Here is a 263,881-nt window from a genome sequence, read left to right on the forward strand (position 1 = left end):
AGCTTCATCACCAGAAAGCAAACATTGTAACAAGTCCCTCTAAGGCAGGCAACTGAAGCGGTAGGGATCCTCCTCAGCTGCCCGGGCAGTGCCCATTGCTCTCCTCAGCCTCACTCTTCTCTTGGGGGTAAACTCTTGTGGTTCTAATCTAAGTGTCCTGGAAGTTTCATACCTGAGCTATAAGAGAACTTCCTGAATTAGGAAAAGCAAGTCCTTCAACTGTGAGGTACACTTTCTGTGATGGGGGTGGGGTGGTGGTAGGGGTGGTGGTGGTGGTAGTGGCGGCGGCTGGTTTTTAGTTAGCAAACACTAAATAAAAGGGGGGCACTGTTGATTTGCTTTCATATCAGAAAATTCTTCTGGACCTTTCTGCTGGCCATGCCCAGGTCCGGGACCAGCTCCTTAGCCATATCACAGGTGTCCATTCCTGACTGGGCTCTTGCCTTTGGGGGGGGGGGTACAGTCACAGCAGGGGTGAAGAAGGTAATCTCTTAGGTGACTTGAAGTTGAAGTGGGAGGAAACAGGGCCTTTCATGTGGTGGAACTGGGCCTTCTTTGAGGAGCTGTTTGTTTCCCGGAAGCCAAACTCTGGGCAGAGGCAGAAGCCCCACCACTGCTTCCTCCCACCTTGGAAAATCACACAGCGCACCTCTTTGCCTAGCGGAGGAATGGCTGCTCAGGCTACCCGACTGGAGCTGTCTGTCCTATCCCTTCAGGATGAAAAGCAACAGCGTGCTGGAGCCCACAGCGAGCCCCTGCCCACAGGGAGCACTCACCCTGTCCTCTTTCTCCTCCCTGTCCTGGAAAAAGCACACGCAATGGTAAACAAGTCATTAGATTCAAGATCCTGCCCAATTTAGACGCTTTGTCTCCGTTTTCTCCAGAGTAAACCCATGGTCACACCCACCCCAAACCCAGCTAAGACCAGAAGGAATGCAGGGCCCTGTGGCCAGGCTAACCGCAGCTGACCCGGAGATGCCCAGGGCTGGACATTCTCCTGGGCTGGGTGAGCGGAGCTGAGAGGCCGGAGTTTACCATCCTGGCCCAGATGGTGGGTTCAACCCCCACCCTACAGCTTTTAGTCTTGGAATTGCTACCCCAAACTCTCAAGAGTGAAAACTCCACAACCTTTGAAGTCTGGCAAGAAAGCCCAAGATTTGCTTCTCCCTTATTCCTGGGCTTCTGCACAGGCGGGCTTCTAGAAAACAGAGGTTGGAGAAAATGAAAATCAATGCCAAATCCTAACCAGACAGAAGAGTAACTGCGGCTCCCTACGGCCGCCCACCCCCAGCTCTGGCACGATGGACTGGGGAAGTAGTGGGCCCCTCTCCCGCTGTTGAAGATCTGTTTATTTTGCACTCCATAAAGGGAAACCAGGCCCTTTCTGTCATTTTGGCTTGGAGGGGGGCGGGGCAAGAAAAGGTCCTGAATTTAAAGTCAAAACCAGATCAACTTCTCAAAGTCTCCTGGAGCTTTTGCTATGACTCCCGAACAGCCTGCATTTTCTATCCTATCAAGTGTGAGCCTCTTTCTAACAGGCTGACTCTCAAGCCCTCCGCACACCATCAGCCCCAGTGACCTCTTCCTACCTCCCAACCATGCAAATGCTCCCCAGATGGCACTCGGAGCAGCCTGGCGGTCCTTTCCTGCCCCAGTCTACCCCCAGCCAACCTTGCCTTTGCTCTCATCCACAGCTTATTACCCAACCGTGCTCTCCTGTGTGGACAGTGGGTTCTTCTAAGCAATAAACCAGAGAATGTCCTTTGTCCTGGAAATGTGCCACTTGCCCTCCATGTTATCCTTATCAGCAGACCACAGTGCAGCGAGGGGAGGTCCCAGTGTGCTCAGGACGTACGGGATATCAGCGCAAAATGTTTTCTTCACTTTTGCCTCCTGCCTTGAATTCAAAGCATGACCTTTGCGGGTGGAATTCAATCAGGTCATCTCTTAGATTCCCTAGTGGGAATCCGAGGGAAGTGGCACCCGCCAAGCCTATTGTTCCCACAGCAAGGATACCGGTAGAGATGCTATTTTCTCCCTAGATCATACAGCAGAACGAGGTGGGACGGTGATAGGGGAGGTAAAAAGACCCCCGTGATTGTGTAAGATGCTGTTGATAAAACATAGTCAGGGGCCTGTCACACTTACAACCACCCCCCACCCCTCCCCGCCATAGCAGCTTTTCAGCAAACGGCACAACTCAGCTCTGGCCCTTCACGGTGGATTTCACTACTTTTAGTGCAAATCATTTTCTACTTGGACAGGTATGAATATGGTTTTTTCCTCCCAACTTTAAACACCAGGAGAGCGATACTATTAGGAAAGTGGAGAAGGGATGTGGAAACAGCAGAAGGCCGGAGAGATTGCAAAATTAAACTCCTGTGAGTGTTAACACTCATATATTCCAAGGCTGGGAAATTAATGGTAGACATTTCATCACGGAGCAAGTCCAAGCTCTTATTCTGAGAAGCTCAAACGGTTTCATACATGCCGTGAGCAAAGACGTTGGGATCCGACAGACCCTACTAGCTGCAAACTGTTGCGTCAGTTTCTTCAGTTTTTTATACCTCAGCTCCTGTCATCAGGAAAGCGGGCATCCTAAAGCAAGCCATGCAGCCTTGACGAGAACACGGTGCTAAGAGGCTTCTCAGCACCATCCTAACGAACACCAGCACAGTACAGACCAACACCAGCATCATCCAAAACATCGGCACCATCCAAACACCACCATCATCACCAGCAGCATGGCTGAGTCTTCCTACCAATGTTGTTTTAGGTAATACTGAGGTAAAGGGCACAGAAATTCCAGAAAGAAAAAGCCAGCGTCAGTCCTGTGCCTGTGTTTCTTTAGAGTCTTAGATCAGAGAGTTTCCTCTGAAATTCTAACAGACACAGAGATAGCATGCTTCATGCTTGTTAAGAAGGGTTTTTTTTTTTTTTTTTTTTTTTTGATCTTGCAAAATACTTTTACTGCCATCTTCATTACGACACCACTTTGAGGTAAAAATATCATTGGTAGAATCTCCATGATCTGCAGTTGAGAAAACCTAAGGCAGGGGAGATCCAGGCCCCGTCAGAGAGTGTTTCATATCAAAGTCTGCGAGTGAAGTTCGAGACCTCTGGCTGTCCAGGAAAGGCCTGGCTTTACCAGTGGGAAGTTACAGCAAGCTGAAACAAGGCTGGCGCCTTCCAAGACAGAAAGAAGTCAGCTTTCAGGAGGCATCTTACCCGTGGGGTCTCTGGATGCACTACATGTTAGAGGGGTATGATTGATAGCCTAAACACCCTCTTCATGTACTCAGTGAATGCTAGTCTGATAACACATGCAAGGATAATTGTCTTTTCATATTATTCTTCATTACACTCTACTTGCCTTTATCAAATAAGAAAGTGGCAGAGAGGATGACTTTGCAGCCACACAGATCGTGCCTTCAAGGACCATGGTTAGAATGACTAAGCTTCTGACACCTAATTTAGCAAGGCCCTGGAGTGACTTACCATGGAGTGAAGCAGACATATCAGCTATCCACTCACTAGCAGAGACTTATCACAAGTCTGTTCTCTTTCATACATTCTCTCACTTATCACTCAGGGTTCAGCCTGAATGTTACTTCCTTAGGGAAGCCTTTGACCTCTGAGACTAGGTTAGGTCCCCATGGCAGACTCTCAAAAGGCACTCCCCAGTTCCCGTTTCACACAGAACTCTTTGGACTGAATACCTGCTTGCTCAGCTACAGCTTCACTTCTGCCAAAGCAGGAGCCGCAGCTATCTTTCTTACTCCTGCACCTTGGTCCCTGGCCTCTGGAACTGATCAGTCCATCCATGAACATATGCCATGTGCTGACTGTACAAAGAAAAACTGGAGAAGTCCGAGCCCTCAGAGCTCAGGGCAAGCCTTGCAAAACAGCATTCGGATCCTGAAAGCCAGGCAGCCCCTTCACCCCATGCAGCATGCGATCTGAAGGAACCGAGGGAAAGTATTTTGAGGTGGGAGAAGTTGTGAAGGTTCACAGCTACAGAACTACAGTACATTCTACAGTTAACCAGGATGAGACGGTTGGGCACTGGACACTCATGGTGGCCTGTGGGTAGGTGTATATTTTATTCTTCCTGCAGGCTTGTTTTCGTATGAATCAGAACCACAATAGTCTGCCACCCTAAAAACTGTTAGGTAGAGTTTAGACCTCAGGTGAACTTGACCTCATTTTCTTGGAAGAGGCTATCCATCTCAGTTTCAAATAACCCAACTCACAAGTCCGTGTTAGAGATTCAGTGGTAGATACAGAATTGAATTCCACAATGATATGCAGCAGAAAAACCACCGTATGTCTCATCATGAGAGAATTTACTAATGAAGGCAGATGTTCCCAGGAGAAGGATTTAGTACTTATTCCAATGATTCCATAGCTGTAGTAGGTACAGTATGTCATATACACTGATATCCACAGGACAGGGCATGAAGCAATAGTTAAGTTGCTTTATGTTTTGAGATACTAAGAATATACACCTTTTGAACTGAGGTACAACAAACCAATATAAGTAGAGAAAGCATACTCCAGAGGGAGATTGGCTTTCCTGGACCATCCAGCTAGTTACTTGCCCAATTAAGTTGCTTTGTTCACATTCATAGCTAAGGAGAAACCATCTCACAAAGAGTTACAGAGATCTGGAAACTAAAGAAACAAACCATCTGTTAAGAGTATGGAGCCCTACGCAATAGGAAATCATATTTTCATGGTGGCATAAAGCAGAAAGCATTAGAGCTGAAAACAACCTTCAGAAGAATTTGGGTCTGTGCCAGTATTTTCCAAAGAGGAAACCAAAGTCACTGTGTTGGATAAGGACTACTCTTTGGTCAACTTTATTTTCCCAACAAGAGGGTATGTATCAAAGGCCCATATTGTTCTTCAACAAATCTAGTAAGCATTCAATCATGATATGTAAATATCCATTTGTTCAATTTTTATTGCCTCCACTAGTAGAGAAGGGGAAAAATAAGTATTATATTCTTAGTGGTCAGCACAGATTTGGTTGTTGAAGGGGGACATTGCTATGCTAATCCAAAGCTCCGACCCCAGACCAGCATGGTAACCTAGCAACACTGAGCACAGTTACTTTACTTTGGAATTCTCCACAGAGTAATGGAGGTAGTTGGGTGTGGTGGTTCATGACTGTAACAGGAGATGTTGATAAAAGAACAAGGACTTCAAGGTCCACATCATTACATAGTGTGGCTGAGGCCTGTCTGAGCAACAGGAGACTTTGTCTCAGAAAGAAAACCAAGGTGACAATGAAAGGATGAATGGAAGCCCTGGTCTCCATGCATACAACAAACCCACTGCTGACTTGTGAAAAGAATGCATGTGAGTTCATCCTTCCGCCTCAGTCGAGACTTTAAGGTGATGGCTTTGACCATAATTTTATTGGTATTATTTAAAATTAAATTTAATTGGATTAAAAGGTGCTTCCTTTCATTTCAATTTCATCACTGAACACGCCGAGGCAAGAAATAGCCAACACTTTAAGGCTATATCTTGGGCTCTATGGCAAAAACTACTTCTGTCTCAAAAATAATCCTTCTTTGTACTGGTGACATCTCACATCTCAACATCTTGGCTGTGGCCATCATATTGAACAATGACAACAGGACATTTTCTTTTTTTTGCACAAGGTTCATTTGGACATAGTTATGATAAAGACAATTGTCTTAATCTTCCCTAGCCTTGACCTCTGACACAGAGGCAAGAAGGTTTAGAAGAACTAATAAAGTTTCTCAACTCTCTTCTTTCTTTTAAAAAAAAATGTATGGTTCATGCCTTTAATCCAAGAGCTCAGGAAGTAGGTGGATATCTGAGTTTGAGGTCAGCCTGATCTATATAGCAAGTTCAGACCAGCCAGGGCTACAGAGAGAGACTTCATCTCAATTCACCTCCCTCTCATAAGGGGTAAAGGCATCAGCCACGGCTCTAGGAAAATTTCTTAACCATGAATAACTTAAAGAGATGTGTTTGACCTTTCTGTAGCCCAAAAAGTAGTATTGTGCCCTGTTTCAAGTCAACTACTATATGTGCCACCAGTCCCATGAACTTGTGTTTTGAATGCGCATTTCCCCAGCTGATGGTGATATTTGTAGACAACAGGGAAACTTTAGGAGGTAGACAATGGGTCTAGGAAGTAGGTCCCCAGGGACAGGTCTTCAAAAGCTAACGTCCTATTTCTGCCTATGGAACGTTTTCGGTTTCTTAGTCCATTGTGAAGTAAGGAGGAATCACCACACATTTCTAATGACAGGAACTCTCTGAAGCTACAAATACAAAGAATTCTTTGCCCTTACAAGTCTGTTCTCTCAAGAACTGGGCCACTACCACACAGAACTAACAAACATACGCTCTTTACCTAAATAAAACCCAGGAATATAGGGTTATCTGAAAACACCAGAAAGCATTATGTATTAGTTATTTGAATATTTCTAATTGTCTGTACACAACGTGGGCTACGGTAAAGATCTAGGGTGTTGTGATTGTCCGGAAACTGTCCACAAGCAAGACTTAAAAAAAAAAAAACCTGTTGATAGCAACAAATAGGTGAACTCTGAAAGGCTGCCTTTGCTTCCATTTTGTGATGTGGTTTTTACAAGTTGTGAGGGGGGACAGTGTTGGGGGGGTATTCACTAATGTCTTTACCTTTGCTCTCAGGCTTCGGGAGAAAATGCAGAATGCTCGTTCAGTGAAGCATATAGATTTGGAGAATAGCTTCGTTTTGTTTTCTTAGAGAAAGATACAGCAGACCTATATCATTCTATAGTTGTAGTCTCTAACAATTACAGGGCATGTTGTCTGAACAACTCAATCTCCAGCTCCAGGAATTTTTTTTGAAGTCTCATTTCAGGTGGTTAGGAATAAAACCAAAGTATGTAGTTCAACCTACCTAGAAAAAGAACTGAAGGAGTTTTTCATCTCAGTCCTAAATACACACACAGCCCTTGAAATGGAAACAGCGAGCTCCATTTTCTGTGTCTTCATTCCATTAATCCAGTTCAAAAGAATAGAGGCAAAAGTCCTTCTTCACACCAGTTCTATCACATTGGCATATTTGGTTGCTTAGTGCAACCCCAGGGCTGAGGCACAACCACCTTCTTCTTCTTCTTCTTCTTCTTCTTCTTCTTCTTCTTCTTCTTCTTCTTCTTCTTCTTCTTCTTCTTCTTCTTCTTCTTCTTCTTCTTCTTCTTTTTTGATTTTTGAGAAAGGGTTTCTCTATGTAGCCCTGGCTGTCCTGGAACTCACTCTGAGTTCTGGCTGGTCTTGAAGTCAGAAATCTACCTGCCTCTGCCTCCCAAGTGCTGGGATAAAAGGCGTGTGCCACCACTGCCTGGCGAGACATAATCTCCTTAATGTTCCAGAAGGCAGTGAGAGTAAAAAAAGCTCTCCCTGGGCTCATTAGGTGAGGGCCACCGTTTTTCTGACATTAACCATCCCCAACACCCATCTTCAAGGCAGACTGCTCCTTCTGCTCGATAGGTACTTCCTTCATTCTCTGTGCTTAGTGATAGAACCAGAGTTGAAGACAGACAATGACAACCTTGCATGGGAACAAGAGAATCAACTCTGCTGCAGACACTCATCTCTCCAGAAGAGAAAGAAAGGTAAAGCCCGGAGCAGATGGGCCGTCATGTTAGGTTCCCTGTGAATTGGCCAACATCTTGCCTAAGACATGATAAAAGACCAAAAGGAATTAGGGTTGTGGAGACTCTGAAGAAACAGCCGAAGAGATGCCCCTGGTGAATGAGATAAGGCACCTAGAAAGTATCTGGCCAGACACACGGGAATTTCAAAGCTATTCACACGGGAATGCTGTGGAAAGGTCATGGGTTTTATAGCAAGGATACACTTTATAAAGGCGACATAAACCTGAACACAATGGGTCTAAGTGGTGCAGGTTGGACGGAATATTTCTCTGATGGTCTTTACTCTTGTTTGTTTGACATGAATCTCTTTATCAACAGCACAAGCCTGGAATTCCTGAGTCCACAGTCACATCCTGCCATCTCTTTATGCTTTTTACGTAAAATCCCATTGATTGAGTTGGGAGTTTTACAACTAAAACAATAGCCGGATACAAGGGAAGGAAGAGAGGAGTATGGGACATTTGATCTGTGGGGTGCATTGCTAGAAATGAAGCCTGGGTGGGCAAAGAGATACAAATAAATGGGCTAATTGACTGATGTAACTAACTTCAACCATTTTTGGAAATCTTAGTGCCTGGGGGAAAAAGCACCATTTGTTATCTGTTACATTTAAGCACTGGCCAGGAGGCGAAAAAATAGTAATAATTTGCATGGCCCATTACACTTATAATGTGCTTTTTGTTTGTTTTGTTCTATCGGTCTATCTGTCTATCTACCTATCTATTTATCTATCTATCTTTCTTCCTTTCTTTTTTTTTGAGACAAGACCTTGCTATGCAGCTCATCCTGGTCTGGAACATAGTTCTCCTGCCTCAGTTTCCCCAGTGCTGGGATTACTGGTGCATACTGCAATGCCCAGTATACAGTTACCAAATACCTTTTTTGTAAGGAAACATATATTTTTTGTGTTTCTGGTACTTAATAAGGCAAATGGAAACATTATGATAGCAATTATTATCATAATCACTTTTATTTTGCAGTTAGGAGAGAAAAGTTAGTATCTGGCCTATGATCACACAGTTGAAAATGAGTGGTATCGAATTAGGTATTCAAGTTTAAAACTTACAAATCTCTCTCTGTATATGTGTGTGTGTGTGTGTGTGTGTGTGTGTGAGAGAGAGAGAGAGAGAGAGAGAGAGAGAGAGAGAGAGAGAGAGAGAGTGTTCAGGACCCTGTTTTACACAGGGCGTCCTCTTATTTGCTCCTCTGTATGACAGGCTACCAGGCCCACAAGCTTGGGGCCATTCATGTCTCAGTCTTCCCTATCACTGGGAATGTGGAGGTGACCGAGATACTCCCCCATGCAGCTTTATGTGGAATCTGAGGCTCTGAGTTCAGACCCTCGCACTTGGATGGCAAACACTTTGTCTCCCTGCCTCCACCTTCAAACTTTCACAAAGTCATTTTGCCACCACCATGGTATCTGGCAAAACACTACCAACTTCACAGAGAATTTTCATCACCTTTCTTAGGCAAGAAGTACTCCACATTGCATTGTGTGCACATAAAATTACATTTTCACACTTTAACCGACAGAATAATAATAGTGACTTCCTCACAGTAAAGAGACCTGGGCAGGTTCTCTCTCTGAAGAGTTCAACTGGGATTCTGAATCTGAAATGCTGCCTGAATTATCCCCTAAATCTGCCATCCAGTGGTTATTCTGACTATAGTTATTAATAAATGCTTTTGTTCAAGAAGCCCAAACATCTCCGTAGTCCAGGCTGTTAGCAAATCTATGGGGTAAGAAGTACATATTGCTAAGTCTCAATTCTTTTGTGTGGATAGAAAAGCTGAGGTTAAGAAAGACGGAATAGGATGTCCAATGCCACCCAGCTGGCCTAAGCAAGAGCAGGCACAGAACTTGGATGACCCAACCTGGGGGTCACTTCCGTTCTTTAGAGCGGTAACGCAAAGACTATGGAAAGGTCTACGAGAGCCCTTTGTACAGAGCTAGGATAGAGGTATATCTAGACAGGCTTGCCATCAAAGTGTCCAATGACCAACAAGGAGGCAGAGAATGGGGCTTATGGTGATAACAGTCCCCTAACTCCCTCTGATCAGAAGAAATTAAAAAACGCTGTTCATTTCTCAAAACATCCAGGCTACCTATTCCCTCTCAGATGAGGACTTCTACCCAAATAAATAATTGTGGGCTCCAGATGAATGGAGCAGGAGACACTCATGTGTCTTACAATACCTCTGTCTCTCTTCCAGAAAATATGAGCCCTGAGCCCCCACTAGATCTTATTGTTGGGAATCCACCTCTGCCCTTATTTTTTCCAGTTCATCTCTGAGATGTTTTCTCTCTCCCCACTCCATAAATGCTCTTGTATTGTGCACAGAAGAAGAAAAAACTCCACTGTTTTCAATTATTTTGTAACAATTAAGCATGCAAATGTGGGAGCAACATTTAATAAACTTCTATGGACATTTAGGAGGAAAGAAAGAATGAACCAACAAAAATCAGAATCATCAAAGGACTCTTACAAAACCAGTATTTTGAGCCTTTAATTGAAAATGAATCAGAAACAGGCGTGTGAAATTTCCCATGAAATACACACAGAGTTTTCAAAAATTTTAGAGGGTGCTCTGGGCAGAGAAGACTCTGGGTCAAACCCAGTCCACACTGAAAGGAAGAAAAAAAATTAATTGCAGTGAAGTCAAGCAGGGCCTCACTGCCCATGATGGCTGATCCATAAGACGTTTTGGGGACAAGAGCAGGGAATGCAAGGAGGGATGCCCTGGTGATTCCCTGACTACCACGATCTACACAGATCTGTGAATCTCCAGAAGGAACAGCTTAGCAACCAAGAGCAGCAAACCCAAACCACAGGGTCCATTCCCCAGAGCACTCTGGGAAAATGGTCTGCATGCCCGTTTCCTGCAACAAAGGAGCCAGCTGGCTCATTCTCTTCTGGAAAATGAAGGAAGTGCAGGTGTCCCAGAGGCCTTGCACCCTGTAGAACTGTCTTGTGTTCTACTAATGATCCTAGTTGAGTGACACTTTATTATGGGATCTGTGGGTTCTATTATGGAGGAAGACATGGTCATGTCTGAGCAGTTACTTCTTTACAGAGTGTCAGGGCAAAAGGGAATTTTGTAAGAAATTTCTGGGGTCTTTTTTCCAGAATACCTGATAGTAACACGCCTGGGTGCAAAGCTGGTGGTAGACTACGGTGTCAGAAAGCTAATGATACACATTGATGATTCTGTCACTTCCACTTGGTGTCACCAACGTTGGTTACCCGAGAAAACCAGATGCACACCCTCATCCACGCTTCTCATTCCAGATAGTATATATTTGAATTATTTTGTTCTTTGAAGAACACCTCTTTTGACTATTTCATTCTAGAGCTGTTGACCTTAGAGAACTGGACTAAAAGAACACGCTATCTATCACTTAACCGCAATGAATTGCTCTTTTAGCGATGACCATGCCAAAGAGTAGATTCCAATGTTATTATTTTTCTATTCCAAATCAGTGATGATTACAAACAAAAAGCCTCAGTAATATTATTGCTTAGCTCCTCAAGTGGCACGTACAGAACATGCCTCTTCGGTTCCTTAGGTGGACGATGACAATGGTCAGGAAAGAGGATGAAGGCTCAAAGTCCTTGTGAGTTGAGTAAGCCTTGGTGCCTTTGACCTGAGAAACACATTTACTATGGGAATGTCTTTTGGGGCACATGGATCCTTCATCAGTGCTGGTGGTATCCTTGCCCACTTCTCTCCTCCTAATTCACTGGATCATGAAACCTAATCTGTTTTTTTTTTTCCTGTCCAATGCCCTCTTACTCTGTAAAAATGTGGAAGAATGACATATTAAGTTGACTCTGTGTGACAATTGCTTTAAGAGGCATCCTAAACAGTCATACAAACAGTTGCCTTCATTCTCCATTTCTGAATGAAACTAAACTACAGGCAGGATATGTGCAAGTGGGTCCTCAGGATCTCACAGGGGTCTCCTTGCACGCTAAGAGAATACGGTGGGAAGAAAACGCAAGGGTGAGCACCTAGCCTTATGTAGAGAGAATGAAAACCTTCAAATAATGAACTCTTCAGTGCTAAGTTATGTTTGCTCCCAACGATCCTGAGAGCTATGGTTTTCTTTGTTCTACCAAAGGGAAAAGGAAACATATCAGGAAGCTGGGCCAGTCCACAGGAAGTCTCACTTGGGCTGATAAAAGGAACTGATGTGCAGTGGCTTGGGATGCAGTTATAAGTCAATCTGCCTTGAAATTACAAGAAATGCTGTTCAGGAGAAACTGTAGCCTGAAGTCAGCCTTGCTCGGGTCTTTCCTTTACCTGTGGCAGAACATGCCCTTCTTTGTGGTTCTCATAACTGTCCGAATCCTTTCTCTTATTTAAAGTTTATGTGTAGTTCTGTAAGCAGATGAGTGTAAGAGGAGGGACAGAGGAGCAGGAGTTAAAGGAAGAGGGGACAAAGGCAACAATGAGGGAGGCAGAAGAGAAAGCATTGTCCAGTCACAGTATCCTCTTGTTCTCTATTGAGTTGTGGAACATATTTTGAATGACCTCTGTAGATCGTGATAGTGAAACAGAGCCTGTCAATTTCCCAGTCTACCTCTTGCCCACCTCTCAGTCCACTTGCTAACAAAGCCGGGCTGTCTTTTTCCTGGATACACAGGGAAGGCTTAGGTCTTCGTGCGTAATTAGTGGTGGAGTATGAACAATTTAATGAATGCGACCAGCACATGCTGTGCTCAGGAGTCATGGCAACTAGAAACAGCAAAATCTATGTATTTCTCACAAGCTGGGTTAGAGCTGAGCCTTGTGATGCAGGCAGGAGGACTGCAAAATCTATGACTGCCTAGGCTAGACATCAAGTTGAGGTTCAACCTGGACAACTTCACAAGAGCCTGGCTAAAAACATACAGTAAATTAAAAACAAAACAAAACAAAAACAAAAATAAAAACCTCACCAACCTTCTTTTGACTATTGCTACGTAGGAAAGCACTTGTTTAGAACTTATGCACAGCCCAGGGTTCAACTTCCAATACCAGTAGGCTAAAAAAGTGAGGAAGAGTTATGCTTTGACTCTCAAACTACATGGAGACATGTGTATCAATTTGGTGATTTTTAATCGTGATGAGGCTCCATTAACTTTGGAGGTGATAGGATTGGGTCTGGATAATTGCCTCCCCTTTCTTGAAGAAATTACTTAATTGCTTCAAAATGGAACCAAGACATCTATCTTAGGATCGATATAAGGACCAAGGTAAATATATCTTAAGAGCCAGACATCAGTGCCGAAAACAAGATTAATAACTAGGTTTTAAAGTTTTTTCTGAAAACAAGATTAATAACTAGGTTTTAAAGTTTTTTCTTATGACTCTGATCATCCAAGTTTTAATACCCCTTAGATGAATGGTGAATAATGCAGCCAGTCTTAGGTAAGGACTAGATGAAAAGAAGTCTTAGTTGGACCACTGGGTCCACACACATGGCTCATGATACTATTTCACACCGAATTGGGGCCTTCTGGGGCAGACCATGTTTGCCCATAGCACTGCACCACTTCCTGTTTTAAGAAGCAGAAAGAAATAAAAAGCCTTCCAGAAAACTCATTAAGAGGCTCAACATTCTTTTTAGACATCAAATAAGTCCTCAAAATATTGTTTTCTTAAGAGTTAAGTGTAAATGAATAAAAACCAGACAAATTCAATTTCCCTTCAATTAAATAGGATTTTTTTAAAAGTCCAGGGTAAAGGCTCTTGGAGCCAACTGTGTTTTGGTTTTTAAATGCGACTTGACTTTTAGAAAAGAGCCTAAGACCCTGGTGTACAGTTGGACCCTATTCTTAGATGGTGTCAACACACAGGGATCAACACCACTGCACCATGAGTTGCCAGTGGAGACAATTGGGCTTCCAAAAGCTCAGAATGCACACCCTCAGAGCTCAGCCGATGGCTGGTCTTAAGAGTCACCCAATCACACAAGATCTTAGAGCAGCCACACCAGATAGAAAGAATGTCAAAGAGTTCAGTCACCCACGCTCCAAAATCAGACCCAGGAGTACACAGCCTGGTCAGAATGAATTTAGGATTAGAAGAGAATGTTGCTACTGTAACTCAGTTTGCACATGAAATGATTAAAGAGCGAAATGTCATGTGAGCAACAGGAGTCAGGTGACTTGCCTAGGATCCAACGGTTGAGATAGAGTCTGAGTTAGACTGGTGTGTGACTCCTTGGCCACACAATTTATCAAAATGAGATCTCAAGTCTCTCGGATCCATGCAGTTTGATTAGAATGGCTTCAATAAATCTCTAACAGACCATTTTTATTTTTGCTTCTTTTTAAATTTTGAAAGTAGTAGGTAGTAATGTTTAAAGAATAAGATATTCCCTGAATTTATAATATGAAAGGTAGATGTCTGCTTTTCCTATTCAGAGGCACCTAGTTTTAACCACGTAATGCATGTACTTCTAGAAATTATTTGGACATAAATAATCATACACATACATTTGCTTAAATCTCTTCTGTAAATGGACTAGGCAGTTTGGAATTTTTTTATGTGATAATATTCCACTGAGAACTTCCTACATTAGTGTCTATAGAAATTATTTTATTCCACGTAACATTAGCATGGCAACCTCTTACATATATATTTTCCCCAACTGTTTATCTAGTGTTTTACTGATGATTAAATTAAACAATTTTTCATCTTTGCCATTATAAAGATGCTACAATAAGCATCTTGCTCATGTCCTTAGTATCTGAATAAATACAGATGAGGACAAGGCAGGCAATCACCCTTTCTAACATGGCACATTAATGAATCTTTTCACTTTTGTTGTCCTCTTAGGTCATAATGGTAGAATTCTACTCTTTTCATTTGAATCTCTTTATGTGCGCATAGGCTTGAGATTCTTAAGTTGATTGTCCATTTGTATTTCTCCTTCTGGTATCTTTGTCCATTTCCCATCGAGTAGTCCTTTTCTTATTGATCTGTAAATAGTCCTTGTACCTGACAGAAGGAGAAAGTCTCCAAGCTTTCTTGATTATCTTTTCAGTCGGCTTGTTTCTTTTTTGTGGTGCTGGCAGGCAAACCCAGCACCTTGGCCATGCTGCTCTGTCACTGAGCTCCAGGGCAGTGCCATCTTATTTACTTCATGTGTTTTGTTTGTCTCCATGTTAATATACACATTGAAGACCTGGAGGAAGAGAGAAGGTGGAGGAGTTTCCTGGGCTCTGGGCTTCTGAAACTGTGACATAAAGGGCCACTGTCACCTAAGATGAAGGGGGCATGGAGCTCTTGGGGCACTATGCCTAATGTGTCCATAACGTTGGCTTATGCATAAATAGTGCCCCCAAACAGATTTTGCCTTCTTTGGAATCATGGATTATCAGAGCTCAAAATAAGGAAGCTGAGAAACTTCTACTCTTTAGAAATCTGAAAGAGAGAGAGAGGGGGGGGGGGAAGAAAGAGAGAGAAAAAGAAAGAAAGAAAGAAAGAAAGAAAGAAAGAAAGAAAGAAAAAAAGAAAGGAAGGAAGGAAGGAAGGAAGGAAGAAGGAAAGAAAGAAAGAAAGAAAGAAAGAAAGAAAGAAAGAAAGAAAGAAAGAAAGAAAGAAGGAAAGAGAGTGGAGACATCTTTTTCTCATTCAAGGATGTGGACCATCTCTGGTACACTGTGCCTACTGTGCCTATTCAATATGAGTGAATGAATAAATGATTATGAATTAAAGAATAAATGTCTAAATACAGAATGACTTCATAGACATATAAATTCCAGGATATTGAGAGGAGGATTCCAACAGAGTCAGTATAAAGATGACTTAAAAGCTGAATTATCTACAATATCAAAGATTTTTTTCATCCTTTAGCTGCATAAATAGTAGTGTACAATTAGTTGCTTTCAGACTAGATGCCTTTCCACATAAAATCAATGAACGCACGCCTACTCAGAATGAACAAATTCGCTTCTGGTCTGTTAGATTCCAGTAGATATGTGAAAGCCACACATGTCTAGAAACACCGGGTTAAAGCTCTCTTGCCACCTGTAATTCGGGCTTCTTGCATGTGTGCACTGAAATGTGACATAAGTCTTTCATGACCTTGGATGCTAAGCTCTGGCTGAATAACTGGGCCTGCTTTTGGGAAAATCATTCCACGGGACTAGAGTCTGTGTCTTCCTGGAGAGTTTGAAACCTTTTGGACTCTGAGATTCTGAACATAAAATAAATGGCAGGGTGTTGTTTTCTAGAGATAGGAAATGCCTTATAGACTTCAGGTGTGAGAAATTTTGAAGCTGCCGTAAAGTTGGTCTGAACTACTGAAAGTGAGCTATACCTTCTGTCTCTGATCCAACAGGAACGAGGCACAAAAGAATGTGTGTCTTGGTTTGATCAGATGAAATGTGAGTGCTAGTAATGGAGACACCTGGCCCAACCTACACATGAGAGAATGTCACACTTCTCTGAATTTCCATAGAAATTGGGTTTGAGTTTCAGGGAAACAACCTTCCCTTCTGCATGGTTTCTTACCACCTGCTGACTCATTCTTAAAAAGAGCTGAAGTTGTCACCGAGGAGAGACCCTCCCAATCACAGACACACCTCACGGTGAGCTTGCTCAGAACACTGGGCAAAGAGTCACATGTGAAGGAGCAAACGGAACAATCAACATTCTAAAACATTTCTCATCGTTCTGGGGATCAGATCCAGCCTTGTGCAGACGAGGCGCATGCTTGACCACTAAACTGAATTGACAGCCCTTGGCTCTTGGAAACCGGGTTTTGGCATGTGGCGCAGCCTGACTTTGAAATCACTAAGTGTCCCAGACTGTCCTTGGGCTTGGGATTCTCCTGTCTCTATATTTTAAGTGCTGGGAATGCAGGCATGCGCCTCGCTCTTGTGTAACCACATTTTTATAACAGCAGAAGAGATGGAATTTTCCCTCCCTTGCTTAGTGCCTACTTAGTAAGCACTGTCGGGTGGACCTTTCTGTTTTCCCAAACTCATCTCTACTGTCTTGTCCTTACGGCTCACCAGAAGTTTCTAGTAAAGTTTCTAATAAGCCACTGTCATTCCTATTGACTAGGCAGCAAGAAGACAGTGGTAGGACAGTCACTAAGGGATTTGTACGGCTATGTAGACTACCATAAATTTAAACATTGATTATTTCTGATTATATATTTTATAAGACTCAATCTTTTATCACAATATTTAAGGAATTCTATAATCTACTTCTATCTAATCTTTCCGTTCCTTCTCCAATGCATTTCCTTTCCAAATCCTTTGACCTTAGTACCACATATAAGTCTATCCATACCTCAAGGCTCAACTTCCAGGTTCACTTATGTCAGAAAGTAGCATGAAAGGTGTGTGCAGAAGCATCAGGCATCCTGCAATCAGAAAGACTAAGCTTGAAAAACCCAACTCTGCCACCTATTAGCTGTAATCTTGGGCAAGCAATCTCACCAATGTGAACTTCCACTTCTTTTGTGTGAATCGGAGCTATGGCAGTATAAACTTCCATAGGTCTGCAGCAAGGATGAATGCCAAGGGAACAAGGACTAAGAAACTACCCATGTACCTTTTCATTAGCTACTCCTTGGTGCCATTCAGATTTTTCTTTCCTTGCACAGGGCTGTCATGGCACTTGGTAAACCCCATTAGAATAAACAGCTCATCTTCTAGTTGAGAATATAAGCCAGGTCACCAGGTCTGGCTCTCAAGAGCAGCCAGACAGTTGTATTAATATGGCTGGTCAACATACAGTCTCCACTTCATACAGAAGACTGTTATTCTAGCCTGCCTCATTTTAAAGATGCTAGGCCCAGGGGTAGCAGCATGGTGAGGGGATGGTGATTCTTTTTGTTACCTCTGGAGAAACAATCTGAGTGTATCACTTTGTAACGTGGCAGAAATAAAAACAACAGAAAATGAAACAGGGTGTAGCCTTCTGCAGAGAAAAACACCTGCAGAACCTTGAGACAACCAAAAAAAGAAAAAGTATTATAGGCCAGCATGGAGCATCTTCCTGTGGTCCCAGCTCCCAGGAGGTGAAACAGGAGGCTCAGAAGTTTGTGATCGTCCTTAAGCACATTGTGAGTTTAAGACAAGCCAATGAAACTCAGACTGTTTTTCTCAAACAAGCAAAAGGATGCTGGGGAGATGGCTCAGTGGGTAAAGGGCTTGCCACACAAGATTGGGGGCCTGAGTTTGAATGCCCAGAGTCACATGAAAACAGACAGAAGTAACACAGGCCACTACCCCCAGGGTTTCTGCTGTGAGATAAGAGGTCTAAACAGGAGATTCTTCAGAAGATCCTGGGCCAGCTAGACCCTGGCACACAGCAGCTGACAGCAAAGAGGCACTATCGAAAACAAGGTGGAAGATGAATGCCAATTCCTCAGGTCATCCTGTTAGCTTCATGTGCTGGTCATGCTTACACACACTCACACACACTCACACTCACACACACACACACTCACACACACACACACACACACACACACACACTCACACACACACACACACAGAGACATAGACAGACAGAGAGACAGAGCGAGACAGACACACACACACACACACACACACAGAGAGACAGAGACAGACAGAGAGACAGAGGGAGACAGACACACACACACACACACACACACACACACACACACATACTGAACAAAAGATAGACAGGTTTTTAAATCCAGTCTTCAAAATTTCATGTTATTCACAACAAAAAATATTCTATGCCAACATTATACAGCCAATCATCTAGATGAAATAGAGCAGAGGATTTCCCATTCTAAGCCAATAAATGTAGATGGCTTAATCTGAAAGCCTATATATCAAGCTTTAGGTTGAATGAGACTTTAGTTTGGGGATATTTTGTGAGGTTTAGGAAGAATAAAGGGAAGTTTATTAACGGCAAAAACACATTGCCAAGATTTTTGTCTTTATTTATTTACTTATTTATGTATTCTTTTTGCTGGGAATTAGACTAATGCTACATTTCTAGAGGGAAAAGGGTTTTATTTCAGCCAAACAATTTTTAAAACCAATGCCAACTTAGTGCTCAACCTCAAACTAAAGAAGACATTGAAATTTTAAATCTTATTTAACGGGGCTGTTACCAAAGACCTTCTTGCTTCACTGTTCAGAAAATAGATCCACTAGGTTTCTCCTAATACATCCGAGAGTGTTTTATTTAAAGAGGCAAAACCTCATTTTTTTTACACCTGCCCACCATCAATAAAAGGGCCCACTGATTATTTAAGTAATAGAATATTTTGGATAGAATTTTTTGGTAATGGCAACTTTGTTTATGATGCATAGAATCAAAGCAGATTTATTCTGGAAAAGAGTTGTGTTTTCCAAACCTGTCTGAAAATTTTGACTGTCCCTCCTCCCCAGCCCACCGTGTGTGTGTGTGTGTGTGTGTGTGTGTGTGTGTGTGTGTGTGTGTACAGATGTAATTCAAGATAGTGGGAATATGTTTGTCACTAAATTTCAGAAGGTGCCAGATATTTCATGGTTTCTTTTTTAAAGGTCTCTTTCTGCAGTATTCTATAATTTTACATGATGTGACAAGTGACATCTTCATGTTAGAGTAGTAAGAGCACTATTCTATCTCCTAGGTCCCCTGAATTCTCATGTTTTTTCGTCTGTGATCATGAACTTTGTATTCAGCATGCCGGACCTTGATTTTCCCATAGGTGAGAGCTAATAAATAGTTTCTACAGCTTTAAAAACTGCACACCCATGAATGTGAATAGTATGAAGAGAAAGCTTTTAAGTGGCAACAGTTCATTTGGAAGTCACTTCAGAGATCAATCGCGTGGTCATAGGGACAGACAAAGTAACCATCTAGTTTGCCTGGTGTCCTTGTGAATTTAGGTGACTTCCCCTCCTTCCCAATTTCTCTGCCCAGAGAGAGTAGCAGCCTCCCCTCTATCTGGCATATTGCTCCTCTCTGGTTCACAGGGGAGCTTCTCTCTCTCCTCTACCATCCTTTAGTGCTTGTTTAGAAGTGCTCTCTCTACTCAAGCCCCTTTGCACCTTATTAGCAGTGCCCTCCCTACCTGGTCCAGTGTCATGGGTGAGCACTAATCACGTTCGTCTCTATGCACATCCATCACTAGATGACTTTCAACTGCTGATTATCCCACATACACAAAACAGAGCCTTAGAACATGAGAGGTACACCACAAATACATACCAAAGTCATGAAATTCGCAGAATGTTAAACTCAGACCTATGTCCTGTTAACTGTGAGCAACAGATCTTCATCAGTACGAAGGCAAGAATGCACTAAGTTCAACGAGTGAGCATCCACCTAAAGCAGCAGATCTTATCTCACCCTCTCTTCGGCTTATCTAAAGAAGCTGCTTTAGACCTACTTTACAGATGAGAAAACTGAGACCCAGGAGTTAAGAGCCTTGCCTTAACACACACACACACACACACACACACACACACACACACACACACACACACACACACACACAAGTAGTACAAATGAAAATGAAGCTAGGTTTTCTCCCAGGCCTTCCTCTCTTTCCGTATTCCCCAGGTTCATGCACACAGGTTCTAAAACTCTTCTCTGGTTGATTTCCAATCTTTGATGGTGCACTTTACCTTCGTAGTTCTACAGATGGCATCAATCTGATCAAAGAAAACCTGCCTAGAACTCAGATGCAGTTTGAAACCAGGTCATTTCTTCAAGCAGCAAGCAGTATCACGTGCCTTCTAACACTGATAATATCGCTGTGGCGAGCAGGGGTGGGGTAGGGTGTTGTTTAATATGTCAGGTTAACTTGTCTATAGCTAAAGAAGAGCAAACAAACTGAGGCTTTCCATATGAGTTCTCCCATCAGACATTCTTGGAAAAGCAGGGGCCCTAACTTGGAAAGGCAGCATGACTGGACATTTACAACTCCCAAAGATAGATGCTAAACAAAACAGGAGGCTACTGTAAAGAAAGCCAGAGTTCCCTGGCACCCTGAACCATGTACACCCTGGGCATCAAGACCCACAGGTATTTTCAGATTGAGATTGAGGAAGATGCAGGCAGGTGCATAAGATCACATCCCAGAATCACTCAGTGCTGATTGTCCCAGGCTGTTCAAACTGGCGAGCTAAGTGCTCTAGGTCTGTATCTACAGATTTACATTTGATTGATAGTATCCTCTGACCTTTGTCCATGTAGGGCAGGATAGTGGTTTAGTACACAAGCAACTGGGACACCAGTGTAAAGTAGTCCCATGGGATTTTTATGAAGATTATGAAGGTCAAAGATGTCCTATAGCTGTAAATTCATATAATAAGATCACAAGTTGGTTGACATTCCTTCCAATTCAGTGCCTTTCAGTATCTACACCAAGCATGGCATTAAACCATCATGTAAGTGGGGTCTAGGACCCCCCAAATCAGAAGGTCACATATAAACAAGAACCTATGGCTTCTACATAGCTAAAAGGCTAAAGGATACACGAAAGACTCAATCTTCCAGAACCTTTGGTATCCAGAAGATGGCTTGAAAAGCGATTGATCTATAGGTAGCCTTGGAGTTAAGTCTCCCAGGTGAGAAACAAGGTATTCCTTGGGAGGTCTGGGGGGGGGGCTCATGAGCTCCTGTTAGTTATTGACCCTAAAAGAGCCCTGACCCCCATCTTTGGTATGGAGTGGCAGCCTCCTGGTCTAAGGTTGCCCTTGAGGCCTGTCATGCCCATCCCATTGTGCACAGTGTGGGGTTAACACATCCTGGGTACACAGACCACAGCTTCCTCCAGAGCTCAGGGCCTGTGCTTAGAGGTCTGAACACTGCGCAGATATTGCTTCACTTCTTCTCAGAGTGTCCACATTAAGCCTCTGGAGCCACATTACCACCCTTTAGGACCTAGGGGAGTTTGGGGGGGGGGGTTGTGAGTAGATAGTGTTCTGAATGGGGGTGTGAAGATTTTCGAAGGACCATCTGGTTACTGAACCTGAGGGATGTAGGCACTTGCAGGAACATACCAACAGGAAGCAGAGAAGCAGGGCCCAGGGACCTGCACTGTCAGGTCTCCAGAGCACACCCCTTAGGAACACTCTCAAGTCAGGTTTGAAAAACCTGTGGCTAGGTGGTTGTGTTAAAACCCCATTACAATCGGCTATCTCATCTGTCTTTGAGTTCCTTCAGTTGGTGCCTTTTACCTAAGTCAGCATGTTTCAGAGAAGGAGGGAGGGAGAGAGAAGGAGGGAGGGAGGGAGGGAGGGAGGGAGGGAGAGAGAGAGAGAGAGAGAGAGAGAGAGAGAGAGAGAGAGAGAGAGAAGAGACTCTTAGAAAATAAAAACACTCTGACCCCACCCAGAAGATAAAAATCTGTTAAATTCTCTAAAGCCAACAACACCTTCACCTCCTCTTCATCAAGCCATGAGAGGGAAGTGGATTCCTCTGGGTTCTGGAGAATGGCGGCTCTGCCAGTCCCCACCTCACCAGCCTGATAGTTTTTCCAGAGCAATTCCTGCTTGATATGCAGCCTTGAAGCTAACGTCTGCTCTCATTCATTCTCCTAAGTCCTCTTAGGCTAGTCACGTTAGGGGGTGTCCCTCGTCTCTGCTCCTGGCCCTACTTCCCCCTTTCGGAGGGAGCACTCGGCCTTTCTGAAGCGTGACAGGGAACCCAGACTCACAGGTCTGCTGGTCTGCACTTTGCAACCTAGACCCAAGCTGGGCCGGCGCGGGTGGCGGGTGGGGGTGGGGGTGCAATCGGCAAGCCCCAGGCCATAGACTCTGAACCAGCCACCGCAGGGGGACAGCTGTTGAAGGAGTTTAATTCTTACTGAGAGGACAGCTCCTGGATCCCTTGCTCTAAAGCAGGCGCACGCACAGTGTGCGGGATCTGAGGCACTGAGGAGCCGGAGAGCAAGGAGATTCCTAACCCGAGGAACTGCGAGGCGGGCCCGTTAGCTCCAGGCAGCCGGCGTCCGCAACTGCCGGGCAGCAGCAGTGAGAAGGGGGGAAGAGAAACCGGTCTGGCTGACAAGTAAACAGGGTCTTCCATCTGGACCCGCCGGCTCAGCCGGATCCTCAGACACCCTCCCTTGCACCCCTTGCCCTCCCGCAACTACTCCTCCAACTCGCTCGGAGGGTCGGGGGACCCCAGCCAGAGGCGAACGCTGCTCCTGCCCGCGCAGATCTCGGCCTCTGGCGTGAGGAAGCTGGCCGCCAGACTAGTGCCTGGCGCCGGGGCCAGGTCGTCTGGGTGCCGGGTGGGAACCGACCCGGCGATCTCCCGCCCGAGACTCTGCTCCGCGCCCCGGGTCCCCAGGTTTCAGCTGCCGGGTCTCGCAGCCCCTTCGGGCGGCACAGTGGGAGCCTGCGGGATTCCACAGTGGCGCAAGGAGTGAGGGGTAGATCGCCCTGGGCGGGAAGGCTGGCCGGCCTCCTCGGAATGGGGGACTCGCCACCCGGAGGAGACCGCGCGAAGCCGGGGCGCGGAAGGAAGGGAGAGCGGCCACGTCTTCCGGGACCCCGGCGCCCAGCCCTCCCGCCGCCCCGGTCGGCCCTCTCCCCGCGCCCACTGCCCAGCCGCTTACCTTAATAGTCCCGTCCATTTGGCCAAGTCTGCAGCCGAGCCCCCCAATATTCCACACATTGACCCGGTTACAGCCTGACCTCGTAGCCCCTTCAGATTAGCCCGGCGCGGCCTCTTTGGCGCCCTGGGCCCTCTCTGAGTGCCCCCTGCGAGCGCCCTGCCCTCGCTCCCCTGTGCACGTTTGTTGTTGTAGCGGATCGAAAAAGAGACAGTTAACCGGATGAAACTTTTTTTCAGCTAATTTTGGGAAGTGACTTCACTTTGCGATCGGGGAGGAAGTCCTATCTCTCTCTCTCTCTCTCTCTCTCTCTCTCTCTCTCTCTCTCTCTCTCTCTCTCTCATCTCGCCCTCTCCACTCTCTGCTCTCTCTTGTCTTCCCTCCCCCACACCCCCTCGTCCTCTCCTCGCCCTGCTTTTCGCATCACTCGCTATATAAATATACGCGGGATGCCCAGTTACATTCATGCACTGCGCACACAGGATACTTGCTCCTGGGAGATAAGAGCTGGCCAGGAACAATGACGGGGTCCACGCCCAGTATCCGCTCCCTGATTCCTGAAGTCTGCAACTCCCCCATCACCTTCCCCCCAAATCCAAAGCCAAACGCCTCTGGCCTCTTTCCTTTCCCTTGGGCCTTTGGCCGAAGGTGGCCCTCCTGACTCATTCACTTTCCGTTTCTTCCCACAGATACATTCATTAATGCTTTTTCCAGCCGGAGTCAAACTTTTTTGGGGATGGGAGGAAGACGGCGGAAGAGTTTGTTAGAACAGGGGATAACCTGGCGATGCTGACCGCCAGGGGAGATTCGGATGCAGATCAAGGCAAACCTACTATTTTTAAAAAGGAAGGAAGGAAGGAAGGAAGGAAGGAAGGAAGGAAGGAAGGAAGGAAGAAAGAAAGAAAGAAAGAAAGAAAGAAAGAAAGAAAGAAAGAAAGAAAGAAAGAAAGAGAGGAGCCGAAGAGAGTTTTTGCATCTAAGCGCTGGTCTCCGGATAGGCTCAAAGCGAATTCTGGGTCCCGCGGACCTGACCTGTCAAGGGCTCAATACCTCAAGCTTTGTTAGCAGAGAGATGCCCATGCTTTGGCGCGCCTCGACTCCGGGCTCCACAGCCCGCTAAGGAGGTAGACCAGCCACAACCTAGGCTTTTTGAGTTAAATTCTCTCACCTATCAGGACCCGACGGCCCAAGTTCTTCAATACCATCGCAGCCCCCAAGGAACTGACACCAGGGCGAGCTTGCCCTCCACACTACGCAGCAGGACCCAGGAGCGCGGCGAGCCGCGGCTCAGCAGAGACCCCACCTTGGATGAGAACGGGCAGTCTAAGGGTCCAAGCTAGGGACTGTCATTCCCAACCAGCGGCGTGGCCCGCTTTACCGGCTCGGTTCTTTCTGCTATCCCCCGCGCCTCCCCTGCTGGACCCAGGAGCTCTCTTGTTAAGGCTTCTCTGGGGTATCGGCGCTGGCGGCCTGACTCCCATCTCCCAGACTTTGAAAACAGGTTACCTTTTTCCACGCTCTTCAGACCACGCTGTGGACTTTCTCACTATTATTTAAGAGTCCTCCCGGGAAAAGAGGGGAAAAATTCCAGAGCAGATCCGAATAAATTGGAAAGGAAAAAAAAATCAAGAGGGTGTCCACGGCGGCAAGAAGGTGACTTATTAATTCTTTATTTCTTCAGGAGCAATTGCGCTCGCTCGCTCGCCTCCCTCCCTCCCCCCTTCCCCCTCTCCAAATTAGTCTCATCAATTCAGCTCCAATTTGGGGTTCGAATACAGACACGGGTCTGAACGTGACCAGACCTGGAGTGGCGGTGCAGCCTGCCAGCAATTGAGACTCGGTTTACTGTGGGGGGTGGGGTGGGGGCCGGGCCCACTCCCCCTCCTCCTGTCTGCTTCTCAATCCAGGGGTCTGCTCCGGGGCTCCCCTGGGACCGCCACATCTGGTTACCGCTAGCGGGGTCAGTCCCCCCCCTTTGCCTGGGGCCACCAGTTCTGGAGTTCAATTAAAAGAAATCAGGCTTAACCCTTTCCTGCCTGCGGCCGGGCTGCCCGCCCTCTTGCTCTTCCCTTCAGCGTTTCCACATGCTTTCCAGAGAGGAAAGAGGTTAAAGGGAAAGAAGAATGAATTACATCCTTTCAAACCCCAAATTGTTTCCTTTTCAGCCCAGACATTCAAACGACAACGTAGCTTTCAGGAGGGTGCACCCAGGCTATACTGAGCCTCTTTCTGTCCGAAAGGAGTGTTTACGTCTCCCCGCAGAGGGTCTCCTTCCAGGCACTGGACAGTTACAAAGGCCACAAAATAGCCAATCCACATTTAATCACCACGCCCCCCGCCCCGCCCCGCCCTGCCCCAAGGGCCAAGTGGCAGACAATCACCAGGTTTTCCTTTCGGCTTCTGCTGATCTGGCAAACGACAGTCACGTCCATTGCTGAATAACACTCACTGGAATAATTCACTTGGAATATCCCCGAACTTCATTGAGCCCAATTCCTTCTCAACAAGAATTCTTGTTCAACAAGAATCCGGATAAAAATGAAGACTTGAACCCCCACCTCAGCTAGGGAGTATTTTTTTGTTTGTCTCTGCCTGCAAACCGGACACTGAAGCAATTTCACAATTTTGGGGCGTAGGGGCGCTGGCATAGGCTCCCCCGGGCATGACAGGCTTAGGCATCATTGCAATCTATTGACATTTTACCACCGACCCCTCCATCGGAACCTCCTCTCATTCACAGGGTTCTCCACACAGAAGAAGGCACTGTCCCCCAGTTTTGAACAGATCTGGGATAGAATGTCGGGTTCCTCCCATCCCTTGCTGTTGCTCTGGTGGGCGAGTTTGCCCGCTTATGTAACTCTGGGGATGGTGCTCCACTGGATCCTCCTGACTCTCTTTTAAATCCCGAAGGGGGGAAAAGCCCTAACCAAACACAACAGTAAACAAGTCTGCCCTGTTTAATGTGGTTACCACCAGACATCTGGAAAGATGGTTTGATCCTGGCAGCTCACATTGTTTTCATGAGCAGCCAAAGAGAATATTTTGAATGTTTGCATTGAGACAAATTGATAGAGAGCCTGCGGTGAGGCCTGCTGCAAATGAAAACTGTCTTGTGCTGGAGAGGGCAGGTCCCTCCCCTTCTCTCGCTTCTCACTCCCCTTCCCTTTCCTACCCCCCCCCCCTTTTGGCTCTCACTGGCTCTTCCCTTCCCTGTGTACCCGTCCAGCTCAGGAATGGCAGCCCCTGCCCACACAGTGGTGCACACCCTCTTTCCTGGCGCTCTAAGGACTGTGGGCTTCACTCTTTCCCAGACTGGGCAGGGCTGGGGGCTGGAGGTTGGGAGATGGTACCAGTACCTTTGCTGCTGTTCCACCAGCCCATTCTTGATTTTCAAATCAGGGGAAGCTCATAGCTCAAGAAGCCAGGCTAAATATATTTTTTTTAAAGGTACAATCTGGAAAAGAAAATTCCAACAACAAAGCATCCTGACACACGTTTCTAAGTTGTATACACTTAGGTGACTAGTTAAGAAACATTTGAATTTAGCGTTTTCATTAAAGCACTGAGGAGACGACTTGCTTTATATACACTTGACAATTTCAAAGATGCGGAAGTTCTGCTTCCCCAGGGAGGGAAACGGCCGACAAAACGTGTCTTGGCTCGCTCAATGTCAGCCCTTTTGACCGGGTCAAGACTTTCCAGACGCAAGCTTCCCGGGCTCCTTTGGTCCTAGACTGGGACGGGAGTGGGAGGACAGGACAATCGGAGCCCAATCCCTGGGGTGCCTTCGGACCAGATGACATCTGGGTCATTTGAAGTTCCTAAAGATGCCAGGTCTGGCAAAGAGTCTGTGGCAGAGCTTTCCCCCTTGCGTTCTCTTCTCCCACCGATTCAGAGGGTATCTAACTGGCAAAGCAGGAGGGGAAGAGGTGGAGGAGGGGGTGGGGGAAGGGGAAGGGGTTGGCAGGCGAACGCCAAAACTCCAGACTGCACAACTGCAGCTTCAAGTGTCTGGCCTCTCGCTCGAGGCCATAATTAATTTGAGATTTATTTTTATTGGAGAACTCGAGTCTCGTCTGACCTTAGCCAAACAAGGCAGCTTGAGCCGCCCCTGGATGCGCTTGAATGCTGGGGAATATTTCTGCAGGAAGGCTCTGCAGGAGCGCCTGCTTTGAATTTGTTTCTCAGACTTCATCCACTCACAGATTGAAGGAAGATTTAGAGCCTCTGTACGCCCTGCCCGCTCCCCACGCTAGTTCTTGCCTTAGCACCGACCCTGTTCAAAACTCTACGTGGGAGGCCGCAGCGCCTGCAGAGCCGCGCAGGGGGCCAGGCCAGGAGGGTCTCAGAGACCCGAGCCCCAGACAATTGGAAGGCGAACCCCCAGACCACTAGGCGTCGTCGAGAAAACCCCAAGGGAGTCGGAGACTGACCAGAGAGCACAGGATGACAGGAGGTGGAGACCAGCCCGGTGTCGCGACCCTCATCCAGTGGCGGCGCCATAATGGGGACTATGGAGGTCGCGGGTGGGTTCAGCTTCTGGAATCTCAGCCAACCCGACCTCCCAGTAGCCCCATACAATATTCTCTCCAAATACGGACCAGTATCCTTGAAGCGCAGCTTCAGGACCTACATGCCAGAAACTTATGGGCAGTATCACTGTGCAGGTTCAGGACCTAGCAGCCTCCCTTTGAGTGAGTCAAGGGAGAAGGAGGATGTCACCCCCAAAAGCAGCATGGGCAAAATCCTCAGGCTGATAGAGTGGAGGACAGAAAGAAGAGAACCCTATCAGGTTTGTGCAGGTGTATGTGTGTGTATCAGATTTCAAGGAAACGCCCCATTTGATGGAATAGGAATGTAAGTACTGTGCTATTATTGGACCGCATTATTGCACTGGGTCTCTGGTCTTCTCCATCCACCTCCTAACTCAGATTCCGCGTGTGTGAAAGTTTAGGCTGGACCACTGGATTCCTCTGGACTCTTAACCTCTCTGAATTAGTGTCCCTCTCTGCGCAATGGCCACAGACTGGGATGCATCTAAAAGGGCTATGATGGACATGAATGTTAGAACTTCTTTGGCAGTCAGTATACTCTCCTTAGTGTCTGTGTCTTGAACTTGCTCTCTTACAAACACGCACAATGATCAGAACAGGGCCTGGCAAAGGGAGGCAGCTGTCAATAGCTAGGCATCTAGGACTGCATATCAGCATCTTTAACTGTCACCGAGGTTCCTCTGTCTTTTTCTCTAATTCCTTCAATCCCCACCCTGAAAAGGGCTCTCCTGCAGGACCAGGTCTGAGCCCTCAGTCTGTAGTAAGCTGCATCCAGAGACTGGGTGGAGAGGTCTCCTTGTTCCTTAGGGCAGGGCTCTCAGCTCCTGATTCCCGGGGCCAGGTCACCTGGGCTCCCCTTGTTTATCAACAACTCTGAGCTGGTGCAGACAGAGAACAGCAAGGGCTTGGCAGTTTGTGCCCCTCTGGCAAATGGTCGGTGATGGAAGCCTGCAGAATAGACCGAAGATTGTCCTGCCACGCAGAACTTTGACCAACATCAATGAGCTCCTTTGTGCAACAATACAAACTTTGTGGCTGCTGAAAAATCCATTTTCCCCCTTGAAAAGAGCTCCTGTGGCAAGCGGCTCCTGCGGCAGCCCACAGCTCTCCCAGGGCCTCTTTGCCCACCCCAGGCTGGTTTGCTACTCTGTCCTGGACCAGCTTGTTTTCTCCATGACCCTTAACCCTGGGTCAGACCCTGGGTTTCCCCCTTGCCCTTTGGAGAGTTATTATCCCTGAGATTCTGGGACCTGGTGTCTGAGCTGGAAAGAGGCTGCAGCCCAGGATGAAGGCCATTTAGAACATTGCATGTAAGGCTGGAAGAGCCCCTGGGCTTGGCTTCTTTGCAGGGAGAGGTGAAGGGTAGGAGCTATACCTCTGTAAAACTGGAACCCAGAGCCCTGCCTGGCCCAGTCTGATCTCATCGTTTACTGTGGTAGCACCTCTTGGGAGCCATCCATCCATCTCTGCAAGGGCTAATTATTGACACGGTTTTACTCCAGTTCCTCCCCCACCCCTCCCATCCTTGTTTAGTGACTACTCCTCCCAGAGCAATCCTCCTGGACTCCTCCTGAAGAGAACACCATTGCTTCAGACAGCAAGCAGAAGGAGGGAGATGCTTTCCACTGCCAACAAGTTCCTGAGGTGTTAAACAAGTGCTCCCTTCTTAGACCTAAGAAACCTATACCGAAGATGTTTTGGCAGATGGGCCCATGCCCTGCCATCCCTTTTTCTGGAAGCAGGAGGATGCTGGGCCAGGGTGTGTGGGCAGGGCACTTGGGGTGGGTCTTAGGAAGGAGCCCAGTTCTAAAGGAAACACCTTTGCCCTCCACCCGGTTCTTGGCTGTGCAGAGTGAGGCCCAGTTTCTACTCTGGGCAAGGCCATTCAGTGTACATTCCCCACCCCACCCGCCAGGGATTTTTCACTGAACGTGTAACCCAGATGTCCCAGTCTGGGTTTGTTTACATTCTTGGGAACGGTTGTGGAAAGGGGAAAACAACCCCTTAGATGAGCTGTCAAATACAGCAATCTGAGCTTTTGAGGGATGGGCCCTCTAGGTGAGTTTGAAGGCTGAGCAGGTCCATCCAGTAAAAGAAACCATTGGGTCCACTGTACTTGCACATAGTCACACACATGTCCATGTGCACACACCAGTCACATTGAGCATGCAATACACACCCTGTCTCCCCAAAGTGCTGCCCTGATGACAGAAAAGCCAAGACTTCACTCTTTCTTTTCTTTTTTTTTCTTTTTCCTGGATAAAGAAAGACCAGATCAAAGGTCTTCAGGAGAGGTGGGAGTTATGCAGAGATCACTGCCTGTTTAAAGATGCTGTCTACTCTTACCTTGATGTAAGAGGACATGTCAGGGACTGTCTGAAACATCTTGTGCTAAAGAGGAAGCGCCTCAAGGCTCCAGAAGCAACCTAAGTAGGAAAAATATAAGTATCTCAAAAGTGTAGTAAAGGTGAGACAAGCTCCATATAGAGAAGGCAATGGGGGCTGGGCTGGTCCCTTGAGAAGCCTCTAGGGACTCTCTGCCTCTGCCTATAGAATTTCAGGCCAGGAGACCCTGAGGCCTGAACCAGCTTTCTCTTTGTACAAACCAGACATTGCAGGCTTCACAAGGGCTCAAGAGGTTTCACTCCTGGGGTTTTGAAGAGTGCACCCTGGTTAGAGGACAGAAAGGATTGGTAGTCCTTGGGAAGTGGAGAGCTATCCTTTTCAAGCTGACAGTCACCAGAGAACAGATCATAAGAGAGTAACCATAGGCCCTGGGGCAGAGATCTTCTTGGCTCTCCCACCTCCCTACCACTAAGTCAGGCTGGTGGCAGACACTCTTTCCTTCCAGGGTATGGTTACCTCAGGGAGAAAGACTAGGTTCTGACGTTTGTGGAGGCCCCTTTCCGATGATCTAACATCTCCCTCTTTTGAAAGAAAACACATCTGCAGCACAGCCCAGGATGGTGGGCGCCGGGCACTTGTTTTCAGGGGCAGAGAAGGTGGTTTATTAGGTCAGAGTCCATGGGCTGGAGAAGCAACGCCACTCACCACCACCTACGGTGTCAGGTGCCTCTGCCTGTGCAGGTCTGTCCTCTGCTTTAAGACTGGGGGGCTGCCTCCATCTCCCTCCTTTCCTCCCTTCTCCGAAACCACCTTTAACAAGGCAATCCCACAGCTTCTCCAGCAGCCAATGTGTTTCTGATAAAGTACTTTTCTCCCTACTAACAAATTCCAGCTTTTTTGACTCCTGAAGCCACAACACAGGCACTCACTACTTCAGGGACTAGGTACTTGTTCTCTGGCACATGCGTTTCCCTTGCTGATTCAGACCTCTTTCTTCACTCTCCCCATTTTCTCTGAACACCAGTGCAGGGAGGGTAAAAGAAATGAACAGGAGGAAGAGATCCCCAACCAGGGCACCAGGGCAGTCAAGGGAGGGAGGGAGGGAGGGAGGGAGGGAGGGAGGGAGGGAGGGAGGGAGGGAGGGAGGGACTCTCAGAAGGGCAGGAGCCAGTAGATGCCAGAGGACACTCACCTTAAAAGACACCCTTACCAACAAAGCCGAGAGAGCTCTAGGATGTCCTGGCTGTGGATGCAACAGTATTCTATGACCCAGCTCTGTGGAACTTTGACAATGAAGAATTAAACCTGATGGTTCTTCTTTGCTCAAAGCTCAGATGCAGCCTCTGCTCAGGCACACCGGAACCTCTGCTGCAGCCGCCAGAATTTTCACAGCAGCCTTCCTAGCTTGCCGTGGTGGTCCGTGGTCCAGTCAGCTCTGTGCATCCCCCCTACCTCTTCCTCCTTTGGCTTTCCCCTCTGGTAATTTGATTTCCGGTTTCTTATCAATATTTCAACTGCTGTCTGACAGAATTGTTCTAAAAAGACAGCCACCCATCTGTCCCCAGCTGCCTTTCCAGAAACCTCCTGTTGTTACCAGGAAATCTCTAGGAATACTTAGAAACCACACAGCATCACACACAGACACACAGACTAAAGAGCCCAGGCTGAACACTTCTGGGAAAGTTTGAATGTATTGCTATGTAAATAATGGCTCTCCAGACTTGGCCTTCTAGTAGCACACACACTCATGCCCATTCAGGCTCCTGTTTTCCCACTTTCCCCTTATCTGATCCTCTCAGGAATACATTCTCCGGCTACCTTCTCTTTCAGAGCTGGGCAAAATACAGCCACCAGGGAGATATCTCTATGTTGAGTCTTTTCTCAGGAGCTCAGGCATTGAAAAGCACTCACTAACAAGTTGTTTTGGCCTCAACTTCTGTTTTCTTGGGATTTAAAATGTTACTCGTTTCTTCTCTTTCCCCTTGTAGAAGGGCCTTGGACAGGGCTCAGGTTTCAGAGACCTTGGTCTGATCAGATGCCTTCCCCTGCCCCCAACAGGCTATTCCCCAAGGATGCCTGGCAATGTGGTCCAGTTGCCTTTTGTATAATGGGCTGGGCAGATTTCACATTTTTACACTCCCCTTCAAGAGTCTCCAGGGGAAACTGCTCACCTGGCCTGCCTGGATCTCTCTCTTAGGGACCACAGTAGTGAGTCTTAGATTTTTAGTTAGGTATCTGGGCAAAGGCAGGGGCAACAGAAAGTGGAGATGGAGGCATAGTAATTTGTAAAAATAGCAGCAGGCGCACACTTTTGTGCTGTTCCTTCCCTTCCTTCTGGAGTGCCCAGATTCCTGGGTGCTTTGGTTCTGGAATCTTTACAAAGCTAGTTTAGCATCATTCCCCTGAACTCCCTGCTTTCCCTACAGACTCTGGACATTTCTAACCAAAAGGCATGGGACAGAATTCCATATCAGGAGAAAGCATACTTTATCTGCCCAGATCTGCCCGCGTGGGGGGCTCTGCTCAAGACTGGAGGGCGTTATTCATTATTTCCTTCTCAACAATATCCCGATTTTCTCTCCCGTCCCTCCCCCAAAGCGCCACATATTGAAACATTTTGCTCCTTAATAAGAGCAGACCCAAGAGCTAGAAGGTGAAAGGCCAGGCTGGGACTGGTGACTGGAGCAGCCCGGGATCTTTGCCCACAACCACGTTGCCCCTCCCTACACATTCCTGACTGTAGCTTAGGAAAACAAGACCTCAGAGGAAGGGAGGGGGCTAACAGTCCGGAGCCAGGGTCCCTGGAATTCTGCTCTTAGGATTCTTGGGGAGATGTCGTCTTTCCCAAAGGGACAGCATACTATTTCAAACAATGGTCAATAGAAATTACTGTCTACATGTACATCCCGTGTTCTTAAAGATAAGCTTTCTTTAGGAAAGTAGAGAGGTCTGAAGGGCTTCAGGTATTCTAGAGGAAATGAGAGCCAAACAAATTGTTTAGTGCCTTACCATCCCTGGTCGGTCCCCCCCCCCCAACCCCAGCCCTCCGTCTTCCGTCTTCCTATTTATTTATCTATTTCTATATTTTTCAGGATTGATAGTAGGGGTTGGACCAATGGCTGGGCAAGTGCTCTATATCAAAGCCTTCTTTTCACTTTTAATTTTGAGACAGGTTCTCATTAAGTTGTCCAGGCCAGTCTTGAACTTGAGCTCCTCCAATGCAAGCCTCCCAAGATCACAGGTTTGTTACCAGCTCCTGCCTTTTTAAAAGGGAGACTAGTAAGAGGCCACCGACTTACTGTTCAGCAGTCCTCAACCTTCCTCATGCTGTGACCCTTTAATACAGTTCCCTATGATGTTCTGACTCCAACTGTAAAATAATTTCAATTTACTTTATAGCTGCAATTTTGCTACAGTTATGAATTGTAATGTAAATATCTTCTATGTAGGATATTTGATATGCAACCTCTGTGAAAGGGTTGTTTACCCCCACCCGAGGGATCTCAACTCACAGGTTGAGAACCGCAGCTCTAAGCTCTTCCTTCTTTGTGTTTTTTGTATAGTCCTGAGACTGTAGTCATTTGCAGAAATATCTCTTGGATGTTTTTTTCTCCTTATTCTCTTATGTGCATCCTGAAGGCAGGCCCAGAGCTAATTTTATTCGAAGATGAGTAGCTAGTAGCCACACAAATGCAAACAGGTATAGAAAAGGCAACAATTACCCTTAACTAATTATCTTTCTCTTAACCAATAACTAAAGAGAAGAATGGGAAATGACCCAGATCATCACATTTGTCCCAACAGCAAAGCTTTACCTGAGTGGTTCTGTTTCATAGTCTGCTTTGCAGCAAGAGTGCCTGGTAGCAATGGTCACTTGCTTCATTTGTGCACAGGTGGCTTAACCATGGCCCTGCGATGGACCCATATCTAAGCTGATGGAGGTGCTGCCTGTTCGAGGCTCTGGAACAAAGCCTTGATGTTTGTGACTTAGTTCCTTCTGTACCTGTGATTGCCTCGAGTGGCTATTCATTCTCACGGTAGCAAGAAGAAAATCTGTGGTCTAAGAAAACATATGAGCAGGTAATGAACAGAGAGTTTTATAGAGCTCCCTTTAGATAGGCTTTTGGACATGAGTGTGCACATGTGCCTGAAGCCTGGTGTACATTTGATTGTGTGTGTGTGTGTGTGTGTGTGTGTGTGTGTGTGTGTGTGTTTATCTGTACACAAATACGTACACAAATTTGTAGTAGCTGCCAGAAGCCGGAACAAGTGGGAAGGGTGGACAGGAAGGACTCATTAAAGCCAGCTGGTACTTTCAGTGTCGTATAAAGAAGGTCATAGAGTTGTCACTGGCCACTCATCTTCTATCAAGACTGGGCTTGTAGACTTTCTACCCAGAGTCTAGAAAGCAATGCTGACACAGAGGTCAGGAGAGGAAGGGGAGTAGAAGACTGTCAGCAGGGGAAAGGAGAGGAAATCCGGGTGGTACGCTGTGGTCCATCCAACAGTCTGTGATTCTGAGCAAGGCAATTAGGACTCGGATTCCTTACCTGGCAAGTGATGCTGATGTGTTTACACAATCGTGCAATGTGGGCCAATCTGAATACACTATGTTCTCTGTGAGAGTGTTGAACCTGGAGAAGGCTATGTACGGATGATCGGCAAAATCAACATTCTGAGGTCTTAAGACATTTACAATCCAGTCTTGATTCTGCTCCTAATCCTGGTGTTCTTGATGAAGTTGTGTCATTTCAGAATTTACATAGTGATCCCTGTAGATATTTAAAGGACTCCAGAGTGTGAAGGTCTTTAGTAGACAGGGCCTTTAAAGGGGTCAGATAGTAAAAACTAAAGTCATGCAGGTGGGCTTTAATCCAATATGATCAGTCTTTTCTAAGAAGAGGAACCTAAGCCGGGCGCTGGTGGCGCACTCCTTTAATCCCAGCACTCGGGAGGCAGAGGCAGGCAGATTTCTGAGTTCGAGGCCAGCCTGGTCTACAAAGTGAGTTCCAAGACAGCCAGGGCTACACAGAGAAACCCTGTCTTGAAAAAACCAAAACCAAAACCAAAACCAAAAAAAAAAAAAAAACAAAAAAAAAAAACAAACCAAAAAAGGAGAGGAACCTAGAACCCGGGGAAGACAGAACCTAGAGAAAAGACTTTGGGATGATGCAGAAAGATGATGCCATTTTCTAGCCAAGGAAAGAGACCTAACAGATCCTTGATCTTGGGTTTCTACTGCCTAGAAGGGTGACCAAATATATGTATCTGTTGCTTAACCAACCCACTCCAGTTTTGTTGTATGGTGGATCTAGCAAAGATTGTTGCATTTTCCATGGTTTGGTTCCTCCAAGCAAGTCAAAGGGACATGACAAGGTGGACCATTTGTTTATCTTTTCTGAAATCTACTGACACATCAATACTGGTTTACTGTCTATTGACATGGTTGTTGTTTATTTGATAGCTACCTAGGTTCCATGTTTGCGGTTCTTTTCTACCCAAAATAAAATCCAAAGCCACATTGGTTTCTACCTCTTTCACAGGTTCTTTTTTTCTAACCTTTCTCTTTCAATGTTGGGGAAAGAGGGAAGTCACTTCTTTTCTTTGAACACAGAACTTCAGATTTCAAAAGGAAAACAACAAAGAGGTACCCTCCATGTCTCACATTTTTTTGAAACCTCCTTGACAGACTGCAAGTGTAGACTAAGTTTCTAGATATTTCAAAGCATGAGAAGGATGGGAAATCTGGGGGGGGGGGGGAGAGAGAGAGAGAGAGAGAGAGATCTCTAGGAAGTAGAGGCAATGACCAAACCAAAGTCCAATAAAAGAATGGTTGATCAGGGGTCTTTTTGCATCCTGGGACACACATGTGACCTGGTTGGACCTTTGATCCTTATCATACACAGCCTGTCTCACCCCCCTCTTTGCCTGGCATGCTGATATATATTCTTAGTGGACAAAAGGGTTTAGAGAAGAGTAGTAATAGGCACACAATTAGGGAGCTGATGGGGCAAAGGGTCTCTATGTGACCAGGAGCAATCAAGCCGGCCTTCAAGGCTAGCAGCCTCCCTTTCAGCCTATAGATAAAACTTGCAGGGTTTGCCAAGACGGACAAGGAGGAGTTAGAGTTACTGGGCACAGTGTATTGGGGCAAGAAGGCAAAGATTTCATCTGCTGTACGTTCGGTCCACCTATTCCACCAGCAAGTTTTTCTTCTGAAGTTCATGTCTGTATAGATATCAATTATTAATAATTAATTTTGTTAGGTAATCCATAGTACCTGTTCTAGGGTAAACCTTCACAGCTCTGTATCTAATCTGTAGCATTTCTCAGGTTGGTGGGATGTAATCTGTATACATGCCTACCTCTGTATAAAATTGTGGACCAAATTTTTTTCAATCATTCCAGTATAGTTCCAGAAAAACTTGCTTTTTCTGACTGAATGGAGCAGTCAGTTCATTCAGTTTTGTAGGTGTGTTTGGAGGGAGGGGCAGTCAGTGGAAAGTTCCTGAGCAGTATCGCTATGCCATCACGGAGAAGGTAAAGGATTACAAAGTCTATGTTATCTTTGCTCCATCAATCTGGCCTTACTCAAGCCTGAAGAGGAAGAAAGAGAAGAGAATTAAAAGAAAGCACTAGGTTCAGGACCTTTCGTAGGGAAGGTTCACCATGCCTAAGAGGTCATCGGCAACTTTAAAGGATTCAAACTTAAGGATACAGAGTGAAGGAAATGATCCACCCATTGCAGCTCTGATGTAGATGGCTGCATTCATTGAAATTCAAAAGGTTTGGGGCTCGTGCCACAGAGCCACAGAGCCACAGAGCCACAGAATATACCCACCGTAGCCAGTCACAACAGACAGCAGAGCTGTCCAAACGTAGAGGCTGTGTTATTTGTCTCTGCCCTTCCTTCTTGAGCTCAAGGAGGATGGGGTGGAGAAAAAGAAACACAAAACCCGTGTAGAAGCAACCCAATGCCAGTTATATTTAACATGGAAGTCTCTGGGGTTGGTAGGAATGGGAAGTCCATTGGATGACAGTAAGATATGTACAATATGCCTGATACAAATATGTGAAGAGATTCTGTAGAGATCCACTAGGTAAGTTTGATCCATCATCTTCCATAAAGAAAAGGTGGTTTCCTGATCAAACATTGGTCATCACTATCACTTCGGTGGAACTCAGCTATAAGACACAGGGGTGCCGATGGGTGGGTGGGGGCTGGGGGGGGGAGTACTGGGTCCCAGACAGAGCACTGTCTCTCAGTACTCCTTCTTTGTATGTCACAGCTGAACACAAAACAATGTGCCCCACTTAACACAATAAACACTGGGACTCACAGCCTTGAGAGAGAGCCCCTCTGAGGGAAGCTGGCTCCCCTAGATAAGAGATCAAGCGTGGAGGACATGCTTTCATTTTCTTGGTGTATATTTTTAAATCACATTTTGTGAACTCTGTGTCTCTTAGATTTGGGGGTGAGGTCATATGTTTTTTATCCAAATCCTGCTTCTTTTAAAATGATCAGTCTTGGGTGTGACACGCTTGCTGCAGAATGGTGTGTTGGGGACTTGGGAAAGAAAAAGGGGATAAGAGGGGTTAGATTTTACCTTTTCCATCTAGCAAGCTACTTCTCAGGGAGATGGCATTTAACAGTTGGGTATACCTTACCAAAACTGTCTAGAAGGAAAGGTGGACTGTGGAATGGCTCTTGAAATGATCTGTTCGTCCATTATGTAAGCCCCATCCCCATCTTTCATCCTTTCTCTCCAAACTCCTGCCTAGGAATGAGTGCTCTCCTGTCAGAGCATGCGTGATTTTTAAATAGAGCCAGATCAACATGGCCTCTATTAGCTGAGCTGGCCACCTCCTCTGGCTGTCTTTTTCCTGAGAGGTCCACATACTGTCCATTTTAACTAATGTTTTATCTAAATGACCCCAACGATGAACCCTCAGAACCACGGAGGAGTGAAAACTTCACAGGCCAGACAAGGACCCAAGGGTGGTTCTAGCTGCAGGCTTGGGGAGCCTGACACCCCACTCTGGTTTTACATGCTTCTGCCCCTCGCTGATTCCAATGTGCAGTCAGGGAACAGGGCCAGGTGCCCTCAACTTGCTAAGGAATTGATCCTCACGGCAAAAACCTGGCACCTGACTGGAGGGATTTCCTCCAGTGGACGGGCAAGGGTCGGTGACGGTCACAGTTTTCAGTTGGGCACTCTTTTCCATTTGGAACCAAACTTAAATTTGGCTTGTGTTTCTAAAGAGAAATGAGGCCTGGCGGTGGGGCCCAGAAGCCAGCCAGATGATAAGCACTTGCAATCTTGAGTGCTTATCTCTGCCTGTATCTGGCGTTCTTGCATTTATAAAGTAAATCGGGAAATCTTACCACAGCAGGCTTTCCTGTGGAGGCTGGCATTTCCTGCCCTCCCCAGTGGGGACAGGAATGGAGGGAACACAGGGCTGAAGCTCTGGCCTTCTCTTTTCAGCTCCCTTATAATTGCTTAACTGCTGCAGGAAGAGTGGAAGCCGCCGAGGCCCACAATGCACTGGGCCGGACCTAGGGAGGCAGACATACAGTGGATACACAGCATTCGTACACACAAAGTAAGAAGAAACATCCTAACTACTTGTTTTAACGCACATACACATGCACACACCCCACAAGTAGATTTAGCATATATGTGAATATATATATATATATATATATATATATATATACATGTGTTGCTTGGGGAAACTCGTTAATATTCATCAATGAAACTGACCTGCTGTTGAAAAACTGCCATTAAATTGCTTAAAGTTAAATTTACATTTTAATACACTGGGGAAACATTTTAAAATCCATGATTAAACTTTTATTTTTCTTCCTGAGACAGAGGTGTCATTATATAGCTCTGGCTGTCCTGGAACTCAGAGATCTACCTGTCTGTGCCTCCCAAGTGCTGGGATTAAAGATGTGTGCCACTATGCCTGGCAAGGTTAAATATTTATTATTTACTAATACATGTTGCTTTTGTATATGGAAAAGCCCCTTCTTACCTCTCTCATTGATATTAGGATAAGTTTAATTCCAATATCACAGAATTTGCTATTGGAAGAGGCCACTGTAACAAAAGCACAGACTTCACTTCTGTGAGAGCAGGTGAGTGTGACCAAGTGACTTTATTCTGCTGTCGCAACTCCTCATAAGATAGTGTGCCACTGGATGTATCTGACAGAAACTTGTGTCCAATCTCCAGATGATCAGAATGCCAAACATAAACTGTTTCTTTGTTCTTGAGAAAAATTTAAACACGTATTTCATTACTAGACAAGGTGGACACTGATTTACCAAGGGAAACACATACCTGGGCATCAGTAGGGAGTTTACGGGTGCTTGTACTGTAGTCGAACCCAGGGAGAGCTCACTCAGCCTGATTAATTTCTCTCTTCTGTTTCTTGGTTGCATTGCTATTGAGTCCCATGCCACAGCTAGTCTGTGCAGTTGTTTTCTGTGATGGGTGGTAGTGGAGGCTTCACTAACAATGTCGAGTCCCTGTTTTTCCCTGTGTTTCATGCTTCTAACTCCCAGCATTAGTAAATGAATAAATAAAATGTTTAGTGTCGCCCTATGCGTCTCTTCCTTGCACCCCAGGAAGAAGAGTTACAAAGACATGACAGAGGGTTTACACACCAAGCCCCCCTTGTTTTGTTTCACTCATCCTTGGCTCAGTGCTCAGTCCCAGCTTTGGTCCCAGGCTGCCACTAGACTGCATACTCTCAGAACTGGTTTCCCTTCTTCACTCCAAGGTTCAATTTAGACATCACCTTGCACTCAGTGGCTAGATGGTTTTGGTCACCAAGGTCTGTGAATCCTTCAGTATTTTCTTCATTTTTATTACTTTGATATTTTGGAGCACAGTTGGGGAGCATGCTGCGAGATAACACCCAGTAGGTGTTTGACTTTGACGTGTATTTTTAAGTGTATTTCTAATTTCTAAATTGCCAGTTTGAAGCACACCACTGAAGTGAGGCATCTTTTGTGACATCAAGTCGGAAGCACAAGGACTGCCTGACCTAATCCTATCTGTAATATTTGGCTTTGTGTGACTATAACAGCACGTGGGATAGTCACCTGATAAAGGAGAAGAGTTTACGTAGCTCACGGTTCTCAAAAATTCAGTCTATGGTCAAGTAGTCCTTGATTTGGGCCACCAGTAAGGGTGCTTAGCAGCAGCAGTGGGAAATAGTCACAGGCTGATCTGCTCACATCACGGACCAGGAAACAGAGAGGCAAGACTGAGCAAGTAACAACTCCCTTCAAGAGTATCTTCTAACGACCAGAGGACCTCAGATAACTTGCTACCTCCTAAAGGATCACAACATCTCCTAGCTGTAACACCCCAGAGGCCATAGCTTTAACACATTCACTTCTGGGGAACGGTATCTGTGTCTAAACCATAGCAGCAACGATAACCGTGATTTCTGGTCTAAGTCCTCCTGGTCAAAATTCTCTATTATAATTCCTTTTATTTTCCTTTCTTTCTTTTTTTTTTTTTTTTTTGGACAGGAGTTTGAAAGAAGATACTCAGCAATTGGTGAATACTTTTGTGGGGAGACAAATGCCTGTTTCTCCTTACTTTTTCTTTGGCTCATTGAGTTTAGCATTTGTCGGTGGGTTTCACATTGAGAAGTAATTACTGTGTGTTTTAAGGGTGACTTCACTTCTTTGCTCTACAATTGTTCATTGGAACGCTTGTGTACGGGAGAGTTGTTCTGCGCCAGGCATGATGGCCCACACTCTAATCCCAGGACTTGGTAGGTAAAAGCAGGAGATAACCATTCCAGACCAGCTTGGAACCCTCTCCCAAAACCAAAACCACAACAAAGCAAACCATGTTCTTCCTTTCTCCTTTGTGTGTGTGCTCACCTATTTGTCCCTATTTGCATGGATTTGCATGACACAGAACATCATCATCACCATCACCATCATCACCATCATCGTCATCATCATTTTTGAATTCTTGCTCATTGCAATCGACATTTATGCTGTTCTTCATCTTGTCACTAAAGCTTGAACTGAGCTGCTGGCATCAGTATTTAGTGTGACACAAATAGTTCCATGCTGAGAGTATGAACTATGATCCTATGTTTTCTCTGGATTATCAAGAGATTAAAGTGCCAGGTGTCCAAAGCAAGACCTAGCAATCCTACAATGGTGCATATGTGTAAATATTAATTTGTGTCTATATTTTAACTACCTTCATCTTTCTCTGTCTTTTCTTTTTAGGCCAGGGAGTCTTGTAGCCCAAACTGGCCTCAAATTCACTCTACCAACTGATCTATGTCCCCCGGCTCTAAATTCTTCTTGGAAAATGAAGGTCTCTTAAAATGTGACTATATATTAATGTTCACACTGGACCTGACCCACAGAGCTATTGAAGAAGATTATTATTATGAAAGGGTGATTGTTGTTAATCTAACATCACAAGAAGTGCTGGGAGGCAGGGTGCTTCATGGCTGAGGTCTAGCTTTGGCCAAAAGTACTATGTTTGTGGCTCATCTGTGCTATGCAGTCCTGCAGGACTCAGTCTTAGCTGCTTATCTGACATTCCCAAGCCTCCATTCTCCTGTCAGAAAAGTGAGAATTGGTAACAGCCACTGTATCTAAGGACTACAGTGGAGATCAAATTCTATTATATATAGTAGCATGCTGGGTGGAATTCTACTTTTATATTATCCACATTGATAAACATTTACTTTAAATGCCTCCCTGGTACAATTTGCTTAATGAAATGAGGCTGTTGCTAACTGTAAAGCACTGAGTATTAGCCACGCTTGCCAAAGTATGCATCGCCAGACCAAAAAAGAAAATTCATAAAAAAAATTCTGGATTATTTACATCAAAATCACCCCCCACACACACACACACACAAGGGCTGGGTTCATAAATTTTCACTTACCAGAAAAACCGAATGTGTGACTGATTGATTGCTGACTCACTGTCACCGAGTTAGGCGAACCGATAAGGCAGTCATGCCCTGGGGCTGCATATTAATGCACGAAAGCTTTGGGTTCATGGACACAAAGAGTCATGAGAGGGGCACGAATTGTGTTTGTCCTTCAGAATTCATTTTGTCCAATGGATAAACCATGCTCTGTGCTCTTAAAAATGGATGATGTTAGTATAGTGTTTGCATCTCAATGACTTTTTGAACGATTACAGGGAAAAAAAAAACCTGTCTCTTTTATGGGCTCCAAATGTTCATCTTTTGGCTACAAATGATCTCTGGCTTGTTTGGAACTGGAAAAAGGTGTCATCACCTGTAGGACTGTCTCCTGAGGGAATCCCTTCATGAGAGGAAAATGTGAGGAGAAAGGAAAGCTGTTTGAATTCAGAGCTTTCTAAGTGTTCAGGAGGCAACCTCACCCTGGATCAGGCAAGGGTAGAGTGTCTCTTGACCACAGGGCGCCTGCTTTTCAGGGAGCACAGGTCACTTAGCAACCCTTAAAGGTTTAGGATAGCATAGACTGGCAGGGAGAATGCAGGCTCAGAGGCAGTTTAGAAAACACTGGGCCATTTGACTGGAGCACATTCGCTCAGGTACAAATCCAGCTGGAGACCTTGGGACCTGGGAGAGCTCAAAGCACCCTGCACTCTTTCCATGGTGGGTGAGTTTGAGTCTGTCTTCTCCAATTCCATTTCCTGCCTTTAACTGCCACAGCTTGATCGTTGAGACTTAGCCACCCGTAACTGCTGAGGGAAGTAGAGGGAAAATTGAATGGCAGTCATCTCCTGTCCTTGCACAGGGCAGAGGGGGAGATGACCGAGTCCTGACCAGTACCCATCTGTCACCACTACTACCCTCTGTCTAAAGACCCTTCAGTTAAGACTTGGGAATGCTGTGAGCCTTGCAGCAAGCTCTTTTGGCACTTCAGGTCTTTTGCTTTGAGCTTGGGAATGGGAAGGACAAAGTGATGCACAAACAGAGGATGCTGTGTAAGGCCTAGGGGAGGGACCCAATGGCTCAGTACATAGAAATGGGAGCAGAAGGGATAGGAGTCAGTGTCTTTGCCCTAAGGGCACTGCTGGCTAATGGGCTGTCCTATCTGGTCATTCACATCTACCTCTCAATTATGAAGTCATCTTTCCATCTCTCCATCCTCAGTTGTAACAGTCTTCTAAATGGAAATATGATATTCTGCCAAAAGTGAGAAGAAATAGTTGTAGATGGTCAAGTCCCAGTTCCATGTGCAGTAAGTCATGTCTTAAAACTTGATTTGAAAGAAAAAAAATTCCCCAGTGGCTAAAAATACCCCGTTGACACAGACCTGTCTGCACCCCTGATCTTTCATTTTATGTACAACAATTTGTGTTTTTCCGTTTTCGTTGGCTAGAGTTCTGTGTTTTGAAGGTAAGGTGTGGGGAGTCCTTCCGAGGGTCAGTGGGAGACAGGGAATCGGATATAGTTTTTCTCTTTGGAGGGAACTTTCATCCAGATTTAGAAAAAAAAATTGTTTAGGCTCTGCTTGCTACTGTAGCCTCTTGTCCTCTGCCAAATGGCAACACAACAAAGACGGCCTCCTTTTCAAGTTTCTGGTTAATAAAACAACACAAGGCAAGACAAATAAACAGAAACAGAAGGCTCGGGTTCGCATAACTTAGAGCGCACATGTGTAGAGCTAGGCCCGGCCTCTTGCTTAGATGGCCGTTGGTCATCTTCCCTAAGTCTGGACCTGGAGAATCCAAGATCTGCACGCCCTTCCCACAGAGGCGAGGAGAGCCTGGGAGAGCTGCACTGACCTGTACGCTCTTTGTGGTTTGCTGTTGCTCTTCGCTCTGTGAACTGTGCTTGTGAAAAGCTTAGCTGGTGTCTTGAGTCTCTCTAGGCCGCAGCTACAGACATACAGACGTGACGATTGAGGGAGAGTGCCCTTGAATAGATGGGTGCTGGCCTGCCATTGGGAAGAATATATATGGGAGAGATGTAGCACGTGACTTATTTTCATGACAAGATCAACCTTGTTGGACCTTGGTCCTTTCTGTGTAGTGATATTGCATCCTCGGAATCACCTGTGAGTCAGGTGAGAGCTTGGAGATTCCTGACAAGGCGAGGGATGTGGAGCAGGAGGAGGAGGAGGAGGAGGAGGAGGAGGAGGAGGAGGAGGAGGAGGAGGAGGAGCAACATGGTGCGGGGTCCCCGAAGGTTCATGGAGTTCTTGGAGTTGCTGCGTCCCACACTGTTCTGTGGAGCCTAGGAGGGGAGGTGACTATGATCAGGAGACAGAACGGGTTGCTTCTATCTCTTATATTCCTCGATGGGAAAAGAGCTTATCTTTGGGCTCCCTCCTTCGTTTACCAGGAGGCATGGGGAAAGTGGACTACAGGCAAACTCCCTGTTTCCAGCAGGGATTTCTCAGCTCTTCAGCTCTGCTCTCAGGAGACATCTTCAGGCCATTATGAGGTAGTAGCCAAGGATCAGCTGCTGCTAAACCCTGGAAACAGAGTAAATCCAACCCTGGAGGAAGGGCTAGCGATTTACGATGTTTCAGAAGAGAAGTTGTCATAAAAACAGGGCCAGCCAACTTCCTCGAAATGTGTTAGACGACAAGCCGAGCGTGTAGAGGTGCTTTCTGTTACATGGAGCCAATGAGATGACAGAAGACTTGCTGAGGCGTGGCTGGGGTTGGCTTGGACAGTGCCGGTTTTACCAGGATTCATCTGTGTGGCATTTCATCTTACCGTTCTCGTGCCTTTTGCTTCCCTTTGCCCTGAAGTGTGGCTTCTGCTATTTTCGATCAATTTCTCCAGGACTGCTCATTGGGGGGGGGGGGGTATATAATATGGTTCCTGCAATTCTCCCAGAATCCTCAGTGGACCTCAATTCCTTAGTAAGTGTTCTGTCAGACCACCCACAACTCAGCAAGTCAAAGGCTTGCTAACATCCTCAGCTGGAACAATATGCCTCATGTCTGAAACACTTACAGGGTTGGAAGGCTGTCCGTCCACTGACAGAGTTCCCCTTCCATCCTTCTCTACAGCCTGGTGTGCACCTCCTTCCTGTGTTATCCTCTTTCCAGGCATAAGTACGATCTGGCAACCTACACAGAGCAAGTGCACTCTTCCTACAAACACTTGGCTCAGGAGTGATTGTAATAATTGCTGGATCGCAGTTTTTACAAACAAGACAAGCTGTCAGCATCTTTCTAACTTCACTGTGTGTGTGTGTGAAATTGTACCGTTGTACATACGTTTGTGTGTCTGTGCCCATGGAGGCCAGTGGTTAGTCAGTGCAAGGTGTCTTTCTCAATTGCTCTCTGACTTTTTTTAAAGATAGGGTTTCTCACTGAACCTGGGGTTCACCAGTTCAGCTAGACTGACTGGCCAGTGAACTCTGGGGATCTGTCTGTCCCATCAGGCAGCACCAGGATCACAGTGGCATTCCATTATGCCTGGCTTTTTAATGAGTGCTGGCTGGGGCTATGAACTCAGTCCCTCATGCTTGCACAGCAGATACTTCAGTGCCTGAGCCATCTCTCCAGCTCCCTATCCTTGCTTTATAGTTTAAAATCTCTCTCTCTCTCTCTCTCTCTGTCTCTTTCTCTCTCTCTGTCTCTCTCTGTGTGTCTCTCTCTCTGTCTCTCTCTCTCTTTCTCTCTCTCCCTCCCCCTCTCTTTCCCCCTCTTTCTCCTGTCTCTTTTCTCTCTCCCCCCCATGTGTGTGCTTCTATGCATGAGTGTGTGTGTGTGCTTTTATGCATGAGTGTGTGTGTGTGTGTGTGCGTGTGCTTTTATGCATGAGTGTGTGTGTGTGTGTGTGTGTGTGTGTGTGTGTGTACAATTGATATCAGATTCTGGGGGTGGTACAGCTTCTGTGTGAGAAGCAAGCTCTCTAACCTGTCTAGACCAAGATCTTCTGCCCCGCTATGTCTTTATCATCACACCAGGAGGCAATGCGCTGTTAGCATCTGATAATGCAGTCCAAGATTGCTGCTCTCCTCTCATGCCCTCTCATGCAAAGGATATCCCATAACAGCTAAGAACTGAGCATTCCCAAACATCACTGGTGCTGAGGCTGAGAAACCATAGTTTAGATGTGCCAAAGACTATCATTGAACTTTGTTTTGTAGCCCACTACTACTTGATCAGGGATAGTGTAGACTGTCTTGACCTAGGGAGCTTTGGAATGTCCTGGAGTATTCATAAGATGAGGCCCAAATTGGGACTCAGCCAAATCCTGAAGGCTGGCCAGGTGTTTTTCTATTGGCGAAGGAACAGGCTTACAAGATGGAGAACTCTCTCCCGAACGAGCTGAGGTGGGTTGATACACACACCTTAACTAGATTGGGTGCTCTCCAGCCCAGTGTGGTGAGCTGCAGGTAAAAGGTGGCTGAAAAGACTCCTCCCTCTCCCCCTTACCTTCTCAGCTGGACCCCTATTGCTGAGGCCCCAGCAGCTCTCTGGTCTTGCCCGGGACACCTTCATTCCTGTGGCTATTCTCTTGACTAACAGGGCAAGGCCTGTTTTCATACTTTGTCCTTCTGCGTCTTCTCACCTTCCCCCTCACACACACACACACACTGTGCCCTCCAGTGTTTATGCTTCCTCTTCTGATGCCCAGGAGCTCGGGCTGAAGCTTCTATCACACAATGTCTTAAAGCTTCTTTCCTATTAGACCTTTCGGGGGTAGAAGTCACATTCTTCAATGCCACATGACGCCTCTGAGTGTCGAGAGACAAGACATACAACAAAGAAGGACAAAGCCACAGGGGTGACTGTGTCAAGATCGTATTTCACTACAACACAGATTTCAGAGATTTCCTCCCCCCCCTGCTCTGAGTTAGGAAGGAGGTAGGGTGGTAGAGAATAGTTTTATAGGTTTAGCCAGATGTCAGAGACATCTGGCAACTGGATGCTCATTTTTAAAGAAGTTTTGGTTATTATGCTCATAGGATGGAGACTGGGAGTTGAAAGTTGGCTTTTCTAGTGACTCTGAGACCTCATAGCTTTGAGGATAAGGATTAATAGCAACAGCTAGGAGAAGGGTTTGGCCCTGGCAGAAGGCAGCTTTTCCTGCTCTGTACCTCATCATTTGAAGGTGAAGCACTCTCCCCTTCTGGTACAATGAGTTACTAGAAATTTTAACTATAAATTACGAAGTGCTCATTCAATGACAGGCAGCGTACTAGCCACTTTGGCCATGTTTTCTCCCTTTGCCTCTGTCCCCTTGTGTTAGAATCATTACTGCAGCAAGAGAGGCTTTTTAATGCTTCTAAAAAGAGAGCTGTTCCTTCCTTCCCTCCAGTATCTGAGTGGATATCCTGCTTTAGACTTAAACATATTGTTCCCGTCTTTAGGCGTTTTCCTGTTATCAACTCCAGTGTAATGCCTTTTTTTGCTGTTTGCTTGTTTTCCCTTGTAGTGCTGATGTGTATTGTGTTATACATTAGCTCAGTTTTCTTAGAGAAGTTGCCAAGTTCATGGTGTCAGTTATGCTTGTGAAAGCCTTCACATAGTATTAACGGATCCACTCCAAACTCACTGCCTGGGACCTGCATTGCATATGCTTCAGGCTCCAGATGTGTGACTCAGTTGATACATTTGAAGAAAGTGTTGTATTTCCTTGGGGATATGGCTCTTGGATGCAAATCTCTCTCCCACCAAAGACAGCCTGGTGAAAAAGGAGAATGTCTTCATGCTCAGATTCATGAAGAAAAAGAAAAAGAAAAGGAAAAGAAAAAGAAAAGGAAAGGAAAGGCTGAGCCAAGTGTGGTACTGAGCATTTACAATCTTAGCACTTAGGAGGCTGAGTGAGGGTAAGCCCAAGTCTGGGGCCAGCCTGGTCTACATAAATCATTCCATGCTGGACATGTGGCTCTGCTGGCTAACCGAACAGGGGTCAATGGAATCTCACCCCTTCAGCATGCTGCGACCAGCATGCAAAGCTCACTTATTATTAACAGTTTCCTGGAAGTTTGAGGCGATTTTCTCACTGACCTATAGGTAGCTCTTAGTTGGGGAATCTTTCTAGAGTCTTCTAGAGGTTGTTTGCAGTCACAGGGTGAGGCACAAAGAGAAGATAAATGTTAAGAGGGAAAATGTTGGGACTTTTTGAAGGAACACAGCAGTGAAGTTGAGTAAAAGTTGGTAAGAAACAACTCTAAATTTTAAGAGGTGAGGAAAGATTGTGACTTGTATGTGAAGCAAGAAGAGTCTGCGAGATGGAGACCCACAACTCAAGTCTCTGACCTTCTAGATCATTCCAGCTTTTGCAGTGGAGAGCCCCTCAATTCTTAGCATAGAACTGGGCAAAGGGTCCAGAGTTGATGACAGGGTTGAGCAAGCCAGTGCCCGAACGCTCTTCTCCCATCGGTTGCGAGAGGCTCTGGTCCATTGTTTGAATATTGTTTGGGATTTAGCACAGTTTAGAAGATTTGCCAGAATTTGGACTGCTTTGCAGTGGGTGGGCTCTCTGTGCTCAGGTTAGTCAGCAGGCTGTAACATCTTGTTTTGGTAAAGCAGCAGACAGAAGTTGGTTTGTCAGGACGGCCTTAGCCTCAGAGTGGAGAGGGTAAGCAAGAGCAGAAGAGAAGACTGTGTGTTTCGGAGGTTTCCCTTGACAGTCATATGTGCACAACCCTTCAACTTAAAAAGAACATTCATGGGGGGGGGGGTGTGTCCAACAACGTCTAACAAAAAGAGGTTGCTTACTTTTTAAAAGATGTTCTAAGGCAACTCTGGAGATGGGAGAGTTCTCTGTATGTCCTATCTTCCTGTGCTGCCCACTGAAGCCTGTGCTGAGTGAACAGACTAACTGAGAACTGGAGATAAACTAGAACCTCTCTCTTTGTTGCATCCTCTTTAGGGGAAAGCTTGTTTTGTCTTGTTTTTGTTTTGTTTTTTTGTTCATTTGTTTGTTTTGTTTTATCTCAAACATTAAAAGGAGTGGTTGTGTGTGTGTGTGTGTGTGTGTGTGTGTGTGTGTGTGTGAATGGATTTTTACAACAAAGAAAGCAGAATGATAACTATGTATAATATCAACTATCCCTCACTGTTTGGATGATCACCACCCCACGGGATCCACCAAATACTTTTAACTCTATAAAGTTTCCATTATTTCATTTAGTCAGAAAATTCTGCCAGCTAATATTTTACTAAGGCTGAAGAATTTTTAACCAGCCCTTTCCATATCTGCCAAGTTTGGAGAGATGGCATTGCTTATGTATCAGGTGTCCATAAAGTTTAGCTCCAGAAATTCAGATTATGTTTCCCATATTTATTAAAAAAAGGTTTCCTTTGTATACTGGATAGCTTGTTGTAGGCTCAGGAGTATATATCCTATTATTGGGGGCGGGGAGGGGGCGATTAATTCATATGCTCTGTCTAGGGGGTTTCAGCATCTTTATGTTCTTGAAGATCACTTAAGATGAAAGGCATTAAACTAAGGTAGACTTTAGGTATCTGGGCTTCTGTTTACAGACCCTCTCCATAATACTTATTTCTGGTGCTGGGCATCAAAGAAAAAAAAACTAAAAAGTCGGCCCTGTCCTTTTAAAAAATATGTCAAAGGCCCCCAACTCTTTAACAACACAGGAAATGTCAAATATTATATGGATATAAATAACTCAGTAAAACAGGGTTACAAGAACATCTGGCTTTGCACAGTTCCACGTACTTGGCTGGCGCAGAGATATTTCGGTAATCCTATCCAGCCATTGGGCTGGGAGAGACGGTGGGGCACAGAAGGGAATTGGAGTGTGGAGTGAAAACTGGGCTTGTAAAAAGGTCTGAGCTGTTATCTGTCTAACCCACCCTAATCTGTTCAGTCATTTGCTCTGGGGGCTCTTAAGAGAGGAACGCTGACCCCCCTCTGGAAGCCAGTCTCTTAGACAGATGCCCTCGGGATCTCAAGGTTAGGGATGAAGGGCAGAAGGTTAACGGCCCTCAAGGAGTGAGCTGCCCCAGTGATAACTGCAGAGATCATTTTTTAAAAGGGACATCTCAATTTTCTAAGAACGTCCAGGTCTATTTGGGCTCTGATGTTCTGGAGGCCATCTGCAGGGAAACGGTGGCCTGCCTCTCCTTTGTTCTGGCCAGCATGTCTCTTGTGTGACGGGCTCAATTCTTTGCTTCTCTACCTCATTTCACTGACCCACATTCTCCACTGGAGATTTTCCTCTTACTTTAAGGTCTGGTTTCCTTGGGTTTTCGGCAAACTACCACTGGGGACAGGCAAGCTGTGTGCAATTCAGACTGCTTGGTGTTCACTTCACTCCCATGCACTTAAAAAGAAAGTAACCCCTCAAACACACACACACACACACACACACACACACACACACACACACACACACACGAATGCATGCTCATGCACACACATACACTCATGCATGCACTCACACACATGCATGCATGCACACACTCATGCACGCACACATGCACACGCGCATCCACACAGGAAGTTGACATTTATGGTTTTCCTCTACATCTAAATTATGAAATCCAGCCTCATTGGGAATAACTAAGAGCAACGTCATCATGTCAAAGAGAACAGAGAGAAAGAGAAACACAGCTGTGCTGCATCTTAGGTGCTCCGGCCCCATCAAGTCCCATTTTCACTAATTCCTCTGTGGATATGAGAGACTATTGTGGGCCAAGCACCTTTGTGGGTGAGTCTCCAAACCTCACCTGTCCTTCAAGCAGATTAGCAGCTAGTGGAGATTCACTGTTACCAAGACTGTGCAAGGCAACACTGTGTCGCAGTAGAGTGCAATCTCTATTTTAAAATAAGGCAAACCATTTAAAACTGATAAAAACAATCCATTTGACTGTCTCTTGCCAACCTTTGGCATATCCATTTGTATTTGTATCTTTCCATTTTTTCGACAGTGCTTTTTTTAAAAAGTATTATGTTTTAATCTTTTTGATAATTGGCCCTTCATGGTTGATTGTATTTTTAAAATATATTTGTAGTTAAAATAGCATTACATCACTTTCTCCCTTCCCTTTCCTACCTCTCCTTTCTTCATGTCTGCCACTCTTAATTTGGTAGCCTCTTTCCTTTAATTATTATTGCTACATACATATGTTACACTATATATGCATATATATATATATATATATATGTATGCACACACATATGTGTAGGTATGTGTATATGTATATGACAACATATGTATGTGTGTATATGTGTGCACAAATGTACGGACACAACCTTCTGAGTGTGCTTTTGTCGTCTGTGTGTATGTGGTTTTATAAGGGACCACTCTGCATTGAATGGGCGATAAAAGGACTCACCTCTAGGTGTGGCTAATTCTCCCTCTCTCTACAGTCATTAGTCACATTTAATTTCTTGTCTAGGGTGGGACAGGACCTATGGAATTTCCCCTTCCATGTTAACATGACAATTACCATTGTTCCAGACTTGTTTGTTCAGCCATTTCTAAGAGAGACCGTTTGGCAGCACACATCCTGGTATCCTGCCTTTTATAATCTCCCCTCCACCATCCTCTATGATGTTCCCTGAGTCACAGATGCAGAAGCTGTAATGGAGGTTTATCTGTTAGGGCTGGACTCTTTCTGGTCTATGTGTCCTGGTGTAAGTTTCTGTGGTGCTCTCCATTTGATGCAAACAGTGGCTTCTTTGATGAGAGGCAGGAGCTGCACTTGCCTGTAGGTATAAGGAGAAAATTGAGAGCATTGTAAGGAATTGTGTTGGTCTAAGGAAGTAGAGGTAGTAGATTCTTTTCCAAGGTTCATGATCTAAGTAGCCCCGGCTAGATTTCTATTGCTGTGCATAAATTACCTCGTCTTGAGTGGGCTTTAAGACCAACTAGAAAGATGTGGGTTACCAACAGTATGTGAGAACCGCCCTTTGCACCTTTATGGATAGTTTTTCTCCCTCCCTCCCTCCCTCCCTCCCTCCCTCCCTCCCTCCCTCCCTCCCTCTCTTCCTTCCTTCCTCCCTTCCTTTCTTTCATTTGTTCTTTCTGTCTTTCTTTCTTCCTTTCTTATGTCCTTCTCTCCTTCTCTTTCTTCCTTTCTTCCCTCCCTCCCTTCTTCCCTTTCTCTTTCTCTCCTTATTTCTCTCTCTCTCTCTTTCTTGACAAGGTCTCCCTGTATATCTTTGGCTAGCCTGCAACTTCCTATGTAGATTAGTCTGGCCACAAATTCACACAGCAACCTTCTTATGCTTCCCGAGTACTGAAGTACTGAGACTAAAGGTATGGTCATCATTCTCAGTTGCAACAGTATTCTTGTAACTGTGACCAAAAAAAAAAAAAAAAAAAAAAAAAAAAACATCTTAGGGAAGGAAGGGTTTATTTTGGCCTACTGTTTCCTAGCCGTGGGATGTGTGGTCGTGAGAGCAAGAGGTCACAGTATACACAGCTAGGAAGCAGAGGTGATCTGATGCATGGTTGCTCTCCCCTTCTTATTCAGAGACACTAGCCCCTGGGACAACAACACCCACCTTTCTGCCAAATCTTCTCACCTCAATGTAATCTAGAAACATTTCGGAGACTTGTCTCTTAGTGATAAGTTTTCCTGCCAAGTTCACAGTACGGATCTTCACAAACGGCATTTCTGGATGTTATCTCATCCTTGGGTAAAACCAGTGAGATGGGGAGGTGCAAAGCTCAACCGATGAATGGCTTCATGCTTCAGCACCAGGAAGTGCCAGCACTCCAGGATAGGAAGTGGAGGCACTCTAGTATAGGAAGTAGCAGTTCTCAAGCACCAGGAAGTGAAGGCACTCCAGCAGAGGAAGTAGCAGCACCCTAGCATCAGGAAATAGACACACTCCAGCAGAGGAAGTGGCGGCACTCTAGTGTCAGGAAGTGGCAATGAGACTGATTCCTTTCAAAGCAGGTTAGAAGACTGAGTTGAACTGAAAGAAATCTCTTCATTTAGAGTGATGATTTAGTTCTTCATGGTTCCTGGAGCCCCCAGAGTGCTCCCTTTAAGGCCTGTATTTTGTGCCCTTCCTCAAATGACCATATTCTTTCTGTTCCTCAGTTAACTGGTTGATCCAACTGCTGTAGATTAAACGCTGGCAAAAATGTTTCCAGACTGATTGATTGATTAGTTTTCTGTACTGGAACCCAGGGCCCCTCGAATGTTAAGAACAGTTCTATCAACAATCCTCACGCTCAACCTCAACCATTTTGTATCTCGAGCACTCTGTAGATGCTAGAGTCTGGTCTAGGACAGTCCTTCATTTCAAATCAGGTAAAGAAAGACCTGCAAACACCACAAGGGCCCAGTACATAAGCGTTATGGGCTCTATGTTAGAGGTGAGAGGAAAACAAAGATTTGAGTAGAATGTGATGCATTCAAAGCTATTAACTGCTCAGGGCAAGCTTGGCAAGGAATACTCCTAAGTCTAGTCACATTCTGCATGCAGCTCTTTCCTCGATGGCTCCCTGTGGTCTTATGTTAATTGGATGCTGTTCTTGTTCCTTCTGTAGATTTGACTTCCAAGTGGTCTTGGCATCATAGTCTTACTGTAGGCTGTAGAGGCTGTGTGGCAAGTTCCCTGGGAAGTTTCTTAGGCTTATGTGATGGCAGGAGCCCAGATGCCCCTCCCTTTGCCACATCTAGCCAATCCACAGACCAACTCCCAACTGAGGTCACCTCCCAATCCGCTTGTTTTTCTGTGATTACACTCCACCCCTTCCCATCTCGAGCTGTTCCAGGGATTTGATGGAACAAATTCCACCCAGGCACCTCAGTGACACCTCAGGCACACTTCAGGAAATGGAAGCCGACAGAAGCTCCTGCCTTTCTGCTGTTGCAAAAGTGGCTTAGTGGGGCAAGACGCCAGCTTAGAGCCCTTGGCTGGAGCTAAGAGGCCTGCAACCCCTTCCCCAGAGATGGGAGTGCCTGGGGGCCAAATGCCTTGGCAGCCTTGACATTAAACACTCAGGTGAGCCATTTTCCATCTGGCTTAGAAACCCTCATTATATTGTCAAACAAGGCTGCAACATGCAGAAGAAACAAAGATGGATTCTTGCTGAGTTGGGGATGAGAGGCAGGAATTGTTTTACACTGATGTAAACATCTCTGATGCTGAGATCCCAGGCACTGTTTTCCCTGACACAGAAGCAGGGCAGGGAGGGTACAACATGGGGGCTTCCTGGTACTTCCTAGGCCCATCCTGCCTGTGGCAGGGAGGAGCAAGGCCACACTAGTAATGACGCCCTTCTATCCTGTTCAGAGTTCTTCCCAACCCATTGTTCAGGACCTTCTTCCTATTGTTGGAGCCCCCAGCTGCTGCTTTCTCACAATCCTCCTCTGCAGACCCCAGGGAAATTGGTTCTGTTGCTGCTGTTGTTCTTAAGAATATTTTTCTTTAAAAATTTATTTTTTTGTGGTGGCGGAGGGAGGCTGGAGAGATGGCTCAATTCCCAGCAACCACATGGTCACTCTCAACCATCTGTAACAGGATCGGATGTCCTCTTCTGGTGCGTTTGAAGACAGCAATAGTGTACTTATACATAAAATAAACACATTAATATTAAACATGAACTCAGGTCCTCATGTATACAGCAAAAGGGTCCAACTGAGTCATATTCTCATCTATCTCTAGCCCATTTATTACCTCTTATATTTTTAAGTATTTTTTTTAAGATAGGGTTTTACTATGTATTGCAAGTAGGCCTTGAACTTGTGATCCTCCTACTACCGACTCCCAAATTGCTGGGGTTACACATTCTTGTCAGCAAGCCTAGGTTAAAATAACCTTAAAATAACTTTTCTAAACAGAGTTCAATTTAACATTAGTTATTTAATCCTAAGGATGCTCAAAAGCTGTATCCATGCCAGTGTTACTGGGGAGTCTGCTGGGATGGTATAGGATGGTTGTAAACTACATGAAAGCCCTCCAGAAGACTGTACCAGAGTCTTTCTGGCAAAGAGTATTGCATTTTGGACAGTTTAGAGCTAATGTTTGGAAAGTGTATCTTTTTAAGAAGTCAATATTGGGAATTGAACTAAGGGCCTCATACATAGGAGCCAAGTACACAGTCACTGAGCTACAATCCCAGACCGAAGGCAATGGCTTCCTTCCTTCCTCCTCTTCCTTCTCCTCTTTTAGTGGTATAGGTGATTGAATCTAGGGCCTCAGTGTACAAGACAATCCATCCTATCACTGAGTTGCAATACCAGCCCTATAGTCCCCCCTTTCATGCCCCCTTTAGCCCTTGACTTCTGCCCTAAGTTTGCTTTGCATCAGCAGAACACGTTTCTCGCACAGAGCTCCACACTGTTTTCTTTTTTATTCCTGTCTGTGACTCCGGTGGTGTGTATGTTGGGGGCCCAAGGTTGATGTCAGGAAGCTTTCACCATCACTCTTCCACCTTGCCCTTGGAGTCAGGCTCTCTCAATCAAACTCAGAGCTCACTGAAGTAGTCTGGCTCGTCAGCTTGTTCCATGGAACCCCTGTCTACCCAAGCTCTTCCCCATTGTTTTAACAGTACACTCGACTCCCTAGCTTTCAACTTTTCAGACACAGTCTTACTGTGCAGCCCTGGCTGGCTTCAAACTCACAGAGGTCTGTCCATCTCTGGTTCCTGAGCATTGGGACTAAAGGTGCTTGCCAGCATACCCAGCAGCTTTGAATTTTGAGGTTCCCTGTGTGAGGATGTCATTACTCCACGTCAAACGCAGCTCTATGTTGCAGCTTCACCTTCTAGTCCCTTTGGTGTTATCAGAACCCCTCCCAAATGGCTCGTGTCTGTCTGACTTAGCAGCCTCCTCCAGCCTCAGTGATTGGCTCAAATGTGGTCATGTGTACTAAGGTAGTCCAGTCTGAGTGGATACAGGCTCCTGCACTCCTGTGCAGCTCAGTCATGAGTATGAGACACGAGCAACCACCACAGCTATTTTGTGGTCATGAGAGAACTTAATCTGAGGATGAAGTAAAACACTAAAATGGACAGAAAAGAACAAAATTTCAGGAAAAGAGAGCAGATTGGCCACACTAAACCTCATCAGGGATGTTAGCTACAGCCTAGTACTGTGTAAATCACTCTGCATTTGGTTTTCCGTACCTGATAGCACAAAGAATTATTGACCAATATAACTCCTTTCTTACTGGAGGAGTAAAATCTTTTCCTCATACATAACTCATAAAGAATTAAAACACAAAAAAAGAATTAAAAAACCACCTACGATTGTGACAAACAGGACAATAGCCACGCACACTTTGGGATTCCTTTTCTGTTTTTCTTGGGCAGGAGGTAAAATTAAGAATTGCTCTTACTGAATATTTTTATTGTGTGAAATTTCATGTGTTCTTATGGAATTCTCAAAAGTGATTCCCAAAGTGATGCTGTATTTTGACTATTGACTACAGTTATTTTCATAGCTGGAATGATTCAACTTCTATTCAGTCTATTTTATACTTGTGTATTACTTTGTAATCTCTTACAAGTTTTATTACTTGTGGTCTTTTGTTTGTTATTGATGGTTTCTTCTTCTTCTTCTTCTTCTTCTTCTTCTTCTTCTTCTTCTTCTTCTTCTTCTTCCTCTTCCTCTTCTTCCTCTTCTTCCTCTTCTTCCTCTTCTTCCTCTTCTTCCTCTTCTTCCTCTTCTTCCTCTTCTTCCTCTTCTTCCTCTTCTTCCTCTTCTTCCTCTTCTTCCTCTTCTTCCTCTTCTTCCTCTTCTTCCTCTTCCTCTTCCTCTTCTTCTTCTTCTTCCTCTTCCTCTTCCTCTTCTTCCTCTTCCTCTTCCTCTTCTTCTTCTTCTTCTTCTTCCTCTTCCTCTTCCTCTTCCTCTTCCTCTTCCTCTTCCTCTTCCTCTTCTTCTTCTTCTTCTTCTTCTTCTTCTTCTTCTTCTTCTTCTTCTTCTTCTTCCTCTTCCTCTTTCTCTTCCTCCTCCTCCTCCTCCTCTTCTTCTACTTCTTCTTCTTCTTCTTCCTTCTCTCTCTCCTCTCTCTGTCTCTGTCTCTCTGTCTCTCTGTCTCTCTGTCTCTCTCTCCCCCTCCCTCTCTCTCTGTCCCTGTTTCACTCTGTAGTCCATGCAGGGAAGGGAAGAGTTCCCTGCAGGGCCATGCTGATATGGATCAGGAGGCCGGTACTTGGAGGAGCCTGTGAGGTAGGAGAGACCCATCTCTGCAGAGCGAAAGAAGTGGGGAAAGTTATATATGAAAAAAACTTTAAGGTCACTGTGCTGGAATGCAGAGAGAAATGGGAAGGGATTGGAGAGAAGACAGGACCCCTGCAGGAGGGACCTTAGAGGTCACACTAAGAACTTGGGCATTGTTTTCTAGGGGTGGGGGTTAATCAGAGAGCAAATACCACAGGGGTCAAATTATCAAAGCTTAACTGGCAAGCAGGCTACTGGAAGGGTTGGGAACTTCAGCAGACTGATGTGGGCTGGTGCTCATGGGGTGGACAGGTGAGCAGGAAGGAGACACTGAGGAGATTTCAGCTGGGTCAAACTGTGGGAGGGGACAGAATCCCCTTGGTGTCTGTCTCTGCTCATGGGTGGATGCTGTATACCCAGGAAAAGCATCAAGGGAGACCGAGAGCCAGGGCATGAAGTATGAACATGAGCACTGTGGCTTGGAGCTCAGGAGAAGAATCTTAGCTAGAGAGGCACATTTGAAAGCTTTTCTTAAACAGACAGGATCCATAGTTGAACCCAAAGGAGGGATGGTAAGAAGTGCTGCCTTTCACTCGAAGGTTCGGTACAGCATCCACTTCTACCGACTGGCTATAAGGTGTGACCCTTCTGAGGACACGCACAGGAACATTCAGAGAAGAGAAAGGCCGAACAGTGGTGCTATATCCAACCCTCCATAAAGGGGAGCCTGTAAAAGAGGGGGTTAAAATTGCCCAGTGCTAGAGGGGTCAGCTAAAGTTATGGCAAAAATGCCTATTAGATTTGTGGCATTTGAACTTTACTTTGGCAAGAACTACTTCAGAGGTATGATGGGGCAGAAACCCCGGTGTGGTGTAGGGAGGACTGTGGAGACAGGTTGGATGGAAAACTTCTAAGAATTCTGCTGGAGAGCGAACAATGAACTAAAGGCTCTCAACTTTGTCCACTACTATTCTGTGAGATTCCTTAAAGCTGTCTCAGTGTCTGTCTTAGGGTTTTAGTGCTGTGAAGAAACACCATGACCAAGACAACTCTTATAAAGGAAAACATTGAATTCAGACTGGCTTACGGGTTTAGAGGTTTGATCCATCATGGCAGGAAGCATGGCAGCATCCAGGAAGACATAGTGCTGGAGGGGCCAAGGGTTCTACATCTTGATCCAAAAGCAGCAGAAGGGGACTTTGTTCCACACTGGGCAGAACTTGCAAACATGGAACCTTAAAGCTCACCCCCACAGTGGCACACTTTCTCCAACAAGGCCACACCTCTTAATAGTGCCATTCCCATGGGCCAAACATTCAAACACATGAGTCTAGGGGGACCACATCTATTCAGAGTGCCAGAGTCAATGGCAGTGACCAGACCCAAAACACTGGAATCTCTCAGCGTTAGACCCAGATATTGTAATAATTCATACACTTGCTCTCCCTGAGTTCTTGCTCCCTGTGATAGCTGGGTAATATAGTTTACACTGCATTGTCTCTATTAAAGCCACTTCTGACATCAGTAGTTCATGGAACGAGGGTGAGAAGAACTACTCGGGCTCAGTTTCACAGGGAATTAATTCCTGGAGGCACTTGCTGCCTGCTCCAGTCCCTGACGTCAGGCTTCCTCCGGCACTGTGTTTTCTGAATGCTCCCATAGCTGAGGACATTCTCTTACATCTCACACTTGTTTGGCCCTACTGTTCTTCCTCCAGAGTTATTTTGCCAATATTGATATCCCTCTTGGGCCCACTCCAGGTAACACAGTGTGTTTCCCATCATGAAGCACTTTGTTGCTGATTGTATCAGGGGTATGGTGAACATTTTTGGTCTCGGGCTATTTTTTCTCCTCTCCCCATCAAGACACTTACACTTAGGTGGGATTCAGGGTGTCGCTCATGTTTGAGCCTTTCTGATTTGTTCTCAGGAACACTGCTGGGCAGATGCAAGACCTGCAGGCATTTGTAATCACCAGCTCCAACATGAGTATGGGAACTGTGTTTTCATCAGGGACTCCTCCTAGAATGTATATGTTCATTTCTCAATGGTCCCTTGCAATTGCAGTCCTATTTCTTTCCTGTGTTCAATATTAGTCTGCTTATTCCCTTGAAATCACCCACCATCTTGCATATTTTTTTCTATGTCTCTTCCCTCCTCCCGTATGTTCTAGCATTTCGCTGACCCCATTGTCAGCCTACAGTTCTGAAATTTCTCAGAGCCTTTAAGACATTCACTCTTTTGTTTATTCTGTGATTAGCCACCTCAGCAGGTTCATGGGTCACCAAACAAGATGCTGGCCAGTATAGGGAGCGTGTAGGCAGCCAGTGTGCACCCTCTGTATCCTCAGATGGCTTGAATTCCCTCTGCTCTCCTCAGGAACAAATCAGGCTCATGTACAATGAAGTAATTCCTAGTATCTGGTGGTCTTATCTGACTTGGTTTCTGGCAGAGTGTGTCTCTGGGCATTGCTTTTTGATGCCTTCCCCTTCTGGGAGCGGACATACCCACTTTGTTGACTTGAACTTGAGATTTTCAGATGGACATCTGACAGCAGAACTCTGTGAATTACGGGGGCAGGAAGGGAACATGGACTGACCCAGATCTTGCATCTTGAAGCAGTGCTGAGTGGGGACAGGTTGCAGGTTTCTCTGGTCCCCATACCCTTGACCCCTTCACTCATTCCTTGTGGGACGCCCTTCCAAAGTTTGTCAATGCTATTAAAACTTGGGTCGTGCAAACATTAGTCTTTTCCCATCTTAACAAGAATGTTAATGAGAAGTTTTAGATAGCTAAAATGGAGACCAGATGCTATTTCTCAGTTATACTTTAAAATGTGTGCGGTGGTGCCATAGAAGCAAGTTGTAACTAATTCCAGCAAGAGACTCTAGCACAGACGAGGAAATGGTGAGCAGAGAAGCATGCAGCAGGTGCTTTGTGGGTGATTGACCTCTTCCCCGCATTGCTACCTTGTGCTTGGAATGAATGTTGGGTTTTGTTGTACTCTTACAAGCCTAAACTCCCTTCATCTTTAGTTACACAGATCTCTTCCTTTGAACTATGGAGGTGCATGGCCTTGCTGCAGGCAGGAAGCAGAGATAGGTGGGTGGGCGCTGGTATCCAGCTCTCTTTCCTTTCTCCTTATTCATACCAGGACTCCAGCCCATGGAATGGTGCTCCCCACAGTTAAAAAGGGTCTTCCTACCTCCACCTGATCTAGATAATCTCCCACAGGTAAGTGCAGGAGCTTGTCCTCTAGATAACCCAGATCAAGTCAGGTTGATGACATTAACCATCACAGATGCTAATTAAACATGAAAAAAACCCTACATATTTGACCTCTGTTCTTAGTTCCTAGCAGAGGTGAAAGGAGTATTTTGTTGTTTCTAATAATATGGTTCTTCTCTAACACCCGATTTTATGCAAATGAGATGGATCTTGGTGGGTGGGGTTAGTTGCCAGGGGAACCAGGTCTGTGATTGAGATAGAAGCTTTGAGCCTTAGCTCCTGACTTCTAAAGAGTGGAGGAGGGGCTAGAGGTTGAGTTTAATTATCAATGACAATTCCTTACTCCATCATACTCATGAAGTAAAGCTTCCATGACAACCCTGAGCTACGGCATTTGGAGAACCTTCAGGTTGTCATCATACAGCAGTCCATGTGCTGGGAAAGAATACCCCCAAATTGCCAACAGACTCAGGGCCGTTTTGTGAGCCTCATCCTGTTTAGCTCTCACCTGAGTGCTCGTTCGTATGCGTCTTAGTCAGGGATTCTATTGTAGTGAAGAGACATCATCACCACAACAACTCATATAAGGGAAAGCATTTAATTGTGGCTGGCTTAGAGCAATGTTTTAGTCCATTGCCGTCATGGTGGCATGCAAACAGACACGGCGAGAGTTCTACATCCAGATTGTGAGGCAGCAGGAAGAGAATAATACTGGGCCTGGCTTGAGCTTCTAAAACCCCAAAGCCCACCCCCAATGACTTACTTCCTCCAACAGGGCCATATCTCCCAATAGTACCACTTCCTGTGAGCCTAAGGAGGCCATTTTCATTCAAACCACTAGTATCCTGTAAGGCTCTTAATAATGGCTGATGAGAGATAAACTTTTAGTTCAAAGAACCATTCTTGTAAAGTATGAAACCGATAAATGAGTTCTTGGGAACACTGAATTGATAGCCTGTTGGTAGAAAGTATGGCAGACCCCATTCCTGATTGGTCTCTGAAGTAGAGTTGACTTTTAGGGCAGCCTGCATAACTCCAGCTATACAATGTGAATATGAAATTGAATTGTAAGAAAGCCAACTGGTATTTAGTGAATTGGAGAATTGCCTACTGTGGTAGAGACACACATATTTGGTGTCAGAACTGTTGTGAACATGAGGAAAGAATACTTGTTCATTCATTTATTTGCTTGCTTTGGTTAGTTTTGTAATTATGTGTGAGGAAGCTAGAGTAGGGTGTACTAGCTCATTGAGCCTTTCTGGTGTGACCCTGGAAGACAGGCAGGTGCTGAGTAGAAAATTCCATAGTTTAGCTGAGTGAAATGCCCATGGGTCAATCAAAGGAGAGAACTTGAAGAGTTCTCTAGAGTATTTCTCAGTATTTCAGAATTTAATTTATTCATTTAATAGTAGCCACTATACATTAAGAACCTATGTAGACCAGGCAGTGGAAGAGCTGCTGGGGTCAGTGTCATGAACAAGACATTCTGTGCCATAAGAAATGCCTCAGTCTGATTGCTAACTACAAAACATATTACTCTCCCCAAAGACATTCTTAGCCATCACGTGAATTAGAGTTTATTGATGGATAAAGACGAATAGTAAAATTATATGAGCTTAGACTTCAATGAGGAATACTTTGAGATAATGAAGGAGGGAAGTAGCTAAGCTGATCTATATGGATGGAGGGAAAATGCCTAGAAACAACCAAAAATATACATAAAAGTGAGTCATTGCTGAAATAAACTCTAGTATAGAAGAATGTACTCCTAAGAAGAGAACTTAAGTCCTTCAATTCGAAGTGGGGACCAAGATCCAATTGAGTTCACTTACAAAGAGCATATGGCGAATGCTGAGTGACTCACATCCTGACTCTTGGACATGATGCTCTGTCCTTAATGGTGTGCTTGAAACTGGACCGTATACTTCATCTCTGAGCCTGAGTTTTCTCATATGTCAAATGGACGCAATAGTAGCATTTACCTCATTGAGACTGAAATGGGTTAATATGTGAGAAGACTTCAAAATAAGAACTGAATTGTCAGAGAGAGAGAGAGAGAGAGAGAGAGAGAGAGAGAGAGAGAGAGAGAGAGAATTTCTCTGTAGTTCTGGTTGCCCTGGAGGCTGGCTGCAAATTCAGATATCCACCTGCCTAGGCCTCTCTAGTGCTGAGATAAAAGGTGTACACCCCTACAGGCTTTTACATTGCATCATAAGATTTTCAAGTTTGGAGGATAGAGCAAATTTATGCACCAGTTTGTTAACTCGAGTTAAATTTCTAAGCATTTAGACATAAGTTCTGTCCTCACACTTGTGTTCTTCATCTGGACCCTGCAAATGCTAAGGGCAGGTCTGTTTCCAGAGCCTGGCCACTGTAGTGGTGTTAGGGGACTGCCCATGGGGACCTGCATCCGAGAATGCCCTCAAATCTGAAACTCTATTCAGAATCGCTGTGTCACACAGTATGACACATACTTGTGCCTCTAAACTATTGGTATCATTTTGTTCCTGAAACTTAGAAATTACACCAATAAATGAATACCCAGAATGCCTGGAAGCAGAGTGGTTCTGGTTTTGGAATGTTTTCATGGATAGAATGAGATAGCTTGAGGACTGGTCCAAGTCAAAACAGAAAGCTCGTTAATGTTCTACACATACGTTCCACACAGAGCATCAAGGCATTTTGTGTAATTTTAAAAACGACTTTGTGCATGAAACATAGATTTCTGTGTGAGTTTTCCACTTGAGATGCCATTTAAGCTTACAAACAATTTAGATCCGGGAGTTTGGACTTGAGAATTGGAGTGGGTCAACTTGTGCTCATCTCTTCTTTCAGTGTGCAATGAAAAATGAGATTTCAGCAGAACCTTGGCCAGCGCAGAAACTTCTAAATAGTGGGGACAATCTGAATGGCTTGGTAGTGTCCTTGCTGCACTTTCGGTCTGGGAAGTTCTCGCTTTTCCACTGCAAAGCGTGGTGAATAATAATAATAATAATAATAATAATAATAATAATAATAATAATAAACAACTGAAGGCATGAAGGTCTTGGAGCAGGCCTAGCCTAAGTCAACACACCCGACTCTGTAACTTTCTGAAAGCATTGCCTTGGCTACTCCTCAACCACTCTATTGTGGTTGCTGGAGTTTAAGTGTTTGTGCCTTTGGACGATTATAGAAGTTACAGGGGACAGTTTTGCCTGGTGAAAAGATGGCTCTTCAGCTATGATACCAGGGCATAGAGCCTGCATGGGCTTAGTGCCCCCTGGGTAAGAATTCTGTATGTCTCAGATCTCTTGTCTAGTAGGAGATCTTGGGAGGAGGGGTGTTAGTGTTACGGTGCACCAAGTTAACACATTGAAAGTCATTGGAAGGCACCCATCACTCAGCCTCTCCAGTGAGGCCAGAGTTTGCCTAACCTTAGATGACGAGAATCTCCACCTAGGTTGCCAGATGGCACGCACATGTGGATTTTATGGTGGGAGTTCAGAGCCAATGGAGCCTAGACATGTATAACAAGAGTTCATATGGGTACATATGGGTACATATGGGAGATCTCTGTATCTCAGTCTTAGACAAGGATGTATTTTCTCTCAGAGTAGAGAGGTAGCTATCACAAGGATGCCATGTAAAGGAATGTGGGGGACTGAGATTAGGCTGCCATCTGCCTGTTGAGCACGTAAAGGAAGTAGAGAGGAGTCTTGCACATCAAAACACACCTCCTGTTCCTCTTTACAGTGTCAGCAGGAAAGACCCTAGCATCTGCGTCCCTGTTTCTGCCAGATTGCTGTGTTTCTTAAAACCTGAGCACCCTTTGACGTTCCTGTTTGTCTTAGCTTATGGCCAACCAGGCACTACCTATGGGTTTATGGGGCATAGGTTTATCTTCTAAGACAGCCCTTTCTCTCCTAGACTTCCTCACAAGCTTCCTGTTTCCATCGGAAGCCGTGTGTCCTGCTAAGCTTTCATGGGTTCACTGTGTGGAGTGGAGGAGCCCAGTGGCCAGAGCGCTCCACACAGCCTGCTTTCTTCCTCCCTTTCCTTTCTTTCTTCCTGTTTCACTCTTATCTCTCCACGACATTCTCCACTTGCCCCAAATCCTCACACTTCCTCTTCAGGTTCCGCACAAGGATTTCAGACAGCCTGAGGCATCCTTTATTCGAGGCCGGAACCTTCGGGGGCTGATTTTTATCATTGGATAAGGTAGTTATTCTGGTGTGTTGAAGAAAACCCATGGAAAAGCCATGGAGAATTCAATAACTCCAAAGCCCGAATCTCCTACCAAATACAGTCTGGAAGAAGAGCTTGAGAGTCCGCAATTCTTACTTAGCGGAGACAAAACATTAAACAACTTTTGACATATGCTTGTGTGTTTATGAGATGCTGAGGACCAAACTCAGGGCCCTTTACATGTTAAGCCCTTAGCTCCTAAGGTTTTAAATGTGGTAGGAGATGGGAAGTATCGGTTACTTATATTATGGAGTGAGGTAACTTCTCCGTTCCCTAACCCAAACACACCTCAAGAAAGCTGTGTAATTTAAGATATTTGAAGACTGAGGAGGGATGATATTGGAAGTCTTGTATGAACTAGGCACACCTTGTTACTTTCTATTGAGCCATCTATCCCTCCCTCCCTCCCTCCCTACCTCTCACCATCCATCCATCCATCCATCCATCCATCCATCCATCCATCCATCCATCTATCTGACAGTCCGTTGGTTTTTCTAACCACTGTACCATATCTGTCTATTATTTACCAACAGGGCCTCTGAGCACCTGTCATTTCCAGATAATACTCTTTCTATTTTCTGGTCATTCAAGAATAAGTGTGCAGCCATTGCTCGTATGGGACTCAAGGACATAGCATACAACCCTGAATTTCAGCAAAATGTGTCAGGAGAGCAGGGACATACAACACCTGTCCTGGTGACAGTCTCCCAAGATGTTTCAGCTGAGCAGGAACTGGAAGGGTGAATCTAGGATTCCTAAGTAGAGACAGCAGTAGGGTGGCGTGGGGTGAGGTAGGGTGGGGTGGGTTTCAGGCAAAATGGTAGGAGAGCCCTGGCAGGACTTGAGGAGAGAAAGCAGCTCCTTGTGTGGTGGCTGAAGCATGTGCAAGGGACATGAGAAGGCCACAGGTGTCACTGTCCCAGGGTGGGATGGAGGAGTCATTAAAGTGCAGGAGGGAAAACCTCATCTCTGTTTCCACAGATCAGTGACACGATGCTCACAGTTTCCAATATAAAATCTACAATTTTATCGATTAGAGAAATGAAAAGAAAGTCATTAAAAAAAAAAAACTTCACAGGGAAGGACGAAGCAAACATCGAGGAAATTCTGAATTTTCCTTTGATCTGGGTGTTTTGGGGAATTTTGTGTTCCTGTTCCGGTGACATCCACACAGTGATCAAACAGGGAAACGAGGCAAATAGGGGTGTGAAGTTAAGATAGAGAGTGAATTCAAGGTCTAGTAATTCTAGTCTAATTTTCCAGTATGGATTTGACGGTAATTAAGTTAAGCTCAACTTGCCAAAGTCAAAGCTGCTGACCACCCTCTGTCTCGTTGGTATTGATCCTTTTGCAAGAGAAAGGGAAAGACAGGAGGAAGCTTCCCGATTCTCCAAGACCACACTGGTCTCTGCTGGAGGGGTGGTTAGCCATTCCTCTGTGTGGTTAGTTATTATCAGGGCAAAGTCCTAAGAGTATCACATGTGGGTTGTATACAGTGACCCATGCTTTTATTGCTGCCACGGAGGAGGGTGGGGGCCTGCAATAAACCAGAAAGAAGGGAGACAGAGAGCGGCTCCTGTTGCCTTGTCCCGGAGAGGGGCACTTCAGCCACCTGCAGGGGAATATAGCTCCTGGGCGCTTGAGCAGAGAAGGCTGAAGCAGAAGCTTCCTCACACCAGTCAGAATGGCTAAGATCAAAAATTCAGGTGACAGCAGATGCTGGCGTGGATGTGGAGAAAGAGGAACACTCCTCCATTGTTGGTGGGATTGCAGGCTTGTACAACCACTATGGAAATCAGTCTGGCAGTTCCTCAGAAAACTGGATATAGTACTACCGGAGGATCCAGCAATACCTCTCCTGGGCATATATCCAGAAGATGCCCCAACTGGTAAGAAGGACACATGCTCCACTATGTTCATAGCAGCCTTATTTATAATAGCCAGAAGCTGGAAGGAACCCAGATGCCCCTCAACAGAGGAATGGATACAGAAAATGTGGTACATCTACACAATGGAGTACTACTCAGCTATTAAAAAGAATGAATTTATGAAATTCCTAGCCAAATGGATGGACCTGGAGGGCATCATCCTGAGTGAGGTAACACATTCACAAAGGAACTCACACAATATGTACTCACTGATAAGTGGATATTAGCCCAAAACCTAAGATACCCAAGATATAAGATACAATTTCCTAAACACATGAAACTCAAGAAAAATGAAGACTGAAGTGTGAACACTATGCCCCTCCTTAGAAGTGGGAACAAAACACCCTTGGAAGGAGTTACAGAGACAAAGTTTGGAGCTGAGATAAAAGGATGGACCATGTAGACACTAGCATATCCGGGGATCCATCCCATAATCAGCTTCCAAATGCTGACACCATTGCATACACTAGCAAGATTATGCTGAAAGGACCCTGATATAGCTGTCTCTTGTCAGAGTATGCCTGGGCCTAGCAAACATAGAAGTGGATGCTCACAGTCGGCTATTGGATGGATCACATGGCCCCCAATGAAGGAGCTAGAGAAAGTACCAAAGAAGCTAAAGGGATCTGCAACCCTATAGGTGGAACAACATTATGAACTAACCAGTACCCCGGAGCTCTTGACTCTAGCTGCATATGCATCAAAAGATGGCCTAGTCGGCCATCACTGGAAAGAGAGGCCCATTGGACACGCAAACTTTATATGCCCCAGTACAGGGGAACGCCAGGGCCATAAAAGGGGAGTGGGTGGGTAGGGGAGAGGGGGTGGGTGGCTATGGGGGACTTTTGGTATAGCATTGCAAATGTAAATGAGAGAAATACCTAATAAAAAATGGAAAAAAAAAAAAAGATTAAAAAAAAAAAAAAAAAAAAGAAGCTTCGGAGGCTGCAGTTGGAGCATATGTCCAGTAGGGGGCAGACTCCCGAGAGTCCTGGGCAGTGTAGCTCTGCCCCAGTTAACACTTCCAGAAAGAAAAAATCCTGGTGGTATCCCAATGCTGCGCTCTGTAGGCAGTGCATGAATGTTGATGAGAAATTCAGGAGGATTGTCTGAGGCTGACCTGGGCTTCCACCTGGGCTCTTCCACGGCGGATTTTTCTACTCGTAGTGAAGACAGATTCTCACACATCTCTGGGCTGAACCTGTTTGCTCTAGGTCGATTCAGTCTATTGTCCCTGTGGCTAATAACAGATCTCCGGGGTTAGCTTTTGTATTTCAAGATTCTCAGCATGTCTGCCGTATTCTTACACTACAGACCCAGCGGAGCTGTTACTCAGGGCAGCGGGTATGGCTGACCTGACCTTGTGTGTGATATAGAGTTAAGTCCTCCTTATCCTTGCACACCACAGATGGCAAGTCGTCCCATGAGCTTCAAGCCTCGGCAACCTCATTTGCTGAACTCAGGGCCTGGTTCCTCACCACTCTTCCTAACAAAGTGACAAAGGCTGCTGACAGAGCCCTGGGATTAAGCCCACAGCACGAGGTACCCATGACAGCCTTTTTTTTTTTCCTTAAGAATTCCAATAGTCTGTATTGAATCCTAGGCCAGTTGGGCATTAAAGTAACTTATTCCAAAATGTGTGCATTATACATCAGCTACACTGAGCCATGAGGCTTACACCAAGACACTTGGTCATTGCTGTGACCTCTATCCTCACCCTCTGTGCCCTCTTTTGCTTCCAACTTTGTTATTTTAAAAATGGTTTATTAAGCCAGGCGTGGTGGCACACGCCTTTGATCCCAGCACTCGGGAGGCAGAGGCAGGCGGATTTCTGAGTTCGAGGCCAGCCTGGTCTGCAGAGAAACCCTGTCTCGAAAAACCAAAAAAGGTTTATTAAAATAATTTATTTAACTTTTATTTTATATGCACTGATGTGAGGGGGTCAGATCCCCTGGAACTGGGAGTTACAGTTGTGAGCTGCATGTGGGTACTAGGGACCGAACTCAGGACCTCTGGAAGAGCAGCCAGTGCTCCTACCTGCTCTCCAGCCCCAAACTTCTTGATTTTTATAGTGCTGACAAGGCACAGTGTGTTCTATGGCATGTGTGTGAAAGGCAGGGGACAATGAGTGGGATTTGTTCTTCTCTTTGGGTGGATCCTTGGGACTAGACTTGGCACCAGATTTGGGATCACACTTGGTGGCAAGTGTGTTTTAACTGAGCCATCACCCCAACTCACCTCTAACTTTCTGCCTCTCTCCTGTTTCTCATCTCCTCCAGGCAACTCTTGCTATAATTGTCTTGGAATCTGCTGGAGTTTAGATCTTGGACATCCCATTTGTTAAAGGTCTGAATGCTCTTTCTTTGTGTTCCTGGATGGTTGCAGAAATTTTGGGTGTGGGGTCAAGTGGAAGGAAGTTCAGTCATTGGGGAATGCTTATGAAGGAGATCTTCAGACCCTCACCTCTCTCTCTCTCTCTCTCTCTCTCTCTCTCTCTCTCTCTCTCTCTCTCTCTCTCTCTCTCCTTCTCTCTCTCTGCTTGTTCCAACTTCAATGCCCTTTACTGACTCACAGGGTCACAGTGCAGTAGACCACTGGCTATGCCCTGACATCTTCCAACTATGAGACAACATGAATTGTGTCCTTGAAACTGATTGTGTTAGAAATTTGTCGCAGTGACAGAAGGCTAATATGGACTCTTCTTCAAGCCTTTCTTCGGTCTCTGCCTCTTTGAAGGACACTTAGGATGGTTAGTTTTCTGTATCAGGTTGGCTGGGCTGTAATGTGCCACATAGCTGTCTGGTCAGTCTCCAATCTAGACAGTGTGGAACAAATAGTTTTAGATGGGATAAGCATGGCACTCAGCAGCTCATTTCCTCTCTTGACAGGTAGGTGGAAGGGATCATCTAATGTGAGGGAGGCCCTGTCTCAGGAGAAAAGACTGATGTCAACCCCCCAGGGAACAAAGAATTCTGCCTCCACACTCAAACTCAAGATGACGAGGCACAACCCCTCCACTACCACGAGCTGCATTTCCTCTTCAGCTGAGAACCTGGGCTTGTCTTGAACTCTCTTTCCTCCACGGTTGTGTAAGTAAGCCTGGCTGAGCTTGATCTGCAATACTTGCCTCGTCCTGTTAGCCCTGCACTGAGGCTTGGCCTCCTGCTGTAGTGCCCCTCCAGACAGAAACAGCCTGGACACTCACTGAGAACTCCCTCTCAGCAGCCAGTGCCCTACAGGCCTCTTGCTGGCTTCTTGTATTTTCCCAGCCGAGTAGCTCAGTTCAGCTGATCGTGCATCTCACAGATGGTTGTGAGTCTCTGGCGTCTCTGATTCTTTTGGATTACCAACCTGTTCTCAGCCCCACCTCCCGCTCCCATGCTCCATTCAACGGGCAGTTGTCTGAATGGCATTGTCAATCCTTGATTCTGTGTGTTCATCTTTCTCAATAGAGCAGTACACTGTTCTACACGCCTCACCCAACTTGTGCGCACGCGCACATCATGGATTTTTGCACATGACCAATGACTTGAACCCTGAAGCCCAGCTCTGCAATGCTAATTGCTGCCTTTGGTCCCACACTTTAGGAAGCAGAGTAATGATAAACGGAGTTTTCAACTCTATTGACTTTTTTTTCACAACTGATTTTCTAAAGCTGTTGTGTTATTACTGAAATGCTTGGTTTCCTAGCTCGGCTGGCACCCGACTCTTCTCCTCAGCTCCCTTTCCCGCTTCTTCTCAGTTAGACCTTCTTCCATGCCCTTTTCTGTGTTGATTAAACTTCCCCCACTTGCTTCCAGCTTCCTTCTGCCCCGTCAGTCCAAGGACTTACGACGTTACTCATTCCCATTTTCGGAAAAGTGAGACTCTCAGGGTTATCTTTCAATTGTCTCCATCTTTTCTTGCTTCGTTCCCATTTAGCTTCTGACAGTAGAGCCCCAAGTCTTTCCAGCAAGTTTCTTTGAGGCTGGGCCCCCCAGGATCACAGAGACCCCCACTTTTTCCCAGAAAAAAAGGCTCTCAGAAGCTTTGTCTTTGCTCTACCAGATGAACATTTTGGAGATCTGGGGGCTGGGGGTCTAGGGAAGGTCACGTTTCCTTGCCTGGAGCCCTTGAACACCCTGGGAGATTTTGAGGCCAGGAGGCCACTTGATTTCTTCCTGGGCTGGTGACAGTCAGGTAGTGTTTAAGGGGCAAGCAGCCAGCTCGGGGAGTTGTGAGCTTTGTCTAATTTCCCAGCTGTAAATCGACTCAGCTGCTGAGGTTTGGAGGAATCCATTACTATATCCATATTGGTCCTTAACGTGCAAAGGGCTGTTTACTTTCCTCTGTGTTCACACTGTCTGTTCAGGTAACAAGAGGCTGAGCCCAGCCCCACAGAGTCAAGAGCAGTCCCCTGACTCCCTACACAGTTAAGGATTTACCCGTGTGTAATGGCTGAACCTTATTTGAGCTGGGGCATAGCTTGATGATTCCATTTGGGGACATTGTTATGGACATTTGAAAGTAACAAAGATGCTAGAAAGAAGTCCAAGACTCTCCTCTGACACTTGTCACTTCTTATGGCTCAGTTGTCCATCACAAGGTGCACCCAATATGACTGATGAACATTAGCTGCCCTTAAACATTTTAAATGATTTCAAGGAGAACCGAGGAACACTATTGTTAACATCCAATTAATTCACTTGTTTTTGTTTGTTTGTTTTGTTTTTTTGTTTTTTTTGTAATTTTTTTTGTTTTTTTGGGTTGTTTTTTGTTTTTGTTTTTGTTTTTTTGGTTTTTTTGCTTTGTTGTAAGTCATCTCTGAACTGGATTCTAATAGAACCCAAAATCCCATGGGATGAGGATAGAGATTTTTTTTCCCACCAGCTTTAGATGAAAAGAACTTACCTGCCTCCCTAGACTGCCCTTGTGGTCATTACTGCACCCAACAGTCTTGAGCAAAGAAGTGACAAATGGTGTCTTAACAGAGAAGCCAAGGGTCTCTGGGAGGGGCGTAGCCAACCTCTTCCTTAGTGAGGGTTCTGAAAGCCCACCTCACTCATGTTCCTTATTCTCGGAAGAGGAGAGCTCTGCTTTAAACATCATCAGGAGGAGGAGCCTTAGAAGCGCAGAGGAAACCTTCCCATACCACTGTTCCCACCTCAGCGGGAGCCCTGTCGTGTGTGTGTCCCCCCCCCCCCCAGCATGCGTCCTCCTTAGACCTCGGCACACTCTCTGCTTCAGTGCTCCAGAGAAGCTCACACAGCGCCTCTTCTGCCAACGTTCTAGTGCTTATATATGGGGGCCCCCTCTTCGCTGCAATGCCACGCTCTAGCATGCATGATACCCTCTCTTCTGTAGTCATCTCTAAACGTCTAGGGGGAAGGGTTCGTGTCTGCCCATCTCTGTCCTTAGCAGCTCCTAGGCAAAAGGCTGGGCGACCAGGAAGGTTTCTCTTAACTCACGATAGTCCAGAACTCAGAAGGCAGAAGAGACTAGGAGGGGCTGCCTATATGCTGGCCTCTGTTTTTTATCAGCATCTCAGGAGGAACGGGTAGTTGGCTACATTGTACCACGTGCATATGGCCAGCAGGGGTCGCTACAAAGCAGAGTTCGTGTCTTTGTCAAGGGATGGAGCCAGTCAGTAGGAGGAGAGAGGCCTTTAGCTGAAAGAATGTTCTTGCTTGAACTTCTGTTCTAAGAGGTCTCTTTCTGAAGAAAAAATGCCCTTTAAATGTGGCTTCCCCTATCCACAAAGACGACAGACTTTTCAGCTCTGTCCTCCTACCCCAAACTTACCTAGCCTTTTCATAAAAATGCACCATGCCCAGAGGGGCTCACTTTTTAAAGAAACACGAATAGCATATCTAGGTAGGAAGTGCTTTCGGAACTGATTGCCCCCTCCAACTTCTGAGGGTAAATACCAATAAGGAATTTTGAATAATAAAAAAATACTAAGAATTTGTAGTTAGGGTATATTGATATATATATTTTTAAAGTCAGATTTGGACAGCATGCAGACTGTCCAAATATCATTTACTGGTTTTTTACATTGTCAATATGACATTTCATTCCTGTATTCTTCCCTCACGATGAGAAAATATCATACACCTGTCAGACAGCATTATCAAAACAAGAATAAACATTGTTGAGGGTATGGGCAATTGGAACCTTTGCACTGTTGATGGGGATGCAGAAAGATGCCGCTGCCATGGCAACCTAAAACTAACGGAGACCCAGGGAAGAATCTGCTCCAGGGCCTTTTCCCAGAGGAGCTGACGTCAGCATCTTGTAGAGAACTAGCACTGCATTTTCATGGTTCTTACAGCATCGTTGACAGTGGCTAAGGGGTGAAAAATAGCCTAACTATTTTTGACAGCTAAATAGAGCAATCAAATGTGGTAGATACTTACAACAAAATATTGTTTACCTTTATCAATGAAAGAAGCCCTATTGCACGAGACAGCACAGATGGACCCAAGGACCTGCCTCTTCTGGAAATGACCTATCAAGAACCAGAGTCTAACTCAAGTTCCTATTAATTATTTTATGCCAGGCCAGCCACACTGTTTCTTCTTTGCTCTCCCAGCAGAAGGGCAGTCTGCCAGTGAGCAGGAGTCCTATGCGCAGGGTTGTTGGGTCTCCAGGCCATACCACCCGGACTCAAGCCTGCCTGTGCCAACTATGAGATGGGGTAACTATCAACTCACCATGGGCCTGGTTTCTTGTTGTTATAAAGTAGATAATAATACACCATAGATCACAGGGTCTGTGAGAATGAAATAGTTCGGTGCATGTTGAGAGCAAATAAATGGCAAGGAGAGAGAGAGAGGGAGAGAGAGAGAGAAAGAGAGAGAGAGAGAGAGAGAGAGAGAGAGAGAGAGAGAGAGAGAATAGACAGCCCCCCACCCCCCCAGACATGGCTCTGTACACTCTTCAGCCTGGCCTGGGATACTTTATCTGTAGTAACTGGGTGTGTTGTTATAGTTCTCTAAACACTACTGTGTAACAGCTATCTACACAGCGGTTACGTTGTTTAAAGCATTTGGAACCGGGTATGGACTTTACTCTTTGAGAGGCCTGGGTGGTGGTCCTAGAACCAATTTCCAAAAGAGAGCAAAGGATGCTCCTATCTTAATGCTCATAATATTTTATATCATGTAAAGAGAGAAACTGAGTCAAAGAGGCTAAGTAACAACCCTGTGCGGGACTTGAATCCAAGGCCTGTTTAATGCCTAAGCCCAACCCCTTCTCAACTGTGTGGCGGGAGCACCCACATCTGCACGGTGTGTCTGGACTGGATGACTAATGCAGCTGCTCGGTTTTGTTACACAGGGAGCAGCGGATCCTGCCTACGTGGGAACTTACCCTGGCTGGCCAGGCATGCTCTAGACACCGTATCCTCTTTTCCTGTACCTCTCCTTCTTGGCCTTAAGAGGGCGCCATTGAGCCATGTTCTTCAAGTTCCAGGCTACTACACTCCACAGTACAATTTGAAATTTCACAGGATGAGAAAGACAAACTCAAAGGGCTGAAACGCTAACTGCTGAGACTTTTATCTTTGTGACAAAACAGATCTCAAAAAACAAACTCGCTCTACTGCAGGAACCAGAGGACTTTTCAGAAGTCAAGGTTATTGCAACCTGTGGTTTTTCCTTTGTTTTGCTCAGCGTACTTGATAGAGAAAGATACAAAACGGTCTTAAAACAAAACAAAACACAAAAAGCAGCAACAAGACACACAGCAACTCTGAAGACAGCGTCAAGGGCAGGCGGCAGCTTTAACCTTGTCAGGGAAGGTGTCTTAGAGCTTGTCTCTCCATGACAGGATAAAACAAATGTTTAACTCCTTTTAATGCTAGCAGGAATGCAGCCTGCCAGGGAACACAGCAACCCTGGGAAGTAATTAGAATTATTTTTCCTTTGCTTATTCACCAAAGCTGAGTTTCTAAATTGAGTGTCTTCCCTAGGTAGCTGTCACCAGGAGAAGCCAACTGTCTCAAAATGCCAGCCTTTATCCACCTGGGGCATTACCACATCCACTTTGGGATCCTCGAGCTGGCTCTACATTGGCCTCCTCCTCAGGGAGCCTCCTGGGTTGGTCTTACATTTTTTCTTGAAGAATCCACAGAGGCCCACAATTGGCCTTTGTCTGTGCACAATGGTGGGTAGTGTCCTTGCTGTCACTGGAAAGAAGGAGGCTGGCCCGGCTCCAAAGAGAACTCCTCTAGGGGAGAGGGTACAGTTTGGTGGTAGAAGAGAGCTTGCCTAGCGTCCAGGAAGCCTGGGGTGCTATACTCACTAGAAAAGGTGGAGGAAAGAAAGAAAAGAAGACAAAGAAAAGAAGAGAAAACAAGAGAAGAGGGAATTGTCTAATCCCATGACTTCTGGGTACCACCAGACCATTTCCGAATTAAACACGCTCCACTTAGCTTCCCTAACAATCTTGTGAACAATTCTGTTTAACAGGGCACAGAGCCCGAGAGGTGGCTTAAATGCCCTAGATCTATCACATCTAACAGAGTGGTCGTGCTAAGGCCCTGGCCTTTGTAATTCAAGTCCAGGGCTCCTTAAATTGCCAGTGTTAACTTTCTGAGCAGTGGCCAGGGCTGAAGGTCAAATACACTTATCTCTGTCAGTTCTTGTCTCTTTCCTTTGCAGAGCTGAGACCCTGTTCTGTGCCCCCACCTTCTCCCACTCTTCAAAGTTCACCCTTATCAAAAAGACCCTTGCTTCAGGCAGAATGACCAGGCCATCTTGCAGAAGCAAGATGAAACACACCTGAAGGTCTTTGGAATCTCCAGGAGGCTCCCTCATCCTGGCCCTAAGCTTCCTAGCTTCGTGGTCACTGTTCATCTGTTCACCTTCTCTGCTCTGGTCTAAGTCTTCCTGCCCTATATGAAGGAGACACCATTCACAGAGATGCCATCTAATGTCTTAATGAGAATAACTTAATAACTCCTTACTTGGAATAAGATGAGGGGAAGAGGAGGAGGAGGAGGAGGAGGAGAAGGAGGAGGAGGAGAAGGAGGAGGAGGAGGAGGAGGAGGAAGAGGAGGAGGAGGAGGAGGAGGAGGAGGAGGAGGAGAAAGAGGAGGAGGAGGAGGAGGAGGAAGAGGAGAAGGAGGAGGAGGAGAAGGAGGAGGAGGAGGAGGAGGAGGAAGAGGAGGAGGGAAAAGAAGGAGGAGAAGGAGGAGGAGGAGGAGGAGAAGGAGGAGGAGGAGGAGGAGGAGGAGGAGGAGGAGGGAAAAGAAGGAGGAGAAGGAGGAGGAGGAGAAGGAGGAGGAGAAGAAGGAGGAGGAGGAGGAGGGAAAAGAAGGAGGAGAAGGGAGGAGGAGGAGGAGGAGGAAGAGGAGGAGAAGGAGGAGGAGGGAAAAGAAGGAGGAGAAGGAGGAGGAGGAGGAGGAGGTGGAGGAGTTTTACTTACTGCAGGCTCTGGCCCTGAAGCAAATGGGTTTCTAGACCACCCACAGTGAAATGGCTCCTGACACTGGCTTAAAAAACAACACAAACCGTCCCTGGTCTACCTGCACAAGCTTTGAATCTACTACATTCTACAAGCACTTTGAGGACTTCAGTGCAGCCAGGGGTCTTCTTCCTACTGCCATCAGACTTCACCAGAGAAGGCATATTTGTTTTTTGTTTTTTGTTTTCTGTTTACAGGGAACACTTGAGAAATGGCCTCTAAAGGGATTTTAATAATAATAATAATAATAATAATAATTAATAATAATAATACAAAACAAACCACATTGGCCATTTAACTTTTTCTTAAAAGCCCACCCCTGTGCATTTTTTAAATCAACAGATACTGTAAACAGTTTGCAGGCTCGGGCTGGGGTTTTCCTCTTTCATTCTTTCTGAGATGTGTTGCTGCCTTGCATGTCACACCTCCCTCAGAGTTTGTCATACCCACAAGTACTGAGCTAAACCCTGCTTGAGGCTTCAGGGAGCTCTAGAAGGTGTCAACCAATAAGAGCCTGAGAACTGAGGTCCTGGGCTGCTTCTGCCCAGGTGATGCCTAGGAACCCAAAGGCATCCAGCAGGGTCAGTGAGTGGGAACGTGGGTGGGACTGTCACATTGCCAGGACATACTCTTTCTCCATCAGTGTTTTGCCCAGGGTTGTCTGACACAGAGTCTTTGCTTAAGTTACCACGCATGCATCACGGAGTGGGGAGGGGGAGGGGTTACTAAGAAGCCTGAAGCCTGTAGGAGCTGGGTGGAGAGACTAGAATAGGCCCAAGCTATTAAAGAATGTTGCAGGCAAGCCCCTTCTCCCTCTCTCTTCGTCCTTCTTCCCCTTTTATCTCTCCCCCTCACTTTGGGGGACTTGGGTATCTTCTTTCCTCACGGGGATACAGTCCCCTCCACCCTTCAGTCTTTCCAGTCAGGATAGAGAGATCTGGTAAGCTCTTTGTTGTGCCTGTTCTTTACAGGACAACAGTAAAGCCCTTCCCCAAGTTAGCAAGAGAAGCGGTTATTATTATTATTATTATCATTATTATTATTATTAATTTTTTGATTTCCAGAGTGGGCATGAATTCAGCATTAATTTGCCTGGTGTGTCCATAAGGCCTGGCTGGGCTCACACATTCCTTTCCTGTCCAGGCAGTCTGAGGTCAGGTGGAGCCACAGAGGGCTATCGCTGTGACTGCGACAGTGAGCCAGGATGGTGAGTGGGGCCCAGTGGGGTGTGGGTGGGCCTGGCAGACCACTTTGCCTCTGCTCTGCATATAGCATCTGCTGGGCTCCAGCCCTGGCAACCAGACTCACTGGCCTAACAATTCATGCCTCTAATTGTGCCTTCCTTTCATTTTATTTAGTAACTGCACTCAGCCCAGGAAACTCCGGCTTCCACCCCTGAGTGTTTTGACTCAGGGACCGTAAACTGTCTGATTTCTTGGACAAACACAATCTTGAGGAGTTTTTCTCTTTACACAATGGCTAGGATCTGGGAATGTCATGGCTTCCCATTCAGACCTTTCTCCCCCCCCCCCCTTCCACCCCCATTCCTCCACCCCTTCCTTCAGACGTCAAACTTCTTAAAATAAATATTCCCTTTGGTTTTGGGGGCCTTTCCTTTGGATTAGTCACCTTTGCCTCTGGGTTAAAGAGCAGCTGCGAGCAGAGATCAGCCTCATAGCCGCCCAGAAAGGAGCAGGAAGAGAGGCTGCCTCTGAACCTGGTTTAGATTGGGGGAGAGAGGGGTTAGTATTTGTTAGGACTTTGAGGACTCCACTCCACTATCTCTGGGTACCTTTGACCTGTAGGCTTCCCTCCTAGGTGTGGTCACAGAATGGTTCTCTCTACAGCTCCCTCTTACCCTGTGTCCCAACACAGCTCCCCAAGGCCCCTTCCTCAGGCAAACTGTCTCCCCTGTACCTGCTGGGAACTTCTCCAGTCCAGTCCCATTGCTCAGCAAGGCAAACTGAGTCCTCACCATTGATCTGGACCTGCCTCCCATCAGCCTTATTTCCTGTCACTTCCTGAGCATGGTCTTCATTGTACCTCACTACAGAAAAGGTTTGCCTCAGGCTAACGGGCCTCCTGGCTGCTGTTGCACTCACGTGTATAGCAAAAACCCATTTCCCATTTGACCATGAGACCCTCCGACACAGTGTTGGCTTCATCTCGCTGCACTATGCTGTCATTCACAACCTTTCCATCCCTCCATAGAGCAGCCCACTCCTTGTTGCTGCTTTTTCTCCCACCCGAATGCACCACAGACTCTCTGACTTCCTTCTCTTCTCTTCTTTATCCTTCTTTCCCTCCCTTTTGGTAACTAATATGGTCTTTAAAACCTGTTCTGAGCCTGGTACTCTCGAAAAAGAAGATGGTTTGCATGTTAATTTTTTTTTTTCATGATCAGATAGCTGCAAGCATGTCTGTTAGCTCATTTAAATATTTTATGTAAAGCCCTTCGAGTTAAATGTCATTTCTCCTTTTCACATGAGAAAACCTGAGGATGACTCTGAGTTGATATTAACATCGCACGTCGCAGTGTTTGCGACATCTCTCACGCACTGCTCTCCCTGTGACACCCCAACCCACAGCTTTGTTAAATTGCCCCATTGCAAGAACCTGGGACCCAGTGTAGGAGCAGGGCCGAGAGGCCTGGGCCAGATGCTGGCTATAAACAGGCTTTTCAGTTCCCTGTTTCTTACATTCCTGAGATGCAACGAGACACAGGTGGTCCTGGGACCACTGTCAAGAACAAGAGCTTCCCTTTACACCCTTCTCTATCCTCATTGCCTATCTCATTCCCAAGTTTATTTTGCTTTCCTTGTTATAGAAATCCAGCCCTGAGAGAGTACACTGCAGAAAGCCTAAGCTGCTGAGGGGAAAACCAGTCAACCCTGCATCTCTAAACCAGTGCAGGCACGGGAAGATCAGGGAGGCTTGGGTTCAAGGAAGCTTTGGAAGCCGTGGACTCTGATTGGCGTGGTATGGCAAACAGTGTTAGAAGAGAGCAGAGGTGCACAGAGGGGACCGAAGCATGAAAGGGTCAGGCAGGGTGGGTACTGCCGAGTAAGTGCCCTGTGCTGGGTTCTCCTGACATGGGCTATCTCTGTAGTACCCTCAGCAGCCTTCTGTGCGGACCACACCCAATGCTAATTCTTCTTCTTTCATTGAGAAATAGAGCGACTGGGCTCCTTACCCGTGCATGGTTATTAAAGTATCTACTGCATAGGGGCTATGAGGTGGTACAGAATTGTAAACTCGGGCCCTTTCTTAAGAAGTGGAGGTCAGAACGGTTTAATCAGTGTAAGTTGAGTATTCCTTATCCAACGTTCTTGGATCTAGTAGTATTTTAGATGTTTTATGAGGGTTATATCTCAGAACATTTGCACAGGCCTAATGAAATAGCTTGCGAATGGCACCTAAAGCCAAACGTGAAATTCTTTTATGTTTTATTATGTACATGGCCTGAAGTTATTCTAGATATTGTCTTGTGTAATTTTGTGACGGAAATAAGACACAGTGATGTGGGATTTTCTTCTTGCGGAATCATGTCAGTGTTCAAAAAGTTGGAGTTGTGGATTGAGAAGTTCAACCTGTAAGAGATGTCTGCCCTGGCTCAGTGACTTGCTGAAAGTCTGGGGTAAGACAAGGAAAGATGACGGAGCCAATGGAAGGTCAAGAGACGAAAGCTGCCGCTGCTTAGAGATGCTGCAGCAGGGTAAGGGGTGTGTGGGAACCTGCCAAGGCATGAGAGCTAACTCATGTGGCGTGGGCTGCAAACTTGGAGCATCCCTGATACAAAGCCAGATGCAAGCTCACTTCCCTTTATCTGTGTGCATGCTATGGTGACTTTACTCTCGGTTCTGAATTAGGATATGTGATCTAAGCAGATAGATTCTATTCATGGAGACCTTTGGATCAGGGTCTTGGACGTGGATATTGCCCAGAAAACCCAGTTTGTGCTGTTGCCCTACCACACTGGGAGTTCATTCAGATGCACAGAATCTGTAACGAGTTTGCCCACTCGCAGGACTTCCATCGAAAGTTAGTAAGCACTAGGTACAAGAAAGCTACTGCCCAGCAGCAGTGAACTTGTGCCTTTCTGACTCAGCAATGCCTCTTTACCTCTAATTTCTTTGCACTTAACTGAGAAAGAGCCACTGAAAGTGGGTGCCCTAGGAGCTGAGCAAACGTTGAACCTACTGTAAGACCAACATACTATTAGTTTCAACCAAAACTTACTCACCTGCTCCCGTCATCCCTTGCTTTAATCAGAGGGCTGCAATGCTTATTAAGGGTCAATGTTGGTTCTGGGCCTGTCTCCAATAGACCATGCAAAGTCTTCTTTCCCTTCCATCAATCAACAATTACCCTTAGAACAGGCTGTAGGCCCACCCGAGGAAGGACTGGAGAAAGGCCAGCAGTATAACTCTTAGGTATTTTAGCAGAGTTTTTCCCCAGGAGGACCTGGCCTTCCTTTCATTCTTGGGATTCTGGGTCTGCAAATTGCCCTAAGTCTAGAAATTGGTTCATGGGCTGAGAGTCCCTTTTGCCATCATGCAGTGTAGCCTTTCATTCATTTGAGAATTTTCTGCTTCTACAGAGTAAATAAAAATGCAGTAGGCTTCTTATCTATTGCACGCTTGGAGACATCATGATTGGTGAGCCAGTACCGAAGGTCCATATAAGTCAGGTTACCATGACAATCACTTTGCTTGTGCTGGCCATTATGAGTATGCTCTGTCTGTCCTGCCCATTACAATAACTACGATCACCTTGCCTTTGGTGAGTCAGTGCCGCCACCTGGCCCCTGATACCTTGGGGCTCAACTAAACCCATTGCATTTTGTCTGTCCGATTGGGCAGTAGCATCTCCAACCCTAAGGTCTGGCACAAGAAAAATGGTAACAACAAAACTCCTCAAATGTGCTGGTGCCCCTCACCATTTTGTGTCTTATAGGGTTAGTAGAGAGCAAGTCTTCAAGTCCTTCCCATTATGGAAAATTAGGTTTTACACATTGTACCCACTATAGCATTACACTTTCCTTGAGCCTTTAAGCTAAGGGCTATCAGGCATCTCCAATTCCTTTTGAGTAAGCCATCTCTTGACAAACACTTCATTCAAACATACTTTTGACATCTTTTTCTGACTATGCAAGCTTCCATATTAAATCTAGAGTCTCACTGGTGTTGGTGACACACACTTATAACCTCAACACTCGGGGAGACAGAAGCAGGTGGATTTCTGGGAGTTTGAGAGCAACCTGATCTACAGAACTAGTATCAGGACAGCCAAGGGCTGCACAAAGAAACCCTCTCTGGAAAAACAAACAAATCCAGAATCTCTTCTCAGTGGGTCCATATCAATAAACTCAGCCTGACCTAGTTTTATGTTCCTTCCATCATTATCCCACACCCTTGAAATCCATTCCCACACATATTCTCCAGGCTTCTGTGTGGGTGAATTAGCAGACTTATCAAGCTCTTTAGTTGTATAGCACACCTCCTCGTGGACTACACTTTATACTTCCCTGCTAAGCCTTAGGTCTGGTTATATAGGTCTAGAGAAACTACTGTTGAGCCCCTAGGTTCCTCAGAATTGTCTGATGATGGTAACAACCTTCAGGGAAAGTTACTGTTGGTTTAACAGACAATGAAGGGTTGCTTTCCTCTGTCAAGGGCAGAAAAGGCAGCATTTCAGAGCTTGGGGTGGGAGTACATCTTCTGCTGAGAGTGGAGAGGCCTCTTCCTCAGGTGAGATAAACCCTTGAGAATCTGAGCCTCAGTAGGTTCCTCACACACATCTCCATCCAAAGTTACAGGATGCCATATTTTACCAATTAATGCCCTTACTTTAACCACCAACACCTTCCAAGGCTGGGGCTTGAATTTTGGTTGTAATTCAGCCAATATTAAAATGAGGGCTTCGGTTTGATTTTCCACACCTTTGCGGCTGCTGGAGAGAAGATTTTCTTGGAGACATTTGGAGTGTTTCTATGCATCTGGAACAGGTCAGTTTTTATCACTGACACGTTTGTTCGTCGTTGGCCTTCTAGGAGCTCATTCTTTTCCTTTGTCAGTTTACTCAGAGATGCTAGGAGCAACTAAGCAGCGTTATTGCTTTTCTTAATTTTTTTCATACTTCGTCAGACATTTTATATACAGAGTCACCAAGTTTCCTGCAACTCACAATTGCTGAATCAGAATAATCAAATACATTTGTCTCCTTAAGTTTGTAAACTAATTCACACAAAGGGATTTCAAGATTCTCCGAGCTTCTAGGAGAGGCTTCTATAACTAGAGAGTCAGTGTTGGCAGTAAAAAGCTTACTCCAGATACCTAAATAATTTCTTTTTATACTCCTGTTGCTCTAGAACTACTTTTGGTACCAAAGTCTCCTCTTCTCCAGGACCAGGCCTGGCCTCTGCTTTGGCATCTCCTCTGACACATGTTGACTGCCTGAATGTTGACTTCCCATTAGGGAAGGTCCCAGGTCTTACCTGGTTTGGACCAGTTCTGTTGAAGTCAAGAGAAGACAGTGGCTAAAGCCAACTGGGGTGTAGAAAGCACCCCCAATTCCCTCCACAACTCTTTTCTTCAAAAACAGAAAGCTGCCCTAGGCCAGTAGAAATCAGCCCCAGTACCCTTAACCTTAGATTTTCTTTAAGCTCAGAAAGTTGGGGTGAGGCACTGGGTTACCCCAGGGGTAGAGCATGTGCCTCACACACGTGAGGCCCTGGCCTCCATTGTCCTTCAAATGCTGATGCTCTTATGTTTGATGTTTCTGTGGCCAAGGAATTTACTTTTTCTCCTGGTTTCCAGATTTCTCCTTCTGCTCTGATCCCTCTGCCTTGGATTCAAACTCAAGCTCCTTGGGCAGAACCTTTAAGAAATGTCAGTGGTGGGCTTTGGAAAGCCCACCTTCTCAAGGGTTTCAAAAGCGTGTGGTGCTGCTGGGAGATGCTTGTTTACAGTGGTTGGAATAAAAGTTTCTATCTCAGATTTGGGAAGCTTCTGGCATTGTTTGTTTGCCCAACTTTGCTTTCTGTGAGTTAACTGCTCTGCTTCAGGGCCCATCTGACCCACTTCCCTACGTCACCAAGAGTGGAAACGTTGCAAAAATAAAGAGTTCTACTCTTGAGAAGAGATGAATGCCCCTGTCTTAAACTTTTACTGTTATTCTCGAATGGGTGAAGAGGCAATGGTGTTTGCAGAGAGAGCCAGCTCTTTACCATGCTTGACTCTCCCCTCACTATAAGAATACCCTTTGTGGGACCCACCTGCACCTTTGACTGAGTCAACCATCACATAGACCTAACTAGCAAAACAGGTCTTGTTCTTGTCTCTGATCTCTGTTCTTTTTCCTAATCCGAATTCCTCTCCCTGTAAATAAGCCCCTTCCTACTGTCAGAGGATAGATGTTAAATAAATGTGGCCCTTGCACCATCATTGAGAAGATAGTCTTCCCACATCTCGATCCCACTTATCAGCTGCTCAGAAATGTTAACATATGAAAGGGAACCCAAAGATGGGAACAGTAGGTGGGAAGAAGGAGACATTTAAATAAGAACCTAAAAAAACACAAGGAAAGAAAACAAACAAACAAACAAAAACAAAACAACAATAATCACAAACCAAAAACAAACAAACACACACACACACACACACACAACACGGGAGGATTCACACTTGACTGCATCAGTCTGCCATCTGAGAGCGAGGCTTCCAGGTACTTGGGTATCTTGGGAGCCTTCTTTCTCCAGGAACTTTGCTGCCATCTCATGTGCCCCAAGACCATCTCTGGGCTTCGCAGGGTTTGCTTCTGAAACATATAATATACATATAATATACATGAGGCAAAGCTGCTCTATCCCTCCAAGCTCTGCAGAACTTGGAGGCTGAAGAAAAGATAGCGTCTTGCCTGCAACTCCCTCCCTGAGAGAAGTTAAAGTTTATAGCCTTGCTTGGGGACATTTTGCTGAAATCATGCTTTCAGAGACAAGTTAAGTCTGATGCAACATGAACCAACCACCAAGCTGTGAGATCATAGGTTCTCAGGCTCGGAGACCCTATGGGAAATCTACTATAGGGCCCCACAGCCTGGGAAAGTGGCCCAGAAGGTTTTATGAAGTGACTAACATCCTACAGGGATCATACGGTCCCTGGACATGCAACAGGGTCACCAGAGCAGACCCTCTCTGAGCAGCACCCCTGGGAATATTCTTGTCCATCTGGAGGAAACTAGTCACCGGGTTAGCTTTAGAATGTCTTCATCCCCGCTCTTACCCCCAAGCCAGTGATTTACACATCATTTCATATTTTCTGTTGAGAAACCCGAAAGTATCTAAAATGCAGTCAATGGTATGGGACAAGAAGAGCCAGGGAGCTACTGCAGAGAAAACAGGGTAGAAAGGGAGGCAGAAAATGGGAGAGGAGGAGGAACAGGTAGAAGAGGAGCAGGGGACGGAGCAGGGGAGGGAAGGCCTTAGGGAGCTGATCTCTAAGTGTTACAGTTACAAACTCTCTTCCTGTCCATTTGAGTCCCCGGCAGGCAGTGGCTTGTGCTTCAATGATGATGTGTACCTTCTGCTTTGAGATTCTCTTCTCCCTTGCTCCTTGGAGCCATGCAAGGACACCTGTCTGGTTACTGCCTGTGAGGTAAAAGATCTGCAAATCTCGACTCCCTCTGTGCTGCTGAAATGCTGACCCTCACACAGCCAGCCTGGGTCCCTGGTGAGTGTGCACACCACTGCAATCTGGTTCATCTTCTGCACTGTGGAGAGGACAGGCTGCAACTGCCAGGACTCCGGGGAGGAAAGGATCTGTGAAGTGGAAAAGCCTTAAGTCCATAGGATGCCCATGTGTTTCAAAGCCAGCCTTGATGGCCACGTGACTCTGAGAACTATTTGAGCTTTAGTGTCTACCTGGGTCAGTGTCCATGAGCATCCCGAGAGAGTTGTTCTGCATGTGTCCACTGGTCCACTCCTTACTTCCCAGCATCACCAACAGCCACCTCCTTTTGTAAGCACCTTTTAATTAAGTGGTTTGTCCAAAGTGACAAGTCCGGAACTCAAGGCTCCAAACCCCAACTCAGGGCTATTTAGAAAGGATTCACTGTGTCCCTTCACATTCTCAACCATAGGAACAATGGTGGCACAATGCTTTTTCTCCTGACATGGACACTGCTGAGCATACGAAATGGATATGAGGGAGGAGTCCACTCTTCTTCTTGAGGATCATCTATAGCGGCTGGCTCCCCTGACTGAAGCCTGCTGGGTGGTAGCAGCAGAAGGCAGGCTGAGCATGAGGAACAGCAGTTGGTATACCCTCCCCGGCAGGCCTGGATGAACAGTGATAAGCCATCTCCAATGATGTCTCTGGTGCTCTCTGCTCTTGCTTCCTCTAAAGTCATGACTCAGGAATACGATCACATCCTCAGGATGACACAGGAGTTAAATATAATCCTGAAATGTAGTCGAAAACTGCTGCGTCGACTCCTGCATGGGACCCTAGTATTCCAAGGCTGAGGGAAGAGCATTGCTGTGAGTTCAAGACCAGCCTGAACTACACAGTAAGTTTCAGGCCAGAATGGGCTATTAAGTGAGGTTCTGTCTCAAAAACAATGAGAGTAACAACAACAACAGCGACTAAGGAACACTAAAACATTCCAGGGAGACTCTGTACTAACAAACTGGAGTCTGAGAGAGTCAAAAGCAAGGGGTCTAGAAGTGGCAGGGTGTTGTGCCTGTGATCAGATGAGAGACAAAAGGGGGGACTAAAGCTGGACAAGAGGCACACACAGAAAGAGAGATAAACTTAGGCCTAAGAGTTTGTTACAAACAAGAAATTAGCATTTAATGTGGCTGAAGCCACTGGGCTGAATGTTTGGCTCAAGGTCATAGGCTCATTTTCCTCTATACTTAACAGAGTGTGTCCTTACACTTAACACGACAGTGGTGTCCCCAGAGATGCCACAGTCTTCGTTAGTTATCAGTTTTGTGCTGGGGACCTTCATGCCTGACTCTGTTCTCTGGTCCATGGTTGGTTCAACCTTTCAAGTTGCCTTTGGTAGTGACTTTGTCACATTGCCCTCAGGAGTCCTGAGGATCAGAGGGGAGGGATGAGGGCTGAGGGTTGGGGCTTACTGAATCCCTCCTTAAAAACCACTGTATCTCCTCCTCAGTTTTCTGTTAGCTTTCCTTGAATCTTTTATTTGGGATGGTTTCTGCTGCTTAACAAGTTTGTACAGCCAGGCGATAGTGCATTTGCCTAACAGGCACAAGGCCTGGCTTCTATCTCTGCACCACGTATTGGTGGCCACTGATTTGTGAGATGAAGAGATCTTTGGTAGACTTTAAACTATCCTATTTAAGGGCACCCTCACCCTGCTGCCCTTTTCTCTCTCCCTCTGGTTCTATGATATCTTCCCAGTCCCTCAAATGTAGGGACATGATTCCACCAACACACTCCACCCTTTCTGCTGCCTGGAAAGTGCCTCTTACAGACCTTGGGGCTATCTTGGGACTGGGAGGCTATGGAGACATTTTCCTCAAGACTGGTAGCTCTGCACAAGCTTCTATTCCACCTGTGTCACTTGCTACCCATCTGTGAAAGGACCACAGTGGCTCACTCCCAGCATCACCTGGAGGCCCTCTGACCCCAGTTCTGGGTACCCAGGCTGAATTTCTTCCAGGGCTGACCTCATTCTCACCATCTGGGTTGCAGACCTTCCTGGGTCTCTTGCTCTTCTTAGCTTTCCCTCTCTGAAATGATTCCAAGCTCGCTCATCCTTAGGACTTCTCCAGGCTGAGCCTTTCTGTATTTCTTTCTTCCAGAGACCTATTCCCTTCTCTGGGTACTTACCCTCTTTCACTATTAAGCATAGTTTAGCACAGGTTTCCCAATGACTAGCCAGGACCTGGACAAAGCTTAGGTATTCACTAAGGTTGCTAATGGGTGTCCCGGTCATTAAAGAAGCAACTTTTCCTGCCTGCAGAGCCTCATGAGCCCTGCCTTGGACCAGGATGCTTTCAGACAAATCTCAGCGGACCCCTTGCTGCACCTCCCTTCCTAAGGCACCACTGGCCTTCCAGGCTCCCTTTATCCTGTTCCTAATCCACCAGTCTCAGGCAGGCACAGCCCTGGTGTTACATGTATCTACATTTACTATAGCTTTGGATTGCTCTTGGCTTCCAAGGTCAAGAGATTCTACCAGCAAAGAGGCCTTCGACTCCCAAACCCAACCCTCTCCCACCCTCAGAAGCATTTCTGTGGCTTGTCCTTGTTCATTTCCCTGGAGCCCTCCTGGTCTCTTTGTCTTTCAAGTACACCAGGCTTTTATCTTCAGCTAGCGTCTTTGCAGGAAGCATCCTTTCCCACCAGCTCTGACTGGGCCATATTCCCAATCCCCTCAAAGTCACTTCCTGAGAGATGCTCTGTCTGACTGCCCATATCACACTGGGTGCTTCTCGTATCATCTTAGAGAATGCTATGCATTCATTTCTAGAGTTTATCCCAGTGCTAATCACATGGAACTCTCTGGTAGGCTCTGTGACAGTTCAGATAGGAGCCTGGCTCTTTTACAGGCTCTGTTGTGTCCCTAGCACTTGAGTTCTGTATTGTCTTGCTTGCAGTGCGATGTAGGGCTGCTGACAAAAGACAGAAGAGGTATTTTGGATTGGACATGGGAGTCAGGACCATGTAGGATTTTGTCTCCAGCATCCTTTGCTGGAGTTCACTATTGATAGCAGCCACTTACTTTACCTTGAGCCAAGGACCAACTCGGAGACGCCATCCCTGTAACCATGGTATTTGCTTCTGTTTTTTTTTTTTCAACAAAATGCAACCTCTGGCTAAAATTCTCCCCCTTTACAGTATCAAGGAGAGAGCCCCTCTCTACCTCTCAACTGTCTCCTCCTCCCACCAGGCTGGCAGAGATTAGAAACATCAGGTGAACACCAGAACAGGGACAGTGCTGTCTTTGTGTGAGCATCATCTCTGGGCCAGAGAGAAGACTCAGGACAGGATAGATGAGCTCAGAGCTCATGGGAATTGGGTGGGAGGGCAGTAGAGAACTGCTGCACAAGGAATGCCCAGCCACTGAAGGAACTCTATAGGGCTGTAGGGCTACGGAAGCCCACATTGCCCCCTCCTTCCAGGCTAGTTAGGACCAGAATGAGGTCAGGTTCTCAGATCCATCTCATTGCCCACTTGTACCTGGCTAGATGCTATTTCTAAGCCAGTGCTCTTTCCTCCTGTCTGTTTTCTGTGTTCCAGCTTTGTCCTGTGCTCGTCATTGCCTGCCTATGGTCTCTAGCAATCACTATGTCAGGAAGCCTAGAAGCACACTTCCAATCTTTTTGTTCCCTAAGAGTTCCAGGCTCTGGGTCCAAACCACTAGAGCTCATGGACTTGGAGGGTTCGAGAGGAATGTCCAGCACTCCCCGGCTTGTTTTGTTTTCTCCTCTGTCTCTCCTTTTTTCCGTCTCCATCTCCTTGTCTCTGTCTCTCTGTCATCTATCACCAAGCCTTGTTTTCCCCTCCACCGTGATTTTCCTAATAAGAATCCTGAGGACAGGGGTCAGGAGGACCCTCCCCATCCTCTCCCCAGGCTCACAGAAAGGCTTCACACAGGCCAGGCTGATATCCCAGCAGCCCCCTCAGCCCAGTGGCTTTCTCTCCATCCTCCCTTGCTTTTGTCTGGGCTCTCTTTGTTCTGTCAGACTTGTGAGAGAAGGAAGTAGGTAATTTACTTCTTTCTGCCTTTTTTGTTTCAGGTGGAGAGGACCTTGGAACATCTGGGCTGAGCATTCTGGCATACCATTTTGCTGGCTTATCCCCCCCCCCCCCCCACACACACCCTTTTCTGGATGCAATATGAACAAGGCATTTTCATCTAACGTTTCAGTGTCCCTTCTCCACAGACATCAAGGGCTTTGGTGGATACCTGTGTTAGCAAGCTAAGGATCCTGTGGAAATGGTACGGGCAAGAACAAATGGCAGCAGAGGGATTTTTTTTATTAGCTATGCAATCCTGGGAAAGTTTCTTCTTCATTTCGAGGCTTAATTTCTCATTCATCAAAGAGAGGGGACTTAGCAATGTTTTTGCTGATGGCTCCTGTTTTGAGAGTTGACTCTATTAAAGTATCTAAACTTGGGAAGCAATGTCTAAGTTTTACTACTCATTTTGCCGATCTAGTCAGTCCTAAGCGCCTGTCTTCAGTTCCGAGCACTGTATGGGGCCTGAAGCCTATGTTGGGTAGATTCTTCACAGACCCGGTCTCCTCCCTGCCTGGGGTGGGAACTGATCCTTGCCTTTAGCCCTCTCCCCAGGAGCTGAGGCAGACATTAAAGGCCATCCTAGTCAGGAACTCTGCCTGCTGTGCGGAGCATCTGGCTGCTCTCAGATCTCTGTCCCGACCCTTCTGCTTGTCTTGTAGGATCACTTATCAGCCCGGGCAGATGAGGCTCTGCCTTCCTCTCTGGGGCCCAGGCCCCGCCTTTCTATCCATAAACACTGGAGCCCAAGACAAGGCAGCAACTTCCAGACCTGTAGCTGAGGCTTCAGGGCAAGCTCTTTCCGTCTTCAGCTCTGTCACACGCTGCAGATGGGGTCTGGGTCTGGGTCTGGCTGCCCTTGGTTCTCCAAATGTTCAGATGAACAGTGTGTAGTGACCAGGAAGTTAAGACATGTGTCACTGGCATACAGGAAGGGTTGTCCTTATCCTCTGGTTCCCCACCACCCCCCGGGCCCCACTATTCATTTCAAGCTCACCCTGTTGTAAAGTCCCTTTATTGTAGGGTTTTCCTCCACTTTCGGAGGTTAGGGCCTTCCTTTGCCTTTCAATGCATTTGAGAATCCACAGGTGGTGGCTGCATGGAGCCAGTGTTCTCCAACAGTGTTCTCGAACAGTGTTCTCCAACAACCTTTGGTGCTTTCTCCCAGGAGGGACTCCAGGCAGAGATTTCAGGCTTGGGGTGGGGAGGGTCCTTCTAGAAGCAGAGGACCTTTTAGGAGTTCCAGGCTTTTGGCAACCTGTTGGATCTCTCTTTGGATTCTTCTGTAACAAGAAGCCAATACCCAGTACTTAGGGCTCCCTCCACCTCCGTAGGGATTGGAAAGGTTTTACATATTCTGGTCAAGTATTCTACCACTGAGCTACATTCCGAGAACTTAGTTTCTTTTAAGAAAATTATTTAGAAGACGGTTCTGAGGGTAAGAGCCCTTAATACTACTGCAGAAAACTTGGTTCCCAACACCCACGTAGCAGTTTACAACTTAGCTCCATTTCCAGGGTTTCAGACACCATCTCTGGCCTCAATGTGATAGACACACACATTCAGGCAAAACACATGCATAAAATAAATATAAAGAATTTAAATTATTTATTACTCGTTTGTTCAGTTTTGAGACAGGGTCTCCTTCAGTTGCCTGGTCTCACTTTAAACTTGTTCTGTAGAAGGCAGGTCTTGAACTTAAAAACCTCTGCCTCAGTTTCTTAAGTGGGTGGGAATGCAGGCCGGCCAGCAGACTAGGCCTTCTTCATGTGGGCCTTCCTGTCTTCTTCCCATGCAGCATCTTTGACCCTCTGTTTTTTCCCTTCGTCTCTCAGAGCTCTCTGCCTGGCTTGTGACTTTAAGTAGCATTTCTAAGGTGTTAGGCTACTCCTCTATCTCTGGTTCAAACTCCCTGGTGATTCCAGGCTCTCAGAAGACCGAGAAAAAGGCACCGTGGGATCATATGGCCATACACAAGTCTGGCCTGAGCCATACAACCCTTTTCCCTCATCTCCCTCACACCACCATCTTGCTTCCACATGTCTGGTGTGGAGTCTGTCTGTTTGACATCTCGGTACCTGCAGCCCCCATAATGCCAGCAAGGCCTGTTTCCGCTTGAATTTACCCCGTGTTGCTTCCTCCTGGGTAAACCACCTCTGAGTCTCACTTGGACTTCCACAACGGCATCCTTCTCAGTCGTCCTGTCTCTGTGCTTGGTCTCCTGTCACGGAAACCAGAGTGAACGTGCAGGCTCAGCTTTCTTTTCTGGAAAGGTTTCCTCCTCAGAGGGCGTTGCTCTGCCTGTCCCTGCCCAGCCTGCCTATCTGTACATCTCCCCTCTGTTACCCAGAGTGACACCTGCAGCCTTTGGCATACTCTCAGTTTACTGACCTTTTTCTTCCTTCACCAGGACAAGGACTTTTTCTTTTGAGTCTCAGAGTCTGATGTCACACCACAGGTGCCCTGTAGTGGGCCCAACTGTTAACACACAACCCTGTCCTGGTTAGCTTTAACTGTCAACTTGACAAAACCTACAGTCACCTAGGAAGAAAACTCTGCTGAGGAATTGTCTAGGTCAGATTAGTCTGGGGGAGGGGTGCGGTTGTCTTCATTGTTAATGGATATAGTAGGCCCAGCCCACGGTGAGTGGTACCATTCTTAGGCAGGTGGCTTTGAATTGTATAAGAAAGTTAGCAGAGCATAAGCTGGCCAGTGAGCCATGTAGAAAGCGTTCCCCTCCATAGTTCCTGTTCTATGTCTTCAGTGGCAACCTAAGTTCCTTGGTTGGAGGTATTGCTGTGTGCAAGAGCAAGCTGGCTTTGTTGAGTCTCTGCCTTGCCTTCCAATGATGGAGTGTGATCTGAAACTTCCCTCCCTACAGTTGCTTCTGGTGATGATATTTTATTCCAGAAACAGAGAGGAAACTAGGACAGACTCCATTCTTAGTTGAGGTTCAGATGTCATAGCCTAAGGACTCTTGGGTGTAGCCCAGGATTGGCTCATATGCCATCTCAGGCTTACTCTCCAGGTCCTCATGACCTTGACTGATTTCCTCATTTAAGAGGTTTACTCATTTGCTTGTTCTTGGGGGAAGGATGAGGTCTTCCTAGGACCTCCCATTGGCCACAGGGAACTGATGTAATGTAAATATTGGTCAAGTACGTGGGAATCACTTTGGTTTATTTCTTATTTGATCTTCGCAGTTGTCCTATGAAAGAGCTATCACTGAAATACGCACTTGGCTGTTTTTGAAGGAACTCAGGTCTCAGAGAATTTGATTCGCTTACAACTTCAGAGTTAGTTAAAGGAGCCTAGGTCACCATGTTTGACTAAATGCAAGTGTGGGTGTTTGTATAAGTGTGTAGGGGTGGCTGCTTAGGATCTGCCTCCCCTTCCTGGCCATCATAGCTGCCTCCTCTTCTCACTGAGACCTAAGCAAGCCAAATTCAGGGATGCTTCAAACTCCATTAAGGTTTCCTTACTCTCTTAAGGGCCTCTGAAGGCCTCAGTGCCTGGTCCTGGGACTTGCCTATTCCTCCCCATCCCACTCCCACACCTGGCAAAGTCCATGGAAGCACATTCCCTTGCGTGGGCATGAACACAGCATGGCGGGAGTGCCTGAGTCACATCTGAATGTGAGCCATCCACTCATGCGTCTCGACCAACCACGTGCCTGCTGTCCTGGCCTAGCTCACACTTGCAGGGTCACCATAGATAGATCCAACACCCTTCCCATCCTCCCTCTGCACAGCAGGTTTCTGGGTTTTTCTACAGGAAGGGAAGGGCGAGGAGAAAGCACTCAGGGGATTTCTAGGGAGCAATGGGGGCACATCCAAAGGTGACACTCCTGAGCGCACGTGAAAGGACAGACGGGGAAAGATGAGCTCCTGTTCAGAGGGTCTGCCCTGGCTGTTCTGCTTGTTGGTGTGGGAACAGATGTGAGTGCTTCCCAGGAATTTAGGGGGCCCCATGCCCTCAGCAGCCACCACCGTGCTTTTCAGAGGACAGAGCACAGAGGCCACAGTAGGGCTCTGGCTGGAACAGACACCTGGGGTTAGGCAGTGTGACGAAGCCAGCGTCTTCTGACTGTTAGTCATGTTGTAATGCATGGCCTGATGCAGAGAGCCTGGGGTTGATCTTTCATCTCCTGGGTAGGCAGGGGCAATGAAATGGAAACACTTTTGAAAATTATTACCTAGGAAGCCTTCCACCTTGTCTGTAACACAACAGCTTTGGTCCACAGGGCTTCCTACTCTTCCACGGTGGTAGAGCTGCTTCACCAAGGGCAGCAAGACACAGGGATAAACTGTGATCTGAAAGCCTGCAAGGGTAGTTGTGAGGGGTTGAGTGGTGGGCCACTGAGCGAACTGGGAGATGTGAGCAACTTCCAAGTACTCATTACACCACCCAGTAACACACTGACACCTACCCCAAACACCTATGCCAATGTAAACAGGGGCACACACACACACACATATGCACATGCATGAACGCATACACACACAGACACACAGAGACACACACATGCACACACAGACACACACAGATACACACATGCACACACACACACATGCACACACACACGCACACACATACACACACACACACACACAGACACACACACAGACACACACATGCACACACAGTTTGCACCAGGGAATCCCTAAAGTAGCCCATTGGGTCTTACTGCTGGGGTGCGGATCTACCTGTAGACTTCACATTTCTCTTTAAGAAGTGACAGGTGTGCAGAAATGATTCCACAAAGAAGCTGCAATGTGGGATGGCTGTGTGCCACGTGCTCAGGCAGTAGGTGCAGGTGTCTCTGGGCTGTGGGTCTCTGCACTCGTTCTTCTGGCTTCGACACAGTCATGGGAGAGTTTTACAAATGTGTTAGGATGATGTCTCCACCTGAGCTGGCTGTTGGATTCATTGAGTAAAATATATAATATATCTGTCTGTGACATTAAACTACTTTCATAGCATTATGGTACAAACTGCACCTGGAAGCGGGGATCAGGGAGAGGAAGAGGAGAGGAGAGAGAAGAAGTGGGGAAGGAGGAAACAGAAGGAAGAAATGGATCACATCATCTCCGCGTTAGATATCGTTTGGCTATGCTCAGTGCTCACACACGATGATAAGGAAACGCCTGCTGCTGCTTCTCAGTCTGTCCCTGCAGTTACTGACCAGGTAGCAAATGCCTCGCTATGTCCCCAGGTCAGATGGTCCATCTATTTTCCATTGGCATACTGTCTGAGGAACATGAGCTGTGGAAACCAGCTTCTATCCCAAACTTCCAGGGCTGATCTATACAAGTGGAAGAAAACATCCAAAAATGTAGAGAGCTTCATCTGGGGGGAGGGGGTTGAGCTTGCTAAACCCACCCTGACAGTTGCTTCCCTGGCTTCCCCTATGCCTACCGGCTCATCTCCACTCTGAGCCAGCCCTGATGGCAGTACCTTGCGTGTTGTGAAAGGGGACCACTTGCTTCCTTTAAGGCTAGAGGAGACCTGCACCACTCATAGACTGTGTGCACCATGATCTGAGTCACATGAGCCTTGTTCACTTGGGGTGCTGACTCTAACTCTTGGTACTAGGAAGTTGCCTTGAGGTTTTAGCCTCATGTTTAAATCCACTGCCCAGACTAAAGTCCTAGCCTAGAGTAAGGGAACATTTTAGGTCATCTCCCACGGCTCTTTCTTGGAGCTGAATCTAGCTTTCTAATGTATCAACCACCCCACCACCAGGCCTGACTGGATCTTGCATGCCAGAGCAGAGCTTTGCTCCCTCGGGTTCTCTCAGCTGGCCTCTGGCACCAAGCAACTCCGTTCACACTTGGACTCTGCTGCTAAACTGAGCTAGACCCTTGCCTTGGCTCTAAACGATGTGCACTTTGCATCACACCAAGCTCCTTCTTGGTTCCCTCTTCCTCCTTTTGCCATCTGCCTGAGGACCATGGCGCCAAGGCTTGTTCATATTCTTGCAGACCACAACAGCAGTCTAATTCAGAGAAAATATCTCACCAGGATCCTTGGTACTTGGATGTATAGTCTAGGGCAGGGGGGACCTGTTAGGACCCAGAACCTGGTGAATGCAAGTCTCCCTTGGACTAACACAGATTAGTACAGACTCCTACATTTTGTGCCACATGAAGAAATGGGGTTTAATGCACAACACGGGTAGAGCTTAGAACTAAAGCCAATCACATGGCAGAACCCACCATCCCTCCGATCCTCAGCCCCATACAAGTGGTTGTTCTGACCATCCTGGTATGAGACATTTACCAGTCTCTGGTCCCTACCAACCATGAGCTACACAAGCCACAGGGCCCCAAGCTGCAGGTGGTAATTTGCATAGGGCAGTGTCTCCTCTCCCAGGAGGTTAGGCCTCTCTGAGTTTCTTTTCTGTACAAGGGGAGTCGAACAGTGTCTTTAAAAAGAAAGAAAAACAAGACGGGTGACTTTGCTTGGACCTGGGTAGTAAGGTGTTCCAAAGTCTCTGTGGAAGTAGCTATTTCTGGCCCCATTGTCGTCTGGGTTACAGAGGAAGGCCTCCTGGCAATTCTTTGCTTGAAAGACAGAAACAGAACATTGTTTCTGACGGCTTTGATTTAATGGCCAAAAACAGTTATAGGAAACTGTTGAGCAGATGTTCTGAGAAACTCAGAAGAGACTGGGTCTTTGAGAAGGGCTATTTTTAGACAAATGCTTCCTACCATTGGGGGCTTCAGTACTTACAAAGGGGGATGTAAAAGCAGAGAAAATGTGGGAGAGAAGGGGGGAGCACAAAAGTGTGTGCTTCTAGGGCCTTTGGATATTTTGACAATCACAGTTCAAGTTGCTGTCCGCCTTCCCATGATGTGCTAGGTGCTAGGAAATCTCCATCATCTGTTCATTCTTTATTCCCTGTCCAAGCTCCAGGAATAGTCAGTGAGGCTGGTTTCCTGACCACTGTATTTTCTCACCTCTCTTTACCCAAACCCATCTTTCACCTCCTTTCTATCTGTCTCTCCCGTTCATTTCTCTTTAATCCTTCATTTCATGCTCAGCTGTTACTTTCCCCCTCCTCCAAGAAGCCTTCCCTGAATGCCCTGGGACAAACTGGGCCCCCTTCTCCATTGTGCAGTGAGCTTGGTCATGACTGTTCTGCTTCTGTGCCTTCCTTTTTACTCAGACTGGAAGCTTGTGGAGGCTGTGGACCCTTCTGCTGTCCCCACTTAGCACTTGCCAGGGCAATCGTAAGCACCGGGGTCACAGAATGTAAGTATGGATGTGTGGGAAGGAAGTGATCAACTGAGCATATTCATTGGGTTAGCCCTTCCAAGCTTCACCTACAGTGGCAGAAATTTATCTCCCTGTCACAGGTTTTCAAATCAAACCCAAATGGTTACTATGATTAAGATAATAGACTAGTGACTACAGTTTGAGGCAGTCTTTACTGTTTCCAGGAATCTGGGACTTTGGGACAGTCATTTGGAGAACTGTCATACGAACGCATCTAGATGCGGATATCATCTATCTTTTAATTCTAAGCTTCTGTTTTCCCCACCTCGCTAGGGACAATCATTTTCTGGGACTGGGGAAAGGGCAGAACTTCCAGAGGTCATTGGGTGTATGGTTCCAGTACAGCATCACTCGTAATGGAAAAGTTAGATAAACAGGAGGCCAGAGCACCTCATTTGCTGCTGTGGCTGGAGCCACATCCAGTTGGAACAAGAGGACAGTGGGGCTGCCCAAGGGACGTCTGACTGGTGGCATCATAGTAGAGGGCACTGACGCCTCAGTCCTCCTACAAAGTCCGGGAGGAATGAAGTCCGTTCTGTGTACCCCATCATAGACTCCATAACTTGAGCAGCCCTCCTTGAGCACGGTCCAGAGAGAGCATTTTCTGAATGAGGTTAGGTGCATTGGATGCATGGAACAAGGGTCATCCCGGCCTCCCCAGGGGCCAACGGCCACATTGCTGCACTCTGGTCAGGAGCTTCCGTGTTTCCCGGGGGTTGAGTTCAGACAGAACTTGTTTGGGGTTTATGGCTTTTTAATGAATCTTTCCATCTCTTTTTATTTTTGTAGAAGCATTAATAAAACACAGTATCTGTGCGCTAAAAACAGTCCAAAAATCATGCCTATTTTACTGGAAAAGAGGCATTTTTTGTTTGTTTGTTTGTTTGTCTTTAATTAAAATAGGGTCTCATGCAGCCTGCGATAACCTTACTATGTAGCCAAGGATGACCTTGAAGCCCTGGCCCTCCAGCTTCTATCTCCTGAGTGTCAAGACTACTGAGTGCTGGGATTTTGAGCATGCATGACCACACCTGATTTTTGTAGCACTGGGATTCGAACCCAAGGCTCTGTGGTACCAGGTGAGTACTCTGACAGTTGACATCTGGAAATCCCTATCAAAGTTCAGAATGTAAAGGGCTCTTCCCACCACACCCACCCCTCTGGGTGCTGAGCTCTGCTCTCTCTATTTTGTTCTGTAGATGAAGGCTCTGCCCTGGTCAGAGAGGTGAAGTAACTTGCTCAGAAACACACAGCAGCAGGAGGGTGAAATGCTTTCCAAGCAGTTCAGGTTTCCTTGATAACAGAGGCCAAGTTCTGTCATTTCCACACTAGGCAAGCCTCACCACTGAGCTCCACTCCCAGCCTTCCCAGGAATTTTTATCTGGGTGTTCTTCAAGAGTTTCTTCATTAAAGCTTTCCCTTTCATCGTTGCAATTCTGTTTGAGTTTGCTCCCGGCTCATCCCCCTTTTCCAGGCCTTAGGTTTCTCATTTTGGCCACCAATACCTACAGACCAAGACGCCTCAGAGCGAAAGACAGGGGAGGGTCTTTCAGACCCGAGATCTGAAACAGTGATGTTTCAGAAACATGAACAGCAGCCATGAATGTAGCTACCCTCACTATCTGTGGTTTTGCTTTCCATAATTTCAGTTACCTATGGTCAACCACAGTCCGAAGATATAAATGGAAAATTCCAGAAGTAAAATTTTAAAAATTGTTAAGTTATAAATAACTGTGTTATAGAGTATGCTATGGCAACCATTCTATTGTATTATAAGTTACTGATGTTAACCTCTTACTAATTTATAAACAAAACTCTACCCTAGGAATGTATGTATGGACTACCATACCATAAACATAGGATTCGGCAGCATCAGACTGTGAGGCAGATATAGGTAGATACAGAATGTACTGAACAGGGTTTTGTTGGTCCAGCATAAGTAGCCTTTTGACTTTGTTTTCTTCCTTCAGAGTCTGGTGTCTAGGAGCCATAAGTACACACATCAACAAATATTTGCTGTGTTCTTCTGTGTGTTGGCTGGGATGATTACGCTGTGGTGACAGGTGCCAAACCTCAGTTGTCACGCAGTCAGTGACACTTCCTACTCTCGCTGTGTGAACGCTCTGGGCTGGCAGGGGTGGGGGTGGAGGGCTTTGCTCGGATCAGGCTGAAAAGCAGCTGCCACCCTGACACGTGCCAGAGGATAAAAACACAAAGGCTGAAATTCTTCAGCTTCTGCCAGAAGTGAATCAATTAGTGAAAGCAAGTCCCGTGTCCATCAGAGGCCTCCCCAACTTCAGGGCAAGGAAGTAGGGATTCTGGTGCAAACTCTGATGGGAATATCTGGTGATAACATCTCATGTGCCTAATGTTGGGTCAAGTATTACTGAAGAAATAATTAAGAGTCTCAATGTTGCCTGAAAGAAACTTGCTACTAGACTAGGACACATCATCTCCGAGATGACTGTAGAACACTATGAAGTAGTATAAGGTCCTGTTCCTTGTCAAGCCACATAGGAGGGACAGGACAACTTCAGATGGTGCTTGCAGTCCTGAGAAGGCAATTGAATAGGAGACTCAGACCTGGAAAACATGTCTTAAGTAATGAAAGGTTTAAACAGAAAGGCTAGCTACATAGCTTACAAGATAAAAAGACTCCTTAGTGTTGATGGCTTTTGTTACCTTAACTCTGCATCATCTAACTCTTTGCAAGACTCCCTTGAAAACTTGTATCAGCTTGTTTCTTCCTTTGATAAGCTACAAGCTTATTTTAAAAGCAGAATCTTCCTTATCTTTGATTGTCAGTTCTTATCTGGTATCTAGGGCACAGAAGGGTGTGTGACTTGTTGTTTGGGTGAGCTAATCTTGCTGAGCTATCTTGAAACAGGGTCTGCAGGAGAAAAGTGCACCCAGATCCTGAGACCACCCACAGAAGCATCCTCGGCAGGCCGGAGACCCAGGATCACTTCTGCTCTTTCTTTACCAACCAAGCTGCCTTTACCTACGCTCACCATATACCTTCTCTTCCTAGGACATCTTCTTTCAGATATGGGCTTTCTCAGGAAGGAAAGGTTCCAGTCTTCTAAAATAGCAATTGCTTATAGATGACATCTTGTCCGTGCAGCAGAGTCGGTCAAGAACACCAAGAGATGTGAATGTTTAATACTTGGAGATTGCTACACTGTGGGTTTCTCCAGTTTACTGCTGCTGGTGACTCTGTGGAAACAGACCCCCCTCTTCAATTAAATCTACCAGCAGAGGAGGGCTAGGACACAGGTGTTTTGACTCCTCTCTTTCAACTCTGCTCTCATAGATGGAGGTTGCCATTTAAACTTGTTGATGAAGCTCACATTGACCTTGCATTTGCCCTTGAATTGGGACAATATTTAAAGCAACACAGAAACAACCAAAAGGAGACCGAAATAACGTGGTTTCTATGGTAAGAGGTGAACAATACCACAGTCAATACAAACAGAAGCTCTCACAGAAACCTCAGCTGACCAAGAACATTTAACTTCTGTAAATGACATCTGGGCCACGTGGGTGGGGCTTCGAATCCCCTCGAGGCTGGCCAGCTAGTCACACTGCCATGAGGGGGGACTTGTTGAGCTTCAGTAGGCACTGTCACTGTTTTGTGGGCATCTATCTGAAGTCAGTTCCAGTTCAGCTCAGAGCTGTACCTGATTTCTGAGCTCCAGGCTTGCTACCTGTAAGGTAGGGTAAGGATTATAGTATATTTGTCCAAAATATCAAAAACAAGAGTGGAAATGTGGGACAAACTGCCATGTCAGACCCAAGAGATTATTTCTATTCCCAAACCCAGGCAGGATAAAAAGGAGTTATTCTGGGATCCTGTCTCGGGCATCTTAGCTCAGTTACAATTCAGAGGTTTGATGGTGAAGAGAGAAGGTGGAAATGAGGACCACAGGGGGACACAAAGAGGGTCAGTGGAGGCCCATGGAAGGGAAGAAAGAAAACATCTCGGAAATAGGGCCTTGGTTAAAATTATCTGACGAATGTCGCCTCTCACTTCTCTCTGAAAGCAATGTTCTCCAAATATAATCTACGGGTTAGAAAAATCAGCACAACATTGCGGCCAAGGAGTTGTTCTCAAGAGGCAGCCTAGCTGGAGACTGAATTAGTTATTCATTTACTGCCGTGTGCCTTGGGAAAATTATCTAACCTGGTGTAACTTCCTTTTCCACTTCTCCTTAATGCGAACCATAATGTCATCTTTTATGGGTTAAGCTAGATAATCCACATCAAGGATTTATTTCCATATCCGGCAAGCAATACTGTTGCTTCTTGGTGTGATCAGCAGTATAGACACTGGTAGGGAAGTGTTTCTTGGAATTGCGTTGAAACCCAAACTCACCATCTAAAAGACGCTCCCTTCATACAAAATGAGTTTCGGAATCCTTGCCTGCTTTCTCCTTTCCTTTGTACCTGACACATGTGGACTCCTTTTCAATCAGTCTTAATTAATTAAGCATTTCATTGAACAGTTCTGAAATGCTGGCATGGATCAAAAATGAGAGGAAATTAAATTGGCTGTGAATCGGGATCAATTTAAGAATGTCACACGCTGAGATAGCTGTGCTTAATTTTGTTGGCCCTGTGAAACATGGAAGTAAGACTAAGTGAGCCTCCGAACTCTTATGAGGGTTGTCAGGACTGGGAAGCCTCCACTTCCGGATGGCCAGTGAGGTCCCATACAGCCTTGTATGGAAATGCGAGCTTTTCTTCCACAATACCTCCATGGCTTTGTTCCAACTGGAATCATAATTAGCTAAGACCAGGCCCTATTTCCTGTTTTTTGAAGCCATGTTTGCTGTAACCTAGGATAAATAAACTCCAAAGCAGACCTTAGACCAGGAAGCACTCTGAGAACACATATCCTGCCCTGGAAGGGAGATAGGATCCGATGAGCTCATGGGTCTCTGTATCCTACGACTGTGACAGATGCCATTCGAATAATGACAGGAGCCTCATAACAGTGAGCTGTCCAAGGAGAGGAAGGTGGAAGGCCCAGTTGACGTTGCTCAATTTTCATCTCTGTCCTCATAGGAAAATGAGACAGATACCAAAGCATCCTTGTTTACTCTACCCATGTGGAGAGGAAAATTAAAATAAGGGAAATTTGAACCCTCATAAGTGGAAAGGATAAATCACAATGACAAAACCCAAAGTGGCATGTGAAAATAGAAAGCAACACAAAACATAAAATATAAAAACGCCTTGCAGATACATTTTAGTACTGCCAGGATGCTCTGTTGCCGAGTTGAGTTCTTGGCAAGGCTTCAGTGGTACTGAGGTACCATTAAGTCTCTGTGTAATGGTGACAGACAGGCTCAACACTAGAAAGGTAAAACAGACCCAGGCCCCTTGCTCAATGTGGAACACAGTCAAACATAGCTGGGCACACAGGCCACATGCGAAGTTCCCCCTTGGATCCAGTGGCTCTAATCCTCATTGTCTGGTCAAAGATGAATACCTATTGACAGTTGAATCTATAGAGGAGACCCTAAAATCAGAATGCCAAGGAGTCAAATCAGGTCTTATCTGTGCACGCTGGCTCTGATCCAAGTCAATCTACCTGAGCTTCAATGGCATCCGTTATTAAATGGTAAAAAATAGAGCCTGACACAAATTATCCGGCAGGACAAAACAGTTGAGAATGTGATCGGATTTGAATCTAGAAAGGAATTCACACATGTGTGAAACAGTTCGTCTCCCCCTCTTCCCACCCCGATGTTGGATCTCCCGTCAAACATCTTGGCTTGCTGAGACTGTAGACATTTCTCTCACAAGCTACATTTGGCTGCAGGGTGACTGGGAAGGACAAGCTTGGCATTGAGAGTGTGTATCCAACCCTGGGATGTGGGTGGCATTGGATGAAGCTGGGTGAGTCATGACGTCTTTGGCTCTCCTTCTTTGTTCCCCAGTCTCTCCTTGGGACCATTGCTTCACCTCTTTTCCAGTTTATGTAGGATAGAGAGGAGCTGAACAGAGGTTGTCCCTTTCCTGAGCCTGACCACAGACTATCCAGTTATATAGTCATCTATCTTGCTCATTGCCTCTTGGAAGGGGAAGAGGCCGGGGCAGATTTGAAGACCGTTTCCATAAAACTGATGCTTCAAGTTAACAAGGAGCCTGTGCCCAGCCTTCCATACAGGATTTACTGAAGAACAAAGATCTGATTCATACCAATTCATTGACTACTTTGCTTGTAAGTTTCTCCTTTAATATTATAAATGCGGGCAACGGGAACGCAGGCTTCCCAGATGAGGAGTTACACACATCATTTTTTGTTTTCCACTTTCTCAATATTTCCTGTTCACCCCCATCTCCAACCCAACAGATCCCATCACTACAGGGAGAGAAACTGGAACTGCTTTTGTTGGGAACAGAGGGGAGCCTTGCTTGTGGGGGAGAGAGAAATTGGGCAGGATTCTGTGGTCCACCATCCTCCACTCATGCCTCTCTTCCCTGAGCCTGAGGATGCCAGAGGATGGGTGGGTACCTGGAGCCTGGCAACACATCTTTACACTAGGAAGGATGGGGCTGGATCTGCAGACATCTGCAGAGGAAGCTCCCATCCTGCACCCCACCCTACCTGGTTGTTTGTGAGGTAGCTGTGAGCTGCGTAGGCGGGCAGCCACAGAGCACAGCAGCCAGTCAGCAATTTCTCAGATTTGGAAGTTTGATTCTGCTACAGAAGTGTTGGAGATGCTGACATAAAAAACATACAGTTGCTTGAATATTTGGCACATCCACTTGCATGGCACAAATAGCATTCGAACAGAGTAGCGTGCTTCTATGTCAAGAAGGCAGAGAACAACTCGGCAAAAGTTTCCTGTAGCCTAGGGTTCCTTGGGACTCTGAGCAAAGAGGCAAAACATAATGGTCAAGGGGTTGGGGGATTTAGCTCAGTGGTAGAGCACTTGCCTAGCAAGTGCAAGGCCCTGGGTTCGATCCTCAGCTCTGGGGAAAAAAAAAAGACAAAAAAAGAATGCTACGGCAAATGTGAAGGCTAATGTGTAGAAAAACTCTCTCTCTCTCTCTCTCTCTCTCTCTCTCTCTCTCTCTCTCTCTCTCTGTCTGTCTCTCTTTCTCCCTCTCTCCTTCCCCCCTCTTTCTCTCTGTCTCTCTCTGTCTCTCTCTGTCTCTCGTGTGTGTGTGTGTGTGTGTGTGTGTGTGTGTGTGTGTGTGTGTGTGCATGTGTGTAGCATGGTAGCTTATGCATGCAATTCCAGCACTCTGAAGGTAATGCCATGAGGATGTGGAGTTATCCTCAGCTACATAACAAGGTGGAAGCTAGCCTGTGCTAGGAAATACACTGTCTCAAAAATAAAATAATGAAAGGTAAGCCCAAAATAAGTAAAAACAAACAAACAAAATACAACAACAACAGCAGCAACAACAACAGCTCCACGGGAGCACCGCAAACCAGAGCCAAACCCCAAATATTTTCATTTCCCTGAACTTTGAACCTATCCTTCCTTTAGATTCCAGAGGTATATATACTCTTCTGTTTTATAATTTACAGGAAACTTCTCATGGCCTCCATATAAATTATACTAGAAAAAGAAAATCAAAATTTCATTTCTGAAAATTTGGTGTTCCTAATGATTTCATCTTGTAATAATGATATTGTAGGGAAGATCACTGTCTCTTCTGTACAAATGATCGCCTCTGATAAAAAAGAAAAGATGAAGGGACTAGAGAGATTGCCTAGCAGTTAGAGCCTTTGCTGCTCTAGAACCTGGCTTGGTTCCTGAAGCCACATTACAGGGACTCTAGCCAGACGGAAGTAGGACAAACATGGCTCCTTTCTGTGCTGAGAACTTGGTCTTGGCGTGTCTTGAGCAAAATGCCAGTCCCTTCACACGTGCTGTTCACACCTGTGTGTGACTACACTTCTAGGCATGTCTTCCTCTGGCGTCTGTGGGCTGCTGCATACACGGGATGCATACAAACTCATGCAAGCACACATTTCACACACATACACACACACACACACACACACACACACACACACACACACACACACACAGAGAGAGAGAGAGAGAGAGAGAGAGAGAGAGAATAAACAAATCCTTTTGATAAAGAAGATTATAAAAGTAAAAGAAAGAAAGAGATGAGAAAGAGGGATGGAAGGAAAGGAGAAGGAAGCAAAGAGAAATCCAGATAATGAAATCAAACAGAGCAAAATGATAGAAAAATGTGTGAGTTAATATACACACATTCTAGAGTTGACCACAGGCCTGGAAAGTTTCCATTTAAGCTATATTTATTTTCACTGTTGCTCTCATTATAACTGAATAATATACTTTCATTTTTACTAAATAATAAGTCTGATTTCATGTCAGGTAAAACAAAGAATTTAGCAACATCATATTTCTTCACCATTTTACAAATATCTACTTATCTTACCCAGGTTAAGCTTTCACTCCATCTTATAAGTGCTAGTAAGTCACTTATGCTGTATCTATAGATTGATCCTAAAAGCTGAACTTTGTGTTAGGATGATGATGCACTAAGACGAAGTTTATAAACTGGAGAACTGAATCGTGTATCATGCACCTCGACTTTACAAGACAAATCATGATTCCGTGTCACTGAATTTATGGACCACTGAAAATTCTTCCAAGTTTTAAGGTCAGGTGCAGCTTCTGTCCTGCATATTGTGGTGGCTAATCTCAGACTACATTCTATGTACAGGGCTCTCTGCCTCAGCCTTTGTGCTCCCTGGTGTGTCTTTGTTTTGAAGCAGGATAATCTTTCAGCTCCCATCCAACTTTTAGATTATCGGTTAGCTCTATTTTTTCCACATTCTGATGCTCTGATTGGAAACATTTCCTTTCCTACCTATTGTTCATCTATCTGAAGTCCCCACAGTTTCATAAACCTCACCCTCTGCTTCTCTTTGATCCCATTTTCATTTCATTAGAGTACATCTTTGTTTTTTTCCCCCAGAAAGGTTTCACTGGAGGGAAATATTTATGCGTTTTGTCCGTGAGTCCGAAAATAGTTTTTTTTAGTTTTAATTTTGTTGCTAGCTAAAGTATGAAATTTTAGGGTTAAAAAAACTGTTTCTTTAAGCTTTTTAAGACCTGGCTTTATTATCCTCTAATGCCAAGTCCTAATATAATGTGTAAGCTGGTGCCCATCTTATTCCCTGTTGTTGTTGGTAATGTCTCAGCTTCTTTCTGGAAGGTTTTTGTGTGTTTGCTTAGGTCTGGATGAAATTTCAGTTACAAGGAGGTAAATTTCTTCAGTTTCCTTCTACTGTTTTTTTCCTCTTTATTTTCTTCCCTTGCTGGGAACTATGAGGCAAATGCTGGAGCCCCTACACTGACCTTCTGTCTCTTAACTTACATTATTTTACATTCCATACTTTTGCACGCATTGGATTTTTGTTCCCAGAGACTTCTTTGGCTTCTGTTTATTCACTTGAGTTTTTATTGGGCCAACTTAGATTTTAGCATTCATAATTAATCAATTCATCTACCAGTGACTTGCTTAGTAAATGTCTTCTTGTTCTGGGATAAAAATGAAGCCCACAAAGGTTCTTTTCTTTTAATGACTGGGGAGTCAAACAATTAAGACATGACCAAGTAGAAATGGAGTATGTTACATATGGTATATGGAATATACTGTGTGTATAAAGCAGGTAGGTAGGATGGGAAGGAAGGTAAAGGGGCTATGTAGGAAAACCTCATGGTCAAGAGCACAGCATCTCCAGGTGGATTCCAAGCATTTCAATTGGGCTGGTTTAATCACTTTGTCTAAGGGGCCACCCTGGGAAGGTGAGCTCACCTTAAGCCCTGTTAAAGAGATAGAAGAAATAGCCCTTTGGTACTATATTGTACTTTCCCTTGCCGAGCACACCCATACAACAGTAGTAAGTCTGCTGCTTTTCTGACTTACCAATCTCATTTTCCTTTCTTCTTTTTACCTCTTTCGTAAACATGCCTTCCCAACTCCTTGAACTTTCCCCCACTTTGGACTTCCTCCCTCTTTTGAAGCGGTTCTCAACCTTCCTACTGTGTGACCCTTTAATATAGTTCCTCATGTTGTGGTGACTCCCAACCATAAAATTGTTTTTGTTGCTACTTTATAGCTAACTTTTCTACTGTTTATGAATCATAATGTAAATATCTGATATGTCAGATATCTGATATGTGACCCCCGAAGGGGTTGTGACCCATAGGTTGAGAACCACTGCTGGAAAACCCCTTCTCTACCACCATGTGGCTGCCTGTTGGCTGTGCATCTGACCGTCTTTCCACTCCATTCATAGATTTTTTTTCCCTTTTTCTCTTCTTCACTCCTCCTCTGGGCAGTGGTAGAGGTTTTGCAGCTTGCCAGCCTTAGCTTCGTTTGTTTGTTTTCCCTCCTAAACTCTAATAAGATTGCCTTGGTATCTCCATTTGAGTCCATTCTTGAATCATTTTATTAATGAGACTAAGAATATCCAAAGGGGCCCTGGTTTCTCTGTATCAAAGATGGGTGGTTTATCGCCTGTGAGACAGTCAGGTAGCCTCATGAGTTATTCTCTTCATGTGCCATTTGCTAGGTGAGGAAGATAACCCTGAATACCTGTAGTGGGAAGGGTTGGTGCAAGGGCTTTGGGGACGAAGCTTCCTTGCTCTCTGTCTTTTTCATAGTGGCCATAAATAATGTTCTGAGAAAGTCTTAACTATGTCTAAAGTTTTAAGATACTCACATTTTGCTCCACTTGATGCCATCAGAGACTCCATTTGCAACTAACCTTGAAGGTTCTTAAATAAAACCAAAAGTACATTTTCTAATGGATGCATGATTGTACATAACCTACTTGTATTTATAAGCAAGTATGTTATACTTAGAATTTCTTCAGGAGCACACATCAGGTGAAATTTTGGCAATGCAAGATAAGAAAGGCAAAATTCTTGGCCTGAATGTGAAGTAATTCCTGAGCATGGCAGTGATTGCAGCTCTGATGTGTGCGCAAGGCGCCTGGGATGTGAACTGGGGATGCGAATACTCAATTAGCTGATGTTGTTCCCTCTGAAGAGTGAAGACAAGGAGAAGGAGGAGGAGAAATGAGGGAAGACTGAATACAAGTTGGTTATGGAGACAAGATGGAGAACATTTCCAATGGTAGAACCCATGTGCGGAACCCATCAACAGATGGATTTCAATCTTTTGTTTTCTGTTGCTGTGGAAAATACCATGAACAAAAAAGTAACTTGGAAAGGAAAGAGTTTATTTAGCTTACACTTCCAGCTAACAACAAGTTCATAACTGAGGGAAGTAAGGACTGGAAATCGAGCAGGAACCAAAACAGAATCCATGGAGAACACAGCTTACTGGCTTAGTCCCTCCTGCTCACACTCAATTAGTTTTTTTTAAATAAGCAAGGATCATGTACCCAATGGTGACACCATCTATGGTGAGCTAAGTCCATTTGTGTCAATCAACATGAATACAATTCTATGAAGGTATGGTCAAAGGCCAATCTGATCTGGACATTCCTTCTATTGAGACCCCTCCCCATTCTCAGATGACCCATGGCTGTGTCAAGTTGACAGTAAAAATCCAACCAGGACACCAGGTACATGTGGCATTCTCCAAAGTGACATATGGAGCATGGGACCCAGTCTCACACCAGTGGATTAGCTGCCATTGTGTCGTTCTTCCAAAGTTGTATCTCTGTGGGCTCGAATAAAGTAAATGACATATCATTTCTAGACGGTTGGCTACTTTACTGTGTTGTGCCCAAGTTAGCCTCCCTTTCGTACTCATCAATTGGCCCTTGTTGGCTAATTTAAAGTAAAAGACTTCCTAGTCTACATTTCAGCCCTTATATATTTAACAAGCAACCTAGGAGATTGGCCCAGTTCCAAACTCACAGATTCCTAACCTGGCTGGAACCACAGGCTTTGACTAGTCCAGTGCAGGAAACTTATCACAACATCCCTGCCAGCTGCTCAGTCAACACTGTCTCTGCCCACCGAGGGCTTTCCTAGCTACTCATTTCTGTTTTGAACAGCTCCAATGGTTCAAAGGCTCTCTAGAGGTTCAAAAGCTCTTCGTCATTTTGCTCTGAAATACGCTCCCTGGTAGTGTTTATCCATTGATCCAAATTGTGTGATGCTGGGTGTATTAGGAGACAGTCACAGTTCCAACAATGAGGTATTCTAACAGGCTCCTGCAAGGAGACAAGGCAGGATTCATCAGAGTGGCCACAAACAGCATCTCCAATGCCTTCCATGCACAAACCCCTTCACATTAAGTGCGGTCTCTCTCTCCATTCGTTCATTTTAATTCTCAACATCTTAACAGAAACTAGATCTTTTTTGGAGAGTACAGGCAGTGGTAAGGGTGTGGCATATACCTGGATCCAACACTGCTGCATTTGGTGACACTGCTGAAGCCAGGAGGGACATAGTCAAGCAGGAGCCGCCTCATAATAGATGCTTATTGGTTGGATATCACCATCCTCCAGAATCCCACTTGCTGATACGTGGGTGTCAGCATCCCCTGAGATAATGAGATGTGCTGGGGCTGTGTCCTTCAGACTCCCCCCACTTCACACCAGAATTGCAAGTCCCAGGCGGGATGGAACTGATGATAAAAGCCAAACATCAGAAGCCTCTCTGTATCTTGTCCGTGGATGCGCTCCAGAGGCATCTGTGGTGGGAGATACTCGCATTTTTTTGAGGGTCACAGACTGTCAGAATTGAGAGATATGCAACCCGTTCCTGATGTCCAGACCTTCATTAAACTGTCCATTTATAGCTTACAGGGACCAGGACTTGAAGGAATCCATCTTGTGAGGTATGGGCACGATGTCCCAGGAACTCAGCAGTGCAGAAACTGTACATTGGAGCTTCAGGCAACCTGAAATGTAGTTCTATCTTTCCACAAAATAGAACTGTGGATTCTAGGAATGCCTATGCCTTTTAAACTGCGGGCAAGTTGAGTCTCCCTTCTGTGTTCAGAGTCTATGGTGGAAATTTCAATCTCTTCCCAGGCTCTCTACGATGTGGAATACAATTGTAGCTGGTTCTTCTGCCAGAGAAAAGATGGACTTTTCTGTGTCAAAGGCAGTATGCTTTCAACTCTTCTTATCCTCTCTCTGCTGGAGCCTGCAAGAAGGAACTCTAGAGTCTGTTTTTCACATAAGAGGCATGCAGCCTGATACCAGGAGCTCATGAACGAGAACCTGCCCTCATCCCTGAACTGAAAAGCAGAGCTTTCCCTTCCAGGAAGAGATTAGAACTCAGGTTACAGAGTTGTGGAATCAGCTAGTCACCCATCTTCCACAGAGAAGATGACAGGCATTACATTGCATTGTTTCAGAGAGAAGGAAGTGGAAAATACTAAAGTCCAACAAGTCAAAGGAAGAAGCAAAATAGGAAATCCCTTTCCTTTCCTATGGAGCACAGCAAGCAAGGAAGGAGAGGCGGTTAGGACTGGGGAGCATACAGCCAATGCACTCTGAGTCTCCCATTGGAGACATTCACAAAATCAACTCCGTAATTCTTCACTTCACAGAGGAGCACAACAACTAGAGAGAGAGAGAGAGAGAGAGAGAGAGAGAGAGAGAGAGAGAGAGAGAGAGAGAGAGAGAGAGCTTATTTCTAAAATGAAGACAGCAGTTAAGTCTTGTGATTTATCTCATTGCTAAAAGTGTCAATATGACACAGAGCACTGTTCTGATCTCAGTTTCTAGCTTTTGAGGAAGATATGTGAGAATTTTCAGGCAGGTATTTAAAATATATATATTGTGAAAGGCAGACTTTATTGTTAAGATTTATGACCAAGAAAAAGTACATTAAAATGCCACCTGCATGAGATCTGTCTTATTGAATGAAACATAATACTTATTCATGTAGGAAAGACATAAGTAGTGACTCCTACAGTACTGCCCATTCTAGATGACAGATTAGAGATCCACTGGATCTGCTTCTCTTCATATTTTCTAGTTTCCCAGTTTTTAAATAATTGACACATTTTACTCTTAGTTTACAAAAGAACAACTTGAAGGAAAAAAAAAGTATAAGACCAGGTTGCTTTGGAATTGGAGAATAGAGTCTTTGGAGCCAGGGCTTTAGCCCAGCAACTTATTCAGCATGGTCAAAGCTCCAAATGCCACCTCTATAGCCCGACCATCATGACACAGAGAACAGCTCAGTCTCAGACAGTGATGTTTCAGGGAAGATCACAATGTCGACACAGAATCTTCACCCAGAATGCGATTGCACTCTGATCACTTGAATGGTAGATGCACCCTAGAATCTTCTGTTATCTCTGACCCATCAGAATACTGTGCCTGGTTAGAGCACAAAGAAATTACACTTCAAGAAAAATTTTGCTTTTATTGTTCTCCTATCTTTTTCCCCTTTTCAGAAGTATCTACTATCTTAACATTCATAATTTCAAAAATGTAGGGGTTTTGTCATTTTATTTTGTTTAGTATGACATGGTAGGGGCAGGCACATGGGCATGGAGAGCAGAGGGTTACTTTCATGAATTAGTTCTCTCTTTCCTCCTATCGTGACTTCTAGACTCCAACCCGGGCTTCTACAGCAAGCACGTTCACCCACCGAACCATCTGGTTCACCCCGCTCCCACATCCCATCTATTTTTTTAATGCCACTAAAATAAAATTAAAAGTGCTCTCAGCATTGTGTTGTACCTCAGCCAAGGATGAGCTGGGGTGTGAAATGACAGGAGGTGATTTGCTCAGTGTCTTCAGATGATGAGACAGGTACTTGGTATTCATGAGTGGGTCACAGAGAGTAAGGTCGGCATTGTTGGTGGCTTCTGGCTAGTATACAACTTAAATTCAAAGGTATGTGGTTTTCCTTACTTGGTTTAAAAAAGCTGTTGGGGGTAGATGGGCTTGTAAACCACTGGCTTTTATAGCCAAACCTTACTCTCTATACTCTGTCCTACTCTGAAATCAGGACCAGGATACGACTGCTATCCACATGCTTACCGTGTAGGATGCTCTGTGGCCAGTAACAAGTCATAACAGGACTAACACAGCTCGGGTGGCTTTTAGACCTCAAACTCACGAAAAACGAACTCAAAAATGATGCTATGCTCTACCAATTTAGACAATTCCATAGCAAGCATTGAGCCAAAGGCTAACGTGCTCTGTGTGAGATTCAGACCCCACTCCAGACGCTGTCTGGCTTTTGGCTGTGCAGGTCACTGTAGTAACTACAATGGTCTTCATAACACTAAATAGATAATAATGGTATTCAAGGGACACTGAAAAACTGCCTCTTAGCCAACTTTGTGGGTGGTGAAGACATTGTCTCTGTCTCAACTAAAACTGTGGAATGTGAAGAAACCATACTGTCTACCTTCTTTCAAGGGTCATAGTAACAAAAAAGAACAAAAGAGAAAACTTTGTAGAAATTTCTTCCAATGGAGATTATAGAGTGCCCAAATCACAGTTTCTTTTATGTTACTCCTCCTTAAGGAAAAAGAAAGTGGAGGATGTATCCAGACAAGGCCTTAAAGAATCAGGGAATGCCAGACCAGATGGAGGCCAAGTTACCCTGATAACAGCCCAAAGGGTAGTGACTCACCCTGTCTATTTACACAGCCTGCATTTTCTGGTCAATTGTCATCTCTTCACTTTGTGCTACATAAAAGGTAAATTATTCTCCTGACAGGTTTATTTTTTTGTGTTGCTTGGGGGAAATAGTTCATTGTGCAACAGTTTTATGGTGTCTACCAGAGGTGACCAAGGCTGCCAGAGTTTGGTATTATGTTATGTGACACCAGCAGAAGTAATGAAAAGATCAAAGGACTAAAGCCAGGAGTCCCAGGTGCAGCTCAGTGTGGGAATATTTCCTTAGTGTCGACAAAATCCTGGGTTTGATTCCCAGCATCACAAGTTGAGAAATAATCAGATGAGTTAGGTTCTGTACATCCAACATCTAAATAATCATGTTTATCCCTTTATCTATCAAACCATCCATCTGTCCATCTAGCTATTTACCATGCATTAATAGATTTATCCACCCATCCATCCACTCACTCACTCATCCATCTATCATCCATCCATCCAGTCATCCACTGATTCATCTATCTATCAAATATTTATTTAGCCTTTATTTGGATTTCAGGCAAGGACACAAGATAAGTGTTGAAAGAATAGTGATAAAAAGACTAATCCATTTCTTCCTGCTTTTTCCACAAGTAAGAAAAATGAATATTGAAATAGATCAATATAGCTTTCAGAAGGAAAATAGTATGTGGTGGAAACCCATAGTGAGAAGACGGTACCTAACGAGAGACAGGATACAGAAAGATCCAACAGCATCTCCTTGCCGGGGTAGAACCCTGGCTGATGCCGGATACAAGAGTGTGAGACATCTGGATCTTCTTAGCCCGTCTTCTCAAGTCCCTGAGCACAGAAATGGTCTCTGCTGTGTTCAAGAAGAAAAGGAAATATGGAAGATAAAGATGTCAGCAACAAACCTGGCATTTGGTTGAATGATATTTTAAAAGGGCTCAAGAACAAATTGATGCAATTCCTATCATTCATCAGCCCTAAGCCAGTTCAACGACCGCATTAACAGTCAAAAAGGGTGGCTGTCTGTACATCTCTCAGCACATGCGTGGCTGCAGGTGGCTGTGGTTATTGCACTTAGGGGATGGCTGAAGCTATGGTGAGTTTTCTGGGGTGCATCGGTGTTCTTTCTTCTCCCTATGGGGCTTGAAATATTCAGGGAAGTCCATTGTTTTTGGTGTGAACATGGGGGGGTTGTTCCAACAATAGTTCAGGTTAATTATGATCTTGCTTTTTCAGTGTGACTATTTGGCTCGTGCCACTTCTCCAGCCTCTTCAAAGATGGGCAGCATGCAGGGGACACTGATTCCTGACCATGTCACATTGAAGGTATGCAGCAGCCTTAGCAGCTTTCTCTTGATCCGGAGATTAGTCTCTCTAATTCTTGTTTATTTATACTTGAAAGGTGAGGAGGTTGCAGATACCCAAGGATGATTTCCATCCTGAAGACTCTTGGCTTCCGAGTTCTTGGTCACTGTGTTTCTGATCTCAGAAGCATTTTTTTTTTTTTCTGAGCAGATGATATTGAGTTAGCCCCATGGAAGGAGGAGACGCCTAAGGCATGGAGTTTAGGCCACCACTTCCCATGAAACCTGGAAGAGGGAGAGTTCAGAGGGTTGTCAGAACCCCTTGCAGTCTCCCAACCAAAGAGGGAAAGTTGAGGATCATTTTTACCCACCACAGACTAAGGACTGCATTAATGGTTTTAGTGTTCTCCCAATGAAAGCAGGCTGCTAGGGAAACCCAAAAAGTTGGCCCTGTTTTGGTGTCTTGGGAAGGTCTAACTTTGAGATTGGGCTCAGGCTACAATTAGTGGACAATTTCTAAAGAAAGAAATTCTTTACCTATTCTCCTGTGTAGGCCACCAAGGCATAGCTGCTGCTGTCTGCCAGACCCAGGACACCCTCTCTAGCAAACACATCTTAATTATCTTTCTGGGCATTGAACCAGCCTCTCCTGTCCTGATTAGCAGCCCAGCATGCAGCCAAGAAACAGGCAGGCCCATGGCTTTCCTCTGATATGCAGGAAGTCTGTAGGAGTGGAATAAAAAGCAAAGTCTTGGCTTTAGCCATAACACTAATCAATAGCTACAACCTTTCCTTTGAGTATTTCATTCAATACACAGTGCTCATAGACTTTTCTAACCTTCCTAATAATCTCATGTTGTGTCGTATAATTATTTCATTATATATAAGGAAAAGAAAGACCATAACATAAATGAAATGCCCATGGCAGCACAGGAAGAAACAGGGCTGAGATTTGACTAGGTGAAGTTAGCCCTTAAATGTGTTCTAGAAACGTATGTTATAACATAATCTTTATCAGGTGGAGACTCTTGGTTTTGAATCTCTAACCTTCTAGTTTGTAGATGTTACAACCATATGTTTATCTTGTCATTGAGACCAAAAGTGTCCTGTGAGTTAGGATGACAGTGTGAAAAAAGTGAGAGATATTTTGACAGAGAAGGGGCAAGGAGGACAGAAGGACAGGGGAAGAAATAGGGGTCACAGAAGGAGGTGGCGAGAGATGGGGCTTTGCTAGGATACTAGATAGCCAGCACTCAGCCACTGCCTTTATTCTGAATCTGTGGGTTCCAACGACTGCTCACCAACCAGGATAGAGCTGGTGTGAGGAAGCATAGCAGACGTCACCCAATCTGCTCTGTGGGAGATCCATTTGGGACCCTGTGCCTAGCCCACTTCATATTACAGGAAAGAAGTTTAAAACAGAAAGCTGGTGCAGGCGAGAAGGGTGCAACAATTTATCAGGTCCCAGAGGACAGTGCCAGGGAGTCCATTTTCCCCTTAGATAGGCTTTCTGGCACACACAGAAGGAAGAACGCCTGGCTTCCAGATGTGGGCACGCACATGTGAGCCACCAGAGTTCCAAATGGGGGCTCAGGACAGGAGCTCGGCGTTTGATCATGTGAAAGAGAGCGATTCATTACAAAGTACAGGCTAAGAGGTTCCAGAGCCCCAGTGTGACTAGACAAAGGTTCTCTGCTCCTTGATTTCCTTTTATCTCATTCTTCTGCAGCCTCTTCGATGTCTGGCGACAAACTGAGCCTATAATGGAGTCTGGATTTTTACCTGTACTGCTTCAATATTTTGTTCCGATGTCACTTTCCTGTGTAAAGAGAGTCTTCCAAGCATCAAAAAAGGCAGTTCCCTCTTAAATGAGCGGGAAGAAATGAGGTAATATGCTAGGTATGGTAAGTTAGTCATGTTTTGCATGGGGTTTCCTTAAATACATTGGTGTCCCCCATTTTAGGGTTAGCTTTTTATGTGGAAAGTGTCATAAACTGCTGGAACAGGGCTCTTACCATTTAGGGCCTGGGGTAGAAATAAGAGAAGATTGCGGAAGGATTGACGGCCCTCACCACACATTATGTCCAGGAATTTACCTTCTTTTCTTCTTTAGGAGGTATTGACTTGCTTGGTAGTTTATTAGCATGAGGAAGGGGAAGTGGCATCTTCACGATGTAAACAGCCATGGCTTGCAGGTCATTGCACTGGAGATTCAAACAGGCGCTGGCTCAGCTGTATCTGCACTATACTGACCTCACTTATTTAGGCTAACCTATAAACTTTCCGCTAAGGGACAACAGATCATTATGGGTTTTTTTTTTTTTTTTTCATTCTCTACAGTGACAGCTTGATTCAAGCTAGAGTCAACTAGGAAGACGGTTTCAAGGAGGGTTGGTCTCCATCATATTGGCCCATGGGCCTGTCTGGGAGGAACTTTAAAAAAAACGGAATCAGTCAAGGAGAGAACACCAACCCTGGATGCAGGTGGTGGAGCCATTTTATGGGCTGGGCCCAACACGTTGTGTGTGAATGAGAAAGGCTAGCAGAGCAGTCACACGCACGCACTCATTTCTCTGGTCTCTTGGCTGCAGATGTTGATGTGACTAGATGCTTCATGTCCTTGACTTCTCTGCACTGGGGACTGTCACTTGGGAATGTGAGCTAAATGTTTTCTCCTTGAACTTGCATTTTGTCAGGGAGCCATCTCTATGGAATGGAGAGCCCACGTTCCTAGCCATTATCCCATCTTTTCTTCTGGATTTCAATGTAAGTAGCCTACCCAGTGTATACAGCGCAATGGGTTGATCACAGGACTTCCTATGTGGTATGCCAGAACTTTAGCAACCTCAGTTCATAAGCTCTTTTAGAGGATCATTTGTCTTTGCTCTGGGCCATCTGTGTGATAGCAGCACTTGTTCCCCTTAGGTTTATTTAATACAAATCAAGATAGAGTAATTGTTTCTTATGGTAGCATACATCATGTTATTATAACATCTTAGAGACTGTGTGGGTATGTGCTCATAGTGTGTGCAGGCCAGAGGTTGATATCAGATGTATTCCTCAACCATTTTTTTAAAACATGTATGTCTCTCCCTTATGTGTACCACTTCCCACACAGTGTCATCTTGGCCTATTCTTTGACTTTACCGGAGTGCATGATGCATACATTTATTAAACTAAACTGGCTGAGCAATACCAAGGAATGGGTTGTCTTCCAAGTGATGTTAATACACAGGAGATAATTGATTCAGGATCATCTGGACTGCATTTCTCTTAACTGGAGCTTGTCAATGCAGCCAGACTGGCTGGCCAGCCATCTCCAGAGACTTTCCTGTCTCCACCTCCACCACTAAGATTTCAGGTGCACAATGCCACACCCAGCTTTCCTGTGGGCACTGGGGATTGAACTCAGATCTTCCTGCTTACATAGCAAGCTGTTTCCAAAGGTAGGTGTCTAGCTTCGTTATTTCTTTTGTATGTAGATATCTACCGAATGCTGCATTTCTGAGGACACTGTCTAAAATAAAATATGCTGTGTTCCTGGACATCCATTGTCTAGGCACATTATGCTGGCAATGGCTTCTGCACCATTTTGGATTTCTGTTCTAGTCTCTTCTGCACTAGGGCAGGTTGTAGTAGAGGACAAGGCTAAGGTCCTAAAGGCTGACTTTGTCTGGACTCTACTAGACAAGTGCAGGGCAAAAAGCCCTTCATTAATTACACTATACACTTTGATAGAGCACAAATTGACATCTATTTTTCCCAGTTCTCGTATATGAATAGTGGTTACAATTATAAATAATTGTGATGGATTTAATTGACCACATTTAAGCTGGGCGGCACACCAGAACTGACTGGGCTTGAGGGGACAGGCTGAAGCTTCCAGAAATTTCTCTCACAGCCCAGATTATGCTTTCTGGAACTAGTTGGTGTTTGTGACTCTCTTCCCACAGTAGTGTGATCTGGTTAGATTCCCAGTGCTGAGACCAGTTCTTGGTGCCGACATTGGTTAAACTAAGTGGACTGAGCCAATAGGAAAAGACAGCTTTTATCTACATCGTGTTAATACACAGGAGGGGAACACGGGCATTAGTTCCTGTGTGAGCTGCAAGCTACCAGCGATGGATAAACATGATGATTTTCTGAATGACATTTTGGGTCTTTGTGGAATTTCAAGTGGAGTAGTTGTGTCTTCATTAAGAAGGGAAGGAAGCAATTGACTCATCCATTACTCAACATCAATGGAATCTTAGGGCAAAAGTCTTGGAACTGCAAGCAATATAAACTTTTCCAATTTTCCCCTATTCATAGAAATGAGATTTCACTGTAACATTATCGTCATGCCCTTAAGTGAAGAAGTGATATTGTGTATGTTTGCCTAGAGTTGCTTAAAACTTTCATATTGCGTATGCTTTGTTAAAAAGAGACATTTATGGATATTTCTTCCTTTTAATCACTACATCATGGACAAATGAAATCCACTAATGTTCATCGATGGCCAGATCACCTGGAACAATGCTTAGAAGAGATGCCTTACTTTTTGGAACCTCCACCTTTGCTTTTGGCCGTCTCCCCCTCTGCATGCAGTCAGGGAAACATGACAACAATTTAATCCACGCTAGTGAGTGGAGACCGGTGAGATCATCTGATGCGATCTGAGCCAAAATCTTCTTATTCACGAAGAAATACACTGTGGTGTTTCTCATGGCAGGCCCAATATGAACAAGGCATACTTCACACATCAGGTTAATAAAGAGTCACAAGAAACCTAAGTAGGTGAGTGGGTGTCAGGCATCCTGCTAGAGACAGCCCCCTGAGTGGTTTTACAGGACCCTCTGCCCCATGATTCAAGGCCTAGGCTAAATGAACACAGTTTCACTGAGAAAGTCAAGCCATGTGGGGCAGAAGTAGTCACATGTCCAGTAGAGCACCAATCTGGTGCATGCCAAGTGTCTCTGTCTCTCCCTCCCTCCCTCCCTCCCTTCTTCTCTCTGTCTCTCTCTCCCTCTCTCCCTCCCCCCTTGCTCTCTCCCTCCCTGCCCCTTGTGCACTTTGCCCCGGATCAGTAATATTTAGTTGAAGTATCAGTAGAAGGATAAAACTAATCAGGTGTAATTTAGCGCTGCCACAAACAGCTCCCCTTTAGATCACAGTGCCTGCCCTGGAGACCACTGCCTTGGTGCCAGAGCCTGGCTGAATACCGCCTCTTCTGCTTCCCTAGCTTGACCACACCCCCCATTTCAGGAGGCAGCTCTATTAGGAGTATTATGGTCTCTGCATCCTCTTTAGCCCGGGAGCCAAGGATTCCCCGCAGGTAGTAGCTGGAAAGAGCCGCAGACCTTCGGTGAAGCTCACTCCATTCCTCACCCGTCTCTGCAGCAAATTAGTAAGTGAGAGCTGAGTTTCTGTCGGAAACTTTCTTTTCACTTTTCCTCCCACCACCCCCAAATTTTACGAATTAAAGGGTAAATTGTGAAACTTTCAGGATGCAGCTGTTTCTCTTCTTTTTTTTTCCGTCTTTGCCTTTTCACATATCCCATTGTTTAACAATATTTTTGAAAACTATTTCCTGCTCTCATTAGATAAGCTTAAACATCAAGACTCTTGTCACCTTCCACCTCCCCCCCCCCCCAGCACACATTGTTGATCCTTGCAAATGGCATATCACAATTCTGAATACCCCTTGCAAACCCTTTAAATAAAACTGTAGTTTTGCTTAGAAAATTTCTTTCTTATTTTTTTTTCATTCTTAGTGAAGTCTACTATCTGCTCTGCCCCACCTCTTACCAGCAACTTAATGAACTGCTTTCGTAGAGGGGAAATTGCTACTGGCCAAGACCTTCTGAAAAGCCAGCCTATCACTTCTTCTACTTCGAGACTTAAGTCATACAAGAGCTCACCAATTCTTTGTCAGGCTCTGTGGGTCATTGGTTGTGGGGGTGTCTCCAGGTCCGAGGGACTTTCTTCCCCCAAACTGTACTGCTATCCCGGGGGAGGCTGGAGTTGGGACTGCAATTCCCCTTTGCAAGGGATGGAGGCTTCTTGTTACTGTAAGGTTGTCTTCTATCACCTTTCAAAGTTGACTTTTCTGTGAGTGAACTGTGCAAAGATGCTGGGTGGCAAGATCATGACATTCCATTGTAAGGTTCCCTTCTGGGTTTTTTCTTTTTTCTTTTTTTTTTTTTTTTCTTCTCTTCTCTCATCCCGAAGCCCTTTTCCTTCCTACTTTGTATCGCTGCATGGAACTGGGTGGGAAACAACAGGAAATCCAGATCCTGAAATGTACCTCTGGCCACTTTGTTTGATTTGTAAAATTACCCGACACTTTAACTCTTTCATCAGCTGGGGTCTGGATTACCTCACCGCCTTTTTTATCTAGCAAGAAAGACTTTGGTTTGGCAGGCTCGGTCCTCGTGGGGCAGCTGGTGGCCTCTATGGCTCTGATTTACCTGCGGTTCCAGAACCCAGGCCAGAGAGCTGTAAGGGGTTAATTCGTGAGAAGTGCTTTGAAGATGAAAAGGTCTTTTCATGTGTCCAGGCATTGTAGTTATTAATATTAATATTTGAAGCACACTGCTTTAATTGTAAATCGACAACTTCTATACTTAGCCATCAGTAGTGCAATAACAAACAGCAGGCACCAGCCCACCAGACTCTTCTGTTCTGGATCCACTGCTGGGGACATGGGGCACAGTCTGATTGCTGAGGGGCTCTTTGCCTCATAGACACCTTACACCCAGGTGCTAGTTACTAGAGGCGCCAAGAGGTGCTACAGCCCAGTCTGGAGAAATGTGGGTAATCCTGGCACCTGGCAGTCTGTGACCTTGGATTCTCTGCAGAGCCCCTGCCTCTAATTGCCTATTCAAATTTCCCAGGGATGGTGAAGTTCAAAAGCTAAGAGGATCAGAGCTGAATTTTGCGGATGAGCATTTGGACTCTATGGGAGGCTGTCTCTGTAACTGAGGAGAGGTCATTGAATGAGCACGGTGTGTTTGACTTTCTTTAAAATACAGGTGATTCTCGGTGTCCCACCTGGCTTACATAGAGGGGAGTCTGTAATAAGGTAGTATAGAGCTTTGAAAAAGAAAAGAGCCAACAGGAGCCAGAGGAGTTGGAAGTAATAGTGTAAGACATTGGGTCTGTGAGTGCGGGTTCCTAAGGAAGAACTGGGGTAAGCCAAACAATGTAGTGAGGACAGGAACTGGGCATGGAGATTTCTGCCTATGATCCCACACCGCCTCAGCGTGTTGGTAAATTTCTCACCCCTAACTCCAGTTCTGCTGAACGTGATGATGTTTTTGAATGGACAGTTTCATTTATCTCTATGAGGAAATGTAGTCATTCTTATGGCTTTCTTCCTTTCTCTTGTTGAGAGAATACATCTCAAGACCACCACCCCTGTACTTTCGCGTCTTCTTTTTATGGGTGGGCTTTGTGATGTTATTTATTGGTGAACAGAGACACAGCCTCCCCACCACAATGATTCTTTTCTCATTATGTATTCAAATTCCTCAGTGACATCAAAAAGCACAAGAGATGAGTATATGCCAGAAGTTGGAGCTCCCACCCTCCCTCCTTTCTTTCCTCCCTCTTTTTTTCTTCATGGGAAATTGAAAACATTTAGTATCTGAGTGACATTAATATGTGAGGCAGCAATTTAATGGCATTTATAGCAACTCTTGTTTCTTTAATCCTGGGAAAACTTAGACACAGAGAGCCTTCTTGGTCCCCTTAATTCTACCGAGGATGTAGCCTTACAGCCTCTTTTAATGCAGCCAACTCTCAGGAACTGTCACCCACCTGAAAGAGGAGAGCAAGCTAACTTTCTGTGCAGTCACTCAGCGTGTTCCAAGAGGTGTTCTGCACAGGCCACTTCATTTACATCAGTAGGGTGAGCTTTTGGTGAGACCTGACCAGAACAAAGAGAGTGTGAGCACTGGGCTCCTGGATTCAGTAACAGAAAGTCCAAACTCTAAGATGCACAGAAGCAGCCTGGATTTTGCTAGGTTTCTGGGAAGATAATGTGGAGAGGGCCTACTGTCTAAAGATGAATTTGTAAATTATTCATTGCTAAGAAGATACTGACTCTGGGAAAAACCTGCATGTCTGGATCGTCTAAGTGAGTAAACCATCCTAACGTGGTCTTATGTCCAGAGTAGACTTTGTTCCCAGCCTTGTGTGGTGAAGGGCACACAATATATGCATACACATTTTAAATTTTTACGTTATTTATTTTAGTAAATGTTCTGTGGAGAAAAAAAGGGCTAAAAATAAAACACAAAATAATTTTAATATTTAGAGTCTATGAATATTTTCTGAGTTCAAGTGACACAAAACAAAACTGTATCTTGGGCAGAGAAGGGGAGTAGGGAAGGTTGTCTGAGATAATATCTTTTCTCCTTAGAGCAGAAGATGGTGAATTTGATGTATCTATAGTGTGGGTGTGGTTCCAGAAGCTCCAGATAAAGCAGGGAACTTTGAATACCAATGTCAGGAGTCTATCACTCATGGGGAAAATAAGGTCTCTCTCTCTCTCTCTCTCTCTCTCTCTCTCTCTCTCTCTCTGTCCCTCCCTTCCTCCCTCCCTCCCTCCCTCTCTCCCTCTCTCCCTCCCTCCCTCTCTTCCTCCCTTCCTTCCTCCCTCCTTCCCTCCCTTCCCCACTCTTTCCTGCTTTCTTCCTTGCTTGCTTTTTTTTAAAAATAGTTTTCACAAACATTTGGACACTTGAGGAAATATTTCGAAGAATTTCTAAAGGTTCTTTGAGTCTTTTAAAAATTGGGACAAGGGGCTGAAGAGATGGCTCAGCAGGTAAGAGCACCGACTGCTCTTCCAAAGGTCCTGAGTTCAATTCCCAGCAATCACATGGTGGCTCACAACCACCTGTGATGAGATCTGATGCCCTCTTCTGGTGCATCTGGAGACAGCTACCGTGTACCGTAATAAATAAATACATCTTTAAAAATTGGAACAAGTCAACCTTCAGCCTTCTCTTTTGGTGCCTCTGGGTGTTGGTCCTTAGATGACTCCTGTGAGTAAGACCACTGCCAGTCTCTGCCTCCTCTGTAGGAAGGTCTCACTACACTCCTTGGCCTGAAATTCCTGGCCTTGAGTGATCAATCTGAGGGCTTCAGTTCCTTAGGGCTATAAAAGTATAAAGGACTAGCCACATTTCTTGGGAAAGACAGAAGTCTTGGCCATGCTTTGGCATGGGAGACTCAGAGTATCTCCTGAGCTACACATTTTGTCTCAGCCAGGTGTGTCTTGGCCCTAAGATCTGCAAACTTCTGCTCAGCCTTGGGCAGAAGTGTTTGCTTCTGTTTCCCAGGTGACTCTGCTTCCTAAGTTTTCATCTTAGTAAAAGGTTTTCTAAGTGTAATCGGGTGAGTTCAGTATGCTCCTGGGTGAGGTCCTTAGACTGTAGCCTTGTCCTGACATAGTCCTCTTAGTGGCCTGGAGCTGCTTATAAGCAGAACTGTGGGATTCAGATTCATGTGCACTTCATTGGGTGGCACTGCCTCAAACCAAAGACAACAACAGCTACAAAAATGGAAGTCCCAGACAAATATGGACCCTTTCAATGGTTTCTAGAGCAGCCTACTAACTTGACTGTATTTATAGCCAGTTGCTATAAGTGTTAGTCCACAAAGGTGGATATACGTAGACATGTATATATACATATATACACATATACACGTAGACACATATACATATATTCACATACATATATACATATTCTGGCTTATATATAAACATACACATATATGCATATGCATATGTATACACACACATATATGTATATATATTCTGGCATATATACATGTATATGTGCTTGGCATGCATTCATATATATATATATATATATATATATATACATGCACATGTATATATGTGTATGTGTATATGTGCATGTGTGTGTGTGTGTGTGTGTGTGTATGTACTCAATTCAGGAATCTGCAGTAGTTCCTGGTTTTTGTGACTGCAACTGCAGTCTTTGCAGGAGCTCTGTTGGACCTGTAAGAATATGTTTGCTTCTTGGGTGTATGCATAACAATAGTACAGGATGCCTAGCATTCACTGAAAACTATGCCTCTCTTGTCTTCTGAAAGTTCTCTACTAAAGACATTCATCCTATGGTTATAAAAGGAATTTTTTCTTGATGACTTAAATGTCCAGTTTTAGAAAAAGACGTGAAGATTTAGACCATGGGGTTTTAGGTCTTCGCCCACCCACTTCTCTCCTCTTGTCTCTCTCTCCTCTCTTTCTTCTCTTTCCTCTCTCTCTCTCTCTCTCTCTCTCTCTCTCTCTCTCTCTCCAGACAAGGCCTCACTGTGTACTGCTGACTTACCTGGAACTCTCAGCCATCTGTTTACCTCTGCATCCTGGGGTTAAAGATAAGCATCACAACATCTCATTCTTAAATAGGTAACCTCTGCTACCTTGAGCTGTAAAAATAATGCTAACGTATAATAACAATAAGATCCGTCTTTCCTACTAACAGTGAATGCCCAGTATCCTTGATAACACAGCTAAATGATTATAGTTTGTATATGCCTCCTCAGCAGTCCTCAAAGGGTTGGCATTCTTGTCTTCATTTTATGGTTGAGGAAAACTAAGACTGTGATGCTAAGAAATTCCAGGCGACGAATGGCACATTCAGGAAGGTGAGCCATGCCTACACACAATCTGCAACTCCGAAGCTTTTCTTGGCACCTCAGCTCTCTGGCCTTGGCTTATTGAAATAAAAATGAGCTGATTTGATTAATTTTTTTCTGAGTTGAAAATTCTGCAAAACCCCTTTGAGTAGCAGAATGCCAGCAAGCTGTTTAGCATTACACTGGGAAATTGGAACCTTAGAATTTGGGCAATAAAACAAATGAAACCCCACCATGAAAATCACAATTAGACATAGTCCCAGAAGTTGCTTGCCAGATTTGTGAGATCCATGTCGGCTGGTATCTTTTAATTCCGTTTTAGAGGCATATGTTTAAAACAATCCAGTCCCCCTGGTCTTTCTATGACCTTTCTGTTTTGTTGAGATCTTCTAAGAAGCAAAGACTCAATATAAATTTTAGATCGTAAATGTAGGTCACACCATGGATTGAAAAGAAATTATGTAAGATTCTAGACTCTTGGAGCATTTCTTTTAGCAGCATGCACTGGGTGAAAGTTGACAATTTCATCTTATAATTCTTCTTTGGGTTTGACTTGGCCAAGGATCTGTTTAACCCTGAACTTTAATGCATCCATGGTGGAGAAGAAAGGAGTACATAACATCATTCTTGCAGACTCTCCTGTGTTGTTTCCAGGTCTGAAGTCTAAAATAATCTTATTCAATTGTCATCACTTACCTTGGCCACAGTGCATCTGAAGGTCAAGTGTGCTCATTTGTTGCTCTTCAGGGTTACACACGGAACTGAAGAACAATACTGTCAGGGCAATGTTCTTATTATGGAGGGCCACTGCTCTTATGATGTGCTCCTACATGGAACCTGAGTGACTAGGGGGAGTAGATTGCTCATTTCTGACGTGTTTCAGAGACTACAGTTGTCACTGGCCTGGTGGAATTTGGAGGCTCTCAGAGCTCAGCAGAACCTTTCTGTCTATTGTTGACAATTCATTGTGACAGCATGGCAGCTACAGGGTTTCTATCCATGATGAAATTCAAAAGTCATCTATGAAGCACTCCTTATTCCTAGCCCCATAATGTATTACAGTAAAATCACCATTACAAAATTATTTTTAAATTGTATGCTTATGTGTGTGGCTGGATAGAGGGGCAGGTGCCTGCAGAGTTCGGTGAAGGATTGGATACCTCAAAATGAGTTATAGGACATTGGGGGTGCCTAATTTGGGTGCTAAGAACTGAACCCTGGTCCTCTGTGAGAGGTGTATTACTCGTAGCCATGGAGCCATCTTGCTAGCCCCCTTAACCGCTTTTTAGTCCTCTATAGAAAACATTAGTGAGATATGTCTCTCTGAAGAGCATATATATATATATATATACATATATATATATATATATATATATATATATATATGCTTATAACTTCATAATGGCACAAGACCATTTTAGTATTATAAAAAGATTAGTTATATGTATACTTAGAGGTCTTGGCAATGCCGAACTTAATTAGAAAGTCCAGAGGCAGAAAAATAGATAGGTGTGAGGGTTAGGTGATAGGTTTTAGAGAGGGATAGAGATAATTCCCAGTAATGTGGGAGAGATAGAAGACATGCTAATTGTGCTGCAGTTAGTACTTGCTATGGGAGAGCTCTGTGAAAGAGTAGGTGACCGTGGAAGATGCAGGAGAGGGCAGCACACATCATTCAGAACATTGTCTTTATCGGTCAAAGCCACCATTTAAAGTAGGAAAGGATACTTACTCCCGGGACTCTTCAGCCCTTAATGAAAATGAGGGTCATTAAATCGTAGGAGCGAGGAAGAAAGACTGCTCTCAGCTCTAACCACCCACTTTCATCCCTCCATGGTTCTCAACCCCCTTAACACTGCGACCCTTGAATAGAGTTCCTCATATTGTGGTGACCTCTAACCATAAATTATTTGAGTTGCTACTTTGTAACTGTAATTTTGCTCCTGTTAGGATCTGTGTTTTTCCATCCTCTTAGGCAATTCCTGTCCCGACACACAGGTTGAGAACCTCTGCCTCCCCCTATCCCCAGGATGTTCTGTTATTTAACATGAGCTCTCTTAAACTTGAGCTTTTACAAAACTGGCTGTGGTAGCCTTCATTGTGCTAACAGTTCAAAAAGATATCTACAAAAATGAGTGGAGAAATGCCATGGACCAAGTGTGGGAATTAAGATATGATGGAGGAAGACAGACAAAATAGTGTGGTACATTAATTAGATTAGAGATAAATGCAATGTTATCTGTAGTCATAACTACAAGTGGACACCCTCCACATTATTTGGTGAGATAGTTCTATCCTAAAGAGATCTGTATCCTTTTGGATATGCTCTGACATGTTCCTTTACCCAGTCAACAAATGCAGGTTGCATGATTGGTATGCACCATTTGAAAAAACATGGTCTCTCTTTCAGGCAACTCATGGGTCTAGGGGAGATGACAGCAGAGTATCATACTTTGTTGGAGTTCAGTGTCATTTACAAAAGGAAAATCAGGGTGGCCACGGAGTATAGGACACATCTGGATGGCATAGTCAGACTCCTGTTTCTATTCAACAAGTCAAACATTGAGAATATTCAGGAAAAAAGTTACAATAACCTTGAACATGTACAGACTTCTCTGTCAATATAAGCAACTAGGGCATATAGGGAAGTCTGGGCCAGCTTGGTCTATGTATAAAAAGACTCCATCTTAAAAAAATGGCAGTAACAATATAATGTTGGTTAAGTGTATGTTATGAAACACAGAATATTGGTATGTATTTACAGTCTTAAGAGAAAACAATACTTACTGACATAGAAAAATGCCTTATGTCAAATATTAATAAAAAAGCATAGGATAAAACAGCAGATTAAAACTATATCATGAAGACGATTATCTGTGGATAGTAGGATTGCAGATTTTTTTTTACAGCCATTTGAAGCTTTTCTGATTTATTTCTCCCCACATCTAGGTATTTATTAGTTGGTGAAGAAAATATAAGGACTAACTATAAAATAGCACAGATCAGTTCAAAAGAACCATTTCATTAAGCCAGCATAAAAGTGACAGTTGATTTCTAAATTTAAATAACGGACAACAAACAAAAAGCAACTTTTCAAGTCCAGTTTTCAAAAGTCAAACTGTTTGCTGGCATTCAGAAAGCGAACTTTAAATTAAAGGAAGTCACCAATTTCAAGACTTTCTATTTCCAATTTAGTGTTTTGGGGTTTTGTTTTGTATTGTTTTGTAAGAGAAAAATGATTTCAGAGCATGCGCGTTTTAAAAACATTTGTAATAAACGCATGCTACCATGTTAAGCATTTGGAGAGATTATTTACTTTGAAATAGGAGTTCACTTTGTAGTCCAGGCTGGCCATGAACTCACCATGTTTCTGCCTCAGTCTTGTTTGGTGCTAGAGTTCTAAGAGCTTGAGGAATAGGTGGGGATCAAGTGTGATTTGCTGGGTAATTGGTTAAGGGCATAGATGTTCTCTAAGAACCAATCATTTCAAATTAAAAGCCCTTGACTGATGAGACCTTACCTACAGATGGCATCAAGCAGGGCAGAGCTGTGTGAACTGGATTCTGCTTGATCAAGGCGCATCTCCCCAGGGTCCCTATTCTTCTGTTGCTTTGACCTCACACATCCCTGTTGCTTGCTAATCTCTGCTTTGTGATTACTGTCTCTAGACCTTGGGCGATGAGACCTGGCAGGTCCTGGCAGAGTTACAAGGCCCTGCCTGGACTAGGTGCAACTTGAAATCGCCATATACTTTACAAAGACAAACACTTTCTAGAAGTGAGTGGAAAACTAGTTTTCAAGAGTTATATTGGATATGAGACATCCCCATAGGCTAGACTGTTGAATGTTTTTTGTTTGTTTGTTTGTTTGTTTGTTTGTTTTAACTGATATCGTTAGCTTACTTGGTTCCTAAGGTCTAGGATGAAGAAGGTAGAGAGGCACAGCAAAAGAAAGGGTGAAGCTGCAGGGTCGGATGTCACTGGGCCAGCTGACCATGCATCTTAGACTTCTTCCTCATTGAAAGGGGGCTAACAACAACCAAAGTGCAGGTTTTCTAACGTAGATGCTAATCCACAGCAGGTATTTGCATATCAGTCACAGGGTATGACTCAGCGGGAACCCAGCGATGTGAGGTGGAGGGATGGATTAAATCTTGCTCTGGGGAGCTTGATTTTTAGTGAGGTAGGGCTTGTAAGGGAAAAAAATGACCCAGTGCCTGACGAGCCTGCTTGTATGGGGCAGTGGAGAAGATAAGGCGACGTGAAACAAGTAGTGCCGCGAACATGGAGCAACAATTACTGCTTAGAAATGGACTTGGAGAACGCTCATTTCTAGCAGTCGTTATCCAGACCTGCAATCTCTGCAGAGCCTCTGATTTTGTAAAACAAACGCACTTCCAGCTGATCCATCTCTTCCATGCTTAGTCTTATGAGGATTGTTTATCCGTCCACCCACCCACAGATTTAAAAACATCAAATTTCTGTCATGCAAAATGAAAAAAGCAGAGAACCTACCTTCAACTAGTTGAGAATCAAGTGGGAGAGATAAATAGAAACAGATGTTGGTAGAACCGGTGTGATAACGTGCAAACAATAGGCAGATAATACGTTGGAGAGTTTTGGAGAGGAATAGCTAGCCCCTGCTGGAGTGAAGAGTAGCCGAGCCAGGGGCGGGGGGCACTGAGGTCTGATATCAGCCTAAAGCCTTCAGGAGACACAGGGCTCTCAGTTCTTCGGGAAAACTAAGTACAGAGGGCATTTCCAGGTTCATTTCAAGCAAAGTAGGGCAGAGGGGGGAGAAGCTGAGTGGAAGGTTGCCGATACAGCGGGGCTCTGTGGGCTGTGGACTTGGAGAGAGTATCGAAGGTGGAGGATCCGAGGTTAGCAGCCTGACTTTGGAAGCACCCATTCTGTTAACTGGGCAGTGCTGGTTCCACTGAGGAAAAGCAAATTCAGCTCGGGGTGATTCAGTGTTCCCAAATGTTCCCATCGTTTCTACACTGAGACAGGTCTCAGGGCTGCTTCTCAACTAGAGAGGAATCAGACGGTTGTTTTTTCTTTAGGTAATACACATGCGCAAAGCCAAGCCAAGAAGTTCAGGTCCAGCTGATGTTCAAGTAGTCATGTGGGAGGGAGTTCTTGTGGGCCAAAAAGCCAAGAGGAGAAAGAACACACACACACACACACACACACACACACACACACACACACACACCCTTTTGCATCTTCGGAAAGGGTTTGAGTTCCAGCAGCTGTTCTATGTCACAATCTGCAAGTTGGAAAAGGGGCAGGTTCTTTTTTTCTTTCTCCAAAAAAATAATAAAGCAGCAATCCGTTTCTGTCCCAGAGTTATTTCCTGTGATGAGAGCCCTTGAGATCCCTGGCAACTCCCTCTTTTCAGTTTCCTCCCTGGGCAAAGGGCTTTTCCCCAAGGGAAGTGTCATTCATGCTGTGGAGCGTATGGTCCAGCACAGAATGCAGCAGATGTTCGGCCAGAGGTTTCCTCCCTCCCGCCATCAACTGGAAGAGAAAACATGTTTCCACCGGACCTTTTCCAAGTGTGTTGCTATGAAGGGGAGTGTTGTCTGGCTGGCAGACAGAAACTCTTGTTGTCTTTGAGCTGGGCTCCAGCACGATACTGCCAATTCACAAAGTTCTGTCTCTTGCAGATGTATATGAAAACTGCACATGCAGAAGGGTGAAGGTCCTTGGCTGCTAGGGGAGTCCAAATGATTCATAGGGCCATGTGGTTAAACCTCCCTCTTCAATCTTCCACGATTTCCTATTCTCTGTGCCCCACAGAACCAACCACTGCTTAGGTTTTCCATATTTTTGGCAAACTACTGATCACAATGCGATACAGTTATATGTGAATGAATCTCTCTTCTCCACTGCTGAAGCCATAGACTGTCTTTCTCAGCTTTCTTATCCTGCGTCTGTTAGAAGTCAGGAGTCTGTGTTTTGTTTACTAGTGTGCCTCAAGGCTCCAGCACATTGCTTCATACATAGAAGGAGCAGAGTAACTATTGAAGCAATAAATAGATTTTTAATAAACCCTGCTGTATGGTTGTGAGATAGAGGACAGGCCTGTTGGGACCATGGGATCTCTGCTGGGTTTTGGAGGGAAACCAGAAAGTTTACTGGTTCCCAGGAAGTAGCAATCCCTCGTGCCTGGACATTTCCAGTATAAAGGTACAAACCATCTTGCAGGACCCTGGGGGGGCTGGCTGGCATTTCCTCAGGCGCTCTCATCACGGTAAGCCATTTTCAGTATAGGGGATTCAGTTCAGCTTTGAAGTCTCATCCTTGTATATATCAATACATTTTGAGAGTGACTTGTTAAGGCCTTTAAACTTAATTTTCAGGTTAAAACAAAACCAAAAATCAATAACAGAGAATGCTTCAGTGACAGAGGGGACATTGAACAAGAAGACACCATCTCTACAACACCTGGTTGGCACAGGTCCACATTGGTCCGTGTTGTGTAGATCTACCTCCTAGTCCGTGCTCATTGTCCAGCTCAAAGTCCAAGTTATGGAGCTGCACAGTAATTTTAGCAAAATCATTGGACAGACAATAGATGGGGGCAGTGTTCTTGGATGGCCGTCCTTGATCTTTCTTAGACACTCAGCATTAGCACTGCAGAGCTTCTCATAGCTTCTCATTAGCTTCATTTGTTGCAGCAGGGACAAGATGAAACCCTAACTAGCATAGCTGTATTCTGGGAATACAGCCCTGTGAACATAGCTATGTCACTGGCTGTCAGGCACTATCAACGTAGGGAACTGAAACAGCACATTGGACACAAAACCAATCTCTGTACTTTCTATGTTCTGAAATAGGCCGATTGATGGAAGTATACACAGGAATGAGGGGGGCAGGAGGGGTGGCCACTGGAGAAGCAACGGGGGTGGGGGTGGGATGAAAAGTCACTTCCTAACAATAGGAATTTGGCCTTTGAACGATAGGCTAGGAATGTAATCTTCTCAATCATTCAAGAGAGGCATATTTTTATGTGTAGTATTGAATTTATGAAAGTGTGTGAACTTTTGCACTCTGGAGAGCACTCAACTCAACAGAAATGTTTGATATATCAACGATTTTCTTGGTGACCAGTAGCTTGCTGGAAAATCCCTCTAAGTCAGAATGTTCATAGAACATTCTTTGCATTCAGACTTCCAACAGAGATAATAGCTCTCAATAAGAACATTTTTATTATTTTTTTTCGAGCCCTTCTCTTGATAGGAGATGAATTTGTCCAGTCTTTTTGAGAGAGCATCTGTCTATCTCTGTGCCAAGGATTGGGGTTCTTCATGGAAGTTTTTTTTCCCCTTTCTTCTTCCTCTAAGACAATCTATTTATTCTTTTATCAATAATTTATTTATTCCATATGGAATTCTTGCTGGGTGACAGGCCTGAGTGGGCTTGTGGAGACATGAAACATGGGTGGAGGTCTTATTTAAAATGACACACAAGAATTAGTCCCTGCCTAGAAATTCTGTAAAAGGTTTCGATTCTGTCACTGTCTGCCATGTCTGCAGCACACAGACATGATCTGCTATCTATGTGGGTTGGCTATGTTAGGGTCTATTTCACCTCGTCCCCGGCTTAGGTTATCCACCGTTCTGAATTCTGTTTACTTCTCTGCCTCACAAAGAACTCAACAGGATGGTTGCTGGGAAGGCTCCTAGGTCTACGATTGGATGCCTTTGGGGGGTTAATGTCCCCACAGCCCTGTGCAGCCAGAGGCTCAGTCGATGTTTTCTCTTGTGCAGGTGTGGAGAACAGAATGAGCTACTATGTGGATCCCACTGTGGGCAGCCCCTCCACTTTCTCTGCACCTCATCCTGCAGTGGCGGTGAGTGATGATCTCTTCCCTGCTTCCTTCCCTTACCCACCCAGCCTCCTCCGTGCATTTCTTCTTGCCCCTGGACTCAGTTTGGACCTCTTGGAAGAGTTCTATTATGAGATTATGTACATTTTCTGTGAATAAAAAATAGAAATCCAAGAATCCTGGATTTGTTGAAGGTTTTTAGTTTCAGAGAATGTGCCTCCTCTTAAGGAGCTATTGCATGGTGTCTAGAGACATAATGGGCCGTCAAATTTTGGGACGGCTACCATCCCTTAGTTGGAAGAGTCCAGGTATATAGGTAAGTTTCTACAATACCCCAACAGCTCCAGAGCAAGGATATGCAGCTCTCAAAGTTGGTTATCCTTCAGGCAAGAATGCTGGTCTAGGACAGCTTCACATTTGATGGCAGATCCTGCTACATGCCCAGATTGTTCTAAGTAGGCTTGATTTACCTGTAAAACATCACTTTAAAAAGTGAGACAGTGTTCCCATCCCAAGGGGTTCCATTTAGCATATTATTTTAATAAACATCTTTTTTTTGAAGTAGCAAGAAGAATAATTTTATTTTTGAGGTTACCACAACATGAAAACTTGTATTGAATGCTGCAGTATTAGGAAGGTTGAAAACCACTACTGTATACACACACACACACACACACACACACACACACACACACACCTGCACACAGCCATCTCTCTGGCAATCAGCAACACAGACATTAAAAGGCAGGCTTACCAGGACGTATCTAACCCTCCACTCTGGATGGGCATCTAGCAGATGAGCACAGCTGTGCTTTACCTGTAAAGACCTGCTCTAGCCAGGGAGTGTTAAAATATAGCAGAAGAAAGAATGCTGGAAGGAAAAATGGCTTGTCATCTTGTCCATTGTATTAAACATCTTTCAAAGTCAAGTCTTTTCTGGTCCTGAAAGATTACCAGGTAGCTGAGTCCCACAGTTTGAACTAAAAGTCCGATTAGCATTCGTTACTTTCACTAGAAGCATCCTTGAAAAAAACATCATCATACACAGTTGTTAAAACTCTGAAGTTCTCAGGCAATGGCCCTTTGATGAAGAACTCATGTTCCCTGCCCCCAGGTCCAATCTGTCATGAGCAGGGCATGGAGTCTTCTGGCTTGTAAGGTCAGCTCCTCTCGAGACTGTAATGAAGGATGGGATGTCATAGCCAGGAGGTAAAGAAAGAACACTTTTGGCAGCTGTCTGGCTTTTGTGTGGTAGGGGTTTGGCTTCCAGGTACTTACATGGTAGGTGTGTGGGACCCTTTCATATGACCAGAGAAGTGCTATTTTTCTGTTATGCTATGCTGGCTAGCCCTTGTGGGCTCTGGAAGTCCCTCTAGTACTGGCTCATTGGCTCTTTCCTGCGTAATCCTTCTTTGAACACCACACTGCTGGCCTACCTCGAGGAGGGCAGGTGTGGGAGGGCTAGACTGCTTATGGTTTTAACTAAACATAACATAGGCTGGTTTATTTTAGGGTCAGGGTTATGTCAAGGTTCCTTCTGACAAGGAGGAAGTGTGGAGGATGGCCAAAGGAATTACCTTATTTGGGCCCATGTAGACAGGATACTAGGAAGCATCTTGAGCCGTGCAGAAGGTAGGGGTAATGATTACCTACTAACCACTTCTCAGAGCTGCAGGCTTTGGAACACATAGCAATATGATCAGGGTCAAGGGAGGGTTCCCAGGGTGCTGTTCTACATGGAATATACTGATACCCCAGAGGTTAAATGAAATACACATTCAAAATGTCTTTTGATAAGACTGTTTAGGGAACATCCCTGTCTGAGGGTAGGGTGACCATATTGAAGAGTCCCAATTCTTTCACCATAGTTCAAACATACTCTTTTTTATAAATATGATGCCTATATTTTCCAAATGAAAAATTCAAAAACTGTCCTACAAGGCTTTATAAACAAACAAACAAACCTGTGAGTATATCTTATAAAAGAATTCTAGGCTGGCGACATTGTAATGGTCTGATTTCCTGTCAGGCCCCAAGTTCCCCAGAATAACAATTCAAACTCAAAATAAAAATAAAACTACCCAGGCCATACAGCTAGGCTTATTCTCTGACTTGCTAATAACTTAAAATAATCCATTTATATGAATCTACATTCTGCCACGTGCTCAGGTACCATGTGGCTGTTTCATTGCATCTTCCCTGGCGAATCTCTCATGTTGCCATCATCCCAGAATCCCTTCTGCCAGCCAGATGTCCCACCTTCTATCCTGCCCTTTCCTATAGGCCATAGGTTTTTAACTGACAGGTGATGCATCCATACAACACACAAGAGATTCTCTCTACAGGAGATGGCTCTGTGGGTAGAAGCACTTGCTTGGAAAGCATGATCATCTGAGTTAGGCTTTCGGATCCCATGTGAAGGTGGAAGGAAGTCTGAGCCCATAAAGTTGCTCTTCGACTCCATCAGGCTGCCACACACATCACGCGCACTTTAAAATGTTTCTAAGATTTAAAAACAGTTTTGCCTTTGTCTGAAGGCTACTGTGTTATGCAGAGTCAAGCAATATGAACTCAGGGCTACTTTATAACAAGTGATCACTGAAGGCTTTGGGAGAAGGAAATGTACCTGAGTGTACACTGCATGTCAGCTTGAGAGTGACCTGAGAGAGGCTGTCAGCCACTGGCTGGCTCAGGCATCTGCCACACAGTCCTAGACTGTGCTAATAGGACTTGCGTGCTTGCCCCGTTGGCTGCATGTTAAATCGGTGGTACCAAAGAGCATCATCCCAGCCAACAAGTTCAGCTACTGACGTTTGCAAAGTAAGTCCCACAGGACAATCCTCACCCAAGCTATCTCTCAGAGTTTTGTTTGTTTTAAGTGTGGGGTGTGTGTGTGTGTGTGTGTGTGTGTGTGTGTGTGTGCACGTGCGCGTGTGCATGTGCGCGTGTGGATTTGCATGTAGCCTTGTTGAATCCTCTAGAGGTGAAGTCACAGGAAGATGTGAGTCATCTGATTTGGGTGATGGGAACTGAAACTACATCTTCTGTGGGAGCAGTATGTGCTCATAGCTGCTGAACGGTCCATCTCTCCAGTCCCCATCTCAGAGGTGTTGAGATTAATTCTGCATCCCGTCATTCTCTCCAAGATCTAGAAAATCCCCTTTTGTATCTCCCTCTCCTCCCCTCCCTTACCTTTTCATTCTTTTATATAGTGCTGAGGATTGAGCTCAAGCATGCTAGACCAGTGTTCTACTTCTGAACACTAAACCTCCAGCCACCTTTATATTTGTTATAAAAACCTGAGACAGGGTTCCCTTAATCTTCCCATACTAGTCTTGACCTTGTGATCCTCCAGCCTCACCCTATTAAAGAGCTAGAATTACATGTCTCTGACACCCAGTCTGGCCTCTTTTGTTTATTGTATTTTTCCTTTCTGTTATGATTGATTGACTAATAGACTCTCTCTCTCTCTCTCTCTCTCTCTATATATATATATATATATATATATATATATGTATATATATATATATATGTGTGTGTGTGTGTGTGTGTGCGCGCATGTGTGTACACATATATAATTTGTTTCTATCTTCATATACTCTAGGTCACAGAAGGAGAAACCACCTTCCTCTTGTTCCTTAAGATGAGGTTGGAGCTCTCAGGACAGCTTTGGGATACACCTGGACTATATTCTTTTTTTTTTTTTTTCTGCTAAAACAAAACTTTTGAGATTGGATAATTTATAAACAAATAATCAAAACAAACAACAACAACAACACATTATTTTTAAGCTCCATTCTAGAGTCCAATAAGCCTAAAACTCCAGGGCTATATCTAGTAAAGACTTTCTTGCTGTGTTCTAAAGATTGTGAAGTCATCTTTGAGTGTCAATTTATAAATGTTTGTTGCAGTTTTCCTTTTAACCCAGCTAGCTCACAAATAATCGAGACTGGACTATTATATTTATTTAACAAGCTTTAAGGGACAACAACTGAGTAATTAGTATTTTAATCTTCCGAGATTATCGGGCTACCTCGAAGTTAAAATTCCAGTGATATTTTGCATTTTAGCACTGGTCTGGCTCTCTGGGGTCCAAGTTCTTTCTTGTGGTGCCTCCCAGACTCTCTTTCAGTGGCTAATGTGCACTTCCCCTCTTTCTCCATTCTCCCTCCCCTGGCTCGGAAGAAGTCCAGCCCTATTCTTTTCCCTGCTCAGTCATTGGCTGATCAGCTTCTTTATTGACCAATAAGGGAATAATTAGGGGAGCAATGGACACAACATTAAGAAATGAGATTCTCAGAATAAGGATTGCAACCAGATGTGGGGTCCAAAAGGAACCAGCATTTGGATAATTCATGGCTAATCTTTACATGGTGCACAATAACATTGTATCTACAAGCTTGGGATGTGGAGTTTGAGAGTGAGTGGGTGGGGGGAGGGGGATGAGCATAAGAGAGTGAGGCCAGGAGGAACCTAACTGAGCTCAGTTCTTCTCATCAGGAATCTGCCTCTACAATCATAAGGCTGGCTGGCTCAGGACAGCACAGTCTTTGTTCTCAGTCACTATCGATGGTTCCACTCCGAGGTTTATCATAACAGTGATTAAATTCTTACCTGGGTTGTAGGGGATGATTCAAAAATGATAACCACAGGTTGTAGAAGACCACTTCGAAAAGCACATGCATGTTGGAGGCAGAAAAACCTAGTTTGTTATTCCTTAAGCAGCAAAAAGTGAGCAAACCAGTAGCACTTTGAACCATGGCATTTCTGTCTACCAAACAGGTGACTATAATCTGCCGTGAAGGTCACAGTGCTACTTCTATTGGACACTCTTGTCCAGTGCCTCCATGAAGGTGATCTTGGTTAATTCCTCTTATTTTCCTATCACTCACCTTATCTTTCCTTTCTATTTTGGCTTCTTAAATTATGTTAAAAAGATAATTGTCATGGGGTGTGGAGAAGAGAAGATTTTCACTTGTCTCTACAGGGGTACTGTTAAACAAGATGGGGGTTAGGTGGTGACACTCTTGTTAGGAAATCTCCTTGCTTCATGCTCCCTTCAATGAGAAAGAGCCCTCTTACCACCAGATCAAATTTCTCTTGTCATGGGCTGGTGGTTTTCAGCTCTATTGTGTAACCAGACCTGGTTCTCTTGTCTAGAGTAGTTCGCTTTAATAGGGCCTCCTAGGACAGATTCTCTTCTAAGCCTTGGCTCTGGCTGTTGATAGCCTCCTTATGTCTATCACTCATGCTTCAGGTTTCCAGCTTCTGGGTGTGTTCATGGAGTGATCATGTGCTGTTCCTGTGCTGTGTGTTTGGCCACCATGCTTGCTACTGTGAAGCCGTAATAGATACTACCCAGGCTCTGTGGGAATCAAGTGGAATTGTGGTTAGTGCTTTGTTTAGAAAAGTGGAAACACTCACAAGAAGTTCAGAATCTCAGTAGAAGCCAGAAAAGATATTCTTTTTCTCTTGTTGCTTGGGTGCAATGTTGGCACTTATGAAAGTATGGAAGTTTAATAGAGTAACTACATATGTATATGTGTGTCTGTCTATCTACCCATCTATCTATCATCTATCTATCTATCTATCTATCTATCTATCTATCTATCTATCTATCTATCATCTATCTATCTATCTATCTATCTATCTATCATCTATCTGTGTGTCTGTCTACCTGTCCACCATCTGTCTGTCTTTTAATCATCTATTTTTCTACCATCTTAGGTAACTTGATATTTCTGAGCTGTTAGGGTCAGCCAGTACAAACTAGATAATTTCAGAGTCAGGCTACAAGTTGAATATTACAACATCAGAACACAAAGGCCCTACATGGTTAAATAAATTGCCCAACTTCATAATACCAGCAAAGCATAGAATGTGACCCTAATCTCCTTTTAAATCTATTTTTATTGCTATCACTAAATTTATGAGAGTAGGAAACTTATAAAGAGAAAGTTATTGCCACACAGAAGTTATTCTTCCTCTGGAAGCTAAGAAGATCAAGGCCTTGATAGGTTCTGGGTCTTGTGAGGCCCTTTCCAGGATGGCGCCTCATTGCTGTGCCTTCTAAGGGAGATGAATGCTCTGTCCTTTCAGGGCTGAAGGATGGGAAGGACTGAACCTACTTCCTCAAGCTATCTTACAAGGGTCTTATATTATCTGTGAGCTGCCACACAATGATTTTCTCACCTCCTGGATGCCCCAACTTTTAATGTTATCATATTGGTGAGTACATTTCAAAAATAGGCCTGGGGAAATGGTGGCACAAGCCTTTAATATCAATACTCAGGGAGTAGAGAAAGGTGGATCTCTGTGAGTTCGAGGCCAGCCTGGTCTAAAGCGAGAGTTCCAGGACAGCCAGGGCTACACTGTGAAACCCTGTCTTGGAAACAACACCACCATCAACAACAACGACAACAACAAAAGATTGTGGGAATGTATTCAATCATAGCAAGTCCTTACTACAGTATTCATTTTGTTTTTATTTATTTATTATTTTGAAGTAGGATCTGGAATTCACTTTGTAGACCAAACAGGACTCAGACTCATAAAGATTGGCCTGCCTCTGCCTCCTGAGTGCTAGGATTTAAGTTGTGTGCCCTATTCATTTTTCAAAAAGCTATTTGGTAGCATATGGAGACTTAGAACCAACTTTTATTCATGTACCTTATTTATGAAAACTTGGCTTCCCATGACTTAAGAAAGAGCCACATTTCTCTACATAGACCACTGAGCAAAGTGCAAAACTGTTATTTATCCTGGCTGCCATGTTCTCCTGACTGGATTCTACCCCAAGATAGCAAATCAGTATTACCATACTCCTCACACCATGGGGTCCCTGAAACTGTCATCCCGTGAGGGTACTGGTACAAGTTTAAGGGCTTCTGGCTGAGTGAGGGGTAACAGAGAGACCCTAGGAATTCGAAGCTGACAATTGATATCCATTTCACCTAGAAATGTCTCTCCACAAGGCAGTAAGGTCTTCAGACTTCCAGGGACTTGTTAACACTCCACCATTCCCACGCTGTTGCACTGGGTCTCGGTGAACGTCGGATGTGAGTGGAAGCCTTATGGTCTGCAGGGAAGCCAAAAGCAGCTCCCCACGAAGAACACCACCTCTGTCACTCAGCCCTCTGTCTTGCTTCTTTTTGTTTCCCAGAGCCTTTAGAGGGTCAAGCTTGCCCTTTCACCAAGGTCCAAGCCTATCACTCCTCATTGTTTTAAAAAGAATTTCCTGGCCTTGAGTCTAAAATTAAATTGCCCCCTGGGACTTTGCTATTTTGTATGTTCCTGCCTCTCCTGGTGGCTATTACCACCCCATTTTGTGCCCCCTCCTTCCCAGGCACCCCCAGGAGAGCTCAGAAGACATTGGCTGTGCCTCCCTCCCCAATTCTCAACAGAGAAAGTAAGTCCAGGAATCAGCTCTATGTCCCTGTACTATTTTGAGGCCAAACACGGCCTGATAAGAATTCTTTCTTAGCACTGCCCAAAGAATTCTATAGACATGCTTGGCAGTCCGAGAAAGGAAGAAGGAAGATGCCTTACACAGCATCTTGTAAGACCCAGAGACTTCCGGATCTATTAGAAGTCTGTGGGATGTCTTATGCATTGCAGTATTTTATAATCTTCACCGCAGGAGAACTCAGTAATTGCTCAACCTCAGGAACTGCCTAAGCCCCACTTTTTCCTTCTGAATAGTGGGTTATATGGGAGGAAAACACTGAGTGTGCCTTTGGGAAGCATAAGGACACAGTGTGAAGGCTCAGTACGTGACAGGGACACTGCCATGAACACACATTCTGACTCTGACAACTTTTGGCCCAATGGACTTGCTTTTCTCTCCCAAGGGGCAGTTGATCTGAAGATTGCCAGTTACAAGGTCAGGAGAAGGAATGTGTTCAGGTCAGCAAAATGGAGAGTTTGAGTTGGCAAGGAACTTGCAGATCATCAAGCTCTCCTCCTCCGGAAGCAAAAGCTTAGGGAGGTCAAGTGACAGGCCAGAGGTTATACAGCTCTGTGGTGGTAGAACAGGGCTGACACACAAGCATCCTGCTTTATAGGCCTCTGTGTTCCTGGTAGAGTATGCAAGTGTCTGACATTCCCAGAACATAACCCAATTATCCTAGATGACATATCACAATGTCCATCCTGCTCACTGCTGACTCTACTGTAACTCTGGATTGAAAAACATCTTGAAGTGTTTATTGGGCCATCTATGTTTATGGCTTAAATCTAAACCCTGGACTTCAGTAGTCAACCAAGGGAAAGGCAGTGTGTCTATCCAGACGCAGGGAAAGGAGAGGCAGGGGGCAGTTACTGAGCAAACACCTGCAACCTGAAGGCTGTTTGGCTAAAGCTGGAGAGGCACTGGAAGAAGCTCCCACACTTACACAGATACACTGAGGCCACCTGTTTCTGATTTGGTATTATAAAATATCCTCTTATTCTTTCTTTTCAATTCTGGGGGACTTTGGGGACTGTGAACAAACAGAATGGCTTTGGGATGTAGCAAGACTAGTAGGGGAGGGGAAATGGTGGCTCTGGAGACATAGCTGCCTGCAGGCTAGAAGGAACAGTAGCTGAACCTGACTCTGATGCATGAAGCAGAGAGGAAGCACAGACAGGGACCTTTCATTGTAAGAAGAGTGGATTGGTCCCCTGAGAAGATGTCCAGTACATTTAGCCCACCCTTAGAGCAAAGTAGTGATAAAGCTGTGTCTTTGGTCTTCTGGATTCCAGAGTTAATGTAGGTGGGACTTTGAGGTAACAGGCTCCTGGATGCTCTCCCATTATGCTGCTCTGCAGAGATGCTCACTGAATTGTTCTTCACAGTAAGGATGATAGAACATGGCAAAGACTACAAGAACTATTATTCTTTGGCTATTATTCATGGTTCCCTGTTCCCATTCTTTCTTAGTGGACACTTAGAAACCACTACTCATGTTTAAGCTCACTGTTGGCCACCACAACTGTATACAATTACTATATTTTTCTTCTATAACGTTTACCTATTGCCTCTTTTTTTTATGCCCTCATTTCTCATACCATTACAGACCTATGGATCTAAATTGTCTCCCACAGGCTCATGTTTTAGAGTCTTGGTGGGCCAGCTTGTGTTATGACTTTGAAAGCCATGGAGCCTTCAGGAGGTGGGGCCTGGATGACACAAGAAGTGACTAAGAATAGTGCTAGAACATCCCTATTCCATTCTATGTTCTTGATCAGCTGCTATAGTCACTGTGGCGCACTACAGTGCCTCAGACCAAGCTGTTTGACTTTGCCATCCCTGATATGGTAGACTATGGCCTTGTGAAACTTCAAGGCCTAATAAAAAGTTTCTACCCTTGAGTTGTTTCTGTTGGACATTTTCTTATAGAGACAAGAAAAACAAAGGACAAAAGAGCTATATTTTATGGTTTCCCTTTTTGCTTTACCTGCCGGTCTCCCTGAATCTGTGCTCAAACTAGAGTCTTTGTGTAAGCAGCTCTAACTTCACTCTTTCCTGTCTTGGAGACTGCTCTACTGAGTGGCTCTGCCACCCCCCTGTCTAAACACAGCCCAGAGCAACATTGTTTTTCCCCTTCCTTACATATTCCCCGAAGCTCAGCATTTTCACGGTACAAGAGCAAGCGCTCGATGTATCTTGGATTTCTTTTCTTTCTTTGCCTCATTCAAGAAATCATGCTGACCCTTCCTTTAGAACGCTGCACCTCTGTTTCTACCTTCACCCCTGGGATGACACAAATCTATGTCTTTCTTCCTAGCTGGATTAGGCCAGATTAATGAGGCTTCGTGTGAGGTAGGTAGCCAAACTCCACAATTAATCTGAAGACTTATCTTGATGCAATTTTAAAAATCATAATCAGCTAAAAATTATTATGGAAATAAATGTTTAATTTAAATAATTTGAAAATAAAAAATGATACCTGGGTCAGTAGTATAGATTTATGGTCTTGCCTCAGCTCCATGTAGCTTGATAGGACTCTTACTGACTGTCCCACCTCTTCACCTTCTTCTACTGCCCAGTCTGTCCTACTTAGCACCATCAAATGATTCTGTCTAGAATGTATTGGGTTAATAAGTCAGATAGACTACCTTCATATTCTGGTATTTATGTCTTGCTCCTTGCTTGTTGTACCTTCAGTCTGATTTTGTGCTTATCACACTCATTACAGGTACCCAAGACAGTGCTTTTCTCCAAGGTTTGTCCCCATCAGAGAAAGTCTCCAGCTTTCTCTGACTTGCCCGAACCTTGTTTCGTTCCTCTTTCTGTAGTTGTTGTGTCTGTTTTGACCTTTGGTCCTGCCTTCTTCTTTACCTTTTGATTTCTTGGCCATTCACCAATGTTCAATATCAACCAGTCTATAGCTCTCCTCTTAGTTTGCCTTCTCTAGAAAGTCTTCCCTGCCACCTTTCTTTGCTACTTTGCGGGTTCTTTTTCTCCCACTCCTTATCTATCTGGTTTCAGGTTCTACCACTAGATAGGAGAGAAAAAAAAAGACAGGGAAGAAGGGAGGGAGAGACAGAGACCGAGACAGAGAGACAGACAGATAGAAAGACAGAGTGAGAGATTCCTGAGTCCAATTTCTTTTCTTTTTCTTTTGTTTTTTTTCTGAGCATGACTACTAACAAACTCCAATCTACCCTGCTGAACGACCAACAACCGCTGACCCTGCCTCTCAGGGTCCTTGCATTTATATACCTTCTGAAACGTTTCCAGAATTCCAAACATCACACAATCGCAAAAACTATCTGCAGCTGATAAAACCATGCTTTTGCTAGAGCAAGAGGCAAATCATGAGCAGTACTGCAGATGTCTGAAGTAGCCCTGCATCCTTATACCTGGGATTTAAATGACTCAAAAATGTCACTACAATTGTCCTCTTCCCTGGTACTTACTACTGTTACACCCTCTCAGTGTGACTTCCTGTTTACTTCTCTGTTAGCTCCCATTGTGTGATAATTTTTTTTTTTTTGCTGGGGAGACAAATACACATCTAATCACCCTAGATAGTCATCCCATGATAGACAAAAATATGGATATCACCAGAGTACACCTTGGTCAAACAATGAGCTTTATTGAATTTACTAAAGTAATACAGGTGGGGGGGTTACTTACAGGAGCAGAAAATGACCCAAATATATCAGTATCACCAAAGCCTACCTCAGCATGGGTGACAACTCACAAAAGGTGGGAGCCTGGAGCATACTGCAAAACCTCCAGGCAGTTCAACAGGTTGGAGAGCATCCCTTCAAGTGACACAGTTGACTCAGTTCCTCTATACCTCTTTCAGGCAGCTTGCCTGGTTTCTGTTTCTTCTAGGCAGCTGGTCTGGTCTCAGAGTCCTCTTTACTGCTCAGTTATGGTCCTCTGAGAGGACTCTCAGTTCTTATTGCTTACTCTGACAGGGAGGGGCTTAGTGAATCTGGTCAGTTTCAGGGACTTCCTGAAGCTATTTGAGTAGTTTACCTTCCTGCTTTAGGAGCTTCCGGACCGGATGGAATGTTTCAATCTAGGAAGAAACTGTTGTGCAGCTTGTCAGGGTGTGTTTCATTTCTTGCTCCTGTTATATTCTTAGAATCCTATGCAATACCTGCCGTAGACTAAGTGTACTGTCCATTAGTTCAGTGACTTCACACTGGCATAATTCATCAAACACATAAATATTACAGAATTAGCTTTTACTGAAAGTCTTGCTCGGTGATACAGGCCAGACTCAAACTAGTCATTCTACCCCAGCCTCCCAAGTGTTGGGGTTACAAGTAAGTGCTACCACGCCTGACTCTAACAGTCAGTTTTGAGCAAGCTGGTTTTGAGTCCTATAGCCTCATGTCGTGCACGTAGAAGCAGCAGCCGGAAATCAAAGGGAACTGAGTTAGATTTCTGTCTCCATTATTCTAAGAGCAGTGTGGCCCGTGGCAATTCACTTTACTTCTATACATGTCTGTTTGCTCGTCTGTAAAAAAGAGATTAGAGTGCGAGCTTCATATGATGGTGGTGGGGATTCAAAGTGGCCATACTTACAGGGTACCTGGTGTTCCAGCTGGGACTGGCAGGTCTGTGGTGCTTGTCAGTTCCTCTCAGCAATCACTTGAGGGTGAGCAAGTAAGGAACCAGCAGGTGCTTTCCTTCAGGCGAGACAGGGACAGGAGTGCTGCTCAGTCATTTCACTGATGCATTTCTTTTGCAGCCAAGAAAGGAATGTGCAGGTGATGAGCCTTACTGGGGACCGCTTATTTTAGGTGGTTCCCTTTAAACAATGAGGTGGGGGCTGCAGCACCTAGATTTCTGACCTGCTACTACCTTGCTTCTTTCTCCTCCACTGGTACAGTTTCGTAATGAATGGTAGCTGTTGATGTGGTTCTGTTGAGTAATAAGGTCATTCTTATGCTCTGTGAAATGGCTATTGAGTAGGCTCGTGAAATGTCTAATAAACAGGCAGGTGTTTAGATGACAGAACTGTGAAGGGCTTCTGAGAAGCATCTGCCAGAGAAGATGTTTGTGGTTAATGGCAGACCTACCATATCTCACCGTTGAAAACAGTCCCCTAGCTTGGTGGAAGGCAGCCACAGAGAGAACATATCTGAAAAAAGTTTCTTTTTTTTCTTTTTCTTTTTTGATTGTGTGTGTGTGTACATGTATGTATGTTCTCTCGTGTGGAAGCCTGAGACTGGTGTTAGGCAGTTTCCTCCATTGCTCTCCTCTTGCCCACTGAGATAATGTCTCTTTATGAACAGAAGCTCGCCAAGCTGCCTGGTTTGGCTAGCCAACTTGCAGGAGTATCCCCTGTCTCTGTTTCCAAAGCTCTGGGACCACAATTGGCCTGTCCAGCTTTTTATGTGACTTCTGGGGGAATCCAAACTCCAGCTGTCTCATGTGTCAGCTGGACCTCACAGAACCACCTCCTAAGCCCCACAGTTGTTTTCTCCTCTTCTTCACCCTCCACTTTTCCCTTCTAACATACATTGATTGATTGTATACGGTACAGTGGATGCCCACACACTCATGCCAAGGCGGGCATGTGGAAATCAGAGGTCAGCATTCTGGAGTTGATTCTGCCTACTCCTGGGTCCTAGGGATTGAACTCACATTCTCAGGCTTGGTGCCAAGTGCCTTCATTCAATGAGCCATCTCTCTCTCTCTCTCTCTCTCTCTCTCTCTCTCTCTCTCTCTCTCCCTCTCCCTCCCTCCCTTCCCCTCCCTCCTTCTCCCTCCCTGTCTTTGCTAAATTTTACTTTTTTTGAGATTATAATATCTTTACAACATTTCTCCCTTCACTTTCCTCCCTCCATGCCCTCTTCTATTCCCACAGACTCCTAGTTGATCTCCTTCAGATGGCCCCTTTGCTCATTAACTGTTTTTTAAAAAAATATTTATTATTTATTTATTATTATTTATATGAGTACACCATAGGTGTCTTCAGACACACCAGAAGAGTGCATCAGATCCCATTACAGATGGTTGTGGGCTACCATGTGGTTGCTGGAAATTGAACTCAGGACCTCTGGAAGAGCAGTCAGTGCTCTTAACCACTGAGCCATCTCTCCAGCCCTGCTCATTAATTAATTGTGTGTGTGTGTGTGCTTATATATTCCTAAGTATAACCTGCACTGGATAACTTAATTGGTGTGCTCTTTCTTGGGGAATACCACCTCTCCCGCTCCCAGGTTTCCTTAGCTGCCTATAGTTCTTTGCGTAGAGCTGTAGTCCTGTGGACCCTCCCTGTCCTCTTTGACCTGTCATCGGGGTCATCCTTGTGAAGCTTACCGTTTCTTTTTTAAGAATAGAAACAGATTACCCTTCTTTGACATAAAACCTCATTTTAATTTAACATTTTTATTTTGAGATACGAACTCTTTAAGTTACTTGAACTCTATAAGCCAGGCAGCCTTAGAGTTTGCCACGCATCTACATCAGCCTACTGGAGCTCAGACAGATCTTGAACTTGTTGCTCTCCTCCTCCAGCCCCCTGAAGAGCTGTGTGCTCCATGCCCAGCTGTCTCTTCCATTAAAATAGTATCTAGCTTGTACTAGTGACAAAGTTTTGCATAGAGTACTTGTTGCATACATTTTATAAGTACATAATTTTGGTCAACACGAATTATATTTAATTTTGCTTTACATGTAATTTTCTTACGCATCTTTAAATTTTCATTTTTATTCTGTGTGTATGGGTGTTTTGATTGAGTGCATGTCTGTGCACCATGTGTGTGCCTAGTACCCAAGCAGGCCAGAAGGAAGGGGCATTGGATTCCCTGACAGAGGAATTGAATTCCCTGACGGTTGTGGGGGTTATGGGGAGATTGTGAATTGAACTTGGCTCCTTTGAAAGAGCAACAAGTGCTCTTAACCACACAGCAATCTCTCTATGCCCTCAGCCCTCCTACTTTATGAGTTTGGTTTATTATTTCCATTTTATGAAGGAAAAAACGAATGTTTAGATTAGGGAGACCTGAACTCCTGTATGAATAAGTGGCAGAGCCGGGGTTTCAATTTGAATCCATCTGCCTTCAAGGAATAAAGCTTTTAAATCTGTGAAATGTGGTTTTCTACATAGCAATTTTTGGTTTCTCACGCTGTATATTTTGTGAATCTAATAAAGCTAATAAGGAGGTGGCCCAAATCTCAAAATAAGACAGGAAATAGTTTTTACTCAGCAACTTATGTCATCAAAACCCACCCCCAAAATTAACGACAAGTGAAGTGGATCTTACGTCATAGGCCATAGATCTGTTTCTCCCCTTGTCTGTGGCATTTATCACCTATTCTATTACACTGGACTGTCCATTAAGAATATTCCTTTATGATGCTTTTATAGAGGGAGATAATACTGATAGAAAAAACCCAAACTGTGTTAAGTTTAAGATGGTCAAAATTCTGCCTCACTGTTCACTGCGAATGTTTTTGAAGGTTATAAAAGCTGGTTCCCAAGTATGGAAAGGTATGGACAGAAATAAGTGAAGTCATAGTCTAAATAAGTTCCTCTCAGTCCCTGTGAGGTTGGAGGACTAAGTGTGTGGGAATGAACGGTAGGTTCTGACTGGCAGCCTGTCCCTGCATAGCTGGGATTAGATGGTGTGAAGTCATATTTGTAATAGGATTGAAATATACAAGGTTTTCTCCTAATGCATTCCCCTTTCTCTTCACTGGTCACAGAGGCAGGGTCCTATTAACGCTTTTGAAGATCCTCGAATGACCTGCGGCTTCCAGTCCAATTATCATCAGCAAAGACCTCTTTATCCACTCTGGGATGAGACAGCCACTCAGGAAGTTCCTACTGGCCTTGAACACTGCGGCTCAGGTAGGAATATAAACGGAGGAAGAGGAGGAGGAGAAGGAGGAGGAGGAGGAGGAGGAGGAGGAGGAGGAGGAAGAGGAGGAGGAGGAGGAAGAGAGTTGAAGGCTAAGAGAAACCAACTGAGCGCTCTGAAATAGCACCCCCACAGGGTACAGGGCTCCATACGCTATTGTTCCCTGAGGAAAGCCCCGCGTCTGTGGCTCAGTAACTTTGTGCTACTTTACTGTCCAACAGGAAGGTGGTACTCTACCAATGGGCCCAAGAAGGGTTGCTTTCGGTCTTCATTTTGTAAACAGTTTGTGCCTTCTGTGCAGTTTTCACCCTTTAGGATGGTTGTTGAGAACCACGGTTTAGCATCATAGAGGATGAGCTGGGAAAACAGAGGCGTGTGGATTAGCCCTCTTACAGTATGGAACTTCTTTCCTTTATCTCCTTTTATTCTCCACAGGCATCTTCGCTCTCTTTCCTACACCCCTTTCCCATCTCCAACCACCTGTACCAACTGCTTCTTCCCCACTCCTCCTCTTTCCTGACTCATTGGCAATAAGGCCACCCTCTCCTGAGCTAGGGTGAGACTCCCCAGAGGCCCTGTCTGTAGTAAGTCTGACTGCTTGCCCCAGATCCAACCAGAGCCCCTAGTTGCCTGAATTCTGTTGTTCTGTTTTCAGGACTCGCTTTTGTTTCCTTTGAATTCCTTTAGGCTTTGTTTGCTTAGTAGCATCTCAAGAAAATACTAAGTGTAGACTTGAATTTAGGACTGTGAAATTCAGTTGGTCTTGAGACCATGTTATAATGACATATATAAAATGTAATGTAGGATATAGACATACATATACATACATATATATATGTGTGTGTGTGTGTGTGTGTGTGTGTGTGTGTGTGTGTGTAAAACAATAATCAGAACGACTCCAAAACCTATCTACATTTTATCAGGTCAAATTCTTAGCACAAGAAATGTCATTGCTCCAACATATTAAAATATATAATTCACAGGAATTATACAGGTGAAACCAAAGAGACTGGGGGTAATTTCTGGGAACTAAGTGCAATGCTTTGTTGTGGTGGTTGTTCAGTGTGCTTCTGACTTATGGTAAGTGGCTTGTAAAGTAGTGGGAAAATAAAGCAAATATCTGCTTCATCCCGCAGCAGGAGGGAACAGAGATACGGAGTGCAATGCTGCTCTCAGGCAGGGGTGTGCTGTGGTGGGTCGAACAGTGTAGGAGGCTCTTCTCAGGTCCTGGGACAGGTTGAAATCACTATTCTGCTGACTAAGTAGCATCTATGCCATTGTTCCTTCCCTTTTTGATACCTTCATCCCTTCAAGGGTTAAAAACAGTCAAAAGCATAAACACACTTTTCAGCTGTGTATCCATTGCATGAAGAGGTTGGGAAGATGATGTGCCTACACAGTGGTTAGACTTCAAGACTGGAGATGTAAGAATATGAAAAAAATTGAGCCATTAAAATTGTGAACAAATTAGATTTCATCTCTATAAGAAGACCCACATAGCCATGCCTAGGTTTGTATCATCTTGAATACTATTATTGTCACAAGCCTTAGGGTTTTTATTCACTGAATGCAACTCTGATGACACTTCCTCTTGTTACAAGTTGAATCTCATTTGTATTCCAGTGTCTCTGCACACTTGCTCATAAACCCAAGGTGAGAATGTCGTTTCTTCCTAACAGACATAGCCTTTCTCTTTCTATTTTTTCTTAAATTTATTTTTAAGTCTTTACATTAATTAATTAATTAATTCACTTTACATTCTGATCGCAGCCCTCCCTCCTCCCATTTCCTCCCCTCACACATTCCTTTCCTCCATTTCCACCTTCCCTTCACCTCTGAGGTGGGGGTGGGGCACGGAGAGCATGTCTCTAGGATGTACCATAGACCTGAGATGGGGAAGGCTCCAGGGCGTCTATGGTGACTCTAGCTGAGATTCCTAGCCTCCTGACTCCTAGACTCTTCTGAGCCTGAAGTGGCCACCTCCTTTAGCTAGGCAGGACTCCCAGTGGAGGGATAAAGACACCAACCCATCCACAAACCTTCAACCCCAAAAATCTGTCCTGCCTACAAGAAGTCCAGGGACAAACATGGAACAGAGACTGAGGGAACAGCTGACCAATGAGTGGCCTAACTTGAGATTCGTCCCATGGGTAAGAGCCTTTCTCTTTCTTAACTGAGGAGTACATTACTACAAGTGGGGGTGATAATCTTATCTGTTTTTCTTGCCAACACTCTGAGAAGTTAAAATGTTTTGACTTCAGAGCCCGGGAGACAGATTCTGTGAAATATATGAGTAACTAGCAACTCACATGTCCTCAGCCTTAAAATGTACAGAATTCTTAGCAGTATGATAGAGCTCTTTCCCCCGTAGCTTGCGGTTCCAAGACAGAAGCTCGGGTTGCCTAGACTTGTGGCTTTGGGGTGGGAATAATAACCATCCTCAGAATGGCCCGACATGCCAGCCATTGCAGTTTGGAACGATAGGCTGCTTCCATGGGGTCTGGCTCCCTACCAGTGGATGGTAATCTGTTTGCAAATAGAGGCAAGAGCTCCCACTTCCCCAGGCTCCCTCTGATGGAAAGATCTGGCAAAGAACCTTGAGTCTTTCCCTGTCTGTCCCTTGCCTTGTGAGCTGTCCAGATGAAGGAGCTGCAGGACCTCTTTCTGGGCTGTGGTCCAGTTCTCCTCGGCGATGGGTTGTTTTTTGGAAGGCTATTGTGGGTTTTCTTTTAAAGAAGGAAGATGAAGATGTGGATGAACGAATGATTTCTCCAGCTGTGGCACTTTTTTTTCTTTTTTTTCTTTGGTGGAGATATGCTGAATAAAAAGAAAGGGAGAAAAAAAATACTCCATTTTTTTCCTCCCATCTTCTTTCATCCTATTTATAACTTCTGTTTCCTTCCCCTCCTCCGACTCATGGCTACTTCCCACCCCTGCTCTGCCTCACGTCTGTGCTCTCAGAAGGGATGAATGGACTTCTTTTCCAAGGATTACACATCTGTCAGTGACTGGAATACTGACAGGAGGGACCATCCATGAACACCCAGGCTTGCTCGTAGCGGCCTTCATCAGAGTATTGTTCCCATTCATTCTCGAGCGGCAGAGGCCGAGGAGGAGGAGAGGAATGGGAAGAAGGGAGGCCAAGAGAATAAGGCTAAGGCTTAAATGGAAAAACTCTTGCTAATAAGTGGAAGGGAGAGTCGGGAACCAGGAAAGCAAAGAAGAGACGAAAAGGAACAGAGGGGGAAAACTGAGATGTGCAGAACTGACAGAAAACAGAGATGAGGGTTGGTAGAGATAGAGATGGTATTGGGAAAAGATGATGAAAGATGAATGACAAGGGACAAAGAATCGGGGAGCCTGGAAAAATGACAAGGGACGGAAGAGAGGAGAAATGGCGTGAAAGAGAAAAACACACGATTCTGAGGACATTCACTACAGCTAAAAAGGGAAGTCACATTTGCATGCAATTGCCTGTGCAGCTGTACGTTGCTTCACAACGATCTTGCAGTCATCATTTTCTTTCATTTTTTTACCTCCTCCTCCCTCCCTATGGCCCCCTCCTTGCTATCAGCCTGGAGCCATTATGGAGAGCCAATGGGGGCCAAGGGCTTGTGTTCTGCATGAATGAATGGGCCCTTTCTGTTTTAGCTTCTCATCATCCTTCTGTCAGAGAATCTTGTGAATCAATGGAGCTCCTTACACAAGCCAGGGCTGTAATGTCTGTTACTGTTTATAGTCTGCCTGGAGTGCAGCCCACTGACCCTGCCTCTTTTCTGTTCCCTTCATCTAGTCTGTCCCTCAGCTACAGCACCTCTCTCTCCATCACCATAGTGAGAATGATTGTGTGTGTCAGGCTCCTGCACCCAGTCTCTAACTCACTAAAATGTTGCTGTCGTGAAGCGTTAGAGCTAGTTCCTGCCCACAGCCTTGTTGAGAAGCGACAGGGTCCATACAAGCCATTCTCAGAAGAAATAGAAAATGGAACCCAGTCCTGACTGGAGTCGGGCAAAGCTTGACTCTATCTTGGTCCTATTGGGAATCAGAAATCAGAAGCCAGAGAGCCCACTCCAAAAGGAGACAACATGACTAAAGTTCAGCCGTAGCCGCCAGCTGTCCACATGTGACCTCAGCCTCTTTGTTAGGGCCATCATGACTGCTCATAGCATGTATCAGAAAACACAATACTCTGCTCCCCTTCCAGAGCACCATCATTTTTTTTTTCCATTCCAGGTAGTATGTTTTTCAAAGGCAGCGATAGATTTGGTCTTGATTCATCCCAATTTTTAACAGTGGCATTTTGATCAATATACACTCGTGTCATACACAGGATCCTGCCGCTTCGCAATGTCTTGGAAAAGAATTCAGAGATGGTCCAGGAGTAAGGAAGCCGGGATCTTAAAGGAGGTCACCGAGGTTTATAGGAGATCGTCCTCACTGTGTGACCTTGGGCAACTTGATGATGATTCTTTAGCTTGGTCTACAGGCAGTGGCAGTAGCAGCAGTAGCCCAAAGAGGAGGAGGAGGAGGAGGAGGAGGAGGAGGAGGAGGAGGAGGAGGAGGAGGAGGAGGAGGAGGAGGAGGACTTAGAGATGTAAGATTTAACTCTTGCTTTGGACTCATTAAACTAGAAACGCCAGAATCTGCTGAGGCACAGGCTTTAAAGCCCTACTCCAAGGTTAGGCTGAGGAATTCTTTTGATTTTTTTTTCTAATACATTTCCAGGAGCTGCCCCTGTTATGGCTGCTGGAAACCCAGAAGTCACACTCTGAGAATCACTCAGTTCCTATCTGTGAAGCTTGAAGCATGCCGGCATACAGTAAACATGATGTGCATGTCTGCTGTTGTAAATCATTGACTCATTGTTCTGTGAAGCACATTTTAGAAATCCAAAAATGTCTAAGGGTTGAGTCAGAAAGCGACCCACTGATTGGTTGAACTCATTTGACCTCCAGTGGCACATGGTGGGTCCTAAAGACAGATGGGGAAAGAGAAGACATAGTCCTTGCCTGCATGCAACTTTTTAAAAAATTGTGTATGGGGGGTGGTACATGTTTTCTGATAGAGCAAATGGTTCCCATATGAAATACTGCACTTATGTATGACACAGGCTTGGCAATATCAGGGGGTGACTTCGGATTTCACTATTTAACATTTCTAAAACAAATTTACTAATAAAATGGCGGAATTGAAGAATGTCTTTCCCAAATAAACTTTAGAAGTTCATGTGGGAGACATGTTGAGAGGCCAGGTTCATGGTCTCTCCTGGGGCTTTGTCATCTGGCCCAGCGGCTGGGAGGGATCAAACCTGGGCAGTGTTTGGAAAGGGCATTGACAGGCAGGCAGGTGGGATGTTTCAGCAGGAAAGCAAGAGTCTCCAGTTTGGCTTTTCAAGTGTTGAGAGTGTTGAAGACATGCCAGCAAGACTTCAAGAGAGACTCACCTGGCCTGGAATGTTTATGCTCACAGCAGGTTTGTTCTTTCAGCTGACTGTGTCTGATGGCCACAGGGCTTAAAACCAGCGCTTCAAACTCCATCTGCTGCACATTTCTGTTCTGTCTCAGGACACATTTTTCTTTTTCTAGGACACTCTTTTTTTTTTTTAGAGGTTCTTTGTTCTTCAAAACAATTCTAAGCCCCTGAGTCTGTGAGTACCACTGATGACATTGGATATTACAATATTGGACTAATCTGTCCCAGATAGAATGCTCGGCTCTTTCTGCCAGAGAAGGCTATGGTAGCCTATAGTGAGGTACATGAGGAGCCTTTCAGGGGCCCCCATTCTCAACATTTTATTGGATGTTCTTGATTTTCCAACTCAATGTGGCACAGTCTAAACTTTGACAAGGCAGTTCCTTACAACTAATTTGTTTTTATTGTTGTTGTTGTTGTTATTACTATTATTTAAGTATTTACTTATTTTTCAGACAGTCTCTATGTAGCCCTGACTGGTCTGGAAAAGGCTATGTAGCCTAATAGGAGAGAATTGTCTTTCTGTAAATAGGGTCTGACCACTAAGGGAGATGGGCAGCTTGGGTTCCTCTGATCCTGGTTTGGCAGCTGTGCTATCTCAGAAAGAGCTAGCTATAGTCTTGTCTCAAAGTTCATCTTTCCCAAAAGACCAGGTCTAACTGCCCTTCTTGGGTCCCTAGAGGAAGGTGTCCAGGGACGATCTTTTCACACACCTTCCCCATCACATCTCTGAGGGGCTTTAAGTACATACTGGAATAAAAGGTCATAGGTGAGGCTAGCCCCAAATCCACTCACTGCTCCTCCATGTTTGTTTGCATTTACTCTGTGGGTTTTTGTTTTTTGTTTTGTTTTTTATATCAAGGTATCTGTGTGCCTGAGCCTTCCTCTGCAAGGGAAAGTGGATTCCTGGCCAGCTGTGGGTGGCTGGTTCCTATTGGCCAGGGTTTACTGCCTCCTCTCTTAGACTCCCACCTTCTGCCTCCTTGAAACCTTTGAATGTGTGGTCCTTAACATTCAGATTCTTTGTGTGAGGGTATGACTCTAAATAGAACTGGGTCTAGTTCAAGGGTTTAAATTGGTTTGGTAGAGAGAGCAAGAACACAGCATCATGTCCTGGAGTTTTTAATACATTTCTTGGGTTTCTAATCTTCAACAGACAGGTCCTTAACCTTATTTTTGAGTTCTTATGCTGGTTTCATAATTTAAGACATGAAAGGCCTTGGTCAATGGACAATAAATGCCACCCTTCCTATGAACCATAGTTCAACGATGAAGTTAAAGGAGCCAGAGAAAGAAGGTGTCTGACTCTGACCTAAAAAGCTTTGACTACTTTCTCATTGCCCAAGGCACATCCTACCCTCAGGCTCTCTCTTTCCTCCTTTTTTTCCACCCCCGCCCCCCCCCCCGTGCCCTCTCCTTCTCCTCTTTTTCTATCATATATAACACATATATTACATCTGCCAACATTGTCCCCACTATAACTCGTTTCACCAGTAAAAAGAGAGGGGTACCTGAGAAGAAGTACCCAGGGCATTCTGGGATTGGGGCTCACTGGAGCTATGCTAAGGAAAAGTCAGGACTTTGGCTGGCTGTGTGTGAGAGAATGAATCCTTTCCTCGGTGCTGGGAAAGGAAGGAGACCCAGGTGCAGAAAGAGCGTCTCATCTCAGCAGGGCGAGCAGAGTGACAATTAGCATGCAAGCCTTCTGTTGGCCTGACCACCTGATAGATAAATTCCTTGTTTCTCAAAAAAGCCAAGGAAGTAACAGCATTGCACTGGAACTCTCAGGGGGCTCTGGAGGGGCGGGGGAGTTCTCTTAACTTCTTCAAACCGCAAATATTTAGTCCGAGTTGGGAAAAGGTCCCCGGGGCACCAAGTTCTTATTGGATTCTAGCAGTTTGACCCCTCTTCTGGAACAGGGGCGGGGGCGGGGTGGCCACTGCTGGCTGGCGTCGCCTGCTCGTCTCCTCTCAGCTCCCGCGGGCCGGCTGCTAGCGGGCGCTGCGGATCTCTGTGAATGGAAATGGTCGGGTGGGTGGATGATGTGAGAGGGCTGGGGCTGATCTGAGTTGAGAGGGGGTGTGAGAGCCGAGGGGGTGGGGACGGCCGGGCAGGGACAGCCTGTGGTGCTCACGTCTGGCCGGGAGAGACTCTTGGCCTCCAGATGTTCAGTGTGTTTATAGCTGCCAGAGCAAGAGACCAGCTCCCTCGTTAAGAAGTTGCTTTCTTGAGCTGCAGCTTCTGCAGCTGGAGGCTGCGCCCTCCCTTCCCCCAGGCTGGTCCCTCACCCCGACCCCGCCTTCCTCCTCTGCAATCCTCCCAAAATACACGAGCACACAAAAAGAAAAACACCAGCAGATTTTTTATTTCAGAGAGTAAACACTTGGGCCGTGGGGGTCTGGAGGTTATGGGAAAAGAGGAAACCATCCAGCTAATCAGGCAGCACACACTTCCCCCGCTGAAATAAAACAGAAATCTTTGCTCCGCAGGGCTGCCGGGTTAACCCCGGCACTGCCAGCCAAGCAGCGCCCCAGCGGCCCGCCCCGAAGTGGGGTATCCAGGCCCCACCTTGGGCAGCTGCCACTGCTGACTCTGGGAGGGGAGAGGCCTGGCCTGCCTGACCTGCCTGCTGTCCCCTTGGTTTGTGGTGGCACATCTGCTTAAGAAACAGATGAGATTCTGAACTTAGATTTAGATTGCAAGAGGCTAATGGGAGTTCTAGATAGGTGGGGTGTAAGCAAGGGCACCACTCCCTGCCAGGAGAGTCCTTGCTGTTAGGAAAGCCAGCTTGTTTGCCTGCTGTCCCTCCCTCCCTCTCTCCTTGTCTCCCTTCTCCTACCTTCTCTCCATCCCTGCCCCCCCCTCCACCTCAGTTCTCTCCTTCTAGTTCTTTCCCTACTAAGGGCCTTCAGAGTCTATATCCCTTCATTTGCCCCCTAGCTGCCTGTCCAGAGACCATAAATATCCTGTGGGGCAAAAGTCAGGGGTCAAACAGGAGGCCTAATTGCACTATGGGAGAGATCACCTCTCCCTGGGCAGCCTTTGGCCCTCAGAACTCGCCCCTGTGCATAGCCTCTGCCTTTCAGTTCAGACCCTGCCCTATCTCACTGTCTGGAGGGCTGGCTCTCTCTTCTCTGCATCACTGTGGTTTTTTGTTTGTTTGTTTTTTGTTTTTTAATATGGATGGGCTTCCTATTCCTGAGCATCCTATTAAGCCTTACCTATGGCCTTTGAAGACTCTTGCTTCTTAATAAAACAGATTTCCACAAACTCTATTCACCCTTTCAGGTGGCATTTAAACCTCAGCCTCCAAAGCAAGCAAACTGCTTTGCAAGTTGGAATTCCTTTCTTGAAGACCTTGTCAAGAGGTAGTGGGAAAGCAGAAACACCAGTGATTTAAACAGCGATAGAACCAGGTCCTAACTGCCTGTGTCTTTTATTGGGTCTCCTGCTTGTACATCACCAACCCTGAAGACCTTCTACCAAGTCTTAAATCTGCTAATTGTCACAGATTTTCTTCTTCTTCTTCTTCTTCTTCTTCTTCTTCTTCTTCTTCTTCTTCTTCTTCTTCTTCTTCTTCTTCTTCTTCTTCTTCTTCTTCTTCTTCCTCCTCCTCCTCCTCCTCTTCTTCTTTTCTTCTTCTTCTTCTTCTTCTTCTTCTTCTTCTTCTTCTTCTTCTTCTTCTTCTTCTTCTTCTTCTTCTTCTTCTTCGTCAGAAATGATCTTGCCAAAAATAATACATACAAGAATTTTGCTTTCCCCTGCTTCTCAGCATGATCTGGGACTCCAGAGAAGTTAGGATCTCCTACAGTAAGGGGAAAGGTTCCATTGTGCCCCGCAGAAGCAGATAGGGAGAGCACACCAGCATATCTTGTTTAACAGCAATGAATTCACTGTTGTCAACTTCCTTCCTCCAAATCCCTTTCCACTGCTGTGGCTGATCCCCAGAGACTGTATTTAAATCTGGAAGTTGTTTCCATCCCATTGTCTTGGAGATAAGAATCACGGCCTGGCTCAATGTCCAGACACATCTTTCTGCTTTATTTTATGCTACTCAGGATATATCTTGAGTCGGCTTTTCTACCCTCTAGTGGGTTCACCACCCTCACCTTATACAGTGGGACAAAGTGTGGTGACTGTCATGTCTGGATCACTTTGTCAGAACATATAGTGTAACAGTGTCAGGAGATCTGTTGGGTGTGACAGTCCCAGCCAACTGCCTCTGTCCAGGCACCATCCTCTGGAGTCCCAGCCCTCATGTCTGATCTCTGGCTTTTCTTGAAGTGGCTGACCAGGCTCTCTTGCTAAAGTTCACTTAGACAACTGGTAGTTTGCAGACCTCTCCATTCTAGAGAGAGATTACCCTACATGAACTCTGGATTACCCTACATGAACTCTGGATTACTACTTGGGCCTGCTAATTGTTGTTTTAGTGTATGTATCTTTCATTGGTATGTTAGATAGACATTCTAGTGGAACAAGACTTAGGGCTGGTTGATGACCCTAGGCCAAATACTGGAGTTTTATTATGAAAGTGGACAGCTGCATCTGGAATCAGATATGCCTGTGGACTGTCCTAGAGAGCCCAAGGGAGGTTAGAGAGAGCAAAAAAAAGATGCTTCATCACTTTGAACAGACCTGGTGTATCAGGCCTTTCATCATTCCCTTTTTAACTGAAAATTCTGACTTTAAATTTCCCGAACAACAAAACCAACAGAGCCGGTTTGAGTCTTGTCTTTTGACACCGTTTCAGAGTGTCCAGGCAGTTTCCTGGGCATATTTGCTTCTTGATTAAAAGTATCAGATATGACAATACCTTGTTCTTCTCTGGTGACATGAGTGTCTGAATGATCGTATTCCAGAGCTGTGTGAGAGGGCGTTGATGTTATTTACGCCTCCCGGGGGTTGAGGCTCATCCATGTATGGCTTCTGCTTTGCTATGTTCCTAGGAATGATATTATTCCTGCTGAACTTGAGTGAAAACTTGAGCTGTAGTTCTGAGGTGGGAGGAAGAAGATAAAACTGTCGGAAGGAGAGAACTGTAGGAAGGAGAGTTAGAGAAATGAAGAGAGAGAATTTGCTTACCCTACTGTCCATTCCCAATCACTGAATACATTTTATCTGTCCTTATGGTTTCTGTTTTCCCTCTTCATTGTCACCTCCTTCTCAGTGACTCCTGTCACTATCCTGCAGGGATAAAACAAAGTAAACCTGCTTTCCTACCAACCAGAGCCCCACGCAAACCTCAGAGATGGAGCAGGGAAATGAGCCACTGTCCCCTGATTATTTTTGGATCTCCACTTGGGTTTTCTTTTTCTCCAACACTGGTTATTTGAGGGCACGAATAAACCTGGTAGTTTGCAAGGCTTGGGTGGAGAGTGGGTATCTCTTTGCTGCGACTCAGCTGGGGTTAAGGGGGTTTTCTTCCTCTTTACCTAAGTATCCCAGTTCTCTTTGCTTCTCTCCCTGGGCTCTCCCCCGCCCCTCCTCTGGCCCTTGCACAGCTTTGCGAGCAGAGTCCTGGAATAAGACTAAAGTATACAAAGTTTCTGAAAGGTTATACCCTTGAAGCCATCCACAGTGTCCGTAGCACGTGCTGAAGTTTACACAGAACGTTGAGACCTGAATAAAGAGACTAATTGTGGAGAGGCTGCTTTTCAACACACAGGATGGGCCGTCCCTGTGGGTTTTACTATCAAAAGGCTTTTAAAAGTGCAGTGTAGCCATTGTTGAATATTTCACAATGAATTAAATACCATTTCTCTCCTTGCAGCTGTTCTGTGTGAGTGAGCCTAAAGTGATTTCTTTCCCCCCACTCTCCTCCTGGCAGAAGATATCTGCTGTATAAATGCAAACACTGGGGTAATGAGATTATTTGTGTGTGAATTCTTTAGGAAAAGCATTTCTTTATTTTAAACTCAATGTGATGGAGGGCTGCGGCTCTGGAACTGGGAGCTGGAGTGAGCTTTTGGCAAAGAATAGAATTGACAGTCTGAGAGCAGAGAGGGAGGGAGGGTGGGGTAGGCAGGGAGAAGGGCTGGGCTAGGACTCAGCACACTCCCCTCATTCCCCAGGGCTGCCTACAGCTCTCAGCATTACTGAGTAGGTGATGGAGGAGGGGAATTCCGCTTTTTTCCCTCAGTAAACAAATTGATTTCCCATCTGCTCTTTCAGTACTCCGTTCTGATCTTACAGGCTTTTAAAAGAACATTTTTGTTTTGCTCTTTATTTTTTCGTACCTCAAGGAGATTTCCTTTAAAAAAAATACACGGGTAAGGAGAAAGGCCATTCTTAAATTTTTAGCATCTAGTATGCATTCTTCAAGAAGGGTATGTTCAGCCTCAGTGTCTTGTGCTGTCTACGCTGTACCTGGAATGTGACTTGTGAGTGTTCCTGAAGTTCCATAGGCTAGAACCTGGGCCCCTTCTGTGACACTGAGACTTATAGAGGGCTCTAGGGTGAAGTCTCAGCCAAGTGCTGTTAACTCATGAAAAGTTCCTCTGAATGGAGAACAGCTCCCCGGATTGTCTTTTTTTCTGTCTTGTCACATGATACTCCTCCCCTGCGGTTACATCATTTGCTAGGAGGACCTCACTAGAGCAGAGTAGATGTTGGTGGTTGCCCTTTCTGCTTTGGAGCTGTGTACTATATAAGCCTCTTCCCTTTACTATTTAGCTTTCTTGGGGTATTTTGGGGTATAAGATGCCAAATATTTACAGATCTTCCCTTGTGTAACTTTTCCTTTGAAAAAAATTTTCTTTCTTTTTTTCTTTTTCTTTTCTTCCCCCTCCTCCACCCCCCCCCCCCCCACAAAATTGAGCTCAAGATATTCAGTGAACTGGAACTAAATAAAATCAATTAAAATTAAAGGTGAGCATAAGTTTAACTCTTCTTAAAATAGCATCAGGGAAAGATGGTATTAAATGGGGGAGATTTAAATTATCTAGGAAGAAAGCAGACTTTGAAATGAATTATCAAAGGCGGATTATTGTTTTTCAAACGGATATTTCAGAAGGCGTTGGAATAAGTTTTTGGTCTTATCTATCTGGTTCTATTTTGTAAGATGTGAATTTCAAAACTTTTACAAGGGAATGTGAGGAGGGAGCTTTAGGAAGCTAAGGTGCAAAGATCAGAGCAAGCCCCAAGGAAAGCCCCCGAGGGCTCCTTGCTGTTTTTCAGTTGCTTCCAAGGTAAGAAGGAAACACAGGCTGGTTGTGTTGGTTACAGGAACGCACTTGGTAGGAGTGTAGGGCCAGAGCAAAAGAGTTTGCAATGAAATTCTCCACCTCTCCCGTTATTGGACACTCATTCCTTTATGCCTTCCAGGTGGGAAATCCAAGCGCCCATGGAATGGTGGGCAGATGGAAAATATCTTCGCTGTCCTTATAACCCAAGTAAAAGTTTTGAAAGAGAGAGTAGGGAGAGACTGTGCTGGTTGGTTGCTTCTAAGCCAGTCCTTGTCCTCTGCCTGGCTGTGGTCTATTAGATTTCACATCCACATGTAGCGTGTGCGCTTTACTTTTTAAAGTAGTCACTGTGAAAACAGTGCACCTCTTTGAAGATGCTTTACAAATTAAAGAAGAGTCGGAAAGGTGATGCAGTTGAATCTTCTGAGCTTTAACACATTGAGGTGTTTCCCTGAGTGTCTTTCTGTGAGAGCCTGGGTTACCCATAGGGCCCCTAGGTGGCATCGAATCTTACAGTATGTTCCATGTCTCGATGGCCTAATCTTCAGTCTACTATTTTTGCTTGATGAGTGCATTATTCCCAGGTTAGAAAACTGCATTTAATGACTCTCTCCCTCTTATCCTAGTCTTTGCATCCGTGTGGCTCCCCTTGCTTCTTCGCTGTAGAAAACTGGTTCCAAGTAGCTTCTCAAAAGGAGTTTATTGACTTCTTCACGGGAAGTCCAGTAGAAGAAAGAGCTGGGAGAACGCCTTCTCCTCCCATGTCTTTACATGGGATTGTCCTGAGATGCTGGGACTACAGAGTGAAGTGACTGTCTTGGAAGACCTCAGGGACTGGATGTGACCTGACAGAGAGCATCCTGGGCAATGTCATATGAGCACTGGGGAGGAGGAAAGGAATGTTTATGCTGCAGAAGGGAGACCAGCGCAATATGACTCTCCAGGTGGCCTCCAAGTGAAGTGCAAGTGGGGGTCCAGCCAGACTGACTGGAGCAGTCACCTCTCCAAACTCAGGCGTCTGACTCACAAAGGGCTTGTTTTACTGGTGTTTAGGAATAGTGGTCACCCAGGCTCTGCTTTGTGTATCCTACATCACTGTTATTCTTTTCTTCCTACCCCGTGTTGATGTTCACCTCCCTGGCCCTGTCTGGCCCCCCTTGGCCCTCTTGCCTGCCTTCAGGGATGTGTTCAGCTTCCCCAACCCCCACACCCTGCCTCCCAACCTGAATGAGATAGTCCATTCCTGGGTCTGCTGCCCCTCACTTCATTAGTGTTCCTGGTGTTTATAAAGCCAGAAGATAATATTTTTAGGTTCCATTTGGAGTTCCCCAGGCAGCCTCCCTCTAAGCCACTTAGGAAGTTTAGAAAAGAAGGTCATGGAAATGTTAGTCTTTTTTTTTTCCCACTGAACTTTGGTTTAGTAAATGGTCTTAAGATGATGTTCATAGACCCCACTGGGAAGATTTTTCTAGATGATGAGAAATCCATTCTCTTTTTATTTCTCTTGTCTTCCCCCTCTGGAAAACTGAAGCTGTTTTGGTTTTCCCTAAATACATTAAAACAAGCTTACACACACAGACACACACACACACACAAAGCTTATTTACATATATAAGCATACATTATATAATAATTGCCTCCTCTAAAATGCATGTTTGTTTGTTTGTTTGTTTGTGGGAGGTCAAATTTAAAGGAAGCTCTATTAAATATTAAATACTAATTAAGAGATGGACTTTGGTCTGGACCATTCCCTGAAATTTCTCAGCTGGAATGGCCCTAAGCCACATATTGCCTATAGGCGACTGTACTTTCCCACGAGGCTTTGTTATATGCAAAATGCATGTTTTAAGAATTTTTTTTTTTTTTAGTATAGCTATAGTGGTGTGTAACTGACATCACAATTGAAATGTATAACACTTCATGCTTTTAAAAAGACATCCCAGGGTGTTAGCAGCTCCTATCCCTCATCTTCTCCTCTCTGACCAGTAATCGCTGCTTTCATGCCTGTCTTTATGAAACTAACTATATTCTATAACTATAAATGGAGGAATGTACTATGTGGCCCTTTGTGAATGGCTTCTTTCCCTTCACATAATATCTTCAAGGCTTATCCACATTATAAGGCGAATCTGTATTTCATTCCTTTCAGCTCACTAACATTTGTAGTAGATGGTTGTGCCACATTTTTTTGTTTTGTTTTTTTTGCCCAACCTTTGATGGACATTTGGGTAGTTTCCACTTTTCGGCTACTATAAATAATGCTACTGTGAACGTTCGTATGCACATTTTTGCATGAACATGTTTTCATCTCTCTTGGGTATAGACCTGGGGTAGAATTTCTCAGTCATCTAAGTTTAACTACTTATGGGATGTGCAAGCGATTAGTTACATTGGCTGCCCTCTTTGCATCGACATCAGGTTTATGCGAGGACTCCACCTCCCCTGCATCCTCAACAATACTCATTTTTTGACTTTTGGATTAGAGCCCTCACAGTGAGTAGGAAGCAGTATTTCCTTATGTTTTGGTTGGTATTTCCTTAAGAGTAATAACACGGAGCATATCCAAACATGCTTATTGGACACTTGTGTAATTTGTGTGGAGACTTATCTATTCAAATCCTGGACCTGCTTTTCCACTGGGTTGTCTTTTGGACTACTGAATTTTAGGAGTTCTGTATGGCGTAGCCTAGATTCAAGTATCTCACTAGCAACATCATTTACAAGTGTCTCTTCCCACAATGTCAGTTAGTCTCTATTTTTCCTGATGGCACAACCTGTGGCTCACAACAAAAAAGGATTTTGTTTTTGATATAGCTCAGCTTATCTATTTGTGAGTGTTGTGAAAATTATAAAGTTATGAAGATTTACTTATTTCCGTTTTTCCCTGCAGAGTTGTGCTAGTTTAGTTCCTTCATTTAAGTCTCTGATTGTTTTGAGTTAGTTTCTGTATGCCATGCGATAATGAGAGCATTTCTTTTTTAAGCACACACTTAATCTGTTTATCTCACACTATCATTTCCCCTTTGCCTGGCTATTCTTGTGCTCAGAGATTTTAAATACATGGCCCATCTACATTTATGATCTGGTCTTTTGATTTAGGATGCAAATTATTATTTGTATTGAGTGACCCTCAGACTGCTCTTTCTGATAAATGAGTATTTTTTGGATTTGAAGATGCTTGAGTTCAAAGCTGTGTGTACAGGTGTGTTTGTGTATGTAGCATGAAAAAAAAAAGAACACTTGCCATTTATATTATTTACATTGAGCCAAACACAGTTAACGTTAACATTTTACATATATTACCCTACTTGAATTTTACCCTGAATCCTGGGAGTTATTATTAATTCCATTTACAGCTGACTGAGCTGATCTTTATATAGCTGAAGTAATTTGTCAAGCCTCTCAAGCAGGTCCCTGGTCAGCTTGAGTCCCTAACCTAGTAGTTAGTGATGGGGAATCCTAGTAAACAAGACAAGGCAGCAGGAAGATCATGGTGGATAGGACTTGTGCAGAAAGCACAGTTTGCAACTCCAGCTATGTATATGACCATCCATTTCCACATCTGTAAACAGGACCATTGGTGCCCTAGGCTCACCTCCTGTGCTACAACGAAACCCAAACAAACAATATTTCATTTCAAAACCCCATCAGTGTCTTTGAAGTCAATGAAGCCAAAAGACTTTTGAAGTATAATATCTTTGTTTTTCTTTTTCTATTTTAAAAAAATTAATCAGCCAATAAATCTTATTGGAGGCAATTTCATGTGTTTTATACAAAGATATTGGCATTTCTTTAGTTTTCTTGTTTTGTCTTTGATAAATTTTAAAGAAAAGTTACTAGCAGTTATCTGAAAAACATCCTGGACCTGCAAAGTTTGTCACAGAGAAGAAGTTTCATACAATTAATATATTTGATCTGGGCATTGAGATGGAATAAACACCAAGTCAAAGAAAAGGAGAAGCATCTCTTAGACTGAAGTTGTCCATAAGTTAGTGGGCAGTGGGCATGAAATTGTCCCCCTAGTCCCTGCCCTGGCTTGTTCCTGTTTTTTTTTTTTTTTTTTTTTTTTTTGCAGATGGCTTTGGTGAAGAATTGGGATGTGTAGCTTTAGAGCGATGGAGCATCCCCCAGAATGTAGTATTGGTGCATTCGTAGCTTGTTTCCATTATTATCAAATATCCTTTGGAGCACACTAACTACAGAATCCCTAAATGCTTGTACAATGACAACAAAACAACTAGAAACAGGGCTTTTTATTTCTCTCTCTCTCTCTCTCTCTCTCTCTCTCTCTCTCTCTCATTTGGCTGCTCCTCTTCCCAAAGCTTTCCAGTGTTTTCCTGCCACATTGTCAGGAGAAGCACAACAGACCCCAATACTCTGGATGCAGACACTTATATCACATCAGTTTCCCCTCACCCCTAGTTCCCATGGGAAGGCATCTGAGTCCTCCCTCTGCTTCTCCTAATCTGCGGCTGGGAGTTCTTTCCTCCCTTGGTTCATTCTTGAGCTCAGGCAGATACTTCCCTTGGAACATCACTGCATCCACCTCCCAAGGACACTTCCATTTATTTTTAAGGGAGGATGGCTAGGAATTGTGGGTTAATAATCTCATCATCTGCCACCTCAAGCCTTCCTTCCTCCCCTGTTTACTTTTTTTACTGGTAGGAAAATGATAACTCAGTTGGCTTGTGACGTGAAAGTGATAAAATGCCTAATAGACATCTATAGATAGAAGCAAACCACAGTTAAAGGTCTTGGAGTGGTAGATGAGACTTATGGAAAGCTTGAAATGGCCGAACTAATAGATACCTTCAATATTTTGCCCAGCTGTTTTGGATCAGTGTTAAATAGAACATAGGAAAGACTGTCTCTGCCCCAATAAATAGAACATATGGAGGGGCTGGGATGCTTCTCCTCTTGGCTACCCTAGAAATGCTGTGCAGTGAAGCGGCTGGAAATGCTCTTGGAGTTTCCAGGCTAGAGCAGGCACAGTCACTGTGACTTCAATCAAAGGAAAGGAGAGATGCCTGTTTCTATTTAGTACTCAGGTTTGATCCATTAAGTCTTTAGAGTGATCCAAACTGAAGATAACATGAAATGAGTATTTCCTAGTTAGGGATCCTGGTTGTACAATTATATGGCTAGCTTAACCTGAAGCATTGCTTAAATAACATGCTAACGAAAATATATTGACAAGAACTCTCGCACACTGTCCCTTCTAGCAAAGTCTGAGCACTTCTTCCTCCTAATGAGAGACTTCTTATAGGTATTTGTCTGATATGCCCTTGAACATTGATCAAAACTTCAGCTATTTTCAGAGAACACGTATTTCTAATGCACATAGTAAATGCTAGTGTCCAACACCTTATATGATGCCATGATTATCTAATGTTCTTTGTTCCTGAATCCAATGACTCTGACAGTACAGACTTGACATATGTATTTCTTCTGAACTTCTAAATCTTTTGATTAAATCTCATTGATTACATGCATATATTATTTTGTTTTGATTAATACAATGGCATATGTATCCTCATTTATAATAATTCTCTTTCAACCATGCTTTCTGTTTACCTTTGTTATCAACAGTTTATTTGTATAGTGTGGACTACTTGATACATCTCTGATACATTAGCAGGTATGATTTTTCCAGGCTCAATATTCATTGACTGTTTTCTTGAGGAGATAAATCTATAGGCAAATGTTGACCCCTTTATCTTATTTATTGTCTCTTTTGCAATGTGTTTAAGAGGTCTTGGATTAGTTTTCCTTAAGGCGTCCTTTGAGAATGGAAGGTAAAGGACAGAAATAAAAGAGCCCCTTGCCAGCCAGATGCTGATCTCAAGCTTTCTATACACTGTAATTGTCGAGAAATAGGCATTCCGTTTTAGGACACAGGAAAGCTTGCCAGGATAAAGGATTGCAGAGCAAATGATGGAGCCTTCCTCCCCTTAGTGTAGGGTCAGAGGTTATAAGTTCATTTACTATTATTATTTACTATTTGAATGCTTATGGTTTTCCATGTAGAACATAGAGAACTATATGGAACATATTGGAAAGCATATAGTTTTAGGAGCTCTGATGATAGAGAGCAAGCAACGAAAATGGCCACACATACTATTATGCATGGTCACAAGGCACATGAGGACCCCAGACAGTGGCTTCTGCTGACAAATTTGTGTTATGGGTGAGACTACTTTAATTACTTTGGCTGCTTTTGAATTTCAGGGTTTTCACAGTTCAAAAATCTACCTTACAAAGAACTTTACCTTCTTCTTCTTCTTCTTCTTCTTCTTCTTCTTCTTCTTCTTCTTCTTCTTCTTCTTCTCCTTCTCCTTCTCCTTCTCCTTCTCCTTCTCCTTCTCCTTCTCCTTCTCCTTCTCCTTCTCCTTCTCCTTCTCCTTCTCCTTCTCCTTCTCCTTCTCCTTCTCCTTCTCCTCCTCCTCCTCCTCCTCCTCCTCCTCCTCCTCCTCCTCCTCCTCTTCTTCTTCTTCTTCTTCTTTGTCTTCTTCTTCTCCTCTTCCTCCTCCTCCCCCTCCTCCTCTTCCTCCCTTCTTCTTCCTCCTTCTCTTCCTCCTCCTTCTCCCTGTTATGAGTTTGAACCCCATAATAATTTCTTGAGAGACATATAGCTTATGGGGTTGCTTTATAAAGTACTCACCTGCTCACTTGTGTGGAACATCTAAGAAGATTAATGAGTAGTTCTCCTTCTCTCCCCCTTTTTCCTTCTCCTCTCCCCTCCTCCCTTCCTCCTCCTCCTCCTTCTCCTCCTCTTCTAATTTGAGATAATGTCTCACTCCATAGGTCAGGCTGGCCTTGCTATTTCTGTCTCTGTCTTTGTCACTATTTAGTGTGTGTGTGTCGGGGGGGGGGGTACACATATGCCACAGTGAAAAGGATGAGGACAACTTGTGGGAGTTGGTTCCATCCTTTCACTGTGTGAGACCTGGGAATCAAACTCAGGGCATCTGTCTTGGCAGCAAGTGCCTTTAGCAACTAAGCCATTTGCGACCCTGACATTAACTTCTAGACAGTCCTTACCTCAGCCTCCCAAGTGTTGTGATATACTTAAAAACTGTTAGAAGGAAAATTGGTTTTTTTTTCCTCTTCTGAGTCTAAGAAACAAGAAGGAAGGTTTAAGTCCAGAAGCTGGCATGAAACAATTCAGTGTTAGAGCCAAATGGCTAGCCTAGTCTCCTTCCAAGAGAGGAGAGACAGAGAGGGCGTGCACACACACACACACACACACACACACACACACACGCACACACACAGGGGTGGGGAGGAAGAGAGAATGAGTTCTAACAATTTCAAGTAGGGAGACTAATGCTGTAGAATAGCAATCCCCTTTCAAAGCATAAAGACCAACTGTTGTGATGTTAAATTAGTAGTAAAGTGAACTAAGCACCTCAGACCATATTCAACAAAAAATAGTTTCATCATCCATCCACCCACCCATTCATCTATCCATCCATCCATCCATCTATCCATCCATCCATCCCACACCAATCCATCCATCCATCCATCCATCCATCCATCCATCCATCCATCCATGAATTATCTTCAGTAATCTAACAGTTGTTCCATCAGAAGCCCCCACTTGAAGGTTGCTTGTCTTCAGAGCCCTCCATAGGAAGCAACTGATTTCAGCAAGGAAGACCTTAGAAATCATATCTGGAAAGAAATGTTTGCTGCTCAATCTTGTCATCACAGTGGGGAAGCTAGACTAGGACTTGTAAAAGGGCATAAACGCATATAATCCTAGATTCCAAAATATTCGGGGTTGCTAGCAAGAGAGCAAGGGCCTTGTGTGAGAAAAAGGGAGAAATGCGATTGAAGGGAAAATGGGACCACATTGGAGCCTCCACGTGGATCTTAGCTGCCTGGCAGTAGAGAATCTTAGAGTGCTGCATCTGTTTCTACATGATGCTTAACAAGAGCTGGTGGCAACATTTCTTTATATCCCATCTCTTCTGCGTAAGTACTGCCTTTTCCAGAAGGATGTTCCTGCCTTTTACATAGGTCCAAGGCCTCCCTGTACAAAGGGACAGCTACCCAAGACTCCTTGATTGCATCTATCTTTGGACCTGTCAGAGTTTTTCACCAAATGCTTCACTCCACTGGCTGAGATGTGGGTTGATGTGCCCCTTAGACCATACTGTGCTAGAAACTTCTGCCTTCCTGAATAAGCTATTTTCAAAAGAATGTCAGATTGGTCTATGTTGTTGAGCTGGGAGTGACTGGAGTGAGCTGTGAGGGAAATGATTGAGGGAACTTGAATGGATTCCTTGGTATTGATAAGGGTGGCTTTTCAAGGGCTGTGGCTAATTGGTGATGTGGAGGGGGTTGGGCTTCTGAGAATTAGAAGATTGGATTGTGTATCTCTAGGCTCTTTGCAGAAGTTTCTGGCTGAGAGAAGCTAATCAGGAGACCTGCATGGGGAGAGAGGCGTGTTATTTAATTAGCTTTACAATGGGCTGACTTGAAGGCACGTGGTGGGTTTAATGGAGGGAGATAGATGTCCTTTTTTGCCGGGCTAATTGTTGGGAAAGAGCAGGGTCTTTGTTGAAGCCCAGCATGAGAGCTCTGATCTCTTGCAGCCTGGGGCTGCCCCTACTTATAATTTTAGACAGAGCTATTCACGGCTGCTCTGCAGTGAAAAGCAGAACAAGAAGTGTATTGTGTGTGCAGGATCAGTGCCCAAACTTCCCTAAAGTCACTGGAAAGAAAAAGAGGGGAAAGAAAAGGCAAGCCAGAGGACCGACCCAGCCGTGTGCCTTGTGGAGTATTTCCCCATCATTCATTTGCTGTAGCTTTTGGAAAGGGCAAAGCTACACTTTTACCAACTTGGAACTAAAGTGGGGGTGAGTTAACCAAACACCCCTAGAAATACCAATTAACTCTGCTTTCCCAACAATAAGACCCCGGTCTTGCCAAGATGGAGTAGGCAAATGGGGTGATGGTGTGAGTCCCATACTGCCAGCCCTGTTGGCAAGGCACCAGACCATGGTAGAGCCAGAATGCAAATCATGTAGCTGAAGCCCCCTAAATAGAAAATCTGTGTTGCTGGGGGCAGGGGGGGTGACTTGGAGCGGTAATAGTGAACAATAGCAGCCCAAAGAGTAGAGAGAATGTGGTAGCCTTTCCTGGGATCCTTTGGGGCAACCTGCCCACACAGGTGGCCATCCCCAGCACGGAAAATGTCATCCTATATCCAGCTGGCAAATCTAGGCTTTTATGGGTGCTACATATATCGGTAATTCTGTCACTGTCCTGGGTTATAGATGAGTTTGGATACATTCCTGCACTAACAGGAATTTGAATAAACGCTGAGGCCAGCTGCTTTAAGAAAATATGGTTTTCTCCAAGTTGTACAAAATTACTGCATGACTATCACATCTTCCACCTAAGAGAAGGGGACTGGGTTTCGGAAGGAGCCCCGAGGGTATGAAGACGTCTTTGCTGTTAATTGGTAGTACACCTACGAGCGTGTGACCTAGTTCCTCAGCCGTGTCTCACATTTCCATAAAGGAAACTATTGTCATTTTATCTACAAGGGTACGGTATCTAGGACTTGTGCGATTTTTTTGCTTAACATTATCTTTATTCCCCGTGTCTGTTGGTAAAAGGCACACACCAAGCGGGACACCAGGGTCTAGTCTGTGTGTGACGAAAACAGCGTTCAGTGGTTTGGATGAACGTTCTTGAAAAGTTTGTGCTCACCAAGTCACAAGTTCACAATTGTGGTGTGGATGGAGCAGGATGGGGCGAGACAGGGCCTACGTGCATCCCAAGCAGTCTTCAAACTTGCCAAGTAACCAAGGGTCTTCATTTCTTTTCCTGTTTTTGTGTTAAACACAACGTAAAGTTTACGTTTTCTCCCAGTTCAAGGTACAGTCTGTCATGATGGGCAAGTCAAGGCAACCGGAAATTGAATCAGCCGAACAGACACCTGCTGTCGGGGAGCAGGGAGTGAAGACTGCTCCTGGCCCCTCAGCCTCCCCCACCCATGCAGTCCAAGAGCCCAGTCAGGGAATGGCACCACCCATAGTGGGTGGATCTTCCCACACCAATTAATGAACTCTAGATAATTTCTTAGAGGTATACCCAGAGGTCTATTCCCCAGGTGATTCTAGATTCTGTCAAATTGACAATTAACATTAACCTTTACACCGAAGATGACAACAGGGAGTCCCCCACTCGGGCCCCAATTCTCCAGACTCCACCTCCCACGTACCAGGATTGCAGATTTATGCTACAACTCTAGTTCAATTCCAAGTTTTAAAGGTGATAACAACAGCTGAGAGTTATTGGATCCTCATTCTGTCAGACACAATCTGAATAATGCCCCGGACACAGTTTGTACTCTACTCAACTTTGAATTGGGTGCTTTTCTCGTCTCCATTGACAGATGAAGACATTGAAGCTTTTGGAGGCCAGAAGTAGCCAGAAGAGGCAAAGGTCACAGCCCAGCTCTAGTCTAGACACGGCTCATGCTTGTCGCCTGCTACTCCACCTCTTTGTACCCTGGGTGGTTGAGAGGTTAATGGTATGTTCCGCGCAGTGAGGACACCAAAGCCTGAGAGCCGTGCTTGTATGAGTGTTCTGAGTGTTTGAAACCCAGGGCATCTTTTGGAATTGTGTCCTTACCTCTATAACTCAGTTAAGTTCAATTTTAAAAAGTTCTCCAAGGGAGAAAGCATTATTAGCGCTAAGGTTTAGGCATCTACATGAGTGCTGGGTCCTTTCTGAAGGGGAATAGTGGATAGTGGTTGCCAGCCTTCTGATCTCTCTCAGTACTGTGGACTTCCCTGAAAGAAATAAGAAATGTCTCCATTCTCTCTCTCTCTCCCTCTCCATATATATATGTGTGTGTATACATGTATGTGTGTGTGTATACATATACATACACATACACATACACATACACATACACATACACATACACATACACATACACATACACATACACATACACATACACATACACATACATATACATATACATATACATCAATCACATTATTTAGAATTCCTGGAAAGGATTTTCTCCTGGAACTGCCACATGAGAGCTGGCTGCCTTTTGTTCTTTCCTACCAGTCAGCTGCCAGCTCCCCACTCAGCTGTGCTCCTCCCTCTCCCAATGGGTCCCTTGGGGTGCTTCCCACCCAAGGCCCCTTTGTGAAGAACTCTTCCAGGCTGGTTTCCCAATCTCGGGGAACATGTGTTTCAGATCCCTGATGAAAAGCATTTCCATGAGGAAGGAACTTCTGGATGGTTTCTTCTTTCTTCTCTACCTCTCCTCTCTGGAGTTACCACTCTAAGCCCAGAGCTCTTGAACACGTGTGACTTCACAAGCTTGACACACTAGAAGGCAAGGCTTTGCTTCTCTCCTCTTCACTCTCTCCAAGGAAAAAGGAGGTTCAGTGTGTGGGAGCCAATCCCGAGGGCTGAGCAGAGCTGTACATCAATGGCTGTGTTTTCCACTTCATTCTGATTCCATCTTCAGGCTGAGGCTTGGTGTGGAGGAAGCACAGCTGGTTCTCTGAAGATTAAGCAGGACTTCACATCTCTCTCTCTTTGAGCATCATGATATAGCATCCAGCGTGAACTGTGATATGAGCAAAGCTGACATATTCCCTTTTGAGGCTGGTTTTCATCTGTCAGTTTTACAGGGGTGCCATATTGGGAGGTACTTGGGAAATAAAAAAAAAAAAAACAATATGAGTAATTATTCTGATACACTGACACACTGGACACCTAAAGTTGCTTTTCAAGATTTATGTCTCTACATATTCATGGAACTCATATTCTAGACATACACACACACACCATCTAGATTTGAAGTTATTAGTGTTAATTATGATAAGGCTGGAATTCCTGTGAATTCATTATGAAACTGTCATGGGACTCACTAAGCCAGATATCTGTGGATAACTGTAGGAATGTACTCAAACTGTGTTTACTTGTTAGGACCAAGTTCCCAGTATGACTCATTTGAGTTTTTCTTGCTTTTCGGTACTGGAAAAAGAAATGCAAACTAATGTGTGTTTGTCCACAATTCCCGTTAGGACCCATGGATTTCTTGGTTTCCATGGCTGAAGATTAGCCAAATTTTCTGTTCCTACATCTTGGTTATCTACTTACAGATGCAAATAGATGCAGAGAGTGTGAGTCTATCTCCAAGAGAGAGGTCAGCCACCTTTCCATGTCCCTGCGTGCTTTCAGGCTTTGGCAGCTCAGTGGCTTTCCGTGCCCTTCCCCTTCCCACCCTGCTTCACACCCGGAGCGAGCCTTATCCCATCCACCCCTTCATTCCTTTGTGTCGGGATACCTTTACAGAGGTTAGCAGATGGAGATGTCTGAAAATGCAGACCTCCCTGTGGGCTGTGCCTTCCTCCTTTTCTTAAAGAAATGAAAACTTGAAGCCATTGCATGTATTTTCTTTACCTTGAAAGATATATATATATATACACATACATACACATACACATACACATATACATATACACACATTGTACTGCTGGTCTTTACAGTGGTCCGTGAAATGAAGATTCCGTTTGAGAGAGTCACAAGATGGATTCTGAGTGGAGTTTGACCTAAGCAGCATACTGTGTGGAATGTTCACACTGGCAAGAAAACACCTAGCTTGACGTATGGTGAGCCAAAGGCCACTCTGCACAATCAACCACATGTGTGACAACAGGGACGGAAAGAAATCAAGAGAATAGAGTGACCCTGTCGGCATTTTAAGTGTCCCGTGGATGGGCGGAGAAGCAGAGCAAGCTGAACTAACTAGAATTAGACGTTAAAAGGATGTTTTTGGTTAAAAAAGAGCTGTTTAGTTCTTTAATGTAAATTTTGGGCAGCCTTGTCTGACTTTTAGGCAAAAGAAAGCTAATAAATGAGCTTTACTGCTATTTTTTTCTGTAAGGATCCATATTTGAGATGTCAGGAAGTTACCTGATTATTAATGAAATATAATTATTGAGCTCTGGCTGTATTCAGCTCCATGACAATGGGTATAATGAAAATGAAGGAGACAGACGTGCATATTTCAGCACATGCCACGTAGGCACCCAGGCTGCGGAACAGAAAAGCGTTGTCTTGTAGGGGAGACAAAGTTTCTAAGGAGATTTTTCCTGACAGCTAGTTTCCGTGTGAGGAGAGAAACCCTGAGAAATATCCTGTCCATTCGAGTGTGTCCTGCCCCTGCCATGGTCTGTGACCTCCTAAGGTCTCCCTGACCCCTAAGATTCTACCTGGTGTCCTTTGTGGCTCTTTCAGCTCTCTCTCAGAGCTCCCTCTCCTAATTCCTTGGCTGTTGGCTTCCAGTCCTGGGTTCATTAGCAGGTGCTAATTTCATCCTGGATTCTTGGGAACTCAAGACTCAGAAAAGCTAGGACATAAAGCCATGGTGACTGGTGACACTGCTGCCCCTTTGAATCTCTCATGCTCTCCCTTGTTTCCTGAGACGGCCCCTTTTATTCCTTTAGCATCTCCCCTCTTCTGTCAGGGCTGCTCCTTCTACAATTATCTGCTTGACTTCCAACTCCCCAAACAGAATGGATAAAGAAATCCACCACTTCGTCTCTGCTTCTTCATCTCCAGAGTGGGGCACGTCTTGTGGGTGGACTGACTTGGCACTTAAAAATGAAGGTGAGCGGTCATGGGGAGGGTGGAAAAGACTTCACAGAGAAATTATTTGAGTGTAAAATTCAAGCCATACCTACAGGAAAATCCTTTTTGAAGTTTGGAATTGTTTTTATAACCAAAAAAATAAAAAAATAAAAATCTGGGTAAGATCTGGCAGGATGAAGCCACCTGGAACCCTAGTGATAGCATAGAATCCTGTGCCATGGGGGTAAAAGGTTGTTGTTAGGGGCTTCTGCTGCACGGTTGTTCAAGAACACGGGTCTCCTGTCATCTGTGCCAATGCCCCCCTTCCTCCATCCATTAATCCAGTGTAGCGGACTTAAATTGAGATCCAAATGATAGGATCCCCACAGCCTTACAGGACAGTCCACATTTCTACATTCCCTAGCCCAGAAAACAATGACAGGCACGAAAAGATGTTCAGTGAGATTAAGAAAATGGGCTGACCCTGGGTGTGAAGAAGGCTCCCGAACTCTGCAGTTTTGATTGGCAGCTCCTCTTCGTTTTCTGTCTGTGCCAAGTCTGATTTGCTGTGAGAAGAATACGTGATGTCTAAACTGATGGGTTTGAAAATGTCGCTTGGTTTGTGGATTAGGCCAATCCATCCCACATTGTTGGGGCTGCAGATGCAGTTGAATGGCTCATAATTATAGCCTAAGAAACTGCAGACAGCAATGGAGCCAAGCCAGACCCCCGTTCTCCTTATAGCCCATGCCAAGCTGTCTCCCACAGGGAACGAGGGTGGTTAGTCTGCAGTGTACTTGCTCAGGACAGCACAGAATCTTGCTGAAAGCTTCCCGGTCACCTACCCGTTCAGATGCAGGTGGGATTGGGCTATGTGTGGCAGGGATAAGCTTAATATTCTCTTCTGGTAACTAGAAGGGCTATACATGGAAGCCACTACCAGACTTCCATCTCACTGAACCATGTAGAGATGAGGGTCTGAGGTTTTGTCTCCAGTATGATCTAGAACAATACCCTTTCTCTCACTTTCAGGACATATACAAACACATAGGTTTTCTTCCTCAGTCAGTGCTGGAATTTCTCAATCAAGGCTATCGCTGGTTAGTTCTCTATTCAAGAACCATGGAAGGGTGTTGGGTTTTAAAATTCAGCATGAGAGTTGTCTGAACTCTCCCAGGTGTCAATTCAGTTAACTGTGGATCTAATCTGTTCCACAGAGATTAGAAAGGAAGCCTTAAAGTGACCTCTCCAATATTCTCCCGGATTCTGGATCCTAAAGACAATAATGATCCTTTGCTGTTTTCTGACAAAGCTTTGCATACATTGCCTCATGCCGATAATCTTAAAACATGGGCGCTTTTATTTTCCCTGCATCAAACACGGGGACCCTGAGTTTCAGGATTAAGTGATTTACTAGCAGATTAAGTTGGTTAAGTTTAAAAAACAACAACAACAACAACAATTCATACTTCCGAACCCATACGCCTCACTGTCTCTATTTTCAGTTTTCTGGGCAGAATAGACCCTCAACTCCTCCCCAACCTCCTCTCTTTCTCCCCAACTGCAGCTCTCTTATGGTCCATTGTGCATTGTTCTCCTCAAACAATAGCTAATGAGTCGGTATTACATGTTAGGAAGATCCAGGGGGTGGTTTTAGCCCCTGAAGCAGAGATGAGGTTGTGACACCAAAAAGGTTAAATAGCTTTGGTGAGGTCACAGAGCCAGCCTTCAGTCATCAACAGCACCTTCTGACTCCCTGGTTCAACTCCTAAACTGACCCCAAGGCCCTTTGGAATTACATTTTAATTAATAGTTAATTTAATTCCCCCCCCCACCGCTATGACCAATTTTCCATTTTATTGTTGCTTGGTGATATGGAGGTCCTGGGTATTTTTCTTACCTCTGTGCTTTGCACTAAACTAAACAAATAGAAACTCCTTGGTACAGACAGAGTTCAGTTTTTGAAGTGCTTTTCAGAGTATGATAGGGACAGTAGGTTTTTTTTTTTTCTTTTTTCTCATACTGAAAGGGGACCACAAGTGCAGCTTAGACAGGTTGTTAACTGAGAGGTGTTTTTTTTTTTTTTTTTAATCTTACATTTATACCAGTAAGTCAACATCTATGAGTCATGAGTTTGCTTGGCATCAGTCGTTAGTGGTCTGAATGTTTTTGTGCCTACTGTCAATGAGGCATATTTTTAAAGGTTCAAAATGCAGTTTGAATTCTAGCACACTTCTGGAGAAGAAGCTTATGTTTTCCAAGATTCTTTGAAATTGAGGGTATTTTTATATACTTCATGAGATTGGAGCAGGACGGAGGGAAGAACAAAGGGAGATTATTATTTTTTGTAATGTGTTCCTGGTGGTGAGGAAATCCCTGTATAAAGGTGACTCTTGCTTTGGTGCCATTCGTGCCTTTTGGGTCCTGAGATCCATACTCTCCAAGGTTTCACAACCGTTGATCAGATTTAAGTAGCTAGAGTCTAAGGACTTTTCAAGATACAAATCTGTCTTCTCCCAGTAGAAAGCAAACTTTCTCCCCTTGGCCCCACCACTAAGTGCCTTAAAACCCATCAGTCTTGAAATAGTGTGCTCAGGTATGTGGAAGGCAAAACTTTCTGGCTGGTAGGCAAGGTGAACCACATATGGAAGGAAGTGGTGTGGATAGGAGTTCTATTTCACCATAAGAAACAAAGGGCAGCTCTCACTGCAGAGTTATTGTCATCTCCTAGGTCATGTTCACTACAGGCAGCATACAAGAAGAGGCCCAGAGCAACCAGTAAACTGATAGTGCTTCACTCGAGAAATATTTATTGAAAGTCTGTAATGTCCTAGGCTTGGGGAAAATTGTATGATTTTTTTTTGGAAGGTAAAATATAGCAACGGCTTTTAAACTCTGCAAGAATGTTTGGGGAAATCTACTTGTGTTATAAGGAGAATGCAAATTCCATGTGTCCAACATTAATTAAGTGATCAACAGTCCCGATTGGATGATCAGTGTCCTCAAAATGTATAAATATCTTAACTGGATCTCTGTCAGTGCTTCTCACCCTACAGTAAGTTCCAACCAGATCCTGTTGTACACGTGGGGCTTGAGATGTATCGAACATTTGCCATCAGAGACGTCCCCATCACACCTTCTGATTTGGATGGACACTAGCACATTTTGAGCTTCTTCACTTCACGACACAGTTAGGGACAGGAAAACCAGCACACTGATGGTCATTGTGGAAGCATTACAAGGACCATGTTGACTCACTGTTGCCAGGGTAGAAAATGCTCCCAGCTGGATTGTGGGAGGCTTCCTTTAGTGTTGCACATGCTTGCATGTCAGTAGTGTTAACTGAACACGGGTTTGCTGGAGGAAGAGGCCTCGGGGAGGCCATGAGGAAGGAGGGATTCTGAGGAAACTGCTTTTGCAAATAAAGTAGAAATTCTCCAGACTTTTCATAAGACTGCCACGTCAAAATGAAAATTCCCCAAATAAACTGTTAGTTTGTCCAGTTCTGCAGACGTCATAATAAGGAGGGCCCAGTCCAAGATTCTGCCTTGCTGCTTATTTGGGCGTGTGAACGTACAATTCATTCATCAACGGGTTCCCTAAGCGTTTCCCAGGCTTGGAAGTGTCTGTTCTTGTCATTTGGAGGCCAGCATTGTTTTCTCATACCTTGCAGAAACACAGCATGGTCTTTGTTCTCCCCCCCGCCCCCCCCCAAAAAAATTGAGGATTATCACATACACATATTTTCCTCTGGTCACCCAAGAAGGGTGGAGACTGGAAATTTGACCAAGACCCAGAGATTGACACTCCATTGCTGCCCCCACTCCACCCCTCGGATTGGGATTTGCTTTGGGAACCCTGTACTCTGCTAAAGCTGGAAGGGAGAAAGCATGCTTAGATAAAGCTAGCAGGTGTGAATAAGTCTACTGGAACAGAAATTACAGTTGCAGGCAAGTGGTAGCAGTTCGGCACATGCTTAGAAATCAGGAAACAGTACTAAGAATAGCTTTCCCTGAGGTTGCTCAGGAAGATTTGTTATGTTGTCTTTTACTCAAAGGTGGACATCAGTGCCTTGCTCCAGTTACATATATACTTCCATGTCCTTGGGTGATTTGTTAATTTATACCAACTCTCTCGATGTATAATGGGTATCTATCAGTGGCAAATTATGGATTACCTCACTCATCTTGTTATCTGGCATGTTGGGAGTTCTCAAATATGGCAAGGACATGCACTGTGATGAACCCCAGAGATTCATACCAGAGTGTTGGTGGGTGTGGTGATATAGGAAAAGATGCTGTTTTTTTTTTTTTTTTTTTTCCTAATAGAGCAGTGTCTGACAAAGCGTTGGCCAATGGTGACACAACTAGAGGAACAGAATAATTAGAAACTCAGTTACAGGTTCTGGACTCCCTGGCTAATCCAGGAGCGTTGGGACTTTTGTTTTGGGGGTCTCCAATAGGTTTGGTTCTGAGCTAGTGAAGTTGATTGAGGTTTCTGTTCATCAATACTGCCCTTGTCTTGCCCAACCATTCCACGGGTGGGATTCTGAGTCAGGTCTAGGCAGGAACCCTCGCAGGACCCCTGCTGTGGAATCCCCCGCACGCGCCCCTCGTTGCGCACCCACGCCTCACGTCCTGTGTGTCAAGCTTTGTGAATGAATGATGTACACGCACTTGGAAAACTATGCTGCTACTGGAGCGGGGCCGCAGAGGGTGACCAAGCCTTCAAGAATGCGTGCAGAATCAGACGGACTTTCCCGAGACTGTGGCAGTAGCCCCGGCATGCCAGGGACAGGCTCGCCAGCCATTCTTAGCAGCGGTGGGCTGAGGCCCTCGCCCCGCGCGCGCGGAATAGCTGGAGCAGCGCCGCCGGGCCAGGCTCGCCCGCCCTTCCTTTCGCTTTTGGGAGACGGGCGGTGATTGGCTGCAGATGCTAAGCCCCGCCCCGCCGCCCCGCCCTCGCCGCCTCGCCGAGTGGGCAGGGCAGCGGCTGGGACCCTGGGCCTGGGCTCGGTGAGGAACGCCCTAAAGCGGAGGCGAGCTGCACTGCGCCAGCGCCGGCCAGCCGTGCGAGCGAGCAAGGGAGCGAGCGCCCCGGACGGAGGAGGGAGCGAGCGCCCGGGACAGAGGAGCGAGCGGGCGGGCGAGGCGCGGGCGAGGCTGGGACCTAAGCGCGCTCTCTGCTCCGCCAAGTGCCAACTTCGCGCGGACTGGCTGGGCGCGCACCTTCCCGCGGGGCGGTCAGCGGGAATTTGAGATTTTAGGGTTGCGCTCTGTCCCCTTCCACTGGGTTCAAAAATCCCCATTAAAAAGCAAAACAACAGTTACAGCAAACTTACTCTCATCCCGCCGGCCCCCTCAACTCCGGGCACCATGAAGGCGGCCGTCGATCTCAAGCCGACTCTCACCATCATCAAGACAGAAAAAGTGGATCTCGAGCTTTTCCCTTCCCCGGGTGAGTGGCAACAGTGAGGCCCCCACCCCAGCTCCGGGTCCCCTTCTGGGCTGCGCTGCTCCCTCAGGAGCACTGGATGCAGAAGCCAGGAGGACTGTTGGTGGCCCAAGACCCTTGGCTTTTTTTGGGGGGGGGGGGGCTGGGTGTATTTATTTTCACAGCTGTGTGTTTTGTGACTAATGGGAAAACGCTTATAGAATTTCCAGCTCCCTAATTCCGTTGTTTGAATTTTCCCACATAAGCGAGAAACTTCTGGTAATATTCCTTAATGTTAGCAAGGGGCCTGACACTGTCTCTAAGATCACCCCCACCCCGTCCCAACTGTGTCTCCCCAGTATTGGAGCTTGATGGGAGGCTCTTGTGAAGTGCTGAAAGGGTGTCTGGCTAGCTGCCCGGCCTACGAGCACTTGCATCCTGAGCGCCCCTGTCATAAGTCCCTTAGAGCCTCACTCCTCTTTTCTAGGTTGAGGGGGAGGTAGTGGGAGGAGAAACGAACAGAATCTGTTTAACTTTGGGAAAGTCTGATTCCTTCCTGGTCAGTGTAGTAACTAGCTTTACTGCCTTTCTATTCTGCCATCTTTTGGCCTCCCGTACCAAAGGTCCTTGAAGAAGGAAAGCATCCCACGACCAGATGTAACTTAGTGTCTTTGGCTCATGGTTTTATTTAGCAGGCTTAAAGGATTTGAAGAAGAGAGGGAGAGTAAAGACATCGAATATTGTCTTAGAAGGAAATTTTAGTGTTCAACAGATGGAGTCAACTCTTGGGGATTCCTGAAGCTAGCAGAGTGCAAAGTGCCTACTTTTAGAATAGGAAGCTGGACTCAGAGAAAAGTGACTTTGGAGGTGAAAGGATCTAGAAAGATAAAGGGAGAAGATGATGCATTTTGGAAAACAATCAGATGTCAAAACACACACGTCTATTGGGTCTGATTATCTGTAACTTTAACTGCTGTCCCTGATCTCTTGCCTCTGCCGTAAATAACTGCATATTTAACCTGTTCTTTAGACTTTCAATACAAGCCAAGATGACGTTTTGACATTCTGATGTGTTTCAAAATGTTAATGAAGACATTTGGGCGCCATCCTTTCTAGAGACGCTCCTGACAGTCAGTGCCGGATTGCTCTGTACAAACACAGTGTGATGACATTCAGAGCCAGGTTGAGCTGGGGGTCTCTCCTAGAGCTGGGGAGACTTCTCAGGCACTCAGAGCTACATATAGAAATGTTGCTATGAAAGTGGGTTTGGGGTGTTCGATGGAGCCAGGAGTTCTCTGTGTTACCATTGATTAAAACCATATATAGCAGACGCGAAGGGATAGTTCACAGAGAAGATATAAACTCAGCTAATAGGCCCTTTCCTTAAGAATGGCTTGTTTCTATGTGCTATGTGTGTTTATGGGGAAGAGACAGATTTGGGTGTCTGGCAAACATCATGTGTATTATGTCAGTTCACATACCTACAGTGGGCCTTTCATGCTGCCAGTGAATGAGAGCCCCTGGCTGCACATGTTTTAGATCATAGCAAAGAGATGAAGCATATGTTTTGGTAATTTAATATTAAATCTATGAGATTTCAAAGCATTTGATTCTATTACTTCAGTTATTGATAAAAAATAAACTGTGGGTGAGTAACTTCATTGAGCTGCCCCACCAGGCAAATAGAGCTAGGCAGGCCTGGTGCTGCAGTCCGTTGTCATTATATGAAGTACCTTTACAGTGGCTTCTTCTTCTTCTTCTTCTTCTTTTTTTTTTTTTGATTAAAAAAAAAAGTGTTCAAGGAATGTAAGATGGAAATGGCCCTGGGGCCTACATAGTGTGCTCAAGACCAATTTGATCAATAGAGTGAAAGCCTTTCTCAAAATTTAAAAAAAAAAAAAAAAAGAAAAAAGAAAAAGTTTCCAAGCCACTGACCTTCAGCACAACAAAGCAACAAAATTTCATTTGGTCCAAGAAATTAAGAGTCTTCTGCCATTCACTATGATATATATATATATATATATATATATATATATATATATATATATCACTATATATATTTCACTATATATATACACACACACACACACACACACATATATATATCTCACTACACTTTCTTAGACAAAATAAAGAGCAATGATTTGTTGATTATTATAACTTTTTGAAGTATTTTTTTCTGGACTGTACTGCATTTATGTAAATATGCCCATACCTCGGATGAGAATCCAGAGGCACCAACACGTTAAGACAATTAGGCAAAATTCTGCACGGAGCCAGAAGCTGAAGGAAGCTGAATCTGTTTCTAACGTGTCAGATCCATACAGTGAGCAATATTGCAAGTTACCTTTGGAGGCTCAGTAAAGAAGTTTCAATGGAGACTTCAATTTTTAGGTGCAAAGATAGAAGTAAGCCCTGGCCAGGACTTCTTTGGTAGTCTTGGCTAACAGAAAGAAGGATATTAAGTAGATGTTAAGTAGAGCTTTACCTGGCCCATCAGATTACACAGGACACCTGTGTCAAAGTTCAACTATTCATGGCGTGGGTTCGAGTCCACGACTGGGACCTTGGTCTTTATCATAATGGTTTTTCTTTGTATTGCTTCGTTTCTCACAAGCAGAGACAAATAGTGTCAGGTATTGCTGTTACCTCAGCAATCAAGTCAGAACTTCCTCTCTGCCCCCTCCCCAGATTCCTAGAATCAGAGAAGTGAAGTGGGAAGTCTGAGGGTCCAAATTGGAGACAGGACACCTGGAATATTTGCTAGCCTCTCTGTGGTTAGGACTTGACCAAGAACCATTATGCGCTTTGGTTTGATTTTGAGGTCTGACATTTTTGACAATGTTAATACACACCCTAAAATGACACGGGCATTCGGTTTCCCTCACAAGTGTAAGGTAGGGCATACTATCTCATTGCACACGTCTCTCAGGTCTGCTGTAGATTTAAATCCAAACGCAGCCTTGACTTGTTCCTAGTTCCTTCCTGGTGTGGAGGCTTTGGAGTAAGGGCTGAGGCTATGAAGGCAGGGTGTGCGAGCAAATGTTACTTTATTATTGCTCTCCTTCTCATTCCACTTCACCTGTACCACCAGTGAGGTGGAGACGCTGGCCATGGAGGAACAGCAGTTTTCACACAGAAAACTGGCTCTTTGCCCATTTATAAGGCTATAAGGACCAGACCCAACCTCCATCTTACTTTGATAGAGGACGTCCATCCCCTGGGGACCATTATTGTCCTCAGAGATGGGAGAAGCGTTGTCCTTTCTTAGTTTAGACGGTCTTTGTGTTGCTACAGGAAAGAAGGAAGAGGGGAGGGCTGCCGGCTGCCGGCTGCCAGCTTTGCTTATGACTGTGTTTCTAGATCCCTTGTTGCCACACTCTGTTAGTGACTAAATAGACCAGTGGTTTAGACAGGGTCTGTGGAGCCAGTTTGTCTGGGTGTGAATCCCCAGTTAGTGGCTGTGTGACTTTGGGCAGACTACTTAATCTCCCTGTCCTCCAGCTCCTGCGAGTGTGAACCGAGACTAATAATCCTTGGATAAAGATGAAACCGGAATATGTGGAACACCTTTACTCAGTGCTGGCCCAGGTCCTGGGGTCTGTGGAGCAGATAAGGAAGAAACAAGTCAATAGGAACCTTGAACGGTGTAGAACATTCAAAGGACCCTGGAAGGTTTGGTAGGGAATCTAATGGCTGGTTTATATATGTCTCCCACATCTACCACTTGGGAAGGAAAGAACAAGAGAGAAAAAGACCTGGCCTGAAATCTCACACCAGTGGGGCTTTAATCTGAGCTCTAGATAACAAATCTGGTTTGCAGTTCACTTGCAGAGTGTTTGGAGGCCTGACTGTCACTCTGCAAGGTTCTAGAGGCTGGTGTACTCCTTCGGGTGATTGAACCTGTCATTGATACATTGATACATTGATACTCAGAGTAGGAAATCTCCCAAGTCCAAGGACAATGGCAACGTTTGCAGAGTTGTGGGGGATTAGTAAAGTTTTTCCATCTTACTGGATTGAGCAATGTGTCTTGTCCAGTTATTATAAAGTATTTTACATTTTATTTATTTACTTGGTTGGCAGAGCTTACATTCCTGGCATTTTTGGTTGGTTTGTGTTGCTGGGCTTTTTTTTTTCCTCTTAAAGAGGCCAGACCACCCTGTAGGAACATCTCTCTAGGAGACAAAGCAGCCGTGGTCAACCTCCCCAAGTCTAGCTTGCTCGGGGCCCTACCACAATTTCTGCAAAAGCAAGAGCTGGTTAGTGGCAGCCAGGATTTTCCAGGAAAGAGTATCCCTGTTTCAGAGTACAGTGGCTGATTCCATTGGCAAATGAGACAATGTAATTATAGACAGAATGAGAAGTGTAGCTGTGACGACATTCCTGGGCCTTGCTGATGGTAACTCCTGTTACCTAACTGTTGTAGGAAGTTTCTGAAATGTCTATCGCGTATGCTTTGAATGTCTACAATGGTCCCTTACTGGACCACACTTGATTGACACTCACTCTGTGGGAAATACTATTCATCCCATTTTCCTTTTTTCTGGATGGAGAATGTGATATTCATAGAAGTATACACCTTTTCTACATTGACTCTTTAGAGACTTAGACACCAGTACGATGTGGCAGGCATGTTGTACCTGATGTAAAAGCACTGTGTTATTTTCAGTCATTCTGGAAATTAAACCATAGTCTGTATAAGAAGGCCGTGCTGACTGCCTGGTGCTTTGGAGGCTCAAGGAGTACAGGGGTTCTCCCTGCCATCCTCTGAGCTGAATGGCGTGGTGAAAGGGTGTCCCGAGGCGTGGCCAGCCAGATGTGTATTCTTAGGAGAGGCTTAAAGGTTCTGGGCACTCCAACCTCAGGTGCTGAAGGGAGAACCAGGGAGTCTTGTGCTTTGCTGACTTTCAGGTGTTCTAGGCTTGGTCTCTGGTGGGACCGTCAAGTCCCTGCGCCTCCAGCTTCTACCGTTTTATCTCCCGCAGCACTGGTTGGTGCTGCCGTGGACTTAGAGTTTCAAGTCTGGATGCTGAAAGGCATCAACTGGCAAACCGAAGGCAGTTGAAGTTTAACTTTGTGCTTTATAAGAAGGCTCTGGATAACTTCCTTTGTGTTGCATACACAGGACAAAAAAAACTTCAATCTTTTCTCTAAAATTTATTTATTTTGATCCCAGTTGCTGTGTGAGGACGATTATAGGGGAAGGTAGGATAGTCGCATCAGCACACGGCTCATTGAGAAACAGGCTCTGCTTCCTTATCCACGGTCAATATTGATTCCTTTACCATTATATCATGGGGGTGTTTCTCTAAGTACTTAGCATCCTTAGGCCATGCAGCCTTCATCAAGAGGAACTTGTGTATGAATTGACAGGTGCCTGCTGGATTTCTCAGCTCCACGGTGAAGCACTGTTTCCATTTTTCCGCTCAGGCGGAAGCTGGAGTAGCCTTTGCCTCTGCGTCTGCAGAGTTTTAGATCTGCCTTCTGCTTGTAGTTGTTCGGCTGTGCTTAACCCAGGGTTCGAAAGGCCAGAGCTGTTCCCAAATATCTCAGCCTCACTCCTCATGCTCTGTAGCTACCGTTGTACTATTTAGTTAAGGGTTGAGGATAACTTTTTATATGAACCTTCAGTACATGTTTCACAAATGGCACCAATAAACTGTTTTAACCTGACCACATTTATGAAGTCTGGGTTACCTCTTCTTGCAACTGACTAGCCTGTGATCCTTTTGTAGGAAGGAATTGGGATCTAGTAGAGGGTTGTAGTAGGCCTGATTTCAAGTGCAGAGTTCTGTGACACAGTCAACATAGTGCAGTAGGCACCTGAAGTACTTGTTTTGGTCATCGTGATCAACTTGATGCCAGGGTCTTCCCTGTTGCTGCTGCCTATGCTGAGGCTTGTTACTTGATACCCCAGGTGTGGTTGGTCTTTTTTTCCACCTTTTTTTTTTAACTGTTCATTTACTATTTCTAGAGCTTTCTGTTCTGTTTCATGGAGATGTAAAATATTGGCCCACACAGTGTGATTAGACATAGGTAGCACAGGGGATCTTTAGGCAGCTGGATTTGAGATTCTGGAACAGTATAGACAGGACTTGCCATCTGGTCAGGATGCTCTCAGAAGTGTGCGTAGTAATACTAATCATTCCAGAATAATAAAACTTAAAGTAAGGTCCTCCGAGCAGAAGATCTCTGAACTTCGGCACTAAGTGTAGACTAGAATATTCTCCAGAATATTCTCTGCCAAATGCTCACTTAAAGACAAACAGGACCAGATTAAGAGTTTAATGTTTTCCCTTCAGTGTGAGGAGTAATTCTTTTAATTTTGTCTTCAATGTAAAGCGTAGTGTTTCTTAGCAGTCAAAACAGTACCTCATACACACTGAGGGCTTGAAACTTCCTAGTAGCCCTGGGTAGCTGTGAGAAGCCATTAAGTGTGTTTTGCAGAGTTCTTCTGCAGGGGAACTGTATACATTTCACACGTGGGGGGGGGGGGAGAGGGAGGGAGGGAGGGAGGGAGGAGGGGAGTATGTGTGTGAGTGAGAAAAATGAACTTTTGAGTTGGGGGCAGGAAGTATCTTTACAGAAGTAAAGATAATTAAAACTTTGTTTTGTTTTAGGGTTTAATCCAAGATGAGTTTTTATAATGTTTTGATTTAAAAAATGTAAAAGAAAAAAGTGTGTGTGTGTGTGTGTGTGTGTGTGTGTGTGTGTGTGTGTGTGGTATCGTTAAAGTGGATGAGAAGAAAGCAATACCGCACAAACCCTCATCTGTTCAGGAGAGGAGGAACGTAGGTTCAATTGCAACATCCCTTTTGGCTAAAAGATGAAAAAGAAGGAAGGAGGGCAGGAAGAGTACAAAAGAACTAATAAAGAGGGAAAGAATAAAAGGAATTTAAGTGGTATTTTGTAGACTTTAAAAACATCCTCCTCTGGACCAAGCATTGTCCTGGACCAGAACTTCTTGTCTCAGGTGTCCTGGTGGACAGTCTCGGGCCTGTTCTTGCTTGTTCTTTGTGATGCCATTTTCACACTCAGTAAACTTCTCATGCTTCTGTGGTTGGTCAGGATAACCCAGATGTTGTTTTTCCCATGCCAGATATGAGGCTATGCATAGGTCCAGGCTCTCAGCGTTTTCTGTGCCTGATGAGTGTTGGGTTTTTGTTTGTTTGTTTGGTTGGTTTTTTCCAATAGTTTTTGGGTACAATGCTTTCATGGGCCAACCTTCTGAAGATCACAGGCCACCCGGAAGCATTTTGAGGAGCCATAGGGGAAGGGGGAATTACTTTTAATATAGAACAACATGAGAACTCTGCAAGTTTGGAATAAAGAAAGACTTGAAGGATAAAGTATTGTTCATAAGAGAGTGAAAAGAATTGTTAGATGTCAGGATTTAAGAGCCACGGGAAGACCTTTGTCTTAAAGAATAGGGAGGTAGGACTGGAGAGATGGGCAGTGCTCAGAGCACCTACTGCTCTTGTAGGGACCGGAGGTTCAGGTACCCAGAACCCATATCTTGTGGCTCACAGCTGGCTGTACCTCTGTCTCTGGGAGGACCCAGCACTTCTGGCCTCAGTGGACACCCACAGTCCCATGAACACTCTCTCAGGAACACATAATTGAAAATAATAAAACTTCAACGCTTAAAACAAAGATGGTGGTTTCAAGGACAGAACAGTGCTACTGAGCAGGCTTCTGAGAGGCTGAGAGGGCTGAGCATTTTTTTTTTTCTTTGCATTACTTTCCCTCCCACTCATAACTGTTAGTTGCTAAAACCTCTGTATCAGTTTATCAGAATAGGCGTTAAACCTCAAAGAACATGACAGAATCAATCAGGTACATATTTTTAAGGGAAGAAATGGAAAATAACTTAGTCAGGTATTTATGTCTGTAGATGACTTTTTTCTCAATAATTTAATTATTTTTCTTCACTTTACATTCTGATCACAGCTCCCCCGCCCCCAGTCACACCTACAAATCTCTCCTCCCTTCCCCCCACCTTGGGTACCACCCTATCTTGGGATATCTAGTCCCAGCAAGACTGGGTACATCCTTTCCCACTGAGGCCCAACCAGGCAGTCGGGTAGGGGAAGGGGGGTCTAACAGCAGGGAACAGAGACAGAGACTGCCCATGCTTCCCTTGGTAGGGGACTCACAGGAAGACCGAGCTGCTGCACATTTGCTATGAATGTAGGAGGCCTAGGTCTGGCCCCTAGATGATTCCTGCTTGATAGCCCAGTCTCTGTGAGCCTCCGGGTGATTGTTTTTAAGGCTTTAGAAGCTTCTACTACGTGCCAGGCCTTGTGCCTGTTCCTAAAGGAATGATTTATTTGTGTGTGTGTTGTGTGAACGAAACTCAAATTTTCCTAAGGTCATTCATTGTCATTCATATTCAAAATAAAAATATATGATAAGTCTGAATTTAAATTATACTTATAGTGTGATAAACTTAATTATAAACTTCTGTTTATAATTATACTGATTCTTATTTTTCTTGGTATTTTTATCTAACCTTTAGATAAATTCCTTATATTTTGTGTAAGTTGTCTTACACCATCCAGATACTACTCATGTGTAGAATTCAGTGGAGAATAATCAGGACTGACTAGAGGGACCTATCATCAGAGTAAAATTAAGTATTATTTATGAAATATAAAGTTTACTTTGTAAGTTCAACTTCAGAGGGGGCAGACACACACACACAAACACAGACACTCACATAGATAGACAAACAGACACACAGAGAGAGGTAGACAGAGACAGACAGACACACACAGGGAGGGAGAGAGAGAGAGAGAGAGAGAGAGAGAGAGAGAGAGAGAGAGAGAGAGAGAGAGAGCATGAGTGAGCTCCTGTCAGGAGGATTCTAGCCATATCAGTGTACCTGCTTGTATGACTCTGGGAAAAAATAATTTCATTTATTCTGAATCTCACTTTCTTTTCGGTTTTTTGAGACAGGGTTTCTCTCTGTAGCCCTGGCTGTCCTGGAACTCACTCTGTAGATCAGGCTGGCCTCGAACTCAGAAATCTGCCTGCCTCTGCCTCCCAAGTGCTGGGATTAAAGGCGTGCACCACCACGCCGGGCTTTGAATCTCACTTTCTTAATTGGCCAAGTAAGTCACTTAGAAAAGCTAAGGTTTCTCTTAACACTGATGGCTTGTGACTTTGGGCAACAGTAAAGGCTGGTAAACAACATAGACTGCTATTGATGAGGTAGACAGGTCACTACTTTGACTCAGTCACTGGGGAGTTTTTGGGTACCTCTGTAAAGGGCAGCTTGTACAAGAAGATATTAGGAATTGTGCAAAGCTATCCCAACGATCACATGTAACAGGCTTCCCAGTTAATGCCTGGTTTCAACTTGTCTGGGATCATTTCTGAATATGTCATTTCAGGTAGTGCTGGGCCAGGAGTCATGTCTTCCAGTACAACAGCTTCCTTTTCTGCATAATCATTGGCCACAGGGCCAGCTAAAGGCAGTTCCAGGGAGGGGTCTGAATTGGAGGAAGACATAATGTAGGTTAGGAGTCTGGTAGGCAGAGCAACGAACCCAGCTGTATCCTCACAGCTGCCCATGCGGTCTGAGTAATGACTTATTTCATGGAAGCTGCCCCTTCTTGTTGCTCTGTTCTGTTGAGAAACAGTCCCCTCCTGCAGCTGGAATGTACTCCGCTGTGAGGCATCTCAGCACCTTTTCCTGACAAGCCTGGTGAGACAAGGTCCTCACTGCCTGTTTGCACAGAGGGAAGGGCCCATGCCTGCCTGTGGGACTGTTCACAGGTGCTTCCTGGGCAGCAACCGGCTGACCCCTCCATGGGCATGGCCTGCCTGGTGGAGTTGGGGGCAGGCAAGATGCCACCTGCTTTGACTTCCCAGTCATCCAGGAAGCTCTAACTGTGTGCTGGTGTGTCAACAGCGACCCTCTCGCTTCTCAAAGGCTCCCTTTGTGGCTGGCTGTGGCGTCGCCTACGCATGTTTGTTATCTGTGATCTCATTTTATTGATGTTATTTCTACATTTTGAGAAAGATCTGTGACAGTTACCCCTTCTTTGGGAAACAAGGGCCTAGGTACAGCTTGTTGATTTGGAAGGAAAACCAGGAAGACTGCCATTGAGTTCTTATCAGAGGGCAGATCTAACTCCTACCCATCTTTATTTTTTTGGTGCTGTTGTGGTGTTCCCCCCCTCCATGTGTGTGTGTGTGTGTGTGTGTGTGTGTGTGTACATATATACATACATATATTTGTATATTAGGTTTTGAATACTAGGTATGCGGCAAAGACCCTGATTGTCTTATCCTACTCTGTAGTAGTGAAACGTTTATTCCCGTTTCATAGATAAGAAAGTGAGATGTTAAAACCTTATCACAAAGGTCCTAAGCACACATTCAAACCCAGCAGTAGCCAGTTCTAAAAATCACATGGATGATATCAACACGGTTTTTGAAATACTTAGATGTTGAATTCGGAGGGGACACTGAGATCTGCTGTGCATGTTTAGCAGTCTGCCTAAGTACTGCCTTGTAATTTGGTAATGTGTTACAGTTTGACACACGCCTTTACCCAGCAGAGACCCCAGTAATCCCTATGAGTTGCCGATATTTTGTGAAAAAGGAGAGTATACAGAAGGGATGCCAAGTTGTTCTCTCAGTGCCACATGCACCATATGGTAAAACCACAGCTGGACTTTGTCAGATGTCCTGATGGCTCCATTTAGCCACCCAGCTTATATATTTCTCTTGTGTGGTGAGTGCCTCCACAATAGTCATAATAACCACTAACATGAGACAGAAATGTCAGCAAGGCAGTCGCCCCTTTTTTGTTGCTGCAAGTACCCTTCCTCTACATCTTCAGTGAGTCTACATGGGTGCTAACTAGAGATCTGGGAACAGGGTGCCCAGACCCTTGATGTCACATCTAGGAAAGTGGCAGAGATACCCAAAATACCAGGAGCAGACAGGAAAGTGGCTTGCTCTGTAGGGCACTGGACAAACTAATGTGCACTTTTCTTTGGAGAGAGGTTGACTTTGGACCTTAAGAAGGTTGAGTTTTGTTGTTTTGTTGTTTTTTTGTTTTTGTTTTCTTGGTTTTCTTTTGTATTTTTATTCCTAAGAGATTTGAAAAGAATCCCCCAGCCCTGTTTTCCTGTATTAAACTGAAATGTGCTTTGCTTGGGCCTTCTGTGCCTCCGTGTGTGTAGAGTGAGGTGGATTTTTATGAACAAAGGGAAAGTCAGACAGCTGGAGGTTGCTTCTAAACACAACAAAACAGAGTAGAAAAATTTGAATGTCATAGTACGTGTTATATAAAAGAACTGTGCCCGAGAGGCATACCAGAATTAATGACATCTTAGATGAATGGTGTATTCTTCCTATTCAAAACAGAAGTACCATTTAAGCTGTGGCACCAGGTATAGGTGTGTGTGTGTGTGTGTGTGTGTGTGTGTGTGTGTGTGTGTGTGTTCACTCAGAAACTAGTTAGATTGGACCAGATCTCTAATTATTCTTCTTAAGACATGTCAGTACCCTTGCCTCCTCTCCTTGTTTTGATCTTGCTGGAAGCAAGCTAAATGACAAACTAACTGTTGACCTGAGAAGTATTCCCTTGGGCTTGCTACTATTTTCTTGCAAATGCATATCAATCCTAAGTAGCTGCCCAATAACATGGTGTTCCCTGGAGGACTACGTGGGGCGGGGGTGGGGGTGGGGGGTAAGGATGGGAAGGAGGTGGTGGTACAACAGCTTATAGCAAAAACAGAAAGAAGAGCTTTAAGTTTGGCACTTTCTAGTCTGGGCACTCAATTCTTGTCAGGAAAATTTTAGAACACATATAAAGTAAATCTTAATGCATCCAGAAGGTGACTCTCCTCTTCAAACCAGGATCAGTATCTGATGTAGAACCTCCCACTTACAAGTAGCTCACAGCAGGCCTAAAGGATCAGTCCTTGATCTTATCATGCCTGACCTGAAGAGTTCCTCTGCTGTGCACTGAGCTGTCGGGAAGAGGTTGTCATCTTGTGTCCTTCTGAGGCCTGAGTCTGTTTTGACTCCAGGCCTCCAGGTAATTGTTACCTGTGCATAGTCTCTGTCTTCTTGAAGGATGCTGTTCTGAGTAGGCTGACACTCTTTGGGAGAAAGGGTAGGAGAGTTAACGAGTTCATGTTTAGAAAATGCCCGAGTCGAGTCACTGTTGATGCAGGGAGAGTTGTTTAATTAGTGGGAGATCTGATACAGACTGGTGATGCTCAATACGATGAACTCTCCAAGGTGAGTCACATTGAGTCACATGTGTGTGTCCAGGAAGCATATCCTTGATTTCATATAGATCAAGAGTTCCACTACCCACTTCCCTTGTCTCCTGACAGAAATAAAACACTCTGCAAAATGGTTGGCCATCCCTTAGATTTTCTAGACATAGCTGTTCCTGTAGCGTAAGCGATAAGAGAAATTTGTGTTTGTAGAGTACCAGGTATGTGCCAGGTACTTCATAAGCTTTACAGAAGCACTCGTATCTGTACGTTAGCTACCTCTGTGAAGTTAATTGTTTCATCCCCAGTTTTTCCATATAAGAAATGGAATCGCAGAAAATTTCCAATAATTTACTCAGGACCACAAAGGCTCAATGTCCCAGATCTTTATTTGGAGCTTGATCACAAAGCCCAGCCTACATAGAACACCCATTTGGAGAGAAACCTTGACTCCTGGGATGCTATTTTCTGTGTAATATTTTCTTCTAAGAGCCTCATTAATATCAATATTAGGCAAAAAAAACCCCATTCAGTTGTCTATAAATGTATGCCATAAGGATGGATTTAGGTGATTCCTAGCACATATTTTCAAGTTCAAGATGGATAAATGAAAGCACCCTTGGTAAACTTGCACACCGAATTTGTGCTTTGCCCTCCCCCACCCCCTCCCCCACCCCTCTTTGCCGACTGGGAAACCAAGGAATGAAGTGAGAGCTCAACGGTGCCTGAGAATTTTCCAGGGAGGGGACAGAAGTTTAGGCCTTGAGGCCACTTGATGCAGCAGGAATGTTTGTAGAAAAATAAACACACACGGAATGAATCAACATCTACACGCTGGACCCGCAGTTAACCTCCTTCAGCAGGAGGGGGGAAGGGGAGGAGCCAGAGCCTGAGTCCTTCTCCCTCCCTCTCTTTAAAAATGATACTTTGTTAAGGCCTCTCTTAGGGCATCCTGGTGACTGCTCTTCTGCTTTGGCTGGCCTGATGGAATGATTTAGAAGCTTCAGAGCCTTCAGCAGATTTTGGGTACTTATTGAACAAAACAGCAGCAGAGTATCAGTGAGAGTGGGCCCTGGTGAGTTGTTGTGGCTTCAGAGGAGCTCTGGTCAGCAGTCATGGCTTGCAGGCATGCCTCACACAGTGAGTGAGCAATGAGTGAAGATGAAGTAAGGCTCTGGTTGCTCCAAGCTGCCTTGCTGCATAGGAAAATCGTATTCAGCTACGTGTGTTTCCGACTCAGCCCAGTTCTAGGGAAGTAGTATGTGGATTAGGGAAGGCTGGTGCAGGGCACATACTCCTCTACAGAGCCTACTCACACCGTGTTTGTGGGTCTCCCCCCAGTTCCTGTTCCAACAGAGTCTAAATGTGATTCATCTCCTTTAGTCATTAGTGCCGGGTTCTTAAGTTTGTCGGGTGGATTCAGTCGTGCCACTGGTTGCTTATCTTGTGTTACACAGCCATTCTCCTTTTCCCATGTGGCAGATGAGAACTAATCATAAGGAAAGTTCATGTTTAGGTTTCTCAGCACCCAGGGATCTCTGCCCTTGGGTGAAGCGACTCCCCAGTGAAGGCAGGTGAGATAGCCACGGCTGAGTGCTGTGTTCTTACTCACTGATTCGTCCTAAGGCCAATGATTTAGCTTCCCGGAGCCCTGCTTTTCTGATCCTTACATGAAGATAATAAGAAAGCACACCCAGGGCTGTGGCAAGGATTAGAGATAATTCCTCTAAGATACATTTTTTTCCTCTTTAGACCACACCACAGGGTCTCAGGAAATGGTGTCACCATTATCTCAGCCCACCGAATTCTGTACCAGTTCTACTTCGCTGGTCACACTGTTCCTACTTCAGCGGTTGTTAAAACTGTGGTTGCTGTTAACCTGGTTACAGAAAATTTTCCACTTGACACCCCTTTAACCAAGTGCGCTAGAACGGCCCTGTGGCTGGCTCTATTATTTTCCAGTCCCTCTCTTCAGACATTTACCTTATCTGAGTTCAGGCATTGACCGAGTTTCCAGCTCCAGAGCCTTCTTTTCAGACACTGTCCTTCGAACTGCAACAACTTCTTAGAATGCCTGCCATCGAAGCTCAGATGATTTCCATTGTCAAGGCACTCATTTTCCTCCGGGACTCTTTTCTTTTTGGGGCAGCCTTAAGGAGGAAATCTACTATCAGAAATCCCAATGGTCACTTGCAGAGCCAGGCACCCCCCCCCTTTACCGTAGGTGTGAGAGTGTAAGTGTAGGCAGCGAACCCACCTGACACAGAAGCAGCCTGCTATCCTTTCCCAGGGTTCTTGCTCCTGTTCCCAAAGAGGTGCCTGCTGGACTGTTCAGGCTCCTGCAGATTTCCCCTAAAACCCATGCATCTCTGGCCTTCACCAGTTGATTGCAGCCGACGATTTACAACCAGAATCCAGCACCTAGAAAAGGGGATCGTGTGTCTTTAAACAGCTGTGCGCCAGTGTGTGTAAATGTGCTTGCTAATCCAATGACTAATTCAGTATATTATAAAGCAGCAATGAGCCTGCTGCCAAGACAGGGCTCTATCCCAACTGGAGGGTGTGTAAGGCTCAGAGAAATGTTTCTGAAGCACGTTCTCTCTGTCCTTTCTTGCTCCTCTGAATTTCACCGCGTACGTTCCCTGAACCAGAGTCCCTCCTTACCCTCTTGATTTCTGTCTGTCAGATATCTCCATTCCTCTTTCCTCTCCCACCTCTATGCCCTGCTTCACTCATCGGGGGTGGGGGCCCTGGGCCATGTGAGTAAGGGCTAGGGAATCCATCAGTGTCGGATTGGGGCACTCCAGGGGACAGAACTCATTATCCCTCTTGAACATTTTGCCAAGTGACTGCCAGTGTTGTCCCTGTGTTGTGACAGGTCGTGCCTCAGTTCTCAGTCTGTGATGTTCTGTTGATGTCGGTCTTCCTGAAATTCTGTTGTATTTATCCCTCTTCCATCAACTTCTAGGGGTTGAGAGAGAAAAACATTTAGCCAGTGGGCGGGGTGCAGAGTATAAGGTATACTTCCTTCTGAGGGTCTTTAAGTGAGGGCCTGGAGAGCCTCCTCTGGGTGTGGCGAGGGGCTGGGAAATGAGAGGGATCTGGGGCCTCTACATAAGTGTTCCCAGACATCACTGACACCAGGTGTTGGCTCTGGACGTGGACCTTGCCCAGTCTCTCCCACAGTGTCCAGCTGCCATCAGAAGCATTTCCGTGTGTCAGAGGTGGGTGTTGGAGGCCCCAGCATCCCTCTGCCTTCCCTTCTCAGTAATTGGTTTCGTATTTGTCACCTTGGTTTCCTCCCATCCCAGGACATCTGCAGTCTCCTTCCTCTTCCCCTTCCCAAAGCTTCTGGAATCCAGCCACATTGGTCCCTCACTGCAAAGCCTTGGTCACTCTGGAGTTGGGAGTACTGCTTTTTGTGTATTTAGCAGGATAGCTTTGTCCCACTAGAAGGGGAACGCCCAAGTGGAGGGTCTATGGCTGTCAGTCACCAAGGTGTTCCCATCGCTCTGTGAGTCAGTAGCTGACTTCTGTCTTTTAAGATAGAGTTCCTATAGTAGAAGTTCAGTGGCTTTTAATACATCCATAGAGTTGTGTAATCATCACAAGTACCTCAGTCATTTCAAAACGTTTTCAGTGTCCCCCAAAGAAGTTCCATGCACACCCCCAGCCTACAGTCAATGCCCATTGAACAAAGGCATGCTGTCCAGGAAGGGCAGGGTCCTAAGGAGGGCTCAAAGCACACATCTGACTTGAGTTCTCCATCTTCCAATCTCTAGGGGCCTACTTCCCACTTGCCTCTCCTCAGCACCCAGGCTCTCCACTCTACTCTGCAGGCTGGCTTGCTTAAGCCTCTCAGTGGAGTAACCCCGGAACTGCTGGCACTGCTGGGTGGAGGTAATAAGTGCTTTCCCCAGATGCATGCAGACAGTTAGGCCCAGGGAGCTTGGGCTGTGGTGGCTGCAGTTTCCTAATGGCTTCCTGATGAGACAGAGCCAGTTATTAACCTCGGATGATGAGGCCTGCGCATACGGGCCTCTCTTTCCCACCTGACGCAGGCGGATGGAGAGAGCGGCTTCAGCTCCTGCCCCCTTAGCATTGATCACTTTTTCTCTGCTCTCCAACTATTGGTCTGTCTAGCCCATTGATCTGAAGATTGGGTCTGCCTGGTGACTGGGTCAGCCTCTTGGGTTTGTTGTTAGAGGTGCCCAGAGATGTCTGCTCTGGGCCTGTGTGGACAGGACTTGGAGGCAGCAGCGTGATTGTCAGTACACTGAAGTCTGGGCGCATGGGGCTCTTATAAGAGACCCAGAAGGAAGAAACCTGTGTGGCTAAAAGGGATCAACTAGGAGAGATATAGGAGCCCTTAAATCTGTAGATTCAGCGCTCCAGATGTGTTTGCTTTTGGATGAGAGGTACTTGAATTGCTCCAAGACTTCAGGCCCTTTGGGCTGAAACAGACAACTTCATTCACCAGAGGGAGGCTTGCTTCACAAGCTTACACTTGGATATTATCTCCTGGGTAGAGCCGTGTCTCTGTGATGTTCACTGTATCTTGCCCATTCTGTTTGGGCACCACAGGACTGAAATGGTAATGTTGGAGAGGCTTCAAATGGCACAGTGACTCTTGATTCTCCTGTCAGTGGTTTTAGATACAGATCTGTAGATCAGACATTAACTATGTCCTCCCTGGCCCTGGTTTGATAAGAATGGCACCCTCTGTTTCCAGAGCTGCTGTACATTCCAGTGTCATGCAATCAAACACTGCTTGTTTAATGATCACTGTCACACACCAGGAACCTCTCTCTCTTGTGTGTGAGGGGGACGTCTACAGTTTGGTGATTGTCACTCAGCCCTTGTAAACTGCAATGGGAACAGGTAGCAGAGGGAGCCATAATATGTACATTTGTATATGTGTTGGCTTTGTGGATAGTTGTCCGCTGGGGTTTCTGAAGAACTTAGGGAGAAATGTTGCTCCAGAATGACACTCTAGGGCTTGGTGATAGGAAAGACATGAAGAAGAGCCTCTTCCTCCTAGTTCACAGCAGTGAGCAAATGGTGGTGGTATAGACAGAATCCTGGGCGGGAGTCAGAGTAAGACAATCAGTAAAGCTACGGTGGGTCACCTCCAGGGCTTCCTTCCCCATTAGGAAAAGAAAAGTTGGACTTAGATGACATCTAAAGGCCCTTCTAACTCTTGCAGGAATCGTGTGGGACCCTTGGCCTGTGACAGAGCTCCACAACTCCTCCACCACTGGCTGCCTCCCTTTCATTCATCTTATAATTACGTCTGGTTGCCAGGCGGGAGAGCCTCCCTCCAAGGAGTAGTTAAGGTTTTATAGCAAATTCTTTCTGTAAATTCTTTTCTGCTTCTTGGCTGCAGATGAGGCTTTTCATAGCTAGAGTGAGGGTGTATGGAGGAAGAAGGCAAAGGAAGGGTAAATAAAGACTCAGGTAGACTGCATGGAGTGATAGTTTACTCTTCTTCAGCCAAAGCCGAAGAGATACTGGAGCCCAAATTATAGATTAGGTAGATCTGCACGGACTGTGGAGAAAGGCAGATGACAGGGTTAGCAAGGGAACCTAATGGTATAGGGAGGGTAATCATGAACTCTTCCAAGTTTATCTCTCTGGGTCCTAAGCAACTCCTTAGCAACCAGGAGACTTTAGCAGGGATCAACTCTTAATTATGACTTAAATGTCTCAGCTCCTAGGGGTCCAGCTCCTTAGAGACACACGTTGAGATTTACAGGACTGCATAGGGTCTTTATTCTGTGAGTTGTTGAACATATTAATCTGAGGCTATAAACTCCAGATGGGGGCAAGAGCACTGCTTGCTTTTGTGCAGGGAATTTTGAAGGCTGTAGGCCGAGAGGAGGGTTGTGTCCTATACTTGCCAAACAAGCCACAGGTGGGGATTTTCATATCTTCTCTGGTGTCAGCCTGGCCTTGGGTATGAATGCTATGAATGTGGTCGTCTCTCTGCCTTCTCTCCACTCCTACCATGTGGCTCCCATGTGGCTCTCTTGAATTACACTGGGATGAGTCAGCAGGGCCTTTGGAAAGAAGGGGACGTTTTGCCCGTAGGGAGAATGGGTGGAGAGGAATGGGAGAAGCAGGGTTTGAACGGAATACTGCATCAGCTTAGTGTTCCGTGCACCCATGCCAGCATCCATTGTCCGATGTATTTTAAGGTGGTCTTCCTCTGGGTTTTTTGTCTTCACCTTCTGTACTGAGTGACTACATCACTTGCCAGTGTGGCCTGGAACATAATATCTCAGTTATCTTCAGATTTATTTGTGTGCCTTTGGGTACTCTGAACTTGTAGCACGCATCTTCCCTCATGCACTTGTGAATGAATGAAGCTGGAGAAAGAACCCAGTGTAACCTGTAGCTATTCTCTGAGTCCGTTGGACCCAGCAGTGCCCTGGTTGAGCTCTAAAATGATCCAACATTAAAGTGCTTGCCTCCTTCTCACCATGGGAGGGTGTGTGTGTGTCTCTCTTCTATATTCTAAGCTAGTTAAATGAAAAACAGGACTTCTGCTTCTTTTTGCTTACTTAAGTGTTGTTTTTCCAGGAGCACAGAAGGAAGTCACTCATGGAGGTTCAGAGGCAGGAGCAGAAAGCTGTTTCTCCACAGGGATCTTTGTACTGGGTCTCAGATGTTTTGGTGTGTAGGGGGGAGGGTGCGGGGGGGGGGGAGAATCTGGGTTTGTGCTTTGGATCGGTAGGGTGGAATCCAGTGGATGAAGTTGCTGACTATTGGCTGCCTGTCAGTCCTCTCATGACACAGGTGGCACTGTATAAGGTGGACAGGGTAACAGCTTGCAGGGACTCACTGCTGAGTCTCTTTTCCTATGGCTTCCTTCTGCCACCAGCCTGTAGCAGGTTGTGGTCTATCACAGACTTATCTGACTGCTGGCTTCCATTTTAGTAAGCCTGTGGGAAGAGGGAGAATAAAAGTAAATTAATAGTGCGGGGGGAAAAATTGAATATCACAGTATGAAGTCCTGTTAGGAGAAAAGTTGAAATTCCAAAGGGAAGACAGGGCAATAAGAGGGAAGGAAAGGTCTTTCTGTGTCTCCATGCATTTCAGCTCGTGGCCTCCCTTTTCTCCTTGGTGCTGGATTGAACCCAGATGCTGGACAAGAACACATGCTGGACGAGTGCTTTGGCCTTGAGAGACACCCCCAGCCCCGTGTCTTAGTCCCTTTATTCTGCTCCAAGGGAGCGAGCTAGGGAACTTAACCATAGAAGAGCTCTGTTGTAGTGTCACCAGCCGTGGTTAATGAACAGATGTCTTGGGAGCCGTAACATTGATCTCTATTGTTTGGCTGATTTATCCTTGGCATCCCCGGAAGAGGCCTTAATCACCTCTCAGGTCTACCCATCTCAGAGGGGACTACGGAGGGCAAGCCAGTTCTACACTTGGCGAAAGAGACCTGTTAGATTGAGAGGGAGCAGGATGAGCAAAAGAATAGCTCATTCCTCAGCAGGCAGCCTTTGTGGTGACCTCATCTTCCTCCTAGCTCTGGTCCAGTTGGAGCTATGCATACAGGGCAGACTTCCAGTTCCTCCTGTCTGGGACTCACAGGGGCAGATATAAATAGACCAAGACTTTGTCTGTAACCATTGTTCTCTGGCTGCCCATTGTTTCTGGTGCTGAAGCCTACCCCCTCCCACCACCATTGCTCCTGCCCCCGACTCACTCTCACTGTGCAGAAGTTTGAATTTCAGCCTGGCTATTTTCATTTGCACTTGTCTGGTGCTTGGGGAGACCAGAGGAGAGAAACAGCCTACAGTGTAGATCAGCTGAATTATAAGCCTCCTATTTTGATGCCAGCAATGGTTTTGTCTGAGTCTTTCCTGGATATATTTGTGGTCCAGACAAAGATATGTGGATGTGTCGATAGTTGAATCAGGAGGATTTGTAAGGGGTTCAGCAACTGTCCCCATGATTAATGCTCCTGTGTCAGAGTAATGCACGGTCTGTGGTGTTATATTATAGGGCTCAGTACTTGGCCATTGCCTCTTCGGTGTTTTTTTTTTTTTTTTTTTTTTTTTTCATAAGGAGCTTAGACTAGAGAAAGATGCAGAAAGCATTTTTAGTAAGGTGCAGATGGTGCAAAGGTTGAGATGGATAGCTAATAGGGTAGATTTAAAAAAGATTTTTACATGGGGAATTACGGTTCAAAACAGTGGCATTTGCTATAGATAGATCAATAAAGGCCAAGGCTATAGGTGTGGGACTGGCTATGTGAGTTTGTCTAGAGGAGGGCTGGTAGTGTCTTTTGTCTTTTGCTTAGTAGTTGCTATGTTCTCACTTTTAGGCAACCATCTCATCGGTCTCAGTTTACCCTGCTTGTTGGATGTTCTCTATGGAGGTGTATGATGCTCCTTAGGGGGTACAGACATGCAAGACTGCTTTTAGGGGGAACAAGAGGCCACTGTGAATGATTGCATTAAACGGGGAGTTTAAAAAGCTGGACAGAGGGGTTATCAAGCAGGAAGGATAAAAGCTGAAAACCTGCTAGCCGAAGGATCAGTAATGCAAGGGCTTTGACTGACAGAGCCAGGTCTGAAGGACACAGCTCCTAAGCAGGCATCCTTTGACAAAATGTGTATGATAGTTCTTCTCATAGCCATCACGTCTTATGAATGAATTGAAAGGCTCACAAAGTAGGGCACAGCTGGGTATCTTAAGCCAGATGACAGTTAGAGAAGAGAATGCCAATTTTCACCCGGGTTCTGCCTCTCCTTTGCTCGTCACTCCTTGTCATTCTTGAGAAGCTTAGGTCCCTGCTATGTGGACAGTCTGTTGCATGTGGCGCCATGTTGTGCGCCCGCGTGGCCTCGCCTGGGAAAGTGGGGTTGCTCATTTTGTGTCACAGTTTTCCTGCTTTGGATACAGGCAGTTGGGCTGTGTGGATGTGTGTGAATATGCATCTTCCTTCTCAGCCCGGATTTATTTATTAAAAGAAAAACACATCTGCATAAAAAAGCCTCAGAACACAGGAAGAATGTCTACTTTGTTTTTCTTTCTGTAGCATCAAGACACGCGGGGTTTTGGCTTCCTCTGAGGGATTTTGAAGACTGGCTTTCATCTCAAACGAGCCCCCCCCCCCATTGGAAAATTGTCCTTTTTAAGGGGAGGAGGGGTTACATGTATTTATATAATTTTTAAATAAATAAGAAAATTGGGAAGAGAAGTTCCTTTCAAACTTCATGGAAAATATTCCATTCTGAATTGGGAGTAAGTCGCTGCATCTCCTTAGCTCCTTCCACTTGGCCTCCTGCCTCTGTCCTGGCCCTGTCCTCCTTGCTGTCTCCTCTGCCTCCTCTCCTGCTGTCTCTTCCCAGACAGGCCCCAGTTCAGCTCTCTCAGGCCATCTTCCTCAGCTAGCTGTGAGCCACTGAACGCTCCCTGGAAGAGGCCTGGCTCTGTGTTTGTTTCCTGCGTGGGAGGGAGAGGCAGGCCTTGAGAAAACAGTTCAAAAGTGCAGAAAAACTACCTCTTCCAGCCTAAATAAACCGGCTTTGCTCCATTTGTTTGCCCAGATTTTTCCTTTGCCCATGGAGAAAACGTTTCATCTTCTACCTCTCCTGGCTTCGCTTTCCTGGGGGAGGGGATCCCTAGCCCCCCTTCTTCATGCTTGCTGTAGGCTCTGAGCCAGTAGTGGGAGCAGGTCACTTTTGGGGAGGGCGTGCAGTGGTGCGGTGACATGGGGGAACCTGGAGCCACATGCTGCAGCTGCTGTGTACTATCTCTGGGACCAAGATCTACTTTTCTCCAGAAAGAACTTCCTTCACAATTACATTTGGAAAGAAACATCCTACATCCATGTCTGTTTACAAACAGACCCAGAGGGGGAATACCTACCTTTTGTGTCCAGATCTCTGGACTTGAGTATTTGGTTACATCACTTTCCTGTCCTCAGGGTGGTGAAATAACCGAGGTAGCCTCTGTGAGCCTCCAGTTCCTCACCTGAAGAGTGGAGGAAATGATACTAAAAAACACCTGAGAAAATAACTTTCTAAAATGTAAAACTCTGCTTAATATGCAGTGGTGGTAATTATAGGTAGGAAGCCAGTGAAATTAAAATAAGTTGATTATTTTAATAACCCTCTTGGGCTGGTAGCTGATGAGGCTGTAAAGACTCACCAGGAAGCCCTAAGTAATAAACTGGAAGTAGTATCCCTTGCTGGGATAATAACAAGACGGAGAGGGTCAGACCATTTCCATCATTGTGCTTAGGATGATTCTGTTACACTGTTACTAAGAGCCTTATAACCCCATCATGAGTATTGATTTTAGTTGAAGGTTGGATCAGTTACATCAGTAATATCAGAGGTATAAGGGTGAGGCTGCAGCTTGGTAGTAGAACACGTGACTGGCTTGTGCAATGCCTGGGTTCCAGTCCTAGCCCTGCAAAGCCCGAAGGCATAAGGCAGAGAAGGAGTCAACATACAGTATGGCTATGAGAGGATCTGGGCTTATCTACTTATAGCTTCCATGGAGACCAGTGCCTGGTACTGTGTTTATCAGGACAGAGGGATTACACGTCCTGGGACATTTTGGACACCTTCTGGCAATATTGTGTGATGAGAGCTGAGGATAGTCATGTTGGTTGGAAGTGCTCTGAAGGATGTGAAACACCTTTTAAATAGCTAAAAGACATCATTTAAGGACTTCCATATTCTGTCCAGGTGGTCTTGGTGCAGAACTTCACCACAAGGTGTTAGGGCTAGAACCCAGAATATGCCTTCTGCCATTAAACCATACCCTTTGCCTTCCAAACATTCCTTTAAACTGTGAGAGAATCACTGCCTTAGAGGCTCATAAATGACTATATAGTTTATTTTGTTTTAAGAAAGTCTTACTATATAGGGAAGAGTTTTGAATACAAAGCTACACTTTTCTTTGTGCGTTGTTGGTTCTAAACTGGTGCTCATGGGGCGCTTTTAAAAACTAAAAGATCTTCAGGATACGGTATAGCCATGAAGTGTTGTCATGGCAAACATGTTTTAGATGACAGCTACCAAAAAGATTTTCCCCTAGCAGGTTGGATTACAAGATGCAGAATAAGGAAGAAATTGCCCTGTTCCTTCAGTGGGCTAGTAGAGAGCTAGAGTCAGGTGAAAACAATTTTTCCAAGCTTGCTTTCCCTCTGGGGGTGTGCGCTGCAATGAAGGTTATGGCACAGGCATTCGAAAACTCCAGCGTCTAATGGGACATAGTAGATGCTCAATAGAGTGTGGTGTCTTAATCGGACTGGAGCCACAACAAACAGTACATGGGGGCTCATTTACAATGCTTACAAGGACAGCAAGGGTCAGGAAGCTGACAGCCTCCCAAATGCACACAGTTGCCAAAACGGGGAAGTGTCAGATCACTGTCTTGAGACCATTTCTTGGGCCTTCACTTACTGGGTCTGCTAAAGAAGATACACATTTCAAAGGCCTTCAAGCAGGGCATCTTCATTCACAGGGTTCCTCCTTGGGAGTTTTGGGTGGGAGACTTGAGCTGTCCAAGGGAACCGAGTAAGAGCATTGAGCTGCAGGGCCCAGGGGCCAGTTCTGCTTTCTGGCTTCTAGCCTGGAACGGAAGAGTCTTTCTGGGTTTCCCTGAACACCTGGAGTTGATTTGGGTCCTGCTGTGCCTTCCTATACATATGCCGAGGTGGAGGATGGTGGATGGGGCTCGGAAAGAAATAAATCCAGCGATTAAAAATAGCTTTTGCATGTCAGGTGCCTGAACACATTTGGGAACATGCCTGCAATCCCTTTTGTCTGGCAGGTCTGAACCCTGGTGCTGCCGAATTACAACTGCTTTCATTTGTTTTTCCTGCTTCCCTACCATGTAATGGTCAAGGGCTCATTGGAACCATGTGTGGGCCTGGTGACTCACCAAATCCTCAGGACCCCAGTGGTAATAATGTGTTAAAACGTTTGGGGGGGGATGGAGCAGGGGATGGGCGAAAGGAAGGAGGGGGAAGTCTGAGGTCACTTCCTACAGATGTTCGATGTGCCTGGCAGACCCTGCACACTGCTTTCTCGGGCTCAGGGCAGCTTGGAGCACTCCCTCTCCTTTAGGAGACCCACTTGTTTGTCCTAGGCCAGCATCCCCCTGAGAAGATGCAACTGCCTTTGTGTTGGCACGTTGTGTGTGTTCCCTGGTGGCTGTGTGCATTGGCACAGAGAGATGGTGTAATCTGAGACTGGCTTACATTTTTGGACAGCCAGGTCACTGGAGGGTGAATTGGGGATTTTCTGTACTGTTTCGTTCTACCTTCTTTGGATTGGTTTTTACTGGCTGCCGCCTGATAGAGGTATGAATAGAGGAGAAGGACACACACACTCGGTTACCTATTTTTCTACTTGGTCGGAATCCATTCCATGTCTCATGCTATTCCTTTGTTTGAAACAATGTTGCACTGCGTGATTGGAATGGGTGGACCTAGTGTGGCCCCTGGTGGATGCCTGTTTATTTCTTGGTCACATCACTTCTTTAATGAAACCTGAGCCAGGCCAGCTGATGAACTCTGCGTTAACTTGCCTCTGGGTAACTGCCCCTGGGCTGGAACTCTTGTCTGCCAGGGTTCAAGAGCTTGTTAGTGGCTTAAGAGCAAAGTGGAAGGTATTGTTCCCCATGACTGCTTCTGTTCTGCTGTCCATGGGTGAGACAGGGCAGTGCTCACTGGTATTGAGTTCCCATTCTTTTTTGCATGGTTGGCCACTTTTGGGGGGGAATATGCTTTTAGAAGCCAAAGACAAGTTCCAACAGCCAGGGTGTTCAGCTCCTCTAGCCACAGCCAGTTTTCTCCCACACTGGGGCTTGTTTCAGGCAACCTGACCATGGCCCCTCCTTTGAAACTGCCCTTTTGGTTTTTGTCAGAATGGCAGCCGTTCCTTGGGTGGTCTTAGTTGCAGGTGAAAGTTCACAAGGCCTCGAGCCATTAGGAAGCAGAGTGGTAACTTCAGTCTTCCCCACGAATGTAAGGCAGGGAAGGCTCGGGTTGGCTTTCAGTCCTCCTAATCTGAAGCCATCTCTCTCTGTCCTCCCTGGGCCAATTTTTTAGATCGGAGTGCTGTTGCCTTGACAGAGTTTTGTTGTTCAAGTGGGCCAGAAAATGAAATGTAGAACTTGATGTAGATGCCAGGCAAGATCATTTTAAACGCCATTTACTTTGGCATAAGGTATATCTGTCTCTTAAGCTTTCATACTATAATATACATTTATCTAAAACCCTCAAGACAATAAAATATTAGTAGGTGAAATAACATGTTGCTTGGATAAGCTTTATTCCCCTCCCCCCTCTTTGTATGTGCTACAGAGAGGAGGGAGAGAGATGGATGAAATAAGAGTTACACTATGATGTGTGCGAATTATCAGATGAAAACTGTAAAACCCAGCGATGGAGTGGCTGGCTAACAGAATTCCTTTGGGAGATGAATTGGGTAGGTGAGTTATCTAGCTTGGGTTGCCTAATGGGGAACGTGAGAGCAGAGTCTACAGATTTGGATAAAGAAGGCAGCCCAGCCCCATGCATGTCTCTCATCCCCTTCTTTTCTTGTCTTTAGGACACCATCTCTGCCTTTGGGCCTTCCTTTTCTTCTCTCTGTAAGCCAGAAGAGTTCTTCTCAGTTTCTGTTTACTCTGAGAAAAGGTTGGCAAATCTTTGTGTACCTAATTAGTCTTAGTATATGTACAGTGACCCATTAGGGTGACTCAGGAGTGCGCACAGACAGGGGAGGAGCCAGGTTGTTGTTTAACCCCTGTGCTGATTTTGGTATGGAAGGAAGGAGGTCTTAACTTTGTCCCAGGAAAAGAAAAGGGTTGCAGTAGATGATGCAGACAGTTTCCAATCCTGTCTCTGGGGGTTATCTATATGAAATGCACAGCCTAGGAATAATTCTGTGTTTAAATATCTCAAATTTATATAATTTTCAAACAAAAACATGAAAAATCTTGTCTCAGCTCTGAAATGTTTTACTTCTCTTAATTATATTTATACAGTCTGTTCCCATTGGTAGTGGAGTTGAGCAGGAAGACCCTGGAATTCCAGAAGTGGAAGGCTATCTTCTGGCCCTAGTTACTTCATTTTACTCTGTGACTGTACGCTACGCCCTTTGGAGTCTTGCTATATGGTGGGAAGGCATATGAACAGTTGGCCAACCATAAATTACTTTTCCTTCTCCCCCAGCTACTGCTCTCTTTATGGCCGTACCCAATACAGGACTGGCAGGCAGCATTGCCATGTACAGACTTTGTCCCAGAGTAGTGTCCACAGGACATTGGGTATTCATCTGGGATTTCTTGTCTTTGGTTTTTGCCCCTCACTGTCTTACCAGTCGGTTCCAGATGCTGTGGGTTTTTTTCTACATCATTTGTTGAGAACAACAGGAGAAAGAACTTGAAAGGCTCTAAGCCTTGAACATCCTCCTGAGCAAAAGCTACTGCAGTCACGTTCTTTGTAACATGGCTGGTATGAGCAATTCTGTTTCAGAGAACCCCAAAGAATGGTAGACAAGACACATGAGACACCTTTGAAGGGTTCTTGGAAACCTAACAGCCCTTAACTTTGACTGACACACAAATAGAATAGAAACACTTGCTTTACATTTCACTTGAAAAGGTGTGGGGTTGTAAGGGGTGGGTCACACTGAAACACGGGCAGGTGTTTCTCTGCATTCAGAAAGCTGCTGCCCCAGCAAGCCTCTAGATTCCCAGAGAGCTGGCCTGCCTGCTGCTGCGTGCTACATCTTGGAATGGTTATTTTTGTTTGTTTGTTTTTGTTTTTTGATTATTTTTTTTTCTCCCAGTGGCTTCTCTACCACTGTCTTCTCAGAAATCTAGGTTAAGTCCTATAAATGCTATTGTAGAGGTAGGGCCATAAGGAAAAATCAGCAGACAGAAATCTAATTTATGAGTCCAATTTCCATGTACTATATTGAGGGTCTCCAGGTGATTGGCATACTCTATCTTAAGTTAGGTTCTCTGCATTTTGAGACACCTTTTTATTTGAATTTAAGATGTTGTAGGTATTACCACAGAGGTAATCTCAGTAGCTTCCTAAGAAATGCAAGTTAGTTAATGTCCACAGAGGCACTGATTAATGTGCAGATGCTGCTAAGGTTAGGAGCTCTCTGTAATGATGTTATAGAAAGTAACAAGGTAAATTTAGGAACATCAGTGATGTCTGCTTGTCTAAGCCATGACAGGGTCTCCACATACTTAATGATTTCATCACCTCCAACATTGTCACCATCATCATCACCATCACCGTCATCTTCGCCATTGATATGAATAATTACCAGAACGCACACAATCACAGATACCAAGGGGCCTTTTGCATTGGACTTTAAAGTAACAAGTTTAATATATCCACTTCGGAGCATGACTATTGATCATTTATAAATGAAATGTCCACTGCACTGAAAAAACAATCCCAGCCAGCTGTTCTCATATGTAAACAAAGGGCATGACATTTCTAAAAGTTTAAATCTTCTTGAGGTTTACCAATTCAGAGAAGTTCTGACTCTCCTTTTTTGCAGCCTTTGGTTCCAAGGACAATGACAGTGTCCTTTGCTAGAGCTCACAGCCCAACACAAGTGTCTCAAGTGTGGGAATAGTTTCTTCTAGCTGACTTGGGAGATCTTCCCAGGAGACCCAACACACAGGGCTCTCTACAACAGGGGCATAGCCAAGTGGCTGCATGTAGACTTTTAGAGGTAGCATAGAGGTGGGCAAGTCAAAGCAGTTCCAGATGCTTCCACGAGAGAAAGCACGTGAGAATATGGAAATGCTTGCTGCCCTGACAGGAAGCAGAAACCAGCATAGAAATGTATCCGCTTAGCACTGCTGACCATACAAGACTCCAGAGAGCTGGGGTTGAAAATCAGCCCCAGGGAATCCTTCCCAGGCTCTCTGCTGCTGTCCTTGCTTGGATATCATCTCAAGAGGGCTTCACATTGTCCCAACTTGCATGCGTAGAGGAAGGTGATGTGGGGCCACCCCGCCAAATCCATCCCAGGCTCAGTTTATAGTAGTCCTACCGACACTCCATTAGGCTTGGCCTACATTTTCCACACGTGGCTCCAGCCAATTTCCACTATCAGGAAAGTTCTTTTCATGGAGTTTTTAATCTAAGGGGGGGGGAACAAAGACACAAAGGAAAACCCCTACAATTCAAGTTCCTGAATTTACATTGGATGGGAGAGAACAGAGTTGATTCAATGGAGAAATACTGAATTCACAACAATAATTGTTGACCGATTGTGTGTGAGCACAGCATCTGAGGATGGTGGAGTTCTCCCTGCTCCTAAGACAAGCTCCCTGCTTAGCCTGAGGGCTTCTTTCTCCAGAGTAATACTGATGTGTGCTCTGAAGGAAGAGACAGTCTAGATTACTAAGACACTCTTAGTTTGATGAAGTAAAGGCAAGCTGAGAGCATTGATGCATTTCTCAATGACCCATTTGATTATTACGCCATTGTTTGAAGGGCTGGATGTTATATAATCAGCAACCATCACTTCCCCAAACTTGTTTTATTTATTTATTATTTATTTATTACTCCAAAATCTGGGATTTCCCACCGTTTTGTCAGCTTTCCTGGAGGGCATGTTGATGATTCTTCCATTAGAACTTGTTTGGCATGTCCCAGGGCAATGCAAACACTCTGGGGGACTTGAGATTTCTTGTCCTTGGCAGGGACTGGGAGAGCAGCCACGGTGAGCCATCTTCCTAGGCTGGCCCAGACACTTACTTGGCTGCTCCCTGGTAGTGTGGTTGGAGACTGTGCTCTGTCATGCAACTGCATGACAACTGATGGGTCTGTTCATTTTGGCATTCAGAGGCAATATATTAGCTCCTTTTCTTAGAGGACACTAATTTTCATTATTTCCCTTATATATGTTCAGGAATTTTCCCTCCCTCCCTCCCTCCCTCCCTCCCTCCCTCCCTCCCTCCCTCCCTCCCTCCCTCCCTAACTTCCAGCCAAGGCTGGGAACACGCTAGCTGAGGAACTTAGGTAGTATTCTCTTCTGGACCTTAGTCATCTTAACACCAATTTCTGCATGTGGTACATTGATAGTTCAGGCTTCTAAAATTCAGGGCAGTGAAGGTAGTCACTTCAAAACGTCACAGAAAAGCTAGGTGGGATTAGCGCTGGGGAGAGATTGACCCAAGATGAGTCCAGAGGACGCTTGATGTTGGCCCTGTGTATTGGGAACCAGGGCTTGCAAGTGTGGGAGGGTCTAACCGTGTGGGCTCTGGTGATACCGGCAGGTCTTCAGGATTTGAAACCTCACTGTCCTTTGCCATCCACATAAATTATACATTGGGACTTCCTGTGTGCACTGGACGCTTGCTGCCTGTCTTACCAGCATTGCCACTTATGTAGTCAAACCACTGTTGTCTCCCAGGCAAACAAATGCTACCACTTTCTTAAAGGTGACCCGGCAGCTACTTATATTCACCTAGACCTCTCTTTACACACCAGCCAAGGCAGTCTCCTGGGGGAGCAGTGTGGGGAGGCCATTCCTCTGGTTAAACTAGAGCAGCTTTCTGTTTTCCTCAGGAAAGGTGACCTGTTTGATGGTCCCCCTCATCCCAGCCTCACAGCAGACAGCTCACCTCCTGATCACACTGATTCAGCTGACGATCGCTCATCTATTATTTTTTCTTTTATGTGTTACAGGGTTTTATTTCTTCCCCTTTCTGTAAGTTTAGAAATTAAGTTTGCTCTGTGAAAATTTCATATATGTATACATATATATGTACGTGTGTATGTATGTGTTCGTGTGTTCGTGTGTGTGTGTGTGTGTGTGTGTGTGTGTGTGTGTATTCTGATTGTTCTTCTCTTCCTACTGTTCCTGTCAGTTCCCCCCTAAGTTTCTTTCCTAGACATGACTTTTGTTTTTGACTGGGTGACTCAATTAGTTTAATCAGGGCCATCTGTGTGACTTTTGGTTTAGTAGTATATCCATCGGAGCCTGGTGGGGTCACCACTGAGTACACAGCTAAAACAAGGACACCCATCTCCCTGAATCTGTCACTTAGCAAATAGTTCACAGTGCAGGGCAGGGCTCCCTGGGCCTCTCACAGCCACACTGGGCCTTGGGGAGCTTATTTTTGTGACGAGCCAGTGAGGGCATCCACAGCTGCTGTGTGTTTGAGATGGCTGTGCCTTTTGTAACGCTTCTCTGTTTGTTCTATTCTAGCTCTTCCGTTATTTCTGCTTCCCCTCCTACTTTGTTGCCTGCACCTTAGAGAGGATAGTGTAAAAGTCTTGTTTGGGGTTGAGCACGCATCTGTCACATATTGTCAGCACCTTGTGTGGCTACAGGTCTCCTCATTTTCCACCATTACTGCAGAAGAGCCTTCTCTGATCAAGGATGGGATTAGCATTTGTTGATGCATATAAACATAAATAATTGGAAGACAGTTTGATGCTATGCTGGTTTAAGTAAACAACAGTATTCAGTTACCCCTGAGTTTTTGACAGGGCTTAATGTACCAGGCATGGATTCTGTCCTGTGGAGTGGGCCTCAACAACAGAGAGCAGTTGGCTACTCTGTAACGGCAATGCCAGTGTTGCCCAAGTAAGCAGGTCTTGTCTGCTAGCTGAACTCATGGAGTTTGTAGGGTTCACAGCTGTGTGAGAGCACTCCTGCCTTTCCTCCAAGAGTCTGCATAGCGCTCTCTAGGGCTGTGAAGACTAGCTGGAGGGGAGCTTCCAGCTCAGTTTAAGCTGGCTGTCTCTACGTCATTCAAGGAAGGCAAATGGTAACATTGTCTCTACTACTATGTAGTATAGTGCGCAAAGTGGCATTAGAGCATAAAAAGGAAGTAAAAGGCATACACATAGGAAAAGAAGTCCAAGTATTCCTGTTTACAGGCTACATGACAGTGTACGCAAACAGAAAATTCCTAACCAGATGATTTTCAGCAAAATTAACCTACACAAAAAAGTCAGTTGTCTTTTTATATACCAGAGACAGAGGCACTGGGGAGGAAATCAGGGAAATAATTCCATTCACAATAGCCTAAAACCCCAAACAAAAACAAAACCAACAAACAAAAAACTCTTGGTGTAACCCTAAACAAGGAGGTGAAAAACCTCCATTCATCTTTCCCATACCTCCATTTATGCTGTGCCAAGAATTGTGTAGCTTAAGATGAGGGCTCACCACTGGCTTTTGTGTTGAAAAGCTGACCCATGTGCTCTGATCCAATAGGCCTCCAGTAAAACTGAACATTTGTATCTGCTCATTTCCAGGTGAGGCTGACATGTCTGCTTGGGGCACCACACTCTGAGAACAGCTAGGACAGAGTGTAGTCTTCTTCTCTAGTTTCTGAGTGCTCATCAGATCTCACCGTCCGTCCCTCTGCCAGAGGCAAGGCTTTCCTGTCCTCTGGAATAGTTCCTGTTCTGGGCTAGCATGTGCCTTCTCTTTGGAAGTCCTATTGGCACTGTATGTGAACGTTCGTGTCTGTAGATCTTTAATGCCTGAATCCACTGCAAGGCTCACAATCCACTCTCTCGGCCAGCGCTCTTTCTGTTCTCTTCCCATCCCCTGCACATTGCAGGCACTAAGTAATTCTTGGTTGCATGAATAATATTGTTCCTTCTTTCTATAGGTAACCGAAAATGCGTAGTAGCACAAATGGTTTCAGTGAATAAGAAGGATAAATGGGGGAGGGGCGTGGGTAGTGGAAATCAGAAGAAGAATAAGCATGTTTGTTCGCCAGGATTCAGAGTGTTGTAAGCAGGACATGGGGTTGGTTCTTTTTTCAAAGAGGCCTACCTAGTATATTGTGGAAAACCCCTTCAGTTTTACCTGCTGTGATGAAGACGTGAACACAATTCTTTCTCAGCTTGCATTCTCTGGCTCATTCACACTCTTTCATTCTTCATGAGTGGTTAATTACCTATGCGGGTTTTGTTTTTTCATATGCTGCCTTGTTTTTCCTTACAGACATGGAATGTGCAGATGTCCCGCTGTTAACTCCGAGCAGCAAAGAAATGATGTCCCAAGCCTTGAAAGCTACTTTCAGTGGTTTCACAAAAGAACAGCAGCGACTGGGAATCCCCAAAGGTATACTTTTGATCGTAGGAGAAAGGACCACGAAGACTGGATCCTTAGGAAAGGCTCGTTTGCTCTCCTGTAGCAGACAAGTTTGGAAAAAATTTATTTTAGAGTCACGATGGGTGACCATGGATGAACCCAGGGAGCTGTGGTGCTTATTATTTATATTCTGCTCTCTTTCATGTACTTTGGCAAACTATGCTTGTGCTTTGGGTGTTCCAATCTAAAAGGGTTTTCTGAGAATGGAAAGAGTCTGGAGTTATCATAAAGAAGTGAGCTGTGAATTGTCAGCTGTCCCTAGAACATTTCCTGGACAGTCATGAATAGGCAAGCTGGGTCTTGTTTTTATTTTGCTTTGTTTTGTGTTGATGTTGTTGTTGTTGTTAAGAAAGTTGAAGGAAAACTGTCTATAAATAACACCTCGTCTGACTGTAAATAAAAGACTTCCAGCGTGGCCAGACCAAAGTGTTGTTTAGATTCTTAGAATACATCTGCACATTTTTTTTTACATCTTCTGTTTACAACTTTACCCAAAACCTCGGTGGACCACAGCTCCAAGCATCCTTTGTGGACCAGAATGCCAGAGCATAGTGACTTCTGAGCCCTGAGTGTTCCCAGCATCTCATGCAGTTACTTGTGGCTCAGGCATCATTTGAGTGGACGTAGAAGCCTGCTGCCTCCTGATTCCTTTTGGTGTCATTGGCAGGTACAGCTCTGTCAAACCTTAGGTCATGTTCATGAAGATTACATGGCTTCACTGCTACTCAAAGCTGTCCCTGTGGTCACAAATAATGATACTTCAATGACTTACCATTACTAATTGCTGTGATTATTATAAAACCTGAGTGGCTAAGATAAAAAATAATTGAGTATAAAAAAATCTCAAGTGTATTGCAGCGTTGAGAGCAGAAAGAGGCATGTGCAGTTTGTGGGAAACACTTTCCATTGCTATTGCCATTAAAGAAGGCATAGTCCCTTATCTGGGGGCTTTTGATATTTTTTAATGAGAATCAGGGTGAGAGAGGAGATCAATGGAAATCTTGGCCTGAAAAAAAAAAAAGCAGGGAATTGCTGTTGGCTGATTTTAGCTCCTCCTAGCTGAGGAGATGGGAAAGTGGGGTGCTAGATGAGGGAGGAAGAGTCTGAGAGGTGCTGGACAAGATGCTGCTCCCAAGGTGTAGAGTAACTAGCATCGTCAGCTCTGTTTCGGCCCTTCCCTGCCTTCTCCCAGCCTGACCTACTATATCCTCGCTTGGCCTCTCTTCTCAGACCCCCGGCAGTGGACAGAAACCCACGTCCGGGACTGGGTGATGTGGGCTGTGAATGAGTTCAGCCTGAAAGGTGTGGACTTCCAGAAGTTCTGTATGAGTGGAGCAGCACTGTGTGCCCTGGGTAAAGAATGCTTCCTCGAGCTGGCTCCAGACTTTGTTGGGGATATCCTGTGGGAGCATCTAGAGATCCTGCAGAAAGGTAAATGTGTGCAAATGGGGAGGGGCACTGGGTGGAGTTTCTCTAAGAGTAGGAGGAAGGCTGGCCCAACAGTGGGATGCTCTTGCTGTTGTTGCCTGTGGGTGTTCAGCCATGGTATAGACGGTATGTGGGGCTGTGTTTGGCTCAAAGCAAGAGCTCAATACATGTTGGCTTATTTTCTTCTCTGCCTTAGGAGTTCATATTTTATTTTTTTTTTAAACAAGATTGTACTTCTCTAGCATCTTGTATACAATTCGAGTTATTTTCTTAGACCCATACATTATTTGAATAAATAGTGTCTGAACTTAAATAAATCTGGATATATAAAACAGGAGTTTCACCTGCTCTGGAACGTTTGATATATACTCCGTTGGTCTGTGGTGTATTCTCTCTGGTAACAGGAGAGTACAGCTTTTCCAAGCCCATTAGCAAGACAAGTTTCTCTGCCAGTCACTGGCTTGGGATTAAGGCAGCGTAGAATACCTTTTACATTTGGAGCCAAAGCTAGGGTTATATCAGGACGTGGTGTTGCAACCTTGTAATGACACAGCCTCCTCTACTGGCCTGGCCTCTTCTAACCTTTTTGGACCAAGTGACTCATGTCCCGTAGCTCCGGCTGAGTATAGCAACAGCAGCGGGCCGCAAACTTGGGTGTTTCTGTGCTTATTTGTCTAAATTTCTTCTTAAAATAAATGGCAGTTACCAGCAGTCAGCAGTGCCCTACAGCTGACTGTAAGCCTAGAAGCCTGCTGCCCTCTGTAACCAGGCCCACCCTTTCCCTGTGGTTACCAGCCTCAATCTCTAGGCACAGCATCTGGGGGCAGGGCACACAGCTCAGTCCATGTAAGACCTTCCTTTGTTTAAGAGAACGAACACCTCACTCTAGAGACCTAGAGACCTAGGTTCCAATCCTCTGGGCATATGAATGTGGTATGTCTTCCTCCACCTCAGCTTCTTGTCGAAACTGATCCCTGGATGAACACAGTTAAGGACTTGGTAGCTCTTCCTGTGGCTGCTGCTACTCAGGACTGGACAACTGCTCGCTGTAGGAAGGGCACTGGTGCAGACCCCTAGGCACTGACATAATTGACCTGTTCATAGGAGGATAAAGAAGGATGTGGCAGACTCTACGCAGCACCGGTTTAACTTCTGTCTTCTGAACACAACAGCAGGTTGCACCAGACCATGAAACCAAACATAGTCTGTCAATATGGTGCTTCTGTGAACTCTAAATGAATTCCTGCAGTGGACGTACCCAGAGCTGGGGGTAGTCTCGGTCTGTCAGAGGCTGATCATGGTCTGTTCATATCCTTGATTCCAAAGTGCTGCCAAATATAAACTCTTGAAATTAGCCACAATCAGTGATCGACCCTTTAAACTTTACTTACTTCCAAGTCTGTTTTCGTTTCACTTCTCACCCAGTGCTCTTGCTGTGATGCTCCGAGGAAACTCTACCACTGAGACAGGATTAGACTATTGACAGTGTTCATGCAGAGGAGCATTGTCAGGGATTTGAAGTGAAGCAGGGTGTAATGGAGTCGGTGTGAGGAGGCAAGTCCGGTCATCCTAGCCAGGGTCCCGTTGCTTGAGGCAGTAAAACTGTCAGGCTATGGATTTCCGTTTCTGAAGGGATGACAGGGACGTTTGTGCGTAGGACAGCGTCCCTTCTGTTGATCTAACAGGAGCAGCATGGCAGCCAGAGAGCATAGCTGCTTGGGGTGGAGCTGGAGGCCAAAGGTGCAGGGGATGTTTGAATCTGATAAGCCGCTCAAGCAGTGTGTAATCATTTTATCTCAACTGGGAACTTTTTTTTTTTGAGTGCAGGCATAAACTTGTTTTCCCATCAGCCTTTGCTCTCAGGAGGCTAGCAGGTACCTGAGGAAAAACCCGTATCAGCAGTCTCTCTTGATGACTGATCTTTGCAAAGAAATGCAGTCAGGCTCTGTAGAGTGTCGACAGCTACTGCGATTGATTCTGGGGTAGCAGAGTACCCCGAGCCCCACTGCGAAAGATCGGCTCTCCGCTACACTTTATTTCTTCCTGGGTCCTAATGAAGTTGGAATCTAGGCAGTGTGGACGTGTTGGCTTCTGTTACTTTACATAAGTCCTCACAGTTCACTGAGTGGCGTCACCTTACCAGAGTCCTGCTTCTTGTCTGGGCCTGAACTTGAATTCTGAGAACAATGAGAAAAGCAGAATTCAAAAGGACAAAAACAATCCAGATATCTGCAAAAAGTGGAGGATACAAATACCCACTTGCCTGAAGGCTAGCGTGTGTTCTGAAATGGGTTTTAGTCGACCCGTTTGAGTGTTAGGTGCTGATCTTGGTCCTTGAGACATCCCCACACTTGAGCCTGAAGATTCAGTTCTCTGAAGGGAAACAGCAAGACACCACCCAATAGGGATGCCCGTTCTCTCAACCCTCAGTGATTGCCCACTGGGTCTCCTCCCAAGATAAATGGACCAATCCCGTTTCACAGCTGCTGATATGTTAAGCTCAGCCGTACTTTAGTGATGTCATCCTGAGATAAGGCTCCATCCAGACAACCAAGACCCCAACTCCTGTAGTGTGCTTACAGACTTCCTAGAAAAAATCGGTTGAGATTGTTGGGGTCCTTGTGTTTTAAGATCCTTGCAGGTCACATGTCACTTGCGTGTTATCTTCATTTTATTCCCTGGTTTGTTTCTTACAGAGGATGTGAAACCATATCAGGTTAATGGAGCCAACCCTACCTACCCAGAATCCTGTTACACCTCGGATTACTTCATCAGTAAGTGCTACTGTCCACTCTGCCTCTGTCTTTTTATGATAGGGATCCTGGAAAGGCTCCCTGGCTTAGTTGATCCCAGATGCTTCAATAATAACTCTATTGAAAGCAATATAATTTTAATTATATTCTGCTTTTTGTTACTTAATTTATGACTTGTCACATAGTACATCACTAAGTCTATGTGTGTTTACCAGTCTACAAAGTTCCTGCGAGTGGGAAGGAATATACCCTGGGCATATTTTGATCTTATTTAGTCCCATGTGTGTGAGAGACTGGGAGAGATTTGATTTTGGCCTACATGCTTTGCTTAACTATTATTAAAGATGATCGGATTTGCTATGGGATCCTTCTGGATTCCCTGCGTGGGCTGTGTAGCATCATAGTCTGTTATAGAGAGTGAAACTTTGTTTTTAAAGTGCATGATAGCTTAGTACACTATAGAGGTATCCAGAGAAGAACAGTATCATTGGCTTCTCTGATGGGCCTGACTTCAAAGGTAGTGTGAAACAGGTGTGGTGTATATATTTTTTTTCCATCTTCTGGCTTATTGCAGTTTTTATTCCAATGGCAACATTCACCACATATCTGGAGTTTATCAAGAGTGCCAGGAATGTTGTAGCCATTGTGCCTATACACACAGCCTCCTTTATTCTACATCACAGTACTCTGAGGAACACTTAACCAGACTTACTGTACAGAGCAGTAAATTAAGGCAAAAGGGAAGGTATCTTATCAAGGGCTGCAGGTAGCAAGTTGTGCATCAAGGTTGAACCCAAGTCCTTCTGATGTACTCTTTACTTCTCTATTAAGGGAGTCAGCTCACATCACATGGGGGGAGGGGGGCTTGATAAGGAGTGAGAATGGATTCTCTCAGGTCCCAGTGTCTCCAACTGTAAACATTCTCCTTTTCTAGGCTACGGTATCGAGCATGCTCAGTGTGTTCCTCCCTCAGAGTTCTCAGAGCCCAGCTTCATCACAGAGTCCTATCAGACGCTGCATCCTATCAGCTCGGAAGAACTCCTGTCCCTCAAGTATGAGAACGACTACCCTTCTGTCATTCTCCAGGACCCTCTCCAGACAGACACCTTGCAGACAGACTACTTTGCCATCAAGCAAGAGGTGTTAACTCCAGACAACATGTGCCTGGGGAGAGCCAGTCGTGGTAGGTCAATTTTACTTTCAGACTCCTTGGCTGTACAAAAATTGCCTCGGTTCCTTCATTGTCCAGGTCCCGTTTTGCTCACTTATCACTCCTTTATTCACCAGTCTTAGCTTTTCATTTTTTCAAGTGTATGGACAAGAAGACTTTTCTGCCGTGAGATTTTAGCTTTATCCAGTATGATGACAGAGACCTTGGGGTCCATGATGGAACTGAGCATGGCAGAGTAATAATCAAATGTGTTATCAGGGTACACGGTTTGCCTACATATTACTTCTAGTTGGACTTTGAAAGGCAGGCTGCAGTTTCTTTAAGATAGTTTTGCTTGAGATCATAATCTTGAAATTTGGCCTGTGCTTTGGCAGCCTTTCAGGGTTCACCTGGGTCATACTGTAGACCCTGGACTGGTACCCGGGATGACCCTCGCTGCTCATCCTGGGAAATTAGCCACTTGTGACTTCTTTGGTTTGGGAAGATACAAGATGGTTAACCAGTGGTTTATTTGGAACTGGTCATCAACAGCCTGGTGAAAGTATGTATTTAGCTAGGAGACCAGGGGAAAGGTGGCCAGTGGCTTCCAAAAGAAGGTACTCTTGTTGACAAGGCTATTATAGCAGTGATAAATAGTCGCTGGCAGTGAAGTCAGTGTTTGAAAATAGGTCTCGCTGACCTGATGCCCCAGAGGTAAGATGTACCTGATGTTGAACCCATGGCCTTGAACATCGCACTCTGAGAAGGAGCCTGTTCTGATGATCTTGTTGCTGAGAAAAGTGAAGTCTGATAGAAGGAGGGCCTTCTTCACCCAGGAAAAGCCTAGTAGTTTCTGAAAAGCCTAGAAATGACTTTCCTGGTGGGAAAGTATTAAGACAGGAAGAGGAGAGTAGTGATTCTTGCTCTCCGAATGACTCCCCGTGCTACCTGCTCAATGTGACCCATCCCTCCTGTGCTAGGGATGCTCTTTAACTGCAGCTCCTCTTTGCTCCCAGCCTGCCTTGCGAGAGCTCTCTGGCCTCGTACAGGGAAAGTCCCTGCAAAATCAGTACCCAGAATGTCCATCTTATGCTCCTAGGTTGTTTTTGTTTTAAACTAAAGGGAATGGGTGGGACCGGGTCTGTCTTCCCCTTTTCTGCCTGTCTTATTTTTGGGTACATGTCTATTTAAATACATACCCTCAAGTGTGTGCATCTGTGCACTTCTTCTTAAGCAGGTTGAAGCCTTAGCAACATTTTTTTTCCCTCGTGGGGCTGTCTCTCTGTATATTTAAGGAGACCGAGTTGTGGGTTTGGGGTTCAGCCGTGTTGTAAATCTGTGTACATCTGTAATCATACCACTTTACAATTGTGGCTGGTTTTGCATTTGTGGAAATGCCCTCCTTTCCCTTTCCTCATCTTGGTTCTTGGATCCTCACTACCCTTCAAACCCTATCTAATGATTATAAACCCCAACTGATCCTTACCGAAGGACGTCAGGTATTTCTTTGTGGCTCTCCTGTCCTTCAGTTCCTCCAAGCTCAGGCCACAGACTTAAGGGGAAGACCAGCTTGTGCAAGCCTGCTTGCTGCCTGGTAGATGTGCTGTGACACGGCTGGCCAAAGGGCCATTGATTCTGACTGTTGTGATTGGTCTAGACTGAAGACATTACTGTTAGCTGACTATTAATAATCGCAGTATTCAGATGCTGTGTTACAGTATACAAAGTACTTCTCTGTCCCACTTATTTGAGCTCTAAGGCCTGTCTTTGTGTAAGTCTTTTCTGTGGGTGGCTGTGAGGCTACCCGTCTCCTGTTCAGAGTGCTGTTCGGTGGACTCAATTAGCTTTGGAAGGACCTTGCAGAGGCTTTTCTTAGAGAAGACAGTCAGTACTAGTCTCAGGGATGCGTGCCTCCCGGATCGAACAGAGAAGCAGAACCTAATCCTTTTGGATTCAAGTCAGTGTTTTGGGGAAAATACCCGTTAATGAAGGCTTCCAGCTCCAGGGTTGTGAAATAGAACTAAGACTAAAGCTGCCCTCCACGCTAAACCACAGTCTGAACCGAGAACCATCTGGTGAGGCTGCAAGAGAGTGGTGACGCCTACCTTAGCACTTAAGCTAAATGAAGCCCTTTCAGATCCTGGCCCTCCACATACAAAAATGGCTGAAGAGATAAGAAAAACTCCAAGAGCCTGAAGCATAGGGAATACCTACTTATGGGTGACTCAGAGGGCAGGCCATCCTCCGTGGAAACACGGTTTTCCTTCTTAGGCTTTTGGTGTGTTTGTGCTAGAGTGAAATGGAATGGCAGTTAGCATCTATAGCTAGGATGAGAACACACCTTTGATGAGATACCAGGGAACTCTCTGCCCTGCTAAGAAGCCCGTGGCATTCCGTGAGGGTGGGGGTGCTGCTTTCCTGAGAAATTTAATGTGACTTAAAAAATGAGTAATGGAAAGGGACTAGTTTGGTACAGTCATGGCCACTCGTTCCTTAGGCTCTGATTTGCTTTGTGAACATTGCCTTCTTTTGAGCAGAGGGTGGAGTGAGAGCTGGCATTTCTGTCTTCATCACTACAGGAGAGAGCAGAAGGGCAGAATGTTCACAGCAGACATACTTGTTTATCTGGGACTACTTCTTTAATTTTGAGAACAATAGCTTCCCCTTGTATTCGACTTTGATTTGGGAAGCTGCTTCTGTCTGAGCATTGTTTTCTTAACCAGTCCTCAGCCAGAAAGAAGCTCGCTGATGTGGTTGGAGAAGACCCTCTTCCTCTTCAGGGTTTAGCCAGCTTCGCACGGTCGAGAAGCGACTTGAGGGCACTCCTGCACAGGCTTTTCTTACCTCTCTCCATCTCCTAGCGTACGTTGGGTAGGAGTGGCCATCCCATCTCCTGCGGTCTGCCGCGAGCTGCCTGGGAAGCAGCTGGTCATTGGCCGTAACAAATGTTCCTGGGGTCCCTTGTAATTCTTCAGTGTATTTATTTTCTCTTAAAGCTTCCATGTTAGCCCCCCCCCCCCCTTTTAATGCCATTTTTACCAGTGGAGACTTCTCCAGCAATGCTTGCCCAACTGCAGTGGCTGTGTATAACCAGCTTGGGGAGATGAATGAACGTGCATGATCATGTGGTCTGTTCAGAATGCTTTAAGCAACTCACCCTGTGAAGGGTTTCTGACCCTGCTCTGGGCCTTCATTCTGCAGCCACCCCTTCTGCTTCTCCTGCCCATGGAGTTTGAATTCCAAGTTCTAACTATACCTCAGAGGGTAACTGATACAGTTTGCTGCCTGCAAGAATGACTGAGCTTTGTTGGGTTTTGTTTTCCTGTCCCTGAAGGCACCCCATAACTTCTTTCTCCATTTGAGAGTCATGAAGAAATGACTTACTATGTGGGGAGAAAGTACCTAAAAGGTAAAAGGCTTTGGTTCCAAGGACAAGGGACGCCAATCTGCCCTTAATCTAATAGAATGTTTTTTTTCTTATGATCAAAACATTTTACCAATGGGCCTTCAGAAATAATTCCATTGTCTGGAGTTGAAAAAAATAATAATTTGACAGTGTTTTTTTTTTTTATTAACTTATTAAATCTACTGTAGTAACCAGAAATCTCATGACAAGTAGGGCTCCAAGCTTCTATATTTCTGGCTTTAGAATTCTTGAGGTCCCATCCTCATGACAGTTCCGAGGAGTAGAGCCTTACTTTGGCTACTATGCTCAGAACTATAAGCCAGGCAGTGGCAGCAGCACTCATGTTGTGGCCAGGCCAGCATCCTTTCCCCTAGTGTAGACTCAGGACTTCTGGGACTCCTGTATCCCTGGGCCCTCTCTCCCTTCCTCCCTGTCCAGATCTAATTAGCAATCTGTCCTCCATAAGAGGGATTTTACAGCTGTTTTTTCCCCAACCCCTCTTCCCTGCCCTCTTCCTACCTCCTCATTTACCTCCAGGTAAACTCGGGGGCCAGGACTCTTTTGAGAGCGTAGAGAGCTACGATAGTTGTGACCGCCTCACCCAGTCCTGGAGCAGCCAGTCATCCTTCAACAGCCTGCAGCGGGTCCCCTCCTATGACAGCTTCGACTACGAGGATTATCCCGCTGCCCTGCCCAACCACAAGCCCAAGGGCACCTTCAAGGACTATGTGCGTGACCGTGCTGACCTCAACAAGGACAAGCCTGTCATTCCTGCTGCTGCCCTGGCTGGCTACACAGGTAGGCACCCAGCCCCTCTCTAGGTGGCTAATTGCATGTTTCTGTGGGCCAGGTCAAGTGTAAGGCACAGAGACCCAGGGGCGTCCCTTTTTAGTTTTGTGAAGTGTAGATGTTTCTGAAGGGTCTTTAGTTTCAAGCCATTCTGCTTGTGAGAAGCCACTGATTTTTGGAAGCCAATAGTATCATTCATTCTCAAGGGTTCGCTTTTAAGAGTGGTGGAAATGTAACTTTTGAACTTCTTTCGTGTCTGGGGAAGGGACCTGTGATGACTGGGAGTTTCTGGGAACTGCCTCATGAGTAGTATGGAGGGACTTTTGCTGGCCTGCTCTGGGGAGACCTTTTCAAATACAAAACCAGACTTTTGCTGGCTTTCTCAAAGGCAGAGTTGAAGGGCCTGCATGCCAAAGAGTTTCACAGTCTGGTTATCATGGCAGCCTGCTGACTGAATGTAGGAACAGAGATCTCAGCCCTAGCCACCTCCTTCCTGGGCTTCCGTAGCCAAACACTTACCAACAACAGCAGCAATAGTAACGACAACAAGACCACCGCCACTACACTTTAGGATTGGTTTCCTTCCAGGTGTGAAAGCTATCGTTAGATTAGTAGGGATTTCAGAAAGAACCCAGAGAATGGATGAAGTTCACCAAGCTAGGGCTCGGATGAGAAGCTCATGGTTAGAGCCAGGCATTTCTCCATTCCAGTGAGCAGCAGCTCCTACGGACTTAACCTAGGAGCCTTGGGAGAGCTTGAGAAATATTCAAAAGCATCGCACAATCCGTGTGCTAAGCATCAGATCCCCTCTACAAGGCGGTAGTGCTTTCAGGGCTTACAGAGTGCACTTGAGAAGAGCCCTGGTTAACCTTTGTTAGTCCGATGTTGTTTTGTGCCATCCTCTTAAGATGTCTTCCACTGGACAGGCGTGGGCTCTGTGTGCCTGGAGATGGGCAGCAGACATGGCGGTTCTGTTGACATAACTGAAATTTTTTTCAAGTGGGATAGAATAGTCTTGGAATTTTTCTGAAAATTAAGAGATCCTTAAAAGTGAAATTTATATACTTAGAAAAATTATTCCTCCTTTCAAGATCAAGAATATGTTCCCTATATTGCACTCCACAAAGCCCCTAGCTAGGGTAGTCATTGCATCAAAGGGTGCCCAGGAATTAAATCCATGATTGGGAGTGGCAGCAAGGACCAAATGAAGAATCATGAGAAAAGGACAAACTTGAGCACCTTCTTTTTTTAAAAAAAAAAGATATTAGTAGGGGGCCTTGGCACATTTCAAGAGGATCTTTTCCTGTCTCTGGAGAGCACATTATTGTGAAATTCACTCATTTTCATTGAAGATATCCGAGATGAGAAAGAGTACAAGAAGTCTTTCAAAGTGTAGAAGAGTGGAAGACTTTGCAATTGAGACTAGTCTCTCTCCATCTGGATGCCATGATGGAGTGGGGAGGGGAGAGGGCTGCTTAGAGGAAAGGACAAAAGCTAGGGTAGTGCTCAGATAATAGAGGGGAGGGGAGGGGAGGGGAGGAGGGGAGAGGGAGGAGGGGAGGGGAGGGGAGGAGAAGGGAGGGGGAAGGGATCATCATCCCTTCACTTTCTCAAAGACTAAGCCCTTCCAAATGAAAAAAAAATGAAGGCTTGTCCACATTTAGATTCTATTTTTTTTTTTTTTTACAATTATGGATTTAACTTTTTCAAACTCCAGTAGTAGTGAGAACAATAGACCAGAAACCAGAAGTTCCCTGCACTCTCTCTCAGCTTTCACACACTGTGTGATTTTAGGCAAATTCACCTTGTACCTTTTTCTACTTTAGTGAAGTAGAACTGTTCACCCTTATCCCGACAGTGGGGGACGTGTGAAAGCACAGTTGAACCAAATCGATTAAATAAATGAGTGCTAGACATTGCGCTAGACATGGTGAGAAGAAAGCCCTACTTGTAATAAATTGATTATTTCAGAAAATGAGCACCAACTGGGTGTGGATAAGACACCACCCCCACCCCCACCCCAAGCAGAGTCAGTCTTATCCAGTTTATTCTACACGTCCTTAGACTTGAACTAGAATCTCTTGTTGCTGTGGTCTAAATAATGGTTGGGATTTGTTAGGTGTGATAGCAGACCAAATTTTGGCAGTTTCCCCCATGATCTCTGTCTTCAGGGAACACTTCCTGCCTCCACTACAGGTTCCCTGAGTCTGTGACCTGGTGGCCCCATCCCAGAAATAGGGGTGGACAAGGGATGGAACGCATCTGCCTTGTGTTGTCTCTTACCTGAGGTGATGGCTGCAAATGGGGATCTAACTTCATGCAGGCATGTTAGGATGACCTGGCATTTGGAAAGTACTTAGAGAAGTGGAAATCACTAGGTAACTGTTGGCAGTGCTCTTGACATGTGTATAAACACTGCACTAGTTTCCTGTCTCTCGTTCTGTCCCCTTTCTGTCCTATAAAATTCAGTTGCTGAAGCTTGTGTGTGACCTATAATAGGGGCACTCAGACTTCTGCACCATGGCTACCTGGTCTGGACTACATACATGTGCTTATCATGGCTGCCTGGCCTGGACCACGTGCATGTGCGTATGTGTACCTAAGTGAGAAGAGCATCTCACCACACCCCTAGACGAGGGACTGAGGTTTCAGTCCTTCCTGCCTCTACAGGAATACGTTCTCCTCCTTCCTGTGAGATCTTAGTTACTGCACTGTAAGTGTGGAAATCAGTTAGAGATGGAATTTTCACATTCTCTTGCACAGTTACATTCTTCCTTCAAAGATAAGAAAATTGCACCAACCTTAGCAGGGCTCCCATGGCAACTTGTTAAATTAGGTCGAGATGTGGGGGCAGATAACATGGCTTGAAAGAAAGCCTGCCTTGCCTGTTAGCTGAGTGAGGGCTACATCAAGCACAATGTTGGCTTCCGCCGAGACGTACCTCCTTACCGTACTGTTTACGGTTATCAGACTGACACAGTCGAAAAGCTCCATTTTCTCTTGTTCATAGGTGCATGCTCAGTCCCTTCTAATTACAACACTGAGAGCCAGCCCCATGCTCACTGTTGTCTGTATTCCTTGTAACCTTAGAAAAATGCTGAGCACTCAGAGTGTGCTTACACGCTGAGATAATCAATTTGTTATCATTATGAGTCCCTTTTGCCTGTGTCTAGCACAATGTGTAATACGCATCTATTCAATTCATTGATTTAGGTGTAGGGATAGGATAATACTTCATTGTTAAATAGTAGTCTCCTTTCCTCCCTGTCAGTCTGGCCCCATTTTAGAGATAGTGAAACTGAGCACAAAGAGCATGCTTTATCCAAGGTCAGGTAATTTTGCTCTGCAAGAAGGTGGCTCCTTAATGAATTTTAAGTGCTGCATGCCTTGCTTGAATGCACCATCTGTTCTTCATGTTAAGGAATGGGAACACTCCTTGAGTAGCCTCATGTCTTTCACAGAGGGATTAAGACCCAGGTGGCCCCTTGTCACTAATTAACACTTCATACATACATGTGACTGAGGGGAAGGGGGAAGGGTAAGAGCTGGTTTTGGCTTCAGTACAGAGTTCTGGGCCTGTGAATCACCATTATTGAACTTTATTCCCTATTCCTAGTCACAGTCACCGATAAAGGCCCATTCATAACCCAGCTGCAGGTGACCTACTGGAAATCCATGTCTGGGTATGTCATCACCCACTAAGCTGTAATTACGAAGGAAGAAAGTCTCTTTTTCATCTAGAGCCTGGAAAAAGACTATACCTAAAGCCATTCATTAATGACCAATTTGGAAGAATGTTTTATATTCCTTCCTTCTGTCTCTCCCCCCACTCCTCTCTCTGAGAGACTTAGAGGGAAAACTGTCCCAGATGTCCCACTGTGGGTCCTCTTACATTGCCTTTGGTCAGAATGAATGCTATTCTGTCCATTGCACAGATGAGAGGAGAGCAGCCTAAGTCACACAAATCCCCAGGTCAAACTCACAACCCCTGAGGTTTGATTATAGTTGAGTTTTAGCATATAGTAACCTAAAACTACTGATGAGACACTGAGAGAATAAACAACTTGGCTACAAAAGGAAGGTCTGCCAAGCCCCTCAGTTGAGGACATGGCCTGTGACTTTGGCATAACATCTACACTCACAGTCTTCTGAAGAAAACTGAGTTGCAAAATAGGCTGCGTTGTGCTAGGGCCCAACAGGGTTGGCAGTGTTGGGAAGCTCTTGACCGGCCCAAGCTAGCAATAAGGAAGAAAGAGACAGCTTGCTAAGTTTGTAATGTAGCATGCATCTGTGTAGATTTCTGATATTCCAAACAGGTTAGGAAAGGTGGCACTTTCTACCATGTTACCCTGAACTAGGCTCATGCTGTAATCTTTCCATGCAAATGCTGCTGGCATAAGGCAATGAGAGGATGCTAGCATTGATATAGGCTGACTTGTCAGAATGGGGAGAGACCCAGGTTGCAAGCACTGAGCATTGGCCTCTTTTCCAGAAGCCAGAGATGGCCAGGTAATGACTTATCTGAGCTTCGTTCTGGCCAGGCTGGAGCTAATTCAGGCTTGTCAAAGGCAGTGCAGTGTGAGTGTGGAGTGTCCCTGGGCAGAGTCTCCATAGGGAAGAAGGAAGCTAGGAACAAGAAGGATGGAGACCATCTCCCTTCCTGAGCTTAAGGTGACTGTGATGGGTGAGCTGCAGGAAAGTGAATGGAATCTTCCTGCCCAACAGTAGCCCTGAGGCCCGAGGGACTGATCCTCAGTCACTGTGTAGCCCGATGGCAGGTCCCAGGGTCTCACCAAGGTGGGTTTGAGCATCTGAGTGGAGTCCTGGGTTGATTAGCATGCTGTTCATGTCAGCATATAGGTCAATGGAGAACCGCTTTGGAGGATCAGGGAGGAAAATTCCCAGGAATGGAAGTGGGTGGGAGGAGAGCGGCTCTCTGCAGCCTGCAGAGCCACCTCACAGGTCCTGCCTCTCAGCCGGTTAGTGCAGTGACAACGGTTAATCATTCCCCACCAGCAGAGGAATTCCTATGGTTGGAGGCTTTGGCCGCACGGTTGTTAACTTTTTGTTTCTGAATGCCTTAACATTTTATGGGAAGAGGGGTTCCCCATTTCTGCTCGTAGTTCTGAAGGGGCCAGGGTTGGCAGAGCTTCCTCAGAACCTTCAGCTGATACTGCACACGGTGCCTCTGGAGTTGCTTTCCAGTAGTCTGAACCCCTGGGGTACTTGCACCTCTCGGAGACCTGTCTGTATTTTGGATTACAGGTTGGCTCTCTGTTCTGGGAACAGCTCCCTGTCTGATTTAGAGAGGTCTCAGAGTCTCACAATTTGGGGGTCACTGTTCCTTTAACAGACACTCGTTATGCGTGATGAAATTGGGTGGTGTCTGCTTGGGAGTTCCACTCTGACTCCAGTGTGTAACTCCACCTTTTTGTCTTTGAAGCAGGGTGTTTCCATTGAGCAAAGTGTAGCCATCGAGCTGTGAGACACCAATACAAGCCCTGGCTGCCTTTAAGCCATGGATTGGAAAGTCCCTATTGCCTCTGACGTGTCCCAGATTCTCGAGCTCTGCCCTGTAGGGTTTCCTTTGCATTGAGTGCTTTTCTGCCCCTGCTGTGGAGAGACCGCTGCTCAGCACAGAGGCTCAATTCCAGAAAAGCACCCCTCTTCCCGTGGACACGCCCGAAGTGAGGTTGACTTGGTGTCATGCCTTCAGTGACACCTGCCATTCAAACATGCCTTCACAGAGAAGTCCAGTTTAGACACTTGAGGGGATGGCCACTCTGAGGTGCTCTATCATGAGGCTATAACCTGTAGGGACCATGAGCACAGACTTGGGCTCTGCCACTGTCAAGCTGTGTTACACTGGGAAGTTTCACAACCCTGTGCCCCATTTTCCTTGTCTGAAAATAGAGGTAATGAATGGACCCCCATCTCCTAAGTGTGTGTAAATTAGTGGCTTCATGGAGCCGTGCAGAACGGTGCTGAGCACTTAGGAAGTCCACTCAGATGTTCATTCCCACCATCTTTAACCCTTTCATCTCTGCGGTATACTTCTATTCCAAGTCAGTAGGTTCATTTCACTTAGAGAATTCCAGTAACTGCTGACGTTAGTGTTAGTTAGGCCCCATATGACGTGCAGCCCAGTGTGCTGCGTGTTTACCAGCACCTGCTGTGCCCTGGACTCCTTCCGACAGTAATATTTGTTAACTTCTCACCAAGGCCGCACATGGAAGCTTCTGTTGTTCTCATTTTTTACAAGTGTGGGGTTGGTTTTGAGGGGGAGGGGAATGTCTGGACCACAGAGGACATATGATGCTTCCCGAGGCTTTACACATTGTCTAGCTAACAACTGGGAAAATATCCAAAATAGTGAGATGCAGATAAAAAGAAATGGCTTGCTATGCAAACAGTGTGTGTGGGAGCGTCTCCAAAGACAAAGAAGGACCAGGGAAGGTGGCAGGGAAGCCTCTAGAACATGCAGTGGACCTGGACCCGAGGAGGCTTGGGTAGGAAGTGCCTCTGCTCCACCTGCATCTCAGCCTCTCAAATGGTTCAGCCAAGCTGGTAAGGGGGCTTTGGGTCACAGTTGCCCAGGGGAAATACCTCTGTGTGTCCCAGGACTGGGCCTATATGTTTCTTGTTATGCTCTGTCCCTGTCAGTAACAGTCCTGAGACATCCTGCCTTGATAGGGACATGGTCTCTTTGCCCCTGCAGCAGGACATCTGAGCAACAGTTAGTGTGACAGCCACATTGGACCCGACCCACATAAGTGGCATCTCAGTAAGCTAGCATAGCTTCCCTGTCTGGCCAGTGTAAGAATCATGTGTCTCCATGGTCATGGTGGCCCACGATAGGCTTCTGGGTTCTGTGCATAATGTTGGCTGTAATGAACCCAGTGGTGTGACTCACATCTCCCTAATAGATAAAGAGAGTGAAAGTTCTCCTAGGATGACTGAATTCGAAAGTTTAGACTCGATTGAGAGGAGGGTTGTACGCAAGATATTTAAGAGGTGGCAGGACACGGCTTTGTGGAGGAGTGTGACATTCAGACAGAGGGGAGCAGTTTCTTGTGAAGTCTTCTCCAGGCTCCTTCTCTGGCCCCACTTCTTCAGAGGCATAGGCAGGACACTTTCAGCTTTTTGCATGATGGTGAACCAAGAAGGATTTTTCCTATAGACCCACGCTGCTGCTAATATTCTGTTTCATGTTTCACCCCAGTCTAGTCAAAAGCCCTACGTGAAAGATGCTCATAAGTTAGGTGCTGGCTGCGTGCTTGTCAGAGCTAGTACAGACTGACGCTCACTTATGTCTCCCCGAGAGTTACAATAGACCAGACTGGCCATGTTCGTTATCCCTAAAATGCAGAGGATCCTCTCCCCAGAAGTTAAGTTAGTCCCAGAGATGGACTGCCAGAGTTACATACAGAGTCTGGAGACTCGGGCTTATAGTGTTACTAATCCGTCAACTCATCCTTCTCTCTTCTGCCTACTTACCTGGGTATCAGAGCAAGGTGTTTCTTTTAAGATACTTACATAGGTTAGGGGGAAAAAAAAACTTCATTGGTTTATAACACAATGCTTACTTTCTACCCCTGACCCCAGCTGAGATCTCTCTGGTGGCTTCTTAAAAAGTCTGTTCCCTAGAAAACCCCAGGAGGGAAAGGCTGTAAAGAAAGCCACTTCCTGACTTGAGGCTCACTGATGGGCTCTGCAGGCTCATGTGCAAGCTAGGTTGAAGTGCGCACGGCGCGACAACATCTGTGGTGGGCTTAGAGGCAAGAGGCTGCCTCTGAACTTTAGATTATAAACGGAGGCAGCCCCTTTAAGAGAATGGAGCGGTCTTTTTTTGCCTGTTGCCTTCCACCCCCACTTGTGGACACTTGAATGCACACAGGTGTGCAGAGCCACAGCAGCAACAAAGGTCTTTCGTCATACATGAAAAATGTGTAACTGCCTTCTCCAGTCCAAGGCAAACTAGCCCAGTGAGTCTCAGTGAACACCCAGGTGGGGCGCCCAGCTGGCCACTTGCTGCCCTCTTGACCCAGTGGCCAGTTTGCCTGGGTCTTGGTGGCTAGGCAAGGTACCCCACTTCTCAGTACTGGTAGACCACGTAGACCCATGCTTGTGCAAGCACTGGGGAAGGTAGTGGGGGCTTGGCCGGAGCAGGAATGATTAGAGAAAATGCATCACGTGGGAATGAGGAGCTAAGTCTGTCTGTGACCCAGGTTTCCCCAAGCCAGGTCGGTTCCTAACTCTGCTACCTCTCATGGTGCGTACCCACTCTTAATTAGCGGGTGCTTTCATTCTCATTCTGAACTTACAGTAGTTCAGTGGTTATTCCATAAAGATGTTTTAAAAATTACATTGATATGATTGATTTTTAAAACCATCTCCCAGGTTTATACTTCCTGAAAGTTGCCACATGAAAGTTGATTTCATTCTTGGAAGCATTATTAAATTTTATCTAGGCAGTTTACAGCTATTCCTTTGAAAGTTCTGTTTTGACAAATGCCTCTTCCGCTATCTTTCACTTTTCTGCACGATTTCTGTGTTTTTCCCAGACTGCTCGGCTCTGACGTTCATTCCTCAGTGTTCTCTCCTTATGACTGCCATTTTTCTCTAAGAGAGGCCTAATGGACATCTGTAGATTAAAGACAAGCAAAATTGCTATTCCATTTTAGGAACAGGAAAACGAAGCCCAGGGAGTTTGAGTTGCATTATCTTTCATTTTCACCAGGAAGAATTAAAATCAAAGTTCTGTATGGGTCACCATCTGTGCAGGCTTTATGTGTATATATGTCTGCATGCATTTGTGTGTGTGTGTGTGTGTGTGTGTGTGTGTGCGCACGCGTTTGACTTTCTGGGTTTCTGAATTATTTTTCATCACTGTGTTTAGCAAGTATAACTTTAATGGTCTCATTAGTAGAGTTTATATTCTATTCACTACTCTTGATTTGTAGGCTTTGACACAGGGCCACATTTATAGAGTACAGGATAGTAGGGACTTACTAAATCAAGGCATTGTGGGAAGACTGTAGAATACACCATATTTAGGCCACGTTAGAGGCCAGATGGGATGGTACAGTGGTACCAGAAAGCCACAACTCAGAAGAAACAGGAGGTGACAACTCTAGGCATAGAACTGAAGTAGATATCAGACAGCCTTTGCTCTCTCTTATCAAAGTTCTCTCCAGGCCTTGAGAGCCGAGCTACAGAGCAGTGTCATCCTCACACAGGCCCCAGTGCAGCTCTGCACAGGGTCCAATACACAGCAAGAAACTGCTGGCTGATTTCTATTTAATTGGCCCCTCAACACCATGACTTCATGGAAACAATAAGATTCTGGGATTGTTTGTAAATGACTTAGAAGGGTGTATGAAGACTCTGGAGTCACCCACCCCATCGCAGAGACAGGTGCTCCCCGGGGTATAAAAAGGGAGGCTATGCTGAGCAGACGGGTCACTTCCGGACTCCAGTGTTCTGTTTTTGCTGTCGCCGTTGGCTGTGGGCAGAGACACCTGGCTGGAAGGGAGGGGCCAGCCAGGCTTATTCGCTGTTTTAGGGCCACCTGCCAGATGTGTCTCAGGGCAGAGTCAGCCCCGTTGCAAGGGTGCTCAACCATGAGAGTTTCATAGGTTAAAATAAATATGCCATTCCTATCCACACTGAGGTATTCAATTTGAATTTCAGAGTAGAACTAAAGAACTTCAGCTTCTTAGAGCGCCATGAACCCCCTAAGGACAAGAGGTGTGGCTGCTTTATTTTGGGAGTGTGTTGGTACAGCATAGCCTGGGTGTCATCCATATTTTGGCCCCAAATATAATTTAATAGAGAGATGCCTTTAGGTACCTTTCAAACCTGTATGCTTCCACTCCCCCCCCCCCCCCCGAGGATTATGGTTTTGGCAAAAGCATTCATTAAATGTTGAGGTATCATGGCTGACATCACAAACGTAAGAGTACCAACCTGGAGGCATTTGATAAAACACATAGTGTTAGAATTGTTAGCAGGGAGGTGTGTGCTGGTCAGGTGTTGTCAGAGGGCCTCCATGGAATCATATACATTCCAGTAATAGGAAACACAGTGAAAGTGGGAAGATGGGCAGATGGCTCGGCTGGCAATGTGCTTACCTCCCAAGCACGAGGAATGGAGTTTGACCCTCAGATCTCTAGCACCTACCTTAAAAAGCATGGCACATTGGTGTGCTTTCGACATCTAGTGCTAGGAAGGAAAGGTCAGGGAGATTCCTGGAGCTCTGGCCTAGCTAGCTAGTTAGCTCTAGTCTAGTCTGTTTGGACTTCCAGATCACTACAGCAGTGGGTGGCTTCTCTCAGACACCTGAGGTTTCTTTTCCTCTATATATGTGCACATATGTGTTCACCCACACAGCCCCACAGAGGAGCGATGTAGGGATAGTTTAAAAAGAAACCTTGGTAAAAATAGGAGCAGTCTGCCAGGACAACAGCTGTCTGGTGGCGACTCCATCCATACGAGCTCACGTCTTGTGTTAGCCTCTTACCAGGGCCCAGATGATAGATATGAACTACATTTGAAGTGGAAATGTGGATGGAGTAGAAGAACCTGATGTCTAATCTTGCCTCCTCTACTGCCAGCTTTGAGTCACTGCCTTGGGCAGGTAGTCTGCAAGCCGAGAACACAAAATGAATGAGGGTGACATTGTCAAGTGTGAAGGGTTGCCATAGTTGGTCTTGCTGGTGCAAACCTCCAATCTCAACTACTCAGGGGTATGAGGCAGGAGGATTACAAGTTCAAGGCCATCCTGGGCAATGGTAGTGAGAGCCCGACTCAAAATGCATGGATGCTTATATGAATAGGTAATTAAATAGTTGAGAGCATGGCTCAGTCTTAGAAAACTTGCCTACCACGTGCAAGGTCCTGGGTTTAGTCTCCAATTCTGTAAACACCAACAAGAGAAACAGAAACACTCAACCAGACAAGCCAGACATTTGTGCATGTGCACGCACACACTTCAATAAGGTTTATTTCCAGCTTACTTCAAGGTTTAGCCTCAGAGTCAGTGACCAAAACACAGGAGACCTCAATATTCAGTCATCAACAGAAAGCATTAGGCCTTGCAATTTCTTGATAAAGATGAGACATAAAATGTGACCCAGATGAGCAGGGATTTATGGGAAGCTGCCTCTGATTTGTGGCCTCTCTCAGGTCCCCTGGAGGGTAGCAGGCTTGGTGTTCTTTGTCTCCTGGCCCAGGCTGCTCCGTGTACTTCTCCCAAGTCTGGATTGTGGTTCGCAAACTAGTACTGCCAGCATCCTATAAGAACTTAACTCTAATATCAAGTCCGAGAAGGAGAAGCCATCAGGAAGTTCCCTAGCTGGGGTGGCCTGAGAAGAGCAGAGCCAGGGGTACAAAGTTGATTCAGGAGCTGGGAGCTGGGTGTGTGTCCTGTGTTCCTTCATGCCCCGCCTTGGAAGACCTCCTTCTAACAGGGACCCCTCTGTTGTTGTGGCTCCGAGCTCTACTGGAGCAACATAGTTTCCCAATGATGCGACTGGATTCCTGATGTGTGACACCGTGGGGCAGCATGGTGAAGGGCTCCGTTGACTGCCTTGGGGCCCCAGACAGGCCTGCCATTGTGAGTCACATTTAACATGTGAGCTCCCCTTTCCCATGACTGGCGCTATTCTTAGTACCAGTTTCTGCTCTGGGCGACAGAGGTTCACGGAACCACAATCCATTTGGGTAGGTGGATGGGGCCAGGATCTGGGAAGGGGAATTGAAGAAGTGTTGAGCTTTCAGAGCATGTTGGAGCATGGGCAAAGGAAGGAGGCTGGAGCCCTGAGGGTGTGAACAGGTCTACGCTAAGCAGTCGAGAAATGGCCTCAGGAGACCTGTAACTGGGACTACAAGTCTCTTTCGTGAGTCTGGGGTGTGGACTTGGATGTGGCTGGCAGATATGCAAAGCCAGTAAGCATTGCGACCCCAGAACCGCCTTCATGCTTGTGTCTCCAAGGGGACTTTCCCTCCAGAACTGAAGTGAGGCTGATATGTTGCTGTAGGATCAGGGAAGGTCCTTGTGACATCACCCAGCAAAGTGATAACTCTGAAGCCACAGTTCCATACCCTTCCTCCTCCTGTTGCTCTCTCCAACAGAAGGGCCGTGTGTAGAAGTCAATGAAAAGTCCAGTTGGGAAGTTTTAGGATTGGCCCTGGGATTGTCTCATTGGGTACAATGGTCGGTTCTTATCCTCACTTTGGGGTGGAGAGGGGAGGGGTCTCACTGTGTAGACCAGGATGGTCTTGAATTTTCACTTCTCATTTAGCCTCAATAATGCTGGGACTGCACACAGATGGATGCTAGCGTTTAAATTCCTGCGGGCTGCTGGGAGCGCTCGGGTCAGCTAACCTGTGTTTTCTGCAAGAGTCCCAGGAAGGAGACTTGAGCTGATGTTGCCACTCAGTGAACAAGAGACATGTCTTACCTTTCCAGCTCTGCTTGCCTGAGATAACTTGTCTTCCTTTTTCTTCTTCTCTCTGGTCTAGAATAAAAGATGGCAAGAATAGTTAATCCTAGGAGGTGGGTTACCAATGCTCATACCAACACTATTTTGTTGTTGTTGTTGTTCCCTCTGAACGTAGGAAAAGTAACATTAAGGAGAAAAAGCTTCCATGTGAGGACTCCCCTGTCCAGCCACATTCAGACATTAGTGGTCATCACCCATAGGCTGTGGTGAGTTCTTGGCCACTGAAGCTTAGGTAACACTGTAAATTTCTTCTGTCCCCCAAGCTGGCACTCATAATGTGATTTTGAAGTCCTCTTCTTTTTGTCTGTCCCAGCCTGTGCTGTACTCCTGAGTCTGCCTCTTTAGGACCTGCAATTATGCTCGCTACCCATCCGTCAGTGACTAGGACCTGTCTGGGTCTTTTCATCTTTCCATCCCTCTCCTAATCTTAATAGGTTAGCCTTGCTCTAAGAGAAAATTTTAAGACAGTACGAGAGAGGTTCTAATAGTATAAAACTTAGCCACTTCAGGGGGCCTTCTGGGGCTGGCACTGTCACTTGTTGGGATAGGTACCCAGCATAGTAGGCCATGTGTATCTCAAGAGTGTGACTACGTGAGAAGCAAGGGAGATGGCTTCTGAAAGCTAGAACCATTTAGCACTCGAGTTACGGCAACCAGGCAGGGAATCTAATTAGGCCCTTGGCTTTTGGTTTGGGCAGTGTATTGAAGAATCTGAAGTCTTGACCCAGCTATCCTGTTTCTCTTCTGATTGCCTTCACCCAAGTTAGATAGCTGTGTTGTACATTGTGGTTTTGTTGTTGTTTTCCTGCACGGTAGGAACCGATAGACTAATAACAGTATCTATCCCGTTGAGTCACTGAGAATTCACAAGCAGAGAGAAAGCGTTGATGTGTAGCTAAGGCCACAGTGATTGATGTGTAGCTAAGGGAGTGTGTAGCAGCTCCCCTTAGTTTTTTGTTAGCAATCTTCTCATATTTGAGGTCTGTAGTGTTAATACAGAGTGCACATAGGACTCAGGTCATCTTTTCTGTGTCTCTCTGTCAGGGATGTGTGAGATTACTGAGCATCATCAGGAAACTTAAGAGTTGACACCGGAGCTCTTATATAGTCCGTTTCTCAAGAGAGGTTTGCTCCCGGGTCACCAAGAATGGCTTCTCAGTGAGTCTCTCATTTGCCATCTTTAGCTTCCTGAGCTCAGAGCAGCTGCTAACTTACCTGGACTCCCAAGAAATCTGAACACGTATTTGAGTTGTACACTAAGTGGATTATTTTACAGATGGGTAGATGTGACGGGAGTGAAGGCTTTACAGCCCTCTAGGTCGTTTGCTTAGAAGGCACTTGCTGAGTGCTTTTATTTTCACAATGTGTTTTGCAAGATGGCTTCACAGAGCTGGAGGTATATTCTCATTGTGGTAAGGAAGAGCTGGCTCCTTTACTTCACAAAGCTTATGTGTGCTGAGGAGAGACTAAACTCCTTTGGCACCAGGGAGACATAGGCAGGTGGATCTCTGAGTTTTAGGCCAACCTGGTCTACAAGTTCCGGGCCAGCCAGTTCTCTGTAGTGAGTCATCTCAGAACAAACAAACAAACAAACAAACAAGATTAGTAATTCCGTAGAACACGTGTGAAGATAGACTTGGTGTTGTCTTTCCAGAAAACTCTGGAATTAAAAGAGCACAGCAATTAAAAGAGACCAACCTGGAAATTAATAAAAACAGACACATGGTGTATCATCCTGTGTGATTTCCTTTTTCTTTTGGAAGGGAAATCTTTACTTTCTCTGAACGCAGAGTACTGACTCCAGTGTTTGTGCTGTCGCTTGCCTGAGTTTTCGCCTGTCTAGACAGGCTGGGAGGCTGGTGAGGGTTGCTGCCTAGTGGGCCTAGCTGCTGTGAGCCTTCAGTGTGTTTTGTTAATGAGCCACTGTGCCTTGTGCTTCCAGGAAGTGGGCCGATCCAGCTGTGGCAGTTTCTTCTGGAATTACTCACTGATAAGTCTTGTCAGTCCTTTATCAGCTGGACAGGAGATGGCTGGGAATTCAAGCTTTCTGACCCAGATGAGGTATGTAATGAGTGACTTGGGAGTCCTGGGCTGAGAATGGGCGAGAGAAAATGCTGGGATTGTGATCCTGTAGGCCCAGATTTCTAGCTCAGCTCTGCTGCTTGCTGCGTGTGCGACCTATGATGCAGCCAGCCCGAGCTTCTGTCTCATCATTGGCAGAGCCCAAAGTGTGTACACTTTCTGGGACAAACTGATGTATATATAAGTTCCTGGTACAGAGTTGGTCCTGCCCTCTGTCTAGTCCCTGGCTCTGTGCATCTGGAAAGATGCATCCACTCTGATCGTTTTCCATCCTTTCATCCCAGAGTGTTGAATAAATGGTTGGTATATGAACGAAGAGATCTCTCTTCTGGCAGACATGAGAACGTGTCTCTACCCTGGTCCAGAAAGGATGCTTCCTACTGGTGGAAGCAGAGGTGCCAGCGCTCTCCTCCCATCCTCTCCCTTCTGCCCAGTTCTGTGCTTTCATTTTAAGGATGCCTGCTTATAATGTGGGCCAGAGGGATGTCTGCCCCACGGCTCTTCCTTTTCCTTCAAGACCAAGTGTTTTAACTGTATTCCAGAGGAGTTCAGAGTCACTGTTTGAACAAGTAAATGGAACTCAACACTTGGACACTTGAAATTAGAAGTTCTATTGCAGTCACATGTATGGGATAGGGACATTGTCCTATTGAGAGGAATACTCTGGGCTCAGAAAGACAGCACATATTCTCGCTTACATGTAGACACTGAATTGCTGATTCCACAGACACAGAGGATAAAAGAGTGACGTATCTGAGCATGGCCAGGAGGAGGCTAAGGGGTTGGGGAGACCCTGGTTAATGAGCCCAAGAATGCAGGTACAGGAATTGGCAACTCTGGAATCTCTGTGGTACTGTAGGGTGCCTACAGAACATTAGCAGGTATTTCAGAATCGCTAATGTGGGTTATTTTGCATGGTCCCCAGAAAGTAATGGGAAATGCCTGTGATTGAAGACATGCCATTTAGCCTGGTCTGATCACGACACAATGCACAGCTGTATTAAAATGTTGCATTGTTCTGCCTACATCTTTTGAAATAATCTCAGAATGTCCATGGCTCCTAACTATACATTCAATGTATAGTTATTATAAACAATTCAAAATATTTTTTAAAAAAGGAAATGAAGGAATAAGTCAGACATATGCACACACACACACACACACACACACACACACACACACACACACACACACACACATGATGTTTGTTTGACCACCATGATGGATGTGAAGACTTGTATAGACACTTGTATTTAATTTTATTTTTATTACAGGTGGCCAGGAGATGGGGAAAGAGGAAAAACAAACCTAAGATGAATTATGAGAAACTGAGCCGTGGCCTTCGCTACTATTATGACAAAAATATCATCCACAAGACGGCGGGCAAGCGCTACGTATACCGCTTTGTGTGCGACCTGCAGAGCCTGCTGGGATACACCCCTGAAGAGCTGCACGCCATGCTGGATGTAAAGCCGGATGCTGACTAGTCATGGACAGACGCGCAGAAGGAAGGGGCTGGGGGAACCCTGCTGAGACCTTTCAAAGAGCAACCCTGTTGGTTGGACTCTTCATTTTTAATTGTTATTCAATGTTTTATTTTCCAGAACTCATTTTTCACATTCAGGGGTGGGAGCTGAGGGAGCGCCGCTGTATTCCATTGGCCATTGGTGGGCCGGAAAGAGGAGGTCAGGACCTGCGGGGTGGGCGGGGCAATAGCTCCTGAGCAGACTTTCAGAAGGGAGAGGTCTTCTCAGAAGCCTGTTGGACCTGGCTTGCAGAGGAAAAAAAAACTTAAGTGTCCGTTTTTTTTTTTTTTTTTTTTAAATCAAAGAAAAAAAAATTCATCTTGAGTTGTGGATCTACTAGTGGGAGGAATGATCACATTGAGATGAAAGAGATTGATGAAAGCCAGTCAGTTTTGTGGGTGGGCTGAAAACAGTTTCTTCAGGGGATTACTAAACTCAAGAATTATTAACCTTTCTACTTTTTGAAACAATGATGGACTTTGATTGAAGGGGTCCAAAACTGTTTTTATGTTGAAGTTTATTTTATTAAATTTTGTGCCAGTATTTTTTTTTCCTTAAAAAAATATCGTCTTAAGCTCTAAGGTGGTCTCAGTATTGCAGTATTGTGAGTTTGTTGTTATTTGCTGGCTGAGGACTCTTGTCACAGTGAAAGACAACTGTTTATATAGACCCCATTGGAAAAATCCCAGTTCTGTACTGAGATCAGAGACCCCAAACTCTTACAGCTAAAGGAAACGAATGCTGATCTGGGGACAGGGGGACTGTGCGTGTGACTTCCACCTGCGGTTTGTAAAAACTGTTTTCCTTTGATTCACTGTCAGGCTTTGGACTTAGTGTTAGTTACGGGGCGTTAAGTCTCTGCACTGAATGTATTCTGCAGCTCTTCTATGGAATCGTCGGCATCATAGCACAGTTCAAGTCTTGGAAACGAAATCCAAGGAGCAGGATTAACCTGGGTTTTGGTTAAACCGCTACCCGAAACATGGAAGACTCAGAATAAAAGCCGTTTGCATGGGCATTACCCCGAGGGTCTTAAGGCCTCAATGCATGCCATTCCAAACTAACATTCTCAGTTCTCCTCTACTTTGTCTTATGTTCCCCCCGGCATCCCTCATTGCTGCCCCTCCCTCATCACTGATCAGTGAAAGTGGAGTGTAATGCATCCTGACACGTGACTGAAAGTGTAGTTTCAGCCATCACAACACAAATCCAAGAGTCCAGACTTGCTAGGGCTCGGAGGCCACGGCAGTGGAGAGGGTATTTCAGTAGCATGTGACTCGGCCTCCTTTGAAGACTTGGTGCTCGTCAGGTAGGATTTCAGGTGAGACTGCTTGCCGGGAAGTGGCAGGGAGCACTGGCACTTGACCTGTTACCACCTCAGCAGAGGGCAAGCCCAGGTCAACTGCGGTGAGAGGGAGACGGAGAAAATACAAGGGAAGGCGCTTAGGTAAGGAAAATAAGGTGGCCCGAGACAGTTAGATAGATGTTTAGTTTCCTCCAAGTTTAAACTCAGACTTAATTGAGGCAGCCATCATCCTGCCTGATGGGAGAGGAGACCTGAAAATAAGCCATTGTGGGTTAAAAAAAAAAGTAAGGAGACATGCCTGGGATCATTAGAATCCCTTCCACTGTATAGCTGCCTAGTTAAGACAGTGACAGTGACATCCCTGAGAGAAGAGAGGCAATTGGCTGAGGTGGGCCTCTCCAGGCTCACCCTTCGGGGTTTGTAGCTCCCTGGTATCATCTTCCAGGAGAGTTGATGGCTGACTCCCACATTCCCTTGAAGACTCTGAATTACTAAGACTATAACTCTTGTCCGTGGGTGTTCTGTACTGACTGAGTGGAGCATCCCCACAAGGAAGCAAAGGCCAAACATTCCAGCTATATATTTTGATCTTACAAATGCAGGTGCCTTAATGAAGCTCTCAAAATATTTAGGAGCTGCTCAGGGAGTGTTAGGTGGGATCATTTGGATTATGCTGTTTTCTCTTATGTTATGTGATCTTTGTTGGGCACTGACAGTGTGAGTGTGTGTGTGTGTGTGTGTGTACATTTGTATAAAGTTGCAGCTGAAATAGTACTGAATTTTCTACTTAGAGTCTGTTCACATTTCCATAATGGTGAATGAAAGAGTACAGCCGGGGCTGGTATTGTTGTTTGCTCTTTGCAACAGGGCTTAAAAAAATCACTTCCCCAAGTCTTCACCCTTCTCCATATTGGGTTCCTGCTGGGAATGCCCCTCCTGAGAGCCTACCACCTGCAGTCCCCTAGCAGAGAAGACATAAGAAAGTGTCTCCCACACTCCTCAGCGTGCTGACTTGCCTGCCTTGATGCCCTTTCTCCCTAGGTCCACCACTTTTCAGGATTTGTAGATAGTATATTAGTCAGACAGCTTTGTTGTCCATCTGGCCAGATGCTTTCCCCCATCTCCTCCGAAGGCCAGAGACCATCCCAGGAAGAGTGGCGGGTGGTTTATACACTGGAAATGTAGCAGCATTGCTGCATTGATGCTCTTTTAAAACACGTTCACTTCACAGGAAGGATGAACAGATCTGACCTAGCTGGGCGACTCCATCATTTTCCCAGAGAAATGCTTTAACCTGTGTGGCTGGCTTTGGGCTCAGAGGCGGGGCTAAGGATGCTCCCTGCGGAGAGCTCTGATGGTGTGGCCATGGAGACCTTGTAAGCATTCAGGATCAGAGATGCTCTTCCTCACTTTGGAGACCAGCACTCTGGGTTTTAAAGCATTAACCTTCATGGTGAAATCACACCTTCTCTCTCCTAGCCATGCTGTGCATGCGGCCTTCTCTGTTGGGGTCTATATAAACCTGTTGAACTCTTACGTACATTCCAAAGACGTTTCAAGGAACCACAAGTATATGTATACAAATACATATATGAAGTATATATGTTAAAGTGAATTTATCTCTATCAGGAATACTGCCTCAGTTATTGAATTTTTTTTAAGGATACTTTTTTTTTTAAAGCTGAGAATTATTGAGGTGAAAAAGATGTTATATTGTGTTTGACTTTTTCCAACTTGTATTTTCATATAATTTATATTTTTTAAATGCTGAAAATTTAAAAGCAAGATTTAAAAAGGAAAAGCAGGTGCTTTTTAAAAATCAGAACTGAGGTAGCTTAGAGATGTAGCGATGTAAGTGTCTTAAATGTTTTTTGTTTTTTTTTTAAAAACAAATGCAAAAAATTCTTATGGGGGAGTTTTTGGTTTGTTTCATTTAAGTAGCTGATGCTGGCACATCATTTTGCTGGAAAATTTTTTATATACTGTAGGCTGATTTCATATTGTATTTTAAACTGTGTGAAATTAAAGAAACAAAGAAATTCATTCATAATGAGGTGGCTCTGGCTTGATTCTTTCCTGTCTACGTCGTGGGAGAATTAGGAGAAATCAATCAACCAGAGAAAAGCACAGAAGAAATACAGGGCAGTTCTCCAGATCCTGCGGCTTAGGGTCATTCTAGATAAAGGTTGCCTAATAAAGGGTTAGAGGTATAGGGACACAGGATTCCTGTCCCAGTGATTCCCTGCATTGTTTGTTTCCACCTGTGCTGTTGCCCCCACCTTCCTTGTCAAACATCACTGTTCATGTCTGAAGGACCAAGAACCATGTGAAGAAAAAAACTGACGACTCAACGGGTAGTCACTGATGGAGTCCAGCTAGGTCCAGTTCCTGATGTTCATATAGACAGACCATGATGTTTGGTTTCTTCTGAAGAAAGCTGTGCTCTTTGGCAGTTAGAACTCATCACATCCATCTCTTTGGCCTCAACTTTTCCACTGGGGCTAGGCACGAAGAAGGATACTATCTGTTAGAACCACTCCAGCCTATGTCATGAATAGAATACATACTTCCAAGTGTTTTGGGACAGGAATGCTTAGGGCTGCATTCTGTATGCGGGTTTTTTTTTTCTAGTTGAAACTGTAGAAGGTGGATGTTTTTAATTAACACCAACATTTGCAACATGAATCCCAACTCACAGCTGGAAAGAGAATTTTTGCTGAATTGTTCACAAAGAGAACTGTGTTTTTGGAAAATCTGTTTCTTCAGCCCTGGAACTTGAGGTTTGCTGAGCACACTTTAAACACGGACTGTGTGGTCTAGTGGTCAGAGCCCAGCTGGCCAGGAGAGTGGCTTTGGTCTTGGGTATCTGGTAAAGCCACCACTACTCCTGGACAGATTTTTTTTGTTGTCGAGGTGAGGTCCTCAGATTTTGTCCTTCTCAGCTGCAAACCTGGGCAAAGCCCCTACTCCCAAGCCAACCAGAAGCCACATCTGAGATCCTCTAACCCTGCATAAACTATTCAAATGGGTTGCAGCTTCAGTCAAAGCTTTGGACAAAAACTGATCCAAGTTGACGTTATCTCTCAGGATATCTGACTACACGGAGACCACAGTAAACAGCACAAGGCACATGTGAGTGAAGTCAGCTTAGTCCCTTCTCTCTGCATCCAGAAGCCACAGATCCAGTGGGTTATTTTCAGGCAGTTGGGCTTTGGTGCTCTCTTAATGACACCAATAAGCCACTGTATGGAAGCCATTGTGGAGGGAAAGGCAGTAATATAGCAACCATTGCAGGAGTTGAGAAGGATGGGTGGGGTAAGGTAAGAGCTACTATTGACAGGAGTCACTTAAGAGAAGGTGGGCATGCACAGACTTCACATGCTTTCAGAAGGTAACAAGTAAGATGTGCCAAGTGGTTTGAATCCTTGTAGCCATGAAATTATATCCAATTCCCCAAACTTCTGACCATGCTTCCATCTCTGAGCTGATAAGCGGATACGTGCGGATCAGTTTTCTGTAGCTATCAGAACATAACTGAGGTAAGTAGCAGAGAAAAGCATTTTCTTTGGCACAGAGTTTTGGAGCCCAAAGTCCAAACTTAGTGGCCCTATGTATATGACCTCTGTTGAGGACCTGATGGTGGGGGCATGGTGTTGGGTGGGTGTAGACAGAGACCTTCCCTGATGAGATAGGGAGCCACAGCGATTAGGGGTCAGGCTTGGTATTTTTATAATAACTCTCAAGAGAACTAAGCCGTTTTCAAAACCAGCATGAATCCCCTTTGAGGTCATGTCCTGTCCTAACCACTTTCCACCAGCCTCCATCTATCTCCAAGAGGCTGCACCAGCACACTGGGATGTTAGGTTCAAATCATATCCACACCATGACAAAGCTTTTCAACATAGTGGACTGTAATTCTTTTAACCTAAAGAGAGATTGTGGTCTGTGTTTGGGGGGAAATGAGGGAGAGACCATGGAAGATAGTGGTAACAAAACAACATTCCTTCTCTGAGATGATTCGATTGTCCTTCAGAGTATGGAACCCACTTACATGGCCCAAATGAGTAACCTCCTGACATATGCCATGACACTGAATAAGCTCTCTCCTGGATGAATAAGACTCTATTTCATCCCCAGTGGGCCAGCCCCATTCATTCATTTACATGTTTGCCTGTTCCCTGTAGAATGTGAGTCTGCAGCTCTTACATATATCTCTCCTTAGTTCATGTTTATTTAACATGAAGCTTATTGGAGTCAAGAAACGCTAGTGGAAGGGAGTACAAAAGGTCACCGGGCTCGCCAGAGAGCCATCTGACTTGTAACCCCTTGTTTCTTCCATGTGCTTGCCCTAGGACTTGAAAGACTTCCTTTGAGGACACAGGGTGGTGGCTCACCCTCTGTGGGATCCATAATCCTGGTACTAAGAGGTACACTTCATCCTCTAAACATGGAAAGGGAACAAAGTCTCCTTTTAAGCAAGGATGCTTTTCAACTGTCAAAATCCTCTGTGACCTCTCCTTTTTGGTAGAGTTCGCGCTGGAGGTGGTTGGTAATGTGGTCTGCTTCTACAGAGGCTCTTCTCTGTCTCAGATTGGGAGGATCCTTCTGACGCACCTGGGAGCTGCCTCTAGGACCAACCCTAGCCACTTGGTACCTATCCCATATTGGCTGAATTTACTGTTAGCTGCAAACCACCCAAAGGGATCCCTCCATGCTATAAAACCCCACCTGGTCCTAAAAGCAATGAAAAACAAGACCAAAACCATTCTATGGTACCTGTTGTAATAAGGCAATCATTCCAGGGGTCTAATTATAGCAGGCGTTGATGCACTGGAGAAAAATCCCAAGGATAAATTTGGGTCACACCCATACGTTGAGAGCTTAGAACTCAGGGGATAAAGTGGACCTGTCCTCTGCCTTTGGGCCAATGCCATTTCCTGTTTTACTTTATGTCCCAGCCCCCTCCTATGTTTCCATTTTCCTGACAAATATGTCTGTCCTGGGAAAGCCACTCTTCAATGGCCTGGCATATCTCTATGTGCTGACGTCCAAAATAACGATAGCAATGAACATCTGCCCACAGCAACAAGAGGAAATCTACAATGGCCAGGTCTTGTGACACGCTCCCAATTCCCAAAGCCTGCAGGGAGTTTACAGACCTGTCTAATCTCTCCTCTCTGTCACTCAGGCTCTGATACGCCTAGCCACAGCACTGCACAGGGAACTTTGATGTTGAGTTGACTCTGGTCACTCCCTGTGATAAGACATAAAGAGTCTAGGAAACTTTCAGCAGCCACTTGTGGTAATTACTAAGGTCAGAGATGGCCAGTGTCTTCTCTATGTTGTCTGCTTGACACACTATCAGTTGAAGCCATTGCACCTGAGCTATTCTATAGCAGGCAATTGTAACATTTGTGTAGGCAAATGTGAAACTACAGCTTATTCTTTGAGATCCGTTCCCAAGGTGTACCTGCAAATAACAAGAGAGCATTGACACTTGAAAAACTGACACCGGTCTTCAGACGGCCAGACCACCAGTGGTAACAATTAGTAGCTTGGTCTGAGATTGCTTTGTCAACTCAAGACTCCTCCAAACTATGGAAGAGAGATGGCAATAGGGACTTTCTATGTACTTTGGGAATTTTGTGCACTGTTCATAAGAAATGGTAGCTGGCCTCACAGATCTCTGAGACAGAAAGTTCAAGACCTAATTCAGAGATGGGGGTGTTGCTCAGTGATGAGTGAGCACTTATCTACTGTACACAAGGTCCCAACGATGTGAAGAAAGGGAGGAAGGAAGGAAGGAAACAACACAGCCCAACCCCAACCCCATCCCTAACAATTGAGAGCCTGTCTCTCTTCCAAGCTACATTTTAGGTCAGTCTTGTTCCATAATTTCTGACTTCCCTGTCAATAGAAGATTCACAAAGTCGCAATACACAAAGAAATGTGGTCCTTTAATTGGAGACATATACACACATCTGTATGTATTTTGTATATGAGTATTATTTGCATCTTAAGTAGATAAGATGATAGACAATGACGGGTGTTTGGAGTGGCAGATATGTGTGCATGTATCTGCTTTCTCCAAAGCCAAGTTTTCAGAACAGTAAAGTATATCCGTGCCCTGGTGCCCAAGGAATTTAAAGCCCCTTTTATGCCCCATCACAGAGCCCTGGAGGAGGGTTCGAGTGTGCCACCGGCATGATACTGGCAGCACATGTTCATTGCTTTAGGAACCTGTGTGTTTAGCCTACTTGAAATTCCACATCAGAACTCTGACTACAGATTCCAAAGAGTCTTCCCTCTGCTGCTGTATGTGATGATCCAAATCCTGAAGCCCAGACAACAAAGACAAGAATTAAAAACAAGGGGGAACACATAACTGAGGGAATCTGGGAGCATTCCAGTTTCCTCAAATCATTCTGTCTGGGTCTTGCTGGCAGCTCCTTTCTCCTCTATATTGAGTTGAAAGGTCTCTTTGGGAAACACAACAGTGTTTCAGGGGTGTCCAATCTACAATTTCATCACAACCATTTTGTCTACAAATGTCATGGTCAATCCTGTTATAAAGAAACCAAACAAACAAAAATCAAATTACAAAATAATCACCCCCAATCTTACAATGTTTTAAACTTATAATTTTTGGAATGGGACACCTTCATAGTTATTGTATAGTACATTTGGACTGTGGACAGTAGGTTAGACACTCCTAGAAGAGTGATAGCCAAGAGTCAAAATGTCAGAAGTCTGATTCTACAGTTTTAGAATCCAAATCACCTTAAGTTGACATTATACAATCCCTTCAGCTAGGCAGTCATGATTTCACAGGGCAGTGGAGGGTACATGACTTGTGTCCTCCAACTATCATCCATTGGTGACAGAACTGGTACAAGAATGCGAATCCTATTTTACTCCAAGTCCTCCCACATTCTTCTTCTCTACTTGGATTATTCTCATCCAATTTCCAGGTAATGCACCCGGCTTAAGCTCATTTCTAGAGGATTCGCTGTTAGTCCTCATTATTATTTGTATTAGCTGTGATGGATTCAATACCCTGCTAAATGCTGAGGTCACCTAAGGAATGGATGAGAATCCCTCTCCAGTGAGATTGACACTGGCTTGATACCAAGAACAAGAACCTGAAGAGGTCTGTGGTCTGAATGGGTGAGGATGAAGCCAGCCAGGTGGGAATGGGAGAGGTTGAGGTACAGAGAAAACGTGCAACCTGCGAGAGAAACCATAACTCAGAAGGACAGAGCAGAAGCTGCAGAAGCAGAGGCTGGGGTGGGGTCACAAGAGATGGGCGGGAGGTGACCCTGTATGGTGGGCCCTGTGAAGCACAAGGTAGAGTCTTGGCACTCTTCCTACTGACTTAGCCACAGCTCCTGCGTTGTGCTTAGAAAGGTCACCCTGTCTCTACATGGCAGATCAGAGGGGACAGGTTGGAGGAAGGAGAGGAGTTGGAACCCGAGTTAGCTCATCTGAAGAGAGGTGGGCACAACCAGAAAGCCACTGAGGTTGTGGGATGCATGCCCTGGTGATGGGCACCAAGGTAGGACTCTATCCCTGCAAGGTGGACTCTACTTAAAGACACCAGTATCATCCTTCTCCTTGGGTACCAGTATCATCAGGATAAGGATTTTAGATCTGTAAAGAACAGTAGAGGTAAGGTCCAGTCTTATCATCACATCCTAAGAGTTAAGGCAATTTCAGTCACATTGCTTGACTGGCTTAAAAATCACGCTGTCAGTCTAACAAAGGTTAAAAACTTGAATCTTTAAGTGTACCCAATAAAGAATCAATCCAGAATGGACTGTTTCTTCTCACCATAAGGGCACTATAAACCCTCACCAGCCCTGGTGCCTCCTCTACCCAGGCTGTAATTGGAAGAATAGGAGAAGGCTGATATTCCTCTCTCAGCTTCAGTTTCTGCTCCTCCAGCCATACAGAGAGCTGCCCAGCTATGTTTGGCAAGTGAACCCGAGCACATTCCCAGAATCCCTCTTGGGGCATAAGGAAGAGCAGGAGTCTGTTGTATCTTCCCTCCAAAAGGATCCTCCATCTCTGTACATAGCCTCGCAGTGCACCTTCTGAGCTAATAGCCTACTGCTTTTAAAGACTCTGTACTATTCTAGTCCCTGGCGATTTCTCCTTTCTGTCCCATCTATTCTGTTTATTCTCCATCTTGCCTTTTTTCTCCTAGTGTCTTGCATCTTGCAATTTTAGAGAAGCAAATTGAGAAATGAAAGCAAGAAGACATTGCATTGAAGGGTCAGCACTCTGAGGATGCACCACTTGGTTTTAAGTCCAGGCCATGTCTTTTGTGAGCTGTGTGAGCAGACACGCTGTTTACATTCTCTGTACCCCTCTTTCTTCATCTATGAGATAGGAATAATGATAAAGACCTCACCGGGGTGATATGGTGGTTGCCAGCTGGATGTAGACCTACAAGGAAGAGAGTTAATGTATAAGAAGGCATGCTTAAGAAGCCCTTTCTCCCTTTAGAGAGCCATGTTTTCCCCAGACTTACAGGATGTGGACTCTAGAATGCCTTTTTGTGGAAGAAGAGGGTCTGACTTCTCTGAACAGGCCTTGGGTATGGCCACAGGCACCCAGGCCATCGGCGGGTCACCGCAGCTGCAGGTGGGCAGAGCAGCTCCCAGTGTGTGCCTGCCAACTCTGGGACTCAGCACTTTCCACTACTGCTGGCTCTGTTTGTTTTCTTCCCTAGGCTCCTCCCGCCCAGCCAGGCCTTCTGAATGAAGTCCAACAGCAACGTTGGGCAGCCCAAAGTCTTCTCCCACTATGGCACAGGGCTCCAAGGCCTCTGCTGGCCTCCTGCTGTTGGCAGGCAGAGGGAACGGGGTAGCTGGCCCACTGCGAAGGCTTATACACAAAGTGCCATTGTATGGCACTGGGCTGTGGGAGACAAATGAAAGGGATTTCAAAATCAATGGCGAGTTATTTTTATCTGCGGAAGGGCTGAAATGCTTTTCTTTTACATCTTGGAAAACAAACTTTAAGGGCTCATTATGCTCCAAGGAGTGTTTTCATTTATCCTGGTACACAAGAATCTAGAAGGATGGTTTCAGAAAGACCTGGGCTCAAAAGGATTGAAGCCCCAAGACCCAAGCTGGAGATCTGTCATCTCTGCATGGGGACCACCCAGTCTCTGCATAGTGTGGTCTGGATCCTTCAAGTCTTGCTTCTCGTCCAGAACTCAGATCACACCGTGGTCCTCTTGAGGGTGTGCCTTTCTGTTCTCATCTCTTTCCCTCTGTCACTCCAAGTCTTGCCCATGGTGCCCTGTGTCCGAGTAGGGTCTCTCTCTGGAATAACACACCTATCCTGTAGGTCAGGGTCACCAAAGGAGGAGGTGTTCAATCCAGCCATCATGGAGGAAACCAGTAAAACATCTATGTGAATTCATGTTTAATGTAACACTAGAAAAGGCCCTTTCTTGACTCATACTGAAAATACACATCACTTCTCCCTCAGCCTGTCTGTCTGGATCATTTGCATATATACAAAGTATCCTGAGGGAAAGAGGGAATCATGAGTGTGGGGGCTGGGGGGCCTATGCTGGTGCTCTTGTTTCTCTGTTCAGCCTATTGCAATGTTCTTAGGTTTCTAGAGACACAATGAGTAGATTTACAAACCAGGTGAGTTAGCTTTACCCCGATAGTCTTCAGGAAATGGGCACATCGCTTACGTGTCTCCAGCAATGAGAGCACAGATTACAGACACTATGCACAATTCAGACACAAGAAGATGAGGAAAATCTCTAGTGTCTTCTTTTCTGCCCCTGAAACAAATTGTCGTCAATGTACTGAAAGTAAAATTGACAATGACTTAATTACATTGATAAGATTTAGACAAAACCCTAAGTACCAGAACTTTCCTATATGTGATTCATACCTGGTGTAGTCAGTGTTTTATTGCTGGGAAGAACATCTATGACCATGGCAACTCTTATAAAGGAAATAGTTTAATTGAGGCTGGCTTATAGTTTCAGAGATATAATCTGCTGTCATAACAATGGGAAGCATGGTGGCTTACATGCACACATGGTACTAGAGAAGTAGCAACAAGCTCTCTACCTGAATCTGAAGGCACCAGGGAGAGCAAGACACTGGGACTGGCTTGAGCATTTGGAACTGCCTACCACCAGTGACACATTTCTTCCAACAAGACCACACCTCCTAATACCTCTCAAGTAGTGCTACTTCCTGATAACCAAGCACTCACATCTATGAGCCCATGGGGGCATTCTTTTTAATACCGCTACAGTATCCATTGTCACTACTGATGATTTAGGCTCTAGAGTATGTGTTGAGAATGTTATCTGATAATGATTGGCACATGTAAATTATAAATAAATAATAATATATGTGCATTGAAGAAGGCTCTTAAAGAGACTTATCAAAGGGGAAATATTGTCAGAGACATTTGGAGATGACTATTGACAGTTATGGTAATCAGTCTTGATTGACAGCCTGATTGGATTGATAGGTGCCTAGATTAGTAAGCACGACTCTTGGTATGTCTGTGCTGGGGGTTGGGAGGTAGTCAGATTGCTTTCAGTATGGTTGAGAAAGATTAGAGCATAGGTGCATATTCCCCCCCTCTCTCCCCCTCTCCCTCCCTCTCCCCCTTCCCCAGCTCTCTCTCTCTCTCTCCCCTCCCCCTCCCCCAGCTCTCTCTCTCTCTCTCTCTCTCTCTCTCTCTCTCCCCCCTAGCTGCTATGATGTGAACTGTTCTGTCACATTCCCCCACTCTGATGGGCTGAAAACCTCAAAAACCATGAGCCAAAATATATCTTACCTTGCATGTACTGTTTTGCCAAAAATGTTTCGTCATAACAATGAAAAGTAATTACTGTTTTTTGAAAAAAAAATTTGACTGTGAGTTCAAATGGTGTCCAACCCAGGGTTCAGGCTGCTGGGCGAGGCGGGACATAGGAAGTTTGACTCCATGCACCCCCACACCACGGAAGGCTCAGAGCACTGCTCTGGGGGGTGCGGAGGCTCAGAAAAAGAGAGAGGGAGAGGGAGGAAGAGGGAGAGGGAGACCTTCCAGGAGACTTCCTAACATGTTTGTGAAAGTGGTTACACTCTGGTTTTAGTTCAGACTTCAGCTCAAGACAACCTTCCTCTACCTGCCCCTCCCCTCCTCTTCTTCCCTTCCCCATTCATTTTTCTTCCCCTTTCCTTCCTTCCTCCATTTCTTATAAAAAGGCCCCCACATGTATGAGGTTGGGCTGAGGTGAGAATAGCCGTTGCTTCTTTGATTCCTTTCCTTGGCTTCATTCCACACACCATGAAACAAGTTGAGGATGATGTTTCCACCTAAGAGCAAGAACCACAGCCCCCATCCCTACCGCATCTTGTCCATACTCTTGCTCACATGGGGATTTGTCTTCTTCGATAAAGGGCATACACTAACTGAGAGGACCAGCGTACACACAGGTGTTGGGTAGAGCAGGGTGGACAGTTAGTTACTCACGGAATCCTTCATTTTAAATCGAGCTGTAAAGGCAAGTCTTAATTTTAGTGACACGCTCCCCTTTCAGGTGGCCCTGGGGTTGCTCTTTTGGGATCCCGAGAAACTTTCCAAGCTACAGGATAGTAAAGTAAATTCGCGAGGAGAGAGAAGACAATTCAGCTTTCTATTGTACCAGGAACATCCCTAAAATGGATGTTAGAGAGGATTCATCCGCACAGAAGCAGCCTCCAGGAAAGGCGACTCTGAGCTGCTGCAGCTGGAGGATATGATCTGAAGTTACTTCAGGGAAGCAGTTCTAGCCCATTGTTCTATGGGTGACCCCCCCCCCCTTCCCAAAGACCCACAGTCTTTGCCAGACAGGTGACCAACCTCTGAATAAGGCTTGCCCGAACTAGAGGAGCTGATAGAGGCAAGATGTTCACTCCATTCTGTAGCCTGACCTCCTTGACTCTGGACTCACACATTGTTACCATATCTGAGGACAAAGTTACCCTTGTTTTTACAACCTGCCTCCAGGGTGTAAGCAAGTAACTGCACATTCACTCCTTACGTTACTTCAGTTGCTGTGCAGGAGCCCCGTTCTTTGTCTGAGCCTCTTTTCTTGCCTCATAGCAGTCTTCCTTGAGGTTCAGATGAACTCTGTGTGGCCCATGCATGGCGCAGGTATTAGGACTCTCTGCCTGTTTAAAGAACGAAGCCCCTATTTAGTGTAGTCATACCAGTGTCTCTTCCCTAAGAGTAAACTGGGCTAGCACCTACCATTTTCCTCTTGCAGATGAGGAGGTGGTACTTCAATCCACAGAGTAGACATGATGCCCAGTTAAGATAGTGTAATAAAGCAACCTTTAAAATTTAATGGCAAATGCTCACTAAATATCAGTGCTCTCTCTTATATGCACTCTATAAGGTAGAACACTTCAAAGTCGTTTCATTAAATATAGATGCAATTAAGAAGACATTTGGTACAATTTGGGTGATAAATGTTTCCCAAATGTCCACCTTCCAATGGCTTCCTATATCCCACTGGGAGGTGGTATAACCTCCATTAGGTAGTTCCTAATGAGGAGGCTTTAGGACATCAGGAATGGACCACCACTGGAGATTTGGGGTTCCTGGTTTTATTCTGTCGTTCTGTTTGCCTTGCCAGCCAGAAGGTGAGTGGCTTTGCTTTTCTATTGTGCCTTCCATGATGTGATTTATCTACCATCAAAAAGACCTAAAGGCAACAGGTCTACCAGCTTGATGGGTTTTGATAAATATGTTGGTATAAGGGACACTCCAGAAGTCCCCAGATCCACTTCCTACAGTCTGACAGTGAGTGCTGTTCTCTTAGTGTTACCTGTGCATCGCCTGCATAGGTCATACCTCACTGGAGAAAGTGTGGAAAGGTTCTCCATCAGTAATGGAGTGAAATTAGCCCTCAACCAGGGTTGCTCCATTGTGGTTCTATTAGCTTCAAAACAAGACCCAAAGAAGCCACACTATGCCCAAGTAAGCTCAGGAATATTTTAAGGAATGCAAAAATATCCAGAAACTCGACAATTCGTGACATCCGATAAAGAATACGAGACATTTAGAGAAGCAGTGGAGAAAAAAATCACTTACCTAAAGTTTTCTGAGAAATGCCACAAAAGAAGTGTTAGCAGTAAAGGCATTGAAAGTATGCAGTAACTCCTGGGTGTTTAAGAATCTGTGTGGGGGTTGTGCACACCTTTAATCCCAGTGCTCAGGACGCAGAGGCAGGCAGATCTCTGAGTTCTAGGTCTACAGTCTGGTCTACAGCAAACTTTCCGGGACAGCCAGGGTTATACAGAGAAACCTTATCTTTAAAACAACAAAACAAATGACCAAAAACCCAACCCAACCAACCAACTCCCAACTAACCAACCAAAAAAACAAAAAAACAAAAACAAAACAAAACAAAACAAAAAAACAAGACCAAAAAGGAGCTAGGGAAAGACTGAATGAGCAAGGGGCATGAGAAATCTAAGTCACCTGTAGAGGGGTGAGCTACCGTAAAGAAGATGAAACTCGCCAGGTGGGATGGATGGTGGACTCTACACTGTGGGAAAAATTAGTGACTATGAATATGTAGCAACAAAAAATGCCCCGAATCAAGCACATAAGGAAGAGAGGCTGCAAGCCGAGAAGCGTGGAGTGTCTAGGAACTGTGGAGCGAGTTGAAGGGCTTAGAGATACAGAATTAGAGTTGTGAACCCGTAGGGAGGATAACTGAAAGAAAACAAAACATTGGAAGTACTACTAACTGCTACAATATTTCTAAATTTGTTTAAAATTGTCAGCCCACAGATCTAGGAAATCACAAGCATTGGAAGTATGAAATAATTAAGCCAAATTGCTCAAAACTAAAGATTAAACGTAACTCTTACAAGTGGCAGGGGAAGGAGGCTGGGGTGGGGGTGGAAGAGGGGGATGAGGGGATGAGGCCAGGAGGATGGATAAGTGGATGAGGGTGCTTGCTCTCAAGTGTGTTTTCCCAGAATTGCATCATAGAAAGAAAGAAAGAAAGAAAGAAAGAAAGAAAGAAAGAAAGAAAGAAAGAAAGAAAGAAAGAAAGGAAGGAAGAAAGAGGGAAAGGAAGGAAGGAAGGAAGGAAGAAAGGAAGGGCGGGCATTTCCAAGTTGTTCTCTGATATCTGTATGTGTTATCAAGCACACATATGCTATCCCTCAATCTCTAGAATAAATAAATGTAAAACCAAAACCAAAAAAGTATCCATAGGGACCAATGAGATGTCTCAGAGGGTGAAGGCACTTGCTGTATAAGCCTAACAGTCTAAGTTTGATCCTCGGGACTAGCATAAAAGTGAAGAGAACCCCACAAAGCAGAACTCTGAACTTGTGGGGGGGGATACTGTGGCACGCATTCACAAGTACGCACATAGCCACAGAAGAAGACGCATCACATACAGAGGCTAGGGGACTAATTTCTCAGCAGAAACAAGTCAGCAAGGAAAGAGTGTAGACCAGTACTAATGAAAAGAATTCAATCTGGAATTCTGTATCTTGTGCAAATATCTTTTAAAAACTAAAAGGAAGGCAGATTCAGGTGGCATTTGTTGAAAGACCTCAGCATTGTCAGATGGGCACAGTAGTAAGGGCCATCCTTCAGGCAGAGGCCAACAGCAGAAGGAAAGGAGGGAGTGCATGATGTAATTCAGAGCCCTGAAAACAGTGATTATGTAAGTAAACATTTTTCTTCGTATTTCAATCCCTTTAGAAGACAACTGGCCTGTTTAAAGCAAACAGGAGAGCAGCCGGCTTAGGCTTACTACACAGGCAGAAGTCGAGCGTTTGCAAACAGGAGCACAGAGTTCAAGCATCATGGAGAGAGGTGGGTTGGAGTAGGATTCGGCAGTAGTGAATGGTCCGATGGTAGTGAAAATCGATTAAAGCGGAAGCACAACCAGACAGACCTGGATGTGTACCATGGAACAAAAATAGAAGACATTGAAAAGCCAGCTATCTACAGGACAACATCGGACACAAAGGGGCTCACCTCCTCAAAGCAAAGTGGGAGAGACTGGATTGTTGAAAAATAAAACTCAAAAGCAAGATGGAATTGTGGGTAAAATTACAAACCTGGCAATCTTGAACCCATGTAAAGGCAGAAGGAGCGAAATGACTCCACAGAGTTGGCCTCCGTCCTCCCCATGACCCGTGTGATAACAAGGGTCCCTTCTACTTCCCTTAGTCACAACACAATAATACTACTAAATAAAATGCAAAAAGACCACGGAGGAGTTAAAGATGACAAAGGACAAACTTTTGGAGTTGATTAAACGTGTGCATTGACAGTGGTGGCGGGTTAGCATTATCATCCATGAAAGCCGATTCGGGAGTGGGGGTGTCTACATTTCACACGCATGCGCACGCAGCTGAGCTTTACTATAGCTTTGCCTCGGTACAGTTCCTTTGTAATGTCTCCAGTGGCCAGTGAGCACAACTGTTTGATGTCCTGTGCTAAGAAGGTCAGGACCGCAAGCCTGAGTCATCCTGGGGCCACAAACTTCTCTATTTCCAGTAGCAACAAAGCACCATCTTATTTTCCTGAATTTTGAGGTCATGGGATTAGAACGTGAATGGCCAGGAAATTCATTACCACTACAAGGAAAAGAGTAATTTCTCAGAGTAAATTGTTTACAGACAGTGGATCTCAGCAGATCCTTGGTTTACAATGGAGAGCATGGATTCCCTCCCCCTTGTTTAAACATGGTTCTAAATGATCCCACTGGTTCCGAATTTCACTTTGTCGTCCACTGCTCTAGACGTACTAGTGACACATGAAGAGCAAGGATGGAAGTCGCTGTCACGCCAGCAAGCACAGGCACCTTTCTGTCATTGCTTTGTATCTAAATAGCTCTCTCTCTTTTCTCTCCTTTTAAAAATAAAAACCAAGGCATTACATTGAAGTATAATTGACATGCAACAAACCATACGGATCACAATTGCCCTTTATATTGTCTGGCGCAATGTAAATTCTGCAGCCTTCACTACACTATGCTAAAGCTAAGGACACCCACAACCCCACAGTTTGCTTGAGTCCCGTGCATCAGCCATGTCCCACCCCATGCTGCAGATTCCCCTCAGCATGCATTTTCATCTGTCTTCTGATGTGAATAATCAAGTAATTTGTATAACTTGATCCTGCACCGTACGTTATTCTGCTTGGGTTGTTTCCCTTAGTGTAATGATTCTTACGCGCGTTCGCGACCGGCCAGGAAGGACGCAACAAACCGGAATCTTCTGCGGCAAAAGCTTTATTGCTTATATCTTCAGGAGCAAGAGAGAGAATGGCGAAACCCCGTCCCTTTTAAGGAGAATTATCCTCCGCCTAGGACGTGTAGCTCCCTGATTGGCTGCAGCCCATTGGCCGAGTTGTCCTCACGGGGAAGGCAGAGCACATGGAGTGGAGAACTACCCTTGGCACATGCGCAGATTATTTGTTTACCACTTAGAACACAGGATGTCAGCGCCATCTTGTAACAGCGAATGTGACGGCAGCTCCCCACAAATGATTTGAGATGCACCTGTGCTAGAATAACTCACAGGATCCTATCAACAGTTTGCTCTTTTCATTATTGGGGTGGCTATTTATATATTTGCTTATATTTATTTCTAAGTATGTGTGCAGTTTATATGCATGTCTATGTGCAGGTATGTGCAGGATTTTCAGCTTTTGTTGTTACATTAATTTTTCATTTTTTGGAATATTTTTAAATCTTATAGAAAAGCTGAATGATTGTACTAATAGCCCACACGTTTCTTTTCTTCTTTAATAAGTTATTTACTCTCTTATGAACCAATGATTAATGAACCAATACTGATACATTATTGGAACCTGAGATGTTCTACCCACACTGCCTCAGTTTTCACTCAATGTCCATTTTGCCCCAGGTTTCTAGCTAGGTCACCTCATCGCCTTTTCCCCTAGCTTCTCATGGCTCTCTTCTTCCATCTTGTGGGTCTTGGGGATCGAACTTAAGACATATCGGCTTGGCTGCAAGCACTTTTGCCTGCTAAGCCAGCTGGTTTTCTTGTTTCTGATAATGACTACTTTGAGGGGCTAACTTGTAGGACATTCCTCTGTTGGGATTTGTCTATTTTTGTCATAAACACGTTATGCCATACACTGGCTGGACGGTCCAGTTGTCTTTTAAGAAGCTTTATGCCCTTTTCTATAGGTGGTCTAAGCTATATTGTGACCAGTGGTGCTTGAGAGCTCTGGTTGTCCCTTTCCATTGCTGGCACTGATAAGACAGACCTGCTTTCCTTTAGACACCCTAGTGAGAACGATGGGAGAGTTTTGTGGCTTTTAGTTCCCTTTCTCTAATGACTAATGCTCGTTGCCTTTCTTTGGAAACTGGTGGGAGATTTGTAAGTATCCTTCTGTCTGCTATGGTTTGGATGAGTGTCCTCAAAAGGTCCCCATATTAAAGGCTTGGTACCAGGCTGGTCCTGCTGGGAGGTGATAAAACTTTAGGAAGGTGGGGCCCCACCTGTGAGACTTCTCTGCAGGGTGCTGTGGCCTCCCAGTTCCCTTTCATACTGTTCTGCTTTCTGACTTATGAACTGCTTTGTCCCAAGCTCCTGCTAGGATGTCCCTGGATGTATCTGGATGCCTCACCAGATGACCAAAGCAGCAGGATTGCCTAATCTTGAACTTACAGGACTATGAGTTAAACAAATCATTTCCCTTCACAATTAAGTGCACTAGGAACTTCATTGTAGCAACACAAAGCTGACTAATACAGGTTCCTAAGTCTTCTGCCATTTTTAATCATGTTTGTCATCCTCTTAAGTCTTAAAGTCTTTGAGGGATTTTTGAACAAAAGAATTACATTGCCATTTGAGTTTTTGTTTGCTCATTTGGTCAAATATATGAGCTTGAATATATTTTGGACTGAATTCTCTCTGTCTCTCTTTGTCTCTCTCTTACACACACACACACACACACACACACACACACACACACACACACACATCTCATAATTGTAGCCCATGGTCGTGACCCTAAAATCATAATTCTCTTGTCTCAGCCTGCAACAAATGAGCTCTGCAGACACGTAGCCCAGTGTCAGGCTATACCGTGTCAGTCTTCCTCTTATATTCACAATGGTGTCTTCTCAGTACTAGATTTAGGGGTGGGGAGTAAGTACTTTTCCCCTTCTTCTATGGCTTAGGTTTTTTGGTGTTGTGTCAGAAATTTTCCCTAACCCAAAAATCTTGCCGAATGTTTGGTAAAATAAATTTAGTAGTGTTCCATTTTCTATTCAGGTCTGTGATTCAGTTGAGTTCTGTCCTGTCAGATGTGAGTTCTGTCCTGCTAGATCTTGGCCAAACTTAACTTTTTGCACAGCTATGTTTGATAGTTGACCTATTATTTGTTGAAAAGAGTTCCCCACATTATTACTTAGCATAATCATCAAAGGACAGCTGAAAAAAATGGGCCTATTTCTGAGCCCTGAATTTTATTCAACTCCATTCACCTACATGGTCCTCTCAAGGACTGGTCGCTATCTCTAAATCACACTGTTTACCATATTCACAAGTAGACAGAATGAGCCTTATCTTTTGGTGCACTGTTTCTGTTGAAGGTAAAAATGGCTTTGTTCCTTTTCATGCATACTAATTTTAGATTGTGTACAAATCTCCATAGAAGAGCCTGGTGGGATTTAGTTGAACAGAGCAGTAAGTCTCCCAATCAGTATGGAATTACTATCTTCACACTAGCTCGTCTTTCCACCCGCAAGAATGGTTTATCTCATCATCTATTCTTCTCTTTTTAGTGTGAGTTCCTGGGCATGTTGCTATCTTTGTGATTATATACTTAATATTTTGTGATAACACTGTTTGTAGAACTCTGGAATATTTTGCTTTTTATTCACAGATGGAATAGTAAGTATAATGCCAATTTTAGATGATGACTCGGTACCCTACAGCCATCTAATTTTTCGGTTCTAAAAATATTCTCTGAGTTTCTTGTCATAAAAATACCATATGTGCATAATAACTGGTATTCCTTCTTTCCATTTTCCTCTCTTTCCTTTAATTACAGTAGAAAAAGCTATTGATAATTTTCGGATATGGCCTGAACAATCAAGGCTGAGGTAGACTCTTGGTGATGATCTTGCCTCATTCACTATACCATCAAAAAAAAGTGGTACTAGGCTGGTACCTAGCAATGAAAGGAAATACATTCATTTAATGTGACAATGGGAAAATATTACTTTCATTTTTCTTACAGTAATGGGATGTGGAGCATGTAATGTGCTACCATCTCATTTGCATGCTATTTTATGAATTCAAAAGTACCTTTATATCAGCCACTCAAGTGCAAAAATAACAACAACAACAAAAAGAATTTTTGGGAAATCAGTAAGTATGATGGTTTACAAATCTAGCCTCGGCTGGCAGTGTGGCCTTTATAATAAATAATGGCAAGTATATCCTGAGCAGATATTTTAGGGTAGTGAAAAAGACCTTATGCTTTCGTGCAGTTAGAAAATTCTAAGAACTGAAAACTGTAGCTCTGAGTCTCAGCATTTGCAAAGTAAATGCGCAGTCACGGGCTGCGTTCTTAGTTCTTGGACAACTGTTACCATGCTAACATTTGCTCAGATTTGTACACTAGCTTATGAGAATGAAAAGACTGCCATGCTTCTGGATCCTTGCCCAAAACCTTTCACAAGTAGTAAGGGCTTAGTCCAACAAATGATCTTAATGTTGGGTGGTGATGATCACCATGGTCGGGGAAGCAGCCCAGGGGCAGGGGAAAAAGTGATCCCAGTTAGCCACTAAGCTTCCCCTTAACCAAGAAAGGAAACTTGGTAATAACTACCGAAATCATCTATGGCTGTGTGCTACACTGCATGTTTGTGTCCATAGACGACCTCCCTCCAGTCTGCACTATAACTTAGGTGGAATTTGTTGAAAGTCACTTTTCCTTCTGTTTTCACATCATAAATAACTATAATTCCTAAACTTGACCTATGTGTTTCCTATCTGATGCTTTCTGTCAAGATCAGCAGTGAGAAAAGGATATGTAAGCCCCGTGCTTACATATCCTAAACATTACCTGTCTCAAGCTACACTTGCTGAGTGACACTCTTGAACGGCTCATCTGTAAGACTTGGCCCTGATTGTAAAAATTAAACTAGTGATAGTTAGATTTCTGTTTTTATTTCTATTTGAAAAGCACCATGCTCAACCCTTACACAATCATCTTAAGGTAATATCACAAAATAAATATTAAGTAAATATTTGCTAGCAGTAGTAATAGCCTATTGGTGCTGTTAGCATTTACCATTAGTGAGTCCACACTGGGAGCTATCTGACTGTTGGCAGTCACGTGTCAACATCATGGTATATATTTTCTTTACATAGATACTTTGTATGTATCTATCAAACATACATACATACATACATACATACTTGCATACTTTACAGACACAACTTTGAATGCCTGTAAGTGTCTTCCTGAGGTTAAATCATAAAAGTAGGATTGATGAATAGATTTACTTAGCTGCAAGTAGTAAGAAAGAGATTGTTCTTCTAGAGTAAAGGAGTAGTTGGAGGGGACTCAGGGGTGAGGATTCGTCCTGTATTGTTTAAGAAGACAGCTGGTCTGTGGAAGTTCCAAACCATGGGACCTTCCTTTCTACTTTTTGGTTCTGCGTTTGAGATTCTGTCCCAGTCTTTCTTCTCTCTGCAGGCTCACTTCCAAGGTTGTTCTTGTTACAGGCCTGTAACCATGTGGCCTCAGGGCAGTCACAGTTCATGCATCATGGCTATAGTTGCAGAGCAAGGCCATGACTCTCCCTCTTTTGGTGACAGCTTAAAAGTCCCAAGGAAAGGTTTCAGTGCCCACTCCTGACCGTGCAACTGTGTCTGGGAAAAGACATCCACTCCCCAGACCAGCAAGCTTCTCCTCTAAGTGGGAAGGCAGGGTTCAGAGCAGAGGCGACTCCCTGAACTAACTGCTCTACTGGGTCAAAGTTCATATTCACAGCAATTTTAATGCTTATTGCAGTATTTTATCCCCAAATGTTCTGCATTTCTACCCAGAGTATATGTGAGAGGATGTTACTAAATAAACTAACTTCTTTCCAGCCTGTTTCATGGTCCAAGTCTTCCTATAGTAATATATAGGTAAGTAAAATATTGGAGGTGTATTAGTATTATGTCTTTTACTTCCTAAAGTAGAACACTACATTTTTAAACTCTACCCCTGCCCCATCCCCCTTTTGCAGGAATGACTGTTTTGTCCCTAAGTTTTGATGTTCTCAGAGTGTAGTAGCTGTCATCACCTTTCAAGGTGAGAACCTATGTTTCATAAGCATTTAACATTTTGGTCCTAACTTTTATCTGTGTCAGACACTGTGCTGGCTAGCTTTATGTCAACTTGATCTAAGCTAGAGTCATTCTGGAAAAGAGAATCTTAATTAAGTAAATTCCCCTCCCAGGCTTGGCTGTGGGGAATTTTCTTGATTGATGGTTAGTATGGATGGGTCAAACTCATTGGGTAGTGAGTAGTGGATGATTGGTATGGGTGGTCCCAACCCTACATAGGTGAGCCTAAGGGATATAAGGAAACAGGATGAGAAAGTCATGAGGAATGAGCCAGTGACAGTACTTCACAGAGGCTGCTCCAGTTCCTGCCCCTGGGCTCCTGCACTGAGTTCCTTCAGTGATATACTCATAAGCTATGAGGTAAAAGAAATCCTTTACTCTCCAACTTGCTTTTGGCTCTGTTGCTTTATCATAGCAATAGAAGCCATTACTAAGTCATTAACATAAGTCCTTTTAGTTAGAATACCACCAAGTACTGTATTTATATCATATTACCCCTAACAATGTCCAGGTCCCTAACAAGTTCCTTTCACACTCATGACTTACTTTTAAATTACTATTTTTAAGCATATACGTGTGCAGGCACACACTTCCACACACATGTACACATGCACACTCTACTGAGTCTACTTAGTGTTGCATGTATATACATGTATTTAGTGGGAAGCCCCTGGGAATGGATAACCTAGTAAGGAGGTCATGATCAAAGAAAACATCTTCTCTCAATAGCCATTACCAGTCTGAAGCTCTTTATTTAGCTGTGGGACCTTGTAAATTTCTGTTACCATCCATGTTTATATATTAGCTGGTTGTGTTATTATGTTGATCTTTATAGGCAACCAGATTGTGGAGACTTTATGGGTGTAACTTCTCTCTCATGTCTACAAGTACACCTTGAAGCACATATACAGGTCCTCTGGCTCTTATTATCTTTCCACCCACTCCTACGTACATCAGGATCTCTGAACGTTGATGTAGGCATTGGATTCTGGATGTGACAACTGGAGTTAGGCACCCTATCATCACTTTGTCATTTCAAACAGTTATGGATCTTTAATCGTCTCCATGTACTGCAAAAGGATCTAAAGTTTCTGTGGTTGCAAGTCTTCAGAATACAGCTAGAAATGGCATTGGTTTGGGAAAATGCAGCAGTAGTAAGTTTTGCTCTATGGCCTATGAGTTCTCCAGGCCCTGAGCAGAAGTCTTACAGTAAATGTGGCCCAGATGCTGAACCACCAACTTGGATACTCCTTTCCCTTCCTTGCTCTATCTAGTCTCTCCTGTAGGTTTGTGTCATTGCACACAGGCATCCCTTTCCCCACTTTGTTCTCTGTCCATTTCCATTATTTCTTCCAAATGAAGACAACAAATGGGGACTCCGCTCAAGTTTAGACTTCAAATTTACTCCACTAACACTTTATCTCCAATTGCAAATGGTTTTAGTGGGACAGATTCCTTCCCTGGAACACTTAGGAATGTTCAAAGCAGAAATAGGAGCTATGACTACCTATGGGCTCCTCTGAATGAACAGTGTGTCCCCCCAAAATGAGGTTGTAGGAGAAAAATTTTGTATGTGGGACTGACACAACCTACTGAACTAAGCCATCATAGAAAGAAATGCAAATGTTATAGGGCCTCAGTGTTTGGTTATATTTAGTACTCTTTTGGTGAACTTTAGATTTTAACAGATCTTTTTTTTCTCTAGGTAAATAAGGTATCATTTGGTATTGTAAATTTCACTTTATCTTGAGAACTGCTGAAAATGAATATAACACACGAGAAAGGAAGTGTCCCACCTTCTTGACTTGCCTGTGAGTGGGAATTTGTGCTGCCCTCCCAGACTCAGGTTCTTTATCATCCAAACAGGCAGCTTGGGATTCCCCATGATGTCCAGGCTTCCAGCTTCCAGCTCCCTGTTGCCTTAGTAACAGCAACTCCAAGTGTCTCTCCTGATATGAGTCTGAATGCTCTTAGTGGGCACAACTTTGGGGCCATGATGAGTCAGTGCACAGGCCTCAAGAGGCTTCCTGGTAGCTTGAAAGATCATCTCTACTGTGTTAACAAAGTAAACTCAAGGAAAAAAATTAAATTCAAGGAAAGTCACTCTTTTGGCTGGTTGGCTTTCTGGTGTTTTTAATTAACTGTTCTAAGTTAAAAACAAAACAACAAAAAACAAAAACAAAAACATGAGGCTCATTCTGCTTCTTCCCTCATATTGTGAACTTTTTTCATGAAGAATTCCTTTTATTCAGGGACTTGTTACACAGTCTCATGCCACCAGGTTTCTGAAACTACTGCCACGATTGGCTTAGACTTTAGAGTCTCCTTTGTGTGTGTGTGAGCATGGTGTAGACAAAGCCTACTTACCTCTGTGGAGTAAGAGTCTGCTCCTTTGCCAACACTCTGCCCAAGCATACCCTTTCCTGTGCATCTCCTTCACTGGGTCATCCCTTTTCTTCCATTTCTCATCTATCAGCTCCTTTTCAAGCAGACAGACTTCGGTTCTTCACTCTCCCTCACTGAGCAAAGAGCCTGAATGCCTACCTTGTGTTGCATTTAACTTATTTGATTATATTTGGGTTAGGTGATAGAAGCATCACTTTTGCATTTAAGTTGCCCTTATTATTATGAGTATCAAGGAAAAGGCCACGTGGCAATACCAAAAGTGATAATACAGACGTGCTCATAGGAGAAAGGTGAGAATTTTCTTCCTCTTGGTGTTTAAGGAAGAAGGGAACCATCAGTAGACCACACGTAGCCTCTCTCTACCTATCTTTGGCTACACTGTAAGGAGTACTATCAGGGAGTTTTGCAGCAGGAGATGAATCCTGCTGAATGGATTCATTAATCCTTTCTTTAGCCCATGCGCTTACTTGCATACTGGTGTAGAAAGAACTCCCAGGGGGGTGGGGAATATAACACAGTCTATCCAAGTCTTCCTAAGAGGTATGTTAGCTTAATTCTGTGTCATCAGGAGGAAGTTCTCTTGACTGCTTCCCCATCAGCTTAAATACGTTCTTATTAGGCTAAGGTTAATATTTTGGTTTTTCCATCTGCTTTAATTTTTGGTTTTCTTTTAAGAGGCCAGTTTAGGGGGTGGGCTCTAAGGTCTGGTACCTGAAAACCTTTTCCTGTTACCTATGATGATAGGTGGAGGATACAAATGACTGAAAACAGTAGAATGAGAAGAGTCTGTAACTCACACAAGAGGTGATGGGAGATCCCTTAGTAGAGGCTCAGCAGGCATAGCTCATTTGGTAGAGTGCATGACCAGGAGGAAATACAAAGCTCTGATTTGATTCTCAGCAACACACCAAGTAAGTGTGCTGTCATACAACTAGAATCCTAGCACTCAGAAGGTAGCAGCAAGAGGACCTGAAGATGAGGGTCATTCTCAAGTATATAGTGAGTAGTTTGAGACCAGCAAGGGATACATGAGTTTCTGAAATGCAAAACAGCACACACACACACACACACACACACACACACACACACACACACACACCGTATAATTGTGCTAACGGCAGCACAGAGAAAGTCCTAACATGAAGAATATGGCCACTGCACATACAGTATAAGGTGTTCTTAGAAGAATGTCTCCTCTGGACTGAGAAAGCCTACAGTTGGGACTGGATAGGAAAATAAGAATCAGTGCACAGACAGTACTGTGATGCTAAGAAATTTTAATTTTCCACAGTGTTGAGCTGAAACTTTAAAAAAAATTGAGTGCCAAACAAATGATATGCCCATCAATAAGAAGCCAGATTTTGGGGTGTGCGAAAAGGTTAAAGGCCTGATGTGGGCTGTGAATAGTCTATGTCTATAGTCTATGGATGAGGGACAAGTAAAGAAAACCATTAGATCCAAAAGCAGAAGAACTTGGAGGATGTAGTTGTTCGTGTGGAGACGTGGGATAAGGGAGTTTGGAAGGCTCATGGGGGCTCCCAGATTTTACTTTGAGTGTTTGGAAAAAATGAAGTGCTTGTCTTAGCACCTAAGACTCCCCAGTTGTGATTACTTGTTGGCTACAAGCAGTTATACACTTTGATTAAAAACAAACGAAAGGCAAACTAGTTTGTTTGAGTACTCAGGGAGTCTTATAATTTGCTAAATATATACTAAGTGCCAAAAATATGTTTAATTGTTTTAAAAAATGTTTTGAGATGGGGTTCTACTCCCTATTGTGTCTGAGGCTGGCCTTAAACTTTCAGTGAGTCTCCTCTCGGCTTCTTGAGTCCTGGGATCACATGGTGAGCCACCAAGTCTGGCCTTTAATGCTTTCTAGAAGACACATTGGTATAGTTCAAACCTGGAGTGTCCCAAAGGCTCAAGCACTAAATATTTGACCCCCAAGTATACAGGGGTGGTGGTTTAATCTTCAGGAGCTGGGGTAACAGGAGGCTATCAGGCCATTACAGGTGTGACCTCAAAGGCATAATACATCCGTGGTCTCTTCCTTTCTTTTTGTGTTCCTAGTTATGGAAAGAGGTGTTGTAGGTGTAGTTTTACAGTCTATCTGCCTTCACTCCAGGAGCTGACCATACTACCAACTCCTATCCAGTTTCCCTTGAATCCTTGGACAAAAAGTACATAGTTGTTCCTTTTTAATTTGCCTTAGGACACAATTTCTGTGTACTATCTCCCACCTAGAAAACGTGCCCCTATCTATACTCTTAGTTCTGTCTCTCC

At 45.0% G+C, this 263,881-nt stretch overlaps 2 protein-coding genes and 2 long non-coding RNA genes across 11 annotated transcripts in view; 3 read left to right on the forward strand and 1 right to left on the reverse strand.

The window, feature by feature from the left end:
- Fli1 (Friend leukemia integration 1) overlaps nucleotides 1-25,474 on the reverse strand; it is a 121,229-nt gene extending 95,755 nt beyond the window's left edge. Inside the window, exon 1 of one of the 3 annotated variants that reach the window (XM_006510008.3) lies at nucleotides 24,736-25,474. Coding sequence is in view for 1 of the 3 variants with exons in the window: in NM_008026.5 (NP_032052.1) it covers nucleotides 23,233-23,250 (18 nt within the window). In the remaining 2 variants the exon portion in view is untranslated. Of the gene's footprint in view, nucleotides 1-23,232; nucleotides 23,495-24,397; nucleotides 24,675-24,735 lie in introns of those variants that run through there. The other 2 variants (XM_006510009.3, NM_008026.5) reach the window with 2 other exon arrangements.
- A 51,063-nt stretch (nucleotides 25,475-76,537) lies between these two features.
- On the forward strand, nucleotides 76,538-89,125 carry Gm31871. The gene is made up of 4 exons (XR_379224.3): nucleotides 76,538-76,604; nucleotides 77,088-77,230; nucleotides 84,561-85,590; nucleotides 88,796-89,125. It is a non-coding gene; the product is annotated as a predicted gene, 31871 (long non-coding RNA).
- Nucleotides 89,126-112,558: 23,433 nt separating this feature from the next.
- On the forward strand, nucleotides 112,559-114,829 carry Gm31928. Its single transcript, XR_379225.4, has 3 exons — nucleotides 112,559-112,762; nucleotides 112,903-112,992; nucleotides 114,700-114,829. It is a non-coding gene; the product is annotated as a predicted gene, 31928 (long non-coding RNA).
- A 3,453-nt stretch (nucleotides 114,830-118,282) lies between these two features.
- On the forward strand, nucleotides 118,283-239,862 carry Ets1 (E26 avian leukemia oncogene 1, 5' domain). Of its 6 annotated transcripts, NM_001372534.1 has the most exons (10): nucleotides 118,283-118,356; nucleotides 131,398-131,480; nucleotides 146,617-146,761; nucleotides 210,717-210,836; nucleotides 212,097-212,297; nucleotides 214,991-215,068; nucleotides 215,982-216,230; nucleotides 220,141-220,401; nucleotides 234,841-234,959; nucleotides 236,255-239,862. In NM_001372534.1, the coding sequence occupies exons 2-10, from the start codon at nucleotides 131,412-131,414 to the stop codon at nucleotides 236,465-236,467; spliced, it is 1,455 nt and encodes a 484-aa protein (NP_001359463.1). In that variant the 5' UTR covers nucleotides 118,283-118,356; nucleotides 131,398-131,411; the 3' UTR covers nucleotides 236,468-239,862. The 6 variants fall into 6 exon arrangements, with proteins under 6 accessions (NP_001359463.1, NP_035938.2, NP_001359464.1 ...); NM_011808.3 differs by lacking the exons at nucleotides 118,283-118,356; nucleotides 131,398-131,480; nucleotides 146,617-146,761 and adding an exon at nucleotides 178,079-178,507; NM_001372535.1 differs by lacking the exons at nucleotides 118,283-118,356; nucleotides 131,398-131,480; nucleotides 146,617-146,761 and adding an exon at nucleotides 178,079-178,507 and having other exon boundaries at nucleotides 215,982-216,227.
- Nucleotides 239,863-263,881: the final 24,019 nt, after the last annotated feature.

Source organism: Mus musculus, chromosome 9 (genome assembly GCF_000001635.26).
Source record: "Mus musculus strain C57BL/6J chromosome 9, GRCm38.p6 C57BL/6J".
Taxonomy (NCBI): Eukaryota; Metazoa; Chordata; class Mammalia; order Rodentia; family Muridae; genus Mus; species Mus musculus.

Bases quoted from the DNA above. Each gene is read 5' to 3' on its own strand.
- Ets1 (NM_001372534.1), top strand. From the start codon at position 131,412: ATGAGCTACTATGTGGATCCCACTGTGGGCAGCCCCTCCACTTTCTCT. The intron at 146,762-210,716 runs GTAGGAATATAA...TTTTCCTTACAG, and splicing joins CCTTGAACACTGCGGCTCAG to ACATGGAATGTGCAGATGTC. The intron at 234,960-236,254 runs GTATGTAATGAG...TTTTTATTACAG, and splicing joins AGCTTTCTGACCCAGATGAG to GTGGCCAGGAGATGGGGAAA.